At 46.7% G+C, this 266988-nt stretch overlaps 1 protein-coding gene across 1 annotated transcript; it reads right to left on the bottom strand.

Moving 5' to 3' along the window:
- Positions 1-35688: 35688 nt before the first annotated feature.
- Positions 35689-236303, bottom strand: LOC142587376 (epoxide hydrolase 4-like). The gene is made up of 7 exons (XM_075698331.1): positions 236249-236303; positions 205555-205777; positions 175338-175474; positions 136187-136299; positions 100515-100692; positions 60640-60779; positions 35689-36060 (listed from the first exon to the last, which is right to left on the bottom strand). The coding sequence occupies exons 2-7, from the start codon at positions 205744-205746 to the stop codon at positions 35702-35704; spliced, it is 1119 nt and encodes a 372-aa protein (XP_075554446.1). The 5' UTR covers positions 205747-205777; positions 236249-236303; the 3' UTR covers positions 35689-35701.
- Positions 236304-266988: the final 30685 nt, after the last annotated feature.

Here is a 266988-nt window from a genome sequence, read left to right as displayed (position 1 = left end):
ACACGCGTTATTTTCATCTTGTGCTGCGTCTAAAAGCCGAGTCGTCGAGCGTGGATAGGCTGCACTGTCATATACACATACATATTTGTACGCGGTTCATAACCGTGTTATGAACTAGAGCGGACGAGAAAGCCCCGATCGCCCTGCGTGAATCGGAGAAAATGGTCGTCGGGCCTTTTGAATCGGAAGGCTCTGTCACCGGGTTCTCTGCAACACAGGGCCCATACCGTTACTCGCGTTTAAAATAATAATAACGTGCGCGATGCGCTCGCCTCGATCACAAAAAGGGGAGCATCTCAGTAGGCGTACATCGGCAGCGCGCTTCAGAAATTCCTGCAACCGGTTTCGTAAATCTCACATGCCTAAGAACCTCTTTGATTTATCCGCAGAAGATGTGTATTGCTGATCGCGATGGGGAACTCAATATATAACGATTTCTAAATAATTCTGACCTTGTAGTTCCGGATAGGCGGGCGTCAACTCGTCTAGGCAAGCTATGCAGGCGTTCTGACGGCCTCGAACAGGAAAACATGGTTACATAACTAAACATGGCGAAGACATTACACGAACTGCAATCGATGATGAGGTGACGAGCCAATTGGATGGTACATCAGGTACTCTCGTCTTTTGATGTCTGCGTTTGGCTCATGAGCGTGTAAGCACTGGATTAGTAAAGCCAGCGACGACGTCCAGTTTTCCGTCCTGTGCGGGTAATGTTTAGGTTGTTGCATAGTCTGAAGCACTCTGGCCGTTGAGAGCGCGACTAGAACGGTCAGCCACGAGGCTTGGTTATTGCACACAAAAGAGGTGCGTAGGTACCCAGAGTAACGCGTAGTTCTTACTAACTGTTGCACGGTTTAGTGGCACGAGAAAAGTTACAGTACAGATGAACTACCGCGCGTTCTTATCCAGAGAAGACACGTCGGATACTCTGGAGAGACAGCGTAACTGCTGCTTGCCTGGTGCACGCAGTCAACGAAGAGAGCAAAATTGAGTAACACGACAGGAGAACACACATAAACGGAAGTGTTGGCGCATTGCTCTTTTTAGCCTTAAAACCGCGACCAATTTACAGAGAAGCTGTTTGGGGCTAGTGTTCCGCGAATTTTGCGTGTCCGTCGACAAATCTGCGTGTGCAGAAGCTTAGCTCCCGAATTTCATGCGAAATCGCTTCATTCTATGCAAGGTCCTATACGTCTCATTGCTTGGATATTCAAGTTCAGTAGATTAGTTATCAATAGGCACCATTTCCAAGATCGGTAGGCTCTCAGGTAGATGGGTGGATGGATGACAATGACAAGAACTTTATTGAAGTGTCATGAGGAACTTGAATGGGGGGCCCAGAAGGCTCCCCAATCAAGTTGGTGGCTCCACCTACGGCAGGATCGGGAGTTGGTGACTCGCTCCGACGTCGCGGGCCCTCTGGGCGGCCTGTAATTTTAAGCAAGGCGTCCCACTTGGACTTGTATTGAAGTTCGGAGACAGCATTGTGCGGGCACAGCCAGAGCGTGTGGTCGAAGGAGCAGCATGCGTGACCGAAATTTGAGCACGACTGCGGAAAGATGGGGTCTATCCAACCAAGCGCTCTGGGGGTGAGGTACGATCTCGTCTGTAATAGCCTGAAAGTAACGGCCTGAGCCCAGTTCAGTTTCGTGCGGGGAGGAGGGAATTTCCTCTTGCTTTGTCTGTTATGCGGCGTAATTTCGCGATAGGTGGTAAGAGGATCTTTGAAGGGGCAATTTTGTGGGAGAGCCAGACCGTTAGCGCGGGCGCGGTTCGGGAATTCACGCTCCAGTGAGTTCGCCTTAACCGCTATTTATAACGCTCACGTGGGCCAGGAACCACGCTATGCTATGACCTCCAGTTTCTGCGCCCGTAGTACTACGGAAGGATCTGTTGACGATGCCGGCTGCGTGTTATGAACTAGAGCGGACGAGAAAGCCCCGATCGCCCTGCGTGAATCGGAGAAAATGGTCGTCGGGCCTTTTGCGGCTGGAAGAGCCAAGGCTGTCGCGGTTTCCTCCGCTTCGTTCGCGTGTTTAGTGCAGATTAACGCGGCGCTGATCAGTGCTCCGCACGTATCAAAGACCGATATTGCAAACGTGTCTTCGCTGCCCTATTTGGCGGCCTCGGCGAAGAATGTGTCTGCCCCGTAAGGATCGATTCGTTGCAGGATGGTTCTAGCCCGCTCTCTTCTGCGACCTTCGTTATATATCGGGTGGATGTTCCGGGGTACGGGCTTTACCTTCATACCTTCCCGGGCTAGACAGGGGGTATCTGTCGAGCAGTGCCTGTATAGGGAGTATACCAGCTTCATCAAGAATCTTAACGTCCAACTTAGTTGACGAAAGCCTGGAGATCTGTGCTGTAAACTGTGCTTCGATTAATTCGTCTGTGGTTTTGTGAATTCCGATCTTCGAGTAATTTTACCGTGCTTGCGGACTGTCGAATACCGAGTACTATTTTGATGCAGGACCCGAGGAGCGTGTCGAGTTTGTTCTTTTCGATTTTGCTCCATTTGAGGTACGGTGCCGTGTAAGTAATATGACTGACGAAAAAGCATATAAGACTCTTGAGTAGCTTATCCTGCTTGAGTCTAATGCATTGCAGTGAGGACATATGTTCTTGTATCTTTATGGGTATATTTTGTTCTGGAGGCAGGGGTGGGGAAAGGAGGCCTGCCTGGATTTGCCTGTATATCTTTTTTAAGGCTCTGGTCAAGGAGTGGCGGGGGTGCGGGAATGTCTTTCTACCGGCTCTGTAATACATGACTATGTCTATGTAACTGTTGATAGGTTGCCATTCCCTTGCCTCCTCCTCGGTGGCCCGAGAGTTGAGCGCTCGGGCCTGTTGATGAGCATATATGCTGCCCTCCACTAAGGAGTGGGCCGAGATCCAAACTAGTTCGATCGGCACGTCATAGGAGAGTGCAATTTCTCCAAGGACCACCCCCCACTTATACCCATAACTAACCCCCTACTATCCCCACCCTTTACGACCGATGGGAGATCATGCTATCCAGCCCCGCCCTGTAAGACCAGCTACAGGGGCCCGGAGGCCCTGGAAGCATATGGAACCCGTGAAGAGCGAGCCACCCCATAATGCGCTTAACGCGCTCAATTTCATAATGGGTCAATAAAGTTGTTTCTCTCTCTCTCTCTCTCTCCTCCTTGAGTCATCCCCTCTTTCTTGTGATTCTAGTAATGAGTCCTAGTATGGTTGTTTGCCTGCGTGCCTAGCACGTTTAGAGCTCCTGCATTACAGCCTTTGGCATTGATTAAAAGTCCTAAAATTTTGATGGAGTTCACCCTCGGAATGGAGTGCCCTTCTCGTGTCGTAATTTCGACTGACAGCGCTTCCAGAGGCTCGAGGTTCCTAACGCCCTGCCTGCGCTGTCTGTAGAGGAGGAGTTAGGATTTGGTCTGTGAAAGCTTGAGACCCGTACATGCAAGAAATTCTTCTGTTACCTCTATGGCTGCCTGGAGAGCTTGCTCTAGATCGGTCAGAGATCGCCCCGGAGACCAGATTGAGATGACGTCTCATAGATTACGTGTCCTATTTTTAGGAGTTCAGCCAGCCTTTCGGAGAGGTTATGCATGACGATATTGAATAGTAGCGGGGATAGGACCGAGCCTTGAGGGGTTCCGCAGTTGCCCAGTTCGTAAGAACCGCCCGAGATCGTGGCCAGTCGAAGGAACGCTTTCCTTTCTGATAGGAACGAGAGAGTGAAATCAAAGAATTTCCGGCCTAGGTTTAGAGAGGAAATTTTGTTCAAGATGCGTTTGTGAGCCACCTTATCGAAGGCATTAGCGAGATCGAGTGCAATGGTTCATTGGACGTCCCGCGTCTTCTACTTGAATATGCATCTTTTAAGAGGAGCATTGCCTCCTGCGTGGAGAGTCCCTTTCTAAAGCGTATGAGATTATACCTTAATTATTCGTGGTCCTTTATGTCTTCGACGATTCGATTGTCTAGTGCATGTTCAGCCACTTTGCAAATTCACGAAGTTAGAGAGATGGGACGCAGGTCGTTTATGTTCGGCGGTTTCTCCGGTTTGGGGATGAGCACCACCTTTAGCGGTGCGCCATTCCAACGGGACCTGCCCCGAGCTCCACACCTCGTTTATCTCTTTCCGTTAGGATATCGATGGCCTTGTCGTCCAGGTTCCGGAGGAGTTTTTTGATGACCCTGTCTGGTTCCGGGACCGATCTTCCGTTTAAGTTGAAGAGTACGTGTTTGATTTCCGAAAATGTGAAAGGTTCGTCTAATTCTGGCTTGTATAGCCCCGTGTATGCCGCTCTCGCGTTTCTGCCGTGTAAATCTCCATCCTTGAGGGCTGGGAAGGTTCACGCCGGGTCGTTGACAATTACATCGTTTCTGAGGTCTGAGGTGACCTGCTTATGTATGAGCCTATCGACGGCGAGATTTAACGCTCTCCGGGAGTCTTTGTCATTGAGGAGGCTTTTAAACAGATTCCACTTACAATCTTCTCATGCGACCGTCCCTTTCGTAGCACGTCTCGTCCCACTCTTGCAGGGCCAGCTGTCTGGAATACCACTATATTGCCCCGTTTACTGACGTTAGATTTTCTCATAGTCGGCAATTTAATTTCTGCGTTTTCCACCTCTCCGTCAGAGCGTGTTTAGCCTCCAGGAGATGCGCTAACCACGAGTTTATTTTGGGGACTTCAAGTTGTGTGGTTATTTCTTTGGTAGCGTTTTGACGGCCTGTTTAAGATTACCAATGAGATCTTTGAAGGATTCTCTTGAGGGGGCCGTTTCAGCTCGAGTTCTCCGCAAAGAATCCCAATCTACGTATTCGTATTTGACCGGAGGTTTGGGTCTGACCTGTACCGCAATTTCGAGAAAGTAGTGGTCACAACCGGAGTCCTCCTGGAGATTATCTCACGTGCCTTCGATATTTCGAAAGAATGCGAGGTCTGGCGTTGTGTCTCTACTGGCCGAATTAACCCTTCTGGTGGGAAACCTAGGATCTGTAACAAGTTCGAAGTTATAATTGGCTGCACATCCGGCTAAGTTTGTGCCCTTCTTGCTGTTAAAGCTGTGTCCCCATTCCGCGTTTGGAGCATTGAAGCGCCCCGCATTTAAAAGGGGCACGTTTCTGGCTGCCCGGATTGCTGAATAGAATGGATGGCAAAACTTTATTGAGAGTCCCGAGATACGCGATGGATGGATGGATGCAAAACTTTAATGAAAGTTATGAGGTACGCGACTCAGCGCGCTGTGGCCCGCTCCCACGTTAGGACAGTCAGGCTATGCCCGACCGCCGTATCGTGGGCCCTCTGGACAGCCCACAGTTGCGGCCCGGAATCGGGGCTCTTGATGGCGGAGAGCCACTTGTCCTCCTTGATTTGTTCCGTGCCTCGAAACGAGGGGCAATTCCGGAGCATATGATCTAGGCTAGCGAAGTCATTGTAGTGCCTGCAAGAACTACTGGCATAAGTGTCGGGATAAAGCTTGTGGAATAAAGCCGGGTGGGGATGCGAACCTGTTTGCAATAATCTGAGGGTCAATGCCTGCACTCTACTTCTTGTGAGGAAGGGGAATGTCTCTCTTGCCGAGATAAAAGTGCTGCATAATTTAATTGTGTGTGGTCAGTTGATCTCCGTTCTCCACCACTGCGGGCCACAGGGGGAGTTCTCCATGGTCGCGGAAAGCAAGACCTCGCGCCTTTAAGTGGGCCAGCTCGTTGAGGTTTGCGAGGCCTCCCGTGATGCACCCCTTGTGAGCGGAGAACCGATTGAGAGTGTGCATGGCGATGCTTTTGCCGTCGACGATGCGACGATGAATGAATGAAACCGCGTTTATTACACATTAAAATGCGCCGAAGATGCTGCGGGTGAAAGGGGGAATATTATTGCAAAAGGGGAAGGGTGAGGCTGCCTCACCTGGATGTCCTGGATGCAGCTAAGTGGGGGCCGCATGACCCTTCTGGCTCTCGCGGAGCCGATCGCCGACGGGTGGTGCCACCGGGTCCTGAAGGAACAACAGCAGTGCTCGCCAGAGCTCGATGGCATGGTCCGGAGACGTGGTATCCGGGCAAGCCCAAGTCCGCGCTGTACGGTGGCCAGGGCCCGAAGCCTCGGTGGGATGTAGAGGGGGCACTCCTAACACAGGTGGTTGACATCAGTACGACATTTGCAATTGGAACAGAAGCCACTTACGGTTGGTGGTGTGCCACCCCTGTGGGAACGGTTCACCAAGTGAGGAGTATGGAGGGTGCCTGTCTGAATTCTCCGAAGCAAGTCTGGCTCTCGCCATGGGAATACCTTCGGTGGAAGCGACGGTATAGAATGTGGATTGCCGACTGCTGTGAGGTAGGCGGCACGAAGGTAGGCGGCGCCTGCTCCGCATTCGCGGAGCAGGCGTGACTGGGGCTTGATCTTCTGGAGTACGGGATCTGCTTTAAGAACATTAGCACAAGCCCGATGGGCAGCCTGGGACTCTGTGTACACACGATGGTGAACAGGGTCAGTTTGAGACGAAGTTGCGAGGGCCCCCTCCAAATAATCTGGGATGGCCATTATCTCAGCGCGGGTGCTGGACATTGCTTCTGTTGATATTGTCAAGTGGTGGTGACGTTGAAGAACACAGTAGCAATAGTGTGAAAGACAAAACTGATGCCCGTGTCATACGGGCAACTCGGATCTCCTTCAAACTTCCTTCCCTTAAAGGACCGCAAGGGAGTTTCACCTCAAAGGAGTTAGCTCCGTGTCACACGGCCTATAAGCGAGCTTTTGAAAGCTACCGCTAGGGGCCCATTAGGCGCTCCTAACCTCGTACGCAGTCATGAAAGAAACACGTTATATATTGCTAAAAAGTTTTGGGTACTTGTCTTTTCTTACAAAACACAATTAGTTATGCATTGCATTTTAAAAATGTCATTTATCTTAAAGACAAAAAAACGAGCATGTACTCAACATAGCATGTACCTCATACACAGTGATTTTGTCCGCTCTGCTAGCCACCATGTGCCTGCTCGAGTCGAATGTATAGGTTCTCAACTCAAATATCTTTGTCAGTGCTCAAATACTATATTGTATGCAATAAAAACAGTCATAATTGCTGGTAAAAGTGAAATGAATAAAAATGAGGGTGATTTCTTGACTCGAAATTCAAGCACGCTGGGAACAAGAGTACTCCCTTCAGTCTGCAAGGGAGATCTTCCATCTCCTTTCGCTAGGAACTTCCTTAAACTTCCTTTGCTAAAGCACTGCCGTGTGACACGGCGTGCATCTCCCTCGAGATAAAGGCGTCCTTGGTTGAAGGGAATTAAAAGGACTTTAGCCGCGTCCGTGGGACAGGAGTATAACTTTTATTGGGCGAACCTGTGCCCACAAAAACAGGCTACACTTATAGCACAACGATAGCGGCGAACACGGTCGGCGATCGTCGAAAATCTGACCAGCGGGTCAAGCGCGTCGGCTTTTACACATCAGTCGTCGAATGTTCCAGAGTAATCGCTGCGACCCGCGTGCCTTCCTCAAAGTTCTACATTACTCGCGTCGCGTACACATGCGATCAGATTACACAAGGTTCAGCCAGAGACACCGGATAGAAGCATCGATAACATTCCAGAAACTTCTGATACATGCAGGCGCGTCCTGCGCTGTGCGATACCATTTGTTAGGCGGTAAAACGTGTCGCCCAATAAAGACAAACAAGTACACGTGTCAATACCCCCCCCCCCCCCCCTCTTAAAAAGCATCGACCCGATGCCACACACAAACGAAAGTAATAAAGAAGCACTCGTAGCAAAGAAAACAACAAAATAAGGAAAGTTTGTCAGCGTCCGTAAAAGGGTTTGAGACGCACCGCATGGATCACTTCAGATCGTGCGCGGCTCCGCTGTGAATGCGAAATGCCGTCTGGCACGACCTCATAGTCCAGTGCGCCAATACGTCGGATGACCTTGTAGGGTCCGAAATATCGTCACAATAGTTTCTCACTCAGTCCTCGTCGGCGTATCGGGGTTCATACCCAAACACGGTCGCCGGGCTGCTACTCGACGAAGCGTCGTCGGAGGTTGTAGTGTCGGCTGTCGGTACACTGCTGGTTCTTGATCCGTAGCCGGGCGAGCTGTCGGGCTTCTTCGGCGCGATGGAGATAGGTAGCGACGTCAAGATTCTCCTCGTCAGTGACGTGCGGCAGCATGGCGTCGAGCGTCGTCGTCGGGTTCCTGCCGTAAACCAACTTGAACGGCGTGATCTATGTTGTTTCTTGCACCGCCGTGTTGTAAGCGAATGTTAGTTACGGCAGGACCGCGTCCCACGTCTTGTGTTCAACATCGACGTACATCGCTAGCATGACGGCGAGGGTCTCATGGTTCAGGCGCTCCATGAGACCATTCGTTTGCGGATGGTAGGCAGTTGTCCTCCTGTGGCTTGTCCAGCTATATTTCAGAATGGCTTGGGTGAGCTCTGCTGTAAAAGCCGTTCCCCTGTCGGTGATGAGGATTTCTGGGGCAGCATGTCGCACCAGCATGTTCTCGACGAAAAATTTCGCCACTTCGACTGCGTTGCCTTTTGGTAGAGCTTTAGTTTCAGCAAAGCGGGTGAGATGGTCCGTCGCCACGACGATCCACTTATTCCTGGATGCTGACGTCGGAAACGGCCCCAACAAATCCATCTCAATCTGCTGGAATGGTCGACGAGGAGGTTCGATTGGCTGTAGTAGCCCTGCTGGCCTTGTCGGTGGTATCTTGCGTCGTTGACAGTGTCGGCATGTCTTGACGTAACGGGCGACGTCGGCGGTCAGACGCGGCCAGTAATACCTTTCCTGTATCCTCGACACCGTCCGGGAGAATCCGAGGTGCCCAGCGGTTGGATCGTCGTGTAAGGCGTGCAGTACTGCTGGACGCAGCGCTGACGGTACAGCAAGAAGGTAGCTGGCGCGGACTGGTGAGAAGTTCTTCTTCACAAGCAGGTTGTTTTGTAGCGTGAACGAAGACAACCCGCGCTTAAATGCCCTAGGGACAACGTTGGTGTTCCCTTCCAAATACTCGACGAGGCCTTTTAGCTCCGGGTCTGCTCGCTGCTGTTTAGTGAAGTCTTCCGCGCTTATTATTTCAAGGAAGGCGTCGTCGTCCTCGTCGTCTTGCGGCGGGGGATCGATGGGGGCGCGTGATAAACAGTCGGCGTCAGAGTGTTTTCTTCCGGACTTGTATATTACGGTGACGTCATATTCTTGCAGTCTGAGGCTCCACCGTGCCAGCCGTCCTGAAGGGTCCTTTAAGTCAGCTAGCAAACACAACGCGTGATGGTTGCTGACGACTTTGAATGGCCTGCCATAGAGGTAAGGGCTGAATTTTGCTGTAGCCCAAATGATGGCGAGGCATTCCTTTTCGGTTGTAGAATAATTGCCTTCCGCTTTCGACAACGACCGGCTAGCGTAAGCCATCACGTGTTCATGTCCATCTTTTCTCTGGACTAGGACGGAACCGAGGCCTAGGCTACTGGCGTCAGTGTGGATTTCGGTATCGGCGTCCTCGTTGAAGTGCGCAAGTACGGGCGGCGACTACATGCGTCGTTTGAGTTCTTGAAATGCGTCGGCCTGCGGCGTTTCCCACTTGAACTCGACATCACATTTCGTTTGATGTCTTAGCGGCTCCGCGATGCGTGAAAAGTCCTTAACAAAGCGCTTATAGTAGGCACACATGCCAAGGAACCTGCGCACTGCCTTCTTGTCGATTGGCTGCGGGCACTTTGCGATGGCAGCTGTCTTCTGCAGGTCGGGGCGTACGCCAGATCTGCTGATGACGTGGCCTAGGAATAGAAGCTCATCGTAAGCGAAGCGACATTTTTCCGGCTTCAGAGTGAGCCCTGATGACAAGCCGCTTAAGGTGATCGTCGAAATTTCCGGTGAAGACGACGACGTCATCCAAGTAAACAAGACAGCACTGCCACTTCAATCCTACTAAAACCATGTCTATCACGCGCTGGAACGTTGCAGGCGCCGAGCACAGCCCAAATGACATAACCTTGAACTCATAGAGGCCGTCTGGCGTGATGAAGGCGGTCTTTTCGCGATCCGTCTCGTCGACTTCTATTTGCCAGTAGCCAGACTTGAGGTCCTTTCTTTATTGGGATTTTGTTGCTTGCTTTATGGAGGACTACGGTGGCTGTGGAGCCGCTACAGATATCTTCCAGTATTTTTACATATGGCTCATCTACACCCTGATTCCGTAATGCCTCCATGACTGCTGAGGTTTCGACGGAATCAAACGCTTTCTCGTAATCAATGAAAGCTATATATAAGGGTTGGTTATATTCTGCACATTTCTCTATCACTTGATTGATAGTGTGAATATGGCCTATTGTTGAGTAGCCTTTACGGAATCCTGCCTGGTCCTTTGGTTGACAGAAGTCTAAGGTGTTCCTGATTCTATTTGCAATTACCTTAGTAAATAGTTTGTAGGCAACGGACAGTAAGCTGATCGGTCTATAATTTTTCAAGTCTTTGGCGTCCCCTTTCTTATGGATTAGGATTATGTTAGCGTTCTTCCAAGATTCCGGTATGCTCGAGGTCATGAGGCATTGCGTATACAGGGTGGCCAGTTTCTCTAGAACAATCTGTCCACCATCCTTCAACAAATCTGCTGTTATCTGATCCTCCCCAGCTGCCTTCCCCCTTTGCATATCTCCTAAGGCTTTCTTTACTTCTTCCGGCGTTACCTCCGGGATTTCGAATTCCTCTAGACTATTTTCTCTTCCATTATCGTCGTGGATGCCACTGGTACTGTATAAATCTCTATAGAACTCCTCAGCGACTTGAACTATCTCATCCATATTAGTAATGATATTGCCGGCTTTGTCTCTTAACGCATACATCTGATCCTTGCCAATTCCTAGTTTCTTCTTCACTGTTTTTAGGCTTCCTCCGTTCCTGAGAGCATGTTCAATTCTATCCATATTATACTTCCTTATGTCAGCTGTCTTACGCTTGTTGATTAACTTCGAAAGTTCTGCAAGTTCTATTCTAGCTGTAGGGTTAGATGCTTTAATACATTGGCGTTTCTTGATCAGATTTTTCGTCTCCTGCGATAGTTTGCTGGTATCCTGCCTAACGGAGTTACCACCGACTTCCATTGCACACTCCTTAATGATGCCCACAAGATTGTCGTTTATTGCTTCAACACTAAGGTCCTCTTCCTGAGTTAAAGCTGAATACCTGTTCTGTAGCTTGATCTGGAATTACTCTATTTTCCCTCTTACCGCTAACTCATTGATCGGCTTCTGATGTACCATCGATGAGAAGTATTTAGCATTGCAGAGCCGATCCAATGCGGCGTCTATCCGTGGGAGAGGGTATACGTCTTACTTCGTGATTTTGTTCAGTCGACGATAATCGACGCAGAAACGTAGGGTTCCGTCCTGTTTCTTCACTAAAACAACTGGAGACGCCCACGGGCTTTTCGACGGCTGGATGACGTCGTCGCGCAACATTTCGTCGACTTGTTGTCTTATAGCTTCGCGTTCTCGCGTCGAAACTCGGTAAGGGCTCTGGCGGAGTGGTTGAGCGCACTCTTCGATTATTATGCGATGCTTTGCGACTGGTGTTCATCGAATCCTCGATGACGTCGAAAAGCAGTCTGTGTATCGTCGAAGCAGACTTCTGAGCTGTTGCCGCTTAATCACGGGAAGACTTGGATTTATGTCGAAGTCTGGCTCGTGAACTACGGTCGACGGGGTAGATGCGACAGAATCCAAGAGGACAAACGCACTGCTGGTTTCCAGAATTTCCTGGATGTATGCGATCGTCGTGCCCTTGTTGATGTGCTTGAACTCCTGGCTGAAGTTTGTCAGCAACACTTCAGTGTTCCCTCCATGCAGTCGAGCGATCCCTCTTGCGACGCAAATTTCACGGTCTAGCAGTAGAGGCTGGTCGCCTTCGATGACGCCTTCTACGTCAGCGGGTGTTTCGGTGCCGACCGATATAACAATGCTGGAGCGAGGCGGGATGCTCACTTGATCTTCGAGCACACTCAAGGCGTGGTGACTACGAGGGCTCTCCGGCGGTATCGCTTGATTTTCCGACAGCGTTATTGACTTTGACTTCAGGTTGATGATTGCGCCGTGTTGGTTCAGGAAGCCCATGCCGAGAATGACGTCTCGTGAACACTGTTTCAGGATAACGAAGGTGGCAGGGTAAGTCTGGTCATGAATGGTAATTCTTGCCGTGCAGATTCCAGTCGGCGTGATGAGGTGTCCTCCAGCGGTCCGAATTAACGCGCCTTCTCATGCAGTCTTAACTTTCTTCAACTGGGCTGCGATGGGTCCACTCATGACGAAGCAATCGGCACCTGTGTCTACTAAGGCGGTGAATGCGTGGCCGTCGAGAAGCACGTCAAGGTCGGTAGTTCTTTGTCTTGCGTTACAGTTAGGCGTTGGCGTTGGATCACGTCTGCGTCGCGTTGACCTTTGGCTGATACTTGGCGTCGTGAGGTGGTCTTTCGTCGGCGTATTCTTTGCTTCCAGTCTTCGTCGAGACGGCGGCGTGTCGTTGTTATGTCGTCGAGGCAGTCTCTTCGTAGTCTTCGTAGGCGGCGGAGGATCTTCGTCAGTTCGACGAACAGCAACCGCACCTCCATCGGTTGCTGCTTTTAGTTTTCCGGATATGGAATCACGGATCGGCCCCGGGCTGGGCCAGTGTATGGACGACGCTGCGGCGACAGGTAGCGGCCTGGTGACGGCGAACGGGACGGTCATAGAGGGCTCCACTGAGTAGCGGCGAGGTAGTCGACGATGTCACGAGGTCGTTGACCTTCCCTCGGGCGCTGGTCGTTGTCGGCGAATCCTCGCAATCCCAGGTCGCGGTATGGGCATCGGCGGTACACATGGCCGGCTTCGCCGCAGTGGTAGCAGAGTTGGCGGTGGTCAGGAGCGCGCCAAACGTCTATCTTCCTCGGGTAGCTGTGCTGGGCGACGGGTGGGCGTGGTGGCGGCGGCGACGGCGGAAGACGGAACTGCGGCGTGACAGGGCCCTGGCGCTGTCGCGGAGGGGGACTTTGAAGGCGTGCGACGGCGGCGTAGGTCATCGCTTCTGGCTGGGGCTGTGGTAATTGAGGTTGCATCCAGGAGCTCCCAGCGATCGCGGAACCTCATATTTCACGATGTCAGCGATCGAGGCTACTTGAGGCTGCGACGAAGGCAAGACCTTGCGCAGTTCTTCGCGCACAATGGCCCTTATGGTCTCTTGGAGATCGACGGAGCCCAGCGCTTGGATGGCGCACTGAGGCGTGAGCACTTGACGGTTATATTGCCTAGTGCACATTTCTAACATTTTCTCAATCATCGTAGCCTCTGTCAGGAACTACGCTACGGTCTTCGGTGGGTTTCGGATGAGTCCGGCGAAAAGTTCTTGCTTTACGCCTCGCATCAAGAAATGCACTTTTTTTCTCTGGGGACATTTCCGGGTCAGCGTGCCGGAAAAGACGGGTCATCTCTTGTGTAAAGATGGCGATGAACTCATTGGGTAGGTGGCCTCGGGTTTCCAGCAGAACTTTGGCCCTTCCTTTTCGGACAACGCTCGTGAACGTCCTCATGAAGTTACTGCGGAACAGGTCCCATGTTTCTAGGGTGGACTGCCAGTTCTCGAACCAAGTCCTCGCGGCATCTTCCAAGGAGAAGTACACGTGTCGTAGCTTATCCTCAGAGGTCCAGTTATTGAAGATCAAGACCCTTTGGAAAGTTTCGAGCCAGGTTTCAGGATCCTCCGACGTAGCTCCACGGAAAGTAGGGGGCTCTCTGGGCTGTTGAAGTACAATGGGTGACACTGGGGCAGCCATTGTGGTTATCTTGGCCACAATCTTCTTGGTCTTCTCAGGGAGAAGTCCGTGCTCCGGGGGCAGCTGTTGTAGACGATGGCTTGCTCGATGGTCCGTGACTACGTTGGTGCTCTCTTTACGGTCCGGGCTTGGATCAGGGCTTGTTGGGGGCGTCCGGTACATGGACGAAAAGCAACTCCACCAGATGTGACGTGGTGGTGACGTTGAAGAACACAGTAGCAGTACTGTGAAAGACAAAACTAACTTTTATTGGGCGAACCTGTGCCCACAAAAACAGGCTACACTTATAGCACAACGATAGCGGCGAACACGGTCAGCGATCGTCGAAAATCTGACCAGCGGGTGAAGCGCGTCGGCTTTTATACATCAGTTGTCGAATGTTCCAGAGTAATCGCTGCGACCCGCGTGCCTTCCACAAAGTTCTACATTATTCGCGTCGCGCACACATGCAATCAGATTACTCAAGGTTCGGTCAGAGACAGCGGATAGAAGCATCGATAACATTCCAGAAACTTCTGATACATGCAGGCGCGTCCTGCGTTGTGCGATAACATTTGTTAGGCGGTAAAACGTGTCGCCCGATAAAGACAAACAAGTACACGTGTCAGTATATGATGGTGGTGGTTCTGATTTTCATTTGTGTGGTCGTACCATGCAATGACATAACAGGTGTTACTAGCGGCGTGTGCAAGCAGTGCCGTGTCCGTGTATACGATACGTTCAGTCAAGCGGAGTGAACTTGTAGCTTTAGCATGCCCCTTTGCATATGTTAGGTGCCGCATTCGCTGAGTAGCGTCCATATTGAGAGAAAGTGGCCTGCCATCGGTGAGAGCCGTGATTTCGCACGGCGGCGTTTTGTTGGGCAAAATGGGCATTGTGTGGACGTCATGCCCGAGGAGCATGAGTGTGTGTCACCCGGTATTTGTGGCGCGAAATCTCGTCGCTTGTGTGTAGATGTGCATGTCGATGAGCTCGGACAGGTTGTTGAGTTTGCTACAACTTTTAAGCGCTTCGAGGCTTGTGTAGCTTGGGAGTCCAGTTACAATGCGTTTGGCTTCGTTAAGTAACCGGTCGAGCGCGTGTATCTGTGTGCGGTTGACTGGATGATGCGGCAGCTCGTACAGGATACGGGAGACAAGAAAAGCTTGAGCTAACTGCCGCATTTCACGTTCGTTTACTCCACGGGTGTGGTTAGAGATGCTGCGTGAAGCGTGCGGTATTTCTTTGCTGGTCTTCGTAACACGTTGGAACCAAGTGTTCGCTGTGCAGTTCTCGTCTAGGTGCATACCTAGTATTCGGATAGTAGATTCCCGTGTGATGGGTTCGTCACCGATGTACAGTACGGACTGTTTTTGTGCCTGTTTTCCAAACGTAGACCTGCCACCATGAATGACGACAAACTCTGTTTTGTCTGGGGCAGTGTGTAAACCTCTTTCCTTGGCATAGGCGTGAGTAATATCGAGAGCTCTTTGTAAGACGTCTTCCTACTCCCGGATGCACCCTTGATGCGCCCACACGGTGGCGTCGTCAGCGTACATCGCGTGTTTCAGGCCTGGTGCGTCGGCAAGGCGCTTTGGTAGCTGATGCATAGCTATATAAAACAGGGTCGGTGAAATAACCGAGCTCTGGGGGACGCCTACATGGTTGGTTCGTACGGCACTGGCGTCATGACCAACTTCGATTTGGTAGCTTCGCTCTTCAAGGAAACCCGCTATGAAGTTGTACATCTTCCCTTTAATGCCAAGGGCACGTGCTTTGATCACGATGGTGTTATGTTATGATCATGATGGTGTTATGTGTTATGTTATGGTGTTGTTATGTGGGATGGCATCAAATGCCTTGCGTATATCCACTGCGACAACGGCTCGTGGGTGCACCGAAATAAAGTCGAGGACGTCCTGTTTGAGGTGGACTAGCACATTCTGGGTTGATAGCCCAGGGCGAAATCCATACAGTGCAGGAGCCAAAAGGTCGCGATCTTCAAGGTACCACATCAAGCGTGTGTTGGCCATGCTCTCTATTACTTTACAGATACACGAGGTCAAAGAGATCGGACGGAGGTTGGATAAGGTATGTGGTGGCTTACCAGGCTTCGGATTGGGCTTGAGTTTACCAGGCTTACCAGGCTTCCTTACACACGGCGCCAACGCTGAAGGCGCGGATGGCTGCCCTGGAGCCACTGAAGATATTGGCATGTTTGTCGTCTAGGAGGGCCAAGGCAATGGCCGCTTGCTCGGCCGCACGCGACGACGTGCTTCGTACCGAAGCGGCGTTAGCAGTCGAACCCCTGTGGTTGATCTACACTACTGTGAAATAGTTGCTGTTGCCATACTGGGCCGCATCAACGAAACAGCTGCCGCCAGGGAGTTCTGTCGCGCGGCGTAGGAGCGCCACTGCCCTGGCCTTCCTTCTTTCTACTTTGCACTGGGGATTCATAATGCACGGGCGGGGGATAGGATGATGTCTTTCTGCTCTTTCGGAAGGCCCTTGTAGGTGTCGTTGACTGTGGCCGGGGCGACGCTCATCTCTGTTAGGAGTCGTCTGCCTGCCCTGGTGCCGGAGAGTCAGAGAATCTGTGCCCTTTCTTGTGCTTCTGCAATTTCTTCCAGGGCAGAATGGGCGCGGGAGTGGCAACAGCATCATGGCTCACCTTCCGCCTTTTGGCGCTTCGCAGGCTTTCCTGGCATCCTTTCTTCTGAGGTCAGCGCTTGCCTCTGATGCCTTAGCTGACCATTCCAAATATGCTGCACCACCAGACGAACCCGCCGGTCATCACTTCCCAGACTACTCCCTATTGAACCCATCCGGGCTGCCCTGCCCAATCTACTGTGCATTTACGTCATCAACGGTGACGTCAACCCCTGGTGCCTACTTAAACTCCCGGCCGTTCGACGCCATCTCCAGTGGGCGCGGGAGTGACAACAGCATCATGGCCTTTTGGCGCTTCGCAGGTGCGTAAGCGTTTTTCCCTGTACGCTAGAAAAAGTGATGCCGTCCAGAGGGCCCGCGACGTCGCGGAGAGTCACCACCTCCCTGTCCCGTCGTGGGCGGAGCCACCAACTTGATCGCGGAGCTTTCGCTCCCCCCAATCGAGTTCCTCAGGACGCTCTAATAAAGTTCTTGTCACTGTCATCTCTGCTTGTTGCTACTTCCACGCCCACACGTGCTTTGTGATATTATTTGCGAATGTTTCCATATGTCTGTGTTATTACTTTGCTGTGGTGACATCGAAAATAATCTTGCGCCTACCACGTGTTCAGAGTGTTTTCTTGATGCACAGACGTTACCTGATGACCCCTCGGAACAAATGGCCGTCCTCCTCCAGCTTCTGAAAGACGTTCAGTTGTGATCGGTCCAGTCTTCAAAGCATCAGACGGAATTGGTTGCTGATGTTAAAGCAATCAAAGCCAGCCAAAAATATAGGAAGCAAGATTGGGTGCATCCAAGAAAGACTGGATGCTCTTGAAGATAAAGCTAATTCACTAGATCAGTTTAAGGAACACGTCACCGGTCTCCAGAAATCTGTAGCGACGTGCAACGCTCAGCTTGTTCCTTTGCAATCTCGGTTCAACGACCTAGAGGACAGATGGCGAAGAAACAATTTAATTTTCTATGGCATCCCTGATTCTCGCGAATCATGGGAAGAATCTCTGGCCCACATCATTAACACACTAGCAACTGTCATCGGCAGTCTAGCCGACATGGCAATTGAACGCGCTCATCGTCTCGGTTCGTATTCACCTGAAAAATGCCGCCCCATTATAGCCAAACTCAGCAACTACAAAGCAAAGGAAAAGGTGCTTTCCGCGCGTAAGCTCCTAAAAGATAAAGACATCACGATCTGTGATGACTACTCACCTGCCACCCGCCATATCCTAAGTAAGCTGATTTCCTTTGCAAAACAATTACCGGGCAAACCCCTGTTTCATCCCCGACACAACAAATTAGTCGTAAACAAGAAGCAGTACACGTACGATCGCGTTACAGACAGCGTGACAGAGTGCACGTCACAACACACGTGTGCTAACATCGAACCGTGTGCTGCGCCACCTAATCGTCCATAGGGAAGCGTGAGGGGCAGTGGAAGTGAATTATACCCCGTGTCTGCCCTTTTCACTAACATTCGAAGCATCAAAAACAAACGCAACTTATTCACTTCCACAGTCGACACGTTTAACCCAGATATCATTGCACTTACCGAAATTTGGCTGCATCCACATATTAGAGACCATGAGATCTTCTCTACCGCACATGGCTTCTCAGTTTATCGCTGCGACCGTACGTTGCATCAAAGTGGTGGTGTTCTTCTGGCAATTAATAAACACCTACACTCTCAGCACATTGATATTGCTACTAACTTGGAGATAGTCTGGGAAATTATTGAAATAAACTACGAAATATTTATAATGGGCGTATGTTATCGCGCTCCTACTGACGTTGCCTCCTTTGCTAACGAATTACAAGACACAATCGATATCGTCGTAACACGCTTTCCTTCCTTACCCTTGTTTCTACTGGGTGTCTTCAACATTCGAAATATAGCCTGGCATAGTGAACCCATTGTGATACACCCTTTCTCTGCGTTGGCAAAACCTTTTCTTGACTTGTGCGCACTGTTCACTTTCAATCAACTGATAACCCAGTCCACCAGAATCATACCACAAGTTGCTAACACCCTTGACGTTCTGCTAACAACACGACCCGATTTTATTTCGAGCATTACTTACTTACCATCCTTAAGCGATCACTCCCTTATGCATTTCAACATCAACATGTCACGTCCGAAATCAGGGAAAAAAAAAGATCAAGACAATTCACTACTATAAGAAAGCTGACTTTGAATCAATTAACAACGAGCTCTGCATACTCCTTGACACTTTCCTGACTGATTTCGATAACCGCAGTGTTCAATCGAACTGGAATATGTTAGTTACTAAAATTCGTGAATTAACGGGAAAATTTATCCCTACCTACACTCATAGCTGTAATGATAACGCTCCCTGGTACAACACCCACATTAGGCGCCTTTCTAACAAGAAGAAACGTTCGTACAGACTAGCTAAAACATCTGAAAACGCTGAAAGATGGGCAGCTTACAAACGCGCTACATACAACTACATCACAGCGCTTAAACAAGCTAAAGATAACTTCTTAAAGAACACATTGCCATCCATGCTAACTTCTGATACGAAAAAGTTCTGGCGCACTATTAATCCAAAACATGACGACGCCATAACCCTTGTTGATAGCACCGATACCGCAATTCCCCCTGCCGATTGCGCATCTGTATTAAATGACGTTGCGTAACTTTTGTAAACACGCTCATGTAACACGCCCAACTACACTATCTTACGACTACGCCGCAATGCACCCTTTGAAAATCGAACCCGTTGGCATAGAAAAAAATAATCGCATCATTGAAACTCTCATCCGCTACTGGCTGTGACTTAATTAATGCGAAGTTTCTAAAAAAAAACTAGCACATATTGTTCCATTATTCTTGCAAAGATTTTCGAGCAATCACTTGACAAAGGTTCACTGCCTGCTGATTGGAAGGTGATCCCACTCTACAAAACAGATACTAAAAATTCCCCACTGAACTATCGGCCTATTTCCTTAACCAGTATACCATGCAAAATTATCGAGCATATTCTGTTTTCTGATACTTAAATGAAAACTCTTTTATTTTCTGAATATCAACACGGCTTCCGCAAAACATATTCACGTGACACCCAACTAGCATCATTCATGCATAAACTAAACCTATTGCTTGACGACTCTTCAGTTGCAAATCTAATTTTTTTGGACTTCGCAAAAGCGTTCGATAAAGTGTGCCACAGCTTATTAATCTACAAACTGCAACAACTAAACCTTGACCTTAAAATTTTGCACTGGCTTGAGGTTTTCCTCACTAACTGTTCACAGTTTGTTTCAGCTAACGAAGTAACCTCTAATCTGAGTCCTGTTTATACAGGTGTACCACAAGGCTTTGTGCTTGGACCCCTCCTATTTCTCATATATATTAACGACTTACCTTCCTGTGTTTCGTCTCAAATTCACCTATTTGCTGATGACTGCGTAATTTACACCGAAATAACTCGCGACGAGGATGTACCCAGGCTTCAAGCTGACCTTAACGCCGTTTCTGAGTGGTGCAATTCATGGTTAATGGAACTAAATGTTAACAAATGTAAATTCATGCGTGTATCTCGAACTACCAGTGAACCACCTGTCTACTCCCTTAATAACGCTCCATTAGAATTGGTAACAACTTACAAGTACCTTGTCCTTCACATCACCTCTGATCTTACTTGGAATACCCACACCACCCATATAATAAGTAACGCTATCAGAATACTAGGTTACTTACGAAGTAACTTTTCCAAAGCACCTTCTTCCTTAAAATTAATCCTCTATAAAACTCTAATACGACCTAAACTTGAGTATGTTGCTTCAGTCTGGGATCCAGGTCAAGTAAACCTAACGCGCTCACTGGAAATGGTTCAGAATAACTCTACTCGTTTCATTCTTTCTAACTATAATAGAACCGCGAGTATCAGTGCCATGAAATGTAGCCTTAACTTACCGTCCTTGGCATCACGTCGAAAAATGTTCCGTTTGTGCCTTTCTCATAGATTATTTCATCACCTGCTGCTACCCAACAAACTTATTTGTCCGCCTCCGTATGTATCGTCCAGACTAGACCATATTCATAAGGTCGGCATTTCATTATGCAGATCCAACGCTTTTTTGCAGTCATTTGAACCACGCACTTCCAATGAGTGGAATCGCCTTCCCGCTTCGATGGCCACTATCACAGATCACGAATTATTCAAGAATGCCATAGCTAGCACTGTATAACTAGGAACCTTTTTCTTCACATTGTTCAACCTGTACTCACAAATGCCATAGCTAACATTGTATATCTAGGTGCCATTTGTTAAATAGTTTTGTTTATACATATGCATATAATTTTCTGCACTAGTAACTCCTGTTTGTTGAATTTACCCGTTTTGCTTGTAAGCATTCACCTCTATAATGCCGTAATGGCCCTGAGGGTATGATAAACAAATAACTAAATTATGATTACCCAACTGCAGAAGTCGGTTGGTGCGTGTGTAGTTTGGTAGTCCGAGCACGCTCTTGACCCCCCTCTTTATCAGATGGCATTTAGCTTGTCTCGCTCGGCCCTCTTCCAGACGTGCATGGCCGAACGTACGTGAAATGGCATAATAAGAAAGCGGGGACTAGCCTAATCAGATTCTCTTCGCTCAGGTCCCTCGTTCTGTTAGCTACCCGCTTGACTAGACCGATGACGCTACCCGTCTTCTTTGCTAGTTTGTGAATGGTGATGCTATTTGTGCCCGCCCCTTCCAGTGTCTTTTCCAAGATTCGAATGGACGCAACTTTGGGACTCGGATCTCCGCACTTGGTGTAGAGATTAATGTCGATTTCAATGGGGGGTTTCCAGTTCTGTTGCTTGCGGCTCCTTATATTGGGCTGTAGAGAAGGAGATCCGATTCCTTTGGGAACACCGGAGTCCCGTGTCTGTTAGAAAGCACTGTGTAGTGTCGACAGCTTCCCGGAGAGCGACTTCAACTTGTCCGTCATTGCCTCCCGCACCCCAGGCAGTGATGTCGTCCGCGTAGATCGTGTGACCGATGCCCTGGATCTTGCCTAGGTATCTCGAGAGGTCGACCATTGCGATGTTGAAGAGCGGTGAGATGACTGACCCCTAGGGGAGGGGGGGTGCCTCTTCCGCTCAGCTCCATTTTCTCTGATTCCAAATTTCCAGCTTTGAGGATGGTGCATCGTTTGCTCAAGAAAGACATGACGAAGGCATGGAAGGACGAGCCTCGGTCGAGTTTGGAGATTTCGTCGAGAACGAACTAGTAACGGATGTTATCAAAGGCCTTCTCCAGGTCCAAAGCAAGGATGGCTCATATGTCCCGAGTGCAGCGTTCCAGGATTTGGATCTTGATAAGCTTCATGGCGCCTAATGTGGAGAGGCCAGGCCTGAAACCTATCATGTTGTGAGGGAAAAGGCTGTTGGTCTCGATATACTGGGCAATTCTGTTATGGCTGGCGTGTTCGGCCACCTTCCCTACACATGACGTCAGTGAGATGGAGCGGAGGTTGTCCAAGCTCGGTGGTTTACCGGGCTTTACCGGCGGTCTACCGGGCATCGGTGGATGCATATGACCTTCAACAACTTCAATTGCTCCGGTACAATTCCCTCCTCCCAAATGTGATTGATCTCGTCTGTGAGAAAATAGATCGAATCGCCCTCTAGGTTTCTGAGAGCCTTGTTGTTAATGTGATCCGGGCCGGGTGCCGACCTACCATTGAGGTCGTGTAGAGCATGGCGGATTTCACTTACTTTAAAAGGCTTGTCCAGCGCGGAGTTCGGCTTCTCTTTATATACTGAGTCCGCTTCCGAAGGCGACTTGGCTTCGTGGAAAGCTTTAGCGAGGACACTTCTCTGATTCAACTTGGTGCCGGAGTCGTCGAGCAAGTGTTTGAGATTTCATTTGTCTCCCGGTCGCATCTACCCGTCGATTGAATTGCAAATTCTCCAGCCGTGCTCCGCACCAAATTCTTCCGGAGGAAGATCGTCTCCTTCCATTACAAGAACCATTCCTTCTGTCATCACGAGGCGGGACTAACCCTACCCGGCGAACGCTGGTTAGGCCTTGCCGTCAGACTGAGGGGAGCGCGGCGTCACGGAAGAAAAGCTGTTCGAAAAACCGACGAAAATGCCACCCACCGTTGAAAAGTCAGTACCCGTGGGTTCCTCTTGTCCTTATGCATCCGTTGGTGCAGAAATCGTCGAGACAGAGATGAAATTCTCACCGAAAATATAGAAGAAAGCAGGAGCCGATGTGGGAACGAGCGTACTACTCGGCGCCTTCTCCTGCTTCCCGAGATACGCGATTGAATATTTTTTTGCTCCTGCTAACGGGGGTATGAACCCATTGATTGAGGGGGTATGAGCCATTCGTTGTCTTTATTGACAGATAAATTTCTCGTTGGGTAGCCATCGAAATGATTAGGCATTTAATAACAGCTGATACGAGCATGCGCGTGCGTACCTATCGTCACGATGACCACTGATCAGGACAATAGATGTGTTCGTACCTGCGCTCAAAATTCTGTGTCACATCTCAGTCGTCTGCTAAATGGCGGCAGTATTCTGAAACGATCACTTTCGGCGATACTATCGATTGGCCCCGCCTTGGCCCTCGGCGCACACAGATTAGCTGTTTTAGCTAAATCCGAAGAGTTGATTGATTGTTTAAGTAACATGTCATCGGATTTTGCTCAACCAGCCAGTCAGTGCACGCCTGATGGTGATAGTATCGCCGAGATCATAGTATCCCCGAAGTAGGTCGTTTCAGACTACGTCCCCAGCTTCGCTGGTAATCCACCTTCACAGAGTGGAGTGGATCATGATTTGTTTTATTTCATTTAACAGCTTTAAATTTCTTCCGGTTTAAAATGCACCATTCGCCGTAAATTACTACGTTTGTGATAACAAAACACTTCTCCAACAATGTGGCAATATTTGTACCAGGAAAACCGGGACACGAACAACTCCATGGGTGGAACGCTCGCTATGGCAACGCAGTTTATATATCTTACGTTTGTCATCAATGTGGCACCCTTTAATTTGCTCTTTTTCTTCTCATCGGATTCTTTGTTCCGTTTCTATTCATGCTCTTGATGCTCGAGATCCTTTGACGATTAAACGCAGGTATCGCTCTTTGCCGCGTGTTTCATCACGTGCTCTCGAAAGCTTTCTTTATAGAGGCCTTTTTGTATGAGGAAGAAAACTGCAAAGACATACCAAGTGATAAAAGGAAAAGGACAAAACACAAAGGCATCACTTGAGACAGAACTCCCAGCTTTATTCAGTGAATCAAATGCAATATGTTAAATAGGCGAGCTTCTGACATATGTCAACATAACTGCATCAAAGACAATTTTGTTTATTCAAGCCACAAAAGTGCAATACGTGCACGACACACACAGTAAGCAAGTTTATTATTTCAGACAAACCAAAGAAGTGTGGCCAACAGCGGTAAACATGCAGAAGAGAACAAAGCATCATAACGCATACACAAAAACAGGAAGACGGTGCGCGGAAAAAGCAAACTTGCGCGGGAACTAAAGGAAGGCTAACAGTAAAGGCGATACTATGACATTGCTGTCGATTGAAATAACACGTAACGAACGGCCTAAATACTCCAAGCGCGAACCACTATACAAACGGTAGAGTCAAAGAAACGCAGCGTAAAAACACCAACAAATAGTAGCGGTGAGACTCAGTCTACATTGGGGCCAATTGGCCAAGCGACCAAGCAGAAAGAAAAATTAATTGTCATCAAGTAAAGTTGAAGGCACAGGATTGTCATCGCATTTTTCATACTTTCAACTTAGCTTAATTATTAATATCATATGTACCAAGTATTGCTTAAATATTGTCAGCCATACAAAACCGCTCGCTTGTTCGCGCTCTAATGTTGCCCCGCGGTAGATGTCCGCACTAAGCCTAGTTTAACATAGCAGGCCTTCGGGCATCCTTTATTCCCTCCCCCGGCTCCATAGTATTGTTCGCAATAAAACCACTGTGGTATCGTCTGCGGTGACGCAATTCAGACGTTTTTGATTAACTGCAACGGAACGATGATGTAAGCATCCAAGTCACGATAAACACATAACGCACTGCAGCCGTGATAGATGGTGCCGTTGTTCCACTGCAAGTAATGTCCCCTAAACTTCGTAAAGTAGCGACACCCTCCTCCTCCGCATTCACTCCTCCTCGTTTCTGATCTCTTTCACGCTCCCTCCTCCACCGTGGCGCCGCCTACACCGCTCGAGCGTAGCAACGGCGCCAACATGCGGTCCTCGCCACTCCGTAGACACTCCTAGAGCGAAAATGGCGCTGAAGCACTGCGCGAGGGTCCGCGTGATGCTATTATGCCAATAGCAACGCGGCGTCGGCCTCGGCCAGCGCGCGCGAGTAGGAGGCGACATTCTTCAAAGCGTGGCGCTACACTACGAAGTTTAAGGGGCTTTAGCTGCAAGGAATCGAATACTAATGAATGGTGTCGCCACAGAATAATAATAATAATATTTGGGGTTTTAAAGCCAAAACCACTTTCTGATTATGAGGCACGCCGTAGTGGAGGACTCCGGAAATTTTGACCACCTGGGGTTCTTTAACGTGCACCTAAATCTAAGCACACGGGTGTTTTCGCATTTCGCCCCCATCGAAATGCGGCCGCCGTGGCCGGGATTCGATCCCGCGACCTCGTGCTCAGCAGCCCAACACCATAGCCACTGAGCAACCACGGCGGGTGGTGTCGCCACAGAAGATGCCAGGCACTTCGGTTTTCTTATAAACGAAACTGGTGAACAATGATCGGAAACGTTATAATAAGCGCAACTCCCTGCATATTGCCATCTCATTAGGGAATGTGAGTGAATATCAGTCAACTGTCTAGCTGGAATGTTCATTTAAACCTGGTGCTTTTACTTATGAGACCCTCCATACACGAATAAAGAATATAGGAAGTGGACGAGCCTAGAAAACGGTGAGCTTGAGTGGTCCTCGACCATGCCATGAAAAAGATAAGGGGGTAGTGCCGTTTCGTTCATGCACTGCTTTTAGAACTTGCAGCTATTCGCGGTGCCACATGCGCTTCCGTGCGCGAACGGCATTATGTACTTCGGCCAGCTTGGCAGTCCATGAAAAATTAATTTCAATACAATGCTCTCCAGGAGCAGTTGCCAAAATTCAAGCATTTTTTCTAATTTTTTTCACCGACATTACTGAGCACAATAGGCGTAAACTGTAGAGAGAAGAAAATGCGACTCGAACCGCATGCTGACATGTAATATTTTCATAAAAACCTCATGTGGAGACACGGAAACAATGGTGAAAGTGCTGAGCAATGCATCTTTATCACTGTCCTCTTCTTTTATTAGCAATGGTGTGCGCTGTCATGGCCACGCGTCATTGAAGTTTTCAATCGAACGATTGAATAGAAAAATGATTTCGTGGCTAAACTTCAGTTCACTTGACTTGGTGGTTTGTCCATTCAGATTTTAGTGGCAATGCGCTTCACTTATTGGTCAAATAAAGTGTACAGCATGACTGAGCATTCCACGTGGATCACTGATGCTCTTGTTGCGGTCGAGCCAGTGCGAGCAAATACATCGAGTTAGAGCAAACAAGATCAGCTCCGCCGGGGCTGGATAAAAGCCCTGACACGATCGGCAAGAAACAGCATGAAAAGCGTGTGTGCATTAATCCTTCTTATTACTGAGGGATATGCAATGAGTGTTCATCTTTGTTAGCGGCTGCAATGTTACAAAGCTGAAATACGTCATTGTTGACCAGTATACCACAATGGTATGCGAAACGACCATGCTTAATTTGTTCTGGTAAATACCGTTTTTGTGTGCACAAACACATATCATTGTGTAAGATCTTGCGGTGGATTGTGTTGTTAAGGTAGCATGCAAGATTGAGACATCATCTCCACTCACTTCGTAAATATTTAAACGGCTTTTTTCGTAAATCTTAAGGATACTATGGTGGCGCACAAATAGATAGTGCCAATTTTAACTGAAGCTGACGAAAGAGTTGCAATGAGCCATTCATGTATATGTTTACGAATATCAGTGGCTTCAGCTCGGCGATTATTATCGCTGTCATTTATATTCGTACGGAAACAAACGGGATGATGAAAAAGGGTGCGCACATGCGTTCTGTCTCGATGCAAAATGACATAAAAATTACCGCAAGAAACGATCCCAAGGCCACAGATAAACCAGTGGCGGCTCAGCAGCTTTTCGTCGCCAATTCAGAAACAACCGCTGCCTACTCGTGACCGGGTAGCGGGTGTTTCTGGCCAGGCAATGCACCCTCACCTGCGCGACCATCGCAGTTGGCTGCACCATTATATTATGGAACTAAATTGATAGTAGAAAAGAAACTGGTTGATACGGAGTCTTGAAACACTACCCTTAAATGATAACACGTTGCAGATGATAGCATGCATGCTGCTGGTCTGCGAATCAGCTGCTGAGGCATTTCCCTGGCGATTAGCACCCACAGTGGTGTCACCATTCTTTAGTTTTATGCATTTTATCTTAGCCAACGGGTCCCCGCTATCTCATCTTTAACTGAGTAATAGGGCGGTGCCATCCAGCAAAGACGAAGCGCTAATCCTGCTGTATAGCGTGCTGCTAAGCGGTGCCTCTTTCTGCGAATAAGAGCTTGTCGTGAGCACTCTGGCAGGTGGCGTTCTTTGCCCTATTGTGGGCGGCATTCTTCGATGTCGCGTACAACGACAGCCGTGTTGGTTCTATCATGCACGCTATATTTATTCATCCTCTCCGACCTACACGTGACACACGAGTCTTTCGGTGTTAGGACGCGACCTGGCTGCCTCCGTTATATATATGGTGATCCCCTGGGCTGTTTGTTACATGACTTATTCTGGAAATATATTACGCAGCCTGGGGTACTAGGCACATAAGCAGGCACATCGAAACACTCAAATAACCTATAATGGCCGTTTAATCTAATGCAGCGCTTCCAGAAGGCCTTTGTCCTCCTCCCGGAATGTCTCCAGGACGCTCTTTCACTCGAAGGGATCAAGCTGTCATGACTCGACATCAGTGCTCTCGACGGTGACAAGTGAGCCATTATAAGACGTAGCCATCCACTTCTCTTCACCACTGATTTCACCCACCAAATAACTCAAGTAATAGTCGCTCGTTATCTATGCAGCGTCCATTTTGCTATACTTTATTGCCCTTACGGTAAGCCCTGATCTCACTGCTGAACACACGCATTCTGCCTTAGTGTCCTCTGCTGATGCGCGCTTCGAAGACCGGGATTTCAGTGGTGCTGACAGGTGTCCAGACAGTGGTAGTGCAGCGTTACTAAGAATTACAGGACACACTGTGACAAAGACAAGAAAGTCTCAAACATTGTTGCAAGTAATGCATCGGCTTGTCTTCCGTCCTCCGATCAGAAATACAATATGATGGACACACCTAGCCTGACGTTCTAGCTTCCGGGCTTAATGGTCGAATGGTTAAATACAGATGCATAAGAATTACCGACAAGACCCACAAAATATGGTGGAATGGCGAGCTGTAAGCCGTGTCCAATGTTGCTTTCTTCTGTGCCTTGCTGCTCGTGCGCTGCTTACATTAGGATGTTTATTTGTCGGTGTTAGCAAGATTATAATACTTGACACGTACACCCCAGAAAGACGAATTCAGGAAAACACACTCGATATCGTATTCATGTGCAATTGTGGAATAGTAGGTATGCCCGTGGACCAGCAGGTTCACTGATGAGAAAAGAAATAATTGGAGAAGGCAGCAGCAAAAACGCTACGCGTAAGTAACCTTTAAGCTACTTTCCGATGTTAGTGAAGAGCATGCAGGTTAAACAGACATCAAGATTAGAAAGAGGAAGTTCATATAACGTTTGTAGTCTTATATTGGCCCATTTAGGCCTTTGTATGAAAGGAAGCAGACCGCTGCATTTAAAGGATACGCTAGGGCTTGGAATATACAGGGTGTTTCAAGTAAAACTAAGTAATTTTAGATAATAGGCTTTCGGAGCTAAAATTGTTGTTTTTGCGCGAGGTGATCAGGGGCCGTGCCGGGTGCTATCAAACGAGTTGCAAGTGCTATTTAGGGGAATAATGAACTATAATTTGTTAATGAACTTTTTAATTATTCTAGTTAGGTGTTAGATCGTAACGAGGAAATTTTAGTGCATCGTGAGTCCATCCGGTACCGATTGTTAGATTTTCGACATTGTAATTGCGCGCAGAGCTACAGCGGTCAGAACCTCAGCTCTCCAGACGCGCGCATCTGGCCAAGTGCGGCAGCTGAGCGCCGCAAAGCGCGGCCCACGCGCTGATGTCACTCGGAGTGGTGCGCGTCACACGCATCCCGCTCTTCTTTTTTTTTTCTACTGCCCGAACAACGGAAAGCGCCGTCGTGTTCACCACTCGCTAGAACCTCCTCGCAAGCCCAAACGTGACTCGTCATCACGAGCGCCGCGTGCAGCCTCGACCTGCGACCCCGCGAATGCATTGCCCGATGCGAAGCGGCTTGCATTGTGATATACCACCGCGGTTGCTACTGAAAAGATGTCCTTGCTTTCGCACTCCGGAATTTAGGTACCAATTTCGCAAAACGCAGCCAAACATACAATGTGGTCGCAGTCATGAAACTCCTTTGTTTCTGGAGGAACGCTGACTAGCTCACGGCAAATGCTCAAAATTTCAGCCTTCCGTATCAATACATAACTGCGCGCGATCGTTCACTCAACGCACAGAACGCAGAATCATGTCCTCTGGGACGTTGGCTAGCGCTGTGGCGATTCTGTCCATCAGATCCTGGAGGCTTGTTGGAGCTGCTTGGTACATTTCGCTTTCTACAAGCAAAAAGTTCAATGATGCCAAATTTTGCGACCCCGGAGGCCATGGAATTGGTCCGCCGCGCCCTATCCACTGCAAACGAAAGTTCACATCAAGGAAATGCACAGCAGAAGAAGAAGAATGGGGTGGCGCTCCATCGTGCTGAGCTGAGCGGAAGTTTCGATGGCAAGTCCACAACCGCGTCCTTTAAAATGCAGTCTGTGTAGCGCTTGCCTGCAATGTTTCCTTCAAAAAAGCATGGCCCAAAGATACGGCCGCGAGAAATTCCACACCACAGTTTTACAGATCATTGCCATCGGTGCCTGTGCTGTCGCAGCCAGCGCTGGTTTCCTACTGACCGGTAGTGCGCGTTGTGCAACTTGACTCCTGCATCTGTTGAATTGCGCCTCGTCGGTCGAAAGCACATTATTGAGAAAATTTTCATCTTGGTACCACTGGATGAGGCACCAGTTGCAGAAGCGTAACCTCTTCTAGAAGTCGCTGTCCGTGAGCCCCTAATGTAGAGATAGGTGATACTGGTAAAACTGATGTTTCGACAACACTCTCCAAACTGAAGCGACAATGCCTTGACAAGCATCAGCGATTTCTCTTACGCTCACGTGTGGCTTCCAGTTGACGTAGGCTAAGACGTCGGTCTCAACATCTTCGCTCCGGATGTGTTAACGTCTTCGTCTTTGACGATGTACCACTCCGGTGGTGCGAAGGCGGTCGAACACCGTTTTGAACGCAGGAAATCGCGGTGCGCGACGACCGGGGTGTCGTGCGGCATACAGACGGGCGGCTAAAGTTAGGGTTCACACTCGCGTTCACGTAAGCAATAACCACGTCGACCCCCAGTCGTCAAAAAATGGCCACATGCCGCTGAAGCCACGTTGAGTGGCGGAAAGAATAAAACGGCCGATGCTAGTGCGCTCCAAAACCATTGGATATCGGGGATTGTAGATTACGAAGATATCAGTTTCTGTATTTTCTTTCTATTTGCGCGTGCGTCGTGGACGCCGCACGCAAACGGCGGCCACAACGCACCACTTTCCGTTGTTCGGGCAGTGGAAGGAAGAGCTCGATGTGCGTGACGCGCACCTTTCCGAGTGACGTCAGCGCGTGGGCGTGGCTTTGCGGCGCTCGGCTGCCGCACGAACCCCGTTGCGCGCGTCTGGAGAGCCTATAGGTGCCGTGCACGCCGACGGACGCGCCACTGGTGGCGGCCTTGCGCAGAACACGCGGGAGAGGAGCCTGGCGCGCGCCGTAGTTTGTTGTGCCGTTGATCGTGCTTCTCTGTCTTATTCACGTTTTCAGAGCAAGATAGGCAACACCATTCGCACATGTGGGGTGGCCAAAGCTTCAGGGAATGTCGAAGAAGAATTGTTGCAGGGTGGGGGGCTCAAATACCGGTGAAAACGTGCCGGGGATACGGTTCTAATCATTCCCGGCAAAGCCTCATCAGCGGGAGCAACGGTAGCAAAAATGGATCGTCGCTTCGAAGGGAAATTTCTTGTTCTCATCCTTTCCTTTGTCTCGATGGTGTTTTTTTTTCCCTCGATCATAGTTAGACGCGTGAGCAACGAAGTTCGTCTGCAGTGCAGCATGAGGTTTAAAGGCATTTCGCTAAAGTTCGGAATGCTGTTTGCCGCTTATATTGTTTTCCGCTTCTTTACCGCGTTGCGCTAGCTAGGAAGCACGACTGCACGAGCACATTGCGTTGTATGTTAAAGCTACTGAAGTTTGCAAGAACTGAAATGGTTGGTTTCATGTGGCGCGGTAAATCCTCGCACCAGCTGTCGCGCACTTCATGTTTTTACATCTATTTTATGCGTGGCTTTGCACATGTTTAATTGTTGCTAGTTGCTCCGTGCATAACTCTTGTCGATTCTTTTGAGCTGCGAAGTTTTCACCCTGCCTTGCTTGTAAAGGGTATAAATCACGCTGTGTCTTACCGGAATGATACCAAGGAAGTGCTTCTTTAACAGCTTTATTATTTTCGCCCGAGGGCATCATAGATAGTGTTTGCGTTTTTGGAAATGTGTTTAGAAAATAGGTAGTCCAGGGCGAGAATTGCTAATAGCTGCTGCATATGGTATTTTCGTTCCGTTTCTCGCTGAAAAGTTCGCGTCCCCTTTGGGAAGTCATCACACCTCGATGCTGCCTCAACAAACTTAACACGCCGAGTGATTTGTTTGTTTCACAACGTAGTCCCTTCTTGCATGTGAGTTTTGTACTCAACTGAATTCTTTCTTATATATACTTACACTGCAGACGACTAAACCGGGCCTTGCTGCCAGCGCTCATCTACTTTGACTGGCGCTGCTCTGCCTTTAAATATATCATGTGGCACCTCTCTCTAGTAATATAAAAAAGTACTGAAAAGTTAGTCAGTCTTTAGCTTTGTACGTTTCCAAGCAGCTCCCTTGGGGAATTTAAAATTGCACAAACTGCAGCGGGAACGGTAGTTCATCGGCGTAGGCAGCAGAACTGCATCGGTGGTACAGCACTAACACGCGCTTTTATTAACCCGTGTGTTTGGTGACTTCGTTGGCTAGTGTACGCGTTTCCATCAATAAATTGGCAATTACTCTTTTTGAGGCGACTTCGACTGCACTTATTCGGCGATGTCACATGTATTCATCGGCAGAAAAATCACAACGGCACATGCAGAGATTGCACCGTGCGGATTTGTTTGATATGAGTCTGTACTAACGACGGGTGCTTATTATTTAGGTACAGAAGCAGCATTGCGGCAAGGTTAGAATAAAAAAAAAACATCGAGAGATCGCATCACTCAACAAAATTTATCGGCTAGTGAACATGAGCTCCACGTCATGTAAATGGGGTTCATGGCATTTGTCTGTGGGACACACCTTGCACGTATGTGGACCATGTTGTCCCAAACACCGGTAACATCGTGTTCATACCCACTCGCACAGAGGGCACCATCTTCCCTACAGCTGTCACAGCGGAAGCAGCAGCCTGGCACCCGAACAAAGGAGAAATCGCAGCCGCGAACTTCAGCCATCCTTGCTGCAAAGGGTTGTCGTCTGCTACTGCTCCCGCGTGTACTGTTGGAAGCGTCCGCTAGGTGGCTTTCAGTGGCGCCTCTATATGCGGTGCACGAGGCGTATATTCGCATACAATTTTAGAAAAAAGGGGAGGCCCCGCCCAGATGACCGAAGCGCGACAGCTGATTGCCTCCGCGACTCAAATAGTCCCGCTCGAAAAATCGTGATCCTGAAACGCGTAATTCTCGGTATAAATAAAGACTTCTTTATTTTGATGACTGGTTTAGTAGAGCTCTCATGTGCTATTGCACATGCCGGCTAACGACAGAAAAATAACCCCGTGCCTTCTACAACGCTGCCCGTCGTCTGCTCTTTAGCTTCATTGCAAGGGACAAAAGTAGAAAGAGCAGCTCTGCATGGCTTCTGCGCTTGTTTACATGTACACGGCGTATCTACTACTCCTTTTCCAAGCTTGAAATGAACCAGTTGCTATTGATAAAGTAGTTATATAAAACGATGCATTTATCGCAACCATTACAAACCTGGGGCGAGAATACGGTCGAGGCAGGAAGGTACAGAAATGCTTCATTCATCCTTTTAAATAAATACTCTTGGTTTTAAATAGTATAAAATTTATACTTTTTGTTTTGTGTTTTCACAATTTCACAGCACGCATTCTACAGCTTGCGCGTGCAGCGAGCACTGGTGGACAGCAATCAATTGACGGGGCTACACAACGCTCGAACACCGCCGCTAGACGCTCGGCTCAGAATAAACGCACGCAGCACAAATGCCGCATCTTAAGCTCGTAGTAATATTTTCGGCATGATAGGCCATCACAAACAGTTCTGAAATTCACTCTGACGAGGGGCTGAAGCACGCAGCTGACGCGACCTTACCCAGTTCGAAGCGCGGGCGGTCATCTTCTCCATCGGCGGGCTCAGCGGCCGTCCGGCTCATGACGTTAGTCCACAGTGCGCGCCCATTGGTGGATTCTCGTGTGCCTCCGCCTCGGAGGAGCAAACGCCCCCTTTTTCTAAGGTTGTATCCGACTATAGGTTCTGAGCGCTTTAGCTCTACGCGCAATTACGATTTTGATACCGCATGGACTCACGATCCACTAAAATTTCCTAATTACAATCAAACATAATCGAAAAATTTTAAATAAACAATTCATTAAAATTAAACAATTAGAAGTTAACTAACAAAGTCTAGTTAATTATTCCCCTAAAAAGCACTTGCAACCCGCTTGACAGCAACCGCCACGGCCCCTGATCACGCAAGAACAGCAATTTTACCTCCGAAAGCCCATTATATAAAATTACTTAAATTCTTCGTTGAAACACCCTTTCTATATCCTATTTTGTCTGCGCACCGAATGAATAACGGAAATGCTAGGAGAATGCCAGCAAACGTTAAACGGGAAATAAAATCGAGAGGCTGACAAAGACAAAGCGACAGGAAGGTGGCTGCAAGTCCCCTGGAATTTTTCTAGCAAAATCGTGTACCAACTACCCAAAAAGCTACTCTAATGAATAACGGCAACCAACGCATCATACTGCATCTGCCCTGATAATTGTCATGTCTTAACAATTCTCGTCAAAACATAGACCCAGCTAAATTTGTACTGCTATTTAGGCGATCGCACTTATTCACCAAAATTGTTTGAAGTCGTACTGGCCGGCACGCTCACAGCTATGAAGTGTGCAGTTCTGATTTTTATTTTGAGATAACTAATGATCTACTCGTTTGAGACAAGTCTGCAGGCCTCTGTCGTGATACTTCTCGAAGTTCACGTCTCCACGCATGAATCATGGCCCGTAGTATACCCGTTAGACGTGCGAAAAATTTATTTATTAGGCCTAGCCGAGGGCAGCAAGCTACCTTACCAGGAGTGCTTGACCGAACGGGCAGGTGACACCCCTCGCCCAAATGCAATAGGCTTTCTTTCCCCCTTTCGGCGCAAACATTCAAACAAGGCAACGTTTCTATGTACGCTAGAATCAACTAGAGAGGGAATTACACTGAATGTTGTGTTTGTAACACTTACTCTATACATTTAGCAATCACCTAGCTCAGGATTCGCTGAGAGCTGATGGTGGAATGAAGTCAACAGCTCATTTTTTTTTCGAATAAAGACAGTATGCACGTGCGCCCGGACGTTCTGTCCGCTTGACATAACAAGCGTACGCAGTATTCGAGACGGCCATGGTTAGAATTTACGTAGTGGACATGTAATTTGCAGCCGGCTCGAAAAGAAGATGTATCGCTCCAAAACGGGTGATATGAAAACTACTTATTGCAGGGTAGAAAGCAAGACTGTTCCACGTGATTCAATATCCGCCCTTTTTCGTGATATTGCTTTGATCTGCTTTGAGATGCAGAACGCGACCTCCTAGCGAAGGAATAGGCAGGCTCATTACCTCCTTGGGTGTATCGTTAACTCACTCTTTCGATTGGCTATAGGGTGGAAAACTTTGAAAGAAATCGGTGCACATATTTTTGAGCCCACCGCGGTTTTCTTGAAAGTTTGCATAATGTATTGAGAACAGGTAGCCTGGAACACGCCTGTAATTAATGCAAAGTCGACTAAAGTTTATATACTCCCCGTCTCTTCGTATCAAAGTTTTCATCGCTTCCCTGGTATCGGCAAAAAAGCTTAGTGGTGTGACTGCACTGACAGATCTGCTGCAGATAAAAAGGCGTGACAGCCAAAATCGACACAAATGAAGACAAGGTCGATGTACATGCTATATGCATTTCTATGAACTGAAATTGAAAGGACTAAAGATGATGCAATGTGGCATAACTTCATAGTATTGTTACATTATTTGGATTATTTTTTTTCCACTATCAGACCTTACATTTTACTCCAAACTATCTCTTTGATGTCATTTACGTTTCTTATTCGCTTTTTTACGCGCATGCACATCGACTTTCTCTTCATTCGTGGCGATTTCGGTCGACAGGCCTTTCTTTTTTTTTTTACCATCACGCCAGGTGGGCTGATCCCGAACATATGCAGTGTATTGCGCAATTTGGGTAATTTTCAACTACATGAGCGTTAATTACACCCTCACCGGTTACCTCGCCAACTTATCGACTATTTCTTGCTTCTTGTCTCGCTGAGATTTACATATTCACACTTTTTACGACTTGCTACGACGCTCTAAAGAAGCAAAATTACCGTTGTCTTTAGCGGTTACATAGACATATACCGAGAACGCAGATAGGCCAAACCCGTATGCAGTCAGCAAAGAAGACCTTGTCTTCAAAAAGTAGCTGATTATGAATTCACACGCCTCCTATGGGATGAAGTGTAAGTGTAACAAGTGTTCTAGTTCATATAACGACACTGCTCCTCATAAATTGAGCGGCCGTGATGAGCTTAGAAACGACAAAATGCGAAGTCGCCTAAAATACTCAGCTCTTTTTGGACGGCTTTGGCGATTCTGCGCACTTGTTTTCTGGCAATGGCACTTGCGACGGGTCCACATTGTTGCTAAAGGCGATGTTCCCTGTAGATGCAAATTCGATTATACGTCTGTTCACGTTGTCAGCACATTGCCGCATTAGCCAGTGGCCACCGTCCGGATAGTACACAACCGAGGATGTCCTCAGGTGCTCTCGGTTGAACTCGGCTATGGGCGTCGTCATGTAGCGGTCTTTCTCGCTCCACAGGATGAGGGTCGGCACGTCGATCTTGCGGTACTCGAGCTTCATCAGCTGCTCGCTGTCGTAGTTGAAGGCGCGGTAGTAGTTCAGTACACCCGTCAACGCTCCTGCGGAGAGGCGAAAAATAGCGGCGCCGTCAAGCAGGAGAACGGTATACAGGATAATTTTGTTTTCATTAGAGGGTACGCGACGAGAGATGCGATTGACGGAAACAGCGCGTTATGATTCACTAAACTGCATACGTGCCGCCTAAAATGGCTTTACTGTTACTTCGTCCCGGTTTTCAGGAATGTCGAACTGCACACGCAACGTGCGCAAATGTTTCCTTGCTGACGCAACCAGACTCATCACTTACACTGCGAAACAGTATAATCAAATACGGCCTCAAACAGTGAGATCACCTAGAAAAGTAGACAGCACGCTAAACCTGCTACCAGGCCTTAAGTATCGTACTGAACAAATGTAAAATGACGACGTCCTTAGTGGGCAGTGCGACCGAATTAAAAAAGAAGGCGCAGAAAGTGATGTTGAGAGACGTGAAAGAAAATGAAGTAATTTAAGGGGCATTGCTAACAAGTGTAAATGAAATTAAAAAGGAACAGGGGGAAATGAGAGCTGAAGTAGGTGATATCACCTGTTGACTTGCTGCTGTGAAGCTGAGCCGTGCTAGTGTTTAACGTTCATTAAACGATTTACGCAGGCTGGCGGACAATCTAAGTAAAGTAAAGACAAGGCTACTAGAGATGCACGTCGAGTTTGAGGATAGAATACAACGCGACAACCTATTGTTCTATGGCTTGCCTTATTTCCCTTCAGAATCTTCTAATGAGGCTATAGAGAAGCTGCGTAATGCAGCCTCTGACGCTCCAGATTTTCCCATTTCCAAAGGATCAATTGAAAAGACGCACATTTTAGGCGTGTACGCGGCTAACAAATCCAGGCCTGTTGCTTTGAAATTTTGTTCCTCTAAGATGCAACAGCAAATGTAAAGATAATGGCATTACAGTAGGTGAAGATTTCACTCAGACCGTGGCATGCACGAAAGAATTTGTTGGAATTCCCAAAATTTCAAAACAAAGCATTCAAACTGTAGTATAACAAGCAATTTCACAGATAACAGTATTTAGGAACTTGACTCTGAAAACAGTTCATGAAAACGCTGCGCTCGTTACTTTCCTGTCGAGAATGCTCTGTCAAGCTCATAACGCGCGTGCCTTTCGTGGCTTGGGAGTACCTGGCTCGCAGCGTTAAAGAAAGAAAATGCAGGTAAGAAGATGACGGTTATTGTTGTTTGGCAAATATGCACCCCAAAAGGTGCAAATGTTTTTAGAGTGTAGAGTGTTGACGGCACTTCTGAACATCCTTCCCGTGCACATGTCGATGTCCGTCCGAATGACACCTCGGCGTTATCGCGCAAGGACGTCAAAAAATAGCGGTGCGACAAGGGGGGTGTAGCGAAATCGGGAACAAAAAGCTCACTTTCTTTTTTGCTTACCAACGTAAGGAGTGGTTTACCAAGACGCGTCGATCTGAAGGCTGTAATTGACGCGAGTGACGCCAACGTACTATTGCGGGATGAAAACAGGCTTTCTTCTGAAGTAGATAGCAATGAGCTTGGTGATTGTGGGAAATATTTTAGCGCTTACCTACAAGATAGCGTTCATTTAAGAGGCGGTGCTGTTTTGATTGGAGTTCTAGATAACCTTGGTTTTTCTTGTATTGGCACTGTTAGTGAAATGGAAATGACACGGGTTGAACTTTGTCTATCGTTTAGAAAAATGATCTTGGGTGTTTGCAGACGTTCTCCACCTAGCCGCAATAATTCTTTAATGACCTTCATGATTCTGTTATTTCAATCGCCGTACGTTAGCGACAGGTTCCAATATAAAATTCTGGCGATATTAATTACCCGAATGCATTTTGTTCTACTTATTTCTCCACTGAAGTTTGTTTTCCACAGAGTGCAGAAATCTTTTTAGCCTGTGTTATGGCTTTAACTTCAAATAAATTATAACACAACCAATCCAGATAACGTCGTATACTTCTAGTGTAGTAGATCTTGTGCTTACTACGGCAACGGCACCTGTCATCTCTAATTCTGTTGATTATCTTCTGGATCTGAGTGGCCATGCCCTTCTTCATTTCACAGTCAATGTACCAAATAAGCATCCAAGCAGGGTTACTAACGTATCCAAGATTATGAAGCCAATGCCTTTGGCTCTAAGGATCGCGAGTAATGTGTATTCATGAACGACATCTCGTAGGACTTTTGTCTGTTATTACCACCTGGAGGTTATTACAGACAAAGTTGTTTGCCTCACATACGCGTTTGTTCCATTAAAGCTTGTAACGTCCAATGAGCACGCACCTTGGTTTAATCAGTCACTGAAAAGATTAGCGAAAAAGAAGAAACGAATATATTGTTCGGCTAAAACTTTAAATTCACTGTCACGCTGGCCTATCTATCATTCAGTAAATGATAAATATGAAGAACACTAAAATTGGCAAAGGACACGTGCTTAAGTAACTTCTTATCATGCTGAGTAACAGTCCGAGACAATTTTGGAAGATGGTAATTAAAAGTGATACTCGCGATAGGGCTCTTGAAACACTGCACAAAGAATTAACCCTCACGAAAAATGTGGAAGCATCCTAAATACAGTGCTTCCATCATTATTCTCTAACAATTTTAGTTTTGGTAGTCACGATTATTTTAATTTTCAATTCCTCCCAGTGCATTAGAGCTGTTTTGAATCGACAGCTATTCCTAAACTAAATGAAAACTCAACAAATAAATACCCTCGTCAGCTGGAGTGGACAACATCAATTCTAAGTTTATCCTTAATACCAAATTATTCAACATCTTCATCATTTCAAAGCTGTTTGAGCAATCGCTTGAGACTGGCTGTATTCGTGATGATTGGAAAGTTGGGAGAGTTATTCGCTCTTTGATGTCCGGCCACAGGCACTCTTCTAATAAATACCGAGCTGTATTAATATCCGGAATACCATGAAAGATCATGGAACATGTAATTTCCTCTCATATAGCTAAATTTCTAGAAGGTAATTATTTTTATAGTGCTCAACATGGTTTCCACAAAACATTTTTTGTGTAATACGCAACTTTTGTGTTTCACTCATCACTTAGATTCCAATTTTCTTTCAGAGCTCCCTTATACACTGAGTATTCTTATATTTCTCAAAAAACGTTTGACACATTAACAGGTGAATTGCTCTTGTATTGCACAGTCTTAATCTGGATAGTACAGTTCTTGCATGGCTGAAAGGCTTATTCACAACTAATTCTCAGTTCGTAACACCTAACAGGTAATATCGATTCCTTTCATATTGACACAGCGATTAGCGACATCGACCTGCCAATTTTAATAAAACCTGCCACAGATGGTGTTGCCTTACTACTAGCTCGGCGCTTTGGCAAGTCGACCTGTGTAAGGCTCGTGTTTAAAGGTACCATAACATGTAAAGGTCGGCCACTTTCGGCATGTGGCATGACCTTTCGTACCCAAACCACTTCTGTGCAGAAGGTGTCACAGAATTGGTCATGTGAGTGCTGTCCGCCGAAACACAGCGACATGCCCACGGTGTTCCGAACAGCACGACACTGACACTTGCCGTGCAACAGAGCTCAGGTGCCGAAATTGTCAAGGCTCGCATGCCGCATCCTTAAAAGACTGTCCACGCCTAAAGAAAGAGCAGAAAATCTTGCGAGAAATGTCGAGAGACTGATTATCACACAGAGATGCTTCTGCAGCGATAAGGCGACATCGCTCGAGGAAACGAAAGTCTACGAAATCTTCTTCCGGCTCAAGAGAAAAGTCTCGTCCGTCCATTTGTCTCCAGTAAGAGCACGAATGTCAACGATAAAAGCGGCCCTGCTATTTCTGCTTCATCAAGTGAGGTGTGGCCAGCACTGCCGAAGACATGCCACGCGCCAGAGCCACAGCACATGACTCACCATTTAACGTCAAATGTCACTTCAGTTGACCAAATGCGAGACAAGGATTCACAAGTGATTGCTATGCTCAAATCCCTCACGAATTTCATGCGTCTACCACTGACAAATAGGGACTCTCCGGCTGCTCGTAGTGCACTGCAAGTGCTGGGGCGCTATAACGTAAAACTATTCCAATTCTGCTATCAGCCCTCCGCGATTGGTCAAAAACTTTTTTCGACCACCCCCCACTTCACCTGTCTGTCACGCGACGTCACGAAAACCGCGATACGTCCCCATCTGATATGATGTGTACACACTGATTATGCATGATTTGACAGAAAAAAGAAAAACAGTTATTTCTGATTCGACCCCTTTTCGCCATTAGCCCTCGGCTATTGGTAAAAAGTTTTCGGGCTGCACCCACTTCACCTGCCTGTCATGCGACGTCGCAAAAGCGCAAGAACTCACCGCGTCAAAGTGACGTGTATGCGATAAAGATGCATTAATATGCCGAGCAAAACTGAATTTTCTTCTGAATAGCCGCGGGCTGCCCCGTTCCGAAAGGAATAAAAGATGGCTGCCGCCGATCGCTCAGATGCTGGCTACTCGCACCTGCCGGAGAGCATGGGTGTATTTGCGTATAATAAATCTTCTTGCGCTGCCGTGTAACGTTTTCGAGCACTTTCGGCACGTTTACCCCCTTATTCTGCCAACTATTCTTTGCTGAGGGTTCGTTTTAGCGTCATCCTTGAGCTTCCGTTGCATGCCGCCGCAATTTTCGACCAGCCACCGCAAGCTAAAGGAAAGCCGACCAAATGTAGAAGCCGGCACCACCCTCTTCATCCGGTTATCGACTTTCAGGGCAATGGCTAGGTCCCATCGAATCTCTCTCCACTTGAGCGTCCTCCTCGCCTCTTGTCAGCCAATTAGATACGACAAGCCGCTCAGTGCAGGCAATGTTATTTGTTTTTCAAGCAAACAAAACTGACCTCCTATGAACGAGGAGAGCGTTTGATTGGTCTGTTGAGACAACCCTGCGGGTGACCGCCCGGTGCTTGCTTTGGTGGTTACGCGAATTTGACGTCAGGAGATTGGAATAGAAACATATTGGAATAGTTTTACGTTATAGGGCCCCATGTCTTCGAAAACCGATTTCCCATCCTCGTAATTTGCGAACCAAACGTGCAGAATGTTATACGCATTTCTGGCTGTGAAGCATTCATGTCTTCTACCTGTGGTGATGTGAGCAAGGTAATGGTATATATTAGATGTGATCTGACATACGTGTTGCACCCAGTCCCGCCTCACAACGACCACCAGTACGTCTGTTTAATCGTGAAAACGAATAAGCTTACGTTCACTCTCGTTGCTGTTTACATTGCTCCTTCACGTGGCTTCGACTCTAAACGAATGCACGACGTGCTATCAGCGACACCCGGCCCTACGATTCTCACCGGAGATTTTAATGCTCACCATCCACTTTGGGGGAGCTTGAAGATGGACTCCAGGAGAACGAGACTAGCATCATTTGCCACAGAGCACGACCTTTACTGCCTCAACGATGGTAGTCCAACTTATTTACGCGGGCTTACTTACAGCAGCTGCCTAGACTTGACCCTCGCCACGGAGCAAGAAACATATAGGAGTGGAAACTCCGCTGTTTGCGGCGACCAGAAAAGGTCACAAGCCCGCGGTGCCGTTATCGTGCTGGCGGCGCCTGGTGGCCTGGAAAGAAATTACCGCCGTTGAGAGCGCGCCGAAGCCGCCTGCCCTTAGCCTGCCCGGGTGCTGAATTTTTTTTGGCTGCGGCTTCAACGACTCGCCGCATGGCGCCGCCACTGTATACGGCCCCGTCGGCACATACAACAATTGTGACCTTATCTGGTCGCCCGCGCTCGCTCGCGCTGACGGGAGTTTCACCTCCTAAATGTCTTACTCCATGACCCTGGCTTCTCGGCGTCTTGAAGGAAACGTGCAGTAGTTTCCAGACATCGAATGACATGGAAGCGACCACATTCACACGTACCTGAAGATCAAGGGACTATCTAAATGCCCTTCCACGACCCTCCGGAGAATTGACTGGTCGGCGTTTTGGTCGCACATGGAGGAAGTATGTCAGCAAGGGAACCATTCAAGTCTGGAACACGAAATTCAAAAAGTCATGCAAAATGCTATGCGTGCTTTTCAACCTTTCACGAAATACTAAAAATTTGAAGCCGGACTGCAGCGACTACGAGCAATTCGCCGGCGGGCTGAAAGAAGATACAAGAGAACCAAATTCATGCATGATCTCAGAGACGCAAGGCAGATGCAAAAGAAGATTCAATGCCGCATTGATGCACTACAATCTCAAAGATGGAAACGTTTCTGTGAGTCGTTGTATTCACGTCAGCGATTATCTCAGATAGTGCGTGGACTTCGCGTATCACCGCAACAGCGTGTTCCCTTCAAATCCCTCGTTTTGCAAAAAGGTCGCAGCGAAATAGACATTGCTGAAGAATTTTGCTCAAGACTGTCCAGCTCGCAGCTCCAACGCCCACTTACACCATGTGCCACTCCTGTGCCACGGGGTTCCCACATAGATGTAATGTATTCGGTGGAGGAGCTTGAAGCGGCACTGGCGACTTGCAGGCGCTGTTCGTCAGGTGGGCCGGAGGGTGTTACCTATGCGGCGCTCGCCAATCTTGGGCAGAAAGCATGACTCATGCTGCTAAACCATTACAACTAGTCTTGGCGCAACGGTTTATTTCCACGTGAATGGAAATGCAGCCGCTTGGTTCAGCTTCTCAAACCTGGTAAATCACCGTTAGATTTGTCATCGTACCGTCCCATCGATCTGGCCAGTTGCATAGGAAAATTAATGGAAAGAATGACTTTGACTCGCTTGGAATGGTACTTGGTAAATTACAACGTGTACCGAGATGCTATGGCTGGCTTCCGGCGTGGGCACTCATCCATAGATAATGTCATCGATTTGCTCACGTTTGTTCAACATCAAAAACGTCTGAAACGACTCACTGCGGCATTATTTCTTGACATAAAAGGCGCCTATGATATTATAGCGCATTATGCCATTATAGAGGCTCTGATTGAAGCTGGAATCGGTGGCCACACTTTGCAGTAGCTGCAGTTATTTGACCAACAGGCATTTCTTCTTGATGACCGAGGATGGAGCCACGACTCAACACCAAACGTTCCGTGGAGTACCGCAAGGCGGATTAAGCCCAACGCTATTCAAGCTAGTGATCATTGGCCTAGTCAAATGCTTCCCCAACACAGTTCAAGTATCGATCTATGCCGACGACATCTGCATTTGGGCGTCTGCTGTAACACGACTGCAGGTACGAGCACGGCTACAAAAGGCAGCTACCTTAACATCACTGTACTTGCGAAAACAGAATTTAGAGCTGTCTTCAGAGAAATGCTGCCTTGTTACTTTCACTCGGAAGGCAATGAAGCGTTACTCTGTAAGTGTCAACAGACAAGCAGTTGCAAATGCACGGAAACGCCGCTTTTTAGGAGTAATTATCGACCGCGACCTATCATGGAGCCCGCACGTTTCATACCTAAAGAAGAGGTTGATGACAATAATACATCTCCTCAAATTTATCGGCGGCAAGTCATGGGGCACATCGGTGCAGTCAATGCTGCAGCTTTATAACGCCTTGTTCCTTGGTTTCGCAAGATACAGCCTCCCTGTGCTTGGTAATACCTGCAAAACAAACATGCGTGTACTCCAGGGACTAGAAGCTCGAGCCCTAAGGACGTGTCTCGGTCTTCCGAGGTGTGCGTGTACAGCGGCAACGATTGTCATAGCTCGAGATCCCACAATATCAACGTACTTGGTAACCGACGATCTCAGAGCGCATATTCGCCACGTTGCCCGACTACCTTCTCACCATCTTGCCGCTCTACCCGCAGAAAGGCCACACGCAACTTTCAGCCGTATAATTGTTGCCAATCGTTCCTCATTGCCATCGAACTACATGTCTACAGCAAGACCATCCTCACCTTTATGGTGCCTGCACAGACCTGAAATACGCCTCACCATCCCTGGAATCACGAAGAAGGCTAACATCCCGTCGTTTGCCCTGAGGCAGGCCACATTAGAAGCTTTACATGAGGTGCACAGTGGCCGCGTACGCGTTTACAAGGATGGCTCAGTCACATCTGCAAGTTCAGCTGCTGCTGTGGTGATAGAAACAAGATCCGTCAAAATGCAGCTAAAAACGTCACATGTATCATCAACAACAGCTGATGAACTGGTAGCCTTGCGTGCGGCTCTTCATTTCATTCAGGCGGAACCACCCCATGCATGGTCAGTCTTCTGGGATTCCAAGGCAGCCCTACAGAGTGTACTCTCAGCACTGCGCCATGGATCACACGAACAGCTCGTCGCAGAGATCGGAGAAGTACACCATCGCATAGTTAAAATTATGGGATTTTACGTGCCAAAACTATTTTCTGATTATGAGGCACGCCGTAGTGGAGGACTCCGGAAAGTTCGACCACCTGGGGTTCTTTACCATGCACCTAAATCTAAGTACACGGGTGTTTTCGCATTTCACCCGCATCGAAATGTGGCCGTCGTGGCGGGGATTCGATCCCGTGACCTCGTACTCAGCATCCCAATACCATAGCCACTGAGCAACCACGGCGCGTCGCACCATCGCATAGTTGACGAAGGACAAGATATCATGTATCAGTGGTTGCCTAGTCACTGTGGTATACATGGCAATGATCTAGCAGACGCAGCTGCCCGATCTGCCCATGACGGTGTCAACTGCGTTGCCATTCCTCTTTCGAGAGCTGACGCAGCGAAAAAACTTGCCGTACTTGCACACGACCTGACATTAGCTCAGTGGAATACATATGATTTCACAAGTGCCCACCTACATATCCTGGACCCTAATTTACAACTCCGTATTCCGCCCGAGCTTCCACGACGCGACTGCACCCTTCTAGTTCGTCTATGGCTTGGAGTAGCATTTTCAAATGTCTATTACTTCCTTGTCGGAATGTCCAACAGCCCACTTTGTATTTCTGCGGGTGCAAAGAAACAATCGCGAACCTTCCTTGTGAATGCTCTCGTTTCAACCCGCAAAGAGCAGTCCTCTCAGCCACCCTAGACAAACTGTACAAGCACGCAATGACAGAAAACAGGATCCTTGGAAACTGGCCTACGCGAGCATCAGCGCGATCGGCTATGAAGGCGCTGCGACGGTATTTAAAAGACACTGCACTTTCTGACAGATTCTGACTTCACTGTGTGACGCAGGGTTGTACGATGACACTGCATAACACTAGGAACGCCTTTGCGGGCTGCGTGACAGTGCCCACAGAAACAGATTGTGTGTACGTGCGTGTGTGTGTATTTCTTTTAAATCCTTCTCTCTCTCACCTATCACATCACCTTGCCCCTCCCCCTGTACAGGGTAGCCAACGAGAGATAATCTTTGGTTAACCTCCCTGTCTTTCCTTTGCATTTCTCTCTCTCTCTCTCTCTCTCTCTCTCTCTCATTCTTCTGTTACCTTAGGCGTAGCACAGGACTCCATAATAGGTTGTCTGCTCTGTATAACTTAATTAATGACTTGCCCACAACGATAATGGCTTCCATCTGTCTTTTAGGACTGCGTCATTTATAAACGAATTAACAGTGACTTAGATTCAGCCATCGTGCAGTCTGATATTAACAGCGTTTATGAGTGGTGCCAGTTATGGAATAATAAATTAAACATTAACAAGTGCAAAAGAGTGCACATTTGTCGACAACACCCAACATATAACGTTGAGAACACTGCTCTGCAATCTGTGAACTTATACAACTACCTTGGCGTGCACATTTCGTATAGCTTATGTTGGAAAACTCACATTTAATACATAACAACCCCCCCCCCCCCCCCGTCGTAGTTTAGTTTACCTCCGCAGAATTTTTTTTGCGACCCTTGTATCTCTCAAGCTGAAATTTTATAAAATATTACTACGAACTAAACTAGAATATGCAAAAGCTATATGAGATGCTGGACTCAGGGTACTCAAAGCGGACTTAGAGGCGATACAAAACCGTGCAACATGTTTCATGCTTTGAAACCATTATCGAACCGCTAGTGTTACAACTTTGAAGGACAAAAGTGAAAAATGAGCATGGTGGTATGGAACCTCGGCTAAATTCAGAGCGCGAACTACTGGGACACAAGTTGAAGCACAAGAAAAGACAGGACACGGCGCTCCGTACAGGGACAGGAATGTGCGTTCCTATCGCGGAGATAGCGCCGTGGCCTGTCTTTTCTGGAGCTTTCCTAGTAGTTCGCGCTCTCAATTCCGCTATCAAGGACACACTTTCATTACCAAGCGTTTCTCATTCTGGAAAGGTTTCCCACCTTTGTTTATTACAGCGAAGCTGTTTACCTGTAGCCCCTGTATGCATGCCCCGCATGCGTTCCCAGGGGTGTACCCCTGGTAACGCATACATATGATCGACCCAAACGGTAAATTCTCTTTGCCCCCGAAGGTTACGCGGGGCAAAACGTCATTGATACGCAGGATTTGGCTGGGCTTGCGTTACCCGTCGCTGCGCACGCCTCATCGGCCAGTCGAACAGCCCTGACTGTGAACACTGCCAGACGCCTGAAACGCTGGAACACATATTGTGCTATTGCCAAGCATATATGCTGAAGCGAAGGACGTTGGAAAGCTCCCTAGCCAGCGTTGGCAGGCAACCACTGTCGGATGACGTTATCTCAGGCCCATGGCCTGACACTGCAACTTCAATGCGAGCAACTAAAGCACTGTTGAAGTTTCTGCAGGGCACTAAGCTAGAGGAGCGGCTCTACTAGGGCCGCTGTCTAATATACATAAGCACTCACGATCTTTCTTATCGTCATTACCCATCCCAGTACTTTCACTCCGCCTCCCCATTCCCCAGTGTAGAGTAGCAAGCTAGAGCGCACTAGCTCAGGTCGACCTCCCTGTCTTCTTTGAAAAGAATTTTCATCCTGGTGTCATTAAAAATGCATTAAAAAATCCGTCCCCATTCCACCCTGCGAAAGTGTAAGCACAGCGAAGCCGTTGCCGACGTTAGGGAATCACAAACGGCTTTAGACGATGTTACAGAAACACCACGACCCCAGGCGTTGTGCGTGATGCGCGCATGTACGATAGCGGAAGTGCAGCATACATCTTCATTCTTCTAGACACACCGGCAAGTGCAAGTGCAATATTGAACTAAATGAATTTTTCATTTAAATTCCGCCAGAACATGCATAAACTACGACTTACACACAAGCTGAAGGCGTGGTTGCTTCGAACTGTTATTCGAATATACGAGAGAACGTGAATCCGTTGCGCGGAAACTGAAAGACAAAGCCCGTTTCTAGCTGCCGTTTAAGGTCTGTCTGAGGGGCCGCTGCCACTAGGCGGCGGTACCTTTAATACAGCATACATGGTTATTCTTGTAGGCCCGCTGCCTAGTGGAAGTGCCTTTTTGAACTACTTGGATTTCTCAAAATGCTTCAGAAAATTCGTAAAGCACAAATTACATGCAACCTTCAGACATGACCTCATGAGATTAGAATTCCAATATGCGAGAAAACAATTCTATTATGCGGAAACTCAAACACCAAGCCTTCCAGCTGCCGTTTGTTCTTGGGCCCTCCGCCAGGCGCAAGTGCATTATTGAATTGCTCCAAATAAGGTGTGACAGAATATTCGTAAGCACTACTTACACACAACCTAAAGGTATGATAGCATCGATTATGACTCGAATATACGAGAAAACTTAACTATATTACGCTGAACCACAAACACAAAGCCTTCCAGCTGCCGTTTGTTTTTGGGTGAGCACGCCACGAAAAATCCCAATGAACTAGAGGCTAACAGCTTCACTGTAGAATGTTCCAACTAGCTCGTATTCAGTCCCTGCTGACTAAATTTTGATTATTCACTTGAGAGCACAGATGCCGAATGCAGAATTGAAACCAAAGTACGCCCCATGGGACACGCCTCGCAATCTGGTGTGCGTTGCTCGAGCTGTACACCCGTGCTCTTCAGAACAGCACCTGCCAAATAAGCTGCTGGATTCTGTGGGACTACCCCCAGAGATTTCGTACCTAGCAGGTACAATATGTAAGACACCGCTTATACACGTGGCCTTGTTCCCACCTAGGTAATTATAAATATTGAGGCTGGTGGTGAAATACGAAGTGGGATATTTTTTTTTTGGTAGCGTGGCAGCAAGTACCAACGTCGCGTGCGAGCGGACAACATGGTAAGCCACGTCGCCCTGAATTTTCATCATGGTGATATCTGGCTCTCTTGTTAGAAAAGCGCATTTCAATAATTTTCGGTTACGATTTCTCGTTTGCAAACAAATGTTTTTTAGTATAGCAGGTTTTTACGAAGGATTCATATGAAATATTTCTTAGAGCCTTTCCGGACGTAGACGTGAGAACGTTTTGTCGACTCTAAAACAACTGGTATGGCAAGAAACGCTTGACGTTAACAACTGAAGAGATTTGCCTAATAATGTCGCTGTATGACAGCCCTCAACAGGCTACTCAACAATAGACCATGTTCACACTATCAATCAAGTGATAGAGAAATGTGCAGAATATAACCAACCCTTATATATAGCTTTCATTGATTACGAGAAAGCGTTTGATTCAGTCGAAACCTAAGCAGTCATCGAGGCATTACGGAATCAGGGTGTAGATGAGCCATATGTAAAAATACTGGAAGATATCTATAGCGGCTCCACAGCCACCGTAGTCCTCCATAAAGCAAGCAACAAAATCTCAAAGAAAGGCGTCAGGCAGGGAGATACGATATCTCCAATGCTATTCACAGCGTGTTTACAGGAGGTATTCAGAGAGCTGGATTGGGAAGAATTGGGGATAAAAGTTAATGGAGAATACCTTAGTAACTTGCGATTCGCTGATGATATTGCCTTGCTTAGTAACTCAGGGGACCAATTGCAATGCATGCTCACTGACCTGGAGAGGCAAAGCAGAAGAGTGGGTCTAAAAATTAATATGCAGAAAACTAAAGTAATGCTTAACAGTCTCGGGAGAGAACAGCAATTTACAATAGGCAGCGAGGCACTGGAAGTCGTAAGGGAATACATCTACTTAGGGCAGGTAGTGACGGCGGATCCGGATCATGAGACGGAAATAATCAGAAGAATAAGAATGGGCTGGAGTGCGTTTGGCAGGCATTCCCAAATCATGAACAGCAGGTTGCCGTTATCCCTCAAGAGAAAAGTATATAATAGCTGTGTCTTACCAGTACTCACCTACGGGGCAGAAACCTGGAGGCTTACGAAAAGGGTTCTACTCAAATTGAGGACGACACAACGAGCTATGGAAAGAAGAATGATAGGTGTAACGTTAAGGGATAAGAAAAGAGCAGATTGGGTGAGGGAACAAACGTGAGTTAATGACATCTTAGTTGAAATCAAGAAAAAGAAATGGGCATGGGCAGGACACGTAATGAAGAGGGACGATAACCGATGGTCATTAAGGGTTACGGACTGGATCCCAAGGGAAGGGAAGCGTAACAGGGGGCGGCAGAAAGTTAGGTGGGCGGATGAGATTAAGAAGTTTGTAGGGACGGCATGGCCACAATTAGTACATGACCGGGGTTGTTGGAGAAGTATGGGAGAGGCCTTTGCCCTGCAGTGGGCGTAACCAGGTTGATGATGATGATGATGATGATGATGATGACAGCCCGACTCCATTTGAAACGTTCAGAACAATTGTGATTTAGGACATCGCCTGAATTTCCCGGACATCTACTCAATTTACTGGAACGGCACCGTCGTCAAATAATATCAGACCTGTGGCACATTTTAAAAACTTCCCTGAGGTGTCCGAGGGCAGATGGATTGTAAGTGAGTTGTAAATTTTTAAAACTGGATGAAATTTTTCTCTATTATTGTGACAACAGTGGCTTAGCCTCAAATAAGCAGGCATTGGAGTTTGACAGCTTATCGAAAAGAAAACGAGTTAAGCGGGTGCTTTGAATTCGATTCCGAATGGCAGTAATTAGTTCATTTGTTCAGATTGTATTCTTGCGATTGGCATCTATCTATCTATCTATCTATCTATCTATCTATCTATCTATCTATCTATCTATCTATCTATCTATCTATCTATCTATCTATCTATCTATCTATCTATCTATCTATCTATCTATCTATCTATCTATCTATCTATCTATCTATCTATCTATCTGTCTATCTATCTATCTATCTGTCTGTCTGTCTGTCTGTCTGTCTGTCTGTCTGTCTGTCTGTCTGTCTGTCTGTCTGTCTGTCTGTCTGTCTGTCTGTCTGTCTGTCTGTCTGTCTGTCTGTCTGTCTATCTATCTATCTATCTATCTATCTATCTATCTATCTATCTATCTATCTATCTATCTATCTATCTATCTGTCTGTCTGTCTGTCTGTCTGTCTGTCTGTCTGTCTGTCTGTCTGTCTGTCTGTCTGTCTGTGTGACTGGGTATAAGATCATGGTGATGGCACCGTCATGGTCAGCTTTGTCATCTGACTCGCCACGCCGTCTTAGTCACGTATAATGCACAGAACAAGTGGTATAAGTTCTCTTGATAACCTGGACCACGAGGTGCATGGTCGTGGTACTGTGGTGGTCATTGCATAGTCGTCATCCAATCTTTCATCTGTCTTTCGTTATAGCGTCGTCGTGATGCCATCGCCGTCATGCAGTTCTTATGCACTCATTGTCATACAATCATCGTGTTGCCCTTGAGGTCGTTTTATAGCCGTCGCCCCAAATTCATCGTTCGACTCATGTCATGCCGTCGTCGTCATGACATCGCTGTCGCTGCGGCGACGTCATGTATTTGTTGTCATATCGTCGTCACGATGCCATGGCGCTCGTTTTATCGTCGTGATTCTAGCTTCGTAGTCCCACCCTCTTCATTCTGCGGTCATCACGGCTCGTCGCCGCACTGTCGTCATCATGTCGTTGTACTCGTGCTCATAGTCGGGATGCCATCGCGATCGTTCGATGGCGGTCTTTCCAGCTTCGTGATTCAACTCATCATGCCTTCGTCGTCTCACCATCATCGTCATACGGTCATGCATTCGTTGTCACGACGTCATCGCGATGCAGTTGCGGTCGTTCCATCGTCAGCACTCCGGCTTCGTCGTGCGACTCGTCACGCTATCGTTTGATGATTCTCCTCAATGGGGAAACGTCAACCTTTCGTCGTAAAGCTGTCGTCATTATACGACCTACGTCCTTCCATTGACATCGTTCCATGCTCTCCGTTCGTTTGGAATCATGCCGTAGACACGTGATCCTGTCTATGCCTCATTGTCACATCATCGTCGTCATTGCGTCGTCGCCAGACAGTCGCTCCCATGCACCCGTTGTTGCCAAGTTAACGTTGTTGTGCCATTGTCCTAATTGCAGCTTTTTCATCCGGTTGTCAAACCGTTGTCGTTACGACATTGTTGTCATACACTCGTCGTCATGCCGCTATCTTCTTGATGGCGTCGTCACGCTGGCCTCGCTGTGCCATCGTCTTTATTTCAGAGTACTCGTTGCGTCGTCGTCCCGCCATAGTCGTCATACCACTTTTGCCGTTCCACCAACGTCATTCCTTCCTCCGAGCTCGTTATGTCCTCGTATTTCTATCGTTGGCACTGTGTCGCCGTCATACAATCATCGAACAGCTATGGTACTGGCAATTTCAGCAATGGAATGCCACAGGAATGTGGGTTGATCCCGGAGACAGTGCATATTGTGTTATGTTTTGGGAAAATAATCAATGAAACCGACGTTAACAGGTTGCAGATGGATCTTAACACAATATCTAATTGGTAACTCGTGGTTAATGGAACTAAATATTAACAAATGTAAAGTACTACATGTATCCCGCGTCTTTCACCAACATGTCACTTAGCACTTCAAACGCGTTCCGTTAGAAACAGTTAACTCTTACGAGTACTTAGGTACTCATATAACTACAAAGTTGGCATGGTCAATTCACACGAAATGCGTTATTCAGAATACTAACCGTATGCTAGGCTACTTGCGCCTTAACTTCCCTAGCTCGCCATCTAACCTAAAACACCTACTCTATAAAACTCTAATACTTCCTAAATTGGTATATCCTATTTCTGCATGAGATCCCGGCCAGGATAACCTAAAAACGGGTTTAGAACTTGTCCGAAATAACTCAGTTTGATTTATCTTTTCTAATTCTAATAGATCTGCGAGAATTTCTTCCATGAAACATATTATCAGTCTTCCTTTGCTGTCTGTTCGACGTAGAAGTTTGAACATCTAACAGTCTTTGATATGAATTATGGTCATCCTACGCTGCACACGTAATTATTTACAAGACCCCATTATGGATCACCCCGTGTTTATCACTGTCATAAAGTTGGGACCTATCTATGTCGCATGAAGCATTTTGCTGTCTTTTTTTCCCACGGACATGTATAGATTGGAATCACCTTCCCATTGATATCGTAAATACTAGTGATAACAGCCTTCTTCGTGAAAATTTAGCTAACGTTGCATAACCAGCAATTTATTTTTTTGTGAGGCAGCACCTAGCACTGTATAGAAAGAAACCTCCTGTGTTCTAGCATTGCGTTTTGTTCATATTAATTGATGTATTTTATTTACCTCCTATGCACCACATTTTCTTTTGTTGAACTACTCCGCTGTATAATGCCTCTGGCCCTGAGGGTATATTAAATAAATAAATAAATAAATAAATAAATAAATAAATAAATAAATAAATAAATAAATAAATAAATAACTATAACTTCAGCAATACGGAGTGTCACTACGCTGCTCAAATGATTATCGCCTCGCCGTCGAGAGACATCGTGAAATCAGTCCTGCTGTCAATTTTTACGTATCCACGAGCTATATTGAACATCACACTGCAACCTGAATATTTATTACCGTTTTTCTGAACCATCCGTATTTCAGAAGAAAATTAATCGATTGCAACAGTCTAAAAAGACGTAAAGTTTGAGATGCGACGTTTAGCTGACACTTTCGGAGAAATCAACCGTGAATGCGCGCTACATGGCACTAGGTGAAGCTTCAGCTGGTGCATGGCACCCAAGTGAGGCTAATTAGGTGTCAGTCACCCGACGATGCTCGAGAACCATGTACAAATATCGTAGAATGTGTGCCGCGGGAAGATTTAGGAGGTATCTCAAAGTGTCATGAAGATAAGTAGCGATTGCTCATGATCGCTGGATTGCACTTTTTCTGGAAAGACACCAGCGCACCAAAAAAAGAATTATGCAAAGGTAAATGAGACAGGCTGCAGAAGCCGTGAGAAATTAATTCTATTTAGGCTTATTACTTTTCCTGAAGTGATCAGCGGGTGAAATGTGCCTGAGAAATTTAGAGGAGATAAGCCACGTGAGCATTTATTCTGAAGCGCTGCCCGCACGGCCGGTCTCGGGCCGGCGGCAGTGCTTTAGTTTATGCGAGTTTTGAACAGTCCGCCTCCATAGCACTAGGCAAACGCACAATAGCGAAAAAAGCAATAAACTCAAATAGAAGTAACGGTTCGATATTCCGGTTTTCTTTGACTGCGATCACGTCATAAACTATATTAAACGATGCTGCATGCGTCACGAAATAACAGTCAGAATATTTTAGAATCTCTGAAAATTTTTGAAGAACAGAAAGCACGGTAACCAAGCGTTTTATTTTGAATATTTTCTGAAAGAAATGCATAGGTTTAGAATTAGACAAGTTTCATAAAAATTACACCAATTACTTCACTAAGGCAGGTGCTTCATCCAAATGCTAGACTAGAAACGCGTCATCGGAAGGATTCATGCAGAATTTTACCGCAAGCAATTTCTGCACCGTAAGCAAGTGAAGCAAATTACGGCGAAAGAAACCTAAGCTGAAGTACCAAGTGTCACAACTTTCATGGCCTTAGCACAACGTCACCAATGACATTGGCCGCAATTCACAATCGACAGAGCATGAAGCATGCGACATTGTAGCTTAAGAACGCTTTCTTCATGTTCGCCGGACGCTTAGCTATAAACCGTTATGTCACTCAAGGGTTTTTCGCTATGGACGTCACACTTGCGCTCATAGGAAGCGCATTTTCGGTTTCTTGTGTGGAATAGAGCTAGACTCATAGACTACAACAATCAGTAGCCCCAGTTTTTGCACGTCTAGAATACCGTATCAATTCCTCGGATGTCGAACTTCGCTCTTCCATCAGTATAAAAAAGAAATTGATTTCTAGGGTATCACTTGCTGAAGAGGCTACGGGGCACGTCGTAGCAACTGCTCCGGGTTATCTTGAACACGTTGTTTTTTCAACGTGCACCTAATGCACAGTGCATGAGTTGAATAAGGATCATAGCCTAAGTGAAATTAATTTATTCTAATTTGCGTAATAAAATTCACGTTTATACTATGATTTCTGCCTCTCATTCGCCCCAGCCCACTCTGCTGGCCATCGTTGAGGTGCGATCAGTTGAGGTGCGAGTACCAACATCCTCTCCTCTCTGTTCCAAAACGACTTTCAATGAACAACCATTCGCGTCAAATGTCTAGAGTGACTGACTGACTGAAAAACTTGTTCGAAGTATTTTCAGGGAGCGTGTGGAGCAGTCCATAAGGGGCCGTTCCTTATAAAGACTAGGTGGGCACCTCATTACAGGAGCCCATTGGCTGTAGCCGCGGCTCGGGTACGGCCGACCAGGGCCTTCTGGCTCGCCAGGTCGGAGCAGCCTAGCAGGGCCGCCTCCCAGTCCTCCCGGGTAGGGTTGGGTATAGGGGGAAGGTGAGGGGTTGACTGGCATGCCCACACCATGTGGAAAATGCCCAAATATTTTTCCTCACAGTGCGGGCACTTACCTGTGCACGCATAGTCGAAGTGTTTTTGGACTGCCGGGCACAACAGTGTTTTAGTATAGAGGCGAAGGAGTAAACGCTCCTCCGCCTTCGTGAGGCCCTTACAGGGCTTAGGAAAGATTGCATGGCCGTATTGGTAGTGTTGGGCGATTTCCTTGAAGCTAAATGCCGGATTGGGGTCGGAGTCCGCAGCGACGGGAGGCGAGCGCGATGCCCGGAGAGTGAGCGAGCGGGCAGCGGCATCGGCCGCTTCGTTGCCCTCGAGACCCTCGTGCGCGGGAGTCCATATTATTGTGCGGGACGCGGGGACCCTGAGATAATTGCTGCCTTGAAGTAAGCGGTACGCCAAATAGGGAATAAAGCCCAATTCGATGTTTCTGCAGGCCCCCCGTGAGTCGCTAATAATGACCCGCGAGTCCTGATCTGCGGCGGCGAGTGTGATGGCTACCTCTTCCGCATGTGTTATGTCTTGTGCTTTGAACGTAAGGCCGTTCACCGCGGTGTTTTGGGGGACGACTGCGGCCGTATAACAACCCCCATGGTGTGTTCCGGAGGCGTCCGCGTAGAATACTCCGTGCTTGTTCCCATAGCGACGTGACAATGCTTCCGCCCGCGCGAGGCACCGGCCACTATGGTTGTCTCATGTCAGAGGGCGCACGTGCAGGGCGCATCTCCAGATTTCCGGGATGCGCACGCGCTCTTCCGTCAGTGTTGGATGGTGGATGTGTAGTCGGGCAAGAAGGCGGCGACCCGACGGCGTCTTTGAGAGCCTTGTTCAGTGGTCCACCAAGTGTGCTTCTCGGAGATCCGAGAAGGTGTTGACCATTCCCAGGCCGAGGAGGCGCTGGTTGGATGTGTTGATCGGGAGGTCGAGAGCATGCTTGTAAATTTTACGGAGAGTCACCTCGAGGGCGTTCTCGCCAAACCTGCGAAGGTAGAGGTAAGGAGTCGAGTACAACACTCGACTGGTTACGAATGCGTGCGCGAGCCACAAGACGTCTTTGCACCGTAACCCCCCGCGTTTATTGGAAACCCGGCGAACCATGCGGCCCACCTGGTCCCCCACCTTGCGCAGTTTGGCCAGTGTTGTGTCGACTCGACGGTGTTTATGAATAAAGAGACCCAGTACTCTGATCTGATCGTGTTCTGTGATGGGTCCATTTGGTAGGGACACTTCGATTTTTTTAGTGCACTTCGGCGAGGGGCGAATGTGCACAAATTGCGATTTGGCCGAGGAGCAATGAAGGCCGCCGCGGTGGGCGTATGCATCCATGATCTCCGCCGCTTGCTGCAGGTTGGCTTCAATGTCTCCTACCGATCCTTGTTTAGCCCAGATGGTGATGTCGTCGGCATAAGCGCGTGCTCTATACCTTCTACATTCTCCAGCTGAGCCGGGAGTTTCATCATTGCTAAATTGAATAGTAGGGGTGAGTGGATCACGCCCTGCGGGGTACATCTGGTGCCTAATTGGTAGGGGCCGTGTTCTTCATCTTGTATCCGGATGTACAATTGCCGGTCGGAGAGAAATTGCTTAACGTATTGAAACGTGTTGTGTCCACAGTTGGTTTGGGAGAGGTGTGTCAGAATTATGTCGTGTGTGACATTGTCGAAAGCCCTGTTTCAATCGAGGGCGAGTACTGCCTTGTCATTGAGGGGCTATTCGACGGGATTTAGAATTTCGCGGTCTAGTAGAAGCAGAACATCTTGCGCGGACCGGTGCGGGCGGAACCCGAACATGGTGTCGGCGAAAACATTTTGGTTGTCCAGAAATTCAGACAGCCTATCTCGCACCATAGTCTCCATCAGCGTTCCCACACAAGACGTAAGGGAGATGGGGTGGAGGTTCTCCGTGGTTATGGCTTTTCCGGCTTTCGGAATGAAAGTGACCAGGGCGGTCTTCCATTCGATTGGGAGGGCTGCCTCACCGAGCCAGATTGTGTTTATGTATGCGAGGAGCGCCTCGTAGGCCGGGTGGGGAAGGTTGGCAAGTAATTTCACAGTTACCTTGTCTCTTCCCGGCGCCGTTCCTTGCTTCATTTTAGTGAGGGCCGCCTTCAGGTCGTGAAGCCGGAACGGTGGGTCTAGCTCCGCGTTCTCGGAACCTGCATACGAGTACGCTGGCCCTCGGGGATCCTGTAGTATACAAAGGTATTGATCGCGTAGTTTGCATGCTAATTTTGAGATGTCTCCGTCGAAGCTATGGATAGCCCGTTGGAGATGTTTTGTGTGTCGGCTCTGGTTTGAGTCGGATCGATCAAGGCGCGAAAGAGACGCCAGGTGCTCCGCTAAACATTTGTATAGCGGCCGTGTTGCATCGGTCCGCCCAATTCGAGTCGGCGAGCTGGGCCGCGCACTCTGCTGCTCGTTGGGTGAGCTCGGCGATGCGAATTTTGAGTCTCCGATTGTGTTTTTGGCGGCGCCACCTACGGACGAGGCTGTGCCGCGCCTCCCATAGGTGCAGGAGGTGGTTGTCCACCTTCGGCGTGGCCTCCGATAGTTGAACTTGAGTTTCCATTGAACGAAGGTGTGAAACCAATTCTTGTGACCAAACGTGGTAACCTTGTTCGTGGATAGGGGCCGAATTAGTGTAGTTTTGCCGGAACTTGGTACAGCCGGGTAGGCGGGCTTGGGCGTGGGATCTTGCCAATGGTTTGCTTCTGACGGTTGTGCTGAGTATGTAGTGGTCACTGCCCAGGATTTCCTCGGTGTTGGCCCATTCTGCATGTCTAATATTTTCGGTAAAGGTAAGGTGCGGACACGTGTCCCGAGTCACGGAGTTACCCGCCCGCGTTGGATGTGCAGGGTCGGTGTGAAGAGTCAGGCCCAGCGTGGACGCAAGTTCCGCTAGCTTGCGCTCGCGCTTTTCTTCACGCACGTACCCACAGAGTGTGCTGTGAGCGTTGAAATCGCCCACGATCACCAGGGGGTCCCTGCCCGCAGCCTTCAGGGCGCGACTAAAGAGGGCTGCGAAAGTTACATTTTTGAGCTTGGGAGAACAATAGACATTGAGTATATGTAATGGTGCGTTTTGTTTCTTCAGCGGAAGAAGGGTGACCATCACATAGGAATAATCTGTATTGAGTTCCAAATCAACCTGGTTGGCTTTATAATTTTTGTGCAAGCAGATACAGGAAAAGGAGTCCTGCTGGAACGTGCTATAATTTGTGAGGGTGGCGCCGCTCCCTGGCTCCTGCAGGGCAACCACCGCGGGGAGTGAAGCGAATGTTTACAGGAAAAGCCGGAGGTCCGTCCGCTTGGTGCAGGAGCGGAATCCCCGGCAGTTCCATTGGGTAAATTGGATGGGGGCGGCCGAATGGATACGGGGAGAATGCCTTATTTGAGGGCTGTTCGCCATGGTCATTGAAGGGAAAGACCGATTGCAGGGACGCTGCTCCGGCGCCAGCACTCGCGGGGAGGGCAGCATCCTCCATTCCGGAGAGCGATTAGCTGTCATTGTCTTCTGCTTCAGTTTCAATGGTGCGGCGCGACGTTTTCGGACAGCGACCAGACACGTCTTTGATAAGACCGGCTGTTCCTTGGACACCACGCGAGGATTTGGCGATGTGCTGTGCGACGAATGTCGGTATGTTTTCAGTTATTTGACGATGGCGGAGGTGATTGGCCTCGAAAATTTGACTGTCTAGGGTGTTGAAACGGGCGTCTATGCGGGCCTCTAGGCGGGCCTCAAGTGCAGCTTCCGCGCTCAGTGCTGCATTCGGTGCCGCGGGCTCACTCTCCACAACCTCAGTTGCGGGTGTAGAGGGGGGAGTGGTAGGCTGTTTTGACTGCGATTCCAGGAGCGTAATTTTCTTGAGCAGCATCTCAATTTGGCCCTCGAGAGCTGATATCTTGTGTTGCTCGGCACTGCGTGCCGCAGGGGGAGAGGAGGCAGGGGAAGAGGAGGCAGCCCTGCCCGTACCGCTCACCTGCGTTCTGTGTTTCACGGCGTTGGCCCAGGCCCTGGCCTCGCCTCGTGGTGGCGACGTCGACAGCTTTCCAGTGCCGCGGTGTGGTGGCGGCTGCGTCGGCGTTCGCTTGCCGGCTCCTCCGGTAGGTGGCGCCGGTTTCTCGGTGTCGCTGTCGTTCCGGCTCGGTGACTCACCAAGGAGGCCAAGATGGCGGCTCTTCTTCTTGGCCGCTATTTTCCTCTTTGTCCCGCCCTTCGGGGTGGCCATCTTGTGTGTGCGGAATTGCGCCGAACACTCCCGTGAGTTTGTGTCGTGTCCACCGCCACAAACAGAGCAACATGGAACACACTCGTGAGGGGCCCGCACCCCCTGCACATGCGGGGCTTGTTGCCCGCAGAGTCCACACGTGTTCTGCTGCGTGTTGGGACAAGCATCCGCTCGGTGGCCGACAGCCCCACACCAGCCGCGCGCCGGCATTGTCCGGTAGTAGGTTTGCACTGGGATGAGCATGTTCTAATAGAGCACAAAACGTGGTTTCTCCCTCCCGGCGAAGGTTACCCGAGCTTTGGTAGAGGAGCCGAATTTCCTCACCTCGACAATGGTGCCTGCTCTCCATTGCACGTGCTCTCGAAGCGATTCAGTGGTGTCAGAGTTGCTGACGGCGATGACGCCGTGGCAGATATCTCCTCCGTCTTGCCTAAGGTATCCGTGGAGCGGAATCGCCCCACGCTCGGTATTGATTAAGAAGTCCCCGAGGAGCATATCTGCCACCGCCCGGTTCGCGGTGCGGATCAATATCCGGTTTTGTTCACGGGACGGCAGAACCGTAACACCTCGCCACCTCAGGCCCGAGGTAGGTCGTAATGGCGGCACCGTAGTGGTTCTCCGAGAAGGCTTGGTACAGCGACACATGTTCGCATGGCTTGAGCACGACCACGAAGTCGTCAGGTCCCGGTTTTGGAAATGGCCGAGGCTACCAGTTGGTAAGGGTCTTGCGTTTGCTTCCCGCAGCGCGCGAGGCAGGAGGCTGCGTCTTGCCGGCCAGTGTGCCGGAGGCCGGGGCGGCGATGGACGCCGCCGTCTTGGCTTGAATGAGCGAGCGACGCACGACCGCTTCATTGAGAGATTGGTGCGGAAATGTCGGAATAGGAGCGCAGCTTTGATCTTCTGATGTTGAAACCGTCGTCCAGGCCATGGCGTCGGGATCGTAACCCCTCAGGAATGACGCGGGAGCCGTCATTTTACCTCGGGAGGCTGGTTCCACGCCGCCGGGCGTCGGTGTCGCAGTGTGGCCTAAAGGCGTCGCCCACATAGGCGGGTGTAATTCAGTCGTAAAATCTTCAAAACGTTCCCACCTGGTGAACATTAGTATTCAGGTGGACCAGACGGTTTGCTGCATCGATTGACGTCGGTCTTGCTGGGGTGCAAAGGATTTAGCCATAACTCCAGTCAAAAATTGACGGAGCCGATACACCACACGTCTTACGCGCGGTCGCGCGCTAGCAGCGTCTCCTTCAAATGACTAGAGTAGTTCTAGAATATTTGCCTCTGTGAGACATATAATCCCGGAGAAGTGACTTCACTAACACGTAATGCATATGTGTAAGAAATTTCGAACGCCACTTCCGGAAACGCCCTGCATTTCGGCAACATATACTGCGATACGAAGAAGGTGCTACCAGCGATAATGCTTCATTCTATTTCCCTGTACGCTAATTGGTCTCCTTAAAAGAGACATGATCGAGACTTGGACGAGGCCTTAAGAAATGCACATCCAACTTTGATGTAATAATGCACAGGATCTGTTCTAATAAATGTTCCTAGATCTGCATGCTATGGGCATTCACAGCAGAAGAAATACCGGCGCTGGAAGCTCAACTGGTACTTGAACACACACATAGCCTTTTTCTTTCTTAAAAATACGAGGAAAAAAATACAATTGCTTACCAGGCTTAGAATACACGTATTTGGTTGCATTGACTTCTTCGGCTGTTGAAGAATCCCAGAGTATGTAGTCGAAAAACGCGAAGTCCTTGATGGTCATGTACTGCTCGGGCACAGAAGGAACTCGGAATGCGACGGTGTACCTGCATATATGCAAAAAGATGACCAAACTCCGTGGTTTATTAACAAATCTTTCGGCACGTTGGCCACATAAGTGGCTCAACCACGTGTTTTATTAGAACGAGCTAAAATTAGTCTTCTACGCATGGCATAACCATAATTATCCACACACCGTTTAATGTCATTAGTATTCTTTGCGTACTTTAGGATCTATCTATCTATCTATCTATCTATCTATCTATCTATCTATCTATCTATCTATCTATCTATCTATCTATCTATCTATCTATCTATCTATCTATCTATCTATCTATCTATCTATCTATCTATCTATCTATCTATCTATCTATCTATCTATCTATCTATCTATCTATCTATCTATCTATCTATCTATCTATCTAACTATCTATCTATCTATCTATCTATCCTCCTACGCCGACCCAGTGGGCCAAGTTGTGTGATAGCTTGTGCCACTAGGTGCATGCTCGTGGTAACAATGTCGTCGGGCTCTTTTTTTCATCGTCATTCCGCCTTCGTGACCCGACTCTCGTCATGCCCTCGTAGTCGCTCCTTACAAGCTGACAAAATGTCCCAATTTGCCTATTACAGTCTAAGTAAGTACTGTAAGACTGTAAGTACTGTAAGACGCAACGTGGATGCAGTAGTGAAACGCTTGAGTAAAATGCTACTATATATGGAGGTGACCGGTTGTAACATAAGGGTGCTGAAAAGAGGCTGCGTATGAGCGTCATATGAAGAATTGGCGATAGCGCGCACAGCTTTCTTCTGCAATGGAAGAAATTTTGTGATGTTAGACATCGTGGTGTTTCCCCAGACTAAATGACAGTAATTCAGATAGGACAGGAAGAGAGAGTTATAAAGCAGTTTTTTGACGCTCAAGGGAAGAAAAAATCGGAGTTTCGTTAGTATTCCCACAACACGAGCGATTATGTTAGCAGCTGAGTCTGTATAAAGATACGTTTTCTTGAAATACGACCCGGAGGCATTTAATGGCCGTCAATGTGGACATTTCTGTTTTTAGGCTGAAAAAGTACAGCCTTTGTTTTGTTTTTATTTATAGACAGTGAATTCAAAGAACTCCATCGATTAAATTCACTTAAAGCAGCGTTCGCAAGACCCAACAGGTTCCTTGCACAACCAGATGTAAAGAACAGAGAAGTGTCATCAGCGTATATGAAGAATCGGGCAGTAGTGTCAATAATCATTATGTCGTTTACGTAAATATTAAAAAACAAAGGTCCAAGAATGCTTCCTTGAGGTACACCAGAATGAATGGGTAGGTTATCGGACATAGTTATTTATTGAAATCCTCTGACACTTGAACTGCAGATAGGTTTTGATTAAGCCAAGGAATGGGCCCCTTAAACCGTAAATTTCAAGTTTTGTTAGCAGAGTGGTGTCGTTAATTGTGTCAAAGGCATTTGAAAAATCGATGAAAACGCCTAGCGTTACTAAATTTTGCTCAAATACTTGTAGTATCAGTTCCTTTTGTGTAAGTAGAGCTAACTCTATAGAGCGACGCTTTCGGAAACCGAACCGACAGTCAGTAATAATGTTGTGTTTTTTTGTGCTATTCAACTCTCGCCATGCCATTGTCGTAAGGCCATCGTTGTCACAGTCGTCGTCGTACTATTATTGCTACGTCATTCTCGCCAGGCAGTCGTTTGACCACCGGGAATATTAGAGTCATGATCATCATCATCATCATCAACATCATCATAGTGATCAACAGCCTGTCTACGCCCACTGCAGGGCAAAGGCCTCTCCCATACGTCTCCAACTACCCCGGTCATGTGCTAATTGCGGCCATGTTGCCCCTGCGAACTTCTTAATCTCATCCGTCCACCTAACGTTCTACCGCCCCCTGCTGCGCTCCCCTTCTCTTGGAATCCAGTCCGTGACCCTCAATGACCATCGGTTATCTTCCCTCCTCATTACATGCCCAGCCCATGCCCATTTCTTTTTCTTGATTTCAACTAAGATGTCATTAACTCGCGTTTGTTCCTTCGCCCAGTCTGCTCGCTTCTTATGTCCCTTAACGTTACATCCGCCATTCTTCTTTCCATAGCCCCTTGTGTCGTCCTAACTTTAAGTAGAACCCTATTCGTGAGCCTCCATGTTTCTGCCCCGTAGGTGAGTACTGGTAAGACACAGCTGTTATACACTTTTCTCTTGAGGCATAATGGCAACCTGCTGTTCATGATATGAGAATGCCTGCCAAACGCACCGCAGCCCATTCTTATTCTTCTGATTATTTCAGTCTCATGATCCGGATCCACGGTCACTACCTGCCCTGAGTAGATGCATTCGCTTACCACTTCCAGTGCCTCGCTACCTGTCGTAAGCTGCTGTTCTCTTCCGAGACTGTTCAACATTAGTTTTCTGCAGATTAATTTTTAGACCCACCCTTCTCCTTTGCCTGTCTAGGTGAGTTAGCATGCATTGCAATTGATCCCCTGAATTACTAAGCAAGGCAATATCAAAAGCGAACCACAGGTTACTAAGGTATTCTCCATTAACTCTTATCCCGAATTCTTCCCAATCCAGGTCTCTGAATACTTCCCGTAAACACGCTGTGAATACCGGAGCAGGAATGGCCGCCCTGGTGCAGTACTTGGCCATAACCTCCTATATGAATACGACAATCAGTATTTGAGTAGTGTTATATTATTTCCATCACGCTGTCGCCGCTATACCGCCTTTCTTGATAGATTGATTTCAACACGTCGTCATTCTGTCGTAATTATGCTGTGGTCACTGCTCGTGTTATGCGATGCTGTCATGCCATAGCCGTCATTGTGTTGTCGTCGGACAATCGCTATCAGGCATCCATTGTCATATGGTTGCCATGCCGGCGAGGTGATGCCATCGTCGTCATTATTGTTCGTCATACAACTGGCAACCAGACGTCATCGCCACGCTGTTGTTTTACAATCGTCATCACTTAAGCAACGTTATCTAATTATCTTTATGCCGTCGTCTTGATACCGCCTTCGTTAATCCATTTCATCAATCCTTCTTCGTAATTTTTTCACAAGTATGCTGTCGGCCTTAATCATAATCTTCGTGTCCTTGTCAGGCCGTCTTCCTGATGTCGTGGTTGCGCTCATTCCAGCTTGAACACCCGGTTGTCGTCCTACCATCGCCTTCACGCTGTAGTCGTCATACGATCGTCATCATTCAAGGTTCATTATCACATTGACGTCATACCGTCATAGTCATACCACCCTTACCATTCCATCAAGCTCATTTCTTCGACGTCATTCTACCATATTCACTGCATCGCCGTCATACGTGGTCGTTGTGCCGCCACGTTCATGGTCGACCTTGGCAAGCGAGTGCTATACCAAAGTTGGACTCCGAAGCAATCGAAGTATCACAATGACTACTGCTGATATTAAAGAAACGTTACTGTAGAAATACGGTTTGTGGCAACACTATGCTAATCGCGTTACCACCGACAGAGTACTGTTGTAATATTTTTCTTCGTTCTTGAGGGGGTTCATTTTAGGCGACATCATGACTGCGAAAACATTATTGGATGGCGAGGTTGGCAACTTTTCAAAAATTATATACTATGAAGGTGACCTAGGAACGGAAAAGGCGACTCTGAGCTTTTTTCTGCACAGAACATGAGTGTAATCCTCGCCGAGTAATGGCGTGTCCTAAAAGGTTAGGGTATCGATTCGTGTATTTTCGGTGCTGCGAAGTGCGGTCTTCAACAAACGCTTCGACGGAGAGCCTTCAGTAGGTGCGTGGAATTGAGATTCGCAGCGCCTCTCAAAATACGGTGCTGCTAACACAACTGCTGTAGAAGTTTGATTCAAAGCGAAGAAAGTCACCAGACATGTCAACTTTTTGACACACAAGAAATTTCCAGTTTGAAATATGTAAAAAGACGTTCTCGCGATAACTGAATACGATACAGACTACGAACTCGAGGTCTATGCCGTCTGCAACAGGAAGATCCTCTATGCAGTATTCGAGGTCAAGATCTTTCTGGAGCAACGCCAACAGCCCACCAACATTAGAGCCCAGCAAAACAATTAGCAGTGTGAAGAAGAAGACGCGCCTCGCGGCACAGCCGCATTGCCAATGCGCGGCTCGGCTCGGCTCGCGCTGTTGATTGCTGGCGTCTTTTTGGACAGTGCTTCGGGCTGTTTCGCCGTTCCCGGTCGCTGTGCCTTTGCATTAGGAGCCACCAATAAACCTCTTCCCAATTGGTGGAGGTGCTGGAAGTCCAACCCCGTCGTTTGATACCCTGGAGCTGCGATCAAGAACGCTACCGCCCGCCATGACCGACAGTTCATCCCAAACGACGCTGACGCCACAGTCCGTCACCTGCACCGGTGTTCCACGACAACGGGACCCCAAGATCTTCAGCGGTGCAGGCGACGAAGACGTAGAAGACTGGTTTGCGCCATATGAACGGTTGAGCGCTCACAACATGTGAGATGATCCAGCGAACCCACGTCATATTTTATCTGGCTGGTGTTGCCCAACTCTGGTTTCACAACCCCGAAAGTGACGTACCCACATGGTGAGTCTTCAAGACAACCTATACGGAAGTGTTTGGCCGACCCACTGTTCGCAAGCTGCGGGCTTACCAACCGCTCTGTCAGGCCATTGGTTTGAGGATGGTATGAGGTAGTCAGCTTGTGTTGAATAGAGCAGGAACGCACAATGTCGGCGATAACTTTCAAGAGGAAGTTACGACCACGGTCAGTAAGCAGCTGTCGTGGGGCGCCATGCACTAAGTTAATGTCACGCAAGAGAAAGTCCGCGACGTCAGTGGCGCAACTGGTAGGGAGAGCCCGCGTGATAGCGTATCGGGTGGCATAATCAGTTGCGACGGCTACCCATTTGTTCCCAGAGGATGACGTAGGAAAGGGACCGAGGAGGTCTAATCCAACACGAAAGAACGGTTCCACAGGGACGTTGATCGGCTGGAGATGACCGGAAGGTAGCACCTGAGGTGTTTTCCGACGCTGGCAGGAATCACAGGCAGCAACATTGCGTCGGACGGAGCGAGCGAGACCAGGCCAATAGAAGCGGCGGCGGACGCGGTAGTACGTGCCGGTTACCCCAAGATGTCCTGCAGTGGGTGCGTCATGCCTCTCAAAGAGCACAGTCTGTCGTAGATGTTTTGGCACAACAAGAAGAAGATCAGGGCCATCACGGAGGAAGTTCCTTCAGTACATAATGCCGCCCTGGAGAACATATCGGCGAACGGATCCGTCGGTAGGTGTAAAACGCAGACGCTCGATGAGTACTCGCAGCGATAGGTCTCGGTACTGCTCATCGGCGATGTTAGCGAAGGCGGACACAGAGAAAATGCCGTCGGCGGTACTACTGTCGGCGTCGTCAGGCTCGTCTACCGGGTAGCGAGACAGGCAGTCAGCGTCCTTGTGTAGTCGGCCAGATTTGTAGGTGACAGAGAACGAATATTCTTGGAGGCGTAAGGCCCAGTGACCAAGTCTTCCTGTAGGGTCTTTCAATGCGCATAACCAGCAAAGCGCGTGATGGTCTGTGACAACGGAAAAGGGTCGACCATATAAGTATGGGCGGAACTTATATGGCGGAACCGCCCATATGGGCGGAACCGCCCAAACTAGGGCCAGTCACTCACGCTCAGTGATGGAATAGTTGCGCTCCACGGGCGAGAGGAGCCTGCTGGCGTAAGCGATAACACGGTCGTGGCCACGCTGGCGTTGTGACAGTACTGCGCCAATTCCGTGACCGCTGGCATCAGTACGGACTTCGGTAGGTGCAGAAGGATCAAAATGGGCCAGAACGGGAGGCGCTGTGAGAAGGTTGATTAGAAGTGAGGATGCAGAGGCCTCGTTATGGCCCCACTGGAAAGAGGCGTCTTTTTTCAAAAGCTCGGTTAGTGGTCGTGCTATGGTCGCGAAATTTTTCACGAAACGGCGGAAGTACGAGCAAAGGCCGATGAAGCTGGGCACATCCTTGACACACTTTGGAACAGGGAAGTGCGTAACAGCATGGATCTTGCCTGGGTCACGTTGCACTCCGTTCGCGTCAACGAGATGTCCAAGGACGGTAATCTGGCGACGGCCGAATTGGCACTTCGATGCGTTGAGTTGCAGACCGGCTCGCCGAAAAACGTCCAGGACTGCTGAGAGGCGCTCGAGGTGCGTAGCGAATGTTGGGGTGAATACTATAACGTCGTACAAGTAGCACAGGCACGTCGACCATTTGAAACCGTGAAGAAGGGAGTCCATCGTGCGTTCAAAAATGGCAGGAGGGTTACATAGACCGAACGGCATCACTTTGAATTGATAAAGACCGTCGGGTGTTACAAAGGCAGTCTTCTCGCGGTTGAGATTGTCCACGGCAGTCTGCCAATAGCCGGAGCGAAGGTCAATAGAGGAGAAATAGCGAGCACCGTGGAGGCAGTCAAGGGCGTCATCAATCTGAGGTAGGGTATACACGTCCTTTTTGGTAACCCTGTTAAGGTGCCGATAATCCACGCAAAAGCGCCATGAGCCATCCTTCTTTTTTACCAGCACAACAGGTGACGCCCATGGACTACATGATGGTTCAATAATCTTCTTGGCAAGCATTTTGCGAACTTCGGTGTGAATAACTTGACGCTCAGCCGGTGATACTCAACACGGGCGGCGATGAATGGGAGGGTCATCGCCGGTATTAATGCGTTGTTTAACAGCAGTTGTTTGGGCCAAAGGACGATCATTAAAGTAAAAAATATCTTGGTAGGAAATCAGAACGCGGTAGAGCGCACGAGCGTGCTCGGACGGCATGTCGGGTGCAATCATTTTCTGTAAGTTGGCGATGGTACAAGTTGCCGACTGCGACGGTAGAGGAAGATCGGCTGAATTATCGTCTAATGAAATCGATGCTACAGAGTTATCCTGGAATGAGCAAAGTTGGGCCAGAGACATCCCGCGTGGCAGCACTTGTGTCGTCAAGCCAAAATTGACCACTGGCGGGCAGACGCAATTCGCCGTAATAGATAAAACTGTATGAGGTACTGTGATCCCGTGTGTAAGGAGGACGTCTTGCATAGGAGCCGCGATGTAGTGACCGTCGGGGACTGGTGGGGATGACACTAGGTCAACGTAGGTCAATACCGCAGGTGGCCAGCGAACGAAGTCGACAGAACTGAGGCGAGTAGGATTTTGTTGAGTGGGATCCAGAACAGGCAGGTCGAGGCGGAGAGTACTGGCGGAACAATATATGAGATCAGAATGTGCGGAGAGGAAGTCTAAGCCGAGGATGATGTAGTGGGGACAGTGGGCGATGACTGTGAATAGCACGATAGTGGAGCGATCGGCGAAGGAGACGCGGGCGGCACACATACCAATTACAGGGGCTGTTCCACCATCGGCGACACAGACAACAGGCGTCGTGGCGGGTGTGATTTTTCCTCAGGCGGTTACGGAGGTCACAGCTCATTACCGACAAATGCGCCCCAGTGTCTATGAGTGATGATACAGGAACACCGTAGACTTGCACGTCAAGAAGGTTCAGATGAGTGGGCAACGTCAGGAGAGAATTCGGCGGCGTAGGGAGCAATGCAGCGTCACCTCGAGGCGCTGCATCGGCTAGTTTTCCGGCTGGGAGCGGCGTCCGAAGGGAGTCGGCGAATAGGAGCGACGGGGCTGGGGGGAGCGAGATTGTCGTCGTTGGGGCGAAGGCGAACGAGAATAGGGGCGGTTCGGAGCAGGAGAATCGGTGGCGGCATTATCTGAGCGGGCAGCGTAGGGACGAGAAAGGCCACTTGGGGGGCGAGAGTAGGAAGTATATGTAGACTGGTTTGGGGAACTCCAGCGACTGCGACAGTGCCGAGAAACGTGCCCAATTCGATGGCAGTGAAAACAAATTGGCTTGTCGTCTGCAGTGCGCCATTCAGAGGGATTGCGGAAACGTGATGGGTAAGAAGGTGCGGGACGGGGCGGAATCGAAGAAACCGGGTGGGTATCAGGGCGATGGGCCGAGCAGATGGTGTGAATACCCATGTTGGCGAACTCCTGGCGGACAATTGCCTGGATCAGGGAAACAGTGACTGCAGGTGCATTGGAGGGGCTGGAGTCGAAGGCAGCCGGATAGGCGGCCTCGATCTCACGGCGGACAATCCTGGTAACATCGCCAGTGTTGTTGGGATGAGGAGCGTCGACACAGGAAGATGTCGCTGGGGTGTTGGGCAGACGGGCAAACTGTTGGTCGATATGTCGGCTTTTAGCGAGTTCCAGGTGGCGGCACTCTTTTATAACTGCTTCCACCGTCGGCACGTTGTTATATACGAGCAAGTTGAAGACGTCATGGGCAATGTCTTTGAGGATGTGGGAGACCTTGTCGGACTCAGTCATGTGTGCGTCAACTTTGAGGCACAGAGCCAAGACGTCCTGAATGAACGTGACGTAGGGCTCTGTTGACGTCTGCACACGGCCGGAAAGCGCCTTCTGCGCGGGAAGTTGATGACCGTAGTGGTTGCCGAACAAGTCTCGGAGCTTTTGCTTAAGCGAATCCCAACTGGGGAGCTCATCTTCGTCCGTCCGAAACCAAACTCGAGGTGTGCCACGGAGGTAAAAGACTACTTTGGCGAGCATGATTATAGGGTCCCACCAGTTATTGCGGCTGACGTGTTCGTATAGGCTGATCCAGTCCTCGACGTCTACCCCATCTTTTCCCGAGAATACACCAGGATCACTGGGAGCGGGGAGAGTGATGTAGATCATTGAAGTGGCAGCAGGTGTCGGAGCCCGCGGAGTCGAGTTGTCGTCGCCGGGAGCCATGAAGGAAGGCTCGACGTACCGTGCACTGCGAAGCTCCGTGACGAGGTACAGGGAACGTCCACCTCCACCAGATATTTTACGTAGGAAGACACCGACGAAAACCTATTTACAAGTATATTTACAAGGCAATACGCCGCAGTTGGCCAAGAGGCAACAGCCCGCGCTAGCTTCCAATCGTCGTCGTCGTCTTCTTACTGCTCGGCTCTTCGTCATTGGAAATACTATCCCGTAGCAATATGACCGACATGGACTCAGGTCTCAACAATGCTTGGGGGGGGGGTAATTATTTTTTTGTGCATTGGCTCACACACAATTAGCACAATCATTTGTCTTGAGTCACTACAGCAACTACATTGGTACAGCTTTCTGAGTTGCACATCGATGACAATGGCAAATGAGACTATAAGAGAATGCTTGTACAAGAGATTGATGTGTGGTCGAGGCTATCATTTTTCGATATGCAACCTTTACGGCGGAGTGCAATTTTGTCTCAAAACTGCGAAAACCTAAGTGACACAAGTCACCATCACACCACAGCTATTAGGCGGGTGATTTACGACGATATCAGCTTTAAACCGAGCATGGCGTCAAATAGCACCTGGCGTCAATAGTCACATAATCAAATAGCATTGCTTCAAATATTCGTTGTAAGCTACTACCTACCACTCTGCCTACCTGCTGCGTCTCATAACGATACTAAAGCCCACGATGGTACCGCCACTGTCTTGTTCTAGCTTTTTTCCCAGCACTCCATACTTGCCCCCCTTAATGAAATGTCGCATATGGGTCTTATACAAGTTGTTTCACGTAACTTGAGTCAAAAATAAAAATTAATGAAATGCCGCCTAGCTAGAGCGAACCATGATAATGCTGCCTGTCATCGTTTGGAGATACTCAGATAATTTTTTTGCCATCCACCTAATCACATAATTACTCCTAATTATTAGTCAATCAACTTGCCGAATATTATACTTAGATGAAAATTGCCAATGAGAAAATTGTTGATCGACATGAAACACTCCCGATATAGTGTTTTGCCGCTCAATATGTGCTGCACAAAGGTGCTTTCACGCTCGGGATACTGTCTCCTCCACGCGTTCGAAAATACATTCCTGGAGTAGAGTTCAAGAAGAACATGCCTCAAGCCGCTATTTTACAGACAGCACTGACCTACATGAGCGAGAAGTACTCCACTACTGTAATGCAGTGACTTGAGCTTGTTGGTATGGCATCGTGAGTTAGCGTCTGTTTGTGTCACGTCTTCCTTTCGTCCTTGTCTTTTCACGCGCTATAAGCTTCACGGTACTCCACTACGAAGCACATATTTACTGACGGCTCTTGTACGCAACACAGTTCTTCCTGAGGTACTTTCATTCCTTCCACGGGCCAATCATTTTCCCGGCGTTTAGAGGGAGTGACGTCATCAACATTGTCTGAACTGCACGCGATGAAACAGGTGTTACAATACGTACTAAGGCAACTTCAACAACGCTGGACAATCTTCACAGACTTGCGAGCACATTGCAAAGCCTTTGCATGAAAAGAACTACATCCAGCAATTACATTTTGGTCCAGGACATAGCTTACCTACACCACTTGGCATCTAACGCTGAGCATGAAGCAGCCATCAACATAAATACGATATAGGAACAAGAGTTGTAGTTTGCAACTCAACAACAAGTACTGACAAACCATGTACACACAACAGGTCACTCAATTCAGCATTTTCACCTAATTTTATTACAAAACACAGACAATGATTAATTAATTGCTTTCCCTATGTGCATGCTATTAATCAAAAGAAAAACCATTCACAAGATGAACGAACGATTGTGTGGTATTAGCGCTAACTATTTCTTGTGGCAATTTATTCCACAATGAAATAGCATGAGGAAACAAGGAATATTGATGCATGCTAAGGTGACTGAATGGTTGCCTAACTGTTTTGTTGTGTTGTGTACGGGCAAAGCGTATTGACGGCTCGGTTATGTGACGTTCACGCTGTATGTTAAAGTGACCATGGTAAATCTGATAGATAAATTTTAATCTGGATACCATTCTGCGCTGATCGAGTTTTTTCACCTTCGCTTTATCGCGAAGAACTGATACGCTCGAAAAGCGCGAATAGGTAGAATAGATGAACCTCAAGGCCATGTTCTGCACCCTTTCTATTTTATTAATTAAATATTGCTGATACGGACTCCAGATTAGGTCCGCATATTCTAATTTTGGCCTAATGAGAGCTTTGTATGCTGTTAACTTTACAGCAGGTGACGCATGACGTAGTTTCCGTTTTAAAAATGCCAGCTTTTTCAGTACGTTACTGCAAATATTATCTATATGGGGTTCCCAACTTAAATTACTTGTGAGTGTAACACCCAAATACTTCACCTGGTTAGTTTTTTTAATATAAGCATTTTTAATGGTGTAAGCAAATTGTAAAGGTTCTTTTTTGTTACTAAATGTTATGCTTGCCGTTCTCGAAGTATTGAGTTTCAAGCCCCATTTATCACACCATGCACTGATTGAATGCAATGCATCATTTAGTCTGACTTGATCAGCGTGTTGATTTATGCTGGAATAAACGACACAATCGTCCGCAAACAGTCGGATCTTTACAGGAGGTTGCACTGAAAAATAGATATCGTTGATATAGATCAGAAACAACAATGGACCGAGCACCGACCCTTATGGTACTCCTGAGTGTACATCTAGTGTATCTGAGATGCAGTCGTCAACGGCCACGTATTGTTTCCTTGAAGCTAAGTAACATGCTATCCAGCGAACAATGTTGTCTTCAATACCAATAGCATGCAGTTTAGTTACTAAATCATCATGTGGAACAACGTCGAACGCTTTTGAAAAATCTAAAAACACGGCGTCAATCTGACCCTTCAAATTTAGGGAATTTACGAAATCATCGGTTATCTCGGCCAGCTGAGTTGCAGTGGACAGACCGGACCTAAAGCCATGTTGATTGTCATGAAGCAGTTGGTTATTTTCTAGATGTATCATAATCGCCTTAAATATAATGTGTTGTAATATCTTACAAATTGTGGATGTTAGGGAAACTAGTCTGTAGTTGTTTAATTCTAATGGTGATCCAGTCTTGTAAATTGGGACTATCCTTGCGGAGCGCCAGTCATCGGGTATCAGACAAGATTCTAACGAGACTGTATATATTTTATACAAATATTCTGCTACCCAGGTCGCATATCTGTTAAGAAAAACGTTTGATATTTCGTCAGGACCGGGGGATTTTTTTTTATATCAAGTGTACGCAAAAGGTGAAGAACGCCCTCTTTGCTTAAGTTTACTTCAGGCATTGGTTCAAGAAGTGCATAAGATGGCAAATGTGCGTGTGACGCCGTCTGAGTGAAAACGGACTGGAAGAATGCGTTGAATTTTTCAGAAATTATGGAGGGGTCATCGATGATTACGCCCGATTCTTTTATTTCTGTGATACCGCTTTTATCTTTGGACAAATAACGCCAAACTTTTTTGGGTTGTTCTAACATGAAAGAGGACAGAGTGCAGGAAAAAAAATTGGTTTCTTGCTGCGTGCACTTTTTCCTGAAATGTTTGTACAAGACTTGGAAGCTGTTGTTTGTCACCACGTTTACGACAGCGTTTAATCTTGCGTTTTATATGAATCAAATCACGATTCATCCATGGGTAGTCCCTGTTGACACGTTTCTTTTTTAATAATAATATTTGGGGTTTTACGTGCCAAAACCACTTTCTGATTATGAGGCACGCCGTAGTGGAGGACTCCGGAAATTTTGACCACCTGGGGTTCTTTAACGTGCACCTAAATCTAAGCACACGGGTGTTTTCGCATTTCGCCCCCATCGAAATGCGGCCGCCGAGGCCGGGATTCGATCCCGCGACCTCGTGCTCAGCAGCCCAACACCATAGCCACTGAGCAACCACGGCGGGTGTTTCTTTTTTTTTTTTTTTAAAAGGCACATAACTGCGCTCACAATGAAGTATCATTTCTTTAAAACATGACCACAACTCCTTAACATCTCTTATTTCATTAAAATATGGGAACATGGATTCCATATAGCTGACTACTGCATTGTCATCCGCATGCGTGTAGTCCCTGATAAAAATGTCAGAAGGCTTGACGGGTGATCGTGAGCCAGAAATAGGACATGTTAACACGAGTAACTTATGATCAGATATCCCATCTCTGATACTAACAGAGCAGTTTGGGAGCGAACTGCTTGCAAACGCAAGGTCAAGAATAGAAGAAGAATTGGAAATCCTGGTAGTTTCGGAAACAAGTTGGTTTAAGGAAAAGGTAAACGCAGTTAGTAGTAGAGGCTCAGCATTTTCAGAATCCTTGCCGTCATGGGAAAGACTGGACCAATTAATGCCGGGTAAGTTGAAATCGCCAGTGATAAGGATGTTTGAACGTGAATTGGTATTTCGCAGCAAGTAATCATATAGTGCTTCTATATACTCAGGGGGAGCATTCGGAGGACGATAGACATCACCCAAAGTTATATTCTTATCGAAAAATTTCAATTTGCACCATATGCTCTCGTGATTGTTGATACCATCTAAGCGAGTAAATTTAATGTTGTTTTTTATCGAGATTGCAACTCCGCCACCACGTGATCCTCTGTCTCCACGGATTAGCGTGTAGGAAGATGGAACTATTTCAGTATTTTGCACATCTGAATGTAGCCAGGTTTCGGTAATCACTAAAACATGTGGCTGATAAGTCAAAATTACATCTTCAAGTAACTGTACCTTATTAAGAACACTGCGTGCGTTGAGTGAAACAAGCCGGAGCGTCTTGCTAGACACTTGTCATTTCTTAGCGCTCTGACGGGTGGTCGCACGAGTGGACTGAGAAGGCAACTGTTGGGATGTCGCAGACGCAGTGGATTGGGATAACTCTACTCTGCAATTTCTAAGTGTGTCCCATACATACAGCTTGCCATCGACTTTCAGCTTATCAAAAACGAGGGAAACTTTAGAACCACTGTCCTTTCCTTCAGCGGCAGACCGCCATAGTTTCGCACGTATATCGCGAATCTTTTTAGAAAAGTCCTCCGAAATGGCTATTTCCGTACCTTTTAATTTGCAGCAGGAAGACAGAACCTTAGTTTTGTCGATGTAGTTATAAAACCTCAGAATGATAGGACGCGGGCGCTGTGCGTTTTTGGCGCCAATTCTGTGGATGCGCTCTATGGAATTGATTTCAACACCAAGGATGTTGTTGAAAATTTCTTCGTTTACTTTCCGTTCCAGTTCTTTTGAGTCTTCTCCCTCTTTTTCTTTTACGCCATAAACCAAAATGTTGTTACGCCGACTTCTATTTTCGAGGTCTTCGACTTTTGCAGTTAACTCAAGAACTAGTTTAGTAGTGTTTCTGCAAGCTTCATCACACTTCTCCAACCTTTGCTAGCTTTTCTCGATTCGGCAAAGTTCTTGCTCAATAGTTGTAATCTTAGCTTGAATACCTTTGACCGTTGATTCAACCTGTTTCAAGTTTGTAGTCAGTGCGACTAGAGTCTTATTTGTCTTGGTTTGCTCTTTCAAAATTTTTTTGAGTAATTCACTGTTTAAGTGCGTCTCGGACTCAGAATCAGAAGGACCAGGATTTAGTTCTATATCGCCGGAGGTTACTAGTAACAATCTGATCACATGCACGCAATCAAACAATAAACAGAGCAAACACTGTTATGTTATAGCACAGCGCGTGCAGCGCTGTGCTATAACATTTAGGCGGTGACAAGTGTTCGCCCGATAAAGATAAAGAAGTATACGTGTCACTATCATGGATTAGAGGAAACTAGCCCACCAACATATTTTAGATAACCAGCACGGTGTCATGCGCGTGCAGGTATACATGAACACACCTCGTTCGATGAACCCGCAAACTTGCTGTCAAAATTGTGAAGTGACGAATCGCGGCAGCAGCAAGCGAACTGACCTTCATGCGTCGCTCGCTTCAACGCGAACGAAACGGTCGAACGCACAGCGCATACAAAGCTACCGGCACTACGCGCACTCCACAAACATCGCCTGTCGCTTTGAAGATGAGGCCCACGCGGGCACGCTCTTTGGCCACGACGCAGATCGCCTTCAAGACACACGAGCGTCGGCAACACGTCACTATACTAGGCGTATACTACGGCGTCCGCGATTACAGTGTCCAGCGCCGTATCAGACGCCGCGGTTGTCTCCACTCTGTACGGAGCGGTACGCGAGGAGGACATCGAGGCACCCTAGCAGCCGCCGGAGAAGAACGCCCCTAATCCCTCGCCTGACCCTCCTGCCTCGCACGCGACATGAGAGGGCATGCATCCGAGCCGCGGTCCGCGCTCGCACACTCGAGATTGAACCACGGTCGCCGGCTCACCCTCACACCCATTCACTGATGCGGAGGTTCACGGCGATGTCGATGGTAGAAATGCGCCTGGAGTGTTCATATAATTCCGATCGGAATAAAAGGGGCAGCTCGCCCATGCCATAGTCCGACTCATCCACGCTAAGGGTGTTGTTGAAGGGAGGAACTTGTTCTAATCGAGAACGAGGAGTACGGGGTTTGTTTACAATATGTACATGAAGGGTGGAGAGCGTTACACTTTATCAGTCTAGCATGACTGATACGAAGCACAGCGACGAGCCGAAAACGCCTGCTTAAAATCCCCTCTGTTCTCCCTAGATCCCTGGGCCAGGAAAACTGCCGTCCAACCTTCGTCCAGTCAGAACGTTCAAAGCTGCCTTTGAGGGCGAGGGCTGCAAACTCACTCCTGCACCTTTGTTTGACTGAACATACCAAAAGGAGTGCGGCTTCATAGACAGGAGTTGTCACGCTTGACTCAAGCTGGCACGTCTCGGTTCTTGAGCTAACTCCGCAGTTAGCTGCCGCGTCGTTCAAACAACCGTGACGACTACAGCAGTCCGTGGGGAAAGCCGTAGAACACCCTTCTCCAGGAGTTTTGTTGCTCCAACTGGACCATGAAGGCGACAGCGAACCAGCTAACAATACGGTGGCGGCCGCATTGTTCGACCTATCACCATCTAAACGCATCCCGCATACATTGCAGGTGTACAAAATGAAATTTCTGTGTTGAAATAACGTTCTTTTTGTACTTTTTTCTCGTTGCTGCTGCTCTGGCATAGATAAACGCTAGTTCCGGGCAATGAAAGACGTAACCCGTAAATCTCAGAAGTGTACTAGTTATAAGGCTGATGTTGGTCAAAATAAACCGAAAAATTATCCTGGGCATCCGCAATCACAGCTACTGGAAACTAAGAGAAAATTGTCTCAGCTTTCGACGCTTGAGTCAAAGCTGGACAACCTTATCGACCTGCAGGAGACAGAGCTGAAGATCTAACAATCGATGCACCATCTGTCAGACACGTATGGCAAAAACGTTGACAGTTACTTTTAGCATACGCTAAAGAGGTGTCAATTAAGAGGTCGGCAAGACATCGCCACTGATTCTTCTTGGTGAATGGCACATTAGAATGGTCGTGGGAAGTCAACGAGGACCATTACGACACATACGAAGGTTTACTGAGTTTTTTTTTTATTCTATCACTTTAATCGAATAGAGTAGCTACATGCGCTTGTATATATTGTCACGATTCACAAGCAACAGGAACTGATAAAGAAGGACAGGACACTTTAATTGCAGGCCAACTGAAAAACGATCGCGCAGGGACCTCTTCTTTTCCGCAATGCGCGAAATCTTCGTCTTGCTCTAAATGCCGCGTATTGGATGCGGCCTTTGCTTTCCTCCAGAGAGAGCATCGTCCCGATGGTCACCTAGCGGCAGGAGGCTGTCAGACGAGGTGCGAGCACTTCATTCCGAACAATAGGGCTTCATGCGCGCAATGTGCACAACTTCTGGTGGACGCTACCCCACCCTGGAGGAAGTAGGACTGCCAGGGATGAACTCATAGTTCTGGTCGGTGAGGCGCCGTAAAACCTTCAACGGACGAAAGTACCGCCAGAGTAGCTTCTACGAAAGCCCTCGCCCACGGATGGGACTCCAAACCCACACTTCGTCGCCTGGCTGATATGTGATGTAGCGACGCCGTAGATTGCAGCGTCGAGCGTCGTAGTCCTGTTGTCGGGCGATTCTGACGCGGGCGAGTTGTCTCGCTTCTTCAGCACGTTGAGTGAAAGCTTCAGCGCTGATGCCTATATCACCGCAGTCATGTGGCAACATCGCATCGAGCATCGTGGTTACTTCACGGCCATGAAGAAGGCTAAATGGTGTCTTTCGTGTTGTTTCCTGTTGAGCAGTGTTGTAAGCGAATGTGATGTACGGTAGAATGTCATCCCAATTTTTGTGCTCCACGTCTACGTACATACTCAGCATGTGGGCGATAGTCCTGTTCAAGCGTTCTGTTAGGCCGTTCGTTGGGGAGTGATAGGCTATGGTCTTTCGGTGAGCAGTGCCGCTGAGGCTAAGCACTATCTTTAGAAGTGTAGCCGTAAAGGCAGTCCCTCTGTCTGTTATTATCACCGCTGGTGCACCGTGCCTCAGAACCACGTTTGTAATAAAGAATCGCGCTGCTTCCACCGCAGTGCCACTTGGAAGGGCCTTTGTTTCTGCATAGCGTGTCAGGTAATCGGTGGCAACTATCACCGACTTATTACCAGTATTGGATGTCGGGAATGGTCGAGAAGGTCCATCCCGATGTGGGCAAATGGGGCCGTGGGCACTTTGACTGGTTGTGGCAGCCTAGCTGGTTTCATACATGGTGGTTTGCGTTGCTGACAATCGCGGCACGTGCGCACGTATTGTTTCACAAAGCTCGCACCTGCAAATGCCTTGGCCAGTAATAGTTCTCTTTCACTCGGGCCGGTGTGCGCGTGTAGCCGAAGTGGCCAGATTTCGGTTCACCGTGGCAGGCTTACAAGACCTCATGACGTGGGCACGTTGGGACGACAAGTAGACGGCTGCTTCCGCTTGTAGAGTTCTTCTTGTAAAGGACATCATTACGGAAGCAGAATGATGGCAAGTTCCTTGCAAAATGTTTTGGGCGCGCTTGTAATCCAGCCTTCTAAAAATTCAATAAGCGGAATCAGTTCGCTGTCTTCCCGCTGCTGACGAGCAATCGTGGCCGTGTCTAGAACACATATAAAAGCCATGTCTTCGTCATATTCTGTGACTTCCTGCTCAATCGGTGACATTGAAAGGCAGTTGGCGTCAGAGTGCTTTCGCCCGGACCGGTACACCGCTGTCACGTCGAATTCTGGAAGCCTTAAGCTCCAACACGCTAGTTGACCGTACGGATCCTTCATGTTCGTTAGCCAGCAAAGTGAGTGATGATCGCTGACAACACTGAAGAAACGGCCATAGAGATACGGGCGAAACTTCATCACTGCCCATACCACCGCAAGGCATTCCTTTTCTGTGGTTGAGTAATTAGACTCAGCCTGTGATAGCGTTCTGCTTGCGTGTGCAACGACTCTCTCGGCTGAGTCTTGCCACTGCATGAGCACGGCGCCTAGACCAATGTTGCTAGCGTCCGTATGAATCATATAGTAGGAGCGTCCTCGTAAAATTGAGCCAGTACAGAAGGTATTTGCAGGTGCTGTCGGAGATTAATAAACGCTGCTTATTGTTCTTAGCCCCATACGAAGGCAACGTCTTCTCTTGTAAGGCGCGTTAACGGTGAAGCTATATATGAAAAATTGGCTATAAATCTTCGGTAATACGAGTAGAGACCTAGCAAACGCCTCACTGCCTTCTTATCCGCTGGCGTTGGAAACATTTCAACGGCCGTGATCTTCCGGGCTCCAGGCGCACGCCTTGATGACTTACAACCTGACCTAAGAACTGGAGTCCCTCGAAACCAAAGTGACACTTTTCTGCTTTCAGTGTTAAGCTGGCGGACCGGATCGCCTGTAGAACCACCAGGAGCCGTCTCAGGTGTTCCTCGAACATTTCCGAAAAAACTATGACGTCGTCGAGGTATACTAGGCATGTCTGCCACTTCAGGCCTGACAGAACCATATCCATGAGTCGCTGAAAAGCTGCTGGAGCTGAGCACAAACCGAAAGGCAGGACCTTGAATTCGTAAAGCCCATCACGCGTTACGAAAGCAGACTTTTCTCTGTCTCTCTCGTCAACCTCGATTTGCCATTAACCACTTTTGAGGTCCATCGACGAGAAGTAGCGGGCATGCCTCAGCCTGTGAGAGAATAGTCGATATGCGGTAATGGGTATAAGTCTTTCTTTGTCACCCGGTTCAGCTTACGGTAGCCGACAAAAAACGTAGACTGCCGTTTTTCTTTTTGACCATCACTACCGGCGATGCCAACGGGCTTTTTGATGGTTGGATAACGTCATCGTCAAGCATTTGCTTCACTTGCTCGCGGATCCCTTCGCGTTCTTTTGGTGCTACACGGTATGGGTTTTGTCGGATTGGTCTCGCTGTATCCTCCGTGATAATCCGGTGCTTCGTCAGTGGCGTCTGACCAACTCTGGATGACGACGAGAAGCAATCGTGAAACTGGTGAAGCAGGTCCAGAAGGCGCTGCCTTACCGCTGGTGATAAGCTCGCGCTCACGTCAAGAACAGGCAACGGTGCCGAAGCGTCTTGCTCCCTTGGTTGTAATGCAAAGCATTCGCCAAATTCCGCAATCTCGTCGACGTAAGCAACTGCTGCGCCTTTTGTAACGTGTCGTCGTTGCTTGCTGAAGTTTGCCAATCGTAGTTCTGTTTGCCCATGCATTACTTTGACGAGACTTCTGGGCGTGGCAGTACCTTGAGTGAGCAAAAGCGTAATTATCTGCTCGGCAATACTTTCCCCATCATACTCTGTGTCGCACCTGATGGAAACAAGACGCCAAGATAACGGTGGTACGTTCACGTCGTCTATGATGCGCAAAGAGTTGCGTTGCAGTTCTGGACTTTCTTCCCCATAAAAGGTTAGTATACCTTCTGGTATGTTGATGACGGCGCCGTACTCGCGTAAGAAGTCCATACCTAAGATTACATCTTTGTAACATTCGGGGAGGATAACAAAATTTGCAACGAATGACGAATCCCCTATGTTGACCCTTGCAGTACGCTTGCCAGTCGGTGTCAGTAGATGGCCACCAGCACCTCGAATGTGCAACCCTGACAATTCCATTTTTCACGTTGTGAAGTGCGTCCGCCAGCTTTTCAGTTATGATTGAAAAGTCCGCGCCAGTGTCTACTAGTGCCATCACGTCGTGGCCGTCTATTGATACAGTAACATCGGCGCTAACAATCGTGTCTGTCGTCAAATGATCCGGATGTATCGGGTTCTCGTTCGACGGCAACGGGGGATTTTCGGCACTTTGACGTGTGGTAACCTTTCCCCCGAGGTCACGGCCTTCAGTTTCCCCGGCGTGGGCTGGGAGATCGCCCTCGGACCACGTCTGTGGAACTGCACCTTGCAGCTGGAAAACGATGTCCCGGAGAAGGGGAGCGCGACCGGTAACAGGGAGAATCGGCTTGCGTCGATGTTCGCTCGGCTGCCGTCAAGAGCACGACGAGAAGCAGTGGATGGGAACGCCTGGTACTCGTCGACACGATAAGGGCAATGACGGCAGATGTGGCCCTCTTCATCACAGTGGAAGCACAGTGGAAGTCAGCTGTTCGCCAAATGTCGGTTATGCGAAGCGGTGGTCGCGTTGGTTGTTCCCTCTGGTACCAAGGTGATGCCGGTGCTGACTGTTGGTGATACTAGTGCGTCGGCATCGGATGTGGTGGTCGACGGACAACATCTATGTAGCTGAGCTGCCACGTCTGGGAATTTGGCTCGGGAGCCGCAAACGCTTGCTTTATTTCTTGGCGCACAACTTCAGCCATCGACGCAGCTGTGCATTCATTTGGCGTGGTAGTGACCTTCTTAATTTCTTCCTGAACAATTTCGCGTATCAGCCGGCGCAAGGAACTCTCGTCTGTGACCGTCACTGCAGCGGCGCTTGCCGGTCTTGTGCTTGTCAGGGGATAATACTGGCGGCTGCGTAGGTGTGACGCACGCTCTGTGGCCGTCGATTCTTTAATAATTTCTTCAACGCTCGTCAGCGGGTTCCACACAAGACCAGCAAACAGCTGCTCCTTTCGCCACGCATGAGGCGGCTCAGTTTTTTTGCCTGGGCCATATCCGCGTCTGCACAACGACAAAGGCGAGCCATGTCCTCAGTGAACATGGCAACAGTATCATTCGGCTTTTGAATCTGATTCGAGAAGGCGCTGCACGTGGTCTCGCCTTTCGGTGCTCCCGAACGTATTTCATTTCATTTCATTTATTGAACCCTGAGGGCCAAAGGCATTAAAGATGGGAGTGGTTACAAAACAAAAAATACATAGATAGATACAATGCATATTACAGAACAAGTATTATCATCCTCCTGTTGTGCAATGTTAGCTAGCGCAGAACGAAAATGCTGGTTAGCAATTATGTCGACAATATCTGCGGGAAGGCGGCTCCATTCACGTGATGTACGAGGCAAGAAAGACTGAAATGCAGTTTTAGTGTTACATGTTTCGATACCAACTTTGTGACGATGATCAATGCGATTTGACACATATCTGGGGGACGAAATAAGGGAATCGCGTAGCATGGGGTGATGGTATAGCTTATGAAAAATGCTCAAACGAATTGTCCGCCGGCGGGATGCTAAAAGAGATAAAGAAAGATTAGCTTCCATGCTTGTTACACTTGCGGTACGGTTAAAGTAGGACAGGATAAAACGAGCAGCGTTATTCTGAACCAGCTCAAGTTATCAGTTTTTCATGATGCGGATCCCATATCGCGGCGGCATATTCCAGATTGGAACGTATTAGTGTTTTATAAAGCAATAATTTGAAAGAAGATGGAGTCTCGGAAAAGTTACGGCGCACGTTGCCATCATGCGGTTAGCATTGTTAGTAATGTACTCAATATGGCGCGTCCAGTTAAGGTCAGCAGAAATATGAACACCCAGGTATTTATACGAAGTAACCGCTTCTAACGCAACGTTATTTAGGTAGTACACAGGCGGAGAGTTGGAACTTCTTGATATTGGCACAATTTCGCACTTATTAGTATTAAGTTCCATAAGCCATTCATTACTCCAGAGAGAAATGTTAGAGAGGTCACGCTGAAGAATGTTAGCATCGTCGGGGGATTTTATTTCACGGAAAACAACACAGTCGTCAGAAAACAAAAGAATGTTCGATGATACAATGGAAGGGAGATCATTGATGTAAATAAGAAATAAAATGTGTCCAAGCACTGACCCTTGTGGCACGCCTGAGTAAACTTCGCTGAAAGGTGAGTTAAAATTATTAGCGTAAACGAACTGTGATCGGTTATGAAGAAAGTATTCAATCCATTTCAGAACATTGTAGTCAATATTCAGTTGGATTAGCTTTAAAAATAATAAGCGGTGACATACCTTGTCGAATGCTTTCGAGTAATCTAGGAAAATGCAGTCAGCTTCTGATGCGCGATCTAAAATATGGTGAAGTTTGACAGTCAAGCTGGCAGTTGTGTTTCGCTAGCAAATGACCTACGAAAGCCATGCTGTGCGGGGGTAAAAAAGGAATTCGACTCGAGAAAGTTCAGAAGTTTAGTGAAGACGACATGTTCTAATAGTTTGCAACAAGTACTAGTGAGCGAGATGGAGCAATAATTTATAGGGGATGTTCTATTTCCTGATTTGAATAATGGAACCACCTTCCCGACTTTCCATTGTGTTGTCAGAATGGAACTATCGAGAGTCTACTGAAATATCTTTGTTAGTATTAAGGAACTGTATACGATTGTATGTTTTAAAAATTTAGCATAAATGCAGTCAAAACCGGGTGATGAATGAAATTTTAGGGCATCAATAAGTTTAGCAACGCCAGATGAATCGATTAAAATTTGAGGCATGGTTTGGAAATTATAGCGGAGTGGAACGGGATGGTCTCGTGTTTGATGTGCGCGAGAAGTTCAGAACAAAGGTTTTGTTAGGTTCCGATGCGCATAAATGAGCCGCAATAGGGTCACCTGACGCGTCAGTTAAGTTAATAGATTCTTCGTTATGCGGGTCGATGACGCACCAAAGTTTTCTAATGTTGGTAGATAGCATCGATGGTAAAGTGTTAGAAAAGAAGTTATCTTTTGCTTGCTTAAGCGCAGTTATATACACATCAGCGGCAGTCTTGTATGCGTTCCCAGTGTGCGTTACATTGCGATAGCCTGGCTGTACGATATCGGCGCTTTTTTCTGTTAGATAGGCGCCTTATATGGGCGGTATACCATGGGGCTTGAGGATTAGAAGTGATGGCGCGTCTTGCAACATATTTTTGAGTTAGTTCGTGAACTTTGACCGTGAACATATCCCAGTTAGTTTTCACAGAGCGTTCGTCAAAGTTTCTGAAGAAGTTTTGAGTAAAACCTGATAATTCATTGTTAATGACATCGAAGTCTGCTCTAATATAATCTAGTATGGTCTTCTTCTTTCTTGCAGGCTTAGGACAGGCAGTGTTAATGTTGAAAATGAGCAAGGAGTGATCACTTATGTTAGGTAAATAGGTAATGGCTGAAGCAAAGTAGGCTCGATTGGGTAGGAAGAAACCTAAAGTGTGGGCTGTGTTGACAGAGATTCTGGTAGCGTTATTGACTAATTGGGTAAGTGAAAAAACAGAGCGTAAATCAAGGAAATCACTGGCATCGGATGAAAATTAATATAGGGTGGGAGGCTGGGTAACCCAAGAAATATTCAGAAAGTTAAAATCACCTAGTAAAAACAAGGAAGCCGATGGAAATCTTGTGTGTATTATGTTAAGTTCGTCATGAAGGTCGTTAAAACACGAGCGTAGAGAAGAAGGGGACGGTAGCAAACGCCGAATATTATTTTCTGATGGTCAAGAGCAACTGATGCCAAGACAGTTTCCAAGACGCTATTAGTGTAGATGCATGATGACGGTGTGTCTTTCGAAATAGCAAGGAGTACGCCACCTCCCCGCTGATTAGTTCGGTCATTGCGATATACTGCGAAGCGGTGTGCGTTGTGAAAGAGTTCGTTATCGTGAATTTGAGATGATAGCCAAGTTTCAGTAAGTGCGATGATATGCGCAGAACAGGTGTCGATTGCCGATGAAAGAGAAGTTTTCTTATTCGCGATACTTCTAATGTTAGTATACAGAATCATAACATCAGATGGTGATGAATGACCACTGCCCCTTTGGCGTCCCTAGGACGCCCCATGTGACCAAGCGTCTGATCCTTGGGGCGTGTGTTCGGATGGGCTGCTCGATTTCATCGATTGTGTCGTTAGATGGATTGTACATGAAACATTTGCCGCGTATGTAAGCTTATTGTAGCGAAGGCGAAATTTGGGGAATCCCGGATGGGGGGGGGGCGATTCCAAATTCGATAAATTTCCGTCTCGCAATTCCAGTGGCAGTTGAAAAATCTTCGCTTATTGAAATCTTGTGTTCCTTGAAATCATTGCGATGTGATAGGATTAATTCTTTTATTTTAAAGTTCGTAAACTTGGCAATGATCGGTCTGCATTTCTTAGCGGACATATATATATTCCCTAAACGATGAACACGGTTAAATGGGTCGTTTGGTAGCGAGTCAAGAACCTTCGTTAGTGCATTGGTCAGTGTGCTTTCAGTTTGTTGCCAAGTTTCAGATGAATTTGCCAGTCCTCGAAAAATCAAATTATCGCGGCGTGACCTGCCTTCCATATCATCTAGGCGCTTTTGTAAAAAGATATTTTGTGAAGTTAAGCGTTCAACAGATTATTGCATGCCTGCAAACTCATGGCTGATGGGTTCAAGAACTTTCGCTTTCTCTTCTAGTTCATCCAAACGCTTCTGAACGTTAGTAATTTTTGTTTCGATGCGTTTCTGCCCCGCCTTAATTGATTTAATATCTGTGGTCGGCTCATGTTGTGCCTTCGAACTTTGTAATGAGCGGGAGTGAACATCTTTGAGCAGTGGAAGAATTATGGTCATCTGTTCATCTGGAACTGGCGGCGGAACTCATCCCAGCTTGGCAGATTCCCTCGCTATTTACGAACCATGTGCGGGCTCCGTCTTCAAAAGCGGAATACACCTGGGATAGCTTCTGTCGAGCATGCCACTCATTATACTTGGCTACGCGCTCGTATTCCTCGAGCCATTCCTCTGCATCCTCGTAGGCATTGCCGTGGTTCCTCACGGGAGATCGAGGAGTCAAAAGAGTCACCTTTGCAGGGTGTGGGTCTGCCATGACTTGGACACTTGTGGTAACCGGCAGACTTCCTGGTAGGGGACCAAATTCTGTGCTGAGGCCTAGTAGGCGATGGTTGGCGCGGTGAACGGGTGTTTCGACACGCGGAAAACGTCCTAGCCTTGATGTGTGGCTGTTGACAGGCGTCCCAAGGATTTACCCAGCACCTCAACCAGCGTCCCGATTCACAAGCAGCAGGAACTGATGAAAAAGGGCAGGACACTTTAATTGCAGGCCAATTGAAAAGCAATCGCGCAGGGACCTCTTCTCTTCCGCAATGCCCGAGATCTTCGTATTCCTCTACGTGCCGCGCACTGGATGTGGCAACATGATGCCTTCTACTTTCTTGTAGTGCAGGCAGAATGAGAGGGACACGGAAAGGCAAATTATACATACACACAGTGCTAACTTTCATCAGAATATTTATTTCCGGTTCTCGCACTTATACTCCACAAAACCTCACAAAACACGTGTACATTGCCTGGCAAATATGAAGAAAACCGGGAAAACCAGGGGCTTACATTTATGTGAACACAGTGATTATTTAGAAGGGTATCCATTTAACACGATCAGAGATAGTCGAGCTCATTTATTGATAACCAAATTCATGGCTTACTGGTGCATGTGATTGAATTTTATTGGCATAACGCTGCATGGTCATCGCATTTTTCAACCCAGGTGCCATCTAGGGCTTTCGCCTTAACAAAACAGCTCCGATTGAACAAGGGAGAGAGATATGTGACTTTCAGCATCAAGTAAACAACGTCAAGAAGTTCCACGGAGAAGTACATGTGCGCAAACTAAGCCAACAAATTGGCGAGCTGGAGCAATACAGTCGCTGACAGAATATTGAAATCCGTGGCCTCATGCCTAGTGAAAACGAACGTTTCATGCTAGAAATAAATGAAATAGCTCACTGTCTCAATTTCTCAGAACTTTCAGAAGACGCTGTTACAGGTGTGCACCACATTCCACCCAAACAAGGCAGGCCACTTGCTGTCATATTAAAGTTTTCGTCCAAATAGTAAGAACTAAATGGTTCAACGAAAAAAAGGAACTCAAAAGCAATGTGCCAGGAGTAAAATTTTTTGACAACATGATGGCTGCAAACAAGCATTTGCTCTGGCTGGCGAAGCAAAAAGCAAAAAAAAAACGTTGACCATTTCGTTTGGAGCACTGAAGGACAAATGTTTGCACACGAAGTCCTATTATAGGACTTTGTGGTCCTATTCTAATTTTGTCTCTGCATTTCAACATTGTTAAAACACATTAATTAAATATTATAATTAGGCAAAAGTAGGCCCTACAACTAGGCCCTTAAAGGCAATAATTAGGCCCAATAAGAAACCTGGAAAGCATGGATTGCCAAAGACTTCAAGAACTTCATCATGCAGAAAGAAAGGCTACACAACCAGTTTTCAAAAACACGTGACAGAAATTTTGCGAGCCTTTAAAAAATAAAAGTATCGGTTAAATCTTGATCTGAAGAAAGCGACATTTGTATTTTTTTCAGCACAAGTTTGAGAGCGGCATTAAAAGCAGTCAGAAAACATGGAAACTTTTTCGCCAATTGTCTAGAACTCTACGGCTGGTGTGCCGTTAGAATGAGCAATTTGTGGAACAATATAATCTAATTTCTGTTCAGCAAATTTGTTTAATCAATACCTGATATACGTTCGTGCGACGGAATCCCCATCTACCGCCCATTGCGGACACAGTTATTTGATGCACATTAGCCATGCTGCACAAGACAGTTTGTTCCTGACTCTTAGGTATGAGGATAAAATTATTTGTATCTTGAATTCCATCGATAACAGATCTGCAGCTGGTGAGTATACTATTAAGGGTTACACTAGTAAAGGCTGTTGCATCTGAAATTCCTTCACCTTTAACTCATATTTTTAATAGTATTCTTACCTATAACATTGTTATTCTTATGTTGAGATCACGAATTTTTTCCAAATGTTCTGAATATTGCTCGCGCCACTTTAATTCATAAGAGCGGGAAGTACAATGAGCTGAGAAATGACAGACTCATAACTGTGTTGCTATATTCAAAGGTTGCAGAACGCACTTTATCTACACACTTTAATAAATTTTTGTTATCATGGAACATAATAAGAAATCAGCAATTTGGTTTTCATGATGGCATGTCTACGAAGAAAGCATTATTTGATAGTAACGACAATTAGCATCACTGAAAACGCCGGAGAGAAATATTTCATAATAGGAATATATCTGGATTTTCGAAAGGCTTCTGACGAAAGGCCTCAAGCCCAATATTTTGCTGAATAAACTTGAAGGATATGGTATTACAGGTGCGCAGCATTCTCCTGTACGTAAACGTTTTCACTGTAGATCTAAGTTCATTCATGTGTAAGGTAGTGAATCTGATAAAACCATTATTAAATATGGCGTACCACAGGGGGTTCTGTGTTGGGCCCTTTGTTGCTTACATTGTACATTAAGGACATCGTCAATAGTGATACGTGTACTTATCTTTATCGGGCGACCACGTTTCACCGCTTAACAAATATTATCGAACAGCGCGGGACGCGCCTGCATGTATCCGAAGTTTCTGGAAAGATATCGATACTTCTATCCGCAGTCTGTTGTCGCCGAACCTTGTGTTATCTGATTTCATCGCCTGACGCGAATGGTGTAGAACTTTATGGAAGGCACGCGGGTCCCAACGATTACTCTGGAACATTCGACGACTGATGTATAAAAGCCGACGCGCTTGACCCGCTGATCAGATTTTCGACGATCGCCGAGTGTGTTCGCTAGTACCGTTGTTCTTCGAGTGTAGCTTGTTTTTGGGGGCAAAAGTTCGCCCAATAAAACGCTCGTTTCGTTAATCACAGTTTTGCTGCCTTGTTAACCGTCACTGCCACGTGACAATATCACCATGCTGGGTCAGGCAAAGCGTAAGGCACCCCCTCCCGAGTCGACCGAGGCTGCGGTGGAGCTGATGGAGGAGGCCTCCGTGTCAGCTTCCATGCCCGCCGCGACCATCGCGAAATGATCGCTTGCGGGACTCCTCGATCGATTAGCGGAGGCGATTAAGACACAGTCCGGAGCTATCGAGCAGCAATCCGAGACCATCAGGAAGCAGTCTGAGGCCATTGGTACCCTCAACCGCAGAATGGGGATAATAGAGGCTAAACTTGTTGACGTAAGCAGACTGAAGGTGGCCGGTAAGGTTAAGAAAGCAAATCAGGGTTCCGAGGCGTAGGGCAAGTGCACCGCGCTAAAGGGGATGCTTACTAAATAGAGGCACTATGGTGGACAACACAGAAAAATTATTTGTGTGGCAATGGAACTGCGTCAGCTTCAAGAGGCGCAAGGCCTCGTTACAACAGTTTGTGAAAGCACAGGCGGACAAGCCGCATGTCCTGCTCCTACAGGAGACCTTTTGTGAGGAGGCGACCTTCTCGGTTTGCCGCGTTGTCCCGACGAGAGGAGACCGTAGGAGAGGGGCAATCACGATGGTTAAGAAGGCAATTTCCTTCCAGGAGCACAAGATCACAATAGGCAGAGCTGATGCTAGCACTAGATTGGAGGCGCAGCTGGTTGAGATAAACCATAGCGGCAGGATCAAACAGAGCATATTCGTCCTCAATGTGTACAGCCCTCCGACAGATCAAAGGCAGGGCAGTCGCCATAGCGAGTGACAGACCTCTGATAGTGGCAGGGGACTTCAATGCCCCGCACATGGCCTGGAGTTATAATAGACAAACGGCGAAGGGAGTGAACTTAGTGAGCACGGCAGAAGACTGCGCGTTGACCCTAGTGGCGGACCCCCGCTTTCCCACGAGGATAGGCAACTCGGTCTCGAGGGACACGATGCCAGATCTGGCTTTTGTTAGAAACACCGACGCAGCCTGGACTAACTTGCAAGAAAATTTAGGGAGCGACCATCACATTGTAGCGTTATCAGTCAGGATCAGAGCGGCCCCGCTTAGGATATTTGAGTACGTGGATTGGGATCTCTTCCGAAAGATACGGGACGAAGATGAGTCGGAGTACGGTGCACTGTAGGATCTACTCGCGCAGGTCAAGAGAGACGTTGAAAGGGCCACCAAGGAAATATCCACGGACCTTGAGACCCCCAGGATGGACGCACGCCTGGCGCATCTCCTGGAGGCCAAGAGGTCTGTGCTGGAGAGGTGGAAAACGCAAAGGCTAAGCCGCAGGCTGAGAAAGAAGATCGCGGAGCTTAATCGCAGCATAGAGGCACACTGTCTGGAGCTCAACAGACAACAATGGAACGAAGCCTGCTCGGCAGCAGACGGGCGAATGCGCACGGGGGAAAAATGGAACCTTCTTAAGCACCTGCTCGATGATAAACAGACCAAGGGTAATCAGAGACTCGCCGTAGATAGACTGTACCTAAGCAATAACAGGGGGGTCATTGCCATGCGTCCCTTCTCCGAGACCTGGCAATGAAGTATCTTCCGGTAGGGAAGGATGAACTACGGGAATGCCCTCAATACGTGGGGGAGGACGCCCCAAAGCTCGATGATCCGTTTTCTGAGGCAGATATCAGGGAGGGGCTCCACAATCTCAATGGCAGGTCGGCCCCTAGGCCGGATGGCATAACCAACCGGGTTTTGAGGAACCTGGACGATCGGTCCATTAGCACCATTGCGAAGGAAATCAACAAGGTATGGGAGGAAGGTAGTGTTCCAGACTCGTGGAAGCCGGCGACGGTGGTACTGATTCCTAAGCCTGGGAAGCCCCCAAGCCTTGACAACCTCCGGCCCATTTCGCTCACTTCATGTCGCCCGCACGTTATACATAACAGGATCTCAAAACACATAGAGCGCGAGGGGTTGTTCCCGTACAATATGGTAGGGTTTAGACCATCTCTTTCCACGCAGGACGTCATGCTACTGCTAAAAAGACAGGTTCTTGACAACAGGACTAGAGACGTCAGGGGCATTCTTACACTAGACTTGTCCAAAGCCTTCGACACCGTGTCGCACGACTTCATCTTAAATGAGATTTCGGCATTGAACTTGGGAGGTAGATTTTTCGCGTTTGTGGAGTCCCTCCTGAGGGGCAGGACGGCGGTCGTGACCGTGGGGCAGACCAAATCACAACCATTCTCGCTAGGAAACAGAGACACGCCACACGGGGCGGTGATCTCCCCCTCCTGTTTAACATTGCAATGCACGGACTCTCGAAGCGGCTGGCCGCCGTACCAAACGTGGGACACGCGCTGTACGCCGACGACATTACGATCTGGTGTCCGGGAGGCTCGGAGGCGACCGTGGAACAGGCGCTCCAGGAGGCCTTGGACGTGACCCAGTCCTCCCTGGAGGGCACGGGTCTCCAACTCTCCCCGACCAAGTCAGAGGTCATGTTATACAGACCGGCAAGGCAGGGGGTTCGGGGGCTCGTGCCGCTCGAGCAGATTCCCATAGATTTGTACACGCGGGACGGCCAGAAGATCCCCAGGGTGAATTCAATTAGAGTTCTAGGATTGTTGCTCGATGCCAGGGGCTGTAATGCCAAAACCATTGCGCATGTTACCGCCAAAACCGAGAATATTCTCAGATTAATCATGAGAGTCTCCAATAAGAAGGGGGGCCTAGGCGAGGACAACCTAGTTAGGGTGCATCACGCTTTTCTTATGAGCCACATGAATTATGTGGTCTCGGCCCTGCAGTGGACTAAGACTGAAAGGGACAAGCTTGACACGTTAATGCGGAAAAGCGTCAAGACGGTACTGGGTATTCCGGTCACGGCAAGCACGGACAGGCTAATGCAGCTCGGAGTTCATAACACCACCCTCGAACTCATAGAGGCGCAACGAGCGGCGCAGATCACAAGGCTTTCGGGCTCCAGCGCCGGTGGGCGCCTCTTGCAGGCGGCCGGCTTGCAGCCGCGTTACAGTCGCAGCGAGGTGGTTCAGCTGGACGAGAATTCCAGAGGGACCTACGTCGTCGGTACCTTCCCTAGAAACGTTCACCCACAGCATAATGCGGGCAGGCGAGCAGCTCGTGCCAGGGCGATATTGAAGAAAACGGTCGGCATGGAAGCTTTCGTGGACGCAGCTCAATATGGGCGCTCCGGTAAGTTCACGGTCACGGCGGTCAGCGAAAAGGGCGAGCTCCTATCTGCGGCCTCGGTAGGCGCTGTGACGGCCGACGTGGCAGAACAGGTGGCGGTTGCGCTGGCGATGCAGAATTCAAAAAGGCCGTATATCTACACTCACTCACGCGCGGCCGCCAGGGCTTTCGCTTCGGGAATGGTTGCAAGACAGGTGGAGGCGATTCTGAAAAGCAAATGCAGAACTAGTTGTGACCCCCTGCATTATATTATATGGTTCCCCGCTCACATGGGCGACAACGTGCTGCCGGGCCACCCGAACCCCAATGAAATTGCTCACCGCCGTGCGCGAGAATTAACGCGCCGCGACGGCGGTGGGGCTACATTGGATCCGGAGGAGCTCGGCCACAGCGACCCCTTATTAACCTTTCATGAGATCGTCTCCCACTATAAAGAGGAACGCAGGCGCTTCCCGCCTCCACACCCAAATCTATGCAGATCTCAATCGATCACGCTTAGGATGCTTCAGACGAGGTCATATCCGTCGCGAGGTTTCTTAAGCAGGATTTATCCTGAAATTGACCCAAAGTGCCCGGATTGTGGGGAGGTTAGCACTCTACCCCATATGATCTGGCAGTGTCCTGCGTTACGGGATACGTCCCTCACCAGCGAACGGGACTGGGACAAGGCCATATGTAGTACGCAACTCAAGCTCCAGTCCATGGCCGTCCAGAGGGCCCGGGAAAGAGCGGAGAGGCTTGGCCTCCCGATTCCGACATGGGAGCAGCCAGCGGCGAGCCGGGGACCTCAACGGGTCTCCGCCGGCTAGTCCCTCAGGACCTGAATAAAAGTTCATTGTCTGTCTGTGTGTCTGCAAATGACACGAAGTGTTTTCTTTTCTAGGGAAAACCTACAGGAACTGCTATGTGTGTCAAATGTGTTCGGAGCTCGGTTTGGCGGAGGCAAGGAATACACCTTTGACAGCTTGAGAGCGCAGAGTCGACTGGCTTTATTGAGGAGTGAAAGCAGGTTTGACCGAGTGGCTGCGGTGGCGCCCCAGGCCCGCAGCCACCTCGGCTCCAAGAGCAGGGGTCAATGACTGCCGCGGCGAGGCACGGCGAATTGACGGACGGTCGCTCAAATACATGGCTGCTCAGACTTAACATGTGGATATCAAGTAACAGACTAAGAATAGATGCAAAAAAGACAAAGTTGATGCTTTTTCATCCAATAAACAAGAAGATAGATCATGATGTCAAACGGAAATACGGTGAATCTTTCCTTGAACTTACAGACCATTATTCATTTTTGGGCGTTACTTTTCGATCAAGCTTACACTGGTCGCGTTATGTTCCATTCCATTTCATTCCATTTTTTTCGGTGCCTATAAAATGAAACTCTCTTTGTAGATTTTTGGGGAAGTCAAGAAAGACTGCAATGCCTTCATCAGTCGTTACCTAAACAGGAACATTCACCACAATCTGAGCGGAACTTATAGTTGTAGAAAGAGCACATACAAATTATAGGAAACAGACTTGAGTATAAAGTAATGAATATATATATAACGAGTATCCCAGTATAATGAACTGGCGAAAGTGTGCAACACATAGCTCAAAGTTTTAAACAATACCCGCCGTGGTTGCTGAGTGTATAGCTGTTCGGCTGCTGAGCGCGAGGTCGCGGTATCGAATCCCACGGCGGCCGCATTTCGGTGGAGGTGATAGGCGATAACGCCCGTGTAATTAGATTTAGGTGCACGTTAAAGAACTCCAGGTGGTCAAAATTTCCGGAGTCCTCAACTATGGCGTGTCTCATAATCAGAAAGTAGTTTTAGCACAAAAAACCCCATTTTTTCAAGTTTGTAACCTGATCAATTCTCCCGTTTTTCATTGATGTAAATTAAGTATTCTGACGAGACATGGACGCTGTTGGACGAATACAATGCATTTCTTTCTGTTGCTAGCTCGTGCGAGTTTTCTGTTATGCCGATCTCTATACCTAAGCGAAAGAGTTTGTTTTTCATTGTTTTTTGTTTACCTGCGTATGGCAGAAAGTTTTTGTTGCCTTATTGGTTTCTTTTGCTTCTTATTTGTATTTTTGGTCTATTTACAATATACAATTTAGAGATGTTACATTGAGTGAAAGCACCAAAAATAATATGAAGAAATTCGTTTCGCGTGCCCATACAGATGAATCTTGTTCACTTCGGCGGACATAAGTTTACCATGTCTGGTATTGTATGCAGTGAATAATAGTGTTTTTTCTATTGTGTACAAAAGTGATGTGACCCTACGACCAAGCTGGCGCAGGGCATTTTTCAGGACGCCAGTAGCCTTCTTTTATCGATACCTGCGGGCTATTCAATTCATTATTCAAAAGAATGAGAAAATAAAAATATATATGGCGAAATATTTTTGAGTACTCGTTCTTCTAACAGAAAAAAATAGAAACACTATAATTGCTCGGATCGGACACATGCAATAGCAGAATGCAGCAAGCAAGTGCTCCAAGTTAAGTCTCGTTATGCTTACTATGAGCACCATTTTCAAGGCATATACCTTTTACCAATAAGTTCTGAAAAAAGACTTGTCCTTTTATTTACACTACCTCGACCTGGCTAAAATTCAATCAGTTCTATTGACACTAAAAACTATTCTTACTTTACAAAATAATCCATGACGACTAAAAAACTTAAAGCGGTCTTGGTTCACTAGTAACAGCACAAATTTAATATATGTTACTCTCGAAAAATATTTTCATCACATTTTTTTTTTCACTAGGGCTGTGTGAACGCGTGACATTCTTGAGCGCTCGCTGTATTCGGGGGGAACAGCTTCGGCGTAAAGGCGCGTTCCTGTGGCTGCACGGACTACGGCTGTCACATTCATTCCTTCAGCTTGTGGGCGCGGCTGCATTCCCCTCTTCCATTTCCTGTAGCCTGCAGCGTGCTTTCTTGCACTACCAAGCTGTCGCCCTAATTCCCGCTTAGGGGGTGACACCGACGGGCGGGTAGCGAGATAAAAGCGAAAAGGGTGTTTGCGGCTGTGCGAGCAGTAGTAGTTTGAAGAGCGATGAGCGCAGGAAAAAGGGAACGAGGGGCCACGCCGGCGGTGGCAGCGGGTCAGTAGTATGGAGCGAGAGGCAGTTCCTCGGGGTCGCCGTCGGTGGCCGAAATTATCGGACCACGTTGTTCTAGAAACACAGAGATGGCTGCCTTGCAGGAGGAACGCCTGATATGCCACAATATTGATTTATCGTAATATAGTATGTAGTTTGTCTAATTATAATTTTCTTTTCTATTGTTGTGGTCATTGTTTTTGATGCGGTAGCATTATTAGGATGCTTCACGTGCTTACTGAGGCTATGTGTGCGTCTGCGCATCTAACCGTTTTCCAGCCTACCTCAGTCACCGGGTGGTTCGTGGTTAAATAGGTTGCGCATCGGGCTGCTCTGCTTATGTAACATGTTTCTACCTCACCAATCAGACCAGCTTGGGTCACTGAGCATGCGCCAAAGTGTGCTGACGTGCCGTTCTTCAACGAACCTCCTTCGCGCCGACATGGGTCCCTGCATGCAGACGCGGGACTGGGTAGGCATACCGATGCGCGACGAAACATGGGCACGACTTGGCGCATTGGGCATGTGCCACTTGCTCTGTGCTGGTCTTCAATAAACCCCCTTGATGCCAACTTGGGTCACTGGGTATATGACAGTATGTGTGTGCCGTTCTTCAACGAACTTTTCTGTCGCCAAGTTGGGTAGCTAGGTAACTGGAAGTGCACCGCTCTACAATGACGGCACAGATACACTAAATTTATGCGATGTTGAGCGGAATAGAGTCCACGTCACAAGGGTTCCTCAAAGACAGCAACCCAGCGCATTAGCAGGACGCGCCACAAGTGTACTTGTAGGCGCCGCCTTTACATGAACGCCTTTCACGCCAACGCTTGAGCTAGGTCCACCGTTAATGCATTGGGTAGTATGTGTTACTGAGTGCGTGGCAAGCGAAGGAACAATTCTCAGCGTGGGATGCCACTGGCGCACCACGCCTCTCGTCTCGGAGCCCACGCGCGGACTTCTCGGCACTGCCACTAGATGGCGCAGCATCTCCAATTAGGAGCGTGAGAGAGGAGCTCGGTTTTCAGATCGCGTGTTTAGCAGCATTGGCACACACCGGCACGCCATTAACGTCGGAGCCCACAGCCACGCTTCTCAGCGGTGGCGCTAGAATGTGCTGGCTGTTCCTAAGGAAGTGCGAAAGAGGAGTCCCGCTGCAGTGCACACTTCCTACACAACCCGTTTAGACGGTGGAAATATGTTGTGTCGCTACATTGATTGAATTCTTCCACATTACCATGGATGGTAATTGTGGCATGGGTTCTTCCTCAATGTTGTCTCTTGTCTTCGGGTATAGTCCACAATAACTTCACGGATTTGTCATGCTTTACTGTGGCGCGATCAGCCTTGCTTCTTAATTATTTTATTTGCCTCCTGCCCTCTTAAATACGTAAACCATTTTTAATGCTTTCGAAAGAAACGACAGTGCTAAAAAAGAGAGGGTCACGAGAGAGCGACACGAACACAGCGCTCTCTCGTGTCCCTGTATTTTATTGAGCTTTGTCGTTTTTTTCATTGAATCACCAACAAGCCCAAACGTGCACGCTAAGCCAATTTTAGTGCGTTAGCGTTTTTAGGATACTTAGTTCGATCCCCTTCCGGGTGCTATCTATCTCATGCGCGCCTCATGCACACAACTCGTTTCGAAGGCGGCAATATGTGTTGTCGCTATATTGATTCAATGCTAACACAGTACGGTCGGCCAGTGTGTGTCGGAACTGAACGAAAACGAAAAACGAATGGAAAGGATCTTTATGACCGGAACAAAAGCATGACAAAGATGTTATTATTTTGTTTCGGTGTGAAACCTACGTATTCTTTATCGGTTTCCGGTTCAAGGGAAAAGTCGGCAATCCGAAACAACCGACGTCAGGCAACGCCAGCATCAGCGCGTACCTCAAGGGTGCGCGGAAGCACGTATCTCGGGCACGGATAAGCGCGAGCGACAGCCAGTCGAGCGCTCCACTAATCTAAGCCTGCCGCTCGGTGCACTAGCAGATAGGCGCCGTAGCAAATCCCAGGGCTTGTGCGCTGAAGAACTTATTGTTTTGTTTCCTACGCCTACAACGCTTTGTTACCGAAGTTTTATCGTTTGTTTATGTTCGTTTAAGTTAGTTCTATCGGAACAACCTCTCGCATTTCGGCTGGTACACTCGATGACATGGTGCTTCTGAGATCACGCTCAGTGCCTTGGCTCTACACACTGAGCATGATCTCAGAATTCGTATTACACTTATTGATAAAAATAAACACTCTTTTTATCGTTCCTTTGCTTCGAAGCTTTTCGCATGCGAACCAAAGCCGTTCATAATTGCTACGGATAATATTCTTTTTTTTTTTGTTCCGGTGCAGAAGCGGAACAGAACGTGTTTCAGTGGAACGAAACAAAAACCAGAATGATAAGCATTTCGCTCCGACACCCTGCCGTCGACAGGCATTGTGAGATGGGTATTGCCGTAATTTGTTGCATACGTAAATGCGTGTGCCCGCCTTGAATCCTAATCGGTCTGAATCGACCTAGAACGTGCGTATGGAACGGATCGACCATCGAACGCAACAATTTTTTGATGCGCCAAGCCAATCAGACATTTATTGTGCAGCACTCGAAAACGTGAAATGGCGGATACATGCGCCTCGAAGCTGCAGCATTAACAAAATGCTTCGCGGGAGTAGCATATAGGCCAAATGTGTTTGTCACTGGCTGAACATAACTTGCCCATCTGAATATCCCTGAATGGCTCAGATGATGAGGTATGAATATTGACTTACTGATGTAATGAACTACGCACAAATTAGGCAGAGCTGGTTGCTATGAATGAAATGAGATACAGAACGATATGTATCCGATATGTCAACCTATTATACAGCTACAAGCACCATGTTCGCAGAGAGCTGGTAGAATGCCAATAATATACTAAGCCATAAAAACAGAGCCGTAAAAATATCGGAGAATTATAGGCTCATTATCTTGCTTTTTTATTGTATGAAATACTCAGCAAGATAATTGCCAAATAAATCAGGGATATACTTTACTTCAATCAATGAAGAGAACAGAGTCACTTCAGCGAAGGATACTCTACGGTGGATTACCTCCATATCATCAACGAGGTAATTGAGAAATATGCGGAGTACCATCAACCTCTCTAAATGGTTTTCACAGATTATGAAGATACATCTGATTTGGTAGAAATATCAGCTGTCACAGACACATTGCGTATTGAAAGGTTGCTGGAGGCATACGGCAATATCTTGCGAAATAGTTGCAAAGGTTTCACAGCTACCTTGCTTCTCTATAAGAAAATCATAATGTTACTGTTAAGAAAATGGTCAGGTAAGCAGAAAATCTCTGCAATGCTATTGACTGCATGCTTAGAAGAAGTGTTAACGCAATGAGGCTGGGAAGGTTTAGGAGTGTAAATATACTGCGAATATGTAAGAAACCTTTGGTTTGCAGATGACATTGTCCTGTTCAGCAACACTAGGGATGAATTGCAACAGATCATTGAGGACCCGAACTTACCTAGTGTAAAAGTAGGGTTGAATATTATATAAGACAGACAAAGGTAATGTTAAATAAAGTGACACGGGAACACGAATTCATGATCGCCAGTCAACCTTTAGAGTCAGTGCAGGATTACGTTTATCTAGGTGACTTGCTCGCTGAAGACTCGGATCATGACCGGGAAACGTACTGAACAAAACGCGTTACAGTGCACATCGCATGAATTACCAAATCCTCACTGGTAGCTTAGCACTATCGTTGAAAAGAAACGTGTACAATCATTGAATTTTGCCGGTGCTAGCATATGAGGCAGAAATTTGGAGGTTAGCAAAGAAGCTCGAGAACAAGTGGAAGACTACGCTAAGAGTGATAGTATGACAATGTTAGGCGCAACGATAAAAGATAAAGGTGAAAATTCGATATTCTAGTTGACATGAACAGAAAGAATATGGAGTTGGCAGGCCATGTAACGCGTAGGGTAGATAATTAGTGGACCATTGGAGTTACGGAATGGGTGCCAAGTGAAGGAAGCGCAGTCGAGGACATCACAAAACTAAGCGAGGTGATGAAATTAAGAAATTAGCAGGTGCAAATTGGAATCGGCTAGCACAAGGCCGGGCTAATTCGAATTCGCTGGGAGAAACCTTCGCCCTGCATTGCACTTAAAAATAGGCTGGTGATGATGATGATAATGCAGCCCTAGTTACTTGCATATATAAAAGGTAAACGCCTATACTTTTTCAAGGTGCTAGACCTATAGTCAATAACATTTCACATGTACGACCAATAAGAGGACCATAAATAGACATGTTAAAATTGGGCTAATATAGAGATATTTGGTACATACGCGTCATAAAGTAGCTTATGACCATATACGGCAGTCGCTTCATGTATGGACACATTGAGAACTGGGCAGATACAGGTATGCGGTAAATATCGCCCCTGATACGCCATATACATATATATCTGCCAGATTCTTAATGTTTCCATGTGCGAATTTTTTATATCAGCGCAAATATGAGCTTTTGGTAAAGGTTTTCTCGCTCGCCATGGTCCGTAAACGTTTCCATTGGGCTTCAATGCTACCGACCCTACGAGGCGGACGTTCCCTGCGGTTATGACGGGATTAATATCTTTGCATTACATAACAATGTGCTGCGTCATGTCCGTATCTTTCCTGCTGTAGACACATGCCCCTTTGATGGCGATTTACTCGTGTACGGTTTCTCCTCAGTTAGTTAGCTCGAGACTCAGAAAACAAGTCACTGGCTTTCGTGCTGCATAAATTTTGTTTCCTTATCTCTTGCTTGCCGTTTTGTAAAGCTCCATGAACCTTTTTGTTTCCATCTTTCGCATCCAATTTATATGTCGCTGCTTCTCTCACTTTCATTTAGGTGGCTGCTAGGTGTCTACTTGTACTTCTAAGTAGGAATTACTTGGTCACCAACATTCATAACCTTTTTCTCCCCTTCATGTCCATGCTATTGAAATAGAGATGTTTTAAACGAAAGTATAGCCAAGCGATGTGTCCTAGCTCACACTTCCCGACCATGTTCCTCCTCTGCTGCTGCGCAGCACTATCTCTTAAGCCACTGTTAACAATCAGGATTTTTTTTCGGCAACACAAAGCTCCTATTTGAGCCTGTGTTAAAAGTGAAGGAAATGAACGTGTCCTCAAATTTTTTTAGTGTAGATGCAAGAAAGAAGGGAGAAACGGGGGTCTCACATTTAGCATAGAGGCATGAACATTGTTGTTAATATATTATTTGAGTAAAAATTATGTACACTTGAAAGAAAGGGAAACAAAAGCAATGGGCAGGCTGGCGATAGCCACTAGAACTGGCACAACACCTGCCCATTCTTTAGAAATAAATAAACAGAAGCATAGAAATCGAAGACAGAAAAAATGGAGCTGGAAAAAAGGAAGTGCATGAATAATCCCAAACAATAACATAAATAATGACAAAATGTGGAGCATGGCCAGTCACAGCAGGTCGCGCTACTCAAGGAATGTAAAAATGGAAGAAGTTATGTCCAAGGTTTTGTGAAACTCAAGAAGATGAATAGCTTACCAGGACATCATCATCTGAATGAGGCTTCGCTGTAGCTGCTTGACAAAGGCTAACGGGTGGTAGCCGTTGATGACGATCATGCGGTGTACTAAGTTCCCGTGCAGTGTAACGAAGCAGAAGCCGATCATGCCTCCCCAGCCATGCCCGACGAAAACCAACTGCCTCGAGTTGTTGGGATCTGCACAACACGGAAGAGAAACTGTGAGGGCTCGACGATGAACAGCAACATTCCGAATGATTTATAAATGAAGTAGGAAACCGCATTTTTAAATTATGTAGTTTTACGTGCCAAAACCACTTTCTGATTATGAGGCACGCCGTAGTGGAGGACTCCGGAAATTTCGACTCCAAAATTTCGAGGACTCCTGAAATTTTGGGGCTCTTCAACGTGCACCTAAATCTAAGTACACGGGTGTTTTCCCATTTAGCCCCCATCAAAATGCGACCGCCGTGGCCGGGATTCGATATCGCGACCTCATGCTCAACAGCCTAACACCACAGCCACTGAGCAACGATGGCGGGTAAACCACATTTTTAAAGGCACAGTGATTTGTTCCTCGTCACTCGAGATTTTCTCCCACCATGTGGTTCAAACCTCCCAGGTATGCTTTCTCCCAGTTGTGAACCGTGTGGTTCAAACCTCTTTACCCACCAGCAGAAGCTGGAGTCGCGGTGACCCCACATGAGGGCGACACTTACCACATCGGTTACCTATGCATGGCTAGAACACCTCCATAGACCATTCGGAAATACCTGAGAACATTGCTCAGCTCCATCATCCGCAGCCACACGCACCTCTAGTGGGCATGCCCTAGTCTTTATAGGGCTGCCCACTCTTGAGAGGACAGCGGAGAAGCGAGAGAGGGAGATAAAGAGGGGAAAACGGGTGGCCGGGCCCGTAGGGACCGACCCTGTCAAGAGCCACTAGAGTGTACGTGCGGCAAATTTCGAGAATTTTCACATCCTAAAATGTCATGATTCACAACAAGAAAGTTACATGGTTACAAATACTACTAACACGACTGTCAATGCAAATATCTGACTGTGAACGCTTAAGGCCTGTGACAGAACTCGAAATACGTTTTTGTTTACGAGAATGCAAGAAAACACGAAAGCGGAGAATTTTCTAACGAGTTGCAACGCATTATAAGCTAACCGTGGTGCACTTATCTAGCAGAAGAAAACGCAAAAGTTCAAATATTTATCATTGCTGACAGCGTCATATCGCAACACGGGACATTTACTCAAAGACATGACTGTGCGGTTGAATTCAGGACGGTTCACAACCCTAAGCCTAACTAAACTAGATCCGAGGAGGCTGCCTACAAACAATGGGCCTTCATCCCGGAACAGCATCAAAGTAACATTCTTTGCTTCGTGGGGCATCCAGCCCTACTGATGAATACAACACCGGAGCTAACCTGCTTTTGTATATTTAATCACTTGTACCATTGAAGAAATTTTGGAAATAAGAATACGCTAAGGCCTTAATCACGACAGTTGCACAACGAAGTTAAGCAACAAGCACAGCGATGCCAGCAACTAACTGCCACAAAGTGCTCGTGTTGCCTTTTTAGAGGTAAAGTTAAAATGTAGAAAAAGCCTGTCTGTCACACCCACTCAGGTGCCGAACTTTGTGGGATAAATCCTCGAGTTTTCTTTCCAATCGACTGGTTGTTAACAAATATAATCGACTAGCTTTTTCGTCCTCAGCAATGACCTAGGTAAATATCTGCCAACTGTAATGAATGATCAATGAAATTACATCCCCGAAAGCTAAATCAACTAATACGTGTCCTAGGTAAATGAACGAGGCGTTTTATTCAGCCAATATTAGACTATATTCTGATGCGACATTGTGCATTTTCCGTCACGTCCATCTAGACCTTGCGATTTTGCCCCGATGGAAACGTAAAACACTTGGCAAATATTTCTTTATTGGCAGAAATATCGCGATGTAAGAAAAATACGTTGTCTCCTTGGTGCGTGTTATACTTGCAAAGCGAAATTACCGGCATTTGTAGTTTTAAGAAAAATAAGAGCATATGAAGACATTGCGCACAGCGTGGAAAATAAAAACTTCTTTAAAATTAATACTAAGTAAATTCTGGGGTTTAACGTGCCTTTCATCATCATCAGCAGCAGCAGCAGCAGCAGTAGCCTGGTTAGCCCCACTGCAGGGCAAAGGCCTCTCTCATACTTCTCCAACTTCTTAATTTTAATCATACTTCAAACTTCCTAATCTCATCCGCCCACCTAACTTTCCGCCGCCCCCTGCTACGCTTCCCTTTACTTGGAATCCAGTCCGTAACCCTCAATGACCATCGGTTATCTTCACTCCTTATTACATGTCCTGCCAATTCCCATTTCTTTTTCTTGATTTCAACTAAGATGTCATTAACTCGCGTTTGTTCCCTCACCCAATCTGCTCTTTTCTTATCCCTTAACGTTACACCCATCATTCTTCTTTCCATAGCTCGTTGCGTCGTCCTCAATTTAAGTGGAACCCTGTTCGTAAGCCTCCAAGCTTCTGCCCCGCAGGTGAGTACTGGTAAGACACAGCTATTATACACTTTTGTCTTGAGGAATAATGGCAACCTGCTGTTCATGATGTGAGAGTGCCTGCCAAATGCACCCCCAGCCCATTCTTATTCTTCTGAATATTTCAATCTCATGATCCGGATCCGTGGTCACTACCTGCCCTCAGTAGATGTATTCCCTTACCACTTCCAGTGCCTCGCTACGTATTGTAAATTGCTGTTCTTTTCCGAGACTGTTAAACATTACTTTAGTTTTCTGCAGATAAATTTTTAGACCCACTCGTCTGCTTTGCCTCTCCAGGTCAGTGAGCATGCATTGCAATTGGTCCCCTGATTTATTAAGCACGGCAATATCATCAGCGTATCGCAAGTTACTGAGGTATTGTTCATTAACTTTTATCCCCAATTCTTCCCAATCCAGGTCTCTGAACACCTCCTGTAAACAAGCTGTGAATAGCATGGGAGAGATCGTATCTCCCTCCCGGATGCCTTTCTTTATTGGGATTTTGTTGCTTTCTTTATGGAGGACTACGGTGGCTGTGAAGCTGCTACAGATATATTTCAGCATATTTACATACGGCTCGTCTACACCCTGATTCCGTAATGCCTCCATGACTGCTGAGGTTTCGACAGAATCAAACGCTTTGTCGTAATCAATGAAAGCTATATATAAGGGCCAACCCTTATATATATATATATTCCGCACATTTCTCTATCACCTGATTGATAGTGTGAATATGGTCTACTGTTTAGTAGCCTTTACGGAATCCTGCCTGGTCCTTTGCTTGACAGAAGTCTAAGGTGTTCCTGATTCTATTTGCGATCACCTTAGTAAATAGTTCGTAAGCACTTGATGGTAAGCTGATCGGTCTACAATTTTTCAAGTCTTTGGCGACCTCTTTCTTATGGATTAGGATAAAGTCAGCGTTCTGCCAAGATTCCGGTACGCTCGAGGTCATGAGGCACTGCGTATACAGGGTGGCCAGTTTCTCTAGAACAATCTGCCCACCATCCTTCAGCAAATCTGCTGTTACCTGATCCTCCCAGCTGCCTTCCCCCTTTGCATAGCTCCCAACTCTTTCTTTACTTTTTCCGGTGTTACCTGTGTGATTTCGAACTCCTCTAGACTATTCTCTCTTCCATTATGGTCGCGGGTGCCACTGGTACTGTATAAATCTCTATAGAACTCCTCAGCCACTTCAACTATCTCATCCATATTAGTAATAATATTGCCGGCTTTGTCTCTTATCGCATACATCTGATTCTTGCCAATTCCTAGTTTCTCATTCACTGCTTTTAGGCTTCCTCCGTTCCTGAAAGCATGTTCAATTCTATCCATATTATACTTCCTTATGTCAGTTGTCTTACGCTTGTTGATTAACTTCGAAAGTTCTGCCAGTTCTATTCTAGTTGTAGGGTTAGAGGCTTTCATGCATTGGCGTTTCTTGATCAAATGTTTCGTCTGCTGCGACGGCTTACTGGTATTCTCTCTAACGGAGTTACCACCGACTTCCATTGCACACTCCTTAATGATGCCCACAAGATTGTCGTTCATTGCTTCAACACTAGGGTCCTCTTCCTGAGTTAAAGCCGAATATCTGTTCTGTAGCTTGATCTGGAATTCCTCTATTTTCCCTCTTACCGCTAACTCATTGATCGGCTTCTTATGTACCAGTTTCTTCCGTTCCCTCCTCAGGTCTAGGCTAATTCGAGTTCTTACCATCCTATGGTCACTGCAGCGCACCTTGCTGATCACGTCCACATCTTGTATGATTTCAGGGTTACCGCAGAGTATGAAGTCTATTTCATGTCTAGTCTCGTCATTCGGGCTCCTTCCCGTCCCCTTTCGGCTATCCAGCTTGCGGAAAAGGGTATTCATTATCCGTACGTTATTCTGTTCCGCAAACTCTACTAATACCTCTCCCCTGCTATTCCTAGTGCCTATGCGATATTCCCCCACTACCTTATCTCCAGCCTGCTTCTTGCCTACTTTGGCATTGAAGTCGCCCGTCAGTATAGTGCTTTTTGTTTTCACTCTACCCATCGCTGATTCAACGTACCTTTACCAGCACTCGATTTCAAGCACGCTGTAGTTGGCGGCTACGGATTAATTTTGGCCGCATGGGGTTCTTTAACGTGCACCTAAAACTAGGCACACGAGTGTTTACGCATTCCACACCCTTGGAAATGCGTCTGCCTCTGTCGGGGTCTTCATTTCGTGACTCGGAGCTCGGCAGCGCTACGCCATAGTCGCCAGAATGCCGCGAGTGGTAATAATTTCCAGGGTACGTCGATCACGCGAAATATGTTTTCGTGGTTTCTACACTGCAGACGGGATGGCTATCTATAGCCATATGTACGCGTAATGTGAGCCAACACAAAGACTGCACGAGCATAGTTGTAGACGACAACAGCGATTCGTCGTTTGCCCTCGTTTTATGCGATAGAAAATATATGGACACTAGAGGCACGTTGCTGCCGGCGGCGTCCCCACCGCAGTGCTGTTACGGTATCTACGGTGCCCACGTGGCCCGCCCGCAAAATGTTAGAAGGCGTGCAGGACAAGCTGCGTATGGGCGCCTCCAAAAACGTTGAAGGCAAGCGGGACGCAGCCTCGTCCTCCGCTCTGCGGAGCCCTGCTGCTCTGCAGCGGTGCCAGGGCAGCGTTCTGCCTCCGAATCCTGGAACGAGCGCTGTCCCTTGCAGACTACAAGCGTTTCTGCCATATGTTTACAGTCGCCAGGTGAGCTGTACATTTCACGCTAGAAAAGCTGACGTTTGTTTTTAATACGCTAGCATTACGAGTGTCAAAGCGGAAAGCAAAGTGCATGTGTTAGAAGGGTGGGAAGCTCATCACGTGGTAGTAGAAGTGTAAAGATAGCTTAGAAGAGTCTTGATATATATATATATATATATATATATATATATATTGCTACGGAACACTATTTGCGATAACAAAAGGCGAGCAAGGTGAAGACGACGACGACGATTTGAGGCTAGCGCGGCCTGTTGGCTCTTGGGCAAGTGCGGCGAATTTCCTTGTAAATATACTTGTATATAGCTTTTCATCTGCGTCATCCTACGTAACATATCTGGTGGAGGTGGACATTCCCTGTACATCGTCACGGAGCTTCGCAGTGGACGATACGTCGAGCCTTCCTTCATGGCTCCCGGCGACGACAAATCGACTCCACCGGCTCCGACACCTGCTCCCACTTCGACGACCTACATCACTCTCGCCGCTCCCCGTGATCCTGGCGTATCGTCGGGCAAAGATGGGGAAGACGTGGAGGACTGCATGAGCCTGTGCGCGCACGTCAGCCACAATAACCAGTGGGACTCTATAATCATGCTCGCCAAAGTAGTCGTTTACCTTGGTGGTACACTTCGAGTTTGGTTTCGGACGGACGAAGATGAGCTCCCCAGTTGGGATTCGCTTAAGCAAAGCTCCGAGACTTGTTCGGCAACCACTACGGTCACCATCTTGCCGTGCAGAAGGCGCTTTCCGGCCGTGTGCAGACGTCAACAGAGCCCTACGTCACGTTCATTCAGGACATCTTGACTCTGTGCCGTAAAGTTGACGCCCACATGACTGAGTCCGACAAGGTCTCCCACATCCTCAAAGGCATTGCCGATGACGCCTTGAACTTGCTCGTTTTCAACAACGTGGCGACGGTGGATGCACTTATAAAAGAGCGCCGCCGCCTGGAACTCGCTAAAAGCCGACGTATCGACCAGCACTTTGCCCGTCTGCCCAACACCTCAGCGACGTCTTCCTGTGCTGACGCTCCTCATCCCAACAACACTGGCGATGTTACCAGAATCGTCCGGCGTGAGATCGAGGCCGCCTATCCGGCTGCCTTCGACTCCAGCCCCTCCAACGCACCTGCAGTCACGGTTTTCCTGATTCATGCAGTTTCCCGCCATCAGTTTGCAAACATGAGTCTTCACACCATCTGCTCGGCCCATCACCCTGATACCTTCCCGGCTTCGATTCCGAACCGTCCCACATCTTCTTACCCACCACGTTTACGCAACCCATCTGAATGGCGCACTGCTGACGACATGCCCATTTGTTTTCACTGCCATCGAATCAGGCACATTTCTCGGCACTGTCACAGTCGCTGGAGTTCCCCGACCCGGTCTACTTATACTGCCTACACTCGCCCCCCAGGTGGCCCTTCTCGTCCCTATGCCGTCCGCTCCGATAATGCCGCCACTGGGTTTCCTGCGCCGAACCGCCCCTATTCTGGTTCGCCTTCGCCCCAACGACGAAAATTTCGCCCCCCCCCCAGCCCCGTCGCTCCTATTCGCCGACTCCCTTCGGACGCCGCTCCCAGTCGGAAAACTAGATGATGCAGCGCCTCGAGGTGACGCTGCATTGCTCCCTACACCGCAAATTTCCTCCACGGACGTAGCCCACTCATCTGAACCTTCTTGACGTGCAAGTCGACGGTGTTTCTTTATCTGCTCTTATAGACACTGGGGCGCATTTGTCGGTAATGATCGCTGACCTTCGTAACCGGCTGAGGAAAATAATCACGCCCGCCACGACGCCTGTTTTCCGTGTCGCCGATGGCGGAACAGCCCCCGTATTTGGTATGTGTGCCGCCCGGGTCTCCTTTGCCGATTGCTCCACTATCGTGCTATTCACAGTCATCGCCCACTGTCCCCACAACATCATCCTTTGTTTAGACTTCCTTTCCGCACACTCTGCTCTCATCGATTGTTCCGGTAGTACTCTTCGCTTTGACCGCCCCGTTCTGGATCCCGCTGAACCACACCCCAGTCGCCTCGGTTCCGTCGAATTCGTTCGCTTGCCACTCTCAGCACTGACTTACGTTGACTTCGTGTCATTCCCATCAATCCCCGACGGTCACTACATCGCGGCTTCTATGCGAGACGTCCTCCTTACACACGGGATCACAGTACATCATACAGTTTTATCTATTACGGCGAATTGCGTCTGCCTGCCAGTGGTCAATTTTGGCTTGACGACACAAGTACTACCACGCGGGATGTCTCTGGCCCAGCTTTGCTCATTCGAGGATCACTCATTAGCATATATTGCCGTAGCCGACAATTCAGCCGATCCTCCTCTACCATCGCAGTCGTCAACTTGTATCACCGCCGACTTACAGGAAATGATTGCACCCGAAATGCCGTCCAAGCATGCTCGTGAGCTCTACCGCGTTCTGTTTTTACTACCACGATATTTTTGACTTTAACGATCTTCCTTTGGCCCAAACTACAGCTGTTAAACATCGCATTATTACCGGCGATGCCCCTACTATTCATTGCCGCCCGTATCGAGTGTCACCGGCTGAGCGTAAAGTTATTCACACCGAAGTTCGCAAAATGCTTGCTAAGAACATTATAGAACCATCATGTAGTCCAGGGGCGTCCCCTGTTGTACTGGTAAAAAAGAAGGATGGCTCATGGCGCTTTTGCATGGATTATCGGCACCTTAACAGGGTTACCAAAAAGGACGTGTATCCCCTACCTCGGATTGATGACGCCCTTGACTGCCTCCACGGTGCTCACTATTTCTCCTCTATTGACCTTCGCTCCGGCTACTGGCAGATTGGCCTGGACGATCTCGACCGCGAGAAGACTGCTTTTGTAACACCCGACTGTCCTTATGAATTCAAAGTGATGCCGCTTTGTCTATGTAGCGCTCCTGCCAATTTTGAACGCATGATGGACTTCCTTCTTCATGGTTTCAAATGGTCCACGTGCCTGTGCTACTAGGATGACGTTATAGTATTCTCCCCAACGTTCGCTATACACCTCGAGCACCTCTCAGCAGTCCTGAACGTTTTTCGTCAAGCCGGTCTGCAACTCAACGCATCGAAGTGCCAAATCGGCCATCACCAGATTACCGTCCTTGGACATCTCGTTGACGCGAACGGAGTGCAACCGCACCCATGCAAGATCCATGCTGTTACGCACTTCCCTGTTCCAAAGTGTGTCAAGGATGTGCGCAGCTTGATCGGCCTTTGTTCGTAGTTCCGCGGTTTCGTGCAAAATTTCGCGGCCATAGCACGGCCAGTAACCGAGCTTTTGAAAAAAGACGCCTCTTTCCAGTGGGGCGATAACGAAGCCTCTGCATTCTCGCTTCTAATCGACCTTCTCACAACGCCTCCCACTCTAGCCCATTTCGATCCTTCTGCGCCTATCGTACTGACGCCAGCGGTCACGGAATTGGCACAGTACTGGCACAGCGCCAGCGCGGCAACGACCGTGTTATCGCTGACGCTAGCAGGCTCCTCTCACCCTGGGAGCGCAACTATTCCATCACTGAGCGTGTCTGGCCCTAGATGGGCGGTTGCGAAGTTCCACCCATACTTATATGGCCAACCCTTTTCCGTTGTCACAGACCATCACGCGCTTTGCTGGTTATGCTCACTGAAATATCCTACAGGAAGACTATGTCGCTAGGCCTTACGCCTCCAAGAATATTCGTACTCTGTTACCTACAAGTATGGCCGACTACACAAGGACGCTCACTGCCTGTCTCCCTACCCGGTAGACGAGCCTGACGACGCCGACAGTTGTACAGCCAACGGCATTTCCTCTGTGTCTGCCTTCGCTAACATCGCCGATGAGCAGTACCGAGATCTATCGCTGCGAGCACTCATTGAGCGTCGGCGCTCCACCCCTACCGACGCATCCGTTCGCCGAAATGTCCTCCAGGGCGGCATTCTGTACTGAAGGAACTTCCTACCTAACGGATTTGGTCTTCTTCTTATCGGGCCAAAAGATGTACGACATGCTGTGTTCTTTGAGATGCATGACGCACCCACTGCAGGACATCTTGGGGTAAGCCGCACTTACGACCGCGTCCGCCGCCGCTTCTATTGGCCTGGTCTCGCTCGCTCCGTCCGACGCTATGTTGCTGCCTGCGATCCCTGTCAGCGTCGGAAAACACCTCAGGTGCTACCTGCTGGTCATCTCCAGTCGATCACCGTCCCTGTGGAACGTTTTTTTGTGTCGGATTAGACCTCCTCGGTCCCTTTCCCACGTCATCCTCTGGGAACAAATGGGTAGCCGTCGCAACTGATTACGCCACCCGATACGCTATCACGCGGCGGGCTCTCCCTACCAGTTACGCCACTGATGTCGCGGACATTCTCTTGCGTGACATTATCTTGCTTCATGGCGCCCCGCGACAGCTGCTTACTGACCGTGGTCGTAACTTCCTCTCGAAAGTTATCGCCGACATTGTGCAGCTCCATTCAACACAAGCTGACTACCTCATACCATACTCGAACCGATGGCCTGACAGAGCGGTTAAACCATACTCTTGCCGATATGCTGTCCAAGTATGTTTCCAAGGACCACTTCGACTGGGACATTGCCCTTCCTTACGCCATATTTGCATATACTTCTTCCCGGCATGACACCGCCGGATTTTCTCCATTTTATCTACTTTACGGTCGCGAACCGACATTGCCCATTGACACGGCACTTCCTCCTGTTGCGATCTCAACGAGCGAGTATGCGCGTGACGCCATCGCCCTCGGCGACCATGCACGCCCGCTTGCCCGTACTCGAATGACGGCCTCGCAAACCACCCAGCAGCGTCAGTACAACGCCCGCCACCGTGACGTATAGTTTTCGCCTGGTGCGCTCATGCTCCTGTGGTCGCCCTCTTGTCGCGGCGGACTATCAGAGAAGCTGCTTTCGCGATACGCAGGGCCCTACCGCGTGCTGCGCCAGGTGACGCCTGTGACGTACGAAATCGCTCCTGTGCGTTCAACCTCTTCCTCTACTCTGGCATCCAGTGATGTGCACGTAAGTAGGCTCAAGGCCTACTATACTGCTTCCGAGTTCGGCGTTTAGTCGCTCCGGGACGGCGCTTTTGCCGCCGGGGGTAGTGCTGCGGAACATTATTTGCGATGACAAAGAGGCGAGTAGGGTGAACACGACGATTAGAGGCTAGCGCGGGCTGTTGTCTGCGTCTTCCTACGTAACAATATATATATAACAGTGGGAATGGCAGTGGTGCGCTCCCAACCACCGTCATCATTTGCACTTCGCTCCTCGAAGACCCAGGATGTCTGGCGAGTGATCTCTTTAACAACACTTTCCAGCGTTGTCAACACGATTTCAATCATGGATCCCGGACCTCAGTGATCTACGACGTAATGTTAACGCATGTTTTCTCGCATTTACCGCTAGGTTGCCACTGAATTTGTTGCCTAACATCTCCTTCCCCATCGGCGTGCGACCCTTCTCGCCAAACCGGCGTTGCGACACGCCTGGCAGCTCAGTCCTGTCCACATGACCTCTCTATTCGCAACAATTTTTCCGCTCAACACAATAATCAAAGATCATCCGCCCAGCAAACCTGACCTAACGGCGGCCACGGTGCTGTGTTCTACGTAGCTGTTCGTGTTGCATAGCAGCACTTGCACGCGTTATGTCGCGCTAACTTGTTGCCCCCGCGTATTCTGAGCGCAGCTCTTAGGCACCCGTTCATGGGTTGAGCGTCCCCATGCCTCGGCGTAACCGCGCGAACGCGTTTGTGGAACTGCTCGCGCGTTCGTCATTGTTTTCTTTCACAGTTGGCACCGACGGTGCTCATCAGGCGAGCGTTGCCATACTGCCCCTCCCAGTGCGAAGGCCCTGAAGGCACTGGCCCAATGCCAGTTCGTTCGGTGATTTCGGACTCATATCATTTGCCTCAATATATCGCGAAATGAAAACACATATACAGCTGCGTTCAAACTTTGCAATGGGGAGTATTTGAATCGCCGGAATTGTTTTCGCTTCTAGACTGCATTTACAAACATTAACTAGTGATCCTAACCTCTTCAACAACACTAATGCGGATCCAATGGACATGATAGAATATTGGCGTAGTGAAGCTTGAGTAAACTGGTTGAATGAATGTTTTAGACCTTGCTGCAATGCGCACAATTTGGTGATGACAGTTTGATGCACAGAAAAGTAGTACACGCATCGAACAACACTTTGGGATTAAGTACGACTTGTGCCTTAGGGGGACACAGCTATCCGAAGCAGTGGCCAAGTACGGGCTCATACCTAGTGGCACATACCGAATAACTAACTGAGAGAAAGAACATTTTATCAAATAATTCACAAAATGTAACTGACGATTTTACGAAAGGATTCCTGTGCTTCAGACATATCTGCGAGTGGGCTATATATCCTTATATTTTATGTAGATATCATATATGGAGAGACATGCCCAGTATGGAGGATTCGCTAAAGGCGCCCTGCCGCGTACTGCTTGCCTGATAAAAGAATTCGTTGAATTCGATTCACCACTCCATAAACAGAACTTTGCGCTTTACACAAGCCCGTGGGGAGACAATATGCGTGATTTTCTTACGTATGAAGGTACGTGTTTGTTTCGCACCACAGAGCTCGAAATAAGCGGCCAGCATACAAAACTTACATGAGCCAATTCATAAGTACCTTCCTATAAGCAGTGGTATAAAGTTTGTAAGCAGGGATAAGGTGCCTTAGAAAGGCTGGCCAACATTTCGATAGGAGAACCTATCTTCGTCAAAGACTGCCTCGTCATCCTCGGCATGTTAGTCTTAAAGGGTTAGTGCAGTGACGCCACTTGCGGAGGTTGTCGGTGGCGGCTGGTTATAAAGGCAGAGACTTCAGGCCAGCGTATACAAACGAAAATACAGCCGGCAAGACAGCCGCCACGGTGACGAATGTCTTGGACGGTTCGTAAAGCAACCATTGCTTTAAGATTACCTGCATGCAAAATGCAACTACAACCAGGCAAACCAATTGCAGGTCATATTTAAAGGTAGGCAGGGTGTTAAAACTTCTTCCGGGTGCTCTAATATGGTAACACTTTCCTTCGTAATTTTAAACTGCGACACGATACCTACCGTAATACTCTTGTCCACTGTGAGTGTTCATCACGCAGTGTCGTTTAATTCCTTCGTGTGTATCAGTTGACATAAATAATCACAGGTACGTGCGAAGCAATAACTGGTCGAAAAGAAAACATCGTGATGATAAGGATCATTTACACGCATGCCCTTTGAAACAGGGTTGTGGCAAATAGTCACCTAGCCTGGTAGAGTTAATGGGGTAGGCTATGCATGTTTTTTATTAATTTATTTTGTACAGATCGCCTTAGTCTGTTTTCTCTACGTCGAAACCTCTCTATCCACCTTAAACCAATACCAATGCCTGTAACGGCATTGGTAGCGGTTCAAGGTAGATAGTCGTTGTTGACCAGTTGACGCTTTCATGCGCTTCAAATCCAAGTATTTCTGGAAGGCGTACGTTACATGCCCCTCTCGCTGGGTGAGTCACTTAACATTCGATTAGCATTTACTGACTTGGTTCCGCATTGTTCATCCAGCATACACATGCATCATCTTGTTGCGAATATTTGGTTATGTATGTTTTTTTCGTTAGGCAGTGGGCTCGAGCCTCATACAGCAAGGCCCTGCCCTTCGTGTTATTCTACTGATTTTTCCTTCTAATTCCTTTGTTGTCATTCTTGTAAATATCTGTAGACTTTCTTGTTTCCATTCTTCGAATCCAATTCAGTCTATCTGTTTCTCTCGCTTCCTTTTTGATAACTCCTAGTTGTCTATATACATATTCAATTGCCCTGTATTTGATGTTTTGAAAGGTAACAGCGCTAAACGGACAAGGCCTTAGGCAAAGAAAAACACGACACTGGTGCTGACTCACAACTAAAGTTTGTTTTGAGGAAAGCCTCATATATAACACGGGCTTACAGGGGGACAACTGCGCTACTGTACGTGCACAGCAGGAGTCATCCTCGTGACGTGTCGAACCACATGTGGAATAAACCAGTATGTCATCACGTGGAACGAAGTAGTGCACTATAACAGAAACCAAAACCAAAATAATACCGATGGACGACTTTCCTTATCAATTTAGCAATCTATTGGGATACACTTTGTTGCATCTATCTCAACTCTTTATTACTAAGAGCGACAGGCGGCTTGCTAACACATCTTTTCTTTTCCCTATCATAATGAAAGACTTCCATAAACTGCCTTGTGGTTTGATCCTCATGCCAGAACACTTACTTTATTCTGCTATCAATCTGCATCCACGCTTTCTACAATGCAATGGCAAGTGAAAACCTCCCGTACCTTTCAATGATGACAAGTGCTCTTTTATTCTGATGTTCACACAGCAACCGGTCTGGCCCACATAAACCTGCCCGTATGAACGGGGTGACCTGCACACAACAAATCTGCATCGAAAGTACCTATTTTTGAAGTTCTCGGAAGAGAAACTGCATTCCTTGACGCTGGCCCAACATTTTTTTATGCAAACGCGAACAAATCATGGTAAGTTTGTTGGAAGCAGACATGACCACAGGCACCCCATACCTAATAGCCAGTTTCTTCAAGCCATGCGGCAACTTGTGTACATATAGGACCACCACAACTATTTCTTCATTGCGCGCGGGATCTCTTGGTTTATTCTTTATTTTATCGGTACCCTTTACCCACCTAATCAGATTATGACAGGCCCTCAACATTTTACTATTCGGGTAACCCACATTCTGCGATCTATGAATCTGGTCAATCAACTCTCTCTCAACGAATGATTTCGTGTCTTCTCTAGCGCAGTGCGCACCGCAACCTAAACAATACCGGCTTTTACTATTTCAGACTGTCCCAAGGAAAAAGAGTCGTTTTATTTGCGCTCTATGTTTGTTGAATGGTTACGTTGCTACAGAAGTTGGGAATTTGTATAGGGTTGAAGGTGACCCAAACCTTATGCCATATTTTTCTTAGTCGAGTTGATAATTGTATTGCTAGTAATTTGGGAAGTTTGGCCTTTACTGTTTTAGGTACGTTGACGATTTCTTGATTACGAAAAGAGACAATTCTAATAGTAAGGTATGATATTTTAAAGATTTTGAAGGAATGCGGTGAAGGTTTATAATTTACCTTTAAGTTGTCTGCTGAAGGTGAGCTTCAATTTTTGTGTATTAGACTGAATTTTTGGAGCATCATTTGTGTTGGTTATATAAGCCTCGTTCTGTTAAGGCACTTTAAAATTTTTCCTCAGCACACTCTAAAATAGCGAGAACCAGCATTATAAAATAGTATATAGCATAAACCGGTACCCATGAGAAAAAACAACGGAGCTCCGCAGTGGTCGTTAACCCGGGCCTGCAACAATTTGTTATGTTGGTGAAGTCACATATGAAGATGTAATTAATAAAGGGAAAATGAGATATCCACCCGAACGTAGCCAATTGCTACAAAACAATTGTAGCAATTTCCTACGTTCGGTTGGATGTCCCATTTTCCCTTGATTAATTATTTTTCTCTACCTTGCGGGTTTCTGCAGAACTATTACGTCATATGAAGATGTATTTGCAATATTTACAAGAGAGACAACGATGCATAAAAAAGATGACTGTCGATACTTATTCCACTTATACACATAAAACCATCTTCTCACTGACACTATTTTTGGTTGCGCCGTAACAATATTGATAGGGAGGGGGAAAGACGTGTTAGCAATCCATCTGTCGCTCCTAGTAATAACGAGTTGAGATATTTGCAAGAAAGTGTATCTCGGTAGATTGTTGTTAAGTTTGTTAAGGAAAGTCTTCTATTTGTTTTTGTTTTTGGTTTTGTTATGACGCACTGGTTTGCTCCACGGGATGACGTACTGGTTTATTCCACGTGTGGTTCGACACGTCACAAGGATGTCTCCTGCTGCGCTTGTACAGTCGCGCTGTTGCCGCCCCGTCGGCACGTGTTTATAAACGCGATTTTCCTCGATGTAAACCTGTTGTGAGTCAGCGCCAGTGTCGTGTTGTTCTTTGCCTAAGTCCTTGCCCGTTTAGCGCTGCTACTTTCCAGAACAGGAATTACCACCAAGTCGCCCAAGTTTCCCTTCTAATACCTTGTTTTGGTTTCCAACTTTGTTGACCTCATCCTCCATTCTGTGTGCACGCTTTTCAGGTGCATATACTAGCGCGCTTTAGCCGCCCATTTATTTGGCCCATGTTCCTGAGTCATTCATCAAAACTAATTTTGCTCTGCGCTTCTCTGATTTCAAAACAGGTCAAACCCATGTAACCCTGCACTCCCTCATCTGTGGTTTCACCGTGGCCTCCCAATGCGAACCGGCTCACCGATCTTTGGTTAATTTGAAATCCCGACAAGATAACAGGTTTTACGCACGCAAGGGCAGTTGCTAACGTTCGTGCTGGCACCATTACTCCTTTCCAGATTCTACGCACCGCCTTAGATTTATTATGGCCGCAAAGTGCTGTATTCGTCATTATTGCTGCATTTCGCTTGCGCTTTATTTTCAGATGATCTTCGTGAGTTCTTGAGTAAGCCTTTCCCTCGTTTATGTATACGTAGACGTATTTATATCGCTTGACTATGGATAGGACTTGCTGCTGAATCGACACCGCGTAATTACTAGTACCTTTATTAGAGATCCTAATTTTTGATTTCTCTGTTCTAAACGTAAGGCCTTTATTTGTCGCTGCGCTTCCACACATATTCGCAAGCGTGTGCACATATCTTCCATTGTCCGCCAGTACCATTATTTCGTCGGCATACGTCAGTTCGGTGATGTTATCTTTCACCATTTGTCCATTATGCATGCAGGATAAATCGAACCCCAGTTCACTGTTTTCCAGGCCTTTCTTTATGTCCTCAACATAAATTGCGAACAAAAATTTAGACAATGCACAGTCCTTGCTTCAGTCCTTGGTGAATTTCCACTACTTAATTATATTTTTCGCGTTTCCATAGAATTTGTGTTGGGTTATGCATACGTCTCTCCCTTTAGTAGATCCTTGAAACGGTCAATTCTTTCGTACTGTAGAATATCCAGTAAAAATTCCTTTTCTACATTTCCGTAGACACCCAATATGAAGAAATTGTATCATAAAGGTCTATTTTGAGCTATTGAAATCTTTGTGCACTGAGTAAATACAAAGATAACCTCTAAGCGTCTGCTTGATATGAACCCCATTCTGTAGTTACTACAGAACATAATTTTCCCCACTTACCTCGATGGTCGTATTTTATGGCTCTCATTGCCAACTATATATCAACGACGTTACTGTAACTGGCTTGTACGAGCTCGTCTTACCCTTTTCACTTTTGCCTTTGTAGATAAGGTTCATCTTTCTTTGATGCTATCCAGCCCGAATTTTCTTCGTTCTAATCGCTTCCACTATGGCAGTAGTTAGTAGTACCTTGGTCCTTTGATCCTACTGTTTGAGTAACTGTATTGGGATATCATGGTGTCCTTCGACCATGTTATATGGGATATTTTTTTCTGATTTCTTTTAGCAAAGTTCCTATATGATAAATTTTGACCACTCAGGCTTTTCTGTTGCTGAAAGATAGGTTTGAGTCTGAACTACGCTTTCTTTCGTGCGGAAGTTATACCTAATAGCGTCTGCCATGTACCACAGCTCAACGTCTACATCGAAGATGTTACCGTCTTCATTTCATATACCCATTTTCGAATTTTAGCTGCAGTTTTTACATTGTGGAGGTGCCGCCAGCCGGAGATAGAATGGACAGACCCGGCTATTGTCCCTTTCTCCTATTCATGATTTCGCATGTTATAGCTGGCTTCGTTTGAATCATCTCAGCTCCGTATAGGTTTATGGATCAGCTTGAGAGTGCGATGCCAGCTAAACATAGCCCGTTAGCGAATCACTGTTCTGCAGGCGCATTATTGTTTTTATTTATTGGCAGAGGTGCATATTATATGTCATGTATTCCGTTGTTTCGCGCTATACACGTTGGAAGTAAAATTTGGAGATTTTAACTGTTATGATGAGGACCATGCACCATGGCACATACAAACTAAAGGATTGATCAAGGATAGTGCCGCCCTGTCAAAATTGATCAGAATATACTTGAAAACTTGAAAAGAATGGCAAAGGAGCTGATACGTCGAATTGTGGTTGGACACTCTGTAGCAATTTAGTGAGCAAGAGTGACGAAATCTGTATTCATTTGCTCATTCATTTAATTGTTTCCTATACGTTACAGGGCAGGGGAGGGAGAGCGTAAAATATGAAAGCACTGCCTCCCAATATCCCTACGACGTGCCTGGATTAAACTTGTGCTAATTAGGGTAAAAAAATTAAATTATGGGGTGTTAGGTGCCAAAACCACTTTCTGATTATGAGACACGCCGTAGTGGAGGACTCCGGAAATTTCGACCACCCGTGGTTCTTTAACGTGACCTAAATCTAAGTACACGGGTGTTTCAGCATTTCGCCCCCATCGAAATGCGGCCGCCGTGGCCGGGATTCAATCCCCCGACCTTGGGCTCAGCAGCCTAACACAATAGCCACTGAACAACCATGGCGGGTAACTAATTAGGGTAGTTTGCTAGGCGACATAACTCGGTGGTTGTTATGTATCGTTACAATATGTATCTTAAGTTAGTATACGCTGTCTCCTACAGGCTGTCCTATGCACTTAATTATCTACAGGGCGAAAATTCCTATGCCATAGGCTTATTAGCTGTAGGGGGGGGGGGGGAGTCAGGCGGGGATACCTGCTCCCTCCACTCTCAAAGTGTGGGTGAGGGCAAGACATGCTATTTGCCCCCTCATTTCTGTGAGCGAACGCTTTCAGCTGCACGCTGGAAAACCTTACGAAGCAACAGGTTGAGGCAAAATTTTCTTTCTGAATACAGTTGCCATGTATGCAGTGTTTTTCTCTATTACTACAAGTGGCGAATATCAAATTTTTTAAATATGAATTGAACACGAGCAGTAACCACAATATATAAAATATTAAACTCAAACGCATATATTCCCAGTAGGAAAACTTATTTCTAAATGATTAGGCAGCACGCTTTTGCTGACTAGTAAAAAAGAGACAGCTAGCTGTCAGGAACAATTACGGTTAGTTTTGAAGACATTGCCAAGTGTCATTTTAAGAACTCCGCTAATAGCCTCTCAACGTCTTTAAAGCATGGTTAGAAAGAATATTTCAAAGAACGAATGGCTGCTGTCGGAGTGGCTTACAAAAATGCTAGATAAATGGCTTTAAAAAGCTAGAAGTTGTCGATAAAGAAAAGCAAGAAGTTGCGGAAGAACTTGTGTGCCATAAACACACGTAAAAAGGCCCGCTTTAAGAAAAACAATATCAGTGGCTGTCCAACTGCTGCGTAACTAGACTGGCAAAAACAATAAATGAGAGACTACAAGCGAAAATCACGGGTTGTAATGTAGGCTTTCACCGCGGAACCAAAAACAGAGCTTACTTAGCCACTTTGTTTCTGCATTGTTTCAAAAACTTTGTTGTTGTTTAACTTGTGATAATTAGCGATGCTCTGTTTAGCACACAGAGATGAGAAACACAACATTGCCAATCGGTAGTTGCGAAATATATGGCTAGGTTTAAGTATTAAAATATACCGAATAGTTCATTCTCCACTGTGAATACCGATAGTTATTGTGTAATATTCGATTCGTATTCGCAAATTCCAACATTCAGGTATCGCTATTTCTTACGCATCTCCTACTTGAGCTGCGAGGACTCTCTTCCGTGCCTCGCCGCTCAACGCCAACGGCGCGCGGGAAGCGCACACAAGCTCACATTGCGGAGAAGGATGGCACAGGGCAGTGGCCGCCTTAACACGTTTCAGCTTGCGCTTTTTGCATCACGCCTTTATTTTTTACTGCCTAAGCATATTTAAAAAATAATGACATTCTTGCTATATTTAACCTAATGATAAGGGGAGAGGTCCGGATAAAGTTTGACACGCGGCCAATGACTGCGTACGTTTTATTACCGCGTAAAATCGTTGGAATATCAAATACTGGAACTATTCAATCTCAAGAGATAGGCGAAATAATACTACAGTCTCTGCATCTCATCACAACGAAAAGTTATTAAGATCTCTTAGAGGTCTGATTGGAATTTAATTGTGTAATAACGACTTATCCAAGATATGTAAGCGAAAACGACCTTGTGAAATGTACCAAGTCATTGTGATATTACGACACTGACTTCAGTTTTTTTAATCGGCATGTGTCCCTTCTTACGTCTGTCAGCTTCATTTTCACACTGTTTCCACATAAGTTGCACTAACACATGTTCCCGGCAGGAGCAACAACTAGAGGTAGCTCATATTTTCAGAAAATAGATGCCACTTTTGGGTAAAGTGCAACTGTTTTTGTTGTTTATGTGCTTTCAAAATATATATTGAATACTCGCTTTCTCGCAGATTTGAAACTTTATACAAGCCATTTACTTGATTTTCCTCGGTTTCCTGTGTAAAATACGTCAGCCATGATTTTCATATTTCGTTGAAGTAGCAAGCATGCTATGAGTGACTAGTGATAACCTGTGTAGGCGAACTAGAGGCTTTTTACGGTGTATTTTATTCAAGCGTTGAGAAATATCACACTGGCAAATATTTCCCAGACCCCTTAAACAATTCCATGAGATACTAAACTCCATTTCCGTAAAACTAGACATAATTTGAAGTGTATAGACTTGGTAAACTTTCACGTGGCTGTTTTAAATGGAAGTGTTGCAAATCATGCTTGAACATTCGTTTTCTTCCTCTTTTCGTGCCTCAAACGAGATTCGTAGTCCGTATGTCTAGCGTCAACGCTGAACTAAACAGGGCTCCTTGTTTATATTTAGGAAGAATTAGGGGAGAATTAGGTGCATGGTACGCGTAATATGTTGTTAAACATTCAAAATGGAGGGTAAATAGGCGTGTTGCAATAGATTAGGTACATATAAAGGCTCCTAAGAGTTATTAGTGTGTTCTAGAGCGGCGTAACAGTTAGAGTGCTTCCCTGATAAAAATACCACAACCGAGGTCAAATTTCGAGAAAATAGGGAGAATGCCGTATCATGTTTATGCCGCGGTGCCGTTATCTGCTACTTTTTCGAATGTCCCAAAGAGAACTGCGTTTTCGAAGGTTTATTTATGGAATGGATAGTGTAGCACAAGTTTTGACATTTCTGTATCGTTTAGAAGCGTTAGGAATAATTATTGAACCATCATTGCTTTATGCATAATATAAAATGTTTCATGTGGTGTTCTTAATTTACTAAACCCAGCAACTTGTATGTGTGTAGTGATAATAAGGACGACGTGATCGGTGGTGTACAGGGAAAGTTTCATGGGCGTTGGTAAATGGAGACTCGCCGGTAAATTACGTATTCAAGCGCTCTAGAGCGTTACGAGTGCGTCTAACAAGGGGGGCCTAATATATGCCGTTGCCCTGGCAGAACAACAAACGCTCCACCATTGCCATCATAGCCTTATTGTCACAAACAATTCATGCCTTACACTGGTGCATTGTGCATCTGCCGTCAGTTTTAGGAACATTAAACGCGGTAAGGCGGTGTCTACGGTGGCTAGCCTTGTTTCCTGTCGGTGCTCCTAGTCGACTTCAATTTTCCATGAGTTCCATCAGTAAAACATTTTCGGCATAGCACAAGTGGCTCAATACGTTGCCTATCCATGAAGGAGGGCAGATGTCTTGGTTCGTGACTTTCTTTAGGTGGCCGTCATTAACGTAGAAAACACAGTCCTATCAGTCTGCAACACTATCGGAAATGTTCATAGTCCGTTCGATGGTAGGAAAATTCCGTTGCTTGGAACTTCTTTCGCGTGTTGCTCCTCGTTCTCAGATGGATACTTGTCCGGGGCATCGAAGGGGGGCCGAGCACATATGGTTTTTTGGCAATGCTTTTCCAACAGCCGACAAGGGCCACTTTGTACGTACGATGCCAGTTGAGGAAAGTGTGTTTTCTGACTCGACTTTGGCACGGAAGTAAAATTATGGGGATACAACCTATATTTTGGAGTCTGAGAAGCGAAGATTTCATGCAGCGGTTAAGGAAATATGGCGCTACTGATAACATTCCGCACAGCGTTTTGCACCGTAGCGATTACCTGCCTGCCAGTGATGATAGCTGGACGCGTAGACCCTGTCCACGGGTCCAACTTGACCGCACAATATACTGTCTACAGGATCGGCCCCCTGTGTTATGAAAATGTATTCAGTGTCAGCGGCCCAACTAGAGTGGGCTCATCCTTAAGACAGTGTAACAGTAAACTGCCTTTTATTCGGCTAAAGACTGACGAAACATTGGGAAGCGTGATGACCTGGGCTAGTTGGAATGCATTCATTTTCCTTGCGTTTCCTCTATTCTAGCGTCTTCCAGTAAATAGCACAAGGAAAATGAACAAAAGAAGCAGGTGCATCAAACCGCAAACGCTAAAAATGTAGGCACAGAAAGACGCTTTATAAAAAAAATTGTGCTCTTGATGACGTAGATGAGTTTAAATGAAGATATTTAGGCACCATTTGTTTGATCACTGAGTAATCCCGCAGAAAACGAAGCCGGCATCCAGGATATCTGCACGGGTAGTAAAGATGATAGGTCTAGCCTGCGTGTCCCCTGTTCGGCAAAAAATGCAGCAGCATCCACGGTCAACAAATATGGGAAAGGTTCGCAAATGAAGCTTTGCTTTTAAGCAAGGAGAACAGAAACTGGCCCGCTGTGTTCTTTCGGTGCAGACAGCACTGCTCTTACAGCTGGACTTTCGGAGAGTGGCCGTTAAAGCTAGGGCCGTCTCGCATCGTGGACAGTAGCTTTCCTAGCAACAATCGAGAGGATCCCTACAACAGCTAAAATTAACGGTGAAATACAACGGTGCAAAGCAGACTTTCTATCAGTGGAAATGATTTTGAAGTTACTCCTCTGTATGCTTCGAAAGACGTGGTGGCGTGGGGCAGAGGTAGAACACCGGCCTTTGATTTTGAAGGTGGTAATAATTTTTGGATCCAGACAGGCCGCCACTTCAAACTGGACCTGGCCACGTTCAACACACGAATCCTCTCGAGTGAGGCTAGCTTAGCAGGACTCTGAGGAATTATCAGGCATGGCATGGGGTATTTATGGCCTTAGTGAGGTTAGAACAACTGGTGAGGCTTATACATTGCTGAATAACGGCCACCTTTTGTGCTACAGAGGACTTCCACATAAGAGAGAATACGGGGTAGTATTTCTAATCCATAAGGACGTACCGGGCAACATTGATGAATTTTACAGCAATAATGAAAGGGTAACAGTAGCCGTAATAAAGCTGAACAGGAGGTATACAACAAATGTAGTACAAGCCTACGCTCCAACCTCCAGTCACGATGATGAAGAAATAGTACAGTTTTATGAAGCTGTTGAATTAGCGATGAGAAAAGTGCAAATTCGGTATGCAGTAGTAATGGGTGACTTCAATGCAAAAGTAGGGAAAAAGAAGGCCGATGAACAGGAAATTTGCAACTACAGCGTCGATTCTAAAAACGCTAGAGGAGATATGCTGGTAGAATTCGGATTAAGGAATAAGATGAGAATAATGAACACCTTTTTCAGAAAACGTAGTAAGATAAAGTGGACCTGGGAAAGCCGTAATGGTGAAACAAGAAGTGAAACTAATTTCATGGTTTCTGCCGATCCCAGCATAGTGCAGGATGTAGTAGTGATTGGTAGGGAAAGTGCAGTGATTATAGGTTAGTGAGCGCTAGGATTCACCTCAGTTTCAACAGAGAAAGAGCAAAATTGGTCAAGAAGAAACAGGTCAACTTAGAGGGAGTAAGGGTAAAAGCAGGCCAATTTCGGCTGCTACTTGGAAACAAATATGTAGGCTTAGAACACAGAGATAATGATGATAATCACATAGAGGTAATGAATGAAACTGTAACGAGGCTGGCTTGAGAGGCAGCAATTCAAGTTGGAAGTTCCACAACTGGAATGTTACCGAAAGGGAAGAAATCAACACCCTTATACGCAAGACTTACAAAATCGCCCTTCGCCTACCGGAGTCCACAAGCACTGCTCGTCTGCTACAGCTGGGGGTACACAACACGCTTGAGGAAATCGTGGATGCGCAAAGAGCCTCTCACATCGAACTCGTGTCTCTGACAGTCACGGACCGGCACTTCCTGCAGAAACTCGGCTTCTATTACCACGTCCAACACGGTCTGAAACAGGTCATTCCACCCGACCTCAGCGACACGCTGATTGTCGCCCCTATCCCTCAAAACATGCACCCCGAATTTAATCGGGGCCGATGTCAGGCCCGTGCCAAGGCACTGCTGCGCTCCTTAGGTGGAAAGAGGACTACGCGCTTTGTAGATGCCGCAGAATACGCACGAGAACACCGGTTCACGGCGGTAGTCATAGAAGTCAGCTCCCGGCTTACGCACGCGTGTAGTGTCGCAACGGAATACCCCGAAACAGCGGAAGAGGTAGCGATTGCGGTTGCGCTTACCGACCCCCTCTGCGAGGTAGTTTTTAGCGATTCACAATCCGCGGTTCGCAAACTACGCGCGGGGGCGCATCTCCTGTGAAGTTCTCCAGATTCTAAGGAAAGCTGGTCGACAGCACTTCGATAGCACCGCGATCATGTGGTTTCCAGCGCACGTCGCCACCCCCACCAATGAGGGCCCCCCTAACTTAAACGAGGTAGCACACCGCTCTGCGCGAGAACTGACCCGCCGCGCAGAATCGGAGACCGCCTCTTTGAGTTCGGAACTCCTGGCTCAAAACACGCGAGAACGCTTGGTTAGGTACAATGACATCACCAAGCACTACCAGCTAGGCAGGCGGTTGCTGCCCCCACCTCACCCCATGCTGAAACGTCGCCAGGCAGTCGTCTGGCGACAATTGCAAACACAAACCTTCCCCAGCCCGGTGCGACTGCAGCACATTTTCCACACGCTATACCCGACAGCTCTTTGCAAATTATGTCAGGAAACTAGAGCAATGCTGTCACAGATGTTGTGGGAGTGTCGTGTTACATCAGCTACAATGGCAGTAGCTCCGGGGGCTCTTGCGTCGAAGTGGGCCGCCACTCTGCGCAGCTCAAACCTCAAGACACAAGAGTGGGCTGTTCAGCAAGTCCGAGAGGCGGCGACGAGGCAAGGCCTCGAAGTCCCCTCATGGGAGACCTGAGCTCGGCTCGTCAAATTTGCCGGATTCAAAATAAAGTTGTTTCCATCCATCCAACTACTGCATCTACCAGTGCTCATATAGGGCAGAAACTTCGATTCGAACCAAGAAGCTCGAGAACAAGTTAAGGAGTGCGCGAAGAGTGATGGAATGAGAAAGTTAGCTGTAACATTAAGAGTCAGGAAGAGAGCGGTGTGGATCAGAGAGCACACGAGGATAGCAGATATTCTACTTGACATTAAGGGAAAAATGTGTAGCTGGACAAGCCTTGTAATACGTAGGTTAGATAACCGGTGGAGCATTATATTTACAGAATGGACGCCAAGGGAAGGGAAGCGTAATCGAGGACGGCCGTAAACTAGGCGATTTGATAAAATTAGGAAATTTGCAGTAGCAAGTTGGAATCAGCTAGCGCAAGACAGGTGTAATTGGATATCACAGAGAGAGAAGCCTTCGTCCGGAAGTGGGCATGAAAAACGGCTAATGGTGATGATACTGCTTCGAAAGTTGTAGAATAATGTCAGAAATAGATTCCGGAATTCTAGCTAGCTACGGAGGCCGGAAAACATCAGTGGGTAAAAGCGCATTGCTCTCTTCGAGGAATATTTCTCCCAATGCTGTCAGCCTCCCTCTGACGAGTCTGTTTCCATGGGTCTACTTTCTCGCATTATTCTGCACATATCTTCATGCGATTGAGCGTTAGCCCTTGCGGCAGATATTTCAAGATTGAGCAGCAGATGAGGGTCCAACTCAACGATGCATTTCATAGAGGAATCATGATGCTTGACGTATGGTGATGATTTTTTTTGTTTTCAAGGCAGAAAGCATGGTTACCGGAAGCCGTAGCGGGCGGTGTGATATGTTCCATGTTTCCTTTGTAGCTTCAGAAAGTTCCTATCCACAGTTTCGTGCAACGAGCCGTGCTCTAGCATTGCAAACTGGACGTGGTAAAGTCTGTGTTAATAGCATACTTCTATTTGTCCAGACTTGGCAGCCAGCCTACGAAATGTTAATTCAACTGAGTTGCAGAACCTGGCATGGCGGCATGGTGGCTTAGGCATTGGGCTGCCAAGCCCGAGGGCGCGGGAGGGAATCCGGGCTGCGGCAGACATATCTCAATGGCAGCGAAATGCAGAAACACCTTTGTGCCGTTGCACGATGTGCACGTTAAAGAACCCTAGGTAGTCAAAATTAAACCGGAGTCCTCCACTTCGGCACACCTCGTAATTATATTCTGGTTTGGTGAAACATTCACTGATTACTGGGAGTTGACTGCGGCGTTCATCAGATCGGTACGGCCCTAGGCGTCTTATTATCGCTAGATTGTGTTCCTTTGTTCGCCTTGCTTTTTCCGACTACGCCAATATGCATCTGTTCTTAGTCATGTGTTTGTCGGTACTGAGCATTTTGCGGATCGTCGCAGCGGCGGCGAAATGTCTTTGTATTGTTGCAAAGGGCTATCGCATGTCCTTGTGGGCGACAAGGTCTCTAAGCTGCTTGTCGAAAGTGTTTTCGAAGTCTATTCATGTTATCGCTGCGATCGTGGTGTGCGATCAGGTGGAGGTGTCTTGATTGCAGTTACTGAAACGCTCACTTCGAGCTCAGTTTCCATAGAAACACCACTGGAACTTGTTTGCGTGCGCGTTGTACTCGACAACAGAGATGTTATTTTTTGCACATGCTATTGCCCTCCTACTGCTTCGCCATCATTTTGCGATAACCTTCACGAAGCATTGAACAAGTTAGTTGTCAGATACCCTAACGCGCCCCTTTTTCTTCTTGGTGACTTCAACTTTCCCGATATCATTCGGCGTAACGACACGGCAACGTCTCAGTCTTCTCAGAGTACCCAGTTTATAAAGACTTGTTTGGATTTCCACTTCATCCAGCTTGTACTGAAACCAACGCGCGTGTCTGTCTCTTCATCTAACATACTAGATCTGATTCTCACTATGAACCCTGACACAGTTTCCCCAATTCTTTACATAAAAGGCTTAACTGATCACCTTGCACTCACTTTTCATATCAACACACGGGCTCCTGTTAAGAAAACTACGAAGGTGATCCGCTATTACAGCAAAGCCGATTTGGCTTCCATTACCGCTGAAATAGAAAATTTCGCAGCTTCTTACATCGCTAATTGCGATCAGCGCTGTGTTCGAGAAAACTGGTGCATTTTCAAAAATAAATTGTTGTCACTAATCGAACGTTTCGTACCGCAAAGAACAGTCGCTTGCAAGCCACGGTCCCCTTGGTTCAACTCCTTTTTGAAGCGACTGCGTAACAAAAAAAAAGAAAAAAGCGGTTGTTTCATCCCGCAAAAGCTTCATGCAGTGACGTTGCTTGGTCCGCTTACTACCTCACTGAACGTGACTACAACGCAGCCGCCGCTAGTGCGAAACAGCATTTTTATTCTGTTACCCTTCCGTCCATCTTGCAAATGAATCCTCGTAAATTCTGGACCATAGTTAACGGTACTCCAAGCAAAATAATCCAATTAACATACCCAAATGATCAACCTGTTGCTCCTGAAGAATGCTGTAATGGATTTAATGATGTTTTTCCTTCCCATGTTACCACAATGCCACGTAGATTACCACTTGTATCCAATTCTGGTTTTTCGCCCATGGATCCAATCTCTATTGACTGGGTTGGTGTTAGCTGCCTAATTAACAATCAAAAAACGTCCTCATCTGCCCGCCCAGACTGCCTGAACTCACAAATTTTGAAGTGTACTAATGTATTTTCTGCTGTTATCTTGTCGAACATTTTCACTCAGTCATTAGAGCAGTCTGTTCTTCCACATGACTGGTGCGTGGGAAAGGTAATTCCAGTTCATAAATCAGGTAACACACACTTACCCAGCAATTACAGGCCTATCTCACTAACAAGCATTTCATGTAAAATTCTTGAGCGTATAATATATTCAAATTTGGCTGAGTTTTTAGAATCAAATTCCTTTTCAACCCCTGTCAACATGGTTTCCGTAAGTTCTTTTCCTGTGAAACACAGCTCTTAACATTTACTAACGATCTCTTTGCAATTTCTGATCTAGGTACCGACATTGACTGCATATTTTTTGATTTTGCCAAAGCCTTTGACTCTGGGACCCATGATTTACTTCTGCTTAAGCTGACTCAACTTAACTTTGACACAAATGTACTCGAGTGGATAAAAAACTTTCTTTCTAACAGGACGCAGTTTGTAAACACTAATAACTGTAATTCTCGGTTTTCTAACGTACCAGCAGGTGTTCCTCAAGGGTCAGTCCTAGGTCCACTTCTCTTTCTATTCTATGTTAACGATCTTCCGAACTGCGTTCTTTCCTCTTCCATAAAGCTTTTCGCGGATGACTGTGTTCTTTACCGTAATATTACTTATCCTTCAGATTCCGATGAGCTGCAGGAGGACCTTAAACACGTAATTGAGTGGTGTTCTAATTGGTGCATGCAACTAAATTCAAGTAAATGCAAGGCCATGCGTATATCTCGTAGCACTGCCACGCACACATACTTTATTAGTGGTGCACCGGGGACGTCAGTTAGCTCTTACAAGTATCTCGGCCTTCACATATCAAATAACCGTTCTTGGCACTCGCATATTGACTATGTTACTAAAAACGCTAATAGCATGCTTGGTTACTTACGCCGTAATTTTAGCTAAGCCCCTTCTTCCCTGAAGCTAACTATTTATAAAACTTTAGTTTGCTCCAAATTGGCGTATGCTTCAGCCATTTGGGATCCGACTCAGTCTTCATTAGTTTATACTCTTGAAAGTATTCAAAACCGCAGTGCACGCTTTGTCTTATCCAATTATTCTCGCTATGCAAGTATTTCTTCAATGAAACGAACTCTTAATTTACCTGATCTTTCGTCACGCCGGAAATCTTCCCGTCTCTCCCTTTTAACAAAGTTTTTCACTTGAACCCCTTTTTAAAAGAGAACCTTCTTGCCCCTCCGTCTTATATTTCGGCCCGCACTGACCACAGCCTTAAAATCGGGGTGCCATTGTGCCGTACTAACCGGTACAGTGACTCATTCATCCCCAGGACAAGCACAGACTGGAATCGCCTTCCCGCCTCAATCGCACTCATCACCGACCCTACTAACTTCAAGACCACCGTTCAGAATGCCTTTTGTTAATATTTTTGTTAATACTTTTTCTTTGTATTTTTTACTGCATTACTTTTTGTTTTGACTCCACTCCTTTCTGTAACGCCTTCGGGCCTTGCAAGTACGTGAAATAAATAAATAAATAAACTCCGAAGGCGTTCGCACGACAATGTTTGCTTTTGCCCTGTCAAATGTTCACATACTGTGATCTCAAGCCCACAGCACACTGCAACTATGCCCGTTGTGGGCAAGCTTACTGTTTTTGGGACGAACAAAGATAAAAGCAATACTGCACCGTAAGAACTGTACAACAGCGGACAAAACACCACCTTTTCCTTTCCGCTCTTTGTTATCCCATCTTCCTCTTTCTTCAGGCATGTAGCAGCATGCCCAGCTTAAATTCAGGCGATTTTTCAATATAAGAGTATTCATAAATAAACTTGCCTAATAATTTATTCATTTGTAATACTGAAGAAATATACAAATATCGCTTTGAAAGTGCGAGCAGCCTGCTGAGCTGGGTGATCTGAGGAGGGTAACATCATTTTCAGAGAAAATCGCAACTTCCACGTAGCTATAATAAAAAGACGCGCTAGTAACACTTTTATTTATTAACATTGTCTCATTTTGAAGTTGTGAGATAGAGAAGATCATAAGGTCGCACCTAGTTACAGAAAAATTGCAAAAAGTAACACCTATAATGACATTTGTGTCTACAAAATGTGGTACAATATATACTGGCGTTTCCATTAACAGAATTACACAGGACCGTCTCACTAACTGTTCAGAAATATAGCACTTATAACGCAAATTCCAAGTGGAGCAGATTTCGAGGAGAGACATCGCAAAAGGGATGCTAGTCTGGGGATTTCTGGAAGGCAAATCGGATTTGACTGTCTGGTTTGAAATTTCTCAATTTAAGGAGGTGATTATTCTAGAACGTTTATTAGTGCAATATTTTATTGAATTACATGATCACTCCCGTTTGTCATGCAAGTAATGTCCGCCTCTTCGTGCGATCCACAGAAGCAGGCTGAAGTACATTATCGTTCAAAGACAATTTTGCAAAAGCTTGTTCCCAATAAAAAGCAACAATAAACGAGACGCACAGATGGTACCGCTTGCACATAGCGATATACGACACCTTGTGCACAGTGCACGAAAGGCGGCCGGTTATTCTTCGTGAATCCTCAGCGAGTCTTTCTAAACGGATCGGTGGCTTTGCATATACTGGATAGCTTGTGTAGACCTGAAAATACGACGCCCACTTCCGCTTCTCGGGCCACTTTTTTTAAACCGTGTGAAACAAAATTACATGGGACGGGTACCCACTTCCTGCAGCCGTTCTTTTTTCTCACAAATTAGAATGCCCATTCAAAGTGATTGCTTCCGAAAAAGGTACATGGCGGAATGCGCTAGCAACTTTTGGCAGGATAAGCTTAGCTTGCTCCGTATTGATGACCCTTTCCTGGTGAGAAGCTCAAATGAGGTAATAAAGTACCTAAGTAACAATCGAGACAAAGGAATGTCAACCTGCTCTATCGATGTTAAGAATTTGTACTACTCCACCTCTCAAGCTGCCCTACTGCGAATGTATTGAACACTGCATAGACAAATATGGCGTAATCCCGTTCCAAACTGAGACAGGCATTTCATCCAGCGGGTTCCTAGAGATTCGGCAGTTTTATCTGAGGCCAACCTATGTTGAATGTGGGGGGCTCATCTATCTCCAGAAGGAAACAGCTTGTATCGGGTCTTGTCTAGTGCCTGCCTTCAGGGAGCTGTTTCTCGCCCACTGTGACAAGCGTCTAAAAGAAAAACTCGTGACGCTAAAGGTTTTAAAACCTTTTTGTTATGTGAACGACTACCTAGTGCTGTATGAATTGAATTCAAATAACAAGGAACCAGTGACTGACGTAGTTCTCGTGTTCAATGAATGTCTTGACAATCTGGCTATTACGCATGAGCAACCTAATAATAACGCCATCCACTTCCAAGACATCAAACTAATTTTGACCGCCAATAATTCATGTTGAAAATATCTCCCTCGCAAAAAAGAAAAAGATGCGGCTTGCGCATGCCTCCTGACATTCGAAGCCAATGAAGCGAGCAATCGCAAACCTATGTTTTATGAACGCGCCCCGCTAATCCTGCCCCACCGGATGCCTCGGAGTTTTTTTAGACAAGAAGAGCAGACGCAGGAAGCAGGGTACCCTGTCCACTTAATTTCGTCAATAGCGGAAAAATGTGCTGAAAAGGAACAGTGAACCAGATGGCACGTACAAGCGCATTCATCAAAGTAGAAGAAAGGTGGTTGTACCTTACATGCACGGCATCTGACATGGTTGAAGAAAGTGGCCGGATAAGTGGAAGTGGACGTCGTATTTTCAGTTCAACAAAAGCTATTCAGCATATGTAAAGCCACCGATTCGTTTAGAAAGACTCGCCGAGGACGCGCGAGAAATCACCGACCGCTGTTTGTGGACTGCACACAAGGTGACCTATGTCGCTTCCCCTTCTCGTGCGGCAACTTGTTCGTTAGGCCAGACAAGTAGATGCCTCAATGGCAGGTTAAGGAAACATGAGCAAAAGCTGAACTGTAATCGAGATGGGCATACCTCCGTGCATTGTGAGGATGGCGTGTGTACAACAACGTTTAAGGATTGTTCCGTCGTGTGTAGAAATACGGATAAGGCTACGCGAGAAACTGTCGAAGCAAGCTTGATTGCAAAAGAAGCTGCTAAGTGCGTTAAATGCCCCATCGAATACACTGAGCAGAAAAGAAATTAAAATGGTGCTTTGCGCGTGCGAGGATTTCTACTCCTTTTGTCGGTGTAAGTAGCATCCTCTTCAGAAATAAAATCACTTGACAGTTTGCGCATGCCCTGTCGTCTTTCTTCTCCGTGTAAATCCAGTGGTATGACCTGAGCGCGATGATCTCAACGAAGCTGTAGCACAACCAGAACCCCGTGTCTTTTACTAGCCATTTGGACGAGCGGCATGGTACACTGTTCGCCTTGGCCTAGCCGTGATGTGGCTGTCACAGTAGAACTTGGTGCAGAGTTGTCATAATCGGACACTTAGCGAAGCAGGTGGCTGGACGCCACGATGTTTGATTAAGCGGACTGGCAACAACGATAGGTGTAATTGGAATCGGTGGGACAGGCCTCAGTCTTGCAGTAGACATAAAGATGGCCTGATGATGATGATGATGATGATGATGATGATGATGATGATGATGTACGACGATTAGGGCTACGAAAGTTCGATAGAAGCTTCGGTAGGAATAAAGAGGCGGCTCATTGCTTTTCCGCGTTTGGAAATCAATCCTCGTGGGAAACTTGCTTTCAGATCGCTGTTTGAAAGGATGCGGTCAGCAGTCGACGTTCTGCTGAGCGATGCTTGGATTTTGCACGTGCCACCTAATTTGAGTGCGGGTAGCACGCGAACATCAGATGCTACAGTTGAATTACGAAGCTAGAATGAGGATGAAATGACCATCACGGCATCACAAACACGAGCATATAGTCATCGGCCCAAGTTAGTGAACAAATTGGTCCACTGGATCGGCGTAAGCTCTTGTCGTGATAATAATGTCATGGTGTGCATGTGTGTAGGCATTACATGAATTTATGTCATTCTTGTCATGCATATCCCGACATTAATTGGAATTAAGCAATGGCCTTAAACACAGCCATGACATTCATGCTATTCGTGTTATGGCATGCATGCCATGACATGTCATTTATTATACATACGCATGTCATGACACGCATATCTAGAATACATCCAATTCAACAAATGCATGTCTTGTTATTAAATTAATTGACGTAATGTCATCTCATTTATGATGTTTTTTGTCGTGACATGCATATCATCCACGTCATGTTTCTTTGGCAATTTCAAAAATAAATAAAATTGAAATGAAATGACAAGAATTTATTCTCTGCCGGGTTCATTTTTAACCGACAAAATATAACTCAATTATTCATTTATTATTGCACATTAATACAGTTACAAAATATATAGTATGCAGCAGAAGGTCGCCAAAGTAAAATCTGCCTGGAAGACCTCCTCTTAGTACATGAATATTAATTTCGAACCTTCGATTAGCAATTTAGGTAAAAACAGTGAGAAAATGCATATCAACTTAGGGGAAATAAATAAACAAGCGATTGTATCACCTAAGACTTACGATAAGGCAAAACTACAAATCAGCATATTATAAGTAAATATCGAACATATGGTAGTTGAAGCTTACGTAGAAATGAGCAAGAGTAATTCTATATTGAAATGCGCATCTAAGTACAAACATAACAGCAATTTATTAGGAATATAATGATTACCGAATGTAAACAGCGCGTTGTTGTTGTTAAAAACTTCAATCAAACAAAGGTGTTCGGGGCACGCAGGCACCTGGGCCCCCGCACGACTGCATTGCGCTCAAGTGTTTATGTTCCGTAGGTCCGTAACACTGGATATAATGATTATCGAATGTCAAGAGCGCGCAATTCAACACAGCCACAAAATCAATTTATAAAGAGGCAATAATTTAGGAACATTAACCAAGAAGAACAATGAAACATTGTATATCACTTGAATGACATGACAGGTATATCAGGACTTGATTGTCATGAATGACATAAATGACGCGAGCTGATTGCATCGTGTCTGTTTTGTTCTCTAAATATGTATCAGGACATGTTGACGAGACATGACTGCATGACATCTCAAGAATGACACGGCATAACATGCTCACGGATATGTTGTAATTATTTTCATGCAATATCATTCATGGCATTCAATTTAAAACACGCGTGTTATTCGCATGTCGCATTTAAGCAATACCCTTCATGTCAGGCCATGCATGTCATTCATATCCAGATATATATTAAGCTAAAGAAACCACCACGATGGCATCATGTAATGTAATTCCTACAATTTAGGTCATAATACATACGCCATGACAGATACGTCATGGCATTGGTGTCAACGTATGCCATTCGTGGTATTGTCACGTCGTAGTGACGGTCAGAAGCACAGTAGGAAAACTGTGAATCCCGAAACTAACTCCTTACTTGGGGAACTTGCGCCCCTATAAGCAAGTAAGATTCAAAGCACAACAACAGCAGAGAGCACAGTCGGTGATCATCGAAAATCTGATTCGGCGGGTCAATCGAGTCGGCTTTTATACATGACTTGTCGAGTGTTCCGCGGTAATCGCTGGTGGCTATGTACCTTCCAGAAATTGCTACAAAATTCGTGTCGCCCATACATTCCGTTTACACAAAAATTAAAAATTAAATTCTGGGGTTTTACGTGCCAAAACCACTTTCTGATTATGAGGCACGCCGTAATCGGGGACTCCGGAAGTTTGGACCACCTGGGGTTCTTTAACGGGCGCCTAAATCTAAGTACACGGGTGTTTTAGCATTTCGCCCCCATGGAAATGCGGCCGCCGTGGCCGGGATTCGATCCCGCGACCTCGTGCCCAGCAGCCCAACATCATAGTCACTAAGCAACCATGGCGGGTCATTCCGATTACACAAGGTTCGGTGAGAACGTACAAAACAGATAGAACCAACGATAACATTCGAGTAAGTTCCAAATAATTCTGGCTCGTCTTGCGCTGAACGAGAATATGAGATTATTAGCGGGTGAAGTCCCGGAAAGAAGAATAAATAAGTACACGTGTCAATATGTATGCATGCATGTGATGCCCCCCCCCGCCCCTCCCCATGCCTATTCTGATATGTACTCAGTTCCAGAAATTGCCCTTGCGCTATCACAACGTTGGAGGCTAGGTATAAGGTACGCTGAAAACATCTGAAGCTCGCAAAGTATGCACTAAAAGTTTTACGCTAGAATTGTTTGTAAAAGAGAATTTTAGCCAATGCTGATGCGGGAATATTAATAGTGAAGGTAGGCGGCTAGTGCTGAAGTCTAGTTAAAGAAAATAAAAAAAATTGTTAATACGGGTTGAGACATTTTAGTGCGCACTCGTTCGTCATATTTATCGCACAATTTTCACCTTCGGCTTCTCTCATCGCAGCTGCTGCGTAAGCTTGCTCTAGAGTGCAACACATATTTTCTACGGTTTTGAGTCATACCGAAAGTACAAAGGTGGAATATTGTTATTGTGCACCACTGTAAAAAAAAGTTGTTCACAGACGAAGCCTGATTGACAACGAGCACAAAATATTAGGAAACTACGTTTTGTAAGATTCGTAGTTTATTCTGCTATGTAAGTTGCAGTAATCATTCGCTTTATAAATAAAGTAAACTGCATGGTGTCAGGCAGGCACTGCCAACGGTGAGCGTATCTAGCGCGATGGCCACGAGTACTCATTCTTACAGCACTGGCTTGGCGAAGAACACTAGACTCAGACAGCGAACACTTATGCAGCCTCTCAATTCAAGATTCCTCGAATAGTTCAGGTCACGTGACTTCCAAGACTATAGTCATGGGAAGAGAAAGCAGGTGAAGGGACTAGCTATACTGGCACGCCTATTCTTTGCCCCCGCCGCAGATTAGCTCCGAGATGGGCCATGCACAGGCACGGTCAGGGTAGAGCAAGAGACGCACCTTCACCTGCTCCCCACCCTCTCTCCCCTTGCGCGCATTTATTACCGTGACCTACAAAATTGCGAGGTCACCCATCAAACTACCATCCTTCTCCGCTACCACCCACATGCTTTCCCTCCTAGCCACAGCATATGCTGCGCGGGGCATCTTATCCTACTTGTACTCACATAAAACCTAAAGGCGACGTTGACGGTGACACCTACTATGACAGTGAACATTCGCGTTGTAGCCAATAAACTTCTGTTGCAATGAAATCACGCTTACAGGGCTAGCAGACGTAATGAGAGCAGTTGCTGGGAACTTGGTGTGTATGTTTCACTGTTTATAGCTCTATTATTTTTTCAGCACTCTTAGGCAAAGTTTTCGAGGCGGAAATATCTTTAGTTACTTAGCACTAAGTATAAAGATTTATTTTAGCAACTGCTGTAATCCTTCAAAAAGGTGTACTTACTTAGAGTTGCAATGAATTCTCGTGCGTCTTGGATAAGATTCGTTATGAAGTACTCCGAAGGATGTGCGGGCCGTGTGGTGTTACCGCAACCTCGTAAGTCTGGCACGACGACGCTGTGGGGAATAATCACAATAAAATAGTATTTTTTAGTACTGATGATAATGAATCCCTCGATCAACCAGTAGTTTGTTTTACGTGCCAAGGAACAACACTGGGTCAGAGTGTTGGTACAAAAAAAAAACAGGAAAGGTGGAAAAGTAAAACAGCCACGACCAAAAAGTATGAGAAAAGAAATTAAAGCAATTAACAAAGCAAAAACAACCTAGTAATAAAGAGCTACATAATGAGCAACAAAAATGAAATAACGCGCATTCGAGAGAATGAGTGCATATGTGGAAGGCGAGAGAAACTATGAGAATGCGGGAGAGGAGTGCCGCTAGAAAGATGGCTCAAGGCGAAGTACGAAGTTCGAACAGAAATAAAATAACAAGTCATGAAACATATAAACATGGCGAAAATTACAGTTACACAGATTTTGGACTCTGTGGAAAGGCGAGTGTCGGCTGAAAGGGCCTGGAACGTGCAAGAGCCTATGTTCTCTGGTACAGTCGTCAGCACGTCTGTCTAGAGCGCTGGAAAGGGCCGCTGTTTCTGCCCGCGCGACGCCTACCGACAACACTCGGTTCGAGATACCTGCATCTGAGCATGCGCCGTTTCACTGGTTGCACTGCCTGCTGCTTTATCGCTGCTTCGGTTCACAGCCGCGATTGCTAACGATCACCGGTGAAGGCGCTGCAAGCCGCAATAGCGAGGTCGAGATAACATGTCTAGGAAAATTTTTTCATGCTTGAACTTTGACGCACATCATTTTCTTTGTCAATACATGCGCGCTTTCCCATGCGCAAACGCATTACTGCGCACTTGCAGTAGCTAGCAATGCATTCAAAAGCCACGTGCGGTTTCGAAAATGCTGCACATGGGTTTCAACGATGGCTCCGCGCTTGACGCTGCACGAAAGGAAAGCCATCAGCCTAATGGGATGAACGATGTCGCAAAGAGCAATATGTGCGGCAACACGGCGTCCGATGGCGACAGTGAATAGAGTCCTGCAGGCCTATTACAGAGAAGGTCGTCTTGCTGATGCCGTCCAAAATCCACATCCAAGGAGGACCACGGATGAAGAAGACCGATGGATAGTGGCAGCCGCAGTTGCGGACGCCTTTCTCAGTGCCCGCAAAATTTGGGATGAACTTCAGCTGGGGCATGTTTCCATCAACATCATCCGACGCAGGCTTCACGAAGCAGGCATAAAGAACAGAGTCGCTGCACAGAAGACATACCGTCAAGGATCGCATAAGCAACAGCGCCTCGAGTTTGCTTCAGTTGTGGAAGAATGGACGTCCGAAAACTGGAGGGCTGCAGTTTTTGGTGACGAAGCTACTTTCTGCACCCGCTGGGACCAGAAAGAACGGGTGTGGCGCCCTGTGAAATGCCGGTAAGACATATATTCGTAATACATTTTTTTATTGTAGCTAGTCTTAGTGCCTAATGACCACAGTGATTAAGAAGGGTAAACGCGCAGAAATATAAGTCGGTAGGATTTTCAAAGGCTGTAAAAAACCAGTGCACTTTTCCGCTCTAGCACTGCTTCTTAACGTTAAGGGTTCTTTAATTACCGCTTTAATCCACTATGTTGCAGGTGGACTATGTGTTGAATGTGCGCTCCAGCGGCCGCACGTCAATCAACTTCTGGGGAGCAATAAGCTACAAATGACTCGGGCCCCTGCATAGAATCGAAGGAAGAATGACAGCTGCTTCCAACGTGGACATCATACAGACGGTCCTTGTCCCCTATGTGTTGGATGGGCCGTTCCCGTATGGATTTTTCCATTCCAGCAGGATGGAGCTTCCGTCCACACTGCAGATGTTGTTAAAGATTGTTTGCATAGCCTCGGCATTTATCCTTTGGATTGGCCGGCAAAGAGTCCAGATTTAAACATTGTAGAAAACGTATGGGAGTTAATGAAAAAAAAAAAGGCTTTCGCAACAGTCCGGCCTCACTACAGCGAACTCTGATCAGCTATGGGAGGCTATTCAAGGAAAGTGGGAACGTCTTCGGAGAGATCCGACGGTAGTATAACCACTTTATGACTCGCTCCCAAAAATGATTTTAAGTGTGAAGCAGTCTGGAGGCGCCGCAATCGGCTACTAAGAGCCACGGACTTTTTCTTCCACTGTAACAAGTGCTACCTATTACTTTCTTTGGAAAGCGTCTTACGGGATTTTGTATTCGTTTTTTTGTTTTTCGTGCATGTTCACGCATGTGTGTAGCTTTAATAAAGCGATCTGAATATCTGCACGTTCTGTGCGATGGTATCTCTGTGCGAGAAAGTCAATCGGAGTGATCACAGTGTCTAATTCCAATAGCTCTTCGGGTTATTTAATGATCATGCTGAACAGCACAGTCTGCTACATCAATAATATCCACCCACTGGCGACGACGACAAATTGCCAACTTGTGTTTTGAAAGTGAACTCGCAAACAACAATGATAAATATGGAACGAAACTGCTGCGCATCAAAGTTCCAGGAAGAAAGAATTTTTCCCTGACGTGTTATCTCGACCTTGCTATTGCGGCCAGCAGCGCCTTCACCGGTGATCGTTGGCGATCGGGCCTGTGAACCGGTGTGGCGATAAAACAGCAGGCTGTGTAATCAGTGTGGCGGCGCATGCTCAGATGCAGGCTATCTCGAACCGGGTGCTATCGGTAGGCGTCGCGCGTGCAGAAAAAGCGGCCCTTCCGAGCGCTCTAGACAGACGTGCTGACGACTGTACTCTTCTGCGGAACCCGCAGTGAAAGAGAAAGTGGTAGGAACGCAAATGTAATAATTTCATGAATAATTTTGAAGAAAAGGGGGACGTGGGCAGCTAACTGACAGAAGTGTAGGATAATTGTTGAAACTGTAAGAGCTGTTGGTGCGCGAGGTAAGAAAACGATGTTTATATAATGTGTTCTTCATCATCAGCAGCAGCAGCCTATTTTATGTTCACTGCAGGACGAAGGCCTCTCCCTGCAATCGCCAATTACCCCTGTCCTGCGCCAACTGATTGCAGCTAGCAACCGCAAATTTCCTAATTTCGTCTCACCGCCTAGTCTTCTGCCGTCCTCTACTGCTCTTCCCTTCTCTTGGTACCCACTCTGTAACACTAATGGTCCGATGGCTATCTAACCTACGCATTGCATGACATTTCCAGCGCCATTTTTTCTTACTGTCAATCAGAATATCGGGTATGTCCGATTGCTCTCTCATCCAAACCGCTATATTTCTATCTCTTATCGATATGCCTAGCATTCTTCGTTCTATCGCTCTTTGCTCGGTTCATAATTTAACAACTCTCTGACCTATATGTCAGCACTGGTAACATGCACTGATTGTACACCTTCCTTTTCAATGATAATGATAAGCTTCCAGTCAATAGCTGATAATGTTTGCGGAATGCGATCCAACCCATTTAATTCTTCTATGGCTTCTCCTTTTCAGCAACAGGATTCCCTGTGATTAGTTGACCTAGGTAAACGTACTCCTCCACAGACTCTAGAGGCTGACTGGCGATACCGAACTCTGGTTTCCTTGCCCGGTTGTTCACCATCATCTTTGTCTCCTGCGTATTATTCATCAACCCATTCTTGCACTCTCTCTGTTTAGGTCCGCAGTCATTTCTTGTAGCTCGTCTCCATTGTTGCTGAACAGATCAATGTCATCTGCAAACCGATGGTTGTTGAGATATTCAACGTCAGTCCTTATTCCTAAGCCTTCCCTGTTTAATACCTTGAATACTTCTTCCAAGCACGCAGTGAATAGCATTGGAGAGATTGTGTCTCCTTGTCTGACCCCTTTCTTTATAGGTATCTTCTTGTGTAGAATTAAGGTGGCTGTGGAGTCTCTGTAGATATTTTCCAGGGTATTTAGGTAAGTGGTATGTACTCCTTGATTGCGCAATGCCTTTATGACTGCTGCTATTTCTATTGAATCAAATATATTTTTTCAGAATCCATGAGAGCCATATAGAGAGGCTGATTGCATTCTGCGGATTTCTCGATTACCTGATTGATGACATGGATGTAATCCATTGTAGAGTATCCTTTCCTGAAACCTGCCTGTTCCCTCGATTGACTAAAGTCCAGTGTTTCCGTTATTTCATAGATTATCTTGGGGAACATTTCATGTAATACTAGTAGTAAGCAAATTGGCCTTATATTTTTCAATTCTTTGACGTCTTCCTTTGCGTGGATTACTATAATGTTTGCATACATCCAGTCTTTCTGGGCCCCTTGCAGTTGACAGACACTTCGTATACAGAGCCGCCAATTTTCCAAGCATTATGTCTCCTCCATCTTTGATTAAATCCATTGTTATTCCATCTTCTTCTGCCGCTCTTCCCCGTTTTGTGCCCTGCAAGGCCCTACTAATGTTATCGCTAGTTATTGGAGGAGTTTCTGCATCCTGTTTATTACTATTTCGAATTGAGTTATCCTGAGACCTCTAGGTACCGCACAGGTCAGTGCAGAATTCTTCCGCTGCTTTGACTGTACCTTCGAGATTGCTGATGATACTGCCCTGCTTATCTTTCAATGCACACATCTTGGTTTGTCCTATGGCAAGTTTCATTCTCACTGATTCGTGGCTGCGTTCATTTCTTATGGCTTCTTCAGCCTTTCTCGCGTTATAATTTCGAATATCACTGTATTTCGCTTTATTGATCAGTTTTCACAGTACCGCGAGTTCTATCTTATCTCTTGAGTTGGGCACTCATTCTTTGTCGTTTCTTTATTAGGTCCTTCGTTACTTGGGAGAGCTTGCCTACTGGTTGCCTTGGTGCCTTGCCCCCAACTGCACTTGCTGCCTCTGAAGCTAGCCTAGTTGCAGTTTCATTCATTACATCTATGTTATCTTCATGTCTCGGTTCGAAGGTTGCATATTTGTTATCAAGTACCAGCCTGAATTAGTCTGCTTTTACCCTTACTGCCTCTAAGTTGACCTGTTTCTTCTTAGCCAATTTTACTATTTCTCTCTTCAAATTGAGCTGAATCCTAGCCCTCACTTACCTTTGATCACTGAACTTTATCCTATCTATCACTTCTTCATCCTGCACTATGCTGGGATCGGCAGAAAGCATAAAATCAGTTTCATTTCTTGTTCCACCATTAGGGCTTCTCCATGTTCACTTTCTGTCGCTACCCTTACTGAAAAAGGTGTTCCTTATTCGAAGCTTATTCCTTTCTGCGAACTCTACAAGCATCTCCTCTCTAGCGTTCTTAGAATCGACGCCGTGGTTGCCAATTGCTTGTTCACCCGCATGCTTTTTCCCCACTTTTGCATTGAAGTCACCCATTACTACAGTATACTGAGTTAGCACTTTTATCATCGCTAATTCAGCATCTTCATAAAACTGATCTACTTTATCATCATCGTGACTGGATGCTGGGGCGTAGGCTTGTACTAGCTTTAATCTATACCTCTTATTAAGCTTGGTTACGACTACTGCCACCCTCTTACTAGTATTGTAGAAGTCGTCAATGTTGACCGCTATGTCCTCATGGATTCCTATCCTATCCTATCCCCTGTTGCTTCTTATCTGGGAGACGTCTATAGCAGAATGCATGGTCAGCCGCGTATAAGCCTCTCCATTTTTCTAATCTCACAAAGACCAATGATATCTGAAACAATATGTGATTGTTTCTCAAAGAGTCCTGCTAAGCTAGCCGCACTCGATAGAGTTCGGCTGTTAAAGGTTGCCAGGGTCAGTTTTCATTGGCGGCCTGACCTGGTCTAGAGATTCTTAGCATCCTCTGCTGCGTTACAGGTCTGACAGCCGCCTTGGTCAGGTGCTCCGCAGCTGCTGGGGACTAAGAGCGATGGGATACTTGTAGGAATCATAAGGGAGGGTTGCTCAAATACTGCCCCATGGAGGTCAATTTCTGTGCTCGTGAGGGAGTGTCTTTGTTGAAGGTTAGTGGGCCTTCCTAATTCGGTTGTGCCTGGATTAGTATGGCCCCACCCGCTCTCGGCATCTTTTGCCGGTATCAGGGGACATTCCATGTCTGCAGATGCAGTGCCCTGGAGGAGGTCAAATTTAGGCACTCTTAGCAGCATCAAATTTGTAAAAATTGCCTGTGGCAGATCGCGCAATTGTAACCCAAATGACATGCAGGTAATTGTCTATAAAGAAAGGTTAAGCTGTACCATGGTAGAGTGGTGTTTTGAACATTGATGTATATACAAATGAAGAAAGTTTATTCATTAAACTTTTAATTGAGTGCTTTAGGGCACATATTGCAGCTTACGAAAATAGCTGGTAAGTGTACAAGCCACATCCACTTCAAATACAATCTAAGGATCGCATGGGTGTTGTAACATAGGCCGTAAGACTTAGGGTAACATTCACTGTTCTTCCACTTACTTTTTCCAAAAGAAAAACGCTGCTGCATGCATTTGAGCACAAAAGTAACTGGAACGACAATGTATTTCACCGGACACTTTGAAAGTTGATGCTTCGAGACTTGCATAGTGCTAAGAATCCTTTCCAAATGGCTAAGCCTTGCGAACTCATCGGCTACTGTTCCTAAATTTACATCTCTGCCATAAAGTAAGTAATTAAAATAAAAATTATTGTAACTATGTTTAAAGTCGAATTAAGCATTTCGATTTCTCGTAGAAGTAGCGACCGCCTCGTAAGTAATGAAGCGAATTGGGGCAGTTCAAATTGTGCTGTCTGCCACGGGTAAGTTTTAAAAATTGATACAAAAAATCACCCTGTATATACAGATGATATTTTTCTGCGCACGCTGGATTTATATAGTATTTCAATTGCTTTTGTAATTTGACACCACTCAGACGTAATCAAGTAAAGGAAGAGATATGGATGTTAGCAATTTGAAGGAAATGATGTGTGGAAATATCTAGCACGTCCGCAGAGGGAACCGAGCGCGTGAAGGCCTCGTTCTGTTGCGAACTCAGAATGGGTGAAGAGACGTCATGTACTATCAATAAGCACGCCGAGATAGCTTACTTCAACAACCCTGTTGAGCACTGCAGAAGAAACAAAAGAAGCGAAGACACTATTATGGGATTTATGCGAAAATGGCGTAACTGTCGTTCTAAATAAAATTTACTGAGACCATTTATTCGGCAACATTCCGAGAATGCGGATCAGACAAACTGCAGAACGCGTCAATTGACAGTGCTGTGCATCTCCTTAAATATTTTGATGTCATCCGGCTAAAGTAGAAATGAATGCTTCTTGATAGTTCAGGAAACTTCTTTGGAAGTTAAGAAGAGAAGCACATTTACCTGGGAGCCTGTGGCGCACCACTAAATGCCACACAAATAAAAAGAAACTGATAGTTCACTCATGAAGCATGGCCTGTAAAGTAGTAGCAAAGCGCGAGCAGCAGCCTATACACCGAAGCGCGCAAAGTTCTCGAGCCATAGGGGATGACAGTCTACGTAAATGGCTTTAGAAAGGTCGCTGTACACAGCATCAACTTGCCCCGTTTGCGTGGTCTGCAGGGAAAGTAGCGCCATCAAGCTTGAGAGGTGGGTGGTCGTTTAGCGGCCAGAGAGAAATCCGCATTAATTTTGAAAGAGCCTTTTGAAAGAGAACATTTCTTGCATGTTTAAAGGTGTTTATTAGCCACCAGCGTTTGAGCCGACCGTCAGCGCAGGGTATGGACTGTCAGCACGAGCGGCGTTCCCCAAGAACAGCGCTGGATAACTTGACCCACTAGAAAGTGTTGGAGAGGATGGTCCACTATAGTGTTCCTCTTCTTCGCTACAATCACCCCCGGTAACAAAAAGGGAGCCGTCCGACGACCTAACAACTCCTAACTATGAGTAGATCATAGCACGGCTTGAGGTGTTCGACTTTGACAATGTCACGTCCATGACGGCGCATGTCCGGACACGGTTCAAATGGTCCGATCACGCAATTAACAGGGGATGCGCGCTAGACGACACGGTAGGGCCCTTCATACTTGGAGAGTAGTTTTGAAGCAAGCTCAGTTGCAGTAGAAAGAAAGGAAAGCCACACAAGCGTTCCATGAAGGAAGGTGGCTGCAGAGGTGGCGTCACTTTGAGTGGTTTTCTCGCGCACTTGGTCATTGACGGTAAAGGGCCGTGCGAGATCGTGCTACTATCCAGCATATCTTGCTGTGGCATAAATGAACGCACATTCACATGCATCCGGCCAGTATGCTAGAATTGTGCCGATGGAGTGTGACGTGTGCCGGCCATACAGTAAGAAAAAGGGTGAAAACCCGGTGGTGCTCTGAGTAGGAGTATTGTACGCATAGGTTGCGAAAGGATGAATGAGGTCCGAATTTGTGTGGTTGAAGGTGACGCATATTGCAAGCATGTTGCCGAGCGTATGGTTGAAGGGTTCTGTAAGGCCATTGGTTTGGTTGGATGGTAAACCGTAGTTGGGCGATGAACAACGTGGCACTCCTTAAGAATGGTTTCAACTACTTCGAAAATGAGACGAGTCCGGTATCACTGAGCAGTTCCTCACTCAGGTGGTTCATGACACAGGGTGAATCGACGAAACAGATAGGAGGCGACAGCGCGCGCTGTAGCTGCCGGGAGGCCGGCAGTTTCGCGTATCGCGTGAAGTGGTCAACCACCACAATAGTCCAGCGGTTTCCAGCCGATGTCAAGAGAAGGGGTCCATATACATTGATACCGACGTGCCAAAACGACCCGTAGGGCAAGGTAAAGGTTGCAGACCGGCTAGCGAGAGAAGGCGTGGAGATTTCCGGCGCTGGCAATCGGAGCAAGAGCGAACGAATTTCTTAAAGTAGCTGTACATCCCTCACCAGTAGTACCGCTGTCGAAGGCGCTGAGATTTGAAAACTCCCGAGTGGGCACACTATGGATCAGCGTGACAAGCTGCGCATATGTCGGAACGGAGACTGCGAGGCACTACTAATAATCACTGGCGCCCGTCGGCAGGATAATTGCGTCGGTGAAGCAGGTTTTCGCGAATGGCGAAATGGTAAGCCTGACGACGGAGCGTGCGAATGTGCTGATAAACCTGAAAGCAAATCTTTAAAAGAGGTAATCCAATGATCCTTGCACTGCTCAGGCGCGATTGTGGTAAGGTCTAGCGAAGAAACGGTAAAGTGGGATAGTGAGCAGTAGGCATTGTCGTCAGGCGAGGGAGAGAGCGAGAGGGCGTCGGCGTCAGAAGGCTGTCGGCTGCGATACCGCACGTGGATATCGTAGTCCTGCAGGCGAAGTGGCCGTAGGGCAAGACGGCTTGAGGGATCTTTCAAGGACGAGAGCCAACATAATGCATGATGGTCCATGACTACATCAAATCGACGGCCATACAAGTAAGGCCTGAACTTGGTGAGACCCCAGATGACGGCCAGGCATTCTTTTTCTGCCACAGTGTAATTGATCTCAGCGTTCGTAACCGTACGAATTCCATAAGGTACGACATATTAGGAAACCCCTGTTTGCACTGGGCAAGAATAGCACCGAGGCCAACACCGCTGGCATCAGTGTTTACTTCGGTATGGGCTGTCGGGTCGTAATGGCACAAACTTGGCGGACACGTTAGTAAACGACGCAGCTTTGTGAAGGCCTCGTCGCACTCGGATGACCACGAAGTGACGGGCCCGTTCCTTCTAAGCAGCGTCGTCAGGGGCGATATCAAGGCGTTGAAATTGTGAATGAAGCACTTAAAGTACGAACACAGACCTATGAAACTGCGCAATTCTTTGACGGGCGTTGGCTTACGGAGGAGGAGGAGGAGGAGAAACATTTATATTCAGCGACGGCCCGAAGTTTGGCTGGATCGGGGAGAATTTATTATTTATTTATTTATTTATTTATTTATTTATTTATTTATTTATTTATTTATTTATTTATACTGCGGTCCTGTCTCCAGGGCCTTAGCAGGCTGCATACAAAGTGAAATTGAAAAATCTAAGTACAAAATGCACGGGCAGACAACATAGGTCACTCGCCGTGTGCAAAGGCAAGCAGTTACTGAACCACACACAGTATATCACTCACTACATAAACATTGATGCCACTCAAATAATGACAGTGCGCATTGGGTTACAACGTCATCAGTAGGAATATTCCATTCAACAATAGTTCTAGGAAAAAAGGAAAATTTGAAGCAATTCTTTTTAGTAGTTAACGGTGTTATTGTCTGTGAGTGTCGATGAGGTGTAGCATAACCAGCAGAAAAAGGGATAAAGCGCGGTGTATCAATGTTGTAGTGGCCTTTTATGAGCTGAAATAAATATTTTAAACGGCATGTTCGGCTCCTTTGTGTCACAGATGGTAATCCACTTCTCTTGAGGAACTCTGTAACTGAAGTGCGGCCATACGAAAAGGATCCCATATGACAATCGCGTATTCTAGCATTGGTCCAATGATGGCATTTTAAGAAAACGCACAGGAAGTGTAGCACAGTTTAGAGAGCGTCTTAGGAAGAATAGTTTTCAAAGGCAGTTCGCTGTGAGAATGTCAACATGTTTGTCCACGAGAAAATGGATATGTGTAACCTAGAATTGTCAGCTACCGAGCAGCAAATCGGCACTTCTTGAGGCTTAGTTGTATCCCTGCGTTTCTTAAACACCTTACAACAGACCGGAACCGTAGAAGGTGGGTAATGAAGTCAGCAGCAAAAACAACATGGTCAAGTGCGCACAAGCGCGTGTGCCATTTTAAGCCGCGCTGAACTGTGTCCATCAGACGTTAGAACGTTCTGGGCGCATCGCAGAGTCTAAAAGGCACCATGTTAAATTCGTATAAGCCGTCGGATGTGATAAAAGCTGTCTTCGGCCGTTCGTCGTCTGCCATGGGTACCTGCCAACACCCTGAGCGCAAATCTAAAGATGAAAAGAACTATGCGCCTTGTAGACTGTCAATCGCGTCGTCTATGCACGGGAGAGGGTAGACATGCTTGCGAGTGATCTTGTTGAGGCGGCGGTAGTCCATACAAAACCGCACATAACTATCTTTCTTCGTAAATAGGACGACAGGGGATGCCTATGGAATGTTGGAAGGTCGTATCACTTCGCGGCAAAGCATGTCCTTGACTTGCTCATCGGTTACACGACGTGCTGCAGAAAATACGCGATACGGCCGTTGCCGCAGTGGTGGTTGCGGTCCAGTATCGATGCAATGTGTGGCGGTTTGAGGCCGGCGCAGGGGAGATTGCCGGAGAGAGTAGTGAAACAGCGTCCGAGATTCCACTGCAGGTCATGGGTACGACTGTTGAGGCGTTAAGAGAAATGTGAGTGTCGGCTTGGACGAGTAGTTTTCCCGAAGTAGAAGAATTGTTGGTGAGCGGCCAATCTAACAGACGCGGGAGTTCTACTTCGGCCCGTGCGCAATGAATACCGGCATTGTGGCGCAAGAGACAATCCCAGCCGAGGATAACGCCATCAGAGCACGAGGAAATGATTATGAATTATATGGCGTATAGAACGCCGGCAATGACAACAGGAGCAGTGCAAGCCACTAAGGGGTGAATATTCTGAGGACTGGCTGTGCGGAGGGACAGCCCAAAAAGGGGCGTCGGAACTTTTAGAAAAAATGAGCAAAGCTTAGCGTCCATAGCACATACAGCGGATCCTGTGTCCACGAGTGCAGGTGCGCGAACACCGTCAACAAACACTTCGATTTCGTTCGAGGGACTGGGGTGAGCACTTTCCAATTTCGACGATGTCGCAGCTCTGGCCTCTTGAACTGCAACGATTAGTCTCCCTCGTCCTGAGTGCTGGGGCGAGGTCGCATCGGCGACACTGAGCACCGGCAAGGATACGGCGAATGGCGGGTAGTTGTCGGGTGCAATTGCGACGCGGCGGGGGAGCGTAATATGGACGGTTGGGGTGGCTTTTGACAAGTAGTGCGGCGCTAGCCGGCTGTACACGATTGCGATAATGTGCGACGTGTCCAGCATAGCCACGCGCAAAGCATACTGGCCTATTGTCGGGAGTAAGCCACCGAACGGAGAAGCATACTTGAAGAGAGTGACTGGGTCCCCGAGGCGACTACTGCGTAGCTGAGTGGTGCAGTTACCAGGACCTGTTGGGGTGGCGCAACGACGTCAGCGTAACTTAGTGGTGCCGCCGCAAGATGCTTGCTCGGGTCTGGCAAGACCTCTACTATTTTCTGCTCGATCGCAGCTTCCTCCCGACCGAATGCTTTCATTTCAGCAAGCAACGCTGACTGGTTGGAGATGGTAGCCAAACCAGCAATTATGCCACGCGTGAAAGGGGACGTGTCAACGAGTGCTGCCTGCGTAGCTCCTCGTAGCTTTGGCATATAGGGACGATGTCTGCCAGGGACAGAGGATTCTTGGCAAGTAGCATGTTAAAGGCCTCGTTCTCTGTCCCTTTTAAGACGTTTCTGATTTTGTCGGACTCACATTGACTTTCTTAAACAAACCTAGTGTATACGAACTGCAGCTGGTAAATGATTCACCGGGCTGCTGTGCACGTTCTCTCAAACGCGATTCTGCTCGCAGCTTGTGCCAAGCAGGGCAACCAAACGCAGCCCCTAAATAGGTCTTGAACGAGGACCACGTCGGAAAGTCTGTCTCATGGTTGTTGTACGAGAGACTGGCAAGACCAGCGAGATATAAGAGCACATTTCTCAGTTTGGCGGGATCGTCCCATTTGTTGTGGGCGATTAACCTTTCATATGTCATGAGCCAGTCCTCGACGCCGGTGATGTCTGCGCCGCTGAAAATTCCAGGGTCTCTGTGGCGAGGCTCTCCGGACCACACGACCGACTAAGGAGGCGCTTGCAGGGATGGAGTAGGAGGCGTTTGCTGGGATGCGTCTTCAGGCATAGTTGAGCGTAGGGTATGGGATGGAAGTTTCAGGGTTGATGTTGTAGGCCGGAAAAACATCCACCAAGCGTGTAAAGGTGTTCATTAGCCACCAACGATCGGGCTAGCCATCAGCGCAGGGTGCAGACTTAGCACGAGCGGTGTTCCCCGGAAAGAATGCTGGAGAGCTTAACCCACTAGTAAAGGCTGGAAGGGATGGCCCACTATGGTGTTCCTCTTTTTCGATACATACTGACAAAGAATATATCATATTAGTAAACCGAAAGGCTTGCAAATATCAGACAGAAGAGAAATCGACTGATAGTTTGCGACATCCGTTTCGACGCCGGATTCTGAGACAGAAACAGCGTGAGCGGTTTTCCAAGCATGCGCTAATGTCGAATTATTAAGACACTTGATATTGATGCCACTACCGGTAGAAAGGTATTGCCATAAGCATTGGTAATGGCGGGCGTGATGCCATCAGCGCCGCCAGAAGCAATGATCTGGGTGTCTGAGGCATTCCACAAAGATGGTCTAAGCTTCCTTTGGAATTCACTGAAGAGATTCCCGTAAAAGAGTAAAAAAATAGAAGTGCTAGCCCAGGAGCGTGGCATCGTTTATATATATATATATATATATATATATATATATATATATATATATATATATATCAGAGAAATGCACGGCAAAAAAAACGGGCTGCTTGCGTTTCTCCGCTACAGAAGTCGAGCACACGGATCAATCTCTACGTTTGCTGCTCGAGCGCATGCGAACGTGTCTCCAGAACTCCACTGGCCACTTGGAGGAGCTCTTCTTGAAACACTCAATGTGAGTCGGGATTCCGTTTATAAGGGTGATTACAGAAGCACCACAAGAGGCGGAATTTATCCATCAATTTCTTAGGCCCGAGAGTTGAGGACTTTTTTGTAGGGGCGCTATTTATGCTTTAGAGCGGCTCTAAGTTCTGCAGAGAACCAATAGGGAAATATACATGCCTGGGCTTGAATTGAGGTGGTAGCTATGCGTATCATTGAATTTGATCTCGGTGAACAGATCGGCCATGTTCGTCGACGTCGCATGTACTGTTCACGTGCGACTAATTAGTTATCGAAAAAAAGTGGAATAGGCTAACATAGTCACCAGTCGGATTTTATTACGAATATACGAGAAAACATAATTTGGCTACCCGGAAACTGAAAAACAAAACCCTATTCCAGCTGCCATTTGAGGTCGGTTCTCATTCATCCTCAATCTTGTAGGCACTACGGCTGGCGCAAGTGCGTTGTTGAGCTAATTGGATGTCTCAAAGTAAAATGTGTGAAATAATTAATAAAGTACGACTTACACCCAACAGAACTGCTTGTTGGCCTAGTTGGTGCTTGCTAAAAGACTTGAAACACACTCTGCTGGGTAACCTAGATTTGTGAACAGCCTGCGCACGCGTGTATGTTTATATATATTCATGGGTCACAGCCCAAACTAAACCAGTTGGAAGTGCCGACCGTGATGTTTCTATGTGTTTTCCTTTTGTGTGCGTTCTAACTTGCGGCAAAAAACGTCTTTTACACACAACCTCCACACATGATAGCAAGCATCGCATTGCAATTCGAATATACGAGAACACATAATTATTGCATGCAGAAACTGACTCATACGCAAACCTCGTTTTCAAGCTTTTGTGGCAGAACTGTTGTTGGACAGCGTTTGCCATAATGGCGATTACGGTCGCAGCACACGCTCTGCGACAGATGTAACGGGCCGAGTATCCACGCATCAAGGACAGATATATTGTGTGCACACGTTCATAACGCGCGCACGCACGGGTGCGGAAGCGCAGCACACATCTTCATTCTTGAATACACTCCGCCTGGCCGATGACGTTATTGAGCTAATGGAATCTCTTAAAGTAAACTGTGTCACAACATCCGTAAAGTACGACTTACACACGGCCTACAAACATGATCGCATCAGACTGTAATTCGAATCTATGAGAAAACATCATTGTTTTACGCGGAAACTCAAACACAAACCTCTTTGGGAGTTGCCGCTTATGGCTGAGCACGCCACAAACATCCCGATCAAGTAGAGTCGAATCGCTTCTCTGTAAAATTGCTAAAACGTGGTTTTATGCCCGTTTAGAGGCTTGTCAACGCCTTTGCATTTTATTTATTCAAGAACGCAATATGAAAAGTGTTGGAGGCGTTTTATGAAATGCTTGAAAAGTTTCCCTGCTTGCGTTAAATGAACTATAATGAAATAGAATAGATACGCATAATTTTATGAAATGAGTGTGGCTTTACGTTTCACGCGTACCAAAAATTGGAAGCATGTAGATTAATTAGGTGCTTTCAAAATAATTTCTTAGTACTCGTCTTCCACCAAACTGGCTGCGTTGACAAAGGCATGCAGTTGTTTTCCCAAGGTATTCTCGGTTAACTATGCGAGGCATGGAAGTTATGTTTCGTTGATGTAGAAAGCATATCGTGAGTGATCAAGGACAAATGTTTAACCTCTGTAGAGTATTTATAGATTTTTCAAAAGGTTACTGATTCAAGCTTTCCAGAGTGTCACATTGGCTCTATCTGTGATGCTTCCCAGGGTCATAAAACATTTCCACAAGACATCAACTTCAAATTCAGCGAAACTATCAAAATTTGTAAGTGTAAAGTGTGCCGAAAAAGTTGTGTTCCTGGCTTTATCAGATGCATTGAAAATATTTATTGAACCCTAGCTTTTTGTATTTACATATATGACACGAAGTCTTACATGCTTTCTCCGGCATGTGTGGTGAGCAATGCAAGCCACCTTGTTTATATTTGACGAAATTTAGAGGAAGTTTATGCGCAATGTGTGCGCAAATTTGAAGGTGTCTAGGTCAGTTATGGTTTGGGCAGTAAGTTACCTATGCAATTGCTCGAAGCATAATGACCATATTTTATGAGTGGTGGGAAATTAACCAGGGACATCGGCCTAACTGTAAAGGTCACCATTATCATCTTCAGAGAACTTGAAGGTAACGCTACCGCAAATTCATTTGTCATTGTTTGATGCATGCGGATGAAATGCTGCGAAAAATTCTTTAGAAAGTTCATCAACATTTCCAAATGTCCCGAGGAAACTCTCTGTTACACAATATGTAAATATTGTAGAAAGAAGGAGCATTTTAAGTTCTACGTCTCCCAAAATTTAAACACGTCCCTGTGCTAATTAGGATTGTTACAAATCATAATGGAATCCTCATTTTTTACAAAATTTACGTACATTATGCGAAAAATTTACTTGCTTTGTTCAGTGTTCTCGGCAAACTATATACAAGCCACCTTGCTGGTATTTGACAAAACTAAGGGAAAGTTCATGAATAATGTGTGCAAAGGTCAAAGTTTGTGGGCTAAGGAAGGTCCTGCCAATAAATTACGCCTGTGAATATTTCAGAGCTTTATAGGTGCTTTACGAAAAACACTGAATTTACGCGCTGCCCTGGGAGTTCTGTGAACGCAAATGAAATCGAATTTGGGAGGAAATGGGGGAGGGGCGGCAATACAGGTAATCTTCTGGCAAAGTGAATTGAGTATTAATGAATTACTGCCGTTCTAAGAATTCCGTAACACGTTAAGGAAAGCATTATGTTCGCGCAAGGCTTCAAACGGAACAGTCATGTGTGGGGAACGTTTTATCTAAAGTATGTCAATAAATTTTTGGCAACTGACTCAATGCAAAACCTCAAAAGAAACAGCTTCGCTGGAGAATGGATTGTCATTCCCACAGGTCGCACAAGCGTGCTGTATTTTTTGTGCGAATAACGGTCAGACTCTATCACTGCGAAACGTATCGTAGTAAGCGGGAACAGGTGAGAGCACCTGTCACTGCACAAGCACATTTTAGTTAGCACAACAATAGGCAAACAAGACGAAACAATGTTAGCAAATAGTTCAAGAGCCTTTATACGTAGACTTCGCGCGTTCTGATAATAGATGGCTAAACTACACACTTTTCCCCAACTTTGGTCCACTCAGTGACATGGAGCATATGATCGTGCAGGTCAACACAAGAAAGCTTGGAAAAGCAACTGATGGGACACATCGACGGGTCATCAAGGCATTTCAAAACTTCGTCGTCCACAACCATACGGAAAGAAAAATACGAGCAGTACTTTACTTCGAGACCGTGGCAGCAGACAGTGTCAACACTGACAGACTAAAGGTGTTTAGTGAGGTGTGCAAGGTTGGCCTGTGGGGAGAGCTTCGACACCAAAACTCAGTGCACTTCCGCTTTGTGAAGAAGGATGACCAGCGAATTTATATGGGCCGCCTAACGGCTAACTGCACCTCCACCGTGGGTCGGCCCGCCATCGTGCAAATCAAGCTTAACGTTTGCTTCTCCTCCCCCGCGGTTCGGCTCGGCATGCACTATCTTCGGGATAGGCTCACGTATTGGGAGTGCTTAACGCCTGCTTCACATTTGCCGCAGGTCGGCCCGGTATTGCACTACCTTCTGAGTTGGGCCCTGTATGGAGTGCAAGTCAAGCTTAACGCTTGCTTCTGCTCCACCGCGGGTCGGCCCGGCATGCACTATCTTCGGGATCGGACCACGTATGGGAAGCGCTTAAAGCCTGCTTCACCTCCGCCGTGGGTCGGCCCGGCATCGTGCTGTCTTCGGGATTATGTGTCTACACACGGACACGATCCTGGGGGAACTAGCCCTTAAGAGCTTCCCTGTAAAAAGAAGAGTTTTAAGACTCTTGTGTCTTTGGGCAACAGTTAATTTCGATTCATTGGAAGTGTCAATTGAGACAGGACTTTTATTGGTTGTCTTCTCAATAGACTTCTTGGCAGCACGCTCCACCGGGAGAGCAGTAAGGGTAGGGTAAGTTTTTGAAACTTGTGTAGATCCTTTCAGAGAAGGGTTCTTTTCAGATGGTGTCACTTTGTGAACCGTAGAGGACACCAGGTTGAGTTGCTGAGGCGCCGTGCTTGATTGGAGGGTAGCGATTCAACTTCCCGCTGAAATGAGGCGACAATGTCTACGTCATTATGTCTACTTGGCGAAGTGTGCTTTGAGCGATGTTACGGCTGAGACGCAAGTTTTCGTTGCGCAAGTGGGCCATTTCATTACTGAGAGCTCACATGCCTTTCAGCACGCTGAGGAGCAGTTTTCATAGACCTGTCAGTTCGCTCTCAAGGTCACCCAAGGATGCAAAAGAGGTTAAAATTGGGCCCCCAGGTTCTCGGCGGGAAGGCCATGTTGAGCATGCCAGCGCATAATTGGTGATAGGCGTCACAGCACACTGCGACAACTAGGATAAATTGCAGGAGAAGGGTCGCGAGCCAGACTTGTTTAGTCGCAGCTAGTTATCCGGCCCGCCTCAGACGTTTAGTACGCGCACGCTTGTAACAACTAGTACATCGAATATACTGCTGCTTCCCAAAAGAAAAAGGCCAAGGGCAGAGCAGACATGCGTTCATTGTCAAACAATCAATCAATAAATCAATAAATCAATTAAACAATAAATTGGTTAAGTAATAAATCACATGCTATTACAGTGCTTAGGAACAGCTACCAAGCCTAAAAAGTAATACGCGATACAAAATGTACAAAGAAATGTGTTAGACAAAACAATGTGAGAGGAATGAATACAGAACCCGAAAAACGGGAAGGAGGACGTAAAAAAGACTTAATCATACAACATGATTACCTACATGCATATAAAGCAAAGAAAATGAACTCTGAAAGAAGAAAATGCAAGCGGATACTTATTTCATATATATATATATATATATATATATATATATATATATATATATATATATATATATATATATATATATATATATATATATATATATATATATATATATATATATATATATTAGGACCATAGGACAGTCTCAAGTGGAACAAGGCCGCGCAGAAAACGCAGCATGCGACCCAGCATACTTTTGTGGCACGAGCAAGTGCACACGATCACAAAGCTTTGGACAATGTATAATGCCGTGGAGCACACTATGGAGGAACAGAAGGACTGAGTTATGAAGTCTTGATTTTAGAGGTTCGAATAGTTGAATATTTGAAAGGGCTGAACAATGGCCGTCAAAACGGCAAAAGCGGTGCTTGAAAATAGATATTAATGTATTCTGGACGTATTCAGTGAGGTCAGAATTAGATTTCCGGGTTCAGCCCCCAAACTACACAGCCATACTCTAGCACTGGGAAGCACACAGTAAAATACAATTTCAGAAAGGCAATAGGGGAGTGGAAGTCATGCGATATATGACAAACAATACGAACAGCGAAAAGGGCACGTTATTTCGCATATTTAGCGTTAGATGAGAAGCTTAGCATTTTGCCGAAGTACGCACCAAGATTTTTCATTTCATCGACCCTGGGCAATGGAGCATCCCGAAGGGTGTATGAAAGCACACATGGTGGGTTTTCCACGTACGCTTTATTACTGCAGTAATGGAAGCATTTAACAGTAGCTTGTTGCGTCTGCACCAGTTTAAAGGGGAAAAATGTCTTTTTGGAAGTGAATGCAGTCGGGAACACTGCCGATAGTGTTAAATAGATTTAAACCGTCAGTATATATAGAAGGAATGAGCAGTGTTTGATTGCCGACCAAATGTCATTTATGGACAATAGGATCAGAGGAAGGCCAAGAACCAGTTTTTCGAGAACTGCGCTAATAACCTCGTAGCTAATAGAGCTCCGTCCATTAATGTCACTGATGCACGATCTATTGCTTAGGGAATTAGACATCAGGGCAGCGATGGAAGAAGGTACGTCTATTTGCTTTGTAATGTGGAGCTGATGGCAAACAGCATCAAACGTTTTAATTAGGGCAAAGGAAAGAGAGTCTAATTGGCTCCTTAAAGGGACCACAATCGGTCACAAATGTTATTAGGTTTATTGTTGTGGAGCGGGCTGATACTAAGCCACGTTCATCTAATAAAGATTTTCTAGCTCCAGTATAAAGCAGAGAATGCAATACATATTCAAACAATTTCCACTCAGCGCTGAGGATCTAGGCGGATAGTTAGTAACTGCATTTCTAGCACCTAATTTACGTAGAGGCACTATCTCTGCTACCTTCCAAACGCTAGGAAATGTACTATACTGTAGGAATCTGATGAAGGTGCTTGTGAAAATAGGGATAAATATGCTTCCATATTTCTTAAGCAGTGCAGGAGGCATGCCATAGGCACCCCAAAAAAGGGAATATTTGAGAAGCTTTATACACTTCAAGAGAAGGTCTTCATTGAGTGATGGCTTACACACCAGGCGCGACTGAAAAGCAAGGTTACTTGAGGCAGAAACATCCTTTACACGAAAAACAGAACAGAAATGTTCTGCAAGAACATCAGTAGTGTGCGAGACAAGGTCACCAATTTCGTCAACAAGACATGCATCCTCCACGATCGTTTAAGAAGAACTAGAGCGCACGTAGCTCCTGAAATATCTTGAATTACGTGGCATGCAGGCTTCAACATTTTGAATATGGTCCGTATTAACAATTGTTTCAACAAAATTTGCAAGGACAATGACAGCACCTAAATTCGAGTTTCAGGGATGTCGGCCTGTTTAGCCCGCTTTTCTGTGGGGACAGCCTTGCAATTTCATTCCCAATCTTCTTTTTATTTATTTATTTATTTATTTATTTATTTATTTATTTATTTATTTATTTATTTATTTCACAATACGCCAGGCGAACGGGCCCAAGCAGGAGTGGAATAACAAAGAAATGGGAAAAGAGAACCGCACCGAAATAATTTTTCGACAATATTCGCACGACAAAATGATACATCACTTTCACTAGGGCGATATTTAACACACACAAAAAAAGGCCAGGACATAAAGTATTTACCTATTTATTTTATTTTTGTACATACATACTGCAACCCTAAGAGGGTTATCGTACGAGTGGGGTAGAAAATCAAGAGTGCTACACACACACCAAAGGGGTACACATATCAAAGGTACATTGCAAAGTACTAGTATAAGGAATATGTTGAGAAAGAAATGGTCTCAGTACATACATATATGCATATAAACATAATGAATAATACATGGTTTTAGGAATCAAGGGCATCAACCAGTGATTGTCTTAACAAAATTATCAAGTGTCAATTTTCGTATGTTAGGGGGAAGGTGGTCCCACAATTCGATAGATTGGAGAAAAAACTGCACTTGAATTTGTCAATGCGGGCGTACAGGGGTGTTATATTTAGAAGGTGAAAACTCCATGTGTTAGACGCTTTAGCAAACTTAATGTATTACAAGGATTAGCAATGTTCAGAGTTAAGAGTGGTGTAAAGCACTTAAGACATTCTACATTACGCCGCTATACCAGAGAGGAGAGGTTCAAGGAGCGAAGGGTAGAAAAGGGGGAAGTCCTTGTCGTAATTCCTGTGTATAAATGGGATAGTTTTATTTGGATGGATTCGAGTTTTTTTACGTCTGATTTCAGGTATGGATTCCAGATAGCACACCCGTAAGAATCTCTCGGTCCGGACAGGAAGCCATTTGAATCTGAACCTGTGGAGGAATTAGGGGGCAGTAAATGGGATATAATAGGGCTCAGCGAAGTTAGGAGGACGAAAGAAGCATATGCAGTGCTGAAAAGCGGGCACGTCCTGTGCTACCGGGACTTAGCGGAGAGACGAGAACTAGGAGTCGGATTCCTGATTAATAAGGATATAGCTGCTAACATGCAGGAATTCTATAGCATTAACGAGAGGGTGGCAGGTCTGGTTGGGAAACTTAATAAGAGGTACAAATTGAATGTCGTACATGCCTACGCCAACCTACATCCAGTCATGATGACAAGGAAGTCAAAACGCTTCCACGTCTATGAAGACGTGGAATCGGCAATGGGTAAAGTGAAAACGAAACACAGTGTACTTATAGGGTACTTCAATGCCAGGGTAGGCAAGTAGCAGGCTCGAAACAAATCATTGGAGGAATATGGCATAGGTTCTAGGAATAGCAGGGGAGAGTTATTAGTACAGTTTGCACAACGGAATTATATGCGGATAATGAATACCTTCATACGCAAGCGGGGTGGCCGAAAGTAGACGTGGAGGAGCCCGAATGGCGAGACTATAAATGAAATAGGCTTCACATTCTGCGCTAAGCCTGACATCATACAAGATGCGGAGGTGCTGGGCAAGGTGCGCTGCAATTACCATGGGATGGTAAGAACTCGAATTAGCCCAGTCTTGAGAAGGGACCGGAAGAAACTCGTACATAAGAAGCCGATTAATGGGTTAGCAGTAAGAGGGAAAATCGAGCAATTCCGGATAAAGCTACAGAACAGGTATTCGGCTTAAACTCGCGAAGAGGACCTTAGTGCTGAAGCAATGAACGACAACCTTATGAGCATCATTAAGGAGTGTGTAATAGAAGCCGGTGGTAACTTCCTTACACAGGATACCAGTAAGCTATCGCAGGAGACGAAAGATCCGATTAAGAAACGTCGATGTATAAATCTCTGTTACCCTACAGCTAGAATAGAACTGGCAGAACTTAATCAATAGTTAATGGTTGATCAATACGCGTATAACATGTGACATAACAAAGCATAATATGGATAGACTTGAACATGCTCTCAGGAACGGACGAAGCCTAAAAGCAGTGAAGAAGCAACTAGAAAAAGGCAATAATCAGATGTATGCGTTAAGAGACAAAGCCGGCAATATCATTACTAATATGGCTGAGATAGTTCAAGTGACTGAGGAGTTATACGGAGATTTATACAGTACTAGTGCCACCCGCTAATGGAAGAGGGAATAGTCTAGAGAAATTTGACATCCCATAAGTAATGCCGGAAGAAGTAAAGAAAACCTTGGGAGCTATGCGAGAAGAGGGAAGGGAGCCGGGGTGGATCAGGTAACAGGAGAATTATTGAAGGATGGGGTGCAGATTGTTCTAGAAAAACTGGCAACCCTCTATACGCAATGCCTCATGATCTCGAGCGTACCGGAATCTTGGAAGGACGCTAATATAATCCTAATCCATAGGAAAGGGGACGCCAAAGACTTGAAAATTATAGACCGATCAGCTTACTATCCGTTGCCTACAAAGTATTTACTAAGGTAATCGCAAATATAATCAGGAACGCCTTAGGCTTCTGTCAACCAAAGGACCAGGCAGGATTCCGTAAAGGCTACTCAACAATAGACCACACTCACACTATCAATCAGGTGATAGAGAAATGTGCGGAATATAACCAACCCTCATATACAGCTTTCATTGATTACGAAAAATCGTTTCATTCTGTCGAAACATCAGCAGTCATGCAGGCTTTACAGAATAAGGGTGTAGAAGAGCCGTATTTAAATATACTGAAAGATATCTATAGCGGCTCCACAGCCAGCGTAGTCCTCCATAAAGAAAGCAACAAAATCCAAATAAAGAAGCGCATCAGGCAGGGAGATACGATTTCTCCAATGCTATTCACAGCGTGCTTTCAGGAGGTATTCCGAGACCTTGATTGGGAAGAACTGGGGATAGCAGTTAATTGAGAATACCTTTATAACTTGCGATTCGCTGATGATATTTCCTTGCTTAGTACCTCAAGGAACCAATTGCAATGCATGCTCACTGACCTGGAGAGGCAAAGCAGAAGGGTGGGTCTAAAAATGAATCTGTAGAAAAGTAAAGTAATGCTTAACAGTCTCGGAAGAAAACAGCTGTTTACGATAGGTAGCGAGGCACTGGAAGTGGTAAGGTAATACATCTACATAGGGCAGGTAGTGACCGGGGATCGGGATCGTAAGAGTTAAGTAATCAGAAGAAGAAGAATGGGCTGGGGTACGTTTGGCAGGCATTCTCAGATCATGAACAGGAGGTTGCCATTATCCTTCAAAAGAAAAGTGTATAACAGCTGTGTCTTACCAGTACTCACCTACGGGGCAGAAACCTGGAGGCTTACGAAAAGGGTTCTACTTAAATTGAGGATGACGCAACCAGCTACAGGAATAATGATGGGTATAACGTTAAGGGATAAGAAAAGAGCAGATTGGGTGAGGGAACAGACGCAAGGTAATGACATCTTAGTTGAAATCAAGAAAAAGAAATGGGGGGGGCATGCTCAGGGAATGCAATGAGGAGGCAAGATAACCGAAAATCATTAAGGATTACGGAGTGGATTCCAAGAGAAGGGAAGCGCCGCAGGGGGCGGCAGAAAGTTAGATGGGCGGATGAGATTAAGAAGTTTGCAGGGACAACATGGCCTCAATTAGCACATAGCAATTAGCACAGTATGGGAGAGGCCTTTGCCCTTCAGTGGATGTAGCCAGGCTGATGATGATGATGATGAATCCAAGATGGGCCGCACTAGGGTTTTATATGTGAGCTGTTTTGTTTCTTTAGAAGCTGAGCCCTGACATTGCTTTAGGTAACCTAGACGTGCCAGAGCTTTAGAACAAGTTGCTTCAATATTTTTGGACGAGGATAAATCGTGTGTGAATAGAATGTAGAATAGAACCTATATTGAGAAACGTTTTCTAGAGGAATACCATTAAAGCAACAAGAAAGACGCAATTGCGTAGTACGTGTCGAGAAGGACATAGAGACACTTTTGCGAAAATTGATGTTCTTCTGCCACTCGTTACACCAGGTACAAATGTTGGAAAATGGATTATTCAGGATCACGTAATCTTCATGATTGGTAGTTGTGTGAAGTTCTTTGTTAATATTGCCATAGTCTCCCCTGTTGTAATCACGGATGGTTTTGTTTGAGACGCCTGTATATTTCAAGGGAATGTTAAGAGTAAGTTGTAGTAGCTTGTGATCACTGAAACCGTCTAAGCAAACAACTTCACCAATTGTTTCAGGGGTGTTAGTGAAAACTAAATCTAATATGTTAGTGCCACGGGTGGGCTGGGTAATTATTTGGAATAAATTGAAATCTAACATTAAGGAAATGAACTCCATTGATGTATGACAAGTGGATGATAGGTTATTCCAGTCGATCAATGGAAAATTAAAGTCGCCAAAAACATAGACGATATCAGCCTGACAGAGCTCAAGGGCTTTAGAAATACTATTGCGCAGTTCGACAAGAAAGTACTGGTTTGCATCGGGAGGATGATAACAGCATCCTTTCAGTAGCTTGTTTCTGTAGGTTTGACATTCAGCCCATACTTGGTTCAACCCATAATGCAGTAGGTGTCATAAAAGGTTTAAGTCTTGCTGTGAATGAATGTACGGCCATGTTCAACATGGAAAAGTGGAGTCTTGTTCTGATAGAGCAGTGTGCGACAATGACCTTTTGATGCTAAATACTGAACTCTGGAATGTGTGCAGTGAAGTGGATACGTGAAGTGTGGTATGTGTATACAGTGGCGCAAATCACAAAAACGGTGAAAGACATCATGTGCTAATGTTTGATTAACATATGAAAACCGCGGAAACGTCCAATACAAAGAGGAAGAAGCAGTTTTTCACATAGAAGAACTCTTGAAGGTGGGCATAATATGTCATGAGCCAAGAAAGAAACAGGAAGAGGATGCAAAGGACAAGAAGGCATGAGGAGGCTGTGAAAGAGATAGAAAAAATCATGAGCCATTCGACTCTGTGAAGATGGTTTACCAGAGAACCTGCTTAGCGCACTACATGGAGGTGACGCATAATTTTGAACAAAGGTACGAACTAATTTATTGTCTTGATGGGCGGGGATCGTGACGACAGGTGCGCACACTCATTTATTGTCTTGATCGGTGGTAGTTATTTCACTCGCAACTGCAATCACATTCATTGATATTGTCAAATCGATGCACGTACGCTGCTGGGTGTTCGGTTGGACCGGAATGCTGTGGCATCGTTCTTAATAATGTATAATGTATAATGATATTCTACTACTAGTGTAAACAACTTTATCGTGTGATGCTTTTAAACATCTCTTATCAGTGTACCTATCACATACCGCCATATACGTATGGTCTCCTGGGCCCCATCAAGCCTTTTCTTGCAGCTTTTAGCCCAGGAGTCCAGCCAGGATTTTTTCTGCTAAATATAGAGATGTGAACTGAATTGAATCGCAAGGGATATGTTTGCAACACGGAATGCGCAAACCGCGTCAAATTGATGCCGATACACCGCTGAGTGGTCGGTTGGGCTGGATCGGTGTGGAATCGCAAGGGGTATGTCTGCAACACGGAACGCGTACATCCATATTGAAATCACCGACGTCGACATGGGCAGTGTCATCGCAACTGACTCATGCAAAGTGAATAGCCATGAACATAACGGCACTATGAGTCATTGCATTTCCTTCTTGCTTACGGGAGTATGAGCCGTTGCTCACAGGGGTATGAACCAGTGATGATGACAGCTTTCGACATGCTTTTCTGTATGTTGTATGCACAAATAAAAAGAATTTAAGCACTGTTCGCTTCACTTCTCAGAGTGCTTGTAGCCTCCGCCTTACGGAGCTATGAGCCATTGCATTTTCTGTTTGCTTACGGGAGTACGAATGCTTATGGCTGTATGAGCTATTGATGATGATAGATCTTTTTTTCACGGAGAACAAGTATGCATGGAAGGCTAGCTATATACTGCTTCGCTGCAAAAGAAGTGAGAAAATACGAGAGTGCCCAATTGAAAAAAAAACGGAAGAGATGAAAGAAGCGAAAACATGCACGCGCGACTACGTGCCAACGCGAATAAACGACACGTGGCAGAAGAAAGCAGCCCAGCTAAACTCTGGGACGACGGACAGGAGAAGGAGCTGGAGGCTTGACGGGACGGATGGTGTGTGGAGACGGCGTCAACCCAATGCAAGCTGCGCTTCATTTGCCGCAGCTGCAATCCGTGAGCTGGGTTCGCGCCCCGCCAGAGACCTCAGCTACAGGCTGACCGGAACTGACCATTTCCGGGATTCCCTACAGCTACGATCAGCAAGCTAGCGGAGTCAGCGGGGCGATCAGGGTGCCTCGTTCGTCCCAGCACCCTGCTCGCCTGACCAGGCCAACTGGGGATTGAACGAAGGAGACAGCGGCGTCGAGTCCACGACGCATCGGCGGGCCCAATGACGTCTTGTCGGAAGCATCGACGACGAGGTGACGTGGCGACGTCGGTGGACTCAATGTAAATATTTTAGACTTATCAATGCGTCGTACCTGAGGACTTTGAGGAATGTGTGTCATTAGGTCGCGCTGTACATTGTTTTGAGTGGTTTTCTTTCATGTTTGATTTTTTTCAATTGTCTGTCTTACACGAGCGACTTGTCCCTCTCTGTCTTTAGTTTGCCGAAATTTGCATCATAGATAAAGTGCTGGTAACATGTGCGGAAAAGTCGAGATGTGCAGAATGTTTCCAGCCAGAATGGCAAGGACCCGAACGGTATTCGTAGGGGTGCCTCCGAGGAAGGAGTTTGGGCACGCAGCAGTTTTGTTGTGGATGATACGCATGGAAGGACAGTTTTCACAGCTAATACATGGTTTGTTATTGCGGGCCCAGTTGTTCAACTTTAAAGAGCGTACTTATTTCCAACGCATACCCTGCGTATCGTCATAATTTGACAGTGGAAATGTTAACTTGGTAATTAAATACATTCTGCGAAGATACATTAAAAACTTGGCTTTGAGTTAATCTTTTTTCATCACCACGGTTTGTAGTATCACAGTGACAAATATTTTTTATGGAAGCTAAAGACATTTGGGTGGTTTAAGCATACCGGCTGCACAAAGCACCTATGACACCTTTTCAACTTCCTCGCATACACTCACGCGATGTGCTCTTTCCATAAACAAAAGAAACATCAAAAGCCAGTTACAGTTTAATTGACTCAGTGCGTGCTGTTTCTCAAGCAGCCATCGTAGCAATCCTGGTATACACGCTTGCATGCATACATCTTGAACGATGCAGGTTCTAGTTTGCATTGTATACGGTGCACATATTGCAAAGAGAAGATTTTTTGGAGCGCTTAAGTACACAGAGACTCAAACATGCAGTGCTGCGTCATGTTTCCTTCAATCCGTCAGCGTTCTTGAGTACTCCATGAGCGATTTATCTCCAACTAGCCCACAAGACGCTTGCACTTGAAAGCAGTTAGGGAAGGAGTACTATGAAGTTCACTTAAATGGATTTCACAAGCCGAATGGAAGAGCGCGCTGTCAGCTGAAACGGACGGCATGGCTTAAGATGTACGCCCCATTGTTCGGCTACTAGTGCCTTTTAATTTCGAAAATTATTGTTGCCGCTGGAAACAGCGGAGAGCTCGCCCGTTAAAGTTGAGTCACCTGAGACCACATAATTCACACACGAAATACGCTGCGGTTAACCACCCGAAGTTCCACACATTTCACTCGCCCTACCGCACACCATACGAAGTCAGGAGTCTCAAATGGAACTGAATATTCATTTGCGTCGACACAGTTTCTCAGGTAGGCTTATTCACTCACCAGTTACGAACTCGATGGACGCGCTAGGCCTATGCGTAGTGTAAACAACATTGATGGCGCTTCTTTCTTTTATCTTTCTCTGTTTTCTCTGCTCGCTCTATCTCTCTGCCAGCTGTCGTCGCTTGCTTAATGCCGACTTCTTTCTTGCCACTGGTAAAACCAGTGCATCTGTGTTCGTCTGGACCAAAAACATCTTCCTTGCTGGTCACTAGCTTGTGTTCACAGGGGTTTCTGCAGTTGAAAGCCAACGTCTCTTCAAAAGAATATCCACTCTCCAGTACCGCCCCTTCCTGCATGGCGCCGTCAATTGCTCTTCTCTCAACAAACCCCGTGTGGAGCGATCAGCTACTGCCTCTCTCCTCAGTATCCTTTTGGATCGTCGCTTCTGACGGTTGTTCAGTTTCATGAGCGTGGCCTTCTGGTAGGTACACTGCACTACTTAAAATACACTCATTATTCGGGACGATGAGAAAAACGAGAACAAGGTGAAAGCGGCAACGAACGTTTCGACAAGTGGAGTTGCCTTCTTCAAGGCGAGATATGCTTTCGTCGCCGCAGTATATATAGGTAGGGTTCTTCTAAAGGGGAGAGGGGTTACGGCGAGTGGGTGCGGCAACGAGCGAAGGTGTGTTAGCGGCGAGGGTGTAGAATTGAGAATAAAAGAGTGCTGGGCACAAGGCCCGTCACGCGGGCCTTGTGCCCAGTCAAGCACGTGTCAACGCCGTGTGTGAGCAGGCGTGTCAACGGCGTGCACAGCACCCCTCTATTATCTGTTTCGCTGGTGGTCGTGGGCTATAGTGTCTGTGAAAGAGAAGAAGCGGCACAAACCGGTGCTCGTGAAAGAAAGATTATAAAAGAAAATACTTAATTGGAATAAATAAATAAATAAATAAAAGAAAAAGAAAAGGAAAACACGGAAAGAAAGGAAAAGGATGAAAAAAAGAAAACAAGCAAGAAAACACTAAGCAACCAAACTAAGTGTTGTTGCCTACAGCTTGCAATTTAGCATAGCGAATAGAGCTCCCTATAAAGCGCTTATGCCTATTGGTTGCGATGTCTTGAATTTATGTATAAGGTTCGATTCCCTGTATTTTCTTTCTCGTTCAGAGCGGAAACGTGACGGCAAGATGTAGAGTTGAATTTCATCAAAGTTATGACTTGGTTGGTTGAAATGCTCAGCGTTGTTTTAAGGCCACTTAGGTGGTGGATATAATCATTGTCTTCACTACAGAGTGCGCTGTCGCGCGTTATGACTGTTGTAGTCTAAATATTGCTACCTAACCGCAGGCTTCGTGTAGAGTGTCGTTCTCAGTTTACCGTTTTCTGTGTAGACCGTCGTGGCGAAAAGTTGATCTGATAGGAGAGTGGTGAGTAGTAAATGTAATGCTCATCTTTCGGGTGTTTCAACTCATCAATAAAAAACTCACCATTCGGCTGTTTTAGATTTCGCTTTCTAATAGCACGAGTTGTCCGTCGTGAAATCATCCATAGCCTTAAATTGGTAACTATTCTATAGCGACAGCTCACATGTGCCAGGCTTCCCTTCAGGTATGTTGCGAGGGCTACATAGTGTGTTGACGGCTTCTGAAATCTTTATCTGTTTCTCTTGGAACCGCTTGTACTTATATGTTTTCGGAACTGCAGCACGTTCTGCAGATCGAGTGACATCGACACGGTTCCTTTCATCATCAATCAGTTTGAGGCCGTCCTCTTTGCTGAGCTTTTTCTCGCGGACAGTAGCTATTATGCTAACCCAGTCCTTCTCTAGGATACCAAAATGTGACAGGGCCGGAGATCCTAGCAGGCTCGCCTAATCGTCAAGCAGTTTGTAAAACTCAACACAGACAGGGCCAAGTCGCCCGTGTAAGAAAAACATATTAATTAAAAAAAACATAAAAGACAACAACTCGAAATAATGTACAGCGCGACCTAATGCCACACATTCTCCAAAGTCTTCCGATGCGGTGCATTGAGAGGTCCCAAATATTTACACTGAGTCCACCGACGTAGCCAGGTCACCTGTCGTCGCTGCTTGGGACGACACGTTGTTGAGCCCATCGATGTGTCGTGGACTCAACGCCGCTGTCTCCGTCGTACGGTCCCCGGTTTACCTGGTCAGGCGGTCAGGGAGGTGGCGTGAACAAGGCACATGGAGCGCCCGGCCGACTCCACTAGCCTGCGGATCGTAGCTGCACGGAGTTCCCGGAACGGAACCGTCAGCCTGTGGCTAAGGTGGGGTGCTCGCTCAGCTCACGGGTCGCAGCCGCGGCAGCTGAAGCCCAGCTTCCACTGGGTTGCTGCCGTCTCCACGCAGCATCCGTGCGAGTCAGGCCTCCAGCTCTTACTTCTGCCCATCGTCCCAAAGCGTAGCTGAGCTGCTCTCTTCTGCTACGCCTCCTTTTTTCACGCTGGCTATGAAGCTGCGTGTGCATTTTCCACTTCTACCATAGCTTCCGTTGTTGTAAGTCGGACACTTCCACATTATCTCCGTTAGTTTTCTTTATCGTAAAATATGCAACACAATGCATATGTGCCTGATCATATGCCTTGTGCTATTCATTTCTCCTGAGGTTTAATAACGCTTGGCTACTATGTCCTGTGTTGTGCAATAAAATGATTTGGCACAGCAATTAATGCATGCATCGCAGAACAAATTGAATTGCTTTCTCAATCAGAGCACCATGGCAGGCTGAAAACAATAAACAAACCAGTATTTTTATTTTTTGTGTGGTGACTTGAAGTGTATGAATCCGCCTTTTGCACGGCGGGACGGCGCATACGCCCTGCCGTCGCGGATTAGCAGTGAGACGTGTTGGAAGCGTTGCGGGCGCCGCCACGCGGCCATAAATCGGGGGAAGGTCCCCGAAAAGAAAATTCACCTGGACGCACAATGTAGCAAACACTCGTGCCGCGTACCGCGTTGGAACTCCACTGGTGTACAGCTCCACGTCGTTGCGCGGCTGACAACGTGAGTAGCGCGAGACTGGAGCTTCACTTTAAAACAGAAAGCGGCCAGGGCCTAGTCCGAACCACGTAGTTGCCACCTTGCATTGATGGCTAACAAATTTACCGAAAAACTCCTCCGTTACACTCGGGCGACACTTCAAAAATATCACGTAGCTGACGAAGTCTTCTTGCCGTATCGGCGCTCTCTTGCTGGTGGTGGCGAAGATGAGACTGACACCAAGGATTGAACAAGTATTCAGCGCACTGTGTCGCTGAGACGATTTTATCATAACAGGCCGACAACGACAGAACCGAGGGGCACGAGTTGTCGCAGCGCGATGGGCTTCCTTGTCGACGGTGCCGACAAAAGAAGCCTGCCGACCATGTTCGTTCGACCGAATCCCACGCTATCGGCCGTTGAACCGATAACGCGATAGCCATTGGCCCTTCGATTGTATATGTAATTATTGGCGCTCAAAATGTCTAAACGTGGCTTCAAAGTTGAAGTGCACAAGCCTAAGTCCTCTCAAGCTAAGGACATAAAGTTTCAGCTAATGCCGATCCATTTTAGTGAAGGTTTGGTTAGGCCTGGCGCCGTCGATTTCATGCATCCGTTACCGGTTGACCTGAATTCAAAATTAAGCGGTTAGGATAAAAGAAATTGCTTTTGTACTCCACTTGTGGCCCTATAGGGATTTGATATCAACTACTCTCTACTTCGCACGGCGCGTACACAACAAGCGGCAAGCGGCGACACAGCGCTGTGCCATTGGCGTCACTGACAATTCTCTTCTCCGACCCGCTCTTACAGCTTCAGTCTACACTTCTACCTCTCTCGAGGCCGAGGAGGCAGCTATAGCCCTTGCCATCACGCAAACCTCCGCGAAGTACATTTTCAGCGACTCCAAACCTGCGGTCTACAACTACGCGGTTGGACGGGTGACACAGCCGGCCATCGTAATCTTGTGTTGCGATGCCGCTCCCCCTCGCCCCATCCAAATCATCTGGGTGCCCGCTCACGGGGCCCATCCTGGTAACGAGGCCGCGAATGGTTCGTGCTAACAGTGTGCTCTCCAAAGTACACCAGTGGTCCCTTGAAAATTGTCTCACAATCAACTCCGCAAAAACTAACGCTTTGCTCTTTCATCGAAGAAATATGAATGTCGTGCTACCTGGAGATATTGTGCTTAACTCCAGTACTATTGAAGTTGTCCAATCAATCAAATGTCTGTGTGTGCACTTTGATCATGATATGACATGGCGCTCTCATGTATATTTCCTCACCGGCAAACAGTCACAGGTGTTGGGTGTTGTCTATTTCTTTAGATACCTGCCGCAATCCGTGAAATTGCTGATTTATAACTCACTTTTTTTCAGTCACCTAAATTACTGCTGCCTCGTAAGGGTGGCAACTTCAGTCACAAATATTCACAAGCTGTTTGTAATCCAGAAGAAATGTCTTTGTGTCATTTGTAATAAGCCTCGTGATTTTCATTCCGCTCCTCTTTCTAACGCCCTCGGAACCCTTAAATTGCCTGCCCTAATAAACCTGCGCTTGTTGTCAACCTACAGAAGATGTGAGAAAAATATTGGCCCCTCAGCTCTCTCGATAATATCACAAAACGAGAAACGCCTTACACAACTCGAGCTCCTGAGACTTGGGGTGTTCCTCAACTTCGGACTAATTATGGCCAGCAAATGTAATGCTACTGGCTGCCCAGTTTACTCAATGAGCTCACCAGATGCAATAACGATGTGTTCACTTGTTCCGAAAAAAATCTGCGTGATATGGTTTCTGCAATCTTGACTGCTTACCGTTGTACTTAGTGATTTTTTCCCTTACTGTTTTTCCTCTTCTTTCTTTTTGCTCTTTCTTTTTTTCTCCTCTTTTTTTCCCTTAACGTTTCTCACCTGCCCTGCTGCTGCCATTGTAAACGGAACCTGGGGCCAGTCAAGCTGCTTTCCCGCAGCTTTTCTCCCCTTGATTTTCCGTACCTCCTTGCTTGTGGAAACAAATAAATGAAAATTCAATCGTTCGAGATTCGACTGACCGAGCAAGCCCGGCCCCGCCGGGAATAGACACGCGCGACACGCGCGACACGCGCGATACGCTCCTCACGTACCGCGGTATCACTTTGCACTAACACCTTTCTTGTCTCCCCTTCCCCTCTCCGCACAAATCCCTTTCCCAGCACCACAAACACTTGTGGCGCCATCGTCAGGCCCACAGCTATCTTACTCCCGCACATCTTGTCCTCCACCGCCCCGGTACGCACTGGCCTGCCTGTCGCTCATGTCTTATTCTCCTGCCCAGTACACTTGCCCCTGCGTCTTGGCACCTAAGTAATCCGAAGCAGTGGGAGGCTTCTTTGTCCAGCACCGAGCCGGATCTCCAACTTCGGCTGGTGAGTTCGGCGGAGGACGTCGCGAATAGGCATGACCTGGATGCCATACCGGCAGCCTGAAGGCCGTCCACAACGCTTCTTTATAATTTTCCTTAGGGCTCATTCACACCGGCGACTTGAGGAGGTCGCGCGACCATTTGCGACTCGCAATCAAAAAGCGACCGAAGGCGACTGATGTTCACACCGGCAAGCCCGGCTGAGCGCGACCCGCAAGTCGCAATCCCGGAGATTATCGTTCTCAGCGAGAACTCTCGGAATCTACGCGGAATTTGAACGCGATGCCGGAGGAGGCCGGATGTAGACACACGAAAGATCACTTCCGGTGCGCCGCTGATTGGTTTATCAGTTTTGCGACCACGGTCGCGCGACTGAAAAATCGCGCAGAGAGCGACTGGCCCAAAATGGTCGCTTTTCAAGAAAGGCGACCGTTTGCGACCATTTGCGACTGGTCGCTTTGCGACCAACTTGGTCGCGCGACCACTGTCAGTCGCCGGTGCGAATGAGCCCATACTTTTGCCGTTTTCATCAATAAACGTTTTTCACCACCACCGGCCTCAGGGTCCCCTGATACCAGCGATGCTGAGTCTTCTCCCTCTCCTGATGAAGAGAGCACTGAGATGCTACCCGCCACAATCGCGTCGTCTGCCACGAAAGACAATGAGCAGCCTGCTTTAGACGCCAAGTTTACGTTATCAAAGCGGGAACGGCTTCCTAGATGTGCTGCATCATCGAACGCTGGCGAGGACGCAGATGGACGCCATCTCGGTATCCCAGAAGTCTTGACCGGTCCGTCGAGGATCACGCTGCTTGTCAAGGCAATGACAGCGCTTGCGAGTGCTCCCAGCACAGCAGTAAATAAAAAACGCACGCGCTCGCAAGCGGCGTCTGAAGAAGCCAGGAGAGTGCTGTCTTCAGAGAGTTCAATGTCATCAGAACCAACGGCGGCACTCTCCAAGAAATGCAAATGCCACGAAACACTACTACCGCGGACGTTGTCTCCGATTCGGAGACGTACTAACGATGGCACCTTACACTGGTTCTGCCTTCCGTAAGCGCTGATTTTCCTCTGCTACACGCTACAAAGCTAAGGCAGAGTTGACAGAATGATGTTTGGCACAGACAGCGCGTTCCCGTCCCTGTATGAGCCTCTGAATCCTTGGTATTTTAGGAATCAGCTTGGTCCCGGTTAACCTGTGTGAAAACCATGAGCAGTGCCCGCTCCGCGTTCACTCCCGTGATACTCCTGTCATTTTTTACTTTGCCGTGTTCTCTCTGTTGCAATGATGTAGGGCGCCAATTCAGTGCACAACTTATTAGTGGTGAGCCATTTGCCTAAGTCAATTTCTGTACGCAACTAACTTACCATTTATTTTCACATAATGACACTTAGCGCACAAGGATTTCGTAGAAGACATAAGCAGGGAGAAGTTAGTCATTTCGCACGCTAGAAAAAAATCTAGCTCCTCTTTCTTCAGGAGTGTATGTAACATAAGAAACAAGCAGGAATGTAAAAGGCTTTGTGATGAATTTTCTGCAAAAGCATATTTTTCATATAGCACTGGGCGATGTCGCGGGGTAGGAGTGGTGGTTTTTCGTAGGGTGCTTATACATGCAAGTCACAGCCTATTTTATATAGAAGGTCGTGTAATAGCTTTTGATTTTTTTTCTGAGGCGAGAGGAAAGTTCGGTCATTCAATTTGTATGAACCCGGCGTAGGTTCAGACCACAATGACTTCTTTGCAACATTCTCTCCATTTTTGTTAGACATCCACCCATTCTTTATCGTTGGCTCTTTCACTCGGATGCTCTAACGTTGTGTTTTTTTTTGTTTGTGGCAAAGCCAGTGTCAAGCAGACACCATTTACTATTTCATTTGCTGGTCTGTTTTGTTTATATCAAGTATGATGTCTTACATGTGCCATCCGTTATACTGCACTTTACCTTAATACAACAGTTAAGCACGTGCCTACGGGTGAATAAATTTTTTTGTCAACTTGCCCGGATGTTTTCGTTTGAGTATCCCGATAACGCATCTGGGTTTTGGCTGAAGGTCACTTGAAGGTCACCGACAACGGCAGCTAAAAGCATTTCATGGTAAAAAATTCCTGGTGTACATCACCTATGTGAATGCGAACCTGTATAAGCGAGTTCTCACTCTTTTCGGGAGTACCGAGGGTCTGTTTACTGGCAGATCTTATTGGTGAGTAATCACAGACGCCCTGCTCATGTGGCCGCGTCACGCTTACTTTGCAGTTTGTGTTGCTGGCAGATATTCACCACCGAAGCCATACGAACACATTTCTGATGTCCGGCGTGAAGCCTGGAAAGCGCAACGTGATTAAGAAAATGTGGATTGGTGGCTAAGAAAGCTGCGCTATGATGATGTCACCGATTCGTGTGACGCGTGAGGTGAGCGTCAGGTAGCTGTTACTTTCTAGTCATAAAAAATTACGCGTGGAAACAAAAGTTCACGACGCTGATGCAGGCTGCGCCGGTGACTGATATCGACGACACCTGCAGCTTGTCTCTCACTTTCTCTCGAGCACTCCCGTCTTACCATTCAAACTCCCATCAATATCTTTGCTGTGTAAGAAGAAATGTGTGGGAACAATCGTACGTAATTTCCAGAGAAAGCGAGAATTCATTCTCATATTTTAGCTTCAACACCTCCGCGTGCTGCGTGCACTTTGACAAGTCCGACCGGCTCCTCTGTTGTCTGCACTTGGAAGGCATTAGTAAGCCATGTGTGTTTCACTTTTGACGCCAATTTTAGCTCTCGGCTTGGCTGAAATAGCACGCCTTTGCATAGGGAAGGTACACAGAAGGACATTATCGAACACCTCACCTAGGAAGCAAGACGCCAACTGTTAGTGGGCCAATGGCAAGCCATAGCAGAAGACACATGCACGTGCCGGCGCACATTATCCTTTGCACGTTACCATACAAAACACAATACTCCTTCGCTCATCAGCCATATATTGCCATTGCACTAATGAAATCCAGAAATCATCGCGTTGTTCATTCCAAAAGAAGATTGTCATCGTCATAACGCTATCTTTCCTCCACTTGTGGACGAAAGCCTGTCCAGTGGTGTTGATTTACCTCAACCTTTAGCCGGCAGTTTGTGCTCCCTCCCGGCCCAATTTCTTGACCCTATCCCACTACCTAATTGTCTGTTGTCCTCAACTGCTTCTCTGAGAGAGTGCGCACTGACTGCAGACAGCTGAATAGCTGCACGCTATAAAGTGGCAGGCATCTGCTCTTTCACACTTTTCTCCGCAACTCCTACCGTAAGTTTTGCTATTCCTACCGCCATATTGAGGAACGTTCCTCTACTCAGCATCTCACCTCGACTCGATGGTTATGATGACGATGATTTATTGGCATCTCCTTAGAAACGGGGCAGTGCCAAATACTCGCTTAGCGTGCTTGAGTTAATCACGTATGCTACAGGTGCTTTTAGTTCTAGTGTTTTTTGTATACGTGTCCATAACCATGTTTCTCTTACTCAAAACTTCTCCATCTACCGGGCATCACTACCTATGCTTGCAACGTATGCGGACGTATCAATTTCGTCCTTGCTTTTTTTACACCATTACTCTAAACATATCTTGCTTTTCTCGACTGCCGGTCGGTTGTTGCTCCCATCCAATTTAAATGCAACCACTTCTGGAAGGGGTACGTTACCTACGAGTCTCACTGGGTGAATGTCTTCGCATTCTATCAGGATGAGCTGAGTAGTAGTCTCCGTATTTTTGCTTGCATGCTGCAGCAAAAAATATGGAGACTTTGCCTCGGGAGATGGTTAGGTACCGCGTAGACGACGATGACGACAACAACAACAGAAAACATCGTTACAGCACCTATGCAAAAGCATTATTGTCAGCCTTGAATTCATGAACGATATACGGGCCACATAAAAGTACAGTCTCTACTCAGGCAAACAGAATTTGGGTCTCATTCTGGCTGTAGGAAGACTTTGCATGAGGAGACGGTTAGGTACCGCGTAGACCAGCGGCAAAGAAATTGAGCTTCACCGAGTCTGAACAACTGTTCTTCAAGATGGCCCCATACTATCTCCTGTAGTTTGCACATTCTGGAGTACATTGCTCTATTTGACCGGCGAGATCGTTCTGCAATGTTGCGGAAGCACCACAAAACGTAGCTAGCGCTGTGGTAGACGAGGCTCGCAAACCGATCTCGGCGCTATGGTGGCCGCACGGTGGACATTCAAAACACTCATGCAACTAGCTTCCAGAAGGTGCGTGCTACAACGCACTTCTTTACTACATGCTTGTTGGTCTCTGTTTGTGCACAATGTATGCATTTACCATTCGCCACCATATACCAGCATTCAAGCCTGTCCCTTGTAGGTAGAATACCTACTGATATTGCCAATGAGAATCCTTCACTTCAAAGGACAAATGAGAAGAAAGCACGGCGGTCCATGTTTGTGTAGTAGCTGTCCCTGGATGTACAGCTGTCTCACACAACGTTTCACAAAGCCTGGAAACTGGTGTCCCTCTCTCTTCGTATTTCTTAGTTGTACAAGCTGGCTTTGCAAGCGCGCAGCCACCGTGTAGTGCGGTGCTGGCGTTACCGCTTTCGGAAGCGAGTTCCCTGTACTCTGCGGCATAAGCGTTAGACGGTAATGGCCGAGCCAAAAAAGAAGCAGTGGCCTACGTGGGTAATCATCATATTTGATCCGGTACTTTTTGTTTTAGGTATCCGGTTCGAATCTCAAATATCAAGGCATTGCCCTTTGGTTTGTACAGAGTTTTCCTTCTGATGCCTTTCTTCCCATTCTTCTAAATCCCCGTGGGCCTTTTTGTCTCCATTCTTTGCATTCAAATTACTATCGCAGGTGCTCTCACTCTCTTTCTGTTGACTCCTGGTTGTCTATTTAAAGTTTCATTTACTCTGTACTTGGTTGCCAACTTTCTTTACCTCTCTCTCCATTTTGTGCCCATGCTTCTCAAGTTCAGATACATGTGCACTTTACCTGCCCATTTACTTTCATCCATGTTTCTGAGTCTTTCTTCAACACTAATTTTCCTCAGTGCTTATATGAATTCAAAGAGGCCCAACTCAGGTCACGCTGCACTGCTCATTTGTGGTTTTACCGTGAGCTCCCAAAGCAAACTGGCCTACCAATTCTTAGTTAGCTCCCCCCTCCCCACACACACAGAGGATATCCGATTTTACGCACAGAATGACATCCGCGAACACTAGGGCTGGCACCATTCTCCTTACCAAATCCCACGCACCAACTTATCGTTGTTCCAAAATTCTCCGAGCTTCATAGTTTCTCCTCCATTCCGCCATCGTGTTAATGGGCAGAAGAGCTGCCTCTCGGGAAAAGTTTTCACGGCGCTTCATTGACAATCCACAGCAATTCTTGTGAAGTGCTGTGTCTTGTTCACTCGACAGGTGGAACGGTGCTCAACACGGTAGAGGGGAACTAATGTTTCAAGTTAAAGGTGGTTTGCGAATACGGGGGTTAGGTTATTATCAAAGAAATATGGCCGCGCCGTTTCTTACCAGAAGTGAGTGCTCAGCTGTGGTATCTGCCTGTTCCAGATGAACCAAAAATCTGGGAATCCGTGCAACAACAGCAACATGGTGCGGTTGCCATCGACGTCATCGCATCCCTTGGTCATGTAATGAACGGTGATATTCTGTACAAACATGACAGACAGGGAAACCCAGTGTTACCATATGGTGTTACTACGGCTTACGGCTTGAACGTCGAATCATTGTTGATTTTAGTATAGGTGTTAGCTCAGTTACTTTAATAAGTTTTAACACACTCTTGCAAACCTGCGTGTGCATGGATATGTAGTATATATCAATTGTTTTACTTAACTATTACAAACATCTAAAAATAAAGTGGTTTAACTTGGACGAACGGCACAAACATCATGTTTGTTGTCGGCTTGAGTTAATTAAACTACTTTTGTGGGTGCTTTTAGTTAGCTATTTAGTTACGTTTAAGTATGCCAAATTTGAATTACTCGTTTATAGTACGAGTAATTGGTGAAACATTCAATATTGTGATGAGGAACACCAAATAAAGTTGTCATGAAGTGATCTTTTGCGTGTTTCTTATTCTGAGCTGTCAAAAAGGCCCACGAAATATGAGAAAATATGGTCACTACGTGCTTACACGTCTCAATAGCAGCCCTCTGAAACTGGTTTCGGAAGGAGGAAGCCGCTATGCCAATATGAAAAGAGAGACACCGGCCAAGGCATCCTGTGTAGCTCCCCACCATCGACGTAAGAATCATAATCCGCCATGGTCCTCAATGATCAGCGACAAAGGCCGCCCCCTCAACAGCGGTACGAGGATAAGAACGGCATTCTCATCTGCTACTTTTGAAACACAATTAGGAGGACTGCGTACGCGCAACCAGGCAGCCACTTAATTTTTTTTCATAAATTTCGCATGCTTAATGTGAAACTCGGAAAAAAACTGCGCAAGAGGCAACTTAATGAAAATACGTTTTTTTAGAGGTTTGCAAGCACTTTCTACAACTTTTCATAGATGACATGCATCGCACAACACATTCACAGTTTTCCATAAATGAGCATTTTTGGCTGGTAATCAGAGTTTAAAAGTTGTCTGAGTAGCTCCAGACGACAACAGACAATATGCTCTTGGTCTCATTAGTTTAATATGTCCCGCTTTGTTTTTAAAGTTTCGTTCGAGTTACATAAGAACACGTTTGGTTACCGAATAGTTCACAACCTTTTTTATTTATTATCTCACACATAGGCGACTTTCATAAAATTTTCGCCAGACTCTAGCGACACATGAACAGCTATAGTAAACCAGTTACAACCAAATTAGGACTAAGCTTCAAGAAAGACAGTTCCTCACCAGAGCAGCAATTGGCCTCCGTGGTGCAGTATTCGGCCACTACATCCCTCATGATTCCTACAGTTAAACCGTAGCCCTCAGTCCCCAGCAACTGCAGAGCACCTGACCAAGGCGGCGGTCAGACCTGCAACGCAGGCCGCCAATGGAAAATGACCCTGGCTACCTTTAACACCCGAACTCTGGCGAGTGAGGCTAGATTACCAGGACTTTTTGAAGGACTATGATACATTGTTTGGAATATCATCGCCCTTGGTGAGATTAGGATAACTGGAATAACTGAATAACTGGACAGACCGCCAATGGAAACTGACCCTGAATACCTTGAACACCGAACTCTGTCGAGTGAGGCTAGATTAGCAGGACTCTTTGAGGGAATATGATACATTGTTTGGAATATCATCGCCTTTGGTTGGATTAGAATAACTGGAGAGGCTTATACACTGCTGACCATGTCTCCTGCTGTAACGGTCTCCTAGATAAGAAGCAATACGGGGTAGGGTTCCTAATACATATAGACACAGCGGTCAACATTGACAAATTCTACAGAACTAGTGAGAGGGTAGCAGTAGCCATAATCAAACTTAATAAGAGGTATAGAGTAAAGGTAGCAAAAGCCTACGCTTCAACATCCATTCACGACGATGAGGTAGTGGATCAGCTTTATGAAGGTATTGAATTAGCATTGAGGAAAGTGCAAATGGTATACAGTAGTAATGGGTGACTTCAATGCAAAAGTGGGGAAAAAGCAGGCGGGTCAACAGGCAATTAGCAACTACGGCCTCGATTCTAGGAACGCTGGAGGAGAGGTGCTCGTAGATTTCGTAAAATGGACTAAGCTGCGAATAAGGAACACCTTCTTCAGGAAGCGTAGCAACAGAAAGTGCACCTAGAAAAGTCATAAAGGTAAAACAAGAAGTGAAATTACTTTCATAATTTCTGCCGATCCCAGCAGAGTGCCGGATGTAGAACTGATAGGTAAGGTAAATTTCTTTGATCATAGGTTAGTGAGGGCTAGCGTGTACCTCAATTTGAAGAGACAAAGAGTAAAATTGGTCAAGAAGAAACAATCCAACCTAGATACAGTAAGGGGAGAAGCAGACAAATTCAGGCTGGTACTTAGAAACAAATATGCAGCCTTAGAACAGAGAGATGAAGACATAGAGGTAATGAATGAGACCGTAACTAGGCTAGCTTTACAGGCAATAATGGAAGTGGGAGGCAAGGCACCAAGGCAATCAATAGGCAAGCTCTCCCAAGTAACAAAGGACCTAATAAAGAAACGATAAAAAATGCAAGTGACCAACTCAAGACATTAGATGGAATTCGCGGAACTGTCAAAACTGGTCAACAAGGCAAAAAGAAGAAATATTCAAAAAATTACGTGAGAAAGAATGTGAAAGCTGTAAAAATGAACGCAGCCTAAAATCAGTCAGAAGAAAACTTGCCATAGGACAAACCAAGATGTGTGCATTGAAAGATAAGCAGGGCAGTATCATCAGCAATATCTAAGGTGTAGTAAAAGCAGTGGCAGAATTCTATACTGACCTCTACAGTACCCAGAGGAGCCACGATACGTGCATTCGAAGCAGTAATGAACAGGTTTTAGAGACACTAGTGATGCGTTCAGAAGGGCCTTGCAAGACATGAAACGGGGAAAAGCGGCCGGAAAAGATGCAACAACCATCAATTTATTCGAAGATGAAAAAGGCATAATGATTTAAAAACTGGCGGCTCTCTATGCGAAGTCTCTAAGGACTTCAAGGGTCCCAGAAAACTGGAAGAATGCACGCCTTAGACAAATACACAAAAAGGGAGACGCTAAAGAAGTGAAAAATGATAGGCCCTTTAGCTTACTCCCAGTATTATATGACATATTCACCAAGATAATAGGCAATAGGATACGGGCAACACTAGAATTTAGTCAACCAAGATAGCAGGCTGGCTTCAGGGAGAGATATTCTACAAAGAATCCCATCTGTGCCATTGATCAAGTAATGGAGAAATCCACAGAGTACAATGAGCCTCTCTATATGGCTTTCATAGATTACGAAAAGGCATTTGATTCAGTAGAGATACCAGCAGTCATCGAGGCATTACGTAATCATGGACAACAGGAAGCTTACGTAAATATCTTGGAAAATATCTAGAGATTCTACAGCTACCTTAATTCTCCCCAAGAAAATTAGGAAGATACCTGTAAAGAAGGGGGTCAGAAAAGGAAGCACAATCTTTCCAATGTTATTCACTGCATGTTTGGGAGAAGTATTCAAGCTGCTAAACTGGGAAGGCTTAGGAGTAAGGATCGATGGCGAATATCTCAGCAACCTTCGGTTTGCCGATGACCTTGTTCTATTCTGCATATACTAAAGACGAGTTACAACAAATTATTGAGGACCCTAACAGAGAGAGTGTAATAGCTGGCCTGAAGAAAATTATGCCGAAGACAAAGATAAGTATGAATACCCGGGCAAGGGAACAAAAGCTCAAGATCGCCAGTCAGCCTCTTGAGTTTCTGAAGGACTACGTTTATCTGGGTTAGATAATCACAGGGAACCCTTATCACGAGAAGGAAAGTCACAGAAGAATAAAAATGGGTTCGAGCGCATACGGTATTAATTGTGAGCTCCTCACTGGAAGCTTACCATTATCATTGAAAAGGAAGGTGTACAATCAGTGCATTTTAGCGGGGCTGACATATGGGGAAGAAACTTGGAGACTGACAAAGAAGCTTGAGAACAAGTTAAACACCACGCAAAGGGCGATGGAACGAATAACGCTAGGCATAACGTTAAGAGACAGGAAGGGAGCGGTTTGGATCAGAGAGCAAACGGGTGTAGCCGATATTCTAATTGACATAAAGAGAAAAAAAATGGAGCTGGGCAGGTTATGTAATGCGCAAGTTAGATAACCGGTGGGTGATTAGGGTCACAGGATGGGTGCCAAGAGAAAGGAAGCGACAAGGGCAGAAGACTAGGTAGGGAGATGAAATTAGGACATTCGCGGGTGCTAGTTGGAATCGATTGGCGCAGGACGGGGGTAAGGGGAGATCGTAAGGAGAGGCGTTCGTCCTGCAGTGGACATAATATAGGCATATGATGGTGACAATGTTGATGATGAACAGCATTGTAGACACGCACTTGTTATTTTTGCGATAGCAGTTATATGAACACTCCAGGCCCATTCCCGCTGTCGGCGTCATCATCAGCGTCGCCATGATGTTCCGTATAAAGTACGAGTGCAATAAAATCCTGACTGCTCGCCATATCCTGTGGGTGTGAGTGAAGGTGTGCGAGGATGAGCCGAGGATGGTGGCTCGTTCTCGCACACGCAAGGGAGGAAGGCCGGGAAGAAGCGCGCCATCTTCCATCGCACGCAAGGCACCGAAGGCCTTTCTAATCTGGCGGCGGATAAGTATGGCGTGGCTTAGCGCGGACGCGTGGGCCCTACCTTGAAAGCCATCTGCGATGAGTACAAAGTGTTGGTGTGCCGAAGGCCGTTAGCTTCGTAAACTTATTCTCGCCGCTTAGTTCGCGTTGAGGCAGTACGAAGGTCCATTCACTCTCTGCTGGTGTTGCTATTCCTCATGGCAGCGCTTTGACAGCGAATGTACGCGGTAATCGAGTTAGATGTTTTCATGTTGGCGTGTGGTTGAGCGAGACCGCGCTTATTAATTTAGTTCGTGAGACAACTTTCAAGAGTTTACACGGCCGAAACGCTACTATCCTTACTCCGTATAGCTGTCTAATATTTTGCTGTCGGAACTTATGCTTTGGCTTTTGGGCGAAACTGCGACTTCCTTCTTATGCATGTTTGTGGGAAGTGACGTCCATATCTTCTGGCAATTTTCCCTGCATTAATTAATTAATTATGGGATTTTGCGTGCCAAAACCACTTTCTTATTATGAGGCACGCCGTAGTGGAGGGCTCCGGAAATTTCGACCACCTGGGGTTCTTTAACGTGCACCTAAATCTAAGTACACGGGTGTTTTCGCATTTCGCCCCCATCGAAATGCGGCCGCCGTGATTTTCCCTGCATGTCGAAATGAGCAAGTCAGGGGAGCAGCGGTTTCGCGTAATATACTATGCGAAACTTGGAAAATTTTTGCGGATGGTTAAGCGGTGGATAAAACTGCAATGCGCAAGTGGTGCACACTCTTTACAGACGGCCGTACATCTATTGAAGACGATGACTGTTCAAGAGCGCCGTCGACATCAACACCTGATTCTATTGAGGAGAAAGTGAATGACGTGAAAGTAGGTGAAAAAGTTAGCATCTCAAAAATTGAGATTCTCACCAACATGTACGAAAAGCGCTACTTGGCGGCAAAACATCTTTCGCGGCTTTTGTCAGATAAACACATAAGGAAATACGGCGTAGATTGAGTGGTGTCGCTCTCAGACTGGCTAGATCGTACAACGGATGCGTGAAAAACATCATCACTTTGGACGGGAACGAGGTTTATGATTATGATGTGGAAGACAACCATCAGTCGTCACAGTCGACGGGGCAATTTTACGGTGACACAAGAAGGTACGATAAGGAGGGTCCAAGGTTATTTTTTTTTTGCTGGAGAGGTATCATTCACCATGAACTTCTTCTAGAAGGGCCGATGGCCAATAAAAAATGTTACCTCGAAGTTTTTAAATGTCTTCTTGAAGCGTTTCCGAGAGAGAGACCAAATACTTGGGAGGAACATCTCTGGATGTTCCATCGTGATACTGCATGCACACACAGATCGCTGTTCATTAGAGACGTTTTAGCCAAGAAATAGACGCTACTTGTTCCCTAACCTCTGCCTTCAGCTGCCTTAGCTCCAGCAGGCTCTTTAATTGCTTAGCAGTCTTTGGGAACTTGGCCCGGTCACTAGGTTGTCCATGTTCAAATGGATTGAACACCGGGTGCTGTGCTTGGGCAACCGGATTCAAAACCAGCCGCCCTACCAACTGGGGTCACTGGTTATGTAACACTGGCTATGCCATGGTACGGCAATGCTTAGTGCCAAGAAGGTGGTTGAGCAAACTGAAAAATACGTTCAAATTTCCGCCCACAATCAGTCGTAACCATGTTTGGGAATTCGAAGGGGGAAACCCATGCTGAATCGAAGGGTTTGGCGACCGTTTCAGCAGCAGTAATGCCCGGAATTCACGCTTTGGGTCAACGCGTGAAGCGCCCAATAATTCTCAAAAATGTACCGGCAGTCACGAAAGGAAGGAAAGCGGTCTAACCAAATCAAGATGGACGTGGTCAAAGCGACAGCGAGGTGGGGAGAAAAAGTGCGTGAAACTCTTCGTGTGGAGGGTCATTTTGGCGGCCTGGCAAGCGGTTCACGAGCGGGCCCACTGGTGTTAATCTTTGGCCAGACATACCACTGTGTAACAAGGCCCTGCGTATTTCGGATGTTGGGATGGCAGCTGTCTTGCAGTGAATACAAAACTGCACATTGAAAGGCAGCCGCGATGAACTGGCGAGGTGCAGCCACTGGCATAGCACGAAAGTGAGCCAGGTACACACGTGTGAAGGACGAGCTGCAACAGGAGGGAACGGGGGTGCTCACGCCGAGCTTACAACTCAGAGTCTCCCATCTGCGCCCAAGCTAGACGTTCCCAGTCCACAGAAGACGCAGAAGTGCCGAGGGAGGCCATGCGTGAAAGTGCGTCAGGTGCCTCGTTGTCGGTGCCTTACATGTGTCAGATATACGAGGTGGACTCCGATAAATTTGACAAAGTTCACGTGAGACGTACTTAGAAGAGTTCATGCAAATCACGTACACAAGAAAGTTCTGATTGGTTAGAACATAAAATGGGTGGCCCTCCAGGAAGTGCCGGAAGTGCTGAATGGTGGAGCAGATGGCGAGCCGCACAAGGACAAAAACGCTGCAGTGAATCGCCAGGTTAGAGCTTCCAAGAGAAGAAGCCTCACGGGTGCCACTCGGAGTCGATTTTCTGCTGGATAACAGCGCCGATGACCACGCTGGAGGCGTCCACCATGGCTCTGCGCAGAGCAGCCTCGGTATTCTAGCTTTCTAAGCTTCCTCAACGGCCGCTTTACTTTTTTGTGAGTGCTTTGAACATTCTACATACATCCATAAATGCCTGAGCGCATCTTCCGCTATGAAATAAGCGCCCGCGAAAAAAATAGCTGCCCAGAGATGTAACTTGCCGCGGTCTTTCATGAAAAAAGAAATTCTGCGATTTCACGTGCCAGAACCACGCTAAGATTATGAAGCACGCCGTAATGGGAGACTACGGAATAATTTTGACCACATGGGTCGTTTACGGGCAACTAAATCTAAATAAACTGGCGTTTTTGCATTGTGCCCGCATCGAAATGCGGCTGCCGTGGGTGGGCGGTCTCAGTACAGATTTTTTTCTGAGCTGTTCGTCTGAACCCTTCGATAGGTACCGCTTTTTAGTGTTTTCCTGACACCACGCATTCGCAACGAAGTGCCAGGGGTGCCACCTGTAAACAGAGGCAAACATCTGGGCTGTTAAACTCCCACTTACCCATAAGTAAGCGTGAACTCTCAGTTGCGCATAGCGCCAGGCTGTTAATCGAAACCTTGCGCCGTTCACTTTCTAGTAAACCACGCGAACTATCTTATCAGGAGACCAAACAATGAAATCTCTATTGCAAGGGCTGCTACCATAATTATGACGTTGTTTAATCACAAAGAAAAGGAAACTGAGCAGCTCCTTGCGCTTCAGATTGCTCGGCAAAGCGATGCTTTTGCTGAGTGAGATTTGGGTAGGCTAAATGTAACGCAAATCACAAAACTAAATGTCTTCGGTGCGGCTTTTAGTATAAGGATTAAGGCGAACGTTAAGGGTTAGGACCTGCAACTGCATTGTAATCAGGTAATTCTCCTAGCAAGCAGTCATTTAGTAGTGCCAGTAAGCTCACCACTTATTCCCGTTGCTCGTGTTTTTGAAGCACGAGATACGAGACTAGATAGTTTGGTTCTTATGGTGCGACTATTTGCAAGAGTTGAAAATATTCTAATCGCTGGTTTTGACATTTTTGTCATGGTGCAATAAAGGGAAATAAATGCAGCTATCTATATCAATCAGAAAAAGAAATAAAACATATTGATGGAAAAGCATCATACAAGCACGATCATTCTTTTTGCTATGCAGAATAAGTGACATAAACAAAGCAGGAAGGGGCGTCTCGTGACAAATTCTCCGCCATTCACATTGCAATAAGTTTGTTAAATGCATGGCACTGATATAGGAAACATAAAGAAAGAATATCAAAACACGGGCGCTACGCATTCGTGCACAGGAAACATCAGAAAGCAAAGGCAATATATACAGAAGGCATAATCAATTCTTTCTACACACAAGAAAGCGTAAAGCATAAACATTTCATAGCACATGGCAAATCAACTCTTAAACGAACACAAGTTCGAACGAACCAATACCGCATTTTCTCACTCCGACAATTTTTAAAAATATAAAAAAAATCAGCACTCTTCAAGCGTTCCCGGCAATTCATGTGGTCATTTGCATAGGGGTAGAACTGTGGTTGAGCAGGTCCGAGGATTGGATTTCTTCGGACACGCCGAAGACCATAAAAAAATCTTGTGACGACGTAAGGCTTCAGCGTCGGCTTCACACGCTCCAGGGACACGGCGTCGCAGACCATATAGAAATTGTAGACAGTGATGATGTCCGAGGCGTCGAAGTGTTTCCCGCGCGAATGCGTATGTATTCAAAGTTAAAACCACCAATTTCCTGCCACGGTATGGCCCGCTTCCGTTTCTCGCGCTCCTCCTTGTCACTCGGTAAATAAAACAACGACACCTTTTTCGTCGCTGCCTTGTAGACGGAACAGCATTGCAGCACAAAATACCTTTTCGGCATTCTCGTCCCACCATGCAACTTCAGCTAAACAGTCCAGGACGCGAAAAATAGCGCAACACATGCGCAGAACGCCCCTTATCATTCAGCTTGTCTCGCACCGCGCAAGCCTCTCGGTACGTTAACAATGTCCTCTGAGGCACTGCGGCGACGTGTCGCGGCAGCTTTGAGCAGCGTATGAACCTCTCTCATAGCGTGACGGCGGAGTTTCGTGACCAGAAAACACGGAAGGACTCTGGTTGTACGAAGAAAGTCAACCAGTGGGCGCAGAATCTCGAGGCAGTGCGGAATAAAGCAGCATCAGAAATTCACTGGGCCTTGGAACTCATGCAGCCGGCATAGGATATAGTCGGTTTTGGTAAGTATTGCACAGCCTGGATGTGAGAGGGCTGCGGATGAACTCCCAGCGCCGTACTTTGGTGACCCAGGAACTTGAGCTCGAAAAACCCGAAGTCGAATTTCTGGCGGTTAACAATCAGGCGAAACTGTTGAATGGGAGGAAAGAGTTCCCGGAGGTGACGCTCATGATCGTGCGTGGGGGGACTCGCGAAGAGGAAGTCCAGGTAAGTCCGCACCTTTCCATGGAAATTATTTTTTGGAAAGGTTGAAGTGCGCTGCATAGAAGAAACGGCATGCGAATGTACTCAAACAGGCCAAAGCGTGTAGCAAAGGCCGTCGTCGGGATATGCACAGGCTCAAGGAGGACTTGGTGATATGCCTTGACAAGGTGCACTTTGTTAACAATATTACGTCCTTCAAAGTGGCCCGTGAAATCTTGGAATAGCGGAAGAGAATAGCTATAGTGGACCGTGTGGGCATTGAGACCTAGGTAGTCGCCGCATGGACGCCTGTCACCCGGTTGTTCCTGGGCTCTAGGTGGAATTGGGTGGCCCAAGTGGTGGACAAAGGACGAATAAAACACAAATGGAGCATGTTCTCGAATTCTCGTTTAGCAAGCGCTAGACGCTCACGAACAGGCGGCGCGAACTAGCTGCGACAGATGGACAGCGCTTGGCAAGGTGTTAGGTTACATTGTGCTTGGGTGGCTGAATTAAATTGCAGAGCCTCGTGACTTCAGGAAAGTCTTTGAGGATTCTAGTGTATGGGCTTCGTGTACTCGACACATCGAGTATTGTAGTGTATGGCCAATCGCACGTGCTCGCCTGGGTTCTAGAATGTTATAGCACCATTCGTGTCACTAATGCAATCTGATTAGACAAGGGTTCTTTCGCCATAGAATCGGCGATGGCATTCAGGAGTGTTGCAATACAACAAGGTGCGTCTTGCTCCGGGATTTGCATTTCCATTTTCGTTAGCAGGAAAATAGCTGTCATAGAAAATACAAACAATTCACACGTGTCACTTTTAGGGCAGAAACGCTGGATTCAGTGCATTGACTGCGAATCAATACCACCGCAAACAAGTTCAATATATTTTAAAAAATTAATTACTTGCATTTATCTACCATTTATACTATACAGGATGTCCCACGCAACTTGAGCCAAGGCTTTCATGATGAAAGGCGCTTCGGAAGCGAACTGAACCAAACGCAGACTATTTCCAATAGCCTATAGTAACTCAGGCAATTTCTTGTTTTCTATTTAACTCACTGAATAATTGGGTTAATTACCCCCTTTTTAATTACTGGCTAAGGACCACAAATATGATACGCAGATTTGTAGTGGACTCTTTGTTCTCCCACGTAACCTTAACCAATATCTTGAACATGAAAAGGACATCCGAAGCGAACTGAACCAATCGCATACTATTCGAACTGGCCTATAGTAACTGAGGCAGTATTTCCTCTTCTCCGTAACTCACTCATTTATTACGTTTAATTACCCAACTTATTAATTATTGGCTGAGGATTCCCAAGTCTGATACGCAGATTTGTAGAGCACCTTCAGAAATAACCGAGCGAGTTGTTTCCTCTTGGATATGTCTCACGTAGTCCTTTTTCCGGGCTGCAAAGAAAGCCCGCAAAATATGAAAAAAGAACTCAGTGCCGTTTCACTCTGTGAAGAAGAATGACCAGCGAAGCTGTGTATGTGGGCCCCTTAATAGCGAACTGCACTTTCGCCGCGGGTTGGCCCTGCATCGCACTACCTTCGGGATCAGCCCATGTATGGGGAGTGATTAACGCCTGCTTCAGCGCCGCCGCGGGTTGGGCCGGTATTGCACTAGCTTCGGGATCGGCCCACGTATGGGGAGGGCTTAACGCCTGCTTCAGCGCCGCCGCGGGTCGGGCCGGTATTGCATTGCCTTCGAGATCGGCCCACGTCTGGGGAGTGCTTAACGCCTGCTTCAGCGCCGCCGCCAGTCGGGCCGGTATCGCACTATCTTCGCGATCGGCCCACGTATCATCATGAACCTGGTTACGCCCACTGCAGGGCAAAGGCCTCTCCCATACTTCTCCAACAACCCCGGTCATGTACTAATTGTGGCCATGTCGTCCCTGCAAACTTCTTAATCTCATCCGCCCACCTAACTTTCTGCCGCCCCCTGCTACGCTTCCCTTCCCTTGGAATGAGGTCCGTAACCCTTGGTGACCATCGGTTATCTTCCCTCCTCATTACATATCCTGCCCATGCCCATTTCTTTTTCTTGATTTCAACTAAGATGTCATTAACTCGCGTTTGTTCCCTCACCCAATCTGCTCTTTTCTTATCTCTTAGCGTTACACCCATCATTCTTCTTTCCATAACTCGTTGCGTCGTCCTCAATTTCAACAGAACCCTTTTCGTAAGCCTCCAAGTTTCTGCCCCATACGTGAGTACTTGTAACACACAGCTGTTATACACTTTTCTCTTGAGGGATAGTGGCAACCTGCTGTTCATGATCTTAGAATGCCTGCCAAACGCACCCCAGCCCATTCTTATTCTTCTGATTACTTCCGTCTCATGATGCGGATCCGCCGTCACTACCTGCCCTAAGTAGATGCATTCCCTTAGCACTTCCAGTGCATAGCTACCTATTGTAAATTGCTGTTCTTTTCCGCATGTGTTAAACATTACTTTAGTTTTCTGCAGATTAATTTTTAGACCAACCCTTCTGCTTTGCCTCTCCAGGTCAGTGAGCATGCTTTGCAATTGGTCACCTGAGTTACTAAGCAAGGCAATAACATCAGCGAAACGCAAGTTACTAAGGTATTCTCCATTAACTTTTATCCCCAATTCTTCCAAATCCAGGTCTCTGAATACCTCATGTAACCACGCTGTGAATAGCATTGGAGAGATCCTATCTCCCTGTCTGACACCTTTCTTTATTGGGATTTTGTTGCTTTCTTTGTGGGGGACTACGGTGGCTGTGGAGCCGCTGTAGATACCTTTCAGTATTTTTACATACGGCTCGTCTACACCCTGATTTCGTAATGCCTCCATGACTGCTGAGGTTTCGACAAAATCAAACGCTTTCTCGTAATCAATGAAAGCTATATATAAGGGTTGCTTATATTCCGCACATTTCTCTATCACCTGATTCATAGCGTGAATATGGTGTATTGTTGAGTAGCCTTTACGGAATCCTGCCTGGTCCTTTGCTTGACAGTAGTCTAAGGTGTTCCTGATTCTATTTGCGATTACCTTAGTAAATAGTTTGTAGGCAACTGACAGTAAGCTGATTGGTCTATAATTTTTCAACTCTTTGGCGTCCCCTTTCTTATGGATTAGGGTTATGTTAGCGTTCTTCCAAGATTCCGGTACACTCGAGGTCATGAGGCATTGCGTATACAGGGTGGCCAGTTTCTCTAGAACAATCTGCCCACCATCCTTCAACAAATATGCTGTTACCTGATCCTTCCCAGCTGGCTTCCCCCTTTACGTAGCTCCCAAGGCTTTTTTTTTACTTCTTCCGGCGTTACCTGTGGGATTTCGAATTCCTCTAGACTATTTTCTCTTCCATAATCGTCGTGGGTGCCACTGGTACTATATAAATCTCTATAGAACTCCTCAGCCACTTGAACTATCTCATCCATATTAGTAATGATATTGCCGGCTTTGTCTCTTAACGCATACATCTGATTCTTGCAAATTCCTAGTTTCTTCTTCACTGCTTTTAGGCTTATTCCGTTCCTGAGAGCATGTTCAATTTTATCCATATTATACTTCCTGATGTCAGCTGTCTTACGCTTGTTGATTAACTTCGAAAGTTTTGCTAGTTCTATTCTAGCTGTATGGTTAGATGCTTTCATACATTGGCGTTTCTTGATCAGATCTTTCGTCTCCTGCGATAGTTTACTGGTATCCTGCCTAACGGAGTTACCACCGACTTCCATTGCACACTCCTTAATGATGCCCACAAGATTGTTGTTCATTGCTTCAACACTAAGGTCCTCTTCCTGAGTTAAAGCCGAATACCTGTTCTGTAGCTTGATCAGGAATTCTTCTATTTTCCTTCTTACCGCTAACTTCCACGTATGGGGAGCGCTTAATGCCTGCTTCAGCGCCTCCGCGGGTCGGGCCGGTATTGCACAATCTTCTGGATGAGCCCACGTATGGGGAGTGCTTAACGCCTGCTTCACTGCCGCATCGGGTCGGCCCAGCATTGTACTATCTTCGATATCGGCCCACGTATGGGGCTGCCTGCTTGAGCCGCCTGCTTAATGCCTGCTTGAGCGCCGTCACGCGTCGGGCCGGTATTGCACTATCTTCGGGATCGGCCCACGTATCAGGTGCGCTTAACACCTGCTTCCCCTCCGCCGCGGGTCCGCACGGCATTGCACTATATTCGGAAGCGGTCCACGTATGGGGAGTGCTTAACGCCTGCTTCGCCTCCGCCACGGGTCGGCGCGGCATTGCACTTACTTCGGGATCGGCCCACATATGGGTGTGCTTAACGCCTGCTTGACCTCCACCGTGGGTCGGCCCGGCATTGCACTGTCTCTGGGACCGGCCCACGTATAGGAAGTTTTTGAAGCGAATAATTTCACTACGCTAGTCAACAACGCGCTTCGCGCGAGCCGGCGTATGTCTGAATTGGCTCCGTAAGCGTGTTGGGAGTCGGCGCAGGTGGCCACTGCCGCGCGCTATGCGTCATCGTTTGACGTTCGCCGCAAGCGCGTGTTTATCGCGGAGGCCGACTATATAAGCGCTTGCCAGAGAAAAGGCGTGCGCATTCAACATGGAAGGAGAAGAGAGTGATACTACCGATACAGAGAGCTGTGTTTATGGCTGTACAGAAATAGCAAGACAATGTGCCTAACAATGATGAATAAAGAAGTTTAATAATCCTGCATAACTTATGATATATATCATTGATAAGCAATTTGCATAACTACACAAGGCACACGTACAGCATAACCATAAGCTAACCAAAGCATATCCATAAGTGAAACCGTAAGCATAACCATAGGCTAAATCACAAAGCATAACCGTAAGCTAAACGGTAAGCATATCCATAACTTAAACCATAAGCATATCCATAATTTAAACAGCAAGCATATTCATAGGATAAGTCATAAAGCATAACCCTAACCTAAACCGTAAGCATAACCATAGGCTAAATAATAAAGCATAACCATAAGCATCCCCAAACCTTCTCGGTTCGAGATATTGAGGCTTAACCTTAGCTAAGCCCAAGCCAATATTTTTTTGCTTCCGACACGAAAATTTCCTTGGACGATAGAGGTATACAGCTTCGCTGTAAAACGAAATATCAAAGGTAACTGTGGATACATTTAGTGTAGAATATCCAATAGAGACTGCCAATCATTTCAAGAAATATTTTGGAGCGGTTTCTCGGAAAATGACGAATATACGCCTAATTCACGGTCACTTTAGTCGCAAGATGTATCACGTGAGGAGGTGCTAAGAATGTTGCTTAATATTGGCCCTAAGAAATCTTCTTGACCCGATGCGATTCCTAATGGGGTTTTAAGGCGTTACGCTGAACAAGTATACGGCTTCATTACCCGAATATTTCAATTATCCCTTAATGCTAGCGTCGTACTTCTCGACGGCAGTAAGGTAGGCGTTGTTCGGATCTGCAAGAAAGGCGATCGCTTGTAGATAAATGAAATACCATCCTGTTTCGATTACGAGTACTTGCTGCAAATTATTAAAACATATTCTTGCCAAATGCATTTTTAGAGTCTTTCATGTAAGGAAATGTCTTGTCGTCATACCAGTAGGGTTTTAGAAAGAATATGTCTACTATCACACAGCATGCGTGAACTGTTCATGAGTTCTCTCGTATTTTTGACGTGCCAGTCAAATTAATGCATTATTCTTGGCCTTTCGCAAGACATTTGGTAGGGTGTCCCGTAATAGGCTATTGTTTAAGTTAGAGTGTCTAGGACTCCCGTTCAAAAATGTTCATTGAAGTAAACCGTATCTACACAACAGAACCCAGTTTGTTGAGGTACGTCGATGCTTCTACGATGTGTTGCGAATTACATCTGGTGTACCGCAAGGCAGCGTGTTAGGACCACTGTTGTTTTTTAGTTTATGTTATTTATTTCGTTCAATTAATTCCAAATGAAGTGACTATCAGAGTGGTTACGGACGATAGTGTAGATATTTTTAAAGGAATATCGTCTGGAAGCGACCAATTTTTGCTTTAGAAGGCTTTGCAGTCTACAGATAAATGATGCCAGGAGTGGGGCACGCAACTGAACACGTACAAAAATGTAATTTTACGCTTAACAAAAACGAATATACTACTCCTTTCTTATGCGCTCTTCGTAATATTTCAGCTGGGCCAGTTGGTTAGGATTCATTCAAGTCCATGTCTTATGTTGCCCTGCTACGAACCTAACAATGAATTTGCAATAATTCGGTCTGCCGAGTGCCCAAATACAAATATCTGGGTGTGATTCTAACAGATAAAATTACAACGTCTATCATATTTCAACCATTTCTGCATCTGCGCTCATGCAACTTTGGACTCTTAAGAGAAAGCTAAAGAATGCTCCCCTAAATACAAAATTGTTCGCTTCTATTGTTTGCGTTAGGTTCAAGTGTTAGCTTATAATGTTTGCGTTAGGTTCAAGGTCAAGTATGCGGTGGACCTTTGGATTGCAACATTGAAAAAAGTTCAGAGGAAAGTCATAACATTTATTTTTGGAAACTACAAAACGTATGATTCGCCATCTTCACTGACGCAGCAACTTAATGTTTCTACATTGGAGGCCCGTCGAAAGGTTGCTTGCCAGCCTTACTGCACCAAATTATTTGAAGGAAGGTAAATGTTAATTTGCCTCATTGCTTGTATTAAGCCAGCCGCTAGAGCTAAAACTAGGCGATTTCGCCGACACTGCCTAGCTGTTACATTTACACGCACTGAAGGATGTCGGCAAAGATGCTTCCGCAGAACTCTTGCTGATCAGAATTTGTTGCCAACTGAAGTGTTTGATTTACGAAATTTTATCAGAGAAATAGAAACAGTTTTGTTGTAAGTCTTTCCACCGCACAATATTTAGTCACATCTTGGTGTTCTGGGGCCACTGCTTGTAATGATCGACTGGTCCGCTAATGTAGTTTTTTTATTCCAGTCAACATTACTTTCCTTTGATGCTTTGGCGATGCAGACTTAATATGTTTGACTCGTTCGGATGAAGATGCTCTGCTAATCTCTTCTATTGCATGTTGTTATATAAACCTATTCATGTGTTGTAGATACGTAATTGCTGCTGCTTGGGCCAGAGCTTTTGCAAATAAATAAATAGGATATTTGCAATTAAATAAATAAAAATAACTGCTCAAGCAGCGTTTACCACAAGGCATTGTTTCTCATCTGAAAATGTTGCACAACAGATTACCAGACAGCAGAAGTGATGTCATACGGAACACGGCCGTGAACGCAGAGAATACCAAGTAAGATCCTTGTTAGCCTGCTTGGAGGACACTATCCACATTGCGGAGATATCGTAGCGCACCTGGTGAAGCCGCGCTAAACGCCCGAACACCTGCGCTGCACATGCTTCTTTCCATTCTTACACCGTGCAGCAGACGCGCAAGCGCGGGAACACTTTGGATCTCTCCAGCTGCGCCTTTGTGTTCTCTGCGCCATGCCGACTCCCTTCCCTTTCCCCGCTTCGCGCCAGGGTGACGGAATGAAGTCATATACATAAAGGTGCTACAACAAATTGCGGAAGGTAAATTGCCGGTGTTTCGAGTTGCAAAAAAAATGTCCCAAGTCCATAATATGTTTATACAGGGCTCGTTTAATAAATTGATTCAATCTAGTTTATTAACCTTGTATTTAAAAAACGAACCATGTTCATCCAACGCAGTGTTGAAATTTGAATGACGCGAAGCTTGTTTTAGTTAGTGAGCCAGCACCAATAGAGATAGCACACGCGGCCTTGTCGCCTTTAGATATTATCTCTTTCAATTAAGAGAACGAAGGTGATGTGTGATGGATGTCGGTGGAAGAATGCACGGTTTTTCTTGAGGATAAAGAAAATTCACTGACGACTACCATACGACCTAATCCGAAATTTAAACGCAGCTCTATGTGTGTTTACATCTCACGGTATATTTGCTGGCGCAGACAATCTGTCTCGTGCGACGCGTTGCAAATGCAGCGAAGCGCGGCACGACAGCCTCGCTAATCTGGCGATCGCCAGAGCCAGCGCGTGGGTGGCGCGTGGGCGCGACTCACAGCAGCCGCCGCCGACAGACCTCCCAAAGCACGCGTGCTACTCCGGCGCCATCTCGTAGGCACTGTTGCCGCACTGCGCTTTTCTTCTCCCGCTTTTGTCATACCCTCCTCCGCTTTCCGCCTCATGGTGCCGCTGCACCCTCCTCTCCGTTTTCCTCCCCGCGTCTTGAATCCCCTGCTGCGCTTCGCGTTCTCTTTCATCTTTCACTCCGCACGTTCGCTCGGTTACGTCGTCACCGACGCTCGCCGCAGAAACGGGGGCTCTAGAAAATGCACTCATCCATCAGCGTTGTATCGCTAACCTCCAAAAAAGACTTCAGCCGCGGTACGTTGCGAGAGTGAGTACCGCTATTTAAACAGTGACAAAGGGAGTAGCGCCGCCTCCTGGCATAATGACTTTCTCGCACGTTATATACACGCACCCTTCGCAACTCACACGCCAAACTTACGTCCACTCTATCGCCAACGTGTCAAGAATAAGTGAACGCTAGCATACTTGAATCAAAGCGCCGAAGCATGGGTGACGGCTACTACACCGACGACGTACGAATGTTTGAAGTCCAACGTTTCGTGAGAGTACACAGAGTGCCTAACGATTATACGTCTTTACTAAAAGCTATTAGAAAGTAAATAACATATTGTTCTAAACATCGTGCGCCGCAAGAACAAATATACTGTGGTGACCGTACTAAAGAACGTTACTGAGTTCGAAACATGATAAGTAGCTGCTTCAAAGTGTATGCCAATATAGGATACGAAAGAAAGACACACTGATACTGATTTAGTTCACGAGCGGCAATCTTTGACAGCTGGGAGTACATTTCTAGCACCACTATTTGTACAAGCAGGATATGCGCATCTCGCGCAGTTTGGACAAACCCTAATGAGCTCTGAGCGTGCTTGCATGTCTGTGAAGCTGTGGCGAAAGCTTCATGTCGTCCACCCCTGACCGTATGTATTATCCGCCGAAACAGAGGTTTGCTGAACCGCACCGATTGTCAGGCACATTCATTGTAAACACGGTGGCAACCGAGGCAGTTGAGGCAAAGAATGGACGCGTCATCACGTCAGTAAACATGGCGGCAATCACGGTATCACTGTGAGAAATGTCTAAATGAAAACATGAGATATCGTTGACTATCATGTACTATTTCACAAGAGACCTGTATGACCGAAAGTCATGTAAGAGACGACGTTATATGTACAGGTTTTGTGTCGGGATCTATTGTCAGATTAGGAAAGGAATGGAATTGGATTGTTGGGTTTTACGTGCCAAAACCACGATTTGATTAGGAGGTATGCCGTATTGGAGGACTCAGTATTAATTGCGACCATCAGGGGATCTTTAACGTGCCCCCAGTACGTTGGACACGGGTGTTTTTGCATTACTACCCCATCGAAGCGCGGCCGCCCCACCCGGGATTGATCCCGCAACCTCATGCTTAGCGGCGCAACACCATAGCCAACAAGTCACCACGGCAGGTAAATTAGGAAAGAAGGCACGTTCACTGAAACTGCCTCGTCGCTCAAGGTAGTCTGCTATGTACGAGCGTGCCTCATAGTCAAATTGTGGTTCCGACACCTAAAATGCCAGAATTTAATGTTTACTAACAAGGGACATCCGGTGGGAGATTCCAGCTCAATATCAAAGCGGTTGTCCCAATATAGGAAAATCCAAGAAGGTGATGACAATCGCGTGCTTTTTTACTAATAGCTCTGTTTGCTTCATACACATCTACATTATATGCTGGGGTTTTACGCCATTCTACAGCGCTGATTATGGAAAACACCATGTTACGGTCCGCCCGGGTTCTCGAAGAAGGGAGGGCTCTAGGCACCCTCCGTTAGACAGACGTTCCGCAGCATGGTGGTGTCGAAGGATGGCTGACCGCCGAGCAGCTGTGCTCGTCGGCGTTTAGTGGGTGCGGTGGCCAATGTTGCCTACCGAACCTGGCAGGCCACCGAGCCTGGCGGGCCAACGAAGATTATGCCGCCCGAGGGGGCATCACATTTGTTAGACCCCCTTACCCCCAGCTTGTTTGTCGACAGCAAAGAAACGTCCAAGTTCAAAGTACGAGGCATCTGCCTCCATCCTAGCCGGGTCGATGGTGCCTGCTATCCAGACGAGTAAAGGTCCTGCGGCCTCCGCGGTCACGTACTCCGCCTGGGCACCGGTGTTGACGGGCCGGGTGTGGCAACGCCGGGTGCTGCCTGAGACAGCCTCGCTCCATCCGGAGGGTCCGCAGTGGTCGGCCTTGTGAGTGCTGACGCGCTCGACACCGGCTCCACAGACGCCGCACCACTGGCAACGCTTCCCGCCTGCGAGGTGGGCAGTACTTCGCTGGAAGCGACTCGTGTTGCCGCTAGTCCTCCTGCGGGATGGAACTCTGAAGTGCCATTCGAGGGTGCTTGCCAGGTCTCGAGGCGAGGCCTAACAAGGTCGGCTTGTCTGTGCCACGTCGCCCCATCTGGCATGCGGACGAGCGGCGATGAGGCGCTGGCAGGAGATACCACCTGTCCGGCGGACCAGGGTGAGCCAGGACGGAAGTTCCTGGCTAAAACTGGAGCTCCCAACTCCGCCAAAAACCCGGGACGGCACCGTCAGTCAGCAGCCAGCTTCTGCTTTAGTTGCTTCAGGAGCACTGTGGATTGGAGCTGCGGATGCAAGACGCCCAACGGTGTCTTGACCATGCGACCCAGGAGGAGCTCACAGGGGGCACAGCCAGTGACATCGTGGGGCGGGGTCCGGTACTGAAACAGCATCCAGGCAATCTGCTTCCGGAAATCCCCAGTTTGGCTCTTCTTGAGTTTGTCCTTGATAGTATGCCCCACCTGCTCCGAAGCACAGTTTTAAGCAGGGTGGTACGGCGGAACCATCATCCGGTGGATCACGTTCTTCGTGATGCAGGCCAGGTACTCTGTGCTGGCGAAAGCAGGGCCATTGTCGGACACGATGACAAGATGACATCTGGCAACCCCTGGGCGCCGAAAACCTGTCGTAGCGCTGCAATGGTCGCGCCTGCTGAATGAGTGGTGAAAGGTAGAACCTCCACCCACTTTGAAAAGGCATTCACCGCCACCAGGAAGCAATGGCCTTTGAAGGGCCCCCCAATATCCACATGTAAGCGGGACCAGGGTCTCTGTGGAAACTGCGAGGGGGTGATTTCCACATGACGTGAGGCCCGCTGATGCTCCTGGCAAAGTTGCCAGCTGTGCACCCTGCGAGCGATGTCCTGGTCCAGGCCAGGCCACGAAACACGGGATCGGGCCACCATCTTGGTCTTTTCCACGCCAGGATGAGCGATGCGCACCAACTGCAGGACCCTGGACCGAACACTTTGTGGGATCACCACCCTGGAACCCCACAGTAGGCAGCCCCGCTGCAAGCTCAGCTGGGTGGACTTGTGGCTATAGGCCTGCTAAAGCAGTTGCTCCCCGCCGGACACCACCTTGACCACCTGAGACGGAACTGTGTGCCGGCTGGTCGCATGCTCCTGCATGAACACTTCAGCAGATTCTGGAACAGCATCAGGTACCTCTGGCAGGGGCAGGTGGTTCAGGGCATCAGCAGGTCCTAGGTCCTTTCCCCGACAGTAAACCAGCTGGTAACTGTAAACTGTCAGCCTGAAGGCCCAGCGAACCACTCAAGGTGATGCCTACACAGTAACTTCCTTGTCAGGCCCCAGCCACACCAACAGCGGCTTGTGGTCCGTGACTGCCTCGAACTTCCGGCCCTACAGATACTGGTGCAAGCGTTCGACACCGAACATGAAGGCCAGGCCTTCCTTGTCGAGCTGCCTGTAGCGTTGCTCTGCAGCGTGACGCTGACAAGAAGCAAACGACACAGGGCGTTCCTTGCCATCCTTGTCCTGGTGCGCCACGACGGCTCCCACACCGTACGGTGACGCATGTGCGGTCCGGCCGACAGGCTTGGCAGGATCGAAGTGTACTAGCACTGGAGCCTTGGTGATTAGGTCCTTGCTATGCTGGAAAACCCGGTCCCGCTCCTTCTTCCAGACCCATTGCTGACCATAGCGAAGCAGAAGATGGGGAGGCTGTAGATGTTTCGACAGGTTTGGCAGAAAACTCCTGTAGAAGTTGATGAGGCCGAGGCAGCTCTGAAGCTCCTTCTTGTTCTGGGGCTTACGCACATTGAGAACAGCAATAATTTTGCGGGGAGCCGGGGCTCGGCCACCCTGAAAAATGACTTGTCCTAAGTACTCAACACTGGGGGCCCGAAAATGCACTTTTCCAGCTTGAGCTTGAGGTGGGCATGCTGCAGTCATGCCAGGATGTTGTGCAGGTTCTGCATGTGGTCCCCGTTGTCGCTGCCAGAAACCAGGATGTCGTCCAAGTACACTGCCACATGCCTCATGCCTCTGAAGCTGTTATCCATCTCCTTATGAAATATGGCTAGGGCTGAGGCCACTCCAAAGGGTAAGCACGTGTACTAGAAGAACCCCAAAGTTGTAGATATTCTGACATACTTCCGGGAGGTATCCTGGAGCACCAGTTGCTGGTAAGCATCTCTGAGGTCGAGTTAGGTGAGCTTCTGTCCACTGGACAATGCTTACCAGAGATCTTCAATTCGGGGCAGCGGGTACCTCTCGACGGTAGCGACGGGGTTGATGGAAACTTTGAAATCTCCGCAGATCCTGACAGTGCCATCTCGCTTGAGGACTGGTACGATGGGAACGGCCCATTCAGACGTTTTGACGCGCACCAGGATGCCCTCTTGCTGTAACCCTTGCAGCTCCTGGGTGACCCCTTCCTACAGGGCGAACGGCAGTGGGCGAGGCTTGAAAAAACGTGGCCGGGCTCCCCCGGGTACATAGATGCCAGCCGTCGTGCCAGCAAAATTGCCCCCCCCTGGCTGAAACAGGGACTTGAACTCGGTCAGGAGGCTGAGGACGTCTCTCACCGCATGCAGGCTGGCTTCCTGGTACTCTGGCAGACGAATGCCCAGTGCATGAATCCAGTTTCGGCCCAGCAGCGTCGGCAAAGAGCCCTTGGTTAAGCAAAGGGGAAGGGTTGCCTCCCTGTCGCCAAAGCCAACGCTGACCTGTGCCTGACCCTGGACCTGGGAGAGATACCGGGAGTAGCTGCGCAACATCACGCCCGAAGCCTCGACGGACACGCCGGGGAAAGTACACTTGAAGAGTTTCCCGGCCATTACTGGCACGCTGGCCCCTGTGTCCAGCTCCATGGAAATGCGGTGCCCGCAAATTTTGACGGTCAGCATGTGTGGCGGCACAGACGACGGTACGAGGCCTGTGTGCCGCCTGTCGAAAATCGGCGTGTCCTCGGCCACGACGTGGAGCCTGGCCGCGGAAGAATTCGAGTCTGCTGCCGCACGCCCCCGCCGCATACTTTTGTGATGGCTACCCTGGCCGCGGGCTTGTGTGGTACCTGGGCTTGAACCAGGCTGCCGCTGCTGTCCGCTGTACGTCCTGCCCCTTCGGCATACCCTTGCCAGGTGCCCAGTTTTAGCGCAAGTGAAGCATTGCGCTTGAGAGAACTGGCACTGCGAGGGGGAATTGGCACCGCCACAGCGACCGCAGGCACCGCCCTTTGCCTCACCGGCGACATTGGCGGTAGCTTCAATTGCCAGCGCTGCCTTCAAGGCGTCGTCCAGCGAGATGTCGGGAAGCTCCAGGAGTCGCGTCTGCATGGCGGGGTTGTTGATGCCACAGACGAAAAGGTTCTTGAGAAGCGAGTCCAGCTGATGCCCGAAAACGCACGCACTCTTTAACCCTCGTAGCGGAGTAACATGTCTAACATGCCTAGTAACTGCCTGAAGGTCTCTCCTTCCTGGCGGCTCCGGTTGTTGAAGCGGAAACGCTTCGTTAGTGTGGACGGTGCTGGGTTGACATGCGAGTGCTGTATGACGAGCAGCTCCCCCAGCGTCTTAACATGCGGCTTGGCTGGCTTGAAAAGGTCGAGCAGGGGACTGAAGACGCGGGTCCCACAGCTGGCCACGAAAATGCCCCGGTGTTTGGCGCCAGGAAATGCCCCGGTGTTTGGTGTGTCGTTTGCCCGGGAGAACACGTGGACTTGTTCCTCGTAAATAGGCCAGGCGGGCCCATCTCCCTAGAACGGCTCAAGCCTTCCGTACAGCAGCATGGCGGCAGCAACGGGGGGGGGAGGGGGGGCGGCGTTTCGCCGCTCACGCCGGCGTGGGACGATCCATGGGTACTCGTCGCCAGTGTCACAATCCGCCCGGGTTCGTGAACAAGGGCGGGCTCGAGGCACCCTCCGTTAGACAGACGCTCCGCAGCATGGTGGTGACGAACGATGACTGACCACCGAGCAGGTGTGCTCGTCTGCGTTTATTGGGTGTGGTGACCAATGTTGTCTCGGAAAGTTGGCTGCACGTTTGCTTTCATGGGTTCATCTTTTCGGTGACTTATTTCATGCTCCAAATACGTTACAAAGGCTTGGCCCAATTGACACATCTTGATAGTCATGCCCGTTCCTCTGATTCAAGTACTGTTCGGGTATGTTGCAAATGAGACTCCAAATCATTATAGAATATGATCACATCATTCAGATAGGGCAGAGTAAATTATTTTAGTCCTTCAAGCACATCATCCATCGGCCTTGAGAAATAGAACAGCGCATTCACCAAGTTAAACCTCATGGTAACTGCTGGTAAACACGAAAAGGTGTCACAAAGGCCGCGTAGCGGATGAGTCGTTCTGTTAATGGCATCTGCCAATATCGCCTCACTAAGTCTAGGGCTGAAATGAATGCAGCCTCTCTTACGTATTGTACACTCTCCTCTATATTCGGAGAGCGGTAGATTGGTCTTTTGTGATGACATTTAATTTTGCACAATCTACGCATGGGCGGGAATTTTTCTCGGGCACATCAAATAGCATTCAAGGTAAGCAAAATTCACTATGTGCTTCCTTGATTTCAGCCCTGCCTGCCAGAACGACCACCACAGGCGTCATTGACCATCGTGGTCAGCATCCATTGTGCCTTCCTACCATCGGGCTTCACCCCTTCAGGACGTTGAACATCAGCACTGTGGCGTATGAAACAACCTCCAGTGCGTCTTATGGTTCCATGGATAAGAAAGAAGACTGACCTGCCTACCTTGGTCTTGAAGGAAGCAGCTCTGGATTGTTTGCACCCTTTATACTTTGACTGAGTCCACATATATACAAATGGCTCTTCCACTCTGACCAGCTCAACCAGCACAGTCGTTATACTATTACGATCAATAAGCATCCGATACAAGATTGCTCACGTGTCAACATCGACCGGTTTGGAGCTTGTTGCCCTTCGAGGTGCCGTTGATTATATTAACAACCAATCGGCTAATCGGTAGGCAATATTCTGCGACTCGAAGGCGGCCTTACAGTGTCGTCTGTCAGCTCTTTGTCGCGGGTCCTGCGAACAACTCGTGTCGGACATACGAGAAATCCACCATCGTATGCTCGCGAAAGGACACGACGTCGTGTTTCAGTGGCTGCCGGGCCATTGCGGTACCTCCAGGAACGACCGCGTTGACGAAGGCACTAGGAAAGCACACGAAGGAGCAACCCTTGTTTCTGTACGTTTATCGCGGTCTGACGCAGCCCGACACTTACGGAAGCGAGCACACGGTATGACATTGGAGAAATGGCACACACCTGAATTCATCCAACTGCTGTTGCATTCGCTCGACCCGTCTATGCAGCTGCGGTTGTTACCTGGGCTTCCGCGAGAGGAGGAAACAATGCTGTGCCACTTACGCTTGGGCATCGCATTCGCCAATGCATATACGTGTTTGATCGGAATGGCTGATCGCGCCGACTGCAATGCCTCTGGTGTCGACGAGACTATAGAACATATACTGTGCTACTGACCATCATTTGAATATCAAAGACATGACCTCTGCACAGCTCTAAATCAGTTAGATAGAAAACCGTTCACATTGAACAGGATCCTGGAACCACGGCATCGCATATCGCAGCTTCATAAGGCCACAAAAGCGCGGCTGCGAGATTAGAAAGCTACCGGATTTAGTCACCGTCTGTGATCCAGACTGACTGAGAGACCGGTCGATATCCCCAGTGGACTTTCTCTTCTTTTAATCTTTCCCTACCTTTTTCTGTTTCCCCAGTGCAGGGTAGTAAACCGGGCTCAGCCCGGCTTAACCTTCCTGCCTTTCACTTATCATTTCCTTTCTCCCGGTCTTGATTCCACTAAGGATGCTTCATGATCCTTTTTACTTCTGCATCCATTATGTCTAACTTCCGTGGTGATAGGCTGTACGCTTTCGACTTAAAAGGAACCTTCGTTGTTAACTCGGTTTCGTGCTGTATCAAATGAGTCCTTCCCTGCTTCTTCCCAAAGCGATCCATATATTACTGAATAAGGCTCCCCAAATCATCCACTTTGTCAGTAACCAGCTCCTCCTGGTTAACAGCACGCGTTATTACCTCTTCCACGTTAGGGCCCGCTTTCTCAAGAAAACCAGGTTACTCTAAATGAAGGTCCTCTCATGACACACTTATAGCCATGCTGATAATGGCTGTTCGCTCAAAGAATGGTTTCATGAAGTTTACATGATTAACTAGTTCTTGACGTCTATGTCCCGGTAACCTCCCGATGTAGTTCACCTCCGAAAGGCGATGAATAACCTGGGTGGGTCCGTCCTACTGGACGTCCAGTTTATTTTGGCGATCTGCTGCAAGATCATCACTTTGTCGCCAGTGTACAATGATGCCTTCCTCCAATTTCTCTATAATAGCTCTTTCAAACGTCTTGTGCTGCCTTCAGGTTACACTTCACGGTCTCACGAGACTCGTGTAACATTTGCATTAGGTCCAACAAATACTCGAGCACACTTTCGGGCACCCGGTCGTCTTCCTATAGCTCGCGAACTAGCTTCAGGGGACCTCAAGGATTTCGGCCGTATTGCATCGTGTCGCACCATGCGCAACGTAAAGAGTGTGCGTGGTAGGGGACAGTCTCATTCACACTTCCTTTCATGGCAGACAGCTCTCAAAAATTTCTTGAGGACGGCATGCAGCCACTCTACGCTGTTGCTCTGAGGATGATACACCGCGCTATGCAAAATTCTAATGCCACACTTTTCGAGCGACTCGGAGCGGTTCGCGAAACGATAAAGGTGCTTTTCGGTAGCCTATTGGACACTGTAGCCTGTGTCTCGATATCTCCGAAAGGTTCCTCAATCTGGAGTCCATATCAACAATACTTAATTAAATGAAAAGGAGCAGAGCTTAGCAACGAAATTTATCTATTCTACCTATTCGCGTTTCTCGAGCGTATCTGTCGTTCGTGATAAGGGAAAGATGAAAAAAGTCGATCATCGTAGAATGGTGTCTGTCACCATTCTACTTGAAGATAGGCCGTGCTCATCTAAAAATACCACATGAACGTCAGATAATTGAGCTCTCCATGCACTTTGACCGTAAACAACATAAGAAAACAGTTACGCAACCAATTAGTTACATTAACATGCATGAATATTTCCGGTTTCATCATGGTATGTTGTTATGGAATAAGTTACGACAAGAAGTAGAGTAGTTAACGCTAATACGACACAATCGTTCGCTCACCTTGTGAATAATTTTTCTTTTGATGAATAGCGTCCTGCACACAAGGACAGAAATTCATCAGTTCTCGTGTTTTTATGTTGTATTCAAACGAGGTAAAATGCTGAATGCAGTGAACTGTTGTGTGTGCATGTCATATCACTGGTTTGTTCTCGAGTTGCGAGCAACTAATTCTCGTACTTCATATTTATTCTTCATAATTCTAAGTTGCAGAGGCTGATATCCTTGTATTTATTTTTCTTTTTTTATTGTTTTGTACTTCTCTATTTTTCGATTTCTAGTCTCGTTTATTAACATTGCTGTAACCACTCCTGCTTGGGTCCGAATAGGGCCTGCAGTATTTGTGAATAAATAAATAAATACATACATAAATACATAAATAAATAATCAGCACCTTTACCATAGCTAGGCACACTGAATCTTCGCTTCCGGCCTGCCTTATCCACGCGCATCCGGAAACGTAGTCATCACTTTTCACATACTTTTCACAAAGCACGTACGACAAATGAATTGCCCGCTGCGAAAGAACTTCCTGTCGGCCAAAAACGTAACCACATGAATGAAATTGCCATATTGCAATATTGCCATTTGGCACAAAAAATTTAAGAATAACTTTTTTTTATTTGAAAAAGCTTTCTTTTATTATATATAACCATAGCCCTCGTGGGACGCGACACGATCTCGTGACCTAACGATGAATATCACGCAGCTTTGGAAATGAAGTACGATTACAGTGTTCTTTAGCAAAATTTCGCGTCGATTAAACGGTATTGTAGTTGATTACTAATTTTAGATATTCATCTTAATTCTAGTCACTTCGTGTTGAATGAGGAAATATTTTTCAGAACCAGATAGTGATTATTTCACTGAGAAGGTTTATCTCGAACATTAATTGCTCCACGTCAAGCATGCTTTACCTTACACTATTCAAAACAAATCTAATCTTTTACTAGTGGAAAATTTTGTTTTTTTACGTTTGCACCCAACTACTTCTTTTCAATGCACTTTCAGACTGCCGGAGACCATTCAGAAAGCGTCACTTTATCAGCGTAAGAATGAAAATGCTATGTTATCAAAAAAAATCAAAGCACAGGAAAGCTCGTGAACACTTCATTGCGATTTATATGTTTCCTTTTTTTCTTGTGTGTTTAGCGCGACAGCTATTTATTCAGTCAAGTACCAGCACGCCAACACTCCTGAAATTTCTTCTTCTCTCGTTTAATATGTATGACGAGCTTACAGGAAGAATATACTGAAAATGGTGAGAAATGCTAATGTTGTCGTCTGTTTTCGTTATGCGATATCACTATTTCTTACGACTGGACGAGGCTCGTCCGCGAAGTGTGCCCGCTAACCACGGTAGGCGCCAAGAATGAAAGGATTACGTTGAGACAGCTAACATGTAGGAGCGAGCTGTGTCACGGTGGAAGTAATGAAGTTTAAATAATAAGTTACAGAGGCCTTAAGTCTCCTTACGCGCACTGAAGGCGACAACGCTGTGAGTCTTACGAGCGATAATGCTCATTTGGGCATGTGCCCGAATCGGGCAATGTCGCGGTTGAGGGTTTGCCACCAAATTTTAGGGGTGGGCCAAGTCAATTTTGGGGGTGGGCCTGGTCGGTTTTAAACGGGGGTCAACTAAATTTTCAAATTGGGTGAAGTCTTATTTTGGGTGTGGGCCACGACGACCGTCCGACGGCATAGCTGTCTAACGTGGGATTTCGCAGTTCGAGCCACAGCAGGTCCAGCGCCGGGAGCGTGACGCCATCGCTTGATCACGTGGGTTTTTGTAGCATCGGATGTTAACGCCGGTCGCCGGATTTTCCGCTTGATAGGGCACATAATGTTTTTGCCTTAATATCTTGGGAAGGTCAGCGCTGCAGCATAACACCACCTGATTTCGGCCTGCCCAGTAGTTTTGTGCGCCATTTTATCAGAAGTTCCCGACGGCATTTTGCTGCAATGCCGCTAAAGCAGTGCATACATTACCGCACCGCAGCAACCAACTAGTTTTCTGCTAATGACATCAAATCTGTTTCGTGATATGCCTAACGCGCTGGGCAGCAACAAAATTGGAAGTTTGTGGCCAACAGAGCGAGTTACCGAGCGCTCAGCGCGCGTTGGGCAGAGAAACACGCTATTGCAGCAAAGACAGAGTAGCTGCAGTTCACTGCCAAAAATTGAGCCGACCAGTCTTTACGAGTGCGCAATGACGACGGAACGACGGTGGTGCGAAGCTAATGCCGTATGCGGATTTGTACATACTGATACCAGCAGACGACGCCAGGGGCAATCCACACCTAGCGGGGCGGTGACGCCGACTGAGCTCGCTTTCACAAGGGAAAGTGTTCCTCGGCATTCCCTACGTAAAGCACTTCTTATAATGAAACGCTCTTTTATGCATTGAAACACAGGAGTAACTGGAAGACCAGTGCATTTTGTCGGGAACTTTGTAAATTTATGTCTCGAAACCCTTGCAGTCCTGAGAACTCATTCCAAGTGTACACGCCTTGCGAACTCACCGGCAATAATTAATCGATATATGTACTATAGAGCAAATAATCAAAAAGTTAATTAGCGTATCTATGCTAATTATTTATTGAAGCCTTCTGATTTCTCGTAGAAATAATGGCCGCTCCATCGAGTAATTTAGATCAAGGGTTAGAATTGTACTATCTGCCACGGGAAACTTTAAAAAATTCTGGACCCGCTAAAAGTGCCCGGTATATACAGGGTGCTTCAGCAAACTAGAATTCTGCTATCAGTCACAGGCAACCTTTACAAATTCTTGAAAGTGTTCGGTGAATCACCCGGTAAACATAATGTATTCACGTTTTCCACTTACACTTAGGTTCACGTATCGGTGTTCCCCGAAAGTTCTGCTGCCAAACTCAGGTGGCTGAGTTCGGTGCTTGGGCTTCATTATATCTTCACCGTTCAGATATATTTGGAGCTTGACATAAGCCAACATTGTAAGTGTCATTATGGTTGAAATCACGAGGAATGCTATCCTTGCATCAGTCGGCAGATATCGCATGTCGACGGCAAGTTGAGTCGCAGTGTCCGGTCTGGAAAAGGAGAAAAAGAAAGAAAGCACTCCTTGTGTTAGCAATGAATGTGGCGAACTAGGAACATTGACAAATGTGGTCGGTATAAACCCAATTTTTTATCAGCTTTTTGTTCAATGTGTGCCAATCGTTTCATCTATTATAATCGTGTATGTAATAAAGTGTTCGCAATCTAGTCCTATTGCCGCATTCAGAATACCTATGTTCTCTCCGTTTAACAGAATACAGCTCAAAAATTCATTTCTTCTTGCAAGATGCAGTGAATATCCAGTCTGAAGTACATTTGTGACGGAAGTGCAGGATGCCGTGAGCAGAATTCGCTGTATCTGCACCTGTAGTGTCTACAATTGCTGCCCTCCTCAGCGGCTGGATAATACCAGGTCTGGAATTCAGGAGAAAATATTTTCTCACATTGCAACATCATAACATTTTATTGTGTGAAGACGAAAACAGCGTCAGTAACTGAAGCGCTTATTCGCTTGGTGCTTCGCTCGCCTTTAATAGGACACACTTTTGCTCCGGAGGATGCTGTGATTATTTCCCGTGTTCAGAAGCTGCCAAACACATACAGATCGCTGGAGTTGAGAGAATTCTATCGGATGGCGAGAGGTGGCCATGATGGCGCAGGAACTAGTGCCAGCTGGCTAGCGCATGGGTCAGCCTGTAAAACTCACTGCTGAATGTGCTTAAGGAATAAGCTGCGCAATAAAGCTGTCGTCAGCTCCTGTGCATGCGAGAGGAGGTACAGTAGACTCGCAACCAGATCGCGGTGAGCTGTTTGACTCGCGGGAAAAGAACTGCGTGGTAGGAGCAAGATTTTGCTAAAGGCGACGCATTTATTTCACAAAGACGCCAAGAGATGTGTTTGCTGGGGGAGTTTTTCCATAACGATATTAGATTTCAATAATAATAATAATAATAATAATAATACTTTACTGATGAGTTCAGTATAATATAATGCAACAATCGGGCCTCCCAAAGCCACAGTGGACTTGAATGGCAGTGCCTGGCAGACAGCCACAGAGCCATAAGTAACACGTTATTACTATGTAGACAACAGTGGGGAAAAAAACAACAAAAAGAACACATGACAGGCTTCCGATCACGCATTAATGTGTCTAAGAGCCTTTCTGAGACCACATTTCGTCTTCGCGTCTTGTATGCTTTGGGGAAGTAAATTAAGGATTGTGGGGCCATAACAGTTACGGAGTCTTCGACCGTATCGCGTCTTACAGCGGGGTTTAACATAAGGATTCTTTGGTCTCAGGCAACAAACAGACATATAAGGAATATTATACTGGATTTAAAAATAAGTTTCTTGCAGCAAAGAATTGCAATCAAGTAAAGGCAAAGTTTTGAAAACATCAGATTTGGGGGAGACATCATATGCAACATGCTTCAGAATACCATGAAGGATGGAATTGACCCGGTTTATCAAAAATTGAGCGCCATGACCATATGTAGATATCCCATATGCGATTACACTGCAGCATAAGGCATGTACTACAAGCTTTCGTACAGATAATGGCATGTAAAATTTAATATTATGCAAAGCACAAGACACTGCGCGAAGTTTTTGACAAATACGTGAGAAAGGAGAATTCTAAAATAGACCACTATAAAAAACGCCCGGGTATTTAATTGAACGAGCGTATTGCACAGGGTCACACGAGCAGGGATTGCAATGTGATGTGTGCAGACATAACAGGGACGATAGGGTAACTTAGTTGACAGGGTTGTGAAAGCAGATTAGTTGAATTTTGGAAGCCCCTATTGCTATCGATTACCTTATTCCGAAAGTAATCCATCCCTTTTGTTGTTGCCATTTGTAAAGAAGAGATGGAGTCAGTGTAACTTCTAGCGTATGAAACAAGGACAGTGTCATCAGCATACTGATATAATTTGACGTTCACAATATTAGATAAATCGTCGAAATATAAATTAAATAATAATGGACTTAAACCTTGGGGGACACCAACTTCAATTTCGGTCAGGTTGCAACGAAACTTTCCAATAGACACTGGTTAGTGCCGGTGAGATAAGAAGTTTTTCAGGAGCGACAAAAACGCACCCCGAAAGCCTAGCAAAGAAAGTTTGGTTAGTAGTATACTATGACAGACGCTGTCAAACACTTTGCGGATGTCGAGAAACAGTGCAGAAGCAATCTGATTGTGTTCAAACACAGTTTAGTGTATCGAAAAAATCTTCAAGCAGCAACTGCGTGCCCCGATTCGGCACAAAGCCATACTGGCTAGGAGATAACACGCCAAGCTTGTTTAAAAATCTGCTCATTATCTGGAGCAGATGTTTTTCCAATATCTGCCTAACACATGACCTTGACGACAGTTTGAGCGCACGTGAGAGAAACGGAAAGCGTCTTCGGTGATATATTCGGTTATGTGGTGGATTTTATAAGTTTCCGCGACCAATTCACTAACCTGGTAGCAGTGCGTTACGAGAGATAGGAGCTTTGTGAAGCAGATATACAGTGGCGTTTTTTTTTTCAGCTCCTCGGCAATGTGACGTAGAACATATTTGGAACAATTAAAGACTACGTACTAACACGCTAGCAACGGTGAATGACGTCCTCGTTTACGCATGTGAAAGCTTCTCTCGGTTAAAACCGGAGGTTTTAACTCTGATTAACCTCCCTGGCTTTCTCTCATTTGCATCTCGCTTTTTCTCTCGGTTGCCGAGAGTGAGCAAACATTCGTCACGAAGCTTTCTTATCGCTTGGAAGCCTGCAGTCTTGCGTGAAGATTGTCTTAAAGCCCTGCCAGGGTTGAGTCTGTTTCATCATTGACGTATGGAAAGTTAGCCGTACCCATGAGATAGATAATTGCGTAGTTCTGTCTTGCGGCATGATCCCATCGACAAGGCATGATTTTCTGGAGGTAATAATATTATTACTAATGCACAAAAAGGGACACGTTAAAGAATTGAAATACTATAGTCCTATAAGCTTATTCCCAGTATTATATAAAATAGTCACCAAAGTAATCTCGAATAGAATATGGGGCAATATTGGACTTTTTTCAACCAAGGGAGCAGGCTCGCGTCAAGAAGGGATACTCTGCAATGGATCACATCTGTCATTAATCAGGCAATCGAGAAATTCACAGAGTACAATAAACCTCTCTATATGGCTTTCATAGATTACGAAAAGGCATTTGATTCAGTACAGATACCAGCAGTAATAGAGGCATTACGTTTTGAAGGAGTACAGACCGCACATAAATACCTTGGAAAATATCTACAGAGATTCCACAGCCATCTTAATTCTGCACAAGAAAAGCACGAAGGTACCCATAAAGAAAGTGGTCAGACAAGGAGACACAATCTCTCCAATGCTATTCGCTGCGTGCTTGGACAAGTATTCAAGCTACTAAACTGGGGAGGCTTAGGAGTAAGGATCGACGACGAATATCACAGAAACCTTCGGTTTGCCGATGACATTGTTCAATTCAGCCACACTACAGACAAGTAGCAACGAATGATAGAGGACCTTAGCAAAGAAAGTGTAAGAGTGGGGTTGAAGATTAATATGCAGAAGACAAGGACAATGATGAACAGCCGGCCAACAGAACAAGAATTCAGAATCGCCAGTCAGCCTCTAGAGTCGGTGAAGGAGTACGTTTACCTAGGTAAATTAATCATAGGAAACCCTGATTATGACAAGGAAATTCATGGAAGAATAAAAATGGGTTAGATCGCATACAGCAGACATTGTCAGCTCCTGACCGGAGGGTTGCCATTATCATTGAAAAGGAAGGTGTACAAGTAGTGCATTTTACCGGTGCTGACATAAGGGACAGAGACTTAGAGACTGACAAAGAAGCTTGAGAACAACTTAAGGACCGAGCAAAGAGCGACGGAACGAAGAATGCTATTCATAGCGTTAAGAGACAGAAAGAGAGCGGTTTGGATCCGAGGGCAAACTGGATATTCTAATTGACATAAAGGGGAAAAAGGGAGCTGGGAAGGTCATGTAATGCGCAGGTTAGACAACCGTTGGTACATTAGGGTTACAAAATTTATATCAAGAGAAGGGAAACGCAGTCGAGGAGTGCAGAAGACTAGGCGGAGCGATGAAATTAGGATATTCGCGGGTGCTTGTTGGAATCGGTTGGCACAAGACAGGGCTAATTGGAGATCGCAGGGAGAGGCCTTCGTCCTGCAGTGGACATAAAGTAGGCTGCTGCTGCTGATGATGATGAATATGAATAATGAAAATGTGATGGGAATACGACTAGGCAAAACAAAAGAGAAAATGTATTTAGGTAATATTCTTACGGCGCAACCACGAGTGCCGCCAGTCAGAAGACAATTTTACGTGTGTAGGTGGAATCTTTCTCTACACCCATCCTTTTTTATGCATCGTTGTCTCTCTTGTAAATGTTGTATATACATCGTTATATGTGACTTCTGCAATGCAACAAATTGGTGAGAGGTGCGGGGTACCCACGAGAACAACGGAACTCCACAGTGATCGTCACCTCAGACTGGACAACATTACGGACGAAACAGGAGGACCCGACATGGCGCGGCCCACATCAACGCCTACCAACCTGACTGTTGTGCTGGCTAAGCTGCCGACCCACGAACGTTCCGCTGTACCGACCATCTCCCCTCGGAAGACTGTATCGCCACGTATGAGCCTATAACTTCTCGCAACAAATGGGATCCGACGAATATGTTGGGTAACTTGGTCTACTACCTACAAGGCACGGCGAAGGTATGGTATGACAACCACGAGGAAGAGCTTAACGACTGGGAAACGTGCAAACAGAAGCTGAGGAATTGTTCGGCAGTCCACCTGGGAGGAAGAGCACCGCTAAGAAAACTAGCTACCTGCGCCCAGACGTCCACAACATCATACGTTTCTTACATCAAGTACGTGCTGGCTCTGTGCCGTAAGGCCAACAGCGATACGGCTGAGCCAGACACGGACGGGCATGTACTGAAGGAGGTCGCTGACGGTACTTTCAACCTGCTAATGTGCCGTAATTGTGGAACAGCACAGGACATCAGAAAAATCTGTCGGCGCTTTGAGAAGGCTCAATTTTTCCCAGAAGCATGTCTTTCAGCGACATCTCGCCTGTGAACGATTGTGAGATAGCGGCTCTTGACTCCGAAATTACGTCGGTCTCTACAAGAACCTTCTTTCCGCCGACTGTCACAGACGAACTTAGCAAGATGATTGCAACTGATCTTCCTCCTCCACAGACTCCTGACCTCTGTCGTCTCTTGGAAACTTACCGCCACATTTCTCACCTTGACGGCCGCCTTGTAGCCCAAAGATCGGTGGTCACCCATGAGATTTACACCTGAGACATCGGTCCGATACGCCGCCGGCCGTAACGTGTTTCACATGCTGAACCACAAGTAATACAACGAGAAGGCCATAAGATGTTGACTAAAGCCATTATCGAGCCATCATACAGTCCGTGGGCCTCCCCTGTTTTCCTTGTCAAGAAGACGGACTGCAGTTGGCGCTTTTTTGCGGATTACTGACACCTCAACTAAATCACACGCAAGGATGCCTGCTCCTTGCCCCGTATTAATGACGCCTTGGACTGCTTGCACGGAGCCAAGCATTTTCATTAGCAGACCTCCGATCTGGCCATGGGAAAATCCCGGTATCTAGAAACTGTAAAAGCGCACAACGAGGAGGACAAGAAGAGTGAACAGGACGAGTCGCTTACTCACAATTGAAAACTTTTTATCGAAAGGAAACAAAAATATGCGCGCAAAAACGCATTCGAAGAGCTGCGCATGCGCTCAAAGGATCACGGGTTAAGTCATGCAAAGGCAACGTTAAAAATAAAGAAAATCTAACTCTCAAGAAACCTGAATCCTTTATCATATAGTAAAACGACGGTTTCCCATAACGCAGGTCTCGAATCCGGCAACTTTTATGCCTTCAGGTAGAACGCGTGAGTTTATTAACCAGTTGTCTTCACCCAAAAAGATCGCATACTCATGGCGCCTGCGGCAGAAGGAATGCTCCACATCCGGCGCCAAGGTTTGTGTGTGGTGGCGCTGGCTAGCACTCCTATGGTTCTAGTAGGAAACACAAATACCCACGGAAGTGAATAGGAAAAGGGCGCCGGCGGTAGTTCAATTGGTTGAGCATCGCACGCTTAATGCGAAGACGTGAGATCGTTCCCCACCTGCCGCAAGTTGTTTTTTCATGCACTTTCATTTACATTAATTTATGATTTCGTTAATTCATTTAGTAAGTACAAGTAATTTTCCCAATGTTGTCCTTGGTGCCAATGTTTGGCGGCTTCTTATGACATGCTTAATAAAAATTGGGCCCTCGGTGAACCCACTTTCTTCTCGTTTCTCAGGTAGCAAGACCGACGGGAGGCTGACGCAGTTATCTGCTTTTTTCTTCATGTGGTAGGCCTCGGCCATTTCGCGGGTTAGCTGGTTATTGCTCTTGAAGATAATGTGACCATATAATAAAACAATACATACAGACAGAAGACGATATGATGGAACAGCAACCACACGAGCGCTTCTTCGATCCTCGTCTTCATCCCTTTGCTGGCGCCATCTCCAATTTACGGAAAGGGCTTGTAACATATGAGTCCCGGTGGTGGGATTGCCTTTTCGGTGCTCAGGGAAGGGAAGGGTTCTCGTCGGAGAAGGCTTCAAACAGGCGACGTGCTCTTTATCACTAGGGGGTGCGGAAAATGACGAGCTACCGTCCCCCGGGGTGATCTCGTATGTAACTTCACCAATCTGGCGGAGAACCGTATAAGGGTCAGAGTTACGAGACAGAAGCTTTGAAGACAGGCCCACATAGTGGCACGGCGTCTAATGAAGGTCAAAAGAGCCTGGATTGAAGTGATCGGGCCTGTGGTGCATTGAAGTGATCGGGCCGGTGGTGATAGCGGGCCTTTTGGGATATCTGCGAAATAGGGAGACGATCGCGTTCAATCTGGCGAACTGCTTGATCCTGAGCAGCAGCATCGCGGACGTAGTCTGTAGGAACGTAGGTATATATTGGCATGACAGGCTCAAAAGAATGGCACCCGCCGTGGTTGCTCAGTGGCTATGGTGTTGGGCTGCGGAGCACGAAGTCGCGGGATCGAATCGCGGCCATGGCGGCCGCATTTCGGTTAAGGCGATATGCGAAAACACCCACGTACGTAGATTTAGGTTCACGTTAAAGAAACCCCAGGTGGTCAAAATTTCCGGAATCCTCCACTACGGTGTGCCTCATAATCAGAAAGTGGTTCTGGCACGTAAAACTCCATACTTCTTTCAAAGGGGTGGCGACGGAACAACCGATAGAAAGGAGAATAGCCGGCGCTCTCGTGGTGGGAGGAGTTGTACGGAAATGTCACAAAAGGTAAAGTGCTGTCCCGATCACAATGATCTGCAGAAACGTACATAGAGAGCATCATGGTTAGCGTGGGAATAAAACGTTCCGTAAGTCTATTTGTTTGTTAATTGTAGGCAGTGGTTAGCTTTTGGCGTGTAAACACGAACGAAGGACGTCCTCAACCACTGTTGAAAGAAATGAACGACAGCGATCAGTAAGCAGCTGCGGTGGCGCGCCATGGTAGAGAATGACCTTGCGCAGCAGAAAGTGCGTCCCGTCAGGGGCACAGCCTGTCGGCAGAGCCCGGATGATAGCATACTGTGTGGTGTATGCAGTCAGCGGCCACGACAAACCATTTGGTCCTCGTAAAAGAAGTCGGGAATAGTCCAACCAAATCTAGGCCCACGTGTTAGAACGGAACAGTTGGAGTGCGATCAGAGTTGGTTGTTTGGCGCGTTCGTTTGGTTACCGGCGCGCGCCATTGGTCTACTTCGCGCCGACGTGGTCAGCCGCGGGGCGCGGCCACGTTTTTGGTGACGTCAAAATGACAGCACGCTCCTGTCAATCATCTTGCAACCGAGCACGTCATCTGCTAGGCGCTAAACCCAACGGGAGTTGGGAAGTTTAGAGCGATCATACGCTCGTTACGTGACCGGCTTCGCATGGCGCGTCTGGTGGATTGGATTGGATGAAACCGGCGGCTGCGGCTGTGGAATGATACGTTTGGATCCAATCCATAGTTTATTTTGAGAAATGGCGCTTGCGTTGGGAACTTTGGTTGTTGCGCTGGCGTTGCTCGACAAGGAAGAAGAGCGAGTGGAGCTGGGAAACGCGTTTGAAGGAATGGCAGAACACGAATTCCGGCGTCGCTTTCGTTTCTCAAAGCACATAGTCCGTTGGTTGTAAAGCGAAATCAACCCCATCATCGGGTGCCAGCGAGCCACTGGAATTTGTTGCTGCCTCGTGAAAAGTGCGCCACTGTTCTCGTCGTTTCTTTTTCCATTTTCTTTCTCGCTGTGCGCGACACCACCTAGGGACGACGCAGAGAAACTAATAGTTATAAATTGAAGTAGTCACACCTACTACTATTAGAAAATGTGTTTAGGCTTGAGAAGAAAAAATTTCATTTTTAGGTAAATATTTCATTCTTGGAAGACGAGAAACATTTCGTTTTGTTGTATATACTGTCTCCAAGCACGAGGGAAGTAAACTTCCGGGGAGTTCACCGCTTCACGATTGGCTACTCTCTCCACCCCGTTCTCGCAAATTTCGCATACTGGAACTTTGTGACGTTGCAGCAGCCGAACAGAACACGTATCGAACAAAGAGCTCCGATCGCGTCCGTGGTATCTCGATAGGCTGAAGTGGACCGGTGAGCAGCAAGGACGGGCGCTCGCGGCGCTGGAAGGACTCACGTGCAGCGACATACAACCGTACAAAACGGTAAAGGTCTGGGCAGAAAAAACCGTCGCCACAACCGGTCGTATGAACGCGACACTCCGAGTAGTCCAGCGGTTGTGTCATCGTGTAGCCGTCGGAGAACAGTTGTACGGAGAGATGTACGAAGAACATGCACAGGGTCTGGGCCGTCCAAGTTAGTATTGCGTCGGTAGAGAATACCATGACGGAGTAAAAACAGGTGAAGAAAGGGGTCGGATTGTTAAGAGCGTAGTTGGTGGATCATGGAGCGCAAGTGTGCATGATTCAGCTGTGCCTATCGGATATTGCTAAAATCAGAGATGGCAAGGACACACGCGTCAGCATCACGGGAAGCGGAGTCGGGAGGATCCACGGGAAGATAGGAGAGGCAGTCGGCATCTTGGTGCATTCGGTCGGACTTGCAATTGACATCAAAGGTCACTCCTGAAGCTTTAATGTCCAGCGACCAGGTCGTCCAGTGAGCTCCTTAAGAGAGCACAACTAGCATATTGCATGGTGGTCTGTGATGACCGAAAATGATCGGCCTAACAAGTATGGTCGAAATTTTGCGACCGCTCAAACTAAAGCGATGCATGACAATTCAGTGATCGCAAACGCGCTCTTAAGGGGAGAGGAGTCGACTGGCATAGGTGATTATGTGGTCTTGTCCTTGTTGCCTCTCGGCAAGGACAGCGCCGATGCCGTGTCTGCTGGCGTCGGTGCGAACTTCAATGGCAACGGACGGGTTAAAATGGGCCAAGATGGGTGGGGTGATAAGTAATCTTGTGAGTATGCGAAAAGCATCTGCTTGTTCCGGACCCCAGGAAAATGATGTCCTTCTTCAGGTGTTGCGTTAAGGGACTAGGCGCTGTCTGCTCAATTCTTGACGAAGCGTTCAAAACAAGTACGTAGGCTGACAAAGCTCCGGGCATCTTTGGCTGAACGGGGTACCGGAAAATTTTTCACGCCACGAATTTTGTTGGGATGAGGCTGGGTGCCACGAGCATTGACGACGGCCGACACTACATTTTGATGAGTTTAGCTGTAGGCATACTTGCTGGAAAACATCGAGCATTGCCGATAGGCTTGTAAGGTGGTTCTCAAATGTCGGAGAAAGAACGATGACGTCATATATGTAGAAATGCGTGTGGTCCATTTGTTGCCGTTAAATAGAGGGTTCATCATCTTTTCAAACATTGCTCGGGCATTACACAATCCAAATGGCATCACTTTAAATTAAAAAAGTCCATCTGGTATAAGGAATGCTGTCTTTTCGCGCTTCAGGTCATCTACAGAAATCTGCCAGTATCCTAACCGTAGGTCGATGGATGAAAAATAGGTAGACCCATGAAGACAATCGAGAGCGGCATCCATTCTCGGCATCGATTCTCGGCAGAGTGTAGGCGGGCTTTCGCGTGACTGTGGTCAAGTGACGGTAGTCTACGCAGAAGTGCCAGCTGCTTCTTTACTAGCACGACCGATGACGCCCAGGCACTGCAGGTAGGTTGAATGACGTCTTTCGCAAGCATTGTTTTGATCTCGCGTTGAATTACTTGGCGTTCAGCATGGGACACATGATGAGGACATCGTCTGAGGGGGCTGGCATCTCCAGCATGGATGCGGTCATAGACCACAGATGTCTGGCCCAAAAGGCGGTCATCGAAGTTAAAGATGTTGCGATAAGACATCAACATGTGCCTGATATCGGCAGCCTGTGCTGGAAGGGGGTCAGGCGCAATCATCTTGTTAATACCACAATCGGCTGTGCTGCTTGAGGTGGAGAATGCAGCGGAGAATCAATGATCGCTAGCAAATAATGCAGAAACCCCACACTCATCCATAGCAGAGACGTTGGCCAGAGTCATGCCATTTGGGACACGTTGCGTGCATCAGCTGAAGTTTAAGTTTGGAAGGGATGCGCGGTTGTTAGAAACGGTGGGAATGGTTGGGGAACGGACACATTTCTGGCCAATATAACGTCAACGATGGGAGTATGGGCGTAATCGCCATCGGGAATAGAAGGTAGACACATTAGGTATTCCCACAAGACACGTACGTAACAGATTGAGGTGTCAGACGGATGCAATCCACGGATCACAAACGCGGTTGACGTGTGGTCGGAGCGTCATAGGTGAAGATAAAGCAATCGGATTCCGCAATGAATAATAAGGGAGTGGGCAGATAGAAAGTCCATGCCTAGGGTGAGTTGATGGGAGCAGGGCTCGAGCACAGCAAGTAATGCAGTCGTACAGCAGCCGGCAATACTTACTCGTGCGGAGCACATACTAAAAAGGGGAAGCGTTCCCCGTCGGCGACTATAATGAGCGGTAACGTGAGTGGTGGAGGACTTTCTTAAGTCGACGGCGAAGCTCAGAATGCATTACTTATATATGTGCCCCCGTATCAACGAGAGCAGCGACAAGTGAACCGTCCACCTTAATTTCAATTAAGTTGCGTCTAGGCGGCAATGTGGAAGAGAATTTAGCGGATGAGTCGTCAATGCAGCTTCACCTCCGGGAGCTGCATCGTCTAGTTTTCCGGAGGCAGGCGTCCAATCAGCAATAAAAAGCGGCGGAATTGTGGGGCGCAAGATGATGCGCGACGAGACAACGGTGGACAGTACTGGTGACCATGCAAAGATGGAGAACGACGGATCAACACGGTCGAAGTGTCATTACCGTTGGCCTGATGGGACTCGCGGTAAAGCTGGAAGCGGCGAAGATTGGTCGGAGAGTGATGGTTAGGCGCAGAGGGCTCATGGGGCCAACACCACAGGTTATTGCAATAGCGGGTAACGTAACCAATCCGACGGCAATTAAAGCAACTGGGCCGGTCGTCAGCAATCCTCCACTCGGCCCGATTGCAGGGACTAGCCTCTGGCCTTGGGCATAAGTACCTGGGAAACGATCAGTTTGGTGGCAGGGAGTGACGGCGTACACAGAGTCCCTGCCAGCGTTGGAAAGCGCCTGGCGAACGAATGCTTGAACAAGTGGAATCATAGTACTGCTGAACTCACAGGCACGGGCGCATGGGGAAGCAGGAGACATATCCTCAAATTCACGCCTTGTGATCTTCGTCACGTGTTCCGCGGTGTGCAGTAGCTGGGACGCAAGTGCGTCTTCGCACGACGATGTTGCCGTGTGGGGAAGTGGGGTGAACTGATGGGCAATACGTCTACATTTCGCGTTTTGAAAACCCCTGCGCTCATCAATAATAGCATGCACTTTGTTAGAGTCCTTGCAGATTAGTAGATAGAACGCATCATCTGCTATCCCTTTTAGGACGTGTTCCACTTTCTCAAACTCGGCCATACCATCATCCGCTTTGCGGCAAAGGGCCAGCACATCCTGTACGTAAGACAGGTAAGATTACGTCGACGTTCGGGCCCGTGATGCTAGCTCCTTCTTCGCCGTAATCTTTCGACCAAGAGACTTGTCAAACAAAGCACGCATCTTTTGCTTGCACGTATCCCAGCTTCCGATTTCCTCTTCATGATTCTTTCCTTTAACGATAAAATAGGGTCTTGACCAGCGTGACCTTTTCATCCCTTTGGTTGTTCTTACTTGCACGTTCGTAGATCGCCTACCTCTCTTCAATATCGACACCATCAGTTCCACAAAACGTGCCTGGGTCTCATGGCTGGGCAACCACAACCGTCGACGTTGCCATTGCTGCGACGAGAACTGCCTCTTCTGTCATTCTGGGGAGAACTAAATTTCGGCCGCTGCAGAGCTCCGTTGTAGCGAGTAGGTATCCCGCAGCTCCACCAAAAATGTGACCGGGATAAGATAAGACAAAACAAAGGGGAAATGTTCTTAGGTAATATGTGCAGAGAGAAGCCGAAATGGTGGAACAACCACACGAGCGCTTCTTCGATCCTCGTCTTCATAACCTTGCTGGGGCATTCCCCAATGTACTAGAATGGCTTGTAACACTACTATTAGCATTATTACCTACCAAGTGCTGTATTGATATAAACTGTTTCCTCGAACTACGGCTACATGTAGTTAAGTGAGGGTCAATGAATTATTGTCAATTTACGGCTCGGAGCACTTGCTGATACGGGCACATCCCATTTTTAACAGGAACAATGCCACCTCGAGCTCTTATGCATATCATGTACGAATGTTTTCTTATGTACGAGCTCCTTGTTTGCGGAGATGTTGAGTCAAATCCTAGCCCTGATATCGACAGCAAGTTAAGTGACATCGCGGCAGGCCAGAATGCAATAATTCAAGCTATTGCAGAACTGAAATTCCAGTTGACGGCATCACAGGCTGCTTTAGTTGCAGTCAGTGCCAGGGTAGTGGAACTTGATAAACTTCTGCAAGAAGTCAAATAAGTCTACAGACCAAATTAACGACATTGATAGTGCTATTGATTCACTTCGCGGTTCTGTCACTCAGCAGTCCGAGAATTTGGTCGACCTTGAAGACCGCAGCCGTCGTTCCAACTTGGTTGTTTACGGCGTACCTGAGGCGCCCGATGAAACAGCAGATCAACTAAAAAATAAAATTGTAAATGATATATTCGAACAGAAGCTTGGGGTGAAATGTTCGTCCGTTGGTAGAATTCATAGGCTTGGTCACAGTCATAACAAAAATCGACCGACTATTTTGTACGTGCAGGAGTACAATGAAAAGCAGTGCATTCTAAAAATGCTAAGGAACTGAAAGGCACACGTATCTTCATCGAGAATGATTATTCCCGTCGCACTCTGCGCAGGCGCCGGCTTTTGTATGAGAATGCAAGGGAAGATACGGCAAATGGAAAAAAAGTCTATCTTGTCAATGATAAACTACGGATTGACAACGACACGTTTGTGTGGGACGAGTACAAAAGCACAAGTGTAAGGCTCCCTGCTAGACGCGTCAACGCGGATAGCAATTGACAACCACGTGTTTCTCGGCCACAGCATTTGCGCCTCTTAAACGTAAACATACAAAGAATAGTTAACAAAAGTGCAGAACTAGAAACTATACTCCTTTGTCAGGAGCCTCATATAGTAGTATTAACCGAAACATGGCTCCATGAAGAAATTAAAGACGACGACTTGGTTCCTGGATCCTACAATATATACAGAAGGGACCGAACTTCCCGTGGCGGTGGTGTGGCCGTTATTGTGAGCAAAAGCACGTCTGTATAGTTACTAGAACAAATTGATAATCATGAAAGTTTGTCCCTACAGACCAATTTGAACGGGTTCTTGTTTAACCTTGTAGCAGTGTACCGTCCGCCGTGTGCCACGTCGGATTTCTTAACCAAACTTCATGAACATATTGTTAAATATTGCAGAAATACCCTTATAGTGGCTGGCGATTTTAACCTTCCCAGCATAAATTGGAAGAAACTTTCGTCACCTACTCTAGCAGACCAAATTATTTTCGACACATTGTTAGCTTGCGATCTCGACGAAGCAGTTCACGTTCCAACACGGGTGCAGGGATCTGCTTCCTCTATTCTTGATCTGGTTTTTCACAGCAGATCTCTTCGAGACATTGAAATAACTGTTGAGGAAGGCATATCAGATCATCGGCTTGTGTGCTTCACATGTCGAGCAGATAGTTCAAACAATAACGCGCTTAAAGATTGCAAATACGTCAAAAACTATACTAAAGCAAATGACGAGTCCGTTATCGATTACCTTGAACTAGCACTGGAAGACTTCTCTGGCGATGATGCTGACTGCCTATGGCTAAAGCTGAAATCCATTTGCTACTTCTGTATTGATAACTTCATTCCTAGTAAAATGAAGAAGGTGCACCAAAAAAATCCTTGGATCAATCGAGATATAATCCACCTCGTTAGAAAAGTAAAAAGATTCCGAATGCAAAAAAAAATTTGGCCCAGTATTCGACGAGCTAAAACAAACGCTCACTAAAAAAATTAGAGCAGGTAGGCAGTTTTATTGCTCCCACACGCTGACCCGATTTCTTAAAACAATAACATTTGAACTATAAGAAGAGGCAAGCTCTTGACCACCTAAATATTGATGGTCAGATAATTCAAGATAAGCAACACCAGGTATCCAAATTTAATCATTACTTCCATTCTAACTTCTCTGAGTCTAATCAGTGCTCTCCGGTCGTTGCTGAAGATGTGGAAAACGTAAATTGTGATTTTATAACATACGAGGGTATATTTTCTATGCTCTTACACCTAAACGCAAAAAATACATGCGGTCCTGACGGCATTTCTAATGCTTTTCTTCGTCGCTATGCTGAGTGGCTTTCACATTTTCTTCTCGTAATTTTCCGCTCGTCCATATCTTGTGGCATCGTTCCATCAGACTGGCGGGTTGCTCGTGTTGTGCCTGTATTTAAGGAAGGCGACCCTACATTACTATCAAACTACCGCCCTATATCACTGACGTTTACATCTTGCAAGCTTTTAGAGCATATTATCTCAAATTACATGACGGAATTTCTTGAAAAACGTGGTATTCTGTCCCCGTGCCAACACGGCTTTCGTAAGGGGCTGTCTACCACTACTCAGCTTCTCTCTAGCTTCTACGCTGTTGCCTCCGTTCTTGATAAAGCCGGCCGGGTTGATGTGATATACCTCGATTTCAGCAAAGCCTTCCATAGGGTCTCTCATTTGGGTTTGATAACAAAACTAAGCACTTATAGGTTTCCACCTAACATTGTAAACTGTATCTCTGCATATTTGAGCATGCGCACACAATTCGTCAATATTGAGGGCCATTAATCTAGATGTCTCCCCGTAAATTCGGGAGTGCCGCAGGGAAGCGTGCTCGGACCGCTACTTTTCCTAGTATATATTAATGACATAACAGCATGCATAGACGATAGTGTGAGTATTAAATTGTTCGCGGACGACTGTTTACTTTACAAAGAGATTAAAGATGCCAATGATCAAGTGATCCTGAAGAAAAGTCTGACTGCGATTTCTGACTGGTGCGACACCTGGTAAATGAAACTTAATGAAGAAAAAACGGTTTTTATACGCATTACCAACAAAAAACACCCTCTAACATATCAATGCACTATTAATCAATCCGCGGTCTCTGAAACAGACTCCTTTAAATATTTGGGTGTAACCATCAACAATCGTCTAACCTGGTCGCATCACATTGATAATTTTTGTGCGTCTGCTCGATGTAAACTTGGCCTACTGAGACACAAGCTGAAACATTCTCCTCCATCCGTGAAACAATTGGCATTCAACACACTCGTAATGTCGCGATTAGAATATGCTTGCGTCGTCTGGGACCCATTCACGAAAAAAAAAATTAAGAAACCGGAAAACATAAACAGGCTTGCCGTCCGCTACATATATAATTGTTATGGACGTTATGACTCCCCCTCTCAATTCAATAATGAAAATAATATTGCCACCCCAGAATCCCGAAGAAAGGTAGCACGCCTAACATGGCTTTTCCGCCTTTGGAAAAGGGAACTACAACTTGGTCATTCACCCTGTCTCCAGCCGCTACCAGCTAGAGCTACCAGAAATTATCACCCCGACAAGAAAACCCCTATTTTCGCGCGTACAAATTGCTTTAAATATTCCTTCTTTCCTAGAACAATAAATGATTGGAACTCTCTGCCAACCGATGTATTCCTGTCCAATAACATATTACATGCCATTGAAAAACTGCATTTCAAGTAAACGTGTGACCGCATGAGAACTTCCATGCGTGTTAGCTTGAAAAAAAAAAACATCCTGTGTAAACTGTGTAAACTGGTACTGTAAATATTTCTCTCCTTTCAATTCAATCCCTTGCATTGTATGATTCTATACAGTGTTTTTATGTATTTATATCATCCTTCAATGTACCCCATATGCTTCAATGTATTTCATATTTCATATGCACTTCTTTTCTTTGAACGTATTTAATTACATTACTGTATAAACCTATTCCCTCCTGTCTGGGTCACAAGTTGGCCTGCAGTATTCTGTAAATAATAAAAAATAAAAAAGGGCGAGCTTTAGTAGAGATGTGTACGTGACACCTAGCTATGGCGAGAAGTGATTTAAAGATGTATGTAAGAGTTTCAACTTAGTGCTGCGAAAAGCGAGGTACTACAACTGATCGCCATTTAACGTTTTCATGTCTTCTTAGAGCAACTGTGAGAAATTCAGTGCATAATATTTTAAGCTACAATACACTGTTATACGTGCTGAAACTTTCAGTAAGCAGATCAAGTGCTTTTAAAGTAAACACATGAATAATTTCAATTATGGCAAAAAAATATGGGACGTAGCTGTGCCGCACGACAGCGAATAATAGAGGTGTAGCTGTGTGCAAAGGTCCTATTCGGCTGCGGCTAGTATTAGTAACTGTTCTTTAGATCTCTGCATATATTATCCTACTGTGTTTTGACTTAGAACGCGCAAGAGGTCCCTGCTGTGATCTGGAAACGATTATTACACATGTAGCTTTCAGTTTTAAGATGGCGCTATCCGTATTGGCTGCCTAAGAGAATTTCTTGCTGGTTAAGTTGGTATCTATTCATTATGACTATTTAAAGGCGCCAAATAACAGGCAGCACCCAAGAAAAGACAAGAGAAAGCGTCTCCCTTTGGCTTCTTTTGTGTGCTGTGTGTTATTTGGCGTCTTTAACTGGTTATAATGAGTATTAGCAGCCATTTCACCACAGCAACAGTACATCCGTAAGCACTGGCACGGACACGAGCACGTATACATTTTCGCAAAGATACTCTTATCAAAAGCTGTTTTCTATCCACGCTGTAAGTTTCGTGTCGTTGCCAGTAGATTTGTCCACCCTACACCACAATTATTTGGTTCGTCTTCGTAGTTTAACTTATCGCTTTAGGACCTGCATTACACGCGTTGTTCTTCGCTGCACCCTTCCATTGTCTCTGTCCGCCAGCAACTGTTCTTTCGAGCGGAGAGCGTTTTGTTTTGATGCGTTCTGTATTCCGCACCAATTTTAGAAACACTGTTACTGGGCAACATGTTGACCTCATTCATTGGGAAAGCCTTATAAGGGAAACGTTGTTGAAGTCCGACTCGAGCTTCTTCATGCAGTAGGCGTCCTGCCCCTTCTTTTTATGAAAAGGCGCCATCAATTCGTTTATGATTTTAATATTACAACCTTTTTGGTGAGCTTGCTTTTACTGACCCGACTCGCGCCGCAGGGCTACCTCGACATATTCCGTCAGTTGTACTTATAAGCGCGTTGGATACTGTCATTGTTCTCTCGCTATTATTCGCCTTGCTCGCTTTCGCTCACGATGATATATTTAATGCAAATAGGGCTCTTTCGGCAATAAAATATATAACAAAATTAATATAGCAGCTCTTCCTACTTAGAAAGTTTGAATACGTACATTTCTCACAAAAGTCAACAGCGATTTGTTGAAAGCAGCACTATAGCAACTTCAAAAAGCAAAAGTCATAAGTGCGCGAATTGCCTAGGATAATTCATTTTCCAAAGACAAATATAGCACATCTGGCACAGAACAAGACACATTGCAGAGACGGTAAAAAAAGGAAGGTTATTCGTCTAAAGAATACGTCGTAATCACCGACATCCAACATGTCTTTTTCTTACTACTCTAACTTTAGTATTTTATTTCAATGTAATTTGCTGCTTTTAGCATTTATTTGTTCATGGCGACATGCACCTATTTGTGAGTGGCTTTATTGTGGTCTGTTTCAGCAGAACAATTTATTTACAGAAAATAGTTTAAAGGATAAAGACAACAATTACCGCTCGTAAAGCAACACGATATGCAAGCGAATGTACGGATTGTCTGGAAAGGATACTCTCCCCCCCCCCCAAACACTGTGCTCATCACGTTATTCAGGAGTGAAATTGAGAAAGGTTTCGGTCCGTGAGACAACAGCCAGAGGACTTCGCGAATCTAAACGTCCAACATCATTATTGGCTGCTATTTTTTCTTGTTACGAACAAGTCTAGCGTACAATGGGGCCTTTTCTGGGTACCGGCCCATAATTTGTGAAGAAATAAATTGCACGTCTACCGCACGCTTTGGAATGTATGTCAAGCGATGTTGTAGTGAACATGTATAAAACTGTTGTTCTGCAACTAGATTTGCAGCATAGGGATTAGGAGCCTGCTCGGCCATCAGCAAGGTTTGCATTCCACCTCCAAGCCCGTTACACACTAGCGCCGATTTCACTGTCTGCATGATTTTCTCCACTTTTCATGTGGCCATTTCCAAGATCAGCACAGTTTACTGCTGCACTATTACCCTGACCGGCGCACCTTACTCAGCGCGTGCGTGTCGGAGTCTGGCGCGATTGCTCGGACAGACTGAGGACAGACTGAGGAGAAGGAAAAGAAGAAATAAGAAGCATCACTTTATTGAATTCATTATGCGCTTAAAAACGTATGTTTTCTGTAGTGATGATATTTACAGATAGTCGTTCGTTTTACTGTGTAATTATTCAAGTAGTGCAGACGTCGCTACACATAGGCCAACTCCTTATATTAGTGTCACCCTGTGCGTGAGCTATTCTACAAGACAGCAACAGCAGAAGCAGCTATGATCAGCGAAGTCTGAAAGAATTAACCGAGAACGCCTCCCTTTAAAACAGCCCACACATAACCTTAAAGAAAGCAATGAGCAGAAGCAAATATTTACGGTGGAATTTTGCGATGACCAGATTCAGTGCTGACCATTTCAGTGTACGCGAACAACTGTTAATGCCGCAGCCCAAGGCAGACCTGTCCAGCTGTGTCCTCTCTAGAGCACTGTGTGCAAAGCAAAAAAGCTCTGGGCATAATGTAGCTATGACGACGATAGAATAAGTTATGACCTCTAAGGAAAGAAGGGAAAGCCACGGCCATCGCACCTGAGAAGTTTGCCTTTGTAAATAACACTACCGCTGATTTATCTATCTTTGTTTTACAAGAATAAAGACATTGTATAAGTAACGTCACCAGGGTCTGTATTTACAAAAGGCTCGTATGCAAGAATTCTTCGTGATCGGAAATTCCAGCCTATCCTGATGCTAAACATACTACTAGCAAAGGACGGCAGCCCATGGCCACAAGCGCTTACGAACGAAAAGCGTGTCGAGTACGGCACCCGATAAAAATACTACATATATGCTCAATTGTGACCACAGCCACACAAATATACACAGACGAGGTGAACACTGACAATACCGCCTCAATATTGTGAGAAAAACAATTTTCAATAAAATGCGTACCTTGCAAGCTAAAATGTGGCAAGGATAAAGCACCTCATTGACGTGTTGTTCCAGACGACTCGCTTTCATCATATACCCTTACTATGGACAGCAATCCGAGTGGAAGAGGTCAGTTATGAAACCATTTGTGCGGCGTTAGGGTGCTGCGCACATGTTTTGCCCGAGTTGCACATTACGATAAGCGAAAATAAATCAAACCAAACAGTACGTCATCATGCCATCATAGCGGTAAATTTACCAACGTGTAAGCATCCATATATATCTAATTCTCTGAAAGATATCCGCGAGAAGAATAGTGTAAAACAGGATGAGTTGCAAAGACTGGCCACAACATCGGCTGATTTCGAGAAAGAAAATTTTGCAGTTTTGACCGAAAGGCGAAGCATTGATTGCGATATCACATTATTAGGCATCTAGGCAGGATAGTTGCCTCATTGGTCATACAAGATTTTAAACATTCGCTTACTAACTAAATAACCAAGCATGGTGTCTCGCATGCAGAGACAAACATAAAACATTTCATTCGATAACCGCGAACGCTCACTGTCAAGACGCTGCCATGAGGAAGTGCAGCAGCATAAGGGAGCCAAATTGACCATCTTGCTGCTTTTCGCTTCAACTCGAACTAAAAGATGAAAACACAATGCACAAAGACTATCAGCCCTCGGGGCCTTAGCCTTTATGATCATGGCAGGTTGCTTTCAAGGTAGCGCGTATGGGGAAGCGCTCAACCATGCCGTTCGGAGGTAAGGCCAGAGTACAACCCCTCCCCCTCATAATAATATTTTTTTTTCATTGGGGCTAGGGTTCCCCCTATCCACTGCCTTGATCGGTATGAAACACCGACTGCTTCCTCTCGCCTCCCTCCCTCGAGGGTATGAGGTCAAGCACTATCTCTCTCGACTCAGCCTCTCAAGCTTTCACTAGCACCCGCTGCATACGGCGCGCGGCCACGATGTTATCGCACTGGAGTTTTTAGAGAACATCATGGCTACAGAGACAACTGCGGCAGCAATGCTCCTGGAGTATCTATGCAATTGCTATCGTAATGAAAGAAGCACTGGCTCACGTGCTGCCCCTTCTTGTTCGCGTCAGAGTGGAAGAGACTATCTTAAGTTGCAAACAATGCCAATGCACATCTTTATGTAGCAGCAGACGCGCTGTTAGCAAACACAAAGAGAAACGAAGACTTTTACATGAAGCTCATTGTATATTTATGGAGGCTGACAATTATCTAAGCACTGCTTCTAACGCTCTGTGTAAAATAGAGAACGACTAGCTATGCCAATGGTTTTGTGCTACAACCCGCCATGGTTGCTCAGTGCCTACGAAGTTGGGCTCTTGAGCCCAAGGTCGCAGGATCGGATCCCGGCCAAGGCGGCCGTATTTTGATGGGGGCAAAATGATCGGGGCGAACCCCTGTGTGCGTAGATTTAGGAGCACCATAAAGAACCCCAGGTGGTTGAAATTTACGGAGTCCTCCACTATGGTGTGCTTCATAATCAGAAAGTTGTTTTGGCACGTAAATAGATCTCCATAGCTTAATCTTTTTGTGTTATATGCGAGTGACAAGTGCTTAGTCTCATTCAAGAGAGTTCTTTATCTACTTCCACATCAGCACAACTACAAAATATGCCTACACTCGTCGCAATCAATGTTTTCATTCTCCTATCTTATTGGCCCTGGCATCTGCCTACTGATATTGCAATGACTATCCCAATTTTCGTTTTTTAAAGCAGACCTCTTAGGTACCCGTGCCGACAATGAGCGTCGGCGTGCCACGTCGGCGTAGCCGAGCGTACGCGGAGCTCTGTTAGGGATGAAATAAGGCGATAGCGAAGAGACCACGAGGAGGAAAGCGGTAGAGGAGGCTACAGGGAAAGTGTGAGGCGGACAGTGGAGGAGGAGAGTGTGGCGAAAGGCTAAGGCGAAAAGCAGGAGACTGCGATAGCAAACATAGCCCGAGGAGGAAAGCGGAGGAAGTCACCTTGAAGAACTACAAGATGGCGCTCCCATCCGCGCATCAGCGGCAGCTGCAGCGCCGGCTATCCAAGGGAAAGGAAGAAAAACAACCAGAAAGTTTCGCCGTCGCGCACAGCGTTCGTCGCAGACGTTTCCTGGTAAAGATTACGTTTACATAAGCTGCCGTAGCCAGGAAGCGGCAACTGTGTGGTCGGTCTATATTTGGCGCCCCGCGTCAAGGCTCGGCATTCCTTGCGGGGATCGGTGCGATCCCTCAATATATCGCGAAATGAAAAGAGGTATAGAGCTGCGCTTAAATTTCGCATTAGCCAGTATCGTATTCTTCGGTTAATTCTGTTTCGCGTCCGGTAAATCCTATGGCGAAGAAAAGTAACAGGACGTGCATCCACCGTGTCGTATTAGGCATAGCGAGGAAGAGAAACACATGACACGTGGCCCCCACTCCTGATATGCCTATGTCTCTGTATCATGATTCGTGGCATAAAACGGCGTATGGGATTACCTACTTACACCCCCACCCCCACCATTCCTCCGGTCAAGTCTGTAACCCAACTGCATGTAAATTGATGCCGGTGCGGACAGCACGCATCTATGGGTGTATAAATATACGGCAGAACCCATCTCACGATGGCTGTGGGCAGTATTGCGCTTAGCATTGAATCAGTATAGCTACATAACATATCGTCATTGTCGAAATGTATGAAATAATTTGACAGAACCCATCTCACAATGGTTGCCTACGGTATTGCGTTTAGCATTGAATCAATACAGCGACACAACGTATTTTCATCGTCAAAACGAGTTGCGTATAAAGCGTGTGCAGCAGCGGTACATAGTCAGTGGCCCAAGTCGGCCAGAGGCTCACTCAAAAGGGCACTTGTGTGAGTCGGCGCAATGAGGTAGCCGCCACGGCCATGGTTTACTTAGGCCAACCAGCAATGGTGCCGCGGTATCTGGGATACCGCGACCCCTCAGGTCGAGCACGCTGCGTGTTCTATTCTCCGACTACACGCCCGTGAGCTATGTTCTTCTTCGGTGGCTCTGGAGGCGACAGTAATGCCACCACAGCGGCCTAGTGCGAAGCGCGATTGGAATATTTTACGCCTACAGTTACGGGCATTGTAACCGCAATGGTAGCCATCCTCGAGGTTGCTGGTATTGGACGCCAGAAGAGTGCTTCTGCGGACAGCTGGGTCGTCTTGCTACAGAGCAGGAAAGGCTCGAAGAATAGCCAAAGCGAGAAAAGCAGAGCAAAAAACTACCTCTAGTGTCTCAGATCTACTAAAAACTTTCAGCAGCGCCTCAGAAGTAGCCTTATTTCCCGAAGTTAGGGCGCTACCAAGAGAGCAAAAAATGTTATGACAGAAAAGAGCGTCACTTGGAACTAATTTATTGAAAGCACACAGGATCATGTTTACAGGCGAGGGTGGCCAGATGCGCACATACGCTTGCGCACAATACTCAAACAGTTTGCATTATTATCCAATCATACAGTGCGGAAACTGTCATTCAGGGCAACGTAAAGCCACAAATTATTGTTGACAAAGACGTCACATTTCGTGTTGATGAAACAGGCCTCTATTAATTCCCATGCCAGGGAATCTTTGCTTTTACCGAGAATGCGGATATGGAAAAGACCTCGCTCAAACGTGCAGGAATCGCAGTGCATAGGCAAATGTGCATTAACCTTGCTTTTGCAAGACAGCTCGTGTTCCCTTGCCGCATCGTTGATACAACGGCCTGTCTGGCCGATATATACTCTGGCGCAATTAGGGAATTTCGTACACCGCACCGACCGCGCAAGTTATATTCGACATTGTATGTTTTCTGCCACAATAGGTCATCTTCTGCAGGTCTGGAATGCGTGGTCACAGGCCAGCAAGCTTCCGTGGAGCCTAAGAAACATTAGATGCTTTGTACCTGCTGGACACTTTCTTTAAATTGTGGGTTACTTTATGCATGTACCGCACAACCTGCGGCCCTTTTTCCACTAGAGGCTAGGTTTCCCGTTCACCCTTCAATTTCTGAAGGAGGGTTTCTGCTACTGCAACCGTGATAGAACAAGGATATCCGGCGGCTCGTAGCCATGCAACCTGACAGTTGAAGCTTTCCTACATTTTGTGAGGACAAGACCTCACCAACGCCGCCTGAAGACACATGAAGGCTATTGCCTTTTCAACAAGTTTAGCATGCGCCGAGTCAAACAGTAAAAGGTCTATGCGTGAGCGCGGGCAGTAAGACCAATAAACACGTGGTTCAGAAAATAACAGCTTAAATCTAAAAACTGCAGCTTGTCATGTAGAGGAAGCTCATGCGTAAAGGAAAGCCCTCTTTCATGCTGTCCAAATAGCGTTAAAATTTCTGCCAATATATTAGGGGTCATTGCAGAAAGGTTGGATTTTAACATCACCATAAAATTGTCCACATACCTAAAAAAATTTTTTACTTCTGCAGCGTCAAAGGTAAAAGCAAATTCTCGGTCAATAGCAGATAACTACTCGTTACATAATATAGGTGCGACACAGGAACTGATGCAAATACCCTTACACTAAATGTAAACACGATCATCGTACGAAATAAGAGTCGAGGAGAGATAAAATTTAGCAAAGTCATAAAGTTATTTACAGGTACGGCTGCACCACTATCAAAAGAAATAACACGATTTTGTTCGATACAGTCCCAAATTATCGGAAACAGTATGCATGTGAGACTGAGTAAAAGAAATATTCAACATTCACTGAAATGGCAGCTGCACAAGAGCCCGGGTTTTGCAAGTACTGTGGAACATCCGTTGAATTCTTGACAATAAACTGGTCATCTTTATCCAGGGCACTAAGACGTTTCAGTAAATAACGGCTTACGTTTTGCTGCCAGGAGTCACACTTACTAACGATGCACCTGAATGGAATATCTGTCCTTTGGGTTTTTACACTGAAAACAATGACAAGGCGTTACGCTTAGAAGCATTAACTGCGTTATATAATTTCTAGAAATGAAGAATTTTACAAAGCGCTATAGCCTTCGCCTTTATTTCATTTATTTAGCCCTTTGCTGGGAGGAAATTCTTGGCGATTGCTTCTGCAGCGTTTTCACAAACGACCCGGCAAGGTAACACAGCAAAGCCACCTCCCTTGTATGCTTGTAGGAGGCGACTGTTGTTTTGTCTGAAGTAAGTGAGGACGTCATGGGTTGAGTCATGAAGGCGTAGCTGCGTGAATATAACGGTCTTCAAAAGGAAGTCTACACTATCCAAAAGGCAGCGTTCGTGGTCATCACTATCCACCTTGATGGCTACCCGCCAGCTGAGTGCTAGAAAGTCATGCACACGTACGCTAGGAGACAAATAGCCTTTCGGGCCTTTCTTCAGTGTGTTCGAAATCTGTTCACGTAGCGCAACGTCCCCAGGACAAGAAGCTGGGCTGGCTTAGTTGCTACTCTACTGGATTTTCTGGACAAGTGATTAGGCGTAAAACGCCACCAGAACTCGGTAGTATGGGCGTCGCCTGCTTAAATACCTTGAATTTCAGTTCAGTAATCCACCGAGTGTCGGTTTGGAGGCAAAACACCTTCCGAAAATCGTTCATAAGCCGAATTTGTTTCCACAATTCCGCTTTTGTTAGGTGACAGAGCCTCTTCCCATGACCAACAGAGGGCTTGGCATTTCTTAAGAACTCTTGAACTTCGATCGACACCAGTAGCTTGTTTAGGCAATATGTCAGGTATCGTGCGTGGCACGTAGCAGAGGCAATAGATGCAATTAGTAGAGATGGTTTCGTAGAACAAGGAACCACAAAAGAAGGGCCCACTATAGAAGAAACATCAAACACCAATACTTGTTGTTGGGCCAGTTGGTTCATCTTATTCCCCGACGTTAAGACGCAACCAAGGGAGGAAAAAGGGAAGTCTTAGGAAACCTTAGCCCAGTAAGCTAAGGGTTCCTAAGTAAGCTAAGGTTATTTTTATTTACTTTACAGACGCCCATGTTGTGATGGATGGTATAAATATTTCCTTAAATCTTGTCCGCATTTTATTGACGTCTGGTTCATCGCTAAAAGCGTTCATTGAAAAGGTCCAGTAACGGAATGTGTTCATATCATAGGTTTTACTGAAATTTCGCAACTGTATTAAAATTTCCTGTTCGCGTGGCAATCCATCGTGAATTTTGATCTCTACAACCACAAGTCTGACAAGCCTTGTTCCACGGAAATGTTGTAGCTGTCAATACACCCATGAAGAAAAGCTAAATGCAGTGTTGAATGCGCGTATCCTGTTTTGACGGGTATTACAATAGACGATCTGCGTTTGGTCATGCCTGAACGCTACGTCTAGAAGCTGTTTGCCGTCTACTGCTTCTTTCGATTTGGTTGAGAAGGTGTTCCACTTGATTCTAGGAAAATTAAAATCACCTGCGATTATCACTTTCCGATTCTGGGTCGAAATGCTCTCAAGGAAATGCTGTAAGTCTACCTGGTGTGAAATATATGCGTTGGGATACCGGTAGACGGCTCCCAGAATAAAGGAAGTGCTGGGTAAATTAATTAATTTAGCCCCAAAAGCTTTCGTGGTTTGCGATGCCTTCCTGAACTATAGCTTCAACATTTATCTTAAGCATTGTCGCCACAACTCCTCGCGAATCGCTATCTTCCTAAATATTTATAGCCGGTTGCTACGATTTCGCTGCCCCGTATGTATTTCTTGTCGCAAGCATGCCCCTGTAACAGTACTGATGTGTGGATCATAGCTGGCTTAAATATATTCTAAGAAACCAATTTTACCAACAAGACTTCGATCATTTGTACTTTGGAAAGGAAGGTCACTTGAATCCGGTCGCAAATGGCTTGGATCATCTTTGGCAGCGCGGCATGAGCTTTTCTTAGCGAGCTTCAGCTTCACTGAGCTATGTTTAGTGTAGTCCCAAAAATACACGTCTGTGTTATGACCAGCTTATCGTCGTTGAGGCGCTAGCGATGTCCCTTCTCTCTAACTTTTTTTCCGGAGTACCATAGCAGCTCGCGCTTGGCTAGATGTCTTTTGCAAAAGTCGTTACCTACTGACAGGGAGACACGCTTGAGCTCTTAGCAATTTTTGTTAATTTGTGATTTCTCCCAGGAATCGTATAGCTTCATTGTTACCGGACGTGGTGACGTGCTTTTTGCCTGTTCGGTGGATTTCTTCAACGGTTTCCAATTCGACACCAAGTTCCTGCAAAAAGTGTCAGTTTCGCTATAAGGGCGAACCAATGAATGCGTTAGCAACATGTTAGAATGTTACACGAAGTGTAAGACTCCTAGCTATACTTCTAGTATGAATGAAGTAACCGTTAGCTCGCTATTCCGACAAATGTTCGAACTTCTTGCGTTGCTGTTTTCACAGGGATCAGTCCGGGAATATTAACATTAAGCTCAGAGATTTACAGAAGGCGTTCAGTGTTTTATTATATATTTAAAAGCTGCTCATTAACCCCCGTTTAAGGCATATTTATGGGTGATGTGTCAGCAGCTTTAAGGTAATCAGCATTCCCTGAGAAATTCTTGAAATTTTATATGATATCTGTATCTAAACCATACCCCACCAATTTGCGCATAACGTGGTGTGTACCAATGGGTATGTGCTCAAATAAACAACTTCAGAATGGGTCACGTGGGCCATTCGGTATGTGCCCCTGCATGTGTGCAGGAACAGGCAGCCTGAGCCACTGGATGCGTCCAGTAAGGCATGTGTCACTGACGATCTATCTGAGCAGACAACGCAGGCGATTTCGGCATGAGCAACTGGGCCTGTCACAGTTAATATGAAATGTTGTTGGCCAATCCTCCAAAATGGGTATCTATTACTATGTAGGTACCCGGTTAGACAAGCACACAAAAGTATAGAACAGATGAGCTTTGCAACCTAAAGCAGAAGAACTGCATTAGAGAGGCATAAAACATTAGTTCAGGAACACCCTAGTGGGACTTGTCAGCTAATGTGTAAGCATTAGTTCCAGTCGCTCATCTTGCACTCATGCGACGATGATTCACTAAGTAGCCGAATTAGGCACACCGCGGATCGCTGTGTCAAGGATGACGCAATGTGCTGCAAGTATTGAAATGTCCCGTCGCAATTACCTAACTAGTGAACCAAAGTAGTCGGAATTAATGTTATTCAGCGAAATGATCGTAACCACTCTGAATTGGGCATAAGTAATATAATATTAGTTTTCAGTGCCTTTATTAATCTTGACTGGACTATTATTGTAATTATTCATAATTAGGCTTGAGTCATCTTGATTACCCTTAATTACTCAGGAGTAAATCTAATCAATTTATTTTTAATCACCTGAAATTAGACTTACGTCAGACTAGTTGCTTTAATTCTGGGTGGCCTCAATAATTTATTGCTAAGCGGTCTAAATTGTGGCTAATTATTCTTAAGTACGCCTAACTAGTCTTTATTAGGCTTGATAATTACCTACCAGATGCGACAACTGCAGGGACCTGTGTTATTTCTGTACCGACTCACGGTATGGATGACCTTATGGTATACTTGCTGCGGCAACTATAGTGGCCTACTTTCTTTGTAGACTAACTGTATAATATGGTCACTTGTTGCAATTGTTGTGGCCTGATTTATTGATGCATCGACTGCATCATATGGCCGACTGGGTGGTAGTTGTCGCGGCTACTTTAATGGCCTGCTTTCTTTCTGCGTGGACTTATCGTATTTTACACAACTGCTGTGTCATTGCCATCGCGTATTTCTGTTTCTGAACCCCACACTTGCCTCTGGCTATGGGTTCAGTCAGTGTTTTGATAATTTGTATTGCAAGAGTAGCAATAAAATGAAAATGAAAAGAAATGAAATGTATTGGCGCAGGCATGTACGCAAGGGGGGGGGGCGACAGCCCCCCTCCCCGAAAGAAGTGGTAAACCTCCTCCCCCCTGCCCAAACCACCACACCTCAGACACATTCCTAAAGGGCCGCCAAATCAAGCTTCAGTCTTGACAGCTATTCGCCGATCAACATTTTGCTGCCTTTTTTACTCCTTTTGGGCGGCTGTAGTTATCGCCATCTCCTGAGGTGTGAAGGCCAGCTTTCTCATCAATTCGGTGCCCGCGCGATTGACTGGAGATGCGTTCAGTTGTCACCATCTATTGCAACAGTCACGCGCATCGCTGTTGCTTCGTTAGTTCAACTTCCTTCATTTAGACTTATCCAGGAAGCAGGAAAAAGATTCATTTCGTAGTCAGCTGGTCTGACGCTCGTGCTGCTAGTTGCGGCTGGAGAAAACGCCAGTTGCGGTCAGATTTTTCTTTTGCCTCCTTACTTCCTCGAGTGACGACTCGCCGCGAGGCTGGGATATCCTCAGAACCATATACCCGCGATAGCGGTTAGATAAGGTGGAAAATATGATCGTGCGAAACAGCATCCAGCATCAAACCCTGCAATAACCGTTGAGCCCGTAAGCAATATGAAGGTCACCCGTTACCACGTTTGGTTTTTCCCTAACTGTACAGCACTTTCCCGCAAATTGGCAAATGGAAACAAGAGTCGCAAGGAGTTCAGAAATTAAGCGATCTACTAAGGGAGAGATCCCAGGCAACAGCCTAAGAGGAAGAAAAAGCGAAAATTAACGCAGTTAATGGAAGTGGAGAATGATTCCGTGTGTTTTAATGACGCTTCTACAGTTATGAGTCGAGCCGCCTGACGTAGGCACTTTTCTGCTGTGCTTTTCTGGGTGCTTTTCTAACATTCCGTGGTGGGCGCGGTACGTCTAAAAGCGTAGCGTCCGGCGCTCTACGCGGTTGTACGGAACCATCGGCCACACATCGTAACGCAACTTCCCAAATAACAATACGATTCGATTGTGGCACTGGGTAGAGCAGTATACGAGGAATTGAAAACAACTTCGATTGTTTCACGAATACATATTTCTGCATAATTATTCCAGAGCTAATTCAAGAAGCGCTGCTAGAAATCTTTATTTTAGACATTAGCTTGTTTAGTTGCTCTTGGCGGTGTTCTTCCTGCGCTTCTTTCCTGCACGAGTCCATTAGGTGTGGTTCCTTGTTTGTCAAGTAAAAAAGAGGAGTATCTTTGAGATACGCATTATTTAATTTCTCTTTTGCGGGTTTACACGTCTTTATGGCAAACGGTAGGCATTATTGACGTTTGTACTAGTAAAGGTACTCCCCCTCATTTTCATAGAAACGTTACCCTGGGTTGCCCCCACCCCACTCTACCGCCAACAGAAACAACCCTGGATACGTGCCTCTATGGGCGACTGTATGGTATACTTGTTGCGACAACTGTAGCGACCTACTTTCTTTCTGCATAAGCTTATGGTATGGGTACTTGTGGCAATGGTCCTGGTCTGTTAGTTCTGCGTGTTATAGTTTCTGCGTGGTAGTGATATAGGCAACTGTGCTGTCTGTTCTTTCTCCTTTTCGCGCTGACAGTTGCGGCCACGGTAGGTATTCTATGTACTTTCCTAAATAAAACTAAATGAACGCTTTAAATCTCCTGTCCAGGCTCTGACAGCATTAAAGGCTGTGATTTTCTTTCAGAAAGATGGTAGCATTACCTGATGCGTGGTTTGTAGTGGTCCACTTTTTTTTTATGCCGAATGGAATTGTTAGTGTTCTATATGCTCTCCTAGATAAAGGAAAATGAAACCATTTAATCTGCTGTCTTACATTCTTTATTTGCGAAAACTTGGCAGCATTACCTGTTTTACCAACTGTAGTGGCCACTTTCTTTCTATGCCGACTGTTACTGTAAGTGTTCCATAGTCACAAACTGAAATCTCAGTAGTAATACGTAGCCATTGTCAAGTATATCTCCACATGACCCCATGTGTACCTTGGAGAGCATCGCATCACGCTTTACAGGCGGACCTACAGACAGACTGATTTACGAAGGAAGTAGCCCTAGAATGCTTACGCATGAATGAATCCGGAATAACCCATCTCACGATGCACGTTGACGTCAGTGCGTTGAGAATCGAAGCAATGCATCAGAACAGAGCATTGCAACCACCGAAACGCGTCATTTATGAGTCATGCATGCAGCCAGGCTAGACCTACATAGACCTTCAGACAGCTCCCGAAAGGTGGGGGAAGTAATTAAAGGAACTGCAGACACCAAAATCTCCGGTGACGGTTTTTTACGCATGAGTAATACACAGCACTTAGGCGTTCATGATAGCGACTGGCATATGCACGATAAAGTATCACTGAAGTATGACTCACTTTCTAGCGCATAGTTTCTCATGTCAACATACCCACCAGCAAGAGGGACGTAAATGTTGTGATGTCAGTGATGTAAATATTGATTACGTGCCGTCACGGAGGGGTCCTCCGGGATCTCGGTGACGGCGAGTCACGGTAGTGGTCTTCTGAATTACCAAAGAGTTGATGACAGCTAACTGAAGGGTCGTCTTCTCAATTTAATGCGTGAGCCCACGTTTGTCGAAGCCGGCATAGAGTTTCTTACAATAATTATTGTAGGAAACTCTATTGTCGCCGTAGCTTGGTGGGAGACACGCACTTGCGTCTGCTGGGTGTTCTTTGGCTAACGCGTGTGCAGCCCTCTGAAAATGCGTCTCCACCAGCGTCTTTCGCGACAAACCATTTTGCTCTTAACAATGACGTTTCATTACAATAGCGAATATACGGATGCTACATGCAAACTTTCGCCGCCGGCATCGCCATGAGGCTCCGTACATATTTAGGTATATGTATGTAATATTCCATGCTAAGCTATATGACATGCGGTATATGCGGGTTATATTGTCACACCAATCTATCCTTAAAGTCGCCCATACCAGGTGTTACATTCTTCATGAAATTATTCATCAGAACTTGGGAATGGCAGCCCGCAAACAAATGTCATCAAACAAAACACCACAAGAGCATGAATTTTATATTATATCTTCTCAGACGAAAATATTACAAGTTCGAAACAATAACAGAGCTCAAAGCTAAAAATGGAGTATCTTTATTGGCGCCGCTGTGCAATGCCTGTGAGAACGGCCCAGAAAAGAGGTTTCAAAGGTACGCGATAAAGAAAAGGGGTGGTAAAGTCACTAAGGAAGACGTAGGCTTTCATTATTAGCTATAAACGAAACTGTCCGATGGTTGGATTTAAACCGAGGACCCTTACCACAGCAGCTCGTTTTTACTGTTTAACTAACGTTTACTTTAATTCATACCAGTGCTGCAGCTTCGAATCTTGCATTTCGTGTAATATTCCAACATGTTGCTATCGCATTCGCTGCTTCGCCCTTATGGAGAAAGTGTGATAATTTTTATGATGGCTATGCAATGAATTTGGAGAAGGGAACTGCATCTCATTTCTACTCTATTAGATTGAGCCGTCTGCTGTCAGTCATACTTCGTGAAATCTTTCCTCGTAAGCATGAAAAGCTTATGATATAGACAACTCACCCTCTAAATACAATGTCTGCACTCCTTTACGGCTGCTAATCGCACTGAACAGCCGGCGTCGAAAGCAGCTGAGTCTCGAGAAAACACTGAAGTGAATAGAATTGGACCAATACGTGCAGTGAGCGAGCAGCGAGGAGCGACAGAGAAGAGACGGTGATGTCGGCAACAGGCAATTCAAGTTGACTACATGGGTGCGAAGCATGTGGCAACTCCGAGTGTCGTTACATTGCCTAACTGCACGTCGCATTAACGTCCACATTCATTGTGAATAGGACGTGGCATTTTGAGGCCACTACGCGCACTTTCCTCGGGTTATTTTTCTCCGTCACCGTTTTGCCGCCGTCTTGGGTGACTGAGTAGTGCATGATTTAATGGCTAGAGCATCGGGCTCCCGTGCTGAGGCACCTCAGTTCAAAGCCACCCGTCAGACCAATGTGGGTATTTAGGCACGTACCGCACTTCAGCGAACCTCTTTTACACCAACTATGGTTACTGCACATGTGGCACTCGTAAATAAACCTCTCTGGCGTCCACTCGAGTCACTTGGCACGTGTCGCTGCGTATGTGCCACTCGTCGATGACAATGAAGATCCTTTAAGATTCATCTGGCGCTGGGTGGAATTGAACCGGCGCCATGCATAGTTGTCGAGACAATTTTGCCTCGTGCACGTACCATGCGTGGTCTCCCCGGCTGCTGCGTTAGACTGCGCAGCGGGTCAAGAGGGAAGCAGGAGCTAGGAGCGTGGCTGCATGAACCCTTCGTGTATGACGTGTTTCGTAGCTGGCAATTCAATGTGTCGGTACGTTAGTTGAACGCGAATAGCATTTATGTAGGCAATCGTCGTGAGATATGCTCTGCCGAAATTGCAGGAGTCAGCTAGAGAAAAGGAAGAATGTTTGCATATTAGGCACGAAGAAGTGAAGTGACGCGAACGGCACCAGAAGGTGCATTGAGGGAGAAACGTTGATCAAAGGAGTAGTGTAGATCATACAGGTAAAGCAAATTAAAGATCCTGGCTACATAGAAGCGAATAATATTTAAACAGTATGTGCCACATTACTTTATTGTTACCCGAATACGGTGACATTCATCGTAACATGCGTTCTGGCGCAATTTTTGTGAGCATAATGAGGACGGCACAACTAAAACGCCGCAATTCTTTATCCCCTTGCGTACTGATTATCAAAATTAAGTTCATTTTAGCTTCAAATACATTGTACGTGATGTTCTAAATTTCAATTGATGTAACGAAATACCGCAAGTAGCTAGACATAATATCTATGTTACATTTAATGCGGCGCATCCAACAGCAACGACTTTGTCACAAGTGTCACGCTGGTTTCTTCTCATCAAATGGTCTATGTATATTATTTCTAACAGCGCCTAGTGAGATCGCTCCCAGAGCGTTTACTCAGGAACATTAGTTTCATCGCCTTCCGCGGGAGTTTGATGCCACAGCAGCAAAGTATCGGCACATTCGTAAGAGGTTCCTACATCACAAATTCCTTAGCCACCTATATAACGTTGTGCATATAACTTTTCAACATCCTCGACCGCGCCTTTCTGGCCCAGTTCTCCAATGTGCTCCGTGCCCGGGGAGAAGGTTTATATAATGCCCCATCGTGCACCTGAGGGCAGTTGAGAAAGAAAACTCATTGTCAGGGAACGCCTTGGGAGGACAAACCCAGCGAACACCTTCACACTTCACTATCAGTAAGCGTGGCATTGGTCGCCAAGGGAGACTACTTACACGAGACATATTATGTTGGTGGAAATTCTAGGGAATACTTGCCTGATTTTGCAGAGGAACACATATATGCGAAAGTAAGACACGTAACGGGCAAGTGACCACACCAGTAAATAACACGACGTAAGCAGTACAAATGAAAAGAAAGGTGCTGCGACACTACAGCTGCTTGCTTCGAAGCGGAGTAGACAGCAAGACCGATGTTCAGCGTGCGCGGAAAGAAGTAGCATTGTGCCTACCGGCTACAGCAGGTGGCAGCAGTGAATGTGAACATACGGCGTTCCTTTTCAGAGTTTGCAGTGCGGCAGTACTGAGGAAATATTGCTGTTTTTTTTCCTATTCTTCCAATTGAACAGCAATAAAAATAGAAATGGTGGATAGTTTCGTCGGCAGGTTTTTTTTTTTGTTTCCACTTTTTAGCACAGCAATTTTCACAATTGGCAGTAAAATAAAAACCAATGGGAGGACTTGCCAACTTGACGTCACTTGCTACACCGACGTCCAAGGCAGTTGTAGGCGGAAGCATGCACGGCAGTGCCATGATTTGTGAAGGCAAAGACAATAGACCGCTTTAATTTGAAGACACGGGGATGACATTACCGATAAACGAAAGCACACATACACAAAGTGCACTTAGGTGGCCAGTGTGTTGCCGATACTCGTCTTTTCTTCTGTTTGTACTTCCCGTATCATATGCCACTGGGGCTGCTGTCACCAACTTAAGAAAGTGCTCGCTTTATGCCACTTTGGCTGCCGGTGCGTGTTGAAGTGGGAAGACAGTTTGGACTTAATTCGAACAGCTGCTCGTGTTCGCCGATGTTGGATAAAAATCTGGGTTGTACGAAGTCAGGAATGAGGGGCCACACAGCACACTTACGGTTGCTGTGACAGAAGCACTTAAGTGAGCTGCATTTGTACGATGTTGCTGTGCTTGGTAGTGCATTACAGCAATTATTAGGATTATTGCGAAAAACACATATCCAGAAAAGAAATGCACAAATATGCACGCCAGCAGCCCCCGTGCAATGTGCGTAGTAGATCGATAGTTATCTAGTTGGTATAAAAGTTTGATTACTTAGCGCATTTGCAACCTGCTTACGTGCACAAATACTATTGAGTCACCTACTGTGCTTTAGAAGTTACATAAACGGGAACAAAATGTTTCAGAAAGGCTGCCCAACCTTTTGATAGACGAGCTTATCTTTGTCAGAGGCTGCCTTGTCATCTTCGGCGCGTTAGCTTGAAAGGGTTAGTAGGGTAACGGCACGTGCGTTCGATTTCCGCGGGCTGACTGGCTTTACAGAGACTGTAAAAACAATTAGCACTGTCATTGGGCGTTTCTAGGCATCTAAGTTAGTATTGTCGCCAGTATCTCGAGCGTCGTGTAGCTAGCGTTCTACCTTCCACGTGGGCGATTGCCAAACACTTGAAATGACGACTTTTGAATCCAAATAAACTCTTTGTAAGCTGCCTTCAGCGTAGCAGACGGGGGAGCTAGTCGCAGTTTCGCCCACGAAGCGGAGCATTGATGCAATAGCAGGCACACGCTTGAGGCTCTGAAGCTTCGTATTGTGTTTGACGCTTCCTCGCACGCGCTTGGTCACCCTTGCCTCAACGATTTGGTGTTCAAGGATATACACCTTGGCGTTTACATTGAGTGGCTGGTACTTCCACGGTCACCAAGTTGTCCTAATGGCGAATATGCTCATGCGACTCGAATACCACGACTTGCTGCGAGTCCTCAGAATGGACTGATTGCCCTTGAACCCAGGACGATTTCCCCCCGCGGTGGCGTGGAGGTTGACGCGGATCCCATTTGGAGCCTCATACAGTTATTTTTTGCTAGTAGCCTCCATTTGCCATCACTTTGCGATTGGTCGAGAGTGACGTGCTGAGGCTGGCTTTGCTGAAGAAAGCATTTTGCGTCGACGATGTCATCGGCGGACTTCTGAAAGCAGATAAAGCTGCAACATTGTACAGTGAGACGCGGGAAATATTCTCTGAAATAAGCATGGAACGGCGCAAGTGAGTCTCCAATCCAGATGCTTTGCGGAAACGCTTGATATCGGCTGCTATTGAAGGCAAAGTTGAATATAGTGATATGATCAAATCAAAGTCATAGGCGTACTCTGCGAACGTGAAGGTGACCGGATTATCTTCACTCTGCGCTAAGCGTCTGACTGAAACAAACAATAAGTCTACCAAGCGCATGGTGCTTAAGGAATTGGAAAGAGTGCAGGATACTTCCATATATGCGCAGAGCAAAGATGCTTCTTCAAGACCTGTGGAAGAGTAAGTGCGCATGGAACGATGCTCTTCCACAAGAAAAAAACAAACTCAAACAGTTGTTGTAAAAGACACAACTCCTGATAAACAAGAGCCGTGTTGCACCACCAAAACAGATTTATCTTCCACGTCTGTACCTAGTAGCCTGCGTTATCGGCGTGGGGTTGTATGGATACGTCAAGACCCTGCCATTGCTGACCTCCGTTCCACTTCACTTCGGACCAACTCGCTCGTTGCCTTTCACTCGATTAGGAGTACTCCGATAAAAAGAGATCTGTTCGTACGTCATCGAGTCTCTGAGATTCATGGGCTGTCATCGCCGATCCAGTGGCATCACTGTGACAGAAAAGAGCCCAGCTGACTTGGCAACACGAGGAGTGCCATCCCCTTGTCCTCTTGCGTTAAACTTATGGGTGCACGGTCCAACCTGGCTTCCCGCTCTGCAACAACCCGACCTATTGAGTGTAATGAATTGTCAGAACAATTTAAGACTTGCTGATAATGCTAGTAGGTACATCAGTGTTTCCTTCTGCAGCTTCTGTTTCGAACACTATAGTACCTGTTAACAGGTACAGTCCCTTCAAAAGACTCTTAAGAGTCACCTGTTGGCATTACCGTTTTGCTTTGAACGCGTCGTCGAAGCATTCTTTGACTGCTGTACCATTAACTGCACCAGAGCTTTACAAGGCGGAGCAGTATTGGTTGCAAGTCGTTCAAGAAGAGATATTCTTCGAAGAACTACAATCGCTGCGCGTAAGAAAACGGCTGTCATCCCCAACTGCAGTTCTTCGAGTATATCCTTTCCTGGACACGAGTGGTTTACTTCCTGTGGGTGGTCGTCTGCTGCAACTCGCAGCCTCCTTGGACGTTATGCACCCAGTACTCTTACGATCAACGCCACACTCCTCGTTGTTTTAGCTGAGCATGATCGCGTTCTTCATGACTGAGTCAAGGCCTCGCATTGCGAGCTTCGAGAGAGGTTTTGGATTGTAAAAGTACAGTCGGCCGTTAAAAGGGAACTAATCAGTGGATTCACTTGCAAACACCATAGGCCTGTCGCCGAAAAAGCGCTGTTCGCTCCATTTCCACCAGACAGAATCACCGGAACAAGTCTGCTTTCAGGCATTGGTTTGGGTTACTGCGGGCGCCTCTACACGTGTGATGCGGCTCCTACCAACGAAAGGGTATGTATGCTCATTTTCTCGTGTGTGGTCACTCGCGCCATCTTCTTAGAACTGACCACGGATTTGATGAAAACCCTCATACCTTTAGCCTTCCGTCCTTTTGTCTCGTGGCGTAGAATCCTCGACACTATATAATCGGATAACACACCGTCTTTCCATAGCTTTGCTCAAGTGTTTAGAACTATATTGCCGATTTTCCAGGAATACGCAGCTGATGTCAAGATTAAATGCAAGCCTATTGCAGAAAGAGCTCAATGGCGGGAAGGCGCGTGCGAGCGCCTTATCACACTGGCAAATAACGGATTGAGATATTCACCTAGGAGCAGCAGTCTCAATGCTGAAGCCCTGTCTACTGCTCTGCGCGTAGTTGAAGCGGTCATAAACAGCAGACCTCTTACTCATATCGAAAGCAATCCGGACCAACTGCAAACGCTGACCCAATCACACTTACTACTCGGATGATGCGCCGTATGCTTTCCACAAGAGGCCAGCTATTCGGATGGCACGCCCTCCACAGGAGCCGACCTGCTCCGCAGCGCGCTTTCGTGAGCATCTGACAGCGGAGATATGGAACTGGTGGAAGCGGTTGTACCTGCTCTTACTTCAGTCCACTAACAGTACTGTTCGTGAGCCCCCTTGGTTACGCGAAGGCGACGTGGCGCTTCTGCATGACGGCGCACTACATCCGCTATTACGGAAGCTGGACAGAGTCAGTGCACAAGTAAAATACGGTATTGCTTGCGTTTGTACACTTCTACTAGCTTCTGGACAGACCATCAAACGACCAGTTCAGAAGGTGTACTTTATCGAAGCAAGCTACCCAAAGCCAGCTGCCGAGTGGCCACCTTTAACAGTTGGGTATATGTTGAAGGTTATCGCCAACACGCCGCGATGGGGAAGAGAAGGGAAGAAATTGGAGGAAAGACACCAGCAATTCACGTTGACTCGGCCCTCTCTTGCGAGGTGGTCGGGAATTTACGCACATCATGAAAACACCCTACGCCATCAACTCCTATTACAATTTCATAATGACGCTGCTGCAACACAAGTCACTGTCTGTGCGCAGGTGTGTCCAGTAGATTCTGAAAGACAAACAGCTAGGTGACTGTGGAATGCGGTAACTTCTCGGTGATTGTAGGCAGGAAGCAGACAGCCCGATGCTGCGCCAGCTGTTCCTTCAGCGCCTGCTACAAAACCTGGTGACGTATTCTCGGATGGTCGCTTTAGAGGATACCACTTTTAGTGCGCACTAATTGGCCGGTTGAGCCCAACCAGATTACCTGATTAGCCGGTTGAGCACTACGTCACTCGACAGCAATACTATCGTCAAAACGATACTATCGTGTAGGTCAGGGTATTTCGTGTAGGCAGGTATTTTCGGTCAGGGTGGCAGTCGAACCCGGGCCGCCAGGGTGCGAGTCGAGCACGCTTGCTCGACGCCACGGCAATTCTTTTATTATCTGAAGTTTTATTCGGACCGTTCTTTCTGAGCCGTGGCTCAACCAAATGCAGAAAGAACCATACTTCAGAGGTCACAGCTTGATAACAGCTGGACATAAACACAAAAGTTCACTTTTAACAATGCGGGAAAAAAGGCTCACAACCCTGCGACTAAGTCGGGCACACATAAACAAATCTAATGAACCCATGAAATAACAAGATGAAAGAAAAAACAAATTTACATTGTTTTATTGATGTTCCAAGAGAAATAAGGAAGAAAAAATTACGTGCGAAATATTCTTCAACAAGAAATGTTTGGTACCGAAGCGACTTATTTGACTAAATAACTTCAAATGCAAATCAATTTGTACTTCTGCAAGAGATGCCACTTTCGAAGAAGCAGCAGAACCATTGCATGACAACTTTGTATGATGAAGAATGCAAAAGAAAATAATCGTAGGACCTCCCAAATGCACTGTATATTTCTGAATATATGCGCACGTTAGAAAAAAAGAAACCCTAAATATTGCCCATAGCTCAGTGCTATATAATAATCAGACCTCAATGGTTGCTTTCACTTTTACAAAAAAAGGCTGTGAACAACCGCTAAACCGACACATACAAAAGACGCAAGTATGCATCTCTACTGGACTGATAGTATGTTTCACAGCACATACACATGGCCCTCAGTTTTGATGTTTTAGAACACATTATGTTTCTTTGCTAAAAGTGGAAACAAGAATACAGGTGTTGTTTGCATTTAGGTGTATTAAATAAGAAGGTATTTCAGAGAAGCAACATTTCCCTCTGCGCATGTATTTCTGGCATAAAATCAGCGCTTACACTGTACTAACTTTTGCAGCCAATAAATGCCCTCAAAATTTAACTAAGTAAAAAAGAATAAGATTAGATCGCTACATATGAACATGATAATAGAAGTCAGTAAAACAATGTTGGAACTTTCTGTTGGAAATGCTGGAAATGAAAAATACCACTCGAGCTGGCTAATAGGTATGAATGAGACCTCTTTGAAGATACTTAGATTGAAGCAAGTGCGACTAGTAAGATTGCAGACCTGCTTTGCATAGGCAAAAGTTCGCATAAGGAAGTCTGAAAAAGAAGAAGTTGCAATTCTCAAGGAACTGGCCTAGGACTGAGACTAGAGTTCCAACTTCACATCACACATGACATACCGCTAGTAAAAGAAACCAGTAAATCAGCCACGTAAAGCATAAAATACAAAATTTATGTGCCCATAGTGCTCAGTTTTAGCTATCCTTAGATGTTCATCGCGAAAATGGCTTCATGTGTCATGATTTGTCCTGACCAGATAGGATTCCAACATATTGCAAACATATACAACGAGCTTGTATTTTCTTACGTGAAAGCATATTCAATATATTGCACTTTGCTGTCTATAAACACATACTGCATAAGAATGTTAGAGACGTTATTTTGTGTGTCAGAACAAATATGCAAAAATCTATACCTGTAATCAACAGCAATGTCCATGAAGTGAGATGAAAAACAACATTAAATTATACTAAAAGAATGAAGCCCAAAAATGAACTTGACGTGTATGTTATGGCAGTTATCGCACTATTCCCCCAAAGAAGTACTCACAGACGCATCAGAAGCAGCAGTTAAAGCATCTTTAGTTGGTTCTTATTCGTTTCATGTAGCTGAAACGTATAAAAGCCCTTTAAATGTTGCAAGGCTTATAATATGGCTGAATCAGGTAGTCTATATTACCGTAACAAATGGTATAGGTTAGGCATTTTAAGCTTAGATTTACAAGGGAAATAACAGTTTTGGGGAAGAGGCAAAACAATCTCAAACGCCGTCATTTTTATCACATAATGACATTTAGTCTGCGGGACTTCCAGGAAGTGTCAGCATAGATGCCCTAATACCAATTATTTGTGTCAGATTTGGACAAATATCACTGATGTCCACTTTTACTATTGTTTTGTTCCTTTTTTAACAAGCAACAAAGGAAGGAGGATACCAAGCACGATTTCTGCGTAGTCAAAGAAACCTAAAACTTGGCAACAATGATTGCACTCACATGCAAAAATCATAAAGTGCGCCAATCTAATGTGTTTGGTGGGCGCCACAGTTGGTGGACACCACGGTCCACGACCCATGGGTCATGGCATGTAGAATAATTTGCGCAGCTACAAAACAAGCACTAATAAGGGCTGGTAGCAAATCAATGCAAAACAGAAGGCAGAATTCCAAATATAATGCCATGCATTTCTGTAGCACACGAGTCACAGGAACTCACTACCATAAGTAATTAATGTGGCATCAGCCACGAACATAAAACAAGTGCACCAAGGCCTCAGTATGCAAGCCATTTTGAGGAACGAACCAACTTTTGTACACAGGTAATGCGGATTGAGAATGCATAGAAGTCTAGGCACAAACATACCAAATGACCTTACTGGGTCGCTTACAAACTCCACAAGTTAAACGACGCCACGGCGCCTCCATGGTTCCGGCTGACTAAAGGTGTGTCTTGTGTGTGCCTCATTGTACACGTAATGTCGCAACCACTGGAGTGCAGGTGGGACAACGTCATGAGTGTATAAAACAAGTGTAAAAATAAAAAGCATAATTGTCTAATTGGATGCCGATGAGCCGTCCTCGAAGTTCTGAACTCGCAGGCAAACGAGCGCGTTGGGATGCTTGGTGCATCTTGAGTTCGTCTTACCACGAAGGAGTGAAAACGCGGGTGACAACTTGCGGGTACAAGGAATATCTGGTCACAAAAGATCCATCTACCCTACCGCTCTGTGAAGAAGCACTAGTAGCGAAGCTGTGGTGCGCGCTACTTCAGTAGACCCACCTAGTATACATAGGTACCACGCTAAACACGCGTCTGGCCCATACCAGAGCTCCGCAGAAACTACCGATAAGGTCACCTAGGCGACTGTGACGTAACCACAACATACAACGCCCACAGTTGGTAATAGTCTGTATAGGACGCAGGTGGCCGTTAAACCGAGCCTCGACGCAAGCGACGATAAGCGTTGACCGGGGTGCAGTCAAAGGATTGCACGAAACCAAACACGTTCGTTTGGAACTTGTGGTTGAGTATACGTCCTAGGTAATTATCTGAATGAAACTTGGATGGACTAGAATTTAATTCTAGCAGACACACATATGACTGTCCATTTCCCTGCGTTGAAGTCCATGTACTGACTGCAAAGGATCGATGAGAACGCGTAAGCAGTCAGGAAGCCGTTTATTTATTATTTATTCTATACTATTAGAAACCTTTGGCCACCAAGGCAGGAGTGGGTATATTGCATTATAAGTTATTTTTGGTACAGATCGTTGTCGTGCTGTGACAACGAAAGAACAATGAAACACACAAACACCAACCACAGTAATACAATGAACAATCAACATTTATTAGCATATGCACACTTTCTCAAGAGTAACAAAGAACACGCAGTCAATCACAAGAACGGAACAACGGCTGTTGAGAAAGATACCGACGTTGACAAGTTCACCACCTCATTCGGCAGCCCGTTCCATTCAACTATAGTCCTCGGGAAAAAGGAGCCTTTGTACGCATTTGTTCTACATAGAGGTATTAAAATAGCGTTGCTGTGTTTCTTATGGATAGGTCGCGACGTGTCACATTGCATGTATGCCTGGAAATCTAGTTATACTTGACTGTTAAGGATGTGCAATAGCATTTTTAGGCGGTGCAACTTTCCCCGTGCTTCGAGTGTGCAAAAACCGGACTGCGTATAAAGATCACATATGGACACCTGCCTAGTATAAGCGTTGTAAACAAAGCGAATCGCTTTTCTTTAATACGTTCTATGCGGTTAGCTTCTGTTTTGGTGTGTGGATCCCACACTACGTCGGCGTACTCAAGTAACGGACCTACGAGGGACGTGTATGCAACTAATTTAGTTTTACTGCTACTGTGTTTCAAGTAATTCCTGAGCAACCGGTAGTTTTGATGCTGTATATGTTTTTATTATAGGAGTCTGAACTTAATGTGGAATCAATTATTATACCAAAGTATTTGAACTGTTTGACAAGGCTGATTTGGTTATTTTTCACATTGCGCGCGTAGGGAAGTGGGGCGTTTTTACGAGTCATTCTCATTTGAGCGCATTTTAAAGTGTACAAAATCATCTCCCACACATGGCACTGGTTAGTAATAGCCATAAGACAGTTGTTTAGTGCGGCTTGATCCTCGCTTGTTTCGATTGTGTGGTAGAGAATGCAGTGGTATGCAAAAAAGCGGCTGCGTATAGGAGAGTCGGTGGCCAGATCATCGAGACATATAATAAAAAGAAGGGGGCCAAGGACGGTGCCTTGAGTCACCCCAGGAAGCTGTGATGCTGTACGAGACTTCGATATATCTATTTTTACGTATTGATGGTGGTTAGAAAGGTAACAGTCAAGCCACATTACAAGTTGGTTATTGTTTAAGAGGCTCCCAGGTTTTGTATTAAATTCAAATATGACACGAGGTGAATACTTTGTTTAGCGCAAAAAGACAGACACAAGAAAGACGACAGGACAAGGCGCCTTGTCCTGTCGTCTTTCTTGTGTCTGTCTTTTTGCGCTTAACAAAGTATTCATGGATTCGCACCAACTAGCCCGCCAACGCATTGTGATGACACGAGGTCGAACGCTTTCTGGAGATGAGAAAGATTACGTCTATTTGACTACCTTTGTCCAGCCTCGCGAAAAATTCACTGGTGTTATGAATCAGTTGCGTGGCCGTCGATAGGCCACGCCGAAAACAATGCTGGCTGCTTGTGAAAAACTTATCACTCTCCAGAAATGAGTTCACGTGTTTATAAATGATGTGTTGGATAACCTTGCCGGCGGTGCACAACAGAGAAAGGGCCTATAATTTGGTAAAGAGTACGTATCGCCGGATTTGTAGATTGGCATGACCTTTGCCGTTTTCCAATCTTTAGGACCTTCACATTTATGCAGACTTGTGCTGAAGATAAAAAATAAATATTTCGCACTATTCGGCTATCTGTGCGGAAAACAGTTTGCAATATCGTCCGATCCGGATGACTTCTTTGTGTCGAGGTGAAGAAATGCTGAAAAAATTCCCTCTTCACTTATGAGACTGTTAGGCATATGTGTGTCTAGATTTCTGCCTCTTAATTCGACAACAGTGCCTCTCCCATGCAGAAATATGCTGGAAAATCGGTCAATAAAGGCTGACTCTATTGTACATGTTTTCGTAGCGACAGAGCTGTCAAAAACTTGCTTACAGGTTGTTTCTTATCTGTGAGATGCCTCCAAAACTATTCGGGGTCACTAGTAAGGAATTTGTGAATTCTGATGTTAAAAGCTGGTACTTTGATAATCTAACCTTCTTTCGCAACTCCTCTCGAACAACCTTCAAATTGTACCTTTTCTGTGAACGAGCACTTGACAAACGCTTAACGCGGCGTTTTAGTTGAAGGATTTCGCACGTAATCCAAGGATTATAACTCTTCATTTTCTTAAGTTTAAGAGGAACTTCTGTATGCACTCATCAACCGTGTACTTGAAACTCAACCATAAATCATCAGCACTAGAAGTACTACCCGCATCCATTTTATCTAGGATATCATAGTTCCGTTCGAGAAAGTCCAAGATACTAGTGCCGTGAGCGTGGTTTACGTCAAGAAAACTAGTTTTAGTCCCTCGCGTCTCGGGCCATCTGAGGTTGCTTGTAAATAGTACCATGACATGGTCAGACATTCCAGGTAGAATATCAATTGTGAAACCAAACCAAGTAACCGTATCAGAAACAAAAAACAAGATCGAGGCATGAGCTTGTATCTGGCGTGATTCTCGTAGGTGCATGCACCACCTGCTTGAGACTGTAAGAAAATGCAATATGAAGGAGTAAGTCCGAATGCCGACTGGAAGGCTGGGCGCATGGAAGATCCCAATTTATTTTAGGCAAGTTGACATGGCCGCCCATGATGATATCAGCGTGGTGATTGTGCAGCGATTCCAACATGACTACGTCAGCGTTCGGAAACCTGTAGACGACACCGATAAGAATATTGAGATTGAAAACCCTGAGCAGAGCCAGACCATTTCTGCATTCGTGTAGTGGCGTACCAAATAGTAGTCTAAATCTTTTTTTATTAGGACTGCAACACCACCTCCCGTTGACAGCGGTCAAGGCGAACAATTTCATGCGAATTTGGTACGGCGTCTTATCAGGAATGCTGCCATAAACCCAAGTCTCAGTCAGGATATAAACATGTGGATCGTACATGTGAAGAAAACTTTTAAGTTCGTCGCACTTGTTCATGATACTTCGGGCACTTACACTGAGCACTGAAAACAGGCTTACTGTAGCGATGCTTTTTGAGACTAAACATACTGTCTTGCAATTTGCAAGAAAAGTGCTATCGCGACTTCAGCGGTTTTGTCATTGCGCAGCAAGCGGCACTCTTTCATTCCTTTCGTCTCCCCAACAGAATTGTTTGCCATTATTCTTAATTTTGTCGAAAAAGAGCATCACGATGTCGCCTTTATCTTTGTGCTCCTTTGCGCTTTGCCAGAGTCATTTTTTGAACCTGTTGCACACATGGTGAAAAAATTTTCTGAGATGCTCATTGGCTAAATGCCGAGTTTTTAGGTTTTTGATTTGCAGTTTTTAAGAATCTTGGCCTTGTCTCTTTCATCTAATACTTTGATGATCACCGGTCGGCATTTATTCGCAGAAGGCCTTCCAATTCTATGGATGCGTTCAAGTCGTACGTCGGATATATTTGACAGCTCTTGAAATATTTCCTTGGGAACTGTATCCTCGAGGGACTTCTCATCCTCTTTTGTAGTTTCCTTCACGCCCTATATGACTAAGGTATTCTTCCTGCTTCTGTTTTCTAGGTCGTCTACTTTCAGCATTGGCTTGTTAACAGTTTTTCGCAACACCTCAACTTTCAGGGTATAATCAATCCCAGTCACGGACAGGTCGTTTATTTTTTCTCAATGGGAGACAGCTTGTTAGTAGTTTCACAAAGCTGGCGATTCGTGAAATCCACGCTTTGTTTTAACTCTCATATTTCGTCTACTATTGTCTTAAGCATATCTTCGGATGTTGGTCCTATTTGGTTTCTATGTCGCCACAGGAAAACAGGAAATTAACAAAACAGCAGTAGGCAGTCACCAGTTATACAAGCAGCGACCGTGGGCACGGAAGAAGCAAGAGACAAACGTTGTCGCTACCATACGTATATACTGAGCACTGGTCTCTCACCTGGAGAAGAAACAAGAACGGATTCATGAGACGCATGACCTGAAAGCTTCCGCCGTGCCCACTGGTTGGTGACCGCGAAACAGTCGAGATTTTATGCTCCCAAGGAGCTGACGTCGATGACGCTGGGGGGCGATGTGCAGCCATCCACGAGGGCCAGGTGCGCATGCCCCAGGGCTCGTCGGTGCGATTGTGTGATTCTGGGCTTTGCCGGAGGACAAGTGGCTTCGTCATCTCAAGGTTCGTAGTATTCTTTTGTCAGTGTAGCGCTATATTTGGCAAAAAGGAGGTTGTTCAGTTAAAAAATTAAATTTATGGGGTTTTACATCTCAAAACCGCTTTCTGATTATGAGGCACGCGGTAATGGGGGACTATGGGAATTTCGACCACCTAGGGTTCTTTAACGTGCATTTAAACTAAGTGTACGGGTGTTCTCGCATTTCGCCCTCATCGAAATGCGGCCGCCGTAGTCAGGATTAAATCCCACGACCCCGCCCTTGTTCAATGCGAAATATCGTGCAGATCAGAAGTGGCGAGGACGCAAGAGTCGGTGTCATGTGCACCATATTCAGGGCGGTAGACAGGGTGACGGGACAAGTAGTCAGCGTCGTTGTGTTGACGGGCTGAGTTGTATAAAACAGCAAAACCCTAATGCCCGTCGACCGATTTGTCCAGTGGGGTTTTTAAGCGAGGAGAGCCACCACAAGGCATGGTGATCGATAATCACGTAAAGTATGTGCAGCCATACAAGCAGTCGCGCGGTACCACCACTGCCCAAACTAAAGCCAGGCACTCTCGTTCGGTAGTTGAAAAATTCCTCTGGGCAGGTGATAGAAGGCAGTTGGCGTACCAAGCACGCTAGGCGTTCCTCCGTCGGCGACGCGGATGGCGCGTGATCCAACGGTTGTGAGAACGTTGTTCAGGCTTTCGGCGCATTTGGGCATTCATCACGGATACGTCTGAACCAGTGTCAATGAGTGCTGAGACACTGACCCCATCGACTAAAACGTCCTTTAAGGTCTGTTTCGTCGGCAAAGTAATCAGAGGGTTTTGCGGTCGAGTCGTCAGTGCAGTGTCACCTCCCTGGTCTGCATCGCTTAGTTTTCTGTAGACGGGCGTCGAGGCTGCATCGGGGACGGTGGGCAACGAGCCTGCGGCGATAGGGACGATGGTCGACGAGCTGGTGGCCAACAGAACTGATGACGTTGGAATTACGATGAGAGGCTGTTCGCACGAGCGTCATTGTTTGGCTGTTGTGTAGCCAATGGAGGCTGGTAACGTTCCTAGCTCTGTTCGGGGCAATAATAACTGGTGAATGGTGGTTGCAGGAGTGAGGACAAAGTACAGTTGTTATAATGGTGAGCAACGTGACTGATACGCCGGCAGGAAAAGCAGATTTGCCGATCGTCTTCGGTTCGCCACTCGGCTGGACTTCAGTAGTGTGCAGAATACCACGGACCAGTCGATGGACTGAAGAATGAGATAGCTGTGAAGCAGCAACGGCACTTACAAAATGAACTACAAGATTAGCTAGTTCTTCGCGGACTATTGCCTACCCAAACGGTACTGTAGGCAAGTTGTTCGACACACTGTGGCGGCAGAAAAGGCCAGCAGGAACCATGGCTTCAAGTTCTCGCCGTACTATCCGTCTCAGGTCATCTGATGGTGATGATCGCGGCACTCCTTGCCTGTCATCACAAGAGGGTGTCGCAGCTGAGTGGGGAAGAAACGCGAACGGCGTTGCAATACGGCGGCTCTTGGCCTGCTCAAAGCGTCGATACTCTTTTATGATGTCCGGTACTGTTTCGCCATTTTTGCATGCAAGCAGGTTGAAAGCATTGTCAGCAATTCAATGCAGTGCATGCCAAACCTTGTCGGAGTCAGTCATATCGCTGTCCGCCTTACGGCACAATGCAAGCACGCCCTGGATGTAAGATGAAAGACGTAAGATTCTGTGGACGTATGTGCCCAGGTCGCTAGTTATTTCTTAGCGGTGCTCTTTCGCCCGGCTGGATGGCCGAACAAGTCTCTAAGCTTCTGTTTGCACATGTCCTAGGCCTTAAGCTCTTCCTCGTGGTTGTCATTCCAAACCTTCGCCATGCCTTGTAGGTAGAAAACCGTCAGATCCCATTTGTTATGGGCACTTACACGTTCATACGTGATGATGCAGTCTTCTACGTCGAGGTGCTCGGCGCCTCAGAACGTTTCTGGATCCCGCGGTTGAGCGAGCACAACCATCGGGGTTGTACACGTTGATGTGGGCCGCGCCATGTCGGGTCCTGTTTCGTCCGTCTTGTTGTCCAGTCCGAGGTGACGACCACTGCCGAGCTTCTTCGTTGGTTCTCGTGGGTACCCCGCACCTCGGAGAATTCGTTACGTTGTTGAATTGCCTTCTTCCGACATGAGCCACTCTTGGTTGCACCGTAACAATATTTGCAACTTCACTGCATACTGTATAATTAGGAAAAGTAGATGAACCTCGGCGTAATGTTAGAGTCATCTTAGTGCATAATTGTCATATAACCTATTTCTGGATAATTTCGATAAAACAAGAGTTACAGCCGTTTTCTGTAAGTATTTTTTTTCCGTAGACAGCCATGTATTGACAGCAGATGGGAATTCTGTAGTGTTTACAACTTACCTGTGAACTCACTATTTATTAAAAGTAAATAAAACTCAGCTAAATGATAGAGTCGTTTAGGGGCCAATTTGAGTAATTTTTTTTAAGATGCATCATTGGATCGAGAGCTACAGAGCATTGACGAAGAACTGGAGACGAAATTTTTTCTTGTCGACGTGACGCGTAGTTCGCCGGATAATAGCTATATACAGCTTCGCTAGAAAAAATTCACCGATGATTACGATATTTCCTAATGCGAAACTTGAGCACAGCTCCATGCGTGTTTGCATTTTGCGATATCTTGGCTGGCGCGCACAATCTGTCTCGTGTGGCAAATTCCAAAGAGAGCCAAGTGGGGCGCGACTTCCTCGTTAATTGGGAGATCGCTAGAGACAGCGCGTTGTTGACGCGTGGGCGAGATTCACAGCAGCCGCAAACAGAGATTGCTCGTGCAACGCTTTGTTTCCCTATAAGCCATCGGTCGATGCGCTCGCCACACGTTATCGCGAAATAGACGACGGCACGCTACTCTGGCACCGCCTCGTAGCAGTCGTCGCTGCAGGGCCCCTCTTGAGCAGCACTACACTTTTCTTGCCACACTTTCTTCATACCCTCCTCTTCCGCTTTCAACCTCGTGCCCTCTTTCTTCCCCCGCTGCGTTCCCTGTTTGCTCTTTCAACCTTCGGTGTGCCCGTTCGATCGGTTACGCCGAGAGACGACACCGATGCGAAAGCCAGGAGCAGCGGCCTAAGAGCTTTGCTCGAAAACATTTCATCAAGGGGCTACAGTGCTTTAGTATTGCCACGCGTAAGCAGTCTTTAAATATATCTGCAATTCTTTTTTTAATCTAGGGACCCTAATGCATGCTCTGCCACGGCGACGACTTCAGCATACAAGAAAAAGGTACGGCTAAGTTGTTAGTTGTCTTACCTAGTACCTCCATCAGAATTTTCATTGGCGAAAGAGGACATTTACAAGGAACATCATGCCGAGCGTTGTCGAGGACAAAACTGAAGAGCAATCTGTCTTTCACCGCCCGATATTCTTTCTTCATGACATTGCATAACATGTACGCTAGAGGCGAATTCTCCCCCGCTGTGTCACCGTGATGTCCTATTTGTAGTACAAGAGTGATACGCTCGCGCGCGTATACTCTGAGCACGAGAAAACGCATGCGAGAGTGAGCCGAGAAAAATTGGGGCTTGATGTGCGCCGTTCTGCCACACGCCCTGTAAGCGCACGCAAAGAGGGATGGTGGAGGGTTAAACGTGCGGGTGACATGTCGAGCACGCACTAGGACGGAATGTGAGCGCATGATTCGTATATTAGACCGCACCTTCTATCTCGCCTTTGTCCGACCATTGTACGCATGTATGAGTTGCGCAAGAGAAATCTGGGGAGTTTTATGTCTGCAGATGTGCGTTTTCTTAGCTACTACAGTACTACAGAGGAGGGTGCGCAACGGTCCGCTTGTACTTAGCTGAGCTGCACTACGCAGCCGCTCATAAATGCTCCGGAATAAGCCTGTATCCGGTCTTGTTTCATGGCACCACGCCAAAGCATTACGCTCGTGGCGGGAAGGACAGGTTCGAATCGCATGTTTGGCAATTTTTTCTTCTGCTTTTGCATTATTAGACTATTTTTCCTCCTTCGCTTCAACAGCAGTTGTTCTTTTGAAATGCTTCACTACCACGCCTGCAACGGAGCGTTCCGGCCAAGAGGCACGAAGCAACGTGACCTGCAGCGCGCTGTACGTGGGCTCAGACAAATGCCACTTTAGTGGCCCCAGACCGACCAAAAAGACAAGTTGTTACTGCGCACTCGATTAGTCGTAGACATTAATGCGAAAGCAACTTATGTCCTACGAGGTAGAAAAGGCGGCGTGGTCCTCAACATGTGGCAAGAAAAATTAGCATCGGCGTCTTGCATGTTTGTATGTCGAGATTAAAGTTAGAACAAGCAAGAGTAAGGTAACTTAAGGGGAAGCAGTGTGAGGTAAGGTGAAGTTAAGAGTATGAAGTTAAAGTGAACTCAGATGGATTAAGGCAGGGAAAGGTTGGTTAACGGGTCGACTAATGTGGATTAAAATGGATGATGTTAGATAAAGCGGAATTTAGGTATACTAAGGGCGGATTATGGTTGTTCAATGTGGATTAAGGTTCATTAACGCGGGTTGTAGTGGATTAACGCGGATAAAGTTGCCTTAAAGTGGTCTAAAGTGGCTTTCACATTCAAATCGCCTAAGTGTACTGAAGTCACTGTCAATTTTTGAATTACTGTTGTACTGAAGTTCTTGTTCATGGCTGGGTGGCGCATATGAAGAGCTTGCCCATGTGGCGCGTAAACCTCCCGTCGCTGACGACCGTGTCACCGGCACATCTCCGAAGACGTACTGCGAAGTGCCAAACCCTATTTTACATGCACCCCAGTGAAACAGGTCTACCAATGGCGACAAGAAAGTGAGGTTTCACCATTACATACTGTATCTGCTGCTGTGATGCCGTTTCAACGATAGCTTAGGTGGTCGTTAAACGGGAGCAAAGCGTGTCCTCATTTGTAGTACATAGACGAAGCCCCATTTAGAAGTAAGATTCTCCAGGAAAAATTGCCCAGATTTCACTCCAGACACTTTTTCGCTCGATAGAACGCAAGACAGGAACGTTCGTTTCCTCTAAAATGGCAGCGGCAAAGCACGGGCATGCGCTCTATCTTGGAGGTAGTTTGCTGCGCTTGCAAAGACTGGCCTAGCCTAGATAGCTAATTACTTCATACGCGCTGTCTTCCCACGATCTTAGCGTTGGGGATTTTAGAGACGCATTGAAGTGACAGGAAGCACGAAGAAGTGTTGGATTTCCCAGGCGACCGCTCTTCCTCATGGCAGCGTTGTGACAGCGAGTGTTCGCGGTCATTGAGTGATATTGACACGTGTACTTATCTTTATCGGGCGACCACATTTCGCCGCCTAACAAATGTAATCGCACAGCGCGGAACGCGCCTGCATGTATCCGAAGTTTCTGGAAGGTTATCGATGCTTCTACCCGGCTGTCTGTTGTCGCCGAACGTTGTGTTATCTGATTTCATCGCGTGACGCGAAGGGTGTAGAACATTGTGGAAGGCACGTGGGTCCGAACGATTAGTCTGGAACATTCGACGACTGCTGTATAAAAGCCGACGCGCTTGACCCGCTGATCAGATTTCCGACGATCGCCGATTGTGTTCGCCGCTCTCGTTGGGCTTTAAGTGTAGCCTGTTTTGTGGGCACAGGTTCGCCCAATAAAAGCTAGTTTTTGCCTTTCACAGTATTGCTACTGTGCTCTTAGACGTGACGACCACGTGACATCTGGTGGAGGTGCTTTGTGTTCATGTACCGGACGCCCCCACAAAGCCGGGAATCAAGCCCTCACGCGGAAGACAACAACGTCGCCAAGAACCAGCGAGGTAGCCGCAGGCTGCAAGGACTGCCCCCGGAGCACGGACTTTTGCCTGAGACGACTAAGAAGATGGCCACCAAGTCCACCCCTATGGCAGCCCCAGCGTCCCCCGTCGTGCTGCAGCAGCCCAGGGAGCCTCCGATGTTCCGCGGTTCAACTTTCGAGGACCCGGAAAGCTGGCTTGAGACGTACGAGAGAGTCGCTACGTTTACCAACTGGAACAGCGACGACAAACTGCGATATGTCTTCTTCGCATTGGATGACGCGGCCAGGACGTGGTTCGAGAACCGAGAAGCCACCTTGACGACCTGGGAACTTTTCCGTAGCGGCTTCCTGCAAACATTTACAAGCAGCGTGCGAAAAGAGCGAGCCCAAGCTCTACTGGAGACCAGAGCGCAGCTGCCGAATGAGGCGATTGCGATCTTCACTGAGGAAATGAGCCGTCTGTTCCGCCACGCCGACCCAGAAATGTCCGAGGAGAAGAAAGTCCGCCTGCTGATGCGTGGTGTGAAGGAGGAACTTTTTGCCGGAATGGTACGAAACCCACCGAAGACCGTCGACGAGTTTCTTCGCGAGGCCACCAGCATCGAGAAGACACTCGAGATGCGAAACCGGCAATTCGACCGCCACACGAACTCGACAAACTACGCTGGAGTTCAGTCACTGGCCACCGACGACCTACGCGAGATTATCCGAGCTGTCGTGTGGGAGCAGCTACAAAAGCTGTTCCCATCATCACAGCCTCAAGTGGCTTCGATTGCCGACGCCGTGCGTGAGGAGCTCCAACAACAACTTGGAGTAGCCCCTGAATGGCCGGAGCCTGAGCCGCAAGCGATGACCTATGCCTCCGTCGCACGCCGTCAAGGTCCCCCTCCGCGACCGCGCCAGGGCCCTGTCACGCCACAGTTCCTTCGTCCGCCGCCGCCGCCGCCAGCACGACCACCCGTCGCCCAGCGCACCTACGCGAGGAAGACGGACATTTGGCGCGCTCCTTACCACCGACCTCGACGTGCTTCTCGACGGCCACGCAGTCACCGCCTTAGTAGACGCAGGAGCCGATTACTCCGTCATGAGTGGACCCGTCGCCGCCCAGTTGAGGAAAGTTAAGACTGCATGGGAAGGCCCTCAAATTCGGACCGCTGGAGGACACCTGATTACGCCGACTGGGATCTGTACGGAAAGAATTACCGTTCATGACCGGACTTACCGTGCCACCTTCGTTATCCTCCAACGGTGTTCACGAGACGTCATTCTCGGCGTGGACTTCCTGAATCAACATGGCGCAGTCATCGACCTGAAGTCGAAATCGATAACGCTGTCGCAAGATCAAGTGATACCGCAGGAAAGCTGTCGTAGTCACCACACCTTGAGTGTGCTCGAAGATCAAGTGAGCATCCCGCCGCGCTCCAGCATTATTATTTCCGTCGGGACTGAAACACCCGCTGACGTAGAAGGCGTCATCGAGGGCGACCAGCATCTACTGCTCGGCCGTAAAATTTGCGTCGCAAGAAGGATCACTCGACTCCATGGAGGGCAAGTGGAAGTTATGCTAACCAACTTCAGCCAAGAGTTCAAGCACATCAACAAAGTCACGACAATCACATACATCGAGGAAATTGTGGAAACCAGCAATGCCTTTGTCCTCTCTGATTCAGCCGCATCTACCCCGATGAGTATAGTCCCCGAACCAGACTTCGACGTGAATCGAAGTCTTCCTATGAGAAAGCAGCAACAGATCAGAAGTCTTCTCCGACGATACAAAGACTGCTTTTCGACGTCATCGAGAATTCGACAAACACCAGTTGCAAAGCATCGTATAATAACCGAAGAGAGCGCTCGACCGCTCCGCCAGAGCCCTTACCGAGTTTCGACGCGAGAACGTGAAGCTATTAGACAACAAATCGACGAAATGCTGCGCGGCGACATCATCCAGCCGTCGAAAAGCCCGTGGGCCTCCCCTGTAGTCCTGGTGAAGAAAAAGGACGGAACCCTACGCTTCTGCGTCGATTATCGTCGACTGAACAAGATCACGAAGAAGGATGTGTACCCCCTTCCACGGACAGACGACGCATTGGATCAGCTCTGCAACGCTAAATACTTCTCGTCGATGGACCTCAAGTCTGGCTACTGGCAAATAGAAGTCGACGAGAGAGATCGCGAAAAGACTGCCTTCATCACGCCAGACGGCCTCTACGAGTTCAAGGTCATGCCATTCGGACTGTGCTCAGCGCCTGCAACGTTTCAGCGCGTCATGGACACGGTGTTAGCTGGACTGAAGTGACAGACGTGCCTTGTTTACTTGGATGACGTCGTTGTCTTCGCCGGAAATTTCGACGATCATCTTAGGCGGCGTGCGACAGTATTAGAGGCCATCAAGTCATCAGGGCTCACTCTCAAGCCGGAAAAATGTCGCTTCGCCTACGATGAGCTTCTATTCCTAGGCCACGTCATCAGCAAATCTGGGGTACGCCCCGACCAGCAGAAGACAACTGCCATCGCAAAATTCCCGCAGCCAACCGACAAGAAGGCAGTGCGCAGATTCCTTGGCATGTGTGCCTACTATAGATGCTTTGTCAAGGACTTTCACACATCGCGGAGCCGCTAACACATCTAACGAAATGTGACGTCGCGTTCAAGTGGGAAACGCCGCAGGCCAAGGCATTTCAAGAACTCAAATGACGCATGCAGTCGCCGCTGGTACTTGCACACTTCGACGAGGACGCCGATACCGAAATCCACACTGACGCCAGTAGCCTAGGCCTCGGTGCCGTCCTAGTCCAGAGGGAAGAAGGACTTGAAAGGGTGATATAGTATGCTAGCCGGTCGCTGTCAAAAGCGAAAAGCAATTATTCTGCGACTGAAAAGGAATGCCTCGCCATCATTTGGGCTACCGCTAAATTCCGCCCTTACCTCTATGGCAGGCCATTCAAAGTCGTCAGTGACCATCACGCGTTGTGTTGGCTAGCTAACTTAAAGGACCCTTCAGGACGGCTGGCGCTGTGGAGCCTCAGACTGCAAGAATATGACGTCACCGTAATATACAAGTCCGGAAGAAAACACTCCGACGCAGACTCCTCATCGCGCGCCCCCATCGATCCCCCGCCGCAAGACGACGAGGATGACGACGCCTTCCTTGGGATAATAAGCGCGGAAGACTTGACTAAAGAACAACGAGCAGACCCGGAGCTAAAAGGCCTCGTCGAGTATTTGGAAGGGAACACCGACGTTGTCCCTAGGGCATTTAAGCGCGGGTTGTCTTCGTTCACACTACAAAACAACCTGCTCGTGAAGAAGAACTTCTCACCAGTCCGCGCCAGCTACCTTCCTGTTGTACCGTCAGCGCTGCGTCCAGAAATACTGCACGCCCTACACGACGATCCAACCTCTGGGCACCTCGGATTCTCCCGGACGCTGTCGAGAATGCAGGAAAGGTAATACTGGCCGCGTCTGACCACCGATGTCGCCCGTTACGTCAAGACATGCCGAGACTGTCAACGACGCAAGACACCACCGACAAGGCCAGCAGGATTACTACAGCCGATCGAACCTCCTCGTCGACCATTCCAGCAGATTGGGATGGATTTGTTGGGGCCGTTTCCGATGTCAACATCCGGAAATAAGTGGATCGTCGTGGCGACGGACTAAAACCCGCTTTGCTGAAACTTAAGCTATACCAAAAGGCAGCGCAGCCGAAGGGGCGAAATTTTCCGTCGAGAACATCCTGCTGCGACATGGTGCCCCAGAAGTCCTCATCACCGACAGAGGAACGGCTTTTACAGCAGAGTTCACCCAAGCCATTCTGCAGTACAGCCAGACAAGCCACAGGAGGACAACTGCCTACCATCCGCAGAAGAATGGTCTCACGGAGCGCCTGAACAAGACCCTCGGCGACGTGCTAGCAATGTACGTCGACGTGGAGCACAAGACGTGGGACGCGGTCCTGCCGTATGTAACCTTCGCTTACAACACGGCGGTACAAGAAACAACACAGATCACGCCATTTAAGCTGGTTTACGGCAAGAACCCGACGACGACGCTCGACGCCATGCTGCCCCACGTCACTGACGAAGAGAATCTTGACGTCGCTAGCTATCTCCAGCACGCCGAAAAAGCCCGACAGCTCGCCCGCCTACGGATCAAGAAACAACAGAGGACCGACAGCCGACACTACAACCTCCGACGACGCTTCGTCGAGTACCAGCCCGGCGACCGTGTTTGGGTATGGACCCCGATACCCCGACGAGGACTCAGTGAGAAACTACTCCGACGCTATTTCGGACCCTACAAGGTCATCCGACGTATTGGCGCTCTGGACTGTGAGGTCGTGCCAGACGGCATTTCGCATTCACAGCGGCGCCGCGCACGATCTGAAGTGGTCCACGTGGTGCGCTTAAACCCTTTTACGGACGCTGACGAACCTCCAACTTTTTTTTTGTTTTCTTTGCTACAAGTGCTTTTGCTTATTACTTTCGTTTGTTTGCAGCATCGGGTCGATGCTATTTAAGAGGGGGGTATTGACACGTGTACTTATCTTTATCGGGCGACCACATTTCGCCGCCTAACAAATGTAATCGCACAGCGCGGGACGCGCCTGCATATATCCGAAGTTTCTGGAAAGTTATCGATGCGTCTACCCGGCTGCCTGTTGTCGCCGAACCTTGTGTTATCTGATTTCATCGCGTGACGCGAATGGTGTAGAATTTTGTGGAAGGCACGTGGGTCCGAACGGTTAGTCTGGAACATTCGACGACTGCTCTATAAAAGCCGACGCGCTTGACCCGCTGATCAGATTTTCGACGATCGCCGACTGTGTTCGCCGCTCTCGTTGTGCTTTAAGTGTAGCCTGTTTTGTGGGCACAGGTTCGCCCAATAAAAGCTAGCTTTTGCCTTTCACAGTATTGCTACTGTGTTCTTTGACGTCACGACCACGTGACAATATGTTTGTGCTTGCCTATCCGCGCGTGACACCATGCTTGCTAATTAGTAAGGGAATGTTTACTTCCATTGATGTGACCAATAAAACAAGAATATTTTGTTGTCTAGCTCTTTGCTATCACTATCAATGCTCCATCCTTCGGGCGAAAATGCGACTTCTTTACTTCCGCCAATGCCATAACAATTCCTGTTGTTGATCGCTGTGATCAGAAAGAGCACCGAAACATTGCAAAACTGCAAGGGTGAGCCGCGAAAGTAGGTCCATGCGGGGAGGGGACCAATGGAAGCAGAGACCAGAAGAGGAAGGATGCTGCTACATTTCTTTTATGCAGGGGGCTGACTGAGGGAAACAAGCATCCCTTGCCCAATGTCCCTTTATATTGAAGTACGTTGGCATCATAGCCGTCCACAATGTTTGTTCAGTTGCGTTGGCATGTCTGCATGCGCATCATCTATAAATAATCGAAGCCAAGATAACGCTCTTGTTTTTGTCAAACCACATCGCCCCTTTCCCTCTCCATTTGATAGTATAGAGACGTGTACTTCTTTATTCTTTTTTCGTGGACTGCACTTCACCAACTAGTAACTTAGTTATCGCTCAGCGCAAGACGCACCTGTATGATTCGAATCTACTGGATTGTTATCGATAGTTCTATGCGTTGTCTGTTGACACTGAAGCTTGTGTAATCTGATTGTGTAAGCGATGCGAATTGTGTAGTACTTTCTGGAAGGCATGCGGGCACCCGCGATTACTCTGTAAGCTTTGATGACTCATGTATAAAAGCCGCCGTGCTCCATCGGTAAATTTAATTACGGGGTTTTACGTGCCAAAACCACTATCTGATTATGAGGCATGCCGTAGTGGGGGACCATGAAAATTTAGACAGCTGGGGTTCTTTTACGTGCACCTAAATCTATCTACTAAAAGTGCTTACTAGTGAGCAGTAATGACTGCTAATGACTATGAAATGACCAATATGTCTAACGACAACTTGTAACGACTACAATTGATTAGAAATGACTAGATTGCTTAGTAATGAGCAGTAATTACTAATAATAACTTAAATGACTGAAATGAGTTGTAATGACTACTAGTGACTACGATACCGGCCCTGTGCAGTGAAGTGCACAAGGAATGCAGTCAAATGTGTGTCACACTTCACTGCATAATCGACTGGCTGGCCGCTCTGTTTGGAGCCATTTCTGTAGCGTTACACAAAGTGCGAACCCAGAGCCCGTTTCGTCAGCCGCAACCAGGCACAGGGCCAGTATAAAATGTTGAATGTTGGATTCTGCACATAGGTCGTTCGGCCTAATCAAGATTGCGAACTTCGTGTTAAAAGTGCGCGCAATAACAATATGTCTAACGATGAATTGTAACGACTACAACTGATTAGAAATGACTAAAAAGGCTTAGTAATGACCAGTAATGACTAATAAGGACTGAAATGACTTGTAATGACTAGGATATGACCAACATGTCTAACGACGGCTTGTAATGACCACAATTGATTACAAATGACTAAAAATGCTTACTACTGAGCAGTAATGGCTAATAATGACTCAAATGGCTTGTGATAATTAGTAATGACTATGACATGACCAATATGTCTAACGAAAATTTGTAACGAGTAAAATTGATTATAAATGACTAAAATATATTTATTAATAACCGCTACTGACTAATAATGACTGAAATGACTTGTAATGACTACTAATTACTATGAAATGGTTGATGTGTCTAACGACTGATTTTAACCACTACAACTGATTAGAAATGACTGAAAATGCTTAGTAATTACCAGTAATTATGAGTGAAATGACCTGTAATGACTACTAATGACTACGACATGACCAACATGCCTAACGACGGCTTGCAGTGTCTACAATTGATTAAAAATCACTAAAATGCTTAGTAGAGAGCAGTAATGACTAATAATCACTGAAATGACTTGTAATCACTAATAATGAAAACAAAATTCCCAATATGTCTAACGACAACATGTAATGACTACAATTCATTAGAAACGACCAACAATGCTTACTAATGACTACTAATGACTAAGATATGATCAACATGTCTAACTACGATTTGTAATGACCACATGTTTTTTTTTATTTGTACATACTGCAGCCCGATCAGGCTATTGCAGGAGTGGGCGTGAAAGGCAGGGCAATGACAGATAATAAATAATACAGGCAATACTGACAATACAATTACAAATGACAAAAATGCTTACAAATGATTACAAATGGCAAAAAAATGCTTAGTAGTGAGCAGTGAGGACTAAAAGAAATAAGAGAAGACAAGAGGCAAAGTGAAAGAGGCGAATGATAAGAGGATGAAGAGTAGGCTTTCGCCATTCAGCTCTTCAGAGGGATCTTATGAGATCCTGTAATTTTTTTAGTGTAGCCTGTTTCGAGGGCACAGGTTCGCCAAATGCTGATGTCGTCATCTACCAGACGCCCCCGCAAAGCCATGATCTAAGCCCGCAACCCGAGGACCACACCAGCTTGGCCCCGGACCTTCGAGCAAGCCGCAGGCTATAAATCCTGCCCCGGAGCACTGGCTTCTAACCGGCATGACCAAGAAGATTGTGGTAAACTAGACAACCCCAGCGTCACCCACCGTGCTGCAACAGCCAAGGGAGCCAACGACCATCCACGGATCATCCTCATGTCGAGCTCTTCTGGACATGTACCAACTAGCTCAACAAGCCGCCCCGGCACGAAGCTAGCGCGTTTTCAATGAAACGAGCGGGTTTTTCTCGAATAACAAAGCTGCAGGTCGATTACTGAAAAAGGCATGTGACAGATATGTTCTGGAAGACAATCCACACGATCCAAATGCAGCGATCAAACTGTGGCAAGCAAGAATTTTGTACCCAGAGCGGTTAAAGCTTCAGCAACGGAAGCCTATGGAAACGACGAAAATTTGTACTCGATTTTCAAGATAGAAACACTACCTGTGATAAAACTACGGTGGCTACTGTAATAGCCGCTGCAGCGTACGTAGTCTGGAGGCTCGCCTATCGATTCAAGCCTATCTTGACTCTCTACACATGGCATAGCACTGTTCCCAAAAGCGATATTTCAAACACGGTAGGGCAAGTTTACGTGGTCTCTATACAAACTGGAGCGCATCAGTAGCGGAAACCTTGGAAGCCGCGGCCGAGTCGTTTAATCGCCTGCACCTATGGTTAAGCGTCATGTTGGCAGCGGTTCGCGGCCATGCTCAGTGATGCTTTTCTTCAACGGCACGTAGGACTCAGTTCGACTCCCTCCTACCAGATGGCCGAAACACGAAAGAGAGGATTTGGTTTCAGTTCTTTTTCTTTTTCAGGAGGGCTCTTCAAATATAATATTTTCTATTTTTACTTCTTAAACGGGTGGAGACATAAAAATTTTCGGGCATGCGTTTGTTGATTCAAACGTTGCGTCATGCTTCAGGGAGCACGATACACACAGCGGGATTCATATATATCCGATAAATAATTTAATAATAGCATTATTATACCGAGCGATTTCGGTTTAAGTTTCTGGGCTCCGGGGGATGCTATGACGTCACAGAGGAGGAAATGCAACATAAAGCGACAACAACGGTAAGAAAATATTGCGGCTTGTGAGAGTCGGTGATTCATTCCGAAGCGCCGTAATTTAGCTTTGAAGTAAACCGGAAAAGGCCTAGCAACGATATCGGCGGCACCGAACGATCAGAGGCGGTGAAGCTGCCGTCGGTGCCAGAGTGACCACTCCTCGGTCGCTGATTGGCCGCTTCGCCGTACGGCTGTCGCACAAATGGATCCCGGGCCCGTCCTCTCTACGGCAAGGAAATCTCGCCGTTCGCGAGCAAAACCGCCGGCGCACGGGGGCCCGCGAACGGCAAACGGCGTGCGGCGAGTTTCCGTGCCGGTAACGTGGACGGGCTCTCACATTGAGAAAGGCCAAGCGAACGAGAGACCGCTCCGAGCTGCCGA

This window comes from Dermacentor variabilis, chromosome 7 (genome assembly GCF_050947875.1).
Source record: "Dermacentor variabilis isolate Ectoservices chromosome 7, ASM5094787v1, whole genome shotgun sequence".
Taxonomy (NCBI): Eukaryota; Metazoa; Arthropoda; class Arachnida; order Ixodida; family Ixodidae; genus Dermacentor; species Dermacentor variabilis.
The sequence above is the reverse complement of the archived record's forward strand: the minus strand, read 5'-3'. Positions and strand labels throughout refer to the sequence as shown.

Excerpts from the sequence above, each read along its gene's own strand:
- LOC142587376 (XM_075698331.1), bottom strand. The coding sequence starts at position 205,746 with ATGCGATATCTGCCGACTGATGCAAGGATAGCATTCCTCGTGATTTCA. Across the intron at positions 136,300-175,337 it reads CAGCTGAGCACTCACTTCTG|CGTCGTCGTGCCAGACTTAC; the intron begins GTAAGAAACGGC and ends TATTCCCCACAG. Across the intron at positions 36,061-60,639 it reads ATACGTGTATTCTAAGCCTG|GAGCGTTGACGGGTGTACTG; the intron begins GTAAGCAATTGT and ends GCCTCTCCGCAG.